The sequence below is a fragment of the Anguilla anguilla genome, chromosome 6 (genome assembly GCF_013347855.1).
Source record: "Anguilla anguilla isolate fAngAng1 chromosome 6, fAngAng1.pri, whole genome shotgun sequence".
NCBI lineage: Eukaryota > Metazoa > Chordata > Actinopteri > Anguilliformes > Anguillidae > Anguilla > Anguilla anguilla.
Genome location: NC_049206.1, coordinates 23,807,965 through 24,096,322, shown reverse-complemented (window position 1 = coordinate 24,096,322; position 288,358 = coordinate 23,807,965). Strand labels below are relative to the sequence as shown.

The window sequence follows — 288,358 nt, the reverse complement described above, 5'->3', positions numbered from 1 at the left end:
GACAGGATTACAGGGGCCTGCCCTCGCCGAATGGACAACCTTTCCACCACTGGTGTCTAGGGAGCCAGGACAGGGAATGCTGTTCTCTCGCCTGTTACATCCAGACACGGGATGTCAAGAACACGCACTCATGCCCATACGTACACGGACAGACATGTACACAAGCATGCGTAAACAAAGTTAAACAGTGCACCGACACACACATACACACACACCATGAAAACTTGTGCACACACAAACACACACACATTGCATAAGCTTTGCAGGGCTATGCAGATCTACGCATATACGGAATGCCACCTTTGTACCGTTTGTTTGATCGGGCTGAGTTCTGCTTCAGTACCGTCGATTAAAGGTCCGAGTCTGGCAGGTTTATCTGACTGATATCTGATATCTTCTCACAGTGCCGACAGTCGGCTGTTCTCTCGCATGTTACATCCACGTATGGGATGTCATGAACACACATTCGCACCCATAAGCACAAGCACATACATATATAAGGCCCACACACAGACATATTTACACACACAAACACACGCACACACACAGCTTTGAAGGGCTCAGTTCCACACATATACGGAATTCCATGTTTACACTGTTTGTTTGATCGGACTGAGTTCTGCTTCAGTTAGTCCTTTAAAGGTCCCAGTCAGGCGGTTTTATCCCGACCGGTGTTGATATCTTCCCACAGTGCCGATAAGCATGGCCAGGGCTTTGGTCTCCCCAAGCGTAAGCCTCAATTACTCTTCGGGACATGGAGATCCTATCGCAAAGCGAGGTCTTGCTTCACTGTGCACTATAGCAAGATGCAAATTCCCCACATACCTGCTACCGCCTCGAGCATGGGAACGCGAGTCTATTGAACCAGTGCACTCTCTAACTCCACGTGCCAGGGGAAGTCAACCTGAATATTGCAGGCTCTGAGTGATGGATCTTCACTCAGCATTACAGTTCCTTAATTGCCCGAGGAATCTTTTAAGAACACCCAAGGCTGGTGTCTGAAAAATGATCAGTGCTTGTCGTTCCAGTTATAATTGAACACGCATATCTTGCGGGAACTGTCTAATGGGAGGTTTTCTGTTTTAAAAAACCTTTAATAATTTCAATGTGAACCTCAGGGAAAGTGATTTGAGATATCCCTGGGCATATCATGGTCCTACAGTTAATAGCAGTTAAATACCCTTGCCTTACTTATTTTGTTAGGTTGCTATATCTGTTGCTATCTGTTGTTTATTGCACTGGATTTTGCCAGGATTTTGTCAACACTTGTCCTTAACTTTGCATTACAAATAATGGACATTTTAAATCATTTGAAACATTTGGTCTCCCAACTGCCAGGGATGTGCTTCACTAATAAATAAATTGTGAGTTGCTTCCTCTGATGTGTTTCTTCTTCAACAAATAAGGTGGGGTATCCGATTCAAGCTAAATTCAAACAAATGCAAGCCCCGTACAATGAAATGGCTGGCTGGAACTATCAGATTGCAGGACTACAGCCTCACAAACTGTAACTGCCCTTTCCAGATGCTCTAGAGATAAGTGCATCTAGGCTCAAGGCTACATCACTGGTAAATGATTGCACTGCTACCAGAACGTGCTCTGGATTTATTGAACTCTGATTGGCTCCTCAGCAGTGGCTGTATACTTGCCTTTTCGTGTCTACTTGTTTTCACAGTTTAGCCCTGCTGAGAAAACCTCATTAGCATCCAGCCAGCACACACAATTCACCCGCATGGCTACAGCGAAGGTCAGTGTTTTTCTTTGTGTCAGGACCTAATGAGTCTGACTCTGAAATTGACTGCCTACATAGGTTAGTCCCAGGGGCAGAGAGAGAGAGAGAGAAAGAGAAATTGTGGAATAGCGTGCAGAATAAAGTGGAATCCGTGCAAAAGGGCCAAAATATTCCATCCACTGAACCAGTGGACTGGGCGTTCACTTGGTCCACATTGCTGGAGAGTGGATTGTCCAGAAGGTTCTTTGGTCGGTGGTACTGTTGGCAAGTAGGAGAACTGAAAATCAGTGTGTTAATTCTGCATGACCTTGATGATAATATAAGGAAAATTTCCATACTACCAAGTCTTTAGAACCTCTGTTAGTACTGTGACTGCAGATTCCAGTTTTCATATGGTAAGAAGTTTTGCGGACGTGATAGGTGAAAATGAGAGAAGTGAGGATAATAAGATGATGCCTACTCTCAAAAGTATTTTTATAGCTTCTACATTTTCCTGGATACAATCAAGGACTGTCCTTGACTTTTACTTCAAAATATGCAATGGTTGTTTTTTTTATTTTTCACAGAAACAAACAAGTCTCAGCAATCACCAATATGAAGTCACTAGACCATGTTTGTGAAATAAATAAATAAATAAATAAATACGCTTGTAAAATCAAGGACAAATGTTGATTGAATCCAAGTCATTGTCCTCTGCAGTATGACAAAATTTTATCTAGATTGTACTAAAATCTGTGCATTTGCATTACTATGTGTTATCTACTGAGCACAATGTGCCATCTACACCATTAGCATAAGCTGAGCTAATTATAAAATTGATGTGGCAAAAATAAGTGGGCAAATGTTTTTTTTTTTTTTTGGCCCACCACCATCCCCCCTCAGCAGAGGATAGCTTTATTTATACAATTATAATGAGCACATGTCGTAGTGATGGAGTAGGAGAATGTTGAAAGAGGGGAAAGTAAGACAGCGATTCTTGGATCTTTTCCGAAGCTGACCATGAAGGCACTCTGCAGCGCTGGTCAGTGAGGTGCTGTTACGGGGTACGGTATCCTTGGCAACAAAGAGTAAGACTCGAGAGCTATAACGCTGTATGTGCGGAGAGACTGAAAAAAGAAATAGTGACAGATCAGAGTGCCTAAAAGAAGGAAGGAGAAGTCCGAGACGTCGGGAGCGATTAGCGGGCTCGCGCCCCAGGCTCCGCGCGTGGAGACGGCGTCGGGCAAACGACGGCGAGCCATTTCGGCACGAGGGACGGTGTTAACCAGGCACCTTCTAAGAGCGGGAGCCAGTCGGGCTAGCCGGAGCAGCACACCATGCAGGGAGACAGGTGTTTGGCTGCGTGCGCCAGCTGAAAAGAAGGCGACGACGCGGGTGTGGGTGGCGGACGTGGATAATATACATATTTCAAATACTATACCTCTTTAGATGCAGGTACATTTTGAATGACACACACTGCTAACTGAAACAATAATTTGGTATACGAATTCCATTCTGAATAGTGGTGAAAATGTATTTAATTGAATTGTCATTATTTATCCCAGGTCTGCTGGGTGGAAGATGGGGAGTTTAGAGGAAGAGGTAGACTAGTCAAAGGTAATAGGAGAGAAACTGGACTGGTACAGACAGTGATGGGGTTCACACAATATCTGTGTACATAGAGTTCAAATTGCATAAATACATACAAATACACATCTCTTGCCACAGCACAGCACAAACGAACAGAGACGGTCTCTGCCTGCTCCCTGCACTGCCAGGGGTTTTCAAGTGTGGGAATCTGAGAATGATATCACCTTCAAGGCTCTGAATCTAGCTCTGTTCTCTGGGTACAGCGACTCGCACAGCGATGCCTGACCACCCAGGAGAAGAAATGTTTCTGATGTTTGCTTGTGAGACCTCCCAGCTCCTCCTCTTCCCCTACTTTCAGATTGCTTTCTGTTCAAAGCCGAATAACCTTCGAAGTACCGTGGCGCCTGCGAGGACCTGTCAAGTGCAGGTCAAGATTGCCAAAGTTGTGAAACAAAGTTTATCGCTGAATTACGAGAAATGCCATTTGATCCGGGGATGAAGCGGTTCATTTAACATAGCCGATGTGTACATCACTCTTTATGTTTACAGATAAACCTGGTATCCAATTTTATTCAGGAGCCACACAGTGCACATGTGCGAACTACCATCGTTTCACCCTACAGCGGATAGCTGGTCTTACCAGCGGGGAAACAAAGTCTGAGATTGGCTCTTATTTATGTAGCATCTCTTGTATGAAATATTGACACAATGCACGTATGATATCACGTAAAAATCCATTTCTTATTTTACGGCTTGTGCACACATGCTACATCCTTCTATCTTTTTTCATTTTCTTCATATAAACGAGCAATAAATCATATCACTGATCATCATCTGCAAATCAGGAGACCAGCTGCATTTTGAATGTAAAATAAGAGAAAAACACTGGGATTACTCCTTTTATGATTCATACTGCTGTAACCCATGGTTTTGGAGAGTTTTCAGTTTATCTGATTATGACACAGAATTGCAAAACCCGTGTGAGTTAAAAAAAAAATTTTTTTATGATAGCTCTGGAGAGGTTGATCAATTTCAGGGCTGAGGAGCAGGCCAGCCACCCACACCATGTCTGAGAGATAAAGAGGGAAAAGGATCCTGGCATAGAGAATGCAAGGAGAAAGGAGGAGACACACTACTAAGAACCTGTATATCCTCACGTAACCCTACCTTTACCACTGTCTCCTGTTTTACTTTCTACAGACATTATCTATTTTGTTATTTTGTAAACATCTGTTTCAGATTATGAAGATGTTTTGCAGAATTTGCTACACGCAAACAAAACATAAATTTAAAAAAGGAACCTTTATTCAATGTAGTGAGAGCCACTCTAAAAATGGCTCTTACTGTAAATTCAGGAAAATACCGGTACTTCTGCGATAAACTTCTTACCGGTAATTCAGAAAAAACATAACTCAGGGGAATAGATTCTGAAATGCACTGCAAATTTCAGAATCTATTATGATATTTCTAATTAAGATTTAGCCTTCGTCCAATCCATAATATAATGCATACAAAATAACTGTGACTTAGAAGGTTGAGACTTATTGCCCTTGCTTCAGCAAAATGTACTACGGTCTTGTAAAATGTTGCCATATGTTTTCAGTCTCTAGTCTTTCCTTCAAAAAGTAGATAGGTATCAAATGAAGAGAAACTAGTTGCCAATACAGGAAAAAATGTAATTTTGCCAGACTTATCCTTTGACCCTTTCATGCATGGTGTCCACTGCAGTAGACAGGGCTTTCAAAGTCTATTTCTATCAATTCAAAAACATTTCAATGCCCAAACTGCCTGATGGCAGATTCCTTGGACCTTTGTGTACATTTTTATATGCTCCGTATTGTTGCATTTGATGATTGGCTTTTCTAGTTATGATACATTGATGGTCAAAATGGTGGGTGAAGGTGGAAACTCTTCAGAGTACCTCAGTATAACTGTGAAAACCTTCTATTCCTAGAGAACAGAGCATATTAAGAATATATTCTTGTTACGTAAGATTAAAGGAGCATTCTAATTCATATTTTAAACAAAAAAATACTTTAGTTCTTATACTGTGTATGAAAAACTTTCTGTCCCCTCTTGTAGACAGAGAGTTGTAATCTGCATGTCTACATATTTTCATGGAGCCAACAATCCAACACCCTTTCACATATCCTTATAAATAAAAAAGGATGTGAAAAATAATTGCTCTGTTTTTGGAATCATTCATGCATGAAAGGTTTAAGGAAGGAAATTCAGATTCTGGGAATTAATTGACATCATCATTGTCATCTGATGGGCCTTACTTCATCATCTAAAGCCATATATTTACATCTTCATTGGGTACATATTAGGGGTATGCTACAAAGTCACTCTATCTCTCTATCTGTTTCTGTTCAACCACCAAAATGATCTGTGTATCTGTGGTCAGATAGAATCCAGAAGTGGGCATGGCCTAAATTGGAGATGACAGGAAAATACAGACAAATAGATTTTTTTAAGGTCAGGCTATTGCAATCACTTGTCTGTCTGCCTGTCTGTCCATAACAACCGTAGCTCTCCTGCGCCCTGCTAGAAAGGTATGTTGGGTAATGATGTTCCTGTGCCTCTCAGGATTACAGATTGGCATAGCTACACTAAAAAATGTCAGTACAAGATGTTAGCTCTGAGAGACAGCTCACCACATCTAGGTTGACAGACCAGTCACACTGGGTTTGTGTAATGTTAGTCTGAACCATTAGTTGGCTACAGCTGGCAAGCAGGGTTCTTGCTGGTTCTAGCTAATGTGATCTATCCAATAGGTAACATTATCTTACCTAGCTTAGCTTACCTGGCAAGCACAAAATCCAGGTAAATTGTTATTTTTAATTTAGACCCACCTGTTCATCAGAAAGAAAGCAAACTTAGCATTGGTCTTGAACTCCACCTGATCCTAAAGCTCTTGTCACCTTCTGAATTTTGCTCTGGTGTTTATTTTAGTTTTAGAGCGAGCTCTGTCAATTTTTTTCTTCATTTTGCCATTTAATACTGCCAGTGATGCAGGAGCAGTTTATTTGTCGGCCATTGGTGAAACTTTTTATTTTTCAACGCATCCAGCTATGTGTACTGTTACAGTATGTGAACGTGCAAGGTCAATCTCATTGTTGACTGGTTCATGATGAGAACTAGCCGATCTCTTGGTTTGCCTTGTAAACCACTTCATTGTCTTGAAAACAAGAACTCAGGTTGAATCCCTTGTTTTAGAATGCAGAATTTGAGGGTTCTGTATAAACACAGGGGAGGAGGTACAGTGGTGCAGTGGCTAGCACTGTCACCTCACAGAAACACCTCTCTGTATGAAGTTTGCAGCTCTCCATGTGTCCATGTGGGTTTCCTCCCACAGTCCAAAGACATGCAGGTTAGGCTAACTGTAAACCCTAAATTGCCCAGTGGTGTGAATGGTGTGCGTGCCCAGCAAATGGATTGGGGACCTATCCAGGATATATTCCTGCCTCTCTTCCAGTGCATGCTGGGATATTATCCAGACCGCCCACCCATGATCCATGAATTAGTGGGTTAGATCATAGACAGATGGATGGAACACACAGGGCTCGAAATTAACTTTTTTACTTGGTAGCACTGGTGCTCCCAACTTCAAAAAATTAGGAGCATCCACCAAAATGTGAGGACCACCAACAATATATGCAATATATTTTTTTATTGATAAAATGACAATGACAATATAACAGTACGGTTTACAAGTAACAGTTAAACTGTCACGCTTAAAATGTGTCGACTCCGTTGCAAACGCACTGTTACCTGCGATCTCCGTCCCACAGGCTTTACAGTATAAAGGGGGAATTGCGTGTTATGCATTCAAACGACAAAGCGCTTCTCGTCACATTAATACCACTAATTAAATCAACCTCCAGTAAACTGCCTCGGAAAAATTAGCTGTTTCAATCAGGTCGCTACACGAAACACTACGTTAACGGTTCCAAAAAAAATGCCGTAATCGTTCGCTTCAACTTTTCAGCTATCGATATCGCTAATAAATTGATCATAAACTTATGTCTTCAGGTAACATTAGAGTTTACTAACTAGTGAATGTACAGAGAAAGGGACGTCCGACTGGAAAAAGAAAAAAAAAAAAGGTTGCACCAGAACAATTATTTGCACTCGCACAAATGCTCCCAATTATATTTCAAGGTTGTGCAGATTAAATTTCGGGAGCATATGCGACCAAAATGGTCGCAATTTTGAGCCCTGACACAGTGTGTGATGTTGAATTTCCCATGATGACCCCTAATTCAGCATGACCGTTCACCGATATCTTTCTAAAAAGTTATCTACTGCAACTTCAAGGAATTCTACTTTTTAATAGACATCATACATATGGTGCATTACAGTAGCATTCGCCTGACTACAATGTGTAACCACATGATCTCTTTCCTGAAGATCACAGGGATACCAGAGTATATGTTGCTTCATTCTTTTTTATGTAATCAAGTTAAACAAAATGAATTAACTCTATTTTTAACTAGGTTATGAGGATGGTAGAAAGTTGTCTAAAAGTAGCAACAATCAATTTTCCCACAGTTGATACCTTGCTGTGCAACGGACAAAACTGAACTGAACAAGCCTACTTGAAAAAAGTTGTGACTAATGACTCACAGGCAATTGTTTGAAGAAAACTTGTATACATTGGTAATGTCTTATTACAGTTTTCCATATCAGTAACGTCAGCAAAGTAGATTGAATTGCATATGCCCTTGACTAGTCTGGGTGAGTGTTTTGGATTGAATCCCAGCCAAGGTCTTGGATTCCGTCAAGATGTGGCCTTAACTTACAAAAGAAAGGGTTATTTTTTCAGCAGTGAGTTCACTAATCACCAAGATTAACTCACTAAACTGGGTTTGTGAAAGAAATAAACAAACACTTGCTTTCATTTGTAAGTCAAAATTAACAAATGTTAGACTGTTTCAGTTGAGACTTTACTTTTAAAACATATGGATCACCACATGCCCTTTCGTTTTCTCCCTGATTGTAAAATACTTTCTTTAATCTGGAAAAGCAATCGGCCAAGACAAAGCAGAGCAGCATCAAGAGTACCCCAAGCTTTCCGAACGGCGCCAACGTAAATAAAAAGTTGGCATTTTAATGCCGCTCGGGTAATGTGTTTGATGGTGCAATGATTTCCCAGTGACAATAGCGCAACTCATTTGTGTACTTTATTGGTCAAGGAGAGAGCTTAATTCTCAGGGGAGAGGGGAAGCCAGGTCTTGATGAATCATGTGCTAGAAACCGTGAAACGTCCTTAACCCTCTTCACTCCCAAGAAAAGCATTTCCGAATCACGTAACAACAAATTTATGCACTGCCAACCTGCAACCAGTAAAGTTCACGCTTCTAATCAACGGCTAATGTTGGTAAAAGAACAGACTGGTTAAACATGTTGAACTGAACATTCATATAAAGATAAATCCACGCAGGACAGGTGAACTGGAACATGGATGTGTTGTAATTCTCAAACCATGAGAGAAACGACGGTAAAAACTTGTTCCAGGACACAAATTGATCAGGGATTCAGTTGGCATATTTATACTGATTCGAATGTCTCATCTCTGAAGAAAACTAGGAAGTGGAATGCTTTGCACTTAATGTGTATTAATAACTAGAAACTCCAAATTAATTTTAATGAGTATTTGTGAATTAGAGATGTCCTGATATAAGATATAAAAACTTAGCCCATATCATGTAGACTAGTCAGAGGTAATTACAGAATTATTTACCTAAAGAGTTTGGACCTGAAGGTCATGGAACTGAATCTTAGGAGTAGAAATGTTATTACACCTATTGGAGTCCCATAGGTCTTTATCTTACCTCCTATAATAAATACAGAGCTGCGTAAATACACAAAGGATTTAAAATATGAGCACAGCCAGCAAATGTACTATTGCCACAAATTACTTGCACTACCAAAGGGTATTAGTGTAAGTTCAGTAATAATTTAAATAATTTAAACACAGCCCCAAAATGTAAGTTAATGTTTTGCCACCGCTGTTAATAGAGAATCTGGCATATATGAACATTAGTAGCATCAATTTATGTAGGGCACATGATCCAAAATTTCAACTTGTATTACCATCTAAATCCCTGTGGGATAACTGTAGGCATGGAATAGCCTTGCAGTAGCCTATACTGTACAACTGGGGATTGGTTTCAACAGTCTAACTGCATTTGTCTTTAATACTGCAAGTTGCATTTTGGGATATAATGAAACCCCAAAGGCTAGACGCTAAGTGCATTCATGGTCACATCGTGACACTCATAAGTAGCATCCGGGCTAGACATTTTCCAAAAGCTTTCAGAAGTTGTGAGAGTCTTTAAAAATAATTTCAGGCCTGGTCCAAGCAGAAAGTTGCATGGTGCTTCTAAGGAACACAACAGAGGAGTCCTGACTTGACCATAAATCTACAGAACATTCCTGCTGGTTTTCAAAATTTGAAATTGGTACTGTACTTCCAAACTAATTGATTACCAATGCTGGCACACGCAAACCACTGCACTGCACCAACAAAAGCTTTCTACATATTGTGTAGACAGCAAATCAATATTTAGTAGTTCCAACCAAGTCCCAGGATGCAGAAGGATATGTTTTTTTTCCGATGGGCAGGTTTAAACTAAAAGCACCAAAGAATTGATAGATCTGACCAAGGTCTAATTTATTCACAAAGTTTAAAACTTGCGTTTTTATTTCATTTTAGTCCATCTGTTTTAGCATTTCAATATGTAGCTTTTAATTTGACATGTCCATGTCTATGTCTATCCCCCACTGATTACCACTCAACACTATTAAAATATCTGTGGTTTCATGCTCTGAAAGGAGCATGTGATGGTTGTGGGAACACTGCTGTCAGTCATCATCTGGGCTTAATTACTACCAATTGATGTAGATCGCTGGGGAAGGGAAATGTGATAATTGACACACAAGAAGGCTCTATTAGCCTCTTTCTGAGGGATGTCTTAATTGCAGGTGGGAAAACTGCCCTAGATTGTGTGGTGTCCCTAATGATGGCATTATCTATTTAGCATACAGCATAGTGGAAAATCTGGACCTTGGTGTCAACCCCACTGTAAACCTGAATGAGCCATCAGCCAGAAGCAAGGACACATTATGTGGAGCCATGTTTTCATTCTGGTTGATTCTTAGTAATCATTTATGGCATTAATATCTATGGTACAGCATAACATTTGCAAGTGTGTTATTTCTTAGCAAAGTGTCATTCTTTTCAAATATTGTTCTTCTAATGATCAGATTACTGAATTTATTTTCATGATCTTTTGGAGTGCCTGGCAACGACCATGTGCATTCCATAATTGGCTGAACATCATGTAGAAAAAAAAACTATTATAAACTGTTCAAAGGACTCGGTGACCATACAGTAATGCAATCTTTTATATTTACTCATTTATTTTAATACTGCTATATTAAGCTAGATGTAGAAAGGATGTGAATAATCTTTAACTGTGTATTTCCAGCTAACACAGAGAGGAACATAGCATCAGAATTGCTTCACCTTTTTTAATTTTTCATGTGATTCCTGACACTAAAAGAAACTTACGATACGAAGCGGTAGATTCATCAAGGTCTTGTGGGGTCACAGAGCTCTTACCACATGTAGAATTTCAGCACTCAGCAACTAATGTGCCGTAAGCACCTTTTCTGATGTTAAAATGGGTGAAATGCTCCAGCCCTTGTTTTTGCGTATCTTAATGCATATGTCATTCAAGGAGTTCCCAATGTAGGACTGCACAATTTTGGGAGGAAAGAATGTGAAATATGTGTAAGAGGAATTAGATATGATTTATTAATTTGATAACATTATCAGGCTTCACTGATTGCACCATTTATTTAACGGCCTGGAGAAAACAGGTATAAACTGCATTCACACCTACTGACATGTTTGTGTTAGGAAGGGAAAATCTCAGTATCAGCAAAACTAGAAAAAAATGTTCTTCACTCGCATAAGAATTTTTGACATGTCTGGGGAGATAAAACAGTCGAACTTGAAGATGCATCAGAACTGGAAACCGTTCATAATTCTGGCGTGTTTGCAGCTTTGAAAAAGATTTCAAAATGTTCTCATTTTAATTATTTTAATTCATTATTAATTGAAACTTTTGGATTTACACTACAAAAACAACTCTCATTTTGTAGCTATAAACCTTCATTTAAATGAATCAATGATAAAATAAGAACATAAAAATGTGTGAGCGTCAGCTTTCTCAACAAAGATATTCAATTTCAGTGATCATATTCAACAAGCCTTTTTGTGCATCTGAGATACAATTACTTTGGAAGGCTGAATCTCTAGACCTAGATAAGAGCATTTGCCTAGTGCTTGTAAAGTAAAGTAAAGTAATACCTCCAGTTCTTCCGAATCATCTTCAAAGACCTCCAGTTTCTTCACACACTCAAAACACCCCTTGAATATAATACATAGCATTAAATACAAAATGTAGCATTGCAACCATTCAACAAGTTTCGCCGGTGTTGTAAGCGTAAGTAAATATTCCACATGCAGGGTTGTAGTTCTTTGTTACTTAGTGCTATCTTTGGTAAATCTTCCCCTGAGTATCAGCTGGATTCCGAACTCATCGGTGGAAGACGGTGATGGCACATGGGATGATACGTGTAAATTCTGAGTGTGCCTGGGGTTTCACATGCAATGACTGGGCAAACAGAAGTCACACATTTCGAAAGGGTGGAAGAGCCAAAATTGTCACCAGTATTTAATCCCAGTTGTGTCTTCCCCACATCTACAATGTCTCAAGTGTCCAATGTTTTAACTTCTTATAACAAAATTTGATGGTCGCACATTCTGAGTGACTGTTGCAAAACCATAATGATTCCAATTATTTTCATTAGGGATTATCTAATTGAATGTGTTACAAACAGGGGAATGTACAGATACAGAGAGAGAACAAAAAGATAAATAATCATAGCCCTCTCTATCTCTCTCCTGAAGCCCGAAGTCATGTGGGATACAAATTATCTTGTCTTACAAACGAGTTTGGTTTTCCTGTCAGGTCTTGAAGTGTCAGTCAATATTTTTCTCTTCTGTTCTGCTCTGCTTCTCTGTACCATACATTTTGAATCACCTATTGACAAGAGCGGGGTCCTTGTGCTGCAGAACTGTGCTTTATCGAGCCATGAGCACATTGAAGTGAGTGACAATTATATTGGTATAACCTTGAGATTTGAAATGGACATTAATTAATTTTGCTCCAGTTTGGAGTCATTCAAATTGCTGGCACAGGGCTCGACATAGTAATCAGTTTATGCGGCCGTGTATTTACTGCAGGAATGTTAGGCTACATATCTTTCCCAATAACTGAATATCACTGCACCATTTAGGTTATAAACCTCACAACTCAGTGCTGTACATATGCCTATAAGGGACAAGGGAGAGAAGAGTCACATATGTTTAACAACCACTCATGTGCATATTTCCAAGAGACCAGGAAATTATAGTCTTTTAGTAGATGTGAATAAAGGGATACACATTTATGTGAGAAGATTTCTGTTAACGAAATATGTTAATTTGCAGATATTGTATAAAAAGAGATTTGACTGGCTCCTGAATGTTTGTGAAGTCTCTGACATTCACTGTCAGTCTTTACATTATTATGATGCCACACACCTGTGGCAGGTCATCTTCATACAGTTTGTGGGCCATATGCAAGGGGAATTGCTTAGTACAGGCTCTAAGAGAAGAATAGGCAGCTCGCACATTTGTATACATCTCGGCAAATGTAGTTTTCACTACTTGAAAGCTTTGCATTTTTGTGTTAATTTCTGTTCTCCCTTGCTTGATGATAGCCTTTGATATCAAAAGCCTAACCTTGGCAGATATTGGGCAACTTGGACCATTTCGCTCTCTCTGTCATTAAGTAAACCTCAAATCCCCCAGCAGTGCAAAGTATTAATATTTCAGGCCGGGGTGGAATTAATTATGAATGAGAACAAGCTCAGAGACTCTGAGGTTTGTACAAACACTCCAGGTCCCTGTCGACCACGCAGGTCAACTGCTAATGAGACCATGGGTTAACCTGAAACATTCCCCTCAACTCAGCAACAATCAGTGATACAGCTCTTACTGAAATTATACACAGCAGGCACTGTTCTCCATTGGGGACCAGCTGAGGTTAGTTTGTTGCCTGTTCACCTGCTCCTGAAGTTATCCAGACCTTTCACATATGGGGTGATACTGTGAAATAATTATCTGACAATAGAATTCCAGAATTTATTCGTTAGGAATGTTGCTGCTAGATTTTAGAACTGCCACTGCGGGGAACAATATGTCAGAAAAGAGAATAAACACTGTCATCGATCTTCAATGGATCTGTTCTAGTGAGTGCTTTTGTCGCAAACATAAGACCGCTTTGAAGTGAAGTCTTAAGAATACATGCCTCAGACGTCCTTATGAAGTTGCATTACAGCATATATATAGCATTGTAAAAGCTCTCATTACATCTAATATTAGTATCACCAGGAGTAAATTCACAAGCAAGTATTCAGTTGGTATAGTTTGAAGGTAGTGGCCTTTGATGGCCCATAAAACATTATTGGCCAAAGTTTGATAGGTGGGAAATGACAAGTGAAGAAACAGCTTTAAAAAGTGTCCTTATCCAATTATTTTTCTGTTATTATTTTTCACTACTTTTATGTTAAATGAGGTGTGCATTCAAAACTGGGCCACATCAGGTTTAGGGGTTAAATTACTGATTTAAAATCTAAACAATAGCACAGACAAGGAAGAAAAACTTTATGGACTTGAAAAGAGAACAATTCACAGATACAATTCACAGAGTCACAGAAAAAAGCTTGCTGGGTGCAGTTGCCATCCCTACTGTTGTTCTTGTTTTTGATCTTGTTGTGCATCATTAACTTACAATAGCAGCCATTGGTATATGCAATAAACACTTTCAAAGAATAGGAAAACAAGCTAACTTTCCCCATATCAATTCTGCCAGGAAATTGCATTGATATATACACATAGTAAAAGCATTACATTCAGCAGAAGTGGTTCTCTTTCTCTCTGAATCATCCATTTTTTTATGGAGCGTACAATTGAACATCTCTAAATTAACTGTACGAATGTTACAGTGGAGTAAGTTAAGTCCAAATTAATGAAGACATTCTACATGCCCTTCTGAGTCCCAGGGCTTTTGGCTTCCTTTGCAAACACCCTCTTTAATCTTCATGTTTTCTGGCTGAAAATGAACATTCATTAAAATGGAACTATATTTTCTGGTGAGAGAAAATTCCAGAAATAAAAAGGGAGAGAGAATGAGGCAGTATATTAAACCAGCTCAGGAACACTGCCCCCTTGAGAGCTGAATACGTCTTCAAAATGTTATATGTTCAACAAGCGACCAAGTTGGGAGTGTTGCTTTCTAAGATGGCGGCCAGGAGGAGTTTTATGACTGTACCAAAATCAAAATAATTCCATTTAGATGATTGTGATTATTAAACTGCATGCCATGGTAAGCATTAGGGAGGAAAATCAGAATGAATCAGAATCATTGTACATGGGAATCAAGGAGTAACATAAATTCTGTTGAACCGGTTTCTGGACGATGCATGTCTGTCTCATATTTCCTGCTGTGCAGGTGTTGGAATCCTCGCTGAAGAAGGACAGGCATGTAATTAATTTGTGTGCTTTCTGTGCTTACAGAAATCATGGTGTGACTACAGATGATCCCATCATCAATTACCTTCGAAGACTAAGGTGTGCTGCTCAGACTCCTGAGCAGAGTGGTCTCAGAGCTGAATACATGAAAGGAAACAAAGATGCCCATAGCTGTTTTTTTTTTTGTTTTTTTTACAACGCACATTTTTTCAATATATTGCTTTTCTTCGTTAATATATTATAGATTCCAATATATAATATATTGCTCCCTATAGCCCCGATGCATTTTGGCTCTATTATTCTGCCAAAAAAGAAGGAGAAAAAAAACAGATATGTGTGAATCACAGCACGATTCACAGATATGTTCAATGTTAATCTGAAAAAAAATAAAAAGTTACAGAGGGATTGTATTCAAGTATATAAAATGTATAATTAAAGTCATGAAAGTATAAAATAATTTTTATTTCACCTATATCTAACAAATGCACACCATTGGTACAAGCTGTATTTCTTACACACACAATAATATGGACACACACAAACACACACATATTTATCACAATATTATCGGTCACGTAATGTATACTCAGGTTTTTTTTTTTTTCTCAGGTCTCAATTCCACTTCCACTCCCTATTTTCCTACTCTTTTTGTCTCCTTCGCTATCTTCCTTTTTGTATTTATTTCTTATCTTTGCATCCACCAACACTGGGGAATCTTTCAACGCGAGTGGACCATCCCCCATAAAAGATTCAGGCCTTGCATTAAACTGTCTCCTGACATCTGTAACGCCTCAGATAGGAACATGTGGTGCAGAGGGGGAAGTCGGGGGATGCTCCAGTAGCCCTGGGTCAGTGACACAGTCCTGGCGACTCCTAAAATCACATGCCATTATGATGAAGAACAAAAAACAACAAAAAACATTTTGGCTGACAGGAAGCCTTTTTTAAGAGCATTTTTATGATGTTGATGTTAGCAGTCGTGCTGAAGGAAGTGAAGGTGAATGCACCCATCCAGAATAGGGTCCGTTGTTAGTCACTGGAACCACATGACTGAATGCCCCTGTCTGGCATCCATGTTGCATGTTCATTCTTTTAATTGTTAAAATGACACAGGCATGCGCACACACGCATGCACACACATGCGCACACACACACACACACACATGCACATACACACACACACACACAAAATATGTAAACAAGAACACAAATTTAATGTTGGGACCAATTAAATATATTAAAAATAAAATCAAGAAACTTTGTTTCTGGAGAAAAAAAACCTCTTCCTTTTCTTTTGGACGTGTGGCACTGAGACTCTGCATCCACCATTAACGCAGTTTACCTTGCCTAACAGGTGTCTTTACTAGGATTTTTACTTTGAATTATTTACCAGGAGCTTTCACCTTAAAAGGCGTGTGGAAGATCAATTATTGAAAGGGGTTTTACCACACCGTGTTAATTATTTAGTGGCAATTTAGAGCTTGGCAATGGGTTAACAGGTCTTTCACTAGCTGTGAGGTGGTTTGGGACGGGAGCGAGGGAGGGAAGCGGTCTCAGGAATGGGAAGAGGGGGCACGAAGGGGAGATTCCAGGACAGGAAACAGGGAAGGTGCAAGGCCTGGAGGCTCGGATGGCTGGGTGCGAGGGACACTAGGAGCATCATCTGTCATAACACGACCTTCTCGTCTGTCACACCCTGCTAGCGTAGCTGAACTTAATTGGCAGGATTCGTGGAGGTGAAATGTACCCGCCTGTACCCACTGCAGCACATACATGTGTGGATGTGCACCTGAGTGCCTCCGTGTGAGTGTGCATGTGCATGTGCATGTTCGCATGACTGTGCGGGTGATGTAAGAATGATGCATTTGCCAGGCTGTCCCAGCATTGGACTTTACTGCCTGTTTTTCATTATTCACAGAATGCATTTGCTTAGCAGCTATCCAGGGCAACTTAAATGTTACAGGACGTATCATACAGTACGTCATCAAAAGGGAAGCATTTGAGATTACGGCCTTTGCAGAACCGAACCTAAAGTTTTAGACCTAGTAGCTAAACCCATCACTATATGTGAAATGAAAATTTGAAACCTTATTGTCAATCTAGAAGCCATTGCAGTTATGTCAGGCCATATGGCTCTGTTCCAGAAGCCCTCCCACCCATCCACGCAAGCATGCATGGATAAGGCAGGGAGGGCCCCCCCTCCCCCATCCTCCAGAGTGATATGCTGAACAGATCCAGCAGCAGCGAGGACAGTTTTATAAATCCACATAGGAATGGAGCTTGGGTGGAGTAGGGGATTTTAGACTGACTGCGTGCAGCAAGCATGCATGCAAGAGGAAGCAGCCAAATGAGTAAGGAGAGGCCATTTAAATAGACCGCCCTGTTATGTGAATGGACTGTGAGAGTTGAACATCACTACTCAGCCTAGCCATCAGCTGATTTAGCCAGAACCGGGCCTCCCTCCCGTGTCCTCCCTGAACTAACATGATGCTTGGTACATGTTGACTTTAACACTGACCTTTAACAAAGGAGATGCTTGCTGGTAATGTAAGGACAAACTGGGGCTCCCCCTGCAGGTTAACACCATTGTCAGACTGCCAGAGGAAGAGATAAAAAAAGGTTCAGTTTTTGAAAACAAGAAAGTACTAGAGCTTCTCAGATGTTTTTGAAGTTTAGTTGGAGTTCTTCAGATGTTGTAAACAAAACAAAAATTTGCCACACATTTCTTGTTGATGATGCACAAAAAAACTCCAAAACCTGGAACTACAAGAACATAAAAACCTTTCCTTTTCCCAAATATAAACACGGAATTACAGTCAGTGATACGGGATTTTAAACCATCATATTAGTTGTTTAGTAATGAGACACTTACTATGAGTATAGCTTTAAAATAACTTTGAATATGGGTTAAAAACTTAAAATGACCCCAAAAAAGGTCATGAAAGTATTTGCTTCAAGTAATACAGTGCATTCCTCTGTCTGGTGTGATCCAAAAAAAGAAAAAAAAAATTTAAAATCAATAAAGAGGAATGTAGAACAACATGTGGTTTCAAAGTTGGTTTAAAGTTAACACCTTGTCTGACAGAAGAGTCATGAGGTTGGCTGTTTGCTTTGGGACCAGCCTCTTGTCTTTGACAAGCCCACTCGAGGCACTATCAGTCTCTACAAAAAACCCAAAGTGTCAAGCGTCAAAACCCAAGGTCAGCGTAGCCTGGGGCTGCTTATCTTTCTTTCTTTCTTTCTTTCTTTCTTTCTTTTTTTTTTGGTATTGTGATATTTTGGTACTGTACTTTTTGTAAAATAATAAAATGTAGTTTTAAAGTCGGGTCAGTCATACAGCGAGAGGCGGAATTCTCCCGAGTGCACATTTTTCCAGATCGCTAAAAAAGCCTTTGGTCCAGCTGAAGATTGCAAAGTTTTGTGCGGTATACTGCAAAGAGCTCACACAAAATATCCCGGTGCTCCAGTGAAGAGCTTGAATCTCCACTGAATGTTGAATCAAAGTATCTAGTTGAGTTGAGGTGTTCTTTTGTTGGCACTTGCCTAATAAATTGGTGGTTCAAAATTGTGGTTCAAATATATAGAGAACATTTGAAATAGCATTACATTCATCTTGTCAAAAATGGAAAAGATAAAATGAACATGGTCTGTTTCCTTCACAACCTGGGTGTCCTTCTGTCATGTTTCAAGGTCAAGGCCCTCTAAAAAAAAATGTGGCAATCATTAAATTAAGATTGACACTATTTCCATCCTTAACTAATCCAGATTTGCTGAAGGGTAAATTTGTACATTTCTGACTTACAAACAAGAATTCCGACAGTAAATTATGAAAAGAAAACTGCACTCAAAAGCATATTTCTGATTACAGATGATAACGTACCAGTGCTTCACTATAAACAGTGCCTCTTCCAGGGTCCTGAGTGACAATTGCATTTTTCCTCTTTGAAAAATATTTATCTGTGACAAAATCATAATGGCAGCAGTTTTGTGTAATGAACACATTCAAGGGAAATATTTTACGGTCCTGGCCTCGAAACAAAGATCTGGAGTCCAACAGAAACGATCCAGATTCTTCATCTACCAGAGACACATGGCCAGCTTCCGTTCTATCTCGCAAAATCAACAGCTTTTTCACATCTATGAGTCTGTTGTACTCCCTCTCCCCCTCTCTCTCTCACCATATAAATGTTTTGCTTATCTCGGATTCTGGCCCTGTCTCTAGCACTTCAGTGCTCGCTGTGAACACCCTGTGTGAAATGAAAACTGTTGGACTGCCACCGGCACTGAGAACAATAACACTCCCTGCATCACCACGCAGAGCTGGACTGGGATGGTGGAGAAGCTTTTCTGGGGATCCTACTAAAAACAAATACACATGCAGTACATTTTAATATGTATTACCCATTTAATTACACAGAGAAACATTGTATTAGGAATATCTGAGAAAGAACATAAGCCTTACAATTATAGAACACAAGATGTATGAAAATACACAAGAAATTCAGACTTGATCATACTTCAGACTTTCCATGACACAAAAATGGTTTATGAAAGATATTATATATGTTATATGATCATGTCCATGTCAGTCAAGAATGCTTTAATATATGAAATATATAATATATTTTCCAAAATTAAATAGACTTGTTGATAGTCTGTGAACTTTAAACATATTGGTACAGGGATAGCAGAAGAGGAAGATGCCATTTTGTTTACATTCCGTCCATTAAGTCAAACACAAACACGAGTCAAACGCAGCGGCCGCCCTTTCTTCCCAGGGAGAAAGCGAGGCGAGGACGTGACAGGAATTCCGCGGCCTCGGGGAGAAGGGCCAAAGCGGTGATTCGAACCAGCAGGGGAGGCTTCTCCGAATTCCCAGACATGTCTGCTCGTCGCACATGCAAAAGGCGGAAGGACGTCTCGCGCGTCTGATCCCTGGTCGCTCCGTGTTTGCCGTCGGGGCTCTGGCCGCGCTAGCCGGCGGCGGCGGCGGGCTTCCAGCAGGGCGAGGACCAATGAATCTGCCCCCGCCGCGTGGGAAGGGCGACCCCTATAAACTCACAGCTGCTGCGACAGACCGAGGAACACACAGAGCCTCTGAGTGTTTACCAAGGCCTGATATATGTCCACTCCTGCTTTCAGTCTCCTCTCTTAAATTCCATGCGCGGTTACTTCGGGGAGAAGAGAAACAAGCCGGGATGGGGAGGCACTGGCTTGAGAGCCCATTTTTACTATCATTGCCAGAGGCCAGGTGAGGTTTTGTTGTTGTTTATCCAGAAAAAAATAATTCTTCCCGTAAATTATCTTCGGGAGTTCAGCCACCTCCCCATTTATTTCATTTGCACTGGCTAGAAGTGTAAGAAATCCACTCATAATATCCCCTCATATCTTTATAAGGGTTCCTTTTTATTTGAGCATTCATAATTCCTCTTTACAAGTAATTATAGATAATTATGCATGCCCACATATCAACTTGAACCTTAAATGAAGATATATCCACTGCAACCACACACTGAGGAAGCTGAACTAAACCAAAACATGTTGATTATTAATTGTGTTTTAAAATTTACAAAAAATGTTTTTTGAGTGATAGAGATGTAAAATGAGGTTTCTGTCTTAGTCATTATGCCTCCTCCTCATGTCTTTCAATTGCAAGTTCAGGCACAGAGCAGTAGGAAGACAGTTATTTTTGCGTAGGTATTTGGTCATGGTTTGCTGTGGCAAAACAAGATACTACTAATTCAATTTTGGTTCTTTGTGGACTATAGCTCTTAAGTAGCTAAAAAGGGCAAAGCAAGTCATAAAAAGTGGAAAGTTATTGATGGCAACCTGGTCTTATTGATGAAACATTAAAAATGTAAGACATTTCGCATTTGCTTAAGTGTCAAATTTAAATGTTTGAGCCTCTTGTATCCCTGAAGAACCTGATCAGCTTTACTTTGCCATTGCAAGAACACCACTTCTCAAAGGAAAAACAAATGCCTTTATAAAATGGCAGTGTCATGTAATCTGCTGTTCTGCTGAGGTAGCCTACAGCTCTGCTGAGCAAGACAAAATTTGTGAACATGTTTAGCCTGTCAGCATTAGCATTAGCCAAATGGTCCTAACAACCTGTTAAAATTGAGAAATCTCAACTAATATTGGTGTTATTGCTAACAAGCTCTTAACATGTGGCTAAAAATAATTATGGTGGCATCTGAACAAACCCATAAAAATGGTTAATAACCATTTACTGATAAGTAGTTACAGAGTCAGACCTAAATTAACCCTTTATATGTCTATCCAAAAATACTGTTACCCATTTTTAAACAAACTGCATTTTTTTGCAGTAAACCTCATAACACATGCAAGAACATTCGCAGTAGCGAAATTACTGTATAAATGTGATAATGAATGTGGTATGTTGGCACATAGGATCACAAAGACCAAACGTCAAAGTCAAAAAGCCACAGCCAAGTACTTCAGACATGAGATTGCTGTTTTTGGATTGCAGCAGCAACCCCATCCTTGAATAGTGCTTCAGTAAACAAAGCCCTCTACTGCAGAACACTGGAACAAGCTGGGGGACCGTGGTAAAAGAATGAGCTGATGTGTGGAGTGTAGTGAACTAGCCTACATGAGTTCATATGCTTGAATACCTAGCCACAGCTACTGTGACAATTATTACTAAGAAAAAAAAAACAGTCCCCACCATACGTTTCAGGGAATAATTTATTTAGCCACAAGGGCTGTTTCATTAGAGCGATATTAGATTTGGGGTCAAAGGGGACAGCAATAAACTTTCGATTAAATGGAATGCTTTCTCACAGTGGCAGTAACCTGTATGTGTGCGGGCATGATTAGGTATTGGTTTTGTATGAACAATGGTTCTTCTGAAAAATGAAACCCGAGGAAAGTATCTATATCAAGGAAAGATTGCACAACATAAGTACCCATAAAGCAAAAGGACTGTTGATTCTGTGGTGGGAATTGTCCAACTAAGTAATATCTTTCCAATACTTATGACCAGAGAACAAAACATGAACTTAAAGATGCATGATGTTCATGAGAATGTGTTACCATTTTATTAATTTTTAATCCCAGAGAAGTATTAGAAAACGGAGGGCAACAGTGGTATAGCATGAGTGAAGGTCCTTATTGTAAATTCTATCAGTGGATATGGCCCTATTACAGGAGGAAACTCTGACTGAACGCTTCAGACCGAGTTCATCTCGCTTCCCTGTCTTATTTCCTTGCTTGGATGCTAAACCGCTGAGAGTTTCCCTGAATAATTCATAAAGCCGCTTTCTCTTACAGGTTGTACCCTTCCTTATGTGTCAGCTGCCCTTTTCATTCTTTAATCTTTCATTTACAGCACTACATAAATACTTTTTGAAAGAAACCCATTGTTAATTTATGTACAGTAGAGTGGGTGTCCAAAGATTGCTGTTAATTCTCTGTTAGTCAGTGGTCCTTGTTTCTGTCTCCACCCACCCCCCACCCCCCAAAGGCCTAAATACACATTTTCTTCATCCCTCTTTTTCTGTCATTCCATTCCCTCCCTCAAACCCCTCAATTCCTCTCTCTGCAGGTGAATTTAGGCCATGCACTCCCATCTGATTTGTCATGAACCTCACAAAGTTTTTCAAGCCCATCAGATGAAGTGTCCGTGGTGTGGTACTGAACACCACTCTAATGAGCCACTGAACGATCTCTCCATCTTCTGTGTCAAAAAACTCCCATAAAATAGCTGTACGCTGGTGCAAAGCCAGCAGCCTTCAGTGTGCACAAATATTCCTGCAGTAGGTGGACGCACATGGTTGACCCACACCATGGGGGTTTTTCTTCATTATGGTGAGAATTCTTCAGTTATCAACTACAGAGGTCTTCCTTAGCTTACCTGGCCCTTTGCATTTATCGAGCACACCAGTACTTCTTTCTTCTTAATGATGTTCCAAACAGTTGATTTTGGGAAGCCTGAGGTTTGACCTTGGTCTCTGTATTATTATTATTATTATTATTATTATTATTATTTCTCGGCTTCATAATTGCTTACTTTCACAGGCACTTTTACTTTTGCTTTACGTCAGATAATAATGAGACCTGTGTCATCCAAAAAGGTCCACTTTTGACTCATCTATCCATAGAAGATTATCCCAAAAGGTTTGGGGATCATCCAGGTGCATATTTTGAGAGCACTGATATTTCTCTTGTTTAGCAGTGGTTTCTGCCTTGCTACTCTCCCATGCATCCTATTTTTTCCCAGTCTCCTTCTTATTGTGGATTCATGAACACTGACCTTAGCTGAGGCTAGAAAGTCCTACAGTTCTTTGGATGTTCTTTCTGAGATCTTTTGTGAGTTCTTGGATGAGTTGTCGCTCCGCCCTTGGAGAAATTTTAGGGAAGATTTGCCACTGTTCCAAGTGTTCTCCATTTGCAGATAATGGCTCTCACTGTGATTCAGTATAGTCCCTGAGCCTTAGAAATGGTTTTGCAACCCTTTTCAAAGTGATATATGTCAACAACTGTTTTCCTCATCTCTTCTGGACTTTGATGGTGGCATAGTGTGTTTGTTGAGGCTTTGTGGTGACAATTTCAATAGTTCAATTTGTCGTTCAATATGAACAAGGTTTAGATTCAACAGGGCTGGCTGCAATCAAGCCTGGCTGTGTTCAATCAGCAGAATCTAATTATCAATTAAATTTGGTTAACTGGTTGATTGAGTGACTAAGTTAAATAAATGAAATAATAATTTTAAAAATGTGTTTTGCATTTATTCAGTTTCCCTTTGTCTAATATTACATTTTGTCTAAAGATCTGAAACCGTTCAGTGTAATAAATATGCAATAATAGAGGAAATCAGCAAATACTTTTTCATGGCACTGAATATATCTTTAGAACTCCCATAATGCCTTTCTCTCCCTTCTGCCTGAAAAATAGATTTTTGTGTAAATTAGCCCTGTCACACTGTCTAAGAAAAGCTCTCAAACTTACTCAAGCTTTCAGTGACAATTCCTCTCGCAAAGAGATAAACAAAGGTGACAGTTTGGTCAGTCAAGAGGCAGCATTTCAAAACCCCAGCACATACTCTGCAACCTGAACTTTCTGGATGTCACTGAAGATCCTCTGAAAATGAAGAAGATTTGAATCACTTCCTCCACAAAGGCTAAGTGTAGTGTTTTTTTTTTAGCAGCTCCCGCGACACATGAAAATTAAAGCACCACAGAGTGGACTGTGCCGGCCCCTGTAATCACCGGGCCAAAACAATCACCCAGCGTAGAGAGGGGGCAAGTTATCCGAGGGACTCAGAGGTCCGATCCGGTGCTTGATCGCCAAGGGGGAATGAGGAGCTGGCGGTCCAAAAGCGCACACGCAGAGTCATAATTACTGCCAGACGGAGAATCCCCCCACGGTTAACCAAACAGGCACACATCTGTTCGCCGAGAGGCCAGAGGTCACGTGTCCATCAGCCGAAAAATATGTTGGCCGTTGAAATCAATTGCCCTTTTAGCTGCAACCGTTCTAAGTTATGAGGGTTTTACATGGGTTGCCATTGCGGCCAAGCATCCAAAACCGTAAGTCCTCTGTGAGCTACAGTACAACAAGGTGCTTACAGATTAGTGTTCTGCTGAATATCGACAATGTCTATAAATGATTTTGCTTCAGTTTTGAGTGTGAATCTCAGTTTATGTTTTTGTGTCATTCTATGCAGAGTTTATTTGGTTAATTTCCGCAAAGTCTGTAATACTTTCATTATCAAATTGCTGCATGTCAAAAATGTTTTTAGACAAGACATAAACCTAACAATAACCCATCCATTTGCTGCACTCACTGGTGGAATTCTCTCTAACACAAGGTTAAGCCCAAGGCTGAAGCATACATATAAATTATCATAAAAACATTTGGTAGATTTATTAAAAGAAGCAGGTTTATTTAATTTTCCCCCCAAAAAATCCATATAACACTTTTTGCTGAGGCACAAGATCATCAATATTGTTTATCTCCAGCTGTAATGATATTTTTATTTCAGAGGTTCATATAACCTCTGTAATGCTACTCTGTCCCAACTGTACGCATGCTGGTCTCTCTTCAGTCATATGTTCTTACTGCATATGGCCAGGATTCAACACAGTATATATGGATTTTGTTCTCTGATTAGGACGTTTTAGTAAGTGAAGTACTACATTAGATGAAGCATTACAAATTACCTTAAGCTCAGGGAAACAGAAATCCACAAATATGTCATGAATGTCTGGAAAGAATAAGAATTATCCATACATTATCTATACCCGCTTATCCTGGTCAGGGTCACGGGTGGTGCCAAACCCCTTCCCAGCAAGCACCAGGCAAGAGGCAGGAACACTTTCTGGACAAGGTCGCCAATCCAATCGCAGGGCACACTCATACCTATGAGCAATTTAGAGTCTCCAGTTGGCCTACCTGCATGTCTTTGGACTGTGAGAGGAAACCGGAGTAGCCAGAGGAAACCCTGGGAGACCGGGACACCGGGAGAACATACAAACTCCACACAAAAAGGCCCAGGCCGGGATTTGAACCCAGTACCTTCTTGCTGTGAGGCGATCACCGTGTCACCCGAATAAGCATTATGCTAGACCCAATTCATCAGACAAATTTAAAGCTAAAGTAAATAGTAGCGTGTTTGAACCGGGGTTTTGGTATGAGGAATCTGAGCTCTTTTTTAAAAAGTTATTTAAATAACATTAATAATTTAATTTCAGCTGCTGCCAAACTTAACACTGTGTAAGAGATAAAGAATGATAACTCTTAATAAATGACATACCCAAATTTAAGGACAAACTATGATGAAGTGTTGATGTATCAAGTCATTTGCAAACTATCACACAGAAAAGTCAGTCCATTGGGGTCAGCCATTAAGCCCAACCTAGTATCTTGAAGGAGGCCAATGAAGGGTTATTTAAAAAACTATCATCCTAATAGTCAAATAACTCCAAATTTGTTAAGGAGCTATATCTATGTTTAAAAAATAAAATAAAAAACACATGCACTGACATCAGGGATACTATATGTAAGAACATCAGGTAAAACACCCCCCTAAAGAATACTTATTTCAAAAGAACAATGTTTGTTTTTTTCTCCACAATTTTTTAGCCGTCTCTCTGTCCCAGTAAGGCTCACTCTTACGTTTGACATCTACCACAATCCCGGAGGGTGAGCATTAGCACTAGCCTCTTCCTCAAGCAACCTGGCTTGTTGTTACGATAACTAGGCATGTAACACACTTAGAAGAGAGCGCTATTTCGCCTGTTGTGGGTACCACTCACACAGCTACTGCATTGCTCGTAGATGTCACTGGAGAGTGATGGGAGGAAGAAACCAACCCACTGGGGACCTGGCCACATCCCTTGTCACCAACCAACATATGACCCAGCGAGAGTCAAGCCTTCACTTAGCCTACACTGCACTGTTGCAACCCTGGAGTACATATTTATGTTTTTAGTAAAACATTTGTTAATCTGCATTTGTTCAATGTAAAGTTTTATACATTTAAACACTTTCATTTCAGATCATATTTTTATAGAAATTTATATTTAATATTTTAAAATAAATCTTAAAAACAGAATCATTAAAAGAACATTATCCCCTATTTGTGATCATGTGAAGGCTTACACGTACCTTTCAGTTTGTGATGATGGACTGCAAAGAAAAAAAGGGGAAAGTGTTGCCAAATGCCTGGGATTTTGTTCCCCCAAAACATCACTCAAAAGCTTTCATCTTCAATTGACTCCTATACAAAATTCACGATATGTTTCCACCATACCACTTTTTAAAATTCCTCAGTGTAGCATTGACTCCCATACATTTTTACTTTGAAAGCTCCCCCATGGATTTTTGAAATCCCAATACGTTTGGGAGGTTATCTCCTCTTACAGCAGGGCATATCTTATGATTGAAACACAAAGCAGAGGCCCTGCAACTCTGCTCCAAGGGCACCAGCCAATCAACAAGCCTGAGAGGATCAGAGGTCAGAGTCCAGAGGTGAACAGTACTTCCAGATTGCTTTCAAAATCAAAGTCACTTCCCAAGCAGGAAGTAATGGATAGGCAACTGGCTGTACGGGAAGCAAGCAGAGTTAAACTAAAGCTAGTGTTTGACTGACAGTTTAAGATACTTATTACCAATCTCCATGCGCTTCTGTTTTATTCCAATGTCCTAAGTATTAAAAGGTCCTTTAATGTAATATTTTAACAACCCACTAAAAGGGTGTTTTATACCAGATGTAACTTCACAAATAATCTTGTTTGATCCTTGGCTTGGGTGAGAAATTTCCTTAGTTACAATCTACATTGTTTCATTCAATAGAGTAAATACAGTCAAGATCTCCAAAACAAAAAATCTAATAATTTCAAATATTGTTAGATACAGTTGCCTGGCTCACATAAACATTCAGCGGGAGATTTGGATAGCCTAATATAAAAGCCTTTAAGACATATGGTGAAGTAGCGCATAATCAGATTCATAAGGAACATTTGGGCAAGAAAGTTGTCATTCCAATACCACCTTCAGTATCCAAAATCAGTACTGATGAGGGTGGCCCAGAGAAAAATTAAGCACATTCGGAAATATCATGCTTTTATTATGACAGAGCATTCTTTAAAAACAGATGTGTACAGGTTATTCATCAAAAATAAGTTCAGAACCAAGACATCTATATCCATGGATATATAAAAACGTGAAGTTCATGCTCAAGTTCAACAGCAAAGCCCGACCAGGGATGAAAACCTGCAACTTTATTGTGCCACACATTTCCCTAATGCCAAGGAAACCACACTGATATCTATATCTTGAGCATAACCATTGCCCTGCTGTGTTATTCCTAACTAGCTCCGCTGGGATTTGAAAATATTCTGATTTAAGCTTCCCCAGTCCACCCACGTGGGCAGTGACTGACAGTCGACATGTTGTCTGCCGGGGCTGCTCCAGCATGTCAGAACATGTGACAGTGCCCTTCTACCCAGGAGCCTTGACCCTCTCAAACCACTCACTTGTTCCTCTGGGTCAGATACAAACAGGCACCGCATGACACATGGTAGACATTTGAATGCTGCATGTGAACGTTGCTAACAGTCCATCAGTGCGCACAAGCCCAGTATATATATATATATATATATATATCCGTCTGACACACGCTTTCTGACCAATGCATAACGAATGCATTGCTGATGAATAAAAGCCAGCACGAGCCTCGCTCCTCACTGGCTTGTCTGAAAGACGTAGTGCTTCCTATCAAATTAGATGCTTTATGCCCCGCGAGTCAGCAGTAAACACACGGATCACCAGCCTGAAAAATGCAATTCTGCACCACTTCAATTAATCGCTGTTTCTCTCCTCCGCTTCAGCCGAGACACTCTGACCCGGACGAATAAAGTGAGGCGATAAACCATGAAAATAAACTGTCCGGACTTCATTAAGTTCGAAGCCTGAGCCTGCGTGCCTCGCACTCCGCCGGACGGCCCAGCGGGACGGGCAGTTTGCCCGCGGTGGAAATTTGAGCTGCGCGGACCCGATTCACGGAAGTTGCTCTATGCGCAACGCGCAGCATTCGCAGCGCTTTTTTCTGAGTGCAGCGCACTACAGTATCCTTGCGTTTGAAAATCCATTTGAAACTGCATATGTTTTACTCATATAAGAAATAGGTATTAAATAAATAAATAAATAAATATGATTATTATGAATACTAAGACTATTATGAACACCTACAATAACTCCTGGGAGGTATGCTACGAAGGAAGCATAACATAACCCATGGTTTGTTTGCGTTAGCTGGCTTCACAAAACCTGACAACCACAATCCGGCTTAACCGGCGTCACAAAGGTGATTGTAAAGGGTTTGTAAATCAAGCTCTGCATGTGTTCCCATAAAAGTGTCGGTGTCTGCAAAAATAAACCTACAGCATGGACCGTCCTCGAGCAGCGTATTTCTCACCTGAGTAAAAAAGACTGATGTGGATGGATATAATGGGCGGATGCAATCATAGTTTCAAAAAGTAACAGTTGCCGCCAAAAAAACTGCCGCCAACAAAATCGGGGGGCGGGGGGGGGGGGGGGGGGATTGCGAATAGTGTACATTTGTTAACAAATACATCTACCCTCTCACTAAATATCCTACAGTTTATTTCTAAAGTGACAAGTGCTAGACCTCCTAAACCATACAAGATATTTAAAATATTGCCTGAAGCAATCACACCAAATTAAAAAAAAAACTCAAAAATTAAGGAAAGTAGATAGCCTATGGATGCATAGGGTTCAAGAAACTTGCATATGTAGCCTACTCTATTCCCTTTGTTAAGAATCTATATCTTTCATGTAGTGCATCCATGTAGAAAGCCGGCGGATTAATTTGTCTCTAAATAATCTCCGCCCTGTAAAAACACGCCATGCAAGAACGGAGCCGCCTTTTTCCAGGGAGTTGATTGGTCAAAGTACATCGCTTTTTGATAGATGTTCCAATCGGATAGCTCGAACATAATCTGTCCCGGACCAGGTAAGCCGTGCAGCGTAAATTACTATGGCGACATACCCCGGTTTAAAGTTAGCCAGCTGCGTGATACGGAAAACGCAGGGTTAAAGCTTAAGTCCGCTCGCTAAACTTGTAATCTCATTTCGTAGTACACCCCTCCGGTGTGTACTACTGTATGTTTACGTGACGTCTGTTGCGATGCAGCGTTGATAAATGTTATGCTCTTTATGTGCATGAATGCTGCACATGTCTAATGTAAGACAAACAAATGGACTTAAAATGGCTTGATTACTGAAGTTAAATGGGTGAAGGATGCCGCATTATGGCCACATTTCTTCTGGTTTTTTTGTTTTTTTGCTGCAGAAAATGTGTCTGTCAGTTCTAGAGGTGGATGTGGACTGGAAGGGGAAGGCGAAGCAGCTCAGGGCGTAAACCGACCGAAAGACGCCGTCTCTCCCCGGCCCTTTGTCGCTCTCGGTTTTCCGCGCGACCTCAGACGGGCCGCACGGCCGCGCTCACCGCGCGTAGCGGAGCGGCGGCGGCGCTGAACTCCCTCCCAGGCGGAGATAACGGGGCCCTCCAGGGAGGAGCTGAGCCGAGGTCAAACCCCGCAGATACCCCAGTTTCCCCCGTAATCCTGTCCCGTCTTTGAGGAAGAGCACAGTCGCTGGTTAGTCAGCCAGCGGGGCGGTTCGGAGCCCGTGTTTGAATTAGTGCAGTGGTGCATTTGTCCATCTCTCATTTTTATTCCCACGGCGAGCAATCAGTGGCATTTTGTAAATCCTTTTCCCGAATATATTCTTGCTTCTCCAAATTTAGAGTGTCTCTACAGTTCTCTTTCTCGCTCGCTGCAAACCATTTGTGATTCGGGTCTCAGAGAAAATTGCATTTCTGAATTATTTGGAGGTCCCAGCTTGGAAGGCACCTTTTCAGCCGGTTGTTGCAAAAATGCCCTGGAGTTAATCCCTTATTCCAAAGAGATTAATTATTGCAAAGCAAGTATGGAGACAAATCTTGGTATTGCCAGTCACAACTTGGGCCTCCAGCTAATACAAGGCTCATCAACCTACAATTTCAGCTACAAATTTGCTTAAATTTTACAGTCTTACTTTTATTTACTTTTTATTTATGAGATCATGGCTCCTTCACAACCATTTTACATTTATTTATGTCAAGGCCAATGTGTATAGCAATTAGAGAGAATTAAGGTGCAACTTGATGGGTGCATTGGCGATTGACACACCCAGGACATACTGTTGACTAAAAATGACTGCATTACAACAGTGTATCAATTCATCCTGCCATTGCATGCGATGTTAGCGATATCTGACAACAGATGGCAACTACTGACACGTCTGAGAATGTGCACAGGTGATTCGAATCTGTGATAAGGACCCATCTGTTGGGATACGTCCAGTGAGCTTATAACTGGAATGGCATGGCTGGACGGCCTGGATTCTGCGGCCTGGTCCACATTAGGGGTAATGCACAGGTTTAGATGTTATTATGGCTTCTCTCTATGCGCGCAACAGCGAGCCACGGTCGCCTTTCTTCCTCTCTCCGGTTTCCCCGCAAGATTAAGGAGCCGCCATTTCACAGGCGACCCGCTATCTTCAAATCTCGCCCTGTGTCCCACGTTCTCAAACCCCCCCACCACCGCCCCCCCAGCCCTCCACCCCAACCCTATCCCCATGGCCCCGGCCCCCCCTCACCCCTCTATGTCTGGTGACAGCTTTTTCAGCTTTCACCTTAATTTGATTAGAGGAAAGGGATGAAGTTGTTCCTAATTTTTCTGGCCCAGATGGATGTTGTGTTTGGCTGAGACTGCGCTGGACCTGGAGACAGAGTGGTGCTGAGGTACATGGAGAGGGGATCTGCTGGGTAGGCTACCCATAGCAACTTCTCCAGGTTGAATTTCCAAAACATTTTCTTTTCCAAAGCAACAAAAAAAGTGCATTAAAGAAAACATACATTTTAAATTCAGGGATACGTTCCAGACGCACCTGGCTGTCCTTCACATAAAAATTTTCCAAAAGCTATTACAGTGATTAAAAGACATTCTGAATTCCCTTATCTGATTTTGAATCTAAGTTCCAGCGTTTTTTATTTATTTATTTGTTTTATTTTATTTTTTTGGCCAGATTTGACCAGATGCCCCAGTGGTAATGCGCTGTTACAAACAATAAACCAGAACTATTACTGAATGTCACGGAGGTTAGTTTGAGTACTTGGTGTACAATGCCAAAAGTGAAGACGTCATCAGAATCTCAATCCAAAAATCAAGAAAGCACACACAAAGAAATGCATGGTGCCAAGACATGCTAGAAGCATCACTATGCGGTCACAGTGGTCGCATCCTATTAGGTCAGAATGACGTTGAATTTACGCAGATCCAGCGATCCCCATATAATACGGATCAGCTCAATGAGTGGGATGGGCTATCCAGATGATTTTAAGATCAGTGGATGAAGGCAAATGTATCGTAGATCCCACCTGGCAGAACATGACCAGTTATCTTAGCCCCAATCAGCTTTCAGTGTTTCAGCAGCCTGTGCCCTATCCACTTATCAATGTAAATTTCTCTTTTTACCTGCTACTTTATTCATATACAATAGCAAGGGGCTTTACTGGACTCCTACACAATTGGTACAGTCTGGCTACCTAGTCAACCGCCTGAATGATCAGGTTAATAGGTGTGCTGAGTGGGCAAAAATGGCTGGTGCATATCATCCAGGTGGTAAGCTACACACCGGCTAGTGGATTGAGACAGTAAAAATCCCTACATAAATGCAATCTGCTATTATCATATATCACTACTTTTGTGTACTTGACCAGGACATCCTACACAGCTTACATACGCCAAGATATCCACTTTCTTTATTGAAGCCGTTAAAGTAACGAGCACTACAATAGTGAAACACCCAAGATTTAAACCTGTAGCCTGCTGGCTAACCCTAATAAACACCCCGTGCTTTTAGACATGGCTGGGCGTTCCAGACACAATATTCCAGCTCAGTGGAGGATTTCTTTCGGTGGAGGGAGCGTTGGGGTCTGTGTTTTGAATTTCATTACTCATGTTTAAGTGAGACTAGCGTGCCGACGCGGTTGGCGATCTGCCCCAATGGTCAGAGTCCAAAATATGAGTCTGAAACCAATTACCAGTGTCCCAAACAACCGGGCTTTTCAGTCTTTAGGTAGAGGATTGAATAAAGAGGGGGAAAATGGTGCTGCAGGTTGGGCCAAAGGATTACTTTGAGAAGCCTTCTTTTTTTTTCTTGTTGTAGAGCTTTAAAAATTCCTTCTCACATCACGTCACTCAAATAATTAGCACGCGGCCTCATCTAGGTTCACGTACATTTTTTACATATATGAGGGATATATGAACAGAAAAGTCAGGCAATATACCATGTCATGTTGAAAGGGTACATCTGAAGAACCGCACATGGAAGCTAAAGCCTTCTGATTATACAGTCAGCTCTGTTGTCTTCCCACAATACCACTTAACACCCAAGCCTGACTGAACTGTAATTCTAGAGGAGTCTCTTTCTCTTTTAGGGTGTGGTACAGCCATGTTGAATGGTCGCTGTTTGATTTGAATGAGGGAACATGTCCCATTGGGGGCTTATAGACCAAGGTTATCATGAAAACAGAGACAAACATTTGTTGAAAGTAAGTGTTGTTTTGTTATGCATTAATACTGTGGTCTACTTGCTTTATTATGATTATACATGCCTCTTGTGGCTGTATAGTCATTTATTACTCCTATTACCTTTTTGAACTCTATTATACCCACTCATGAATTTATTTTTTAACGGTAATGCTGCAAAAATGACCCAAACTGGTATGGATCTGCCATTTGTCAGGCTAAAAAAAGACTCATTAGACTACACACAATCACCTAGCAGATGTTTTTTACCCAGACTGGCTTACGAAAGTTAGTTAGTGTAGCCTCACGAATACAAAAATGCTATATCACCAAGTAAGCACCACGGAGGCCAATTTGTAATCAATGTGTGAAGTTAGGCAAATAAACCAACAGCTTGTCACTCTTTTCTAGGTCAGTGAAAAGAAGTAATGAGGTAAACATGCACATGAGGTAACCATGGCCAGATATCCATGCTACTGTGGCCATTCCATTCCTGTCATGGTAGGTAAGAGATATGACAGTAAAATGATCACATTACCTTAAAGCAAGGCATCGCTATAAATCAGATATTGCTAGCTTTTTTACATGATTAATAAGCGTGAGAATCCACTGAATATTATCGCTGTGTATCTGTAATTCAGTTTTAGTTGCGTCTTCAGTAGAAATACTCTTTCTTTCAGGTCACTTAAGAGCATTCAAATAATTAATTAAATTGTATACAGGCTTTTGAACTTAAGGAGTCTGCACAGATAAACACATGCGTAGGATGTCAAAACGTTCTCTGGTTGTAAGCCCGGAGTATATAAAGTTAATCCATTCGCATGATTAAATAATCTGAGCGTATGTGCAGATGCTACATGAACCTGTGATTTACCAGAACGAAACACAATGAGAAGATAAAATGTAGACTACAGTAAGCTGTGACTTAACAGCCCGTTGTTCATCTTCATCAAAGCTGAACTGTCAAACAGATTGCTGCTGTTAACCGAGCAAACACGTACACGAGAACAACAATCCGCAGAGCAATTCATTTCTCGCGGACAGCGTTTACTTTTAATATCTTTAATACTCCATTACTCCAGTGGAAAATATCCAGATCTAAAGTTCATCAGGAGGTCATCAGTCACTCAATCAGTAGAGCACCCCTCCTCTCCTTACAGTCAGTCATTCGTTAATACCTCCTCATCCATTTCATGCATACACTTACAGCATTTCCTCAAACCAATGGTACACTGCCATCTAGTGAAGAACTCATGGTACAACAGCTGATGTGGTTATTGAAGTTTTTGGAGTTCTTGTTATAGAAAATGGAAGCTTTTGTTCCAGTATTCTATTGTGCTGCAGACAGTTGTCATTTCAACAACATCTTAGCTTCCCTCTTTGAATTTGGTCCTATTTCCAGTTCTTAGTTTTTTTTCCTCCATGCAAGCTGGCCTTGACTCAATATGTTGCATTAGCATTCATTCACAAATAAAGTGTTCAATAAAGTCTTTGGAAAAACTGTGTTTGTGAGGTAAAAACAAAAATTGCCTATCAGTACCCCCCAACTGAATAATATAAATAATTTATATATTTTAGTTCTACAATAATTAAGTGGCTACCAATCACTTATGTTGCTTATTGGGTTATACCTCCTCTGATGCATATAACTGCAATGCATATAACTGCAAGTTACAGACTAATGTTGATTGAATTCAGCTGTCTGTCTGGACATGGTTGAAACAGACACACCCTCCTTAGTTTTCTCCATTTTCTTGCAGGAAACTGAAGGAAGTTATATTCAGGGACGCCACGGTAAACAATTCTGGTATACTCCGATTTTCCATCCGTAGCTATCTAACAGATGCTTATATCCCCACCCAGTGCAAGATAATGTACTCAGCTGAGAGAGAAGTAACTGATCGAGGCATAAGGCAGTTCCTGTGGGTAGCTGGTCGGAATGGCTCGGAGCCATGCCGGTTCCTCCACCACTCGGCGGGCCGTATCGATCTTCCTGCGAGATGATGGTTGCCAGGTGCCGCGTCCAGCGCGCGGACTAGCGCACGGCCTGACAGAGTCTGAGATGATGGACACTCAGGCACCCGCTGCCTGGCTGTCACGTCACGTCTGGCCGCCTTGTCCTTACCTGGCCGCTGTCGACTTGTCATTCGTCACGTGACCTTGCACTCGCGCATACCCAGGCGGAAAACCAGTCAGGACGCGGGAGACAGGTAATGAATCTGACAGATGCTTTTCATCGTACGAAACATATCATCTGCGGATAAAAAATGGTTATATAGCCAAGAGTCACGGAACAAGAGAAGGCCTGTAATATTCTAAAAAAAAAAATGTCTGTATGGTAGGCTCTGTTGCATATCTGAGGGGTTTGTTTCCTGTCTGAAATATTTATCAAATTGTTGTTAATATAGATATTTTTATGGCTTTTTTAACAAATGAAACTAATGCAAATTCAAACAAATGAAATGACTTTGAGGATGTGTAACAACTAATATAAATGCAAGATAAAGATATTACTTGGACTTCAAAACTCCTAAAGCTGGATATCTCAAAAGTGAACTGAAGCTGTTCTGTGACTGAAGACAGACAGCAATGACTCTAAGCTCTTGTATTGTAAAAGCTATTGAGGGGATTTGCAAAGGCATTATTTCATGCTTTGTACTAATGAGTAATGCTTTATGGCGATAGCAGGAAATCTTCCAATGACAAACACAAAGGGCGAGAGTACTATATCTTCTTGACAATAGTAATTACCAGTCATTAACATTTAGAAGACAACTTGAACCTTGTGGGGAACACAAACATATCTAATTGCAATCCTCCTACCTCCCTGACATTCACTGAAAACATACAGATTAGAAGACCACGAATACTTCCTGATAAAATAAGCTTTTCTATGAATATTTAATGTATTTTCTTGGAGTATTTGTCAAAATTAAAAGCTTAATTTTATTTTGACATGCATTTAAGTCACAAATGAAACTGATTAATAATTAAATTAAAAACACTGGATTTGTAACATTATTTTGAGTTTATTTCAGTAATGTATTTTCTTTGTGATTTAAATGTAACAGTATGGGGGGGGGTTCTTGCAAAATTAATAAAAATAAATAAATAAATGTTACAAAAAGTCAAACTTATTTCATGCCTATTTCTGCAGATGGTCGATCTATGCTATGTTAAAATTGAAAACAAATTTTAGATTCAACCATGAATAGCAATCTGGCCCAAATGGTCTGTTTATCTGCATTTTTATATTTTCTATGTACTGTGAGCTCCATAGTGTTTTTTTTTTTTTGTTGTTGTTGTTGTCCCAAATATTATGTAGCTCATGACATATTTATAGCAGAATGAATCATTGTAATTGAGCCTTGTAATTAAAGTAGTTGATGTTCTAGTTTTACGGAAATGGGGAAAATCATTTTATGTGAGAATTACCATTTGACATGGAAGTTGTGAATAATTTGGACCTTCTCCTGACCTAAAAACATGAAACGTTAAATATGTATTAAAATATCTTGCATTTATTTTATCCAATATGGATGTAAATACCTTCAAAATACAGCTGACAGTCTGCACTTAACTGCATATTAATTGTTTAATTTCAAATCCGATGTGCTGGAGTACAGAGTCAAAACAACAAAAATTGTGTCACTGTCCAAATACCTATGCACTGCATTCTATATTTTTTGTGTGCATATTGTCATTTGAATTATGTTTTTGGGCATATTGTAAATCAATTTGAGATTATTTTTGTTAAATTATAAAATAGCAATCACTAATTGTTAGAAGAATAGACTGTATATTTCACTAAAGTACAAATATTACTTTAACATAAAATTTTATTCTGAATAATTCAGTATATCATATCTTAAAATGTCACATTTTATAACTTTTTTGTCAACAGATACTGCCAAAATACTTTAATATAAATATAAATGCTTTAGAACCTCTGTTAATGTGCATTTACACAAATATAATTGAAAATATTTAATCACTCATAATTCAGGACATATTTTAAAACCTATTTTTAAACCTTCCAGGAAGTTTTTTTAAAGATTGATATTATTATAGAAATTATATTCACCAATGATTGTTAATACACAGAGTAGGAAATGCTTTGGAATAAACTTGTACTGTTTGCTACAGGAGTCTTTTAATCCAGAGAAATAATACTCTTTATTTGAATTAACAATGTACAAATAGGAATGAGTTTATGTTCGGGCTGAAGCTATTAAAATGAAATAATTACATAAATGATAAACTTAACCAGCATAACTGTAACGAGATGGAACTATGTAGTACAGAGTAACTATTCAGCGTTGAATCCACTCTTACAGAGTACTGTACATACAGTATGGTGCCTATTGGACTCGTGTTAGAGTTGAATTAACACTGAATATCATACATTGTAGATGTAATACAAATGTATTTTTATTGTAATGTGCAACTCAAGTCTCATCATGTAAGCAAATTACATGCAAATTGGTTATGCATTCTGACCTTTTATCAAAATGTATTTTTACATTAGTTAGGATTGATAGTTTCACTTCAGGTGTTTAAAAAATCAATGCCACATAAGTGGTAGAAAAACAGTGTCTTCTAACATAACAATGAGCATCCAAAGATAGTTACTAAAGATAATTTATGTATCAGTATTAATTATTTTGCAATATCAAATTTGATATCAACCATATAACCTTGTCAAGAAAATTGTTATGAGAAAGAAAAAGAGACATTATCAGGCTGAAGAGTCATTTTGACACATAAAATATTTGTGTCTGTTCTCAAATCAATACAAATTCAAACATTGTACAAGATTCTGAGAGCTAGAACACTCTTTGACACTATTCCCAGATGAACGAAGATCTGTAATGTTCAGACTGGGTCACACGCCTGCTCCCCTTATATGCAAATCGCTGTACGTTATTGCAAGCAAAGCAAGCGGAACTTGGCACAGACTACAAGCAATTATCCCCGAGAGGCCCGTGCTGATTGGCTCTCCCGTCTCTGAGAGGGGAGCGCTTGCTGCAGTGAGAGTCGGAGTCTAGGTCTGGCCTGTCCTGACATTCTGTATAATGAAGGATGCTTCCTGTTCCATCACAACCAATCACTGCTTTGGCTTCTAATGCAGCCTATCAGCATCACCCTCAAAACACCACTTTCCCCCAGCAGAGAGCAGAGAGGTCGAAAGGACTGTTCCAACTTTATTTGTCCTGACGCTGCTTTCTCTTTGACGGTAAAACACGAGGCTGTTTGTCCTATTTCTTGACAAATTAATGTATTCCTTTTTTAAATGTTCCCATGAACATTAGTTAACTTAACACCAAATACTGTACAGTGAGTGAGCACACATGTTCTTTGAACATTTGGATGTTCAATGGTAAACTGCACTATTCACTTCATGTAGTGCATTTAAACAGGCCCATATCTGGGATACCTAAAGCAAGGATAGGGGGGTCTTCTTTATTTTAGTACATTAATTAGACAGTAGTCAAGTTGGTTTTTGTTTGTTTGCTATCCTACAAAAATAAAATGGTTCCTCAAGGTTTTTTTATTTGACTTGGGGCTTGCACTTTGACTTTGTTCCCAAGATGCAACCAAGTTTTATCAATGTTCGACTGTGATCTCACTATGTGTTGGGGCAAGATGCACATGCGTGCGGTATCAAGCAGGTTCACCATTGTTCATTATTGAATTAATAACAGATAATAGCATGTTTAGATTTTTATTTGTTTGTCACCATCCCCTGACTTGTGAAACTAAAACAAAACATTAATTTTGTTACTTTGGGTGCACTTTGCCTCTTTCCATGGTGATGGAAGACACATTTTACCGATGGGTTACCTTATATTTATACCCCAGTGAAACTGGAAGCCATGGGAGGCAGTGACATGGTTGAGGATAAAGTTCCCTAGGGTTGAGACGAACTAGCTATGTGTTAATGCTGATTCGTTAAAGTGGAATTTTATTTAAAATAACTGTTAGGGCTGTGAATAATTGTAGTTTCTGGAGCATAATTGTTGTTGACAATATAGCACTCTGCTTGTATAAAATTACTAGCCACATTTCTGCAATGATGTTAAGCATTCAATAGTATAGTGTCACAAAATTACGTATATACATGGTGCGTGTAAATATAGCACTGAAATGTATTTGTTTTTATTTCCCGTTACTTTGTCTCAGAATAACGCTCTCATTGCATTGAGTATAATAGTCAATATAATTAAACTGATGGTTTCTGCCATATTGCAGCATATGCTTCCCTTTGCAAACAGAGAAAGTGTAGTGTCTGCCACTCAGATAAAACAATTATTTTGATTGCAGTAAATTTGCATAAGAGAGAATACAAGATATTTCCTTTGGGACCGTTTTTCAAGTTGAGAATTTATGAGGCAGTTTAGTGTAATACATTATTTTAGCATATGAACTGTTTTTTGTTTCCTTATAAAATTACAAACATATTTAAGAGCAAACAGTCTCATTTCTACTGTTTTTGTTTTGCATGTGTATTTATATACAATAAGACTTGTCATTTGGTTTGGTCTTTACCTATAACCATATTGCTACCCTTTTCTCTCGTTATGTAGCCTAATCCCTACTCGTCTACGAATTGTGACAGATTGAGGTCAATGGCGAGAGGCATGGTCGAGGAGAAAGGTAAGAATGCGGGACAAAAACAAGTATAATGGAAAAAGAGTATCATCGATAAGCAACGCTGGGAAAGCGAGCGGGAGTCAGACAAGGGCGTCTGATGTTTGTGTCATTCCCATTATCTGTGCCGTTCTGGGGGGAGCACTCCGGACCGTCGCGTCTGTCCACCCAGTCAGATTTCTTATTTCTTATTTGGAAGTCCACTGCGGTGTCAGAGCGATTGCACTGTTCTTCAGTATCTGTGTGTGTGTGTGTGTGTGTGTGTGTGTGTGTGGGTGTGTGTGTGTGTGTGTGTGTGTGTGTGGGTGTGTGTGGGTGTGGGTGTGGGTGTGTGTGTGTGTGTGTGGGTGTGTGTGTGTGCGTGTGTGTGGGTGAATGTGCGCGCGCATGCAGTTTGCAGAGGATGGAATGTTATCCTCATTTTTTCCCCCTCCGAGAAGGTCAGAAGTTCAGCACAGCAGGGCAGCTGCACCCAGAGCACGCTGTCTTACCCAGGAACACTGTGGCCCTGATTAAAATGTCACATAATTGGATTTAATGAGCGATTAAACAGCGCTACCCTTTCCAATCAAATCAAACTGCTACTGTCCGACACACTTAGCACTGGGTCACTGCTTTGTAGGTTTGTAAGGCTTACACAAGGGGACCTCCCTCAAGCCCTGGCAAAAATATCTCTCTCTCTCTCTCTCTCTCTCTCTCTCTCTCTCTCTCTCTCTCTCTCTCTCTCTCCCTCTCTCTCATTGTCTCTCTTTCTCTCCCTCTCTCTCTGTCTCTCCAGTGTATTGGTCAATATTTTGTTTCATTTATTTAAAGCAACATTCTGTATTCGGCATTTTATCGGGGAATTGATCGCCACAGATACATAAATAACAATACTGTACAGTTAAAATGTCTTTCTGGATTCCATGGTCCATGGATGCTCTTGGCCCTAAACGACTGCATAGTGTTTATGTCAGCAGCCAGCTCTTTATGCTAGTTCCTGTTATGTTACTGTAAAATTTCTTTTTAAAATGAAGGGTCCCAGAAATGCTTACATTTTTGTTTACATTCTTGGACAGATGTGAACTGTGTTTTAACACTGCAGAGTAATTTTGTGTGACAGACCTTGCACTTCCCTTTGTGAAACCTTGCCAGCTTTTTACCTCTCTTTACAATGAAAAAGATTGTATAAACCATATGATCTACATTGTGACTTTTTACAATTATTTTATGGTCCACCACAATCAAAAGAACAATTGACAATTCATGGTTTATAGCTATGCTCCCATCCGATTGCACATCCGACACTGATGAAGTCTGTAGGCAGAAAACGGTTTGTCTGTCTGCTCATATGATCATTAGGTAGTCTGTTTCATCAAAAAAAAAAAAAAAACTGTTACAGAATGCCATGCATTTTTTTCCATGTTAAATGTAGCCCATCCTTCCTGGCCTCTAGTGGTATAGGTGGCCACGCCCACAGAATGTAGATAAAGCAAAGATCCACAATGTATTAAATGATAGACTATAAACACTCTGCCAATTTGAACTCCTGAACTGCCTGCAGCAGACTCGTACTTGGCCACCACCACAGCACTCATTCTTTTGTCAACAGTCAGGGCAATAAATGGCAGTAAAACAAAAGGAGCTCATTACACCATAAACCAGATCATAAAACTTATTTTTTATACTTTCTACCACATGATTTTTATACTTTCAACAATTATGTTGTCTTGCTTATCTTTGCATTAAAAAATCGTATACCCTTTCAGCTTTCAGAACAGCACCCCAGGTCACCAAATAAATCTTACAGAAAAAGTTTTAAATGTCCATATGTAATGTACTTACATTGCATTCACTATATTTGCATCTTTATGGTACGTTCATCCATGTAAATGCCTGTGCTTGGATTCAAGATAAAGCTGTTTGCTAGGCCAGGTGCCATTTTCAGCTCAATTCAACAAATGTCCAAATGAAGATGGTTGGCATGTAGTATCTGACCATCCAATGCTCACACAAGAGTCTTTTGTTTAGTATATCTTTGGTTATCTGAACAGCAATAGGTTTACTATTTAAGTCAATCAAATTATAGGACAAATTAAAGAAGACCATAGCCTTTCAAACGAGGCTCTCACTGGTGTCTAAAGGTCTAGATATTCGCAAGTAACCATACCTGCATACCTGCCTCCCCCTACCTGTGCATAATGTAAATTATGCTGACAAGCAGAGAGTACGCACAGACTGAAGTGAGCTAGTTCTCAAAACAACTTAGTATTGTTTAGTAGTGTCTTGTAAATATACATTTATAATTATTGTGGATCTGAGAAAAACTGTGTGACAGAAGTAATTGAAGAGCTGATCTGAATTAGAGGCTTTATTTAGATTTTGAAAGTGGAGACTCACTAGTAGAGGTTGCTCTAGACAGACAAAATCTTTGGCAAGGTGACTGATGTTAGCAGCAGTAATGCGAGTTCAACCCAAACTATTATTACTAGTTTCCTGTTATAATTCCTGCATACATTTGAATTGATTTCCTCTGATATCTGTTCAAAATATGTCATTTTTAGTGAAGCGAACTTTTGCGGTGTAAATAATGTGCAATCTGGAGAATTTTTTGGACATCTTGGAAAAACCCTAGCATAATTTCACTGCGTCTAGTTAACTGCACAATAACTTGGAAAACATGTTGGGGATGAACCGTACCATAATTTTGCCACTAGCTGACGTAGATTTTGTGAAATAAAGAATAGAGTTGCATTTTTATGTACATTATATGTATACCATGAATTGTACCATATGTATACCATGAATTGAACACCATCTTGTAACCATTCATAATTCCTCACATATTTCTCAAGTTTTGATACACAGTCTTGATGGTACACTTGTGCCCTTCAAATAATGTCATAATACATCTCGCCAATTTTGCCAAAAAAGACACACAATCGACAACAATACATATCCCACTAGAGAACAATGTCATACAGCTGTTCTTTCTTCCTTTTTTCTACCAAATCTGTTCTGCGGGTGAAGAGTTCACTCTTTCCTTTCGCCTCCATTAAAAAATAGCAACACTTTTGTTTCTCTCTTCCTCTCTTTTCTTCCTCTCTTTTCTCCTCTCCCCCCCATTTGCTCCTCCCCTCCCACAGATTTTCCTCGGTTCAGTAGCAGGGCAGTAGGTCGCGCCCGTCCGTTGGGTTTTCACACCGTCGCCGCGCCGCGCGGCGCATCACGCTAATCGGGGCTAACGATCCCCGGGGCTCAGGGGGGCGCGGGTCCCGTGGGCTTAGCGCCACTGGAACAGATGGGGGCAGTAATCCGGTGGCTCTGGGGGCAGGGCAGGGCAGCAAAGAGCACGGGGGCGACGTCTGAGACTCGGGCCTGTGCATTGCCGAGGTCAGACGCGGCATTTCACCCACCGCACGTATTATGCAAAAGCCTGGATTCAAACGGTTTGACTTAAAAAATAAACGCACTTCTTGTTAAAAATGCAATGCTGTCTCGCGCATCATGCTCACTCCTATGGACGGCATATTTAATTCAAAATGTACTTTAGCTTAGTGCAAGTGTAGGAAGGCTCCAGGACTTCGACAATATTTGAGCAATGTACTTCAACCACAACATATGAAATAAAGAAAAAAAGAAAAATATATATTGTAAACATTACAAATGTATATCTGATTCTTTTATCTGAAAATTATATTCATTTCAGGTTTACAGCCGAGAGTAAATAAGCATTTGAGAACTGATTTCTGTAGAAGGGCATTACTGGATTTGCCAAACAAATGCAAAGTTCATAGTTCTTACATTTACTTTGTGAGTTTTTATAAGCCTCATAAAATTTATAAATGGACTTCATTCACATAACTTCACATCTTAAATTATTTTGTTCTTAATAAAATAATTTGTTGCTACAAAAAACTATCATGGGATTCATGAAACATGCGTAGACCATCAAATTTGCGCATATGCCTGGTGTGTTGGATGTGCATGCCTGTTCACGTGGATTTGTATAAGGAAACATCCTAGCAATTCCATAAAAGTCATGCCACTGTTGTGTTGTGTGAAAACATCGGCCATTCAACGTTCTCCGCAAACATTGGTCGGTAAATGTGACCCTCTATGCATGTTGTATGTGATTGTGTCTGTTGTATTGCATTGTATGTTTTGGACCCCCTTGAAAACGAGATGGTTCATCTCAAGGGGCTATCTGTTAATAAACTTTACATATCTGCACTGTATATGTGGGGTGATAATGATGCGCTCTCTCCCCCAGACATAATTATCCAAGTAATCCAAAAACAACAAATATGCCATTGCTAAAAGTTTGGCTGCATGCTTTTGTGGATCATTATATCATCATCATCATCAATCATCATACAGTATATCACTTTTTATCAATAAACGAAATTAATTACATGCAATAAGGTCATTATCTAAGATGACAAGTGCCAAAATAAACTGAATAAAAATAACTGAAATAAAATAAAAACAAGAGTTTTTGAAGAAAACACCAACTAAAATTACTAAACCGGTTCTTAAAACTAAATAAAACTAAATTGAAATTGAATTCTATTTCATCAATCAATCTATTAAAAATTTTGAGGGTATTCAGATTAGTTAATGTAGTTAAAACAAACAGGATTTTTTATATGAATGTACATTAATCTAAATAATTATATTGATAAAGATGTGTTGTTAACATGAGGTCTGTAACTTCTTAAAATTGTTTGTATGAATAATAAAGCATTTTAAATCGAAACATATTCTGCATATGCCTTTACACGTTTCCAAACAAATATACATTTTTATCTTACAAAAGAACAAATTCAGATAAGAAAAAAAAAGATGCATGCCAAAAGTTTGTGGAAACACTCATAAGCGTAGTTAAAAATCAAATCTGATTATATGCTTGTTTCATGAATGAGGCCCATTGTCTGTCCCTATATTAAATGTACCACATTGGGTGCATTACCAGAGCGCATGCTTTCTTTCTATTGTCACAGTTATATTGAGTGGCACCGAAGTACCGGGCTGAAACAGCCAGTGCATCAGATATATGTCCATACTAGCCATAGTATATCACCTCTTAGCAGTGAGACCCATTTCCATGTTGCAGTTATTGTAGTTTACAGCAACTGTAAATCCCCTCTAGTAACACCCCATTATAGCAATCTTAACAGCATGCCCAGCAAAGTCTTTACAGCATGCCCACCAAACCCTCTTTACATAAGGAGACTCTACAGTGAACTATAATCCGATACCCCTTCACAGCAAGACCGCACATAAAAGAGTTCATGTACATCGGGAAGATCTACATTAAACTGAACAGCTAAGCGATCGCGTCTGAATTGCATTAAAATACTGTTAAGAAACTGCACCATAAAGAAGTCGTATAACCAAATGCATTGAAAATATCCGCAGTCTTTCTTGGCGATTACAAGACATGGGGATCATACTTATTTTATTATTATTTTTGGCTCTGTTAACAGATTTGCTAACGTAGCAGTACAGTTGTTTATCAGCTTCCCGTGTTGAACTCAAATTCTGTCCCTGTGTCTTCTCAAATACACATCGCAAGCATTTCCAAAAACTCCTCGCCATCTCCGATCATTTTCTCGACACGGTCAATCAGTGGTCATCCTCGGGATTATGGGGAAGGAGGGGTTCGCTATACATTACACATTTCATCCCGTTCCAAATGCCCCTAAAGAAAGGTTTGAGTTCATCGAAAGGTCACCCCTCCAAAACTAGATCCGGTATTACTCTACCACCCGCCACTGTTTTTTTTTTGTCCAATCGCGGGAGTGGTACAGACGACTTCGACCGCCCGGGGGGATGGGTCAGACACAAATACAGCCCTATCATGCATCCCCTAGACCCCCACCCCCACCCCCCAGCATAGACTAAGTTCATACAGAGGTCACCGAATAACCCTGGTCTTTACGTGTATGACATCACGAACGCGGCATCCGTGAGAATTGCCCGTTTCACCCCTTATCATCTGAAGCTCCTTCCCCAGAGATCAGCTATGGGAATCGGTAGATTAAGAGCGTCCCCTTTCGCTTGATTTCAAGCTCTGCAGCCTTGCCCTGCACTGTTTACTGTTGGAACCCCCCAAAACCTTTCATCAGTACTGAAATACGGCAGTGTAGTATAATGGGTAAGGAACTGGTCTTGTAACCTAAAGGTCACAGGTAGGACACCGCCATTGTACCCTTGAACAAGGTACTTAACCTGCATTTCTTCAGTATATATCCAGCTGTATAAATGAATGCAATGCAAACGCTATGTAAAATGTAAGTGTGTTAGTCGCTCTGGATAGGTGTGTCTGCTAAATTCCTGTAATGTAATGTAATGAAATATTGGGACATCATTTGAACACACTTTTACAAAGTCATACTCATTCATACTTATTAGGTTGTATGACATCATCATTTCACCTTTCTCTCTTCACCTTAGTCTGTGATGTAAGAGTATCATATTAATTTATCTCAACTGCATAAATGTGACCAATAGCTTTAATTAAAGTTTTGATAGTCTTTGCATATCGTTTGATAGTCTTTGAACAATTTCATAGTTCACTGTAAGCAAGTCTGCGCTTTGATCTTTGGTCCATGCATAGTGAAAAGCTGTTTGATTGCATCAGAGTTTGACAGCGTCCTTGAAACATCGAAACTGATTTAGACAGGCCTCTTTTTGATCTACGCCAGTGCTTGCCCTTGGGTTTCCTGGCTGCCTGCACGTCCTCAAAATCACCCTACATCTTCAAAGTTGTTTAATACCACACTGCCAGTACGATTTATTAAAACAATTTCACAATTTGCAACAATTAATTATACCATTTTTTACTTCATTAGAAAAACGCATACATACTGTATGTAAACACTTCACTATAGCCAAAATGTTTATTTGCTTATATGTTATCTATTATATATATATTATCTATCGTAATTGTGATTGGTTGAAAAATAAGAATAGTGTGTTGCTGTTATTTCTACTATTATATTAATATATTGTAAATATCATGTAAATGTATTTTGACTGCCAAACAATTAGTTTGTTGTTCTTTTCTTTTCCATTTGATGAATTAATCAGGAATATTTACATGTATAAATTAAATGTCAATATAAATATTCCTTAGAAATTATTGCTGGTTGTAGGACCACTGTCTTTGACCATATTAGTTGGCCAGCCATTTGAAGCAATCCAGACCACAATTGACTTGCCAAAGGCCTTTTTTATGTGCACTCAGTGCCGTTCGACTTGAAACCCACAGTCGTTTGCTTAATGTCACATGTTACCAATGACAGATCATTGGAAATTTGCCCATCATGATTTAGCTGGCTAACAGTAGCTATGTAAAGATGCTTTGCTTTGCTTGTAGGTGACACTGTAAACTAATCACACTGCCTTTTATACAAAAAGGTCCATTTACAATGTGGACAGTGCAATTTGAGTTAATAATGTAATAATAATTTCTCCTTTGCATCTTATATGTAATCAAAATATCCATATAAATATTAGCAGACTTCATGACCCAGACATATTTTTCCACATAACAGAAACTGTGTTATTATTATTTAAAATGCTGACACTTCACATTAAATATAATGCTAAATATTTTATTTAAATTAGTTAGCAATCAAGTATAAATTTACAAATCAAAATAAATAAATAAATAAATAGTGAGCTCCATAATGTTTTGGGACAAAGCCATATTATCCTTGATTTGGCTCTGTACTACACAATCTGAAGAAAATCACATTTTCAATACACAAAAAATAAATCACACTCATAAGGCCCTGTCCATAAATCAGCAATTAAAATTTACTAAATCTAGACCTGCCATAAAATGTACTGATATAAAAATTAGGCCAAATAACAAGAAACAATATTGTCTATCTTAGCTCACACAAATTAAACAAGTTGTATTCCAAAATAGTGCTACCCAATCTTTCCTAAATTATTTCAAGTAACTTGGCCCTGTGTTTTTTCATCTTATCGTCTGAATAGAATGTGGTCATCCAAAGTCCATGTGTCACATCAAAGTGTCAAAAGGCAACCATTTATAATAGAAATAATCAGCATCTCAGCTATGTTACATCAAAAATGTTTATAAATGACTACACTATATGTAACAATTGTCTGAATCCAGTGTTTTGGGTGTATGAGAAGCACATCATGCATACAATTACTATTATTGTATTCATTTTTATTATTGTTGTTGTTATTATTAGTAGTAGTATTATTGTTATTATTGTTGTTGTTGTTGTTTAGAAAATTGTGCACATAAATAAGATTTTGTATTATTTTACGTTGTAGAATAAATTATACTACTGTACTTATTTGGCTAAACTTTATTTGACCCACAAGCATACAGTACATTAATGGGGCAAATATGTCTGGATAGGTTTATAAGATTCAATATTTATTTAATAGGCCCAGATATTTCTAAGCTTTATCTGTATTCATTTATTTATTCCAGTGTGTAGTGTGAATTATTGTATTTTCTTGATATTAATATCTGTTTGTGAATGTGAATGTTATATGCTGCTAGGAAAATTGACCCTTTGGGATAATTAAGAATTGTATGTATCAGACCTAGGTCAAATACATATTTCAAGTATTTTAATTACTTTTAAATACTTTTTTAATTATTTGAAATACAGCATTTACAAATACTGAGGATTTAAATTACAACATGTATTTGAAAATACATTTAAGGAGTATTTGCATATATTTGCAATTACTTTCAAATATATCTTAAAACATTTAAAATACTACATTTTCAAATACATAGTGTTCGATTTAATGGAATTTAAAATACTTTCACAACATAAGGTCAGTGGTGCAACATGCACAATTGCACCAAACTGTTGAAAAACTTCAAAAGCACAGGATATGCAGGAACCTATCAGCTCTGAAAGTTGAGCATTTTGTCTAATTAGAGGACAGTATTTTGATGAGAATGTATCAAGTGACTGCTGATAGCCCCAGTCCAATCGTACCAATTTCTACTGTCAATTGGTAGTGAATATGCACGGCTGAATTCTATATAATCAGTGCCTAACTTTACAAAATGTAAAAGACGGAACTGGTGTTGAATGCTGTTGACAACAGAAAAAAAGAGGAAATAGAGTAAAAGGCCATTAACCTTAAAAAGATTGCATGGGTAAAAATAAACTGGCAAGTAGCTTATCAAGACGTCTGAGCTTGCCATCCCCCCCATGCAAAGACATGTATGGGCATTTAGGCGAATGTCTATTAGAGGCAGCGCATGGGTTGTTTAAAATATCCAACGAAGACTACCCTTGCCCATAATCCAAATTCAACCCTTAGCCCCTAGTAGTTCCCCTGGAGTGCCCTCAGTATTATAGCTCGCTGACATCGCATCGAGAGCCGCTCACAAAGATTGTACAAAGAACTCTGGAACAGCCCTTTTCACATGAAGCCTACATTGTTGCTGGCTTGGTGATTTCTGCTATCTATCACTGAAAAATTTCTAAATATTTTAAAATTGTATTTGTATTTCTAAAAGTATTTTTAAAAGGCCCTAAATACTATTGGAAAAAATATTTGGTTTCCCAGGACAGTATTTATTTACAGGAATGTATTTTTAAATACTATTTGGGAAAGTATTTGGTTTTCCATTAAAATAATTTAAATAAATCAAATACAAAGTATGTCATGTGTGAATGTATTTGAAAATACATCAAATACTTCAAACATGTATGTATGTATGTTTATGTGTATGTATGTACAGTACCAACATTACATTCAATATAGATTTTAAGTTGCAAATATTTTGTACAAGTTCTTATTTTTGCAAATAAGAACTTGTACATTTTGTAAAATTAACATGACAACCAAGTATAAACATATCACTTTTATCATATCCTTTCCGTTTTCATCAGCTGTTTTAAACATTAATTTAAATGTCTTCTTCCATGAGGCAATTTTTGTTATTTGATGTGACATAAAGTTTGAATCACCAAATTCTCTTCAGATAGTAAGACTGAAAAACACAAGAGCAAAGTGAACATCATTAAAAAGAAAGAGAGCATTGGTGAGCTCAGTAATCGCAAATGGTGTGGTAAGCTGTAGGCGACCAAATAATTCTCACTGTAATGAGGAAAAAACCCCAAACAGCTGTCCGACAGATCAGAAACAGACTTCAGGAGGCAGGTATGGATGTGTCTGTGACTACTGTCCGCGGAAAACTTCACAAACAGAACTACAGAGGCTACACAGCAAGATGCTAACCACTAGTTAGCTGCAAAAACATGACAGCCAGGTGACAGCTTGCTAAGAACTACCTAGAGTTCTAGAAAAAGGTCTTGTGGACAAATGAGACCAAGACTTGCATCATAGTGATGGCAAGAGCAAAGTGTGGAGGCCAAAAGGAACTGCCCAAGATCCAAAGCACCCCCCTATCTATGAAACATGGTGGTGGGGGTGTTATGGTTTGGGCATGTATGGCTGCCACAGGTACTGGCTCACTTGACTTCATTCATGCTGTAATAGAAATGTTGATAGGAGCAGCAGAATTAAATATTAAGTGTACTTATCAGCTCAAGGTCAAACAAATGCCTCAAAACACATTGGATGGAGCTTTATTCTACAGCAAGACAATGATCCCAAACATACTGCTAAAGCTGAAAACTGCAAAATTCCAGACAGGCCAAATCCTTCACACAATCTGAATCCAATTGAACATGCATTTCATATGCGGAAGGGAAAACTTCAGCCCCTGAAACAAGCTGTAGATAACAGCAATACTGGCCTGACAGAGCATCAACAGATACGATGCTCAATGCCTGGTGATGTCTTTGGGCCAGAGACTTCGAGCAGTCATTGCATGCAAAGGATATGCAACAAAGTACTAAACATGACTATTTTCATTTACATTTTCATTTTCATCTCCCAAACATTATGATGCCCTAAAATGGAGGAGGGAATATGTGAAAGTGCTAAATTTCTACATGCACTCAGATTTGTTGAAATGCAGCTCTGTAGCAGTCTGGACTGTGGTTCCTCAGGACCAGGAGTGGAAACCACTGAGGAAGAAGGATTGTGACATGCCTGTGAAATGCTGCCCCCTTGTGCTCAGCAGGTACATATCTAGTTTGCAGATACACTTCCGTTATTCAAAGAGTTCACTCCCATGACTTTTTAAGCACAGCTTTAATGTCACATCCAGTGTCCTACATGTCAGACCTGATTCAAATATTTTAATAGAGGATACACAGAACATTTAAATGCTGAAAAATAAAATAAAATAAAAATAAAAAAACATCTAAAAATATGACAAAACTAGTTCACACACAGTTCATGTTCATTCGCAGGTTAAACCTTGTTTGCGCCATCTGGATTGTTCTGTCACTGTGAATGAATACAGAGGCATTACTTATGCAAACAAATGAAAATTTGGTCCAAAAAATGTTGTTTACAAAGAAATAGTAATGATTTTATTTTCATCAATGCATTCCCCTGATATGAAGTAATTCACCACTTGTAAAGTTTATTTCTACAACACACCATGTGGAGTATAAGGATCATGGAAGCGATGGCATATTTATGTACCATATTTATAAAGATACACCAGTCTGGACAAAATATGTTTGATGGCTTGAAAAAAAAAAACATGTACATGCAGAAATGTTAACATCTCCATACATTTTGATGCTCACTGGTTGACGTTATTCTGAGTGTACTGGAAATAATTTTTTTTTTAAAAGGCTTATCTCTTCAAACTTCCATTTTCACACGGTACAGCCCACATGTCTGGGATTCCTAAACGTTTCAAAAACTTTCACAATGACATCTGGTCATCATTGTGGCTAAATCATTTCCCATATAGTACAGCAGGATATTCCGATTCCATTTCAAAGGAATACTGTATGTGCCAGCATTCTTCAGCCAATTCTTTTTTTCCTGGGGGCCAGATTCTTCTAGAAAATAGAGCACATGAGAAAAATATCCCATGCCCATATATGACATACTCTGCATGAGGAACCAAAGTAGTTATCTTGAAATATTCATAGCTATATACTCACACAGTGCCTGTGTAGGCTCGAACAATTTATGATACAACTGAATAATCAATCATTTCATTTTTTCATTGATCAAATGACCAATAGTACATCTATGAGGGGCCACATAGATATTTCAGCAGATGCTTGAACTCTGTACTGGGCACTGCACCAAAACGAAGGTTCAAATAGTCTTTAGCTTATCTGTCAGAATGACTTCGTGCCCATATACGATGTGCAGGAAATATGAGCTCTAAATTGCTCAGTTGGATAATTAAGGCTTCTCCTACCCAATTAGCACAATCAGAGATTGCAGATCATGGCCCCGTTGCTGCAACTCTCTTTGTGCAAACCCCCTCCAGTGGCCAGTTTGCAGCATTGAAATGCAAAAGCCTCTTATCCCCAGCGTGTGAATTTGGACACAAAGAAGTCCAGATAAAAGGCCAATATCACAAATTATTAAGCCATAGAGACCTTTGCCCCCATTGCCTGGGGAGTTCAAATAAAATTGACCAGGACGCAAAATTGACCAGTGACGAATTACAGGGTTCTAAGTGACATTTTCATTAAAAAAGAGTTATATACAAATAAATGCTGTATTCACCATTCTTCGTATGTGTGTGGTGTTAATAAATGTAAAGTCAAAAATCTGGACGTAATTACAGTTTTTAGAGAGTTCTAAGTGATAAAGCCAATGAGATAACAAAAACTTTAAAGCTCACTATCTCAGAACTGACTGTCTTCATGGCAAATAGACCCCTATAATTCTAAGGTGCTTCTGAGACGTGCACATAGACACTCAAGCTGTTTTTCTCAATGGCATGTTCATCCTGAACCCACACAGTGCTGATGAAACAACTAATCTAATCTACATCAGCCTGATCTGTCATTCTAATTACTTTCAATTTCTGAAACTCAATTACTTTAACTAAATTTGAAAGTGCTCATGTAATGTCAATTGACAGCAGTCACTGCTAGGTTAACTGGTGCGATTCTGTTCACCCGGTGGTGTATCTGAAGAGATCATTTGTGTCCTCTGCTTTAATGAAGAACCACAGGGTTGTGTGTATGCTTTGAGTCAGGGAGACTTAAAAATTATACTGCAGATGTACCCTATAGATGTCATTTTTTTGTATTTATAAAAATTATAATAAGCCTATTTTTGGCTGGACCGCAACAGCGGGGCCAGCCCTTTAGCGCGAATGTCTGCGACTGAGTGAGTGATGAAGTTACACCATTGGTCGGCCAAGTTATGAAGTTACACCATTGGTTGGCCGAGTTATGCAGTTACACCATTGGTCAGCTGGATCACGTGTGTTTAGGTCCAGCCATATACTAGGTTTTGACCTGGTCTTGTTTCAGTAGTACCAAAAGCCTGATACAACACTTTAATTGCAACTTTCTCTTTCACATGTGCAAGACCATTTCTGATTATCAGTCATAAAATTGGTGGAGCAGCAGAACATGGAGACTACCTTTATAATCCAAAGTTCTTAAAGGAAATTCCATAAAGAAAACAATGAACTTTCAAATGTGTGAGATTAACAACCACAAACGATTATGCTTAAAGCAAAGGAGCGCAGCCTATTGGTACTGTAGCAGGGTTAACTGTGTATGTGAGTGTAGTCCTGCCTCTTATTTTAGCCTGTTTTGCATTTTAATGATTCCGTGATCATTGAAGGCTTTTAGTAGTGTTCTTAGCAGTGTAGCTAATGGTTAAAATGCTAATTTATCTCGGCAAATGTGTACATTTTTAGACACTGTTTCATAGGTTCTATGTCACTCTGACACATGATCAATTTTCTTTTTAAGTGCAGGATGTAAATAAATAGACTCATTACCTATCTTGTTAGCAGACCACTAATTATTGAGTTTTAAGAGTAGAGCGCTTAATTTGTGCCCGCTAATTCAAATGCAGTGACTACAGAATCGCCGAGAGGACAATTAGCAGAGTGCATCTTGGGAAACCAGGTAGAGAAAACCATATGGTGCTGTTAGGTATACTGAGGCAGATGAATTTAAATGCAAAGCGTATTACATAAACATATTTTCTGATTAAAGTCCATTTTCCACAGGAAAAAAAACAGGAAACTACTTGCTGTAGTATCTGGTCAGTGGTAATGGCTCTCAGCTAGAAAAAGCCGAGAGGTCAGACAGTACTAAGAACTGTCACGCTGGTGTGTCGCATTGAAATGTGCTTCTTTTTCTACTGTGTCCGCAGTCGTTTAGTCCACCCCCACCCCCTGCTATCAGTCTGAAATCAAAGAGATTGCCAGGGGAACAGGGCAGCAGCTTCACGCTCCTACAGAGAGAGAAATCACATTTTTGTTACGAAGATTGCAGGTTGCTCTCTGAATGGTCTGTATTTGTTTACATGTCATGTCCAGGCAGTTCACAGCAGCACATAAATGTACATTTGTCTGAGAATGTCAGAGAAGAATTGAAGGGTCTGTCATGGGAAAACAGTTGTCAAAGAACCGATTCTGGATTATTATGTTTGGACATGTTTCAGTATTCTACAAAATGTATGCTGGATATGATTCTGTATCCTACCTATATTCAAACCCGGTGCTCAGACCAATTCTAGGGGCCACAACGGGGGCCGCAAATGACACATTCCGGGAAATACATTAAAGTGAATTTGGGTTCAAGGAGAAAAGTAACCCACTCGAGTTATGTGTCATAAATATCCATCCCTTACCTGTAATAGCTCAAATTTCTAGGAGAACTACCTTTCAGCTCTACATACAGTCTTCCAGGCTGTCAGCATGTTGCACGACACAGGGTTCTACTAGGCGATTGTAGGAAAACATCACCATAATCTGAGGGAGAAATGTCGATGTTGTCATTGCGAAGCGAGGAATGAACTCACAGGACTATGAAAATGAATTTATTTGAATATTTTAAAACTTCTCCCATTATGTAGTACATCCTCCATTTAAAAAAATGGACCCACACACACACACACATAAGCACATACACACACAGTGTGTACTCACAGTCAGGAGGAGAAGTAGAGCCAACATAATTGTGAGTACACGCACACGCACACACACAGTGTGTACTCACAGTTAGTAGGACGAGTAGAGCCAGCATCATTCCCAGCATCACATACAGGTGCTCTGTCAGTCCGCCTGCACATAGGGGGCCCAGAATGGTGGCCAGACCCCCTACTGATCTCCTCACACCCTGGCTGAACCCTACATATACACACACACACACACACACACACGCACGCACGCACGCACGCACGCACACACACATACACACACACAGTGTGTACTCACAGTTAGCAGTACGAGGAGAGCCAACATCATTCCCAGCATCACATACAGGTGCTCTGTCAGTCCGCCTGCCCAGAGGGGACCCAGAATGGTGCCCAAACCCCCTACTGACCACCTCACTCCCTGGCTGAACCCTACACACACACACACACACACACACACACATACACAAACACATTCATACACATAAACACACATACATACTGAGTTCCACCGTAAATGTATACCTTTAGCCATGAATCAAACTTGCATGTGAATCAAGACATAGGTGAGAAAGCCCCCCTAGACTGCAACTGTAAATTGGCTGCACACTGTAATATTATCCTCCCACCACAGGGGGCAGTGCTTCTCACCTTGTGTCTTCACTGCAGTCACTTTAGAGAACAGGGACACCTGGGACACAGCAACGAATGGGAGCCCCAGAAGCTGCAGGAACACCCCGATGATGAACTCCGTTAACTGCCATGTGAAACTGCCTAAAAGCGAGAAGATTGGGGCAGTAGGAAAAGGCAGGAAGAGGTAGAGGGAATACTACAGAAAAGACTGTCAAAGGAATATCACTATGATGGAGGCACATTGACTCCATTTCATATTGACCATCCATGCATCCATAGTACTTCTGATGGGTCTGTTCAAATCTGTCCCTCTTTCCCTATCCACGTGGCATAATAAGATAATGGTTGACCTGTTCATGGAAGGTATTCTGACTTGGAGGCTATATGATTGATACTTTAATGCATTTAATTGTATGGGGGCTAAATGCATTTGAGATGTATTCCGACCTGAGTAAAACTCCTGTGTAACTTGTCAAATGGGAAGTGTGTAGTTGCTCACTCTTAATAATACAGTGTTGCTTTGTCTTACAACACATCACTCGACGGCTGACAAATTCTGATGCATGAAAACCATTATGATGCACAACAGCAATAATGCTCCGACATCTTTATACACAAACTACGACCAGATATCTCACAACAAAATCACGAAAACATGTGCAGTAATTATTTTCGATTCTGCTATGATCTTACGTTAAACATACAAGAACACAGTCCATGTATATGCATATTCATAAGTGTATGTTCATACGCACATCGGTCTATGTGGGCAGGTCCCTGGACCAGCAGAACTCACCCCGGGGTTTGGCGAGGAAGATGAGGCACCAGGCACAGGAGACGTTGCAGATGATCAGGCCCACGACCAGGACCACGCGATCCGCCACCTTCTGGCTCAGCCAGCGCACGAAGAAGAAGCCGGCGATCACCTCCACCCCACACAGGAAGTACATCACGCTGTTCTCCAGCTCCCGGAAGTTAAAGTACTTCTGGGTCAGAGGGGTCACCATTGTCTGGGTCACGTACAGAGGGGAAACTGCACTGATTAGTGTGCATATTTGTGGAGTCACTTTTTGTGAATATTTAAAAAAAGGGAAACGCAAACTACTGATTCTCAGATGCTAATTTGCTCTCATCTGAGCTGTGGACATTGACAATGTTATTTATTTTTTATTTAACATTTTTGGGGCAACAGGTCTCTTCAACATTGAGTGTGTCCTGTTATATGCAGTGCTTACCTCTAGTGCAGTCTGATTGAAGAGAGTGATGAACTGGGCTGTGAGCAGAATCACCACCTCCTCCCTCAAGAACTCTAGAGTGAGAGAGAGAGGGAGTGAGGGAGTGAGGGAGTGAGGGAGAGAGGGAGAGAGGGAGGGAGGGAGACAGAGAGAGAGAAAAAAGAGAGAGAGAGACGGAAAGAGAGGGAAAGAGGGAGACAGAGAGAGGAAAGGGAGGTCCTCTTGTGTAAGCCTTACAAGCCTACAAAGCAATCCAATTTAATTTGGTTAGTATTTGTTTATTGCTTATTGTACATTTCTGACACTTTCAGAGACCTCTTTATGTACGTGGAACAGAGGCCCTAGAAGTATATGAGATACACTTACCATTGCGAACACTGAAGTTCTGGAAGGGGTCTGCATCTGTTATGCTGGGAGGTGGAGAACCGTGAGCTGCGTTCCCATTGGGGATGATGAGGGCCTCTAATTGTTCGGGGGTGACGGCACTGTATGTCTCCAGAGGTTCCTCGGGGCCCATCAAGGGCTTATCCTCCTCTACTCCCTCCACCTCCTCCTCCTCCTCCTCTGCCTCCACCTCCTTCTCCTTGTCTTCAGCCTCAGGAGGGAGGTCCCAGTACATGAGTAGCACCACCAGTTGGAGCAGGGCCCACATCATGCACATGAAGAGCTGGGGAAAACAGGCACGGTCAAAAGTACAGCAGCAAGTGAACCGCAGTCTATGTCTAAAGCGTCACGTTTGACACCCAAACACTTAAAAATGTGCTTTGGAAACACCATTTATCTGGGTGTTGCTTTCAAGCATTTACTGTTTTTTACATATCACACATTTCATTTCACATGTTGAATTACAATATGTGCTTTCATTGTTTTAAGATGTGCTCTTCAAGGCTATAAGCTACAGCATAAGCTACACAGAATGAGACAACCCAGTTCATATCATTGTGAGAAAACCTTTTTTTTTTTTTTAAATGAACAATCATTAACTTTTCCTTGATGTAAGAGCAGGACACTGATTAGTCTCACCCCAGGTGAAGTGTATTTGTCCACTAGAAATGGCCCCAGGTGGAAATCACACAGTCTAAGGAAGATGTTGAATGCTGGACCTGTGTGAGAGAGAAGCACAGAGGGACATATAGAGGACAGAACTAAGGAAGGCCAAATATACACTTCACTTACAGTATACTCCAACCCCAACGCCTGACGCTTAAGAAAACTGACCAATCAGGAGTCCGACCTGTCGGCACGCCATAACGGCTGCGAAGACGTTGGCACGGTCTTCTGGGGCCGTGCTCTGGGTGATGAACCCAAAAATAGAGGAGGCGGCTCCTGCCCCAACGCCTAAATTATAAACAGACAACCCAATACTCAGTGAAGTCCGTTCACTGGCATATGGTAGCTGTGCGTTGCACTGTTTAGATATAAATGCTAACAACAACGAATGTGCAGCTTTTATTTAATTAAATTTCACATGTTAGCACAATATGTGTGTTTCACAGTGATGAGGCTGTTTGCAAATAATTTAAACACAAAGCTGCCATTAAAATTGTGAGATGAAAGGGTAAACAAGATAATCTCACCAGCGACCAACCGACTGGACAGCAAAAGCCACTTGGAGTAGCCAATGAAATACATGAAGTTGCCTGGGAAGAAAGAAAGAGACATTGGGATAGGGTGCATTCCCTGTCTTATTAGCCTGAGTATTATCTACCAGTACAGTGAAAGCACTTCAAATGTATTCAGAGGGGAGAAATCAGCAGTCTGTAAAAAAATAATATTTGTACATTCACATTTATGTATAGTTTAGGCCGAATTTATGTGTGTAGTAGTACAGCACAGTGGTTCAAATCTGTCATGACTAGATGGTTTCTCAAATGGGCTATTACTACTGTAGCTTTTGGAAGGATCATTAGCTTCAGCTGCTTCAGCAAATTTTCAGTTTAATATTTTAACCTTTAAACTATTTCATTTGCACTGAATAAGAAAGTGTGTTAAGCAAGTTCATTAACTGTCTGAAAGCAGACGTACCTTACTGGGGAAATTGCTAACAAACACTTTAACAAATGATTAAATACATTATCATGCAAAACACCATTACTTCTCAAGATGAACAGAAGCTGTGTACTGTCATATTTAAACCAGATTGCATTTTGAATAAGATACAAAGGAAAGAAGGATGAAAAGAAAATATCAAACAGTAGGAGATTCTACCCAGCACAGGTGAACATTTCCAGCACTTTCAATTCAACAAAACAGCTATTGTCCATTTGTGTCCAATTATAGCGACTGCAGGTCTCCTGATTCCGCTTACCAACAATCTCAAAGACGTTGGAAAAGAGGACGACGCTCTTCGTGGTGCGCGTCCGGTCGGACCAGTGCCCAAACAGCGGCCCCGAGAGCAGACCGCTTAGGCTGAACGCCGACAAGCCAAGGCCGAGGAAGAACGGCGCTGCATGCAGTACCTGCAGGTATCCCCATATCGTGGGCAAGATCACAGCTGAAGGAGAGAAACAGACACGGTCTTAATACAGGTATGAGGACCACACTATGGTTCATATTATTCAAAAAGCGCATTCAATTTTTACCAGTAAAGTTTTCAAATATCGATTCAACCGAGGTCTGACAAGAATGACTCACTCCTAACCGTCACAAATTGTGAATTCCTGAGATCAAATAAAGCCCGTGCTGGTTAACAAATGAAGCCACAACCGGAAACTCCCTGTTTCACAATATGTATCAATACACTTAATCTTCTGAACCTAGCCTTAGCTGACGTTTTAATCATGCTAACTGAATGTTTTATAAATGATAAAATATTTTCAGTACGGTACTCAGTAACTGAACAAATTAAGTTCAGCAATATATTTGCACAGGGACTACTGTAAAAATCAATCTATTGACTAAATCTGGCACATTTACAATAATGTGCACTAAATAAATCCAATAAATATCAAGGAACATGCATGCTTATCTTATGCATTTTACACATGCATTCTTATGTGGTATAGAAGTCAGTCCGTGACTGGGAAACATCAATTAATGCTGCTAATAGATTCAAATGCATGTCCAGTTACTGCAGGGGCCTCAGCAGGTTTCCCACAATAGAACCATAAACATTACAGTCAGAGGTGCTTTTTCAATCTGGCAGTCTGGCTGAATACATACAGCACAGTATATTGGGTGCTTTGCTTTATTTGCAGAACTCTCAGTAGCTTATTGCTACAGCAGTAAGTGCTGCCATATTTTTTACCAGTATGCCTGGGAGGCCATTTCAAACAGCGAACATCCTAGACAGAAATCCCAACAGGCAGCATCGCTGCAGGAAGCACAATCCCCTGAGCTGGGAGTGTTTGATGAAATGAGCAGACTTCTGTATTGTTTTCAAAATTCGTCTTGGTCTGACCTTTAGGCTGCTCACAGTACTTCTTAAACAGAAACGTCCCTCCAGCTACAACACCGTCAACTGCAAGAGGAGACTAACATACTGTGTAACAACAAAGCTCTTTGTCAAAACGGCCTTTTCTGTGAGAAGCATCACATTTCTGGAATCTGTTTTCCCTTGAAATGAGAAATAGTACAAGCTATCATTTTTCTCAAAGGTAAACTTAACATATGATTCAGTCAGCTCTGCAGCCCTTCAATCTAGAAGACAGATGCTGTGTTTTATCAGTTTTTTTGTTACATTATGAATTTCTGATATGTTGCAGCTACTGGATGTTGGTGCTACATCATTGATTTTCTGTGAAATGTAATTGAATCTATCCCCAACAGCAATATTCTTGTCTGTTGTGTGCTGCTGCTCCTAATGTTGTGCTGCTGTTATATGCAACTTAATTTAAACATTTTTTTTTACCTAATTAAGGACTACAGGTGAAAAGATAGCTAAATCTAGCACTCTTAAACACATCAGCGTGTTTTTTTCATGTGCAATAGCCTTGTAAAATAAACATAATGGAATAAAATAAATCAATTAAATAATATCTTGTTCCAGGTACGTAAGTTTTTTTTAAATTGTTTTCCAGTCGCTGTGTATCACTCAGGTAGTGATACGGTCATCTTGCAGTAGGTCTGATATTATTACCATTATCTGCTCAGTATGCATTACCGACTGGTGCCACTCTGGATCCCATCTGCAGATATATCCCTAAATATTATTGTCAAGAGGAAACTAACTTCAACATCAGGGCTACCCCAGCGATATTTGAACTCTCATAATGTAATCTTGTCAGGGCTGTGCCTCCTCTGTTACCGCCTCCCCATAGTTTTTAGCCTGTATCGCGCCCCTTAGTTGGTCTGCCTGCGTTTCGTGTCTGGTTATTGTTAATTGTTGTGGCAATGGGTTAATTATGTTATCACATTCCACACGCGTCTGCTCGTTGTCTTGTTTCATTCCGCACCCGCCTGCTCGTTGTCTGTGACTGTCTCCAAGTGTGTCCCTGTGTATAAAAGTCTTGCGTCTCTGTTACTCAGTACTGAATCCTACTGTTTCTGTGTCTGCTACCCATGTTTTAGAGTTTCTGGCGTTTTCTGAGTTTTTTGGTGTTCCAAGTTCTATGCGTGCTTCGAGTGTTTTGAGTTCCGTTACGTGTTTTCTGGATTTTGGGTTTTCTTTTGGAATTGCCCCTCGTGGCCTTTTGTCTGTTCTTGGTTTGTGTTAAGTAAAGTCTTTGTTTGAAATATCCTTTTGGCTCCTGTGTTCTTGCTCTGCGCTTGGGTCCTACACAACCAAAACCCTGACAAAGCTACAGTATGTCATTTTTATTTTGTTTTCAGGTTGTAGATCGCTATATCGTGGCAACACTGGAAAGGGTATGTTTTTTTTTTTTTTTTTTTTTTTTCACCTTTAAAGACTCATCTTTGCGGCTAATGAAAAAGAGAAAAGGGGAAGCAATCCTAACCAGCAAATAAAACATTGCCAGATCAACTAAAATGAGAGCGGACGCCGGGAAGAGAAATGTGGACAAACACGCAAGAAGATTTTTATTCACTAAAGTAGCTCATTTAATTCTGCTGAAATTTAAAGTGGTGGTAAGCCCCTAATATTTGGACTCTTGTGCTTTCTGATAATGTGACCATACTGAAACATTAAATTTATCATTTTAATGACTTCCCAGGGCTTAGGAAAGCAACTACCAATGGACCTGGCAGCAGGACAAAGTCAAATAAAAATTATTTCAAACAGGTAGCCTATTTATTGCAATGCTACATTTAAAAATAAAGCTAAATGCAAAAGTATTGGGACAGTAACATAATTTATTTTGGCTCTGAACTCCAGCACAATGTACTTGCAATAAAACGGTGACTGAGGGCTTTAATTTGAATGTATTTATATCAATTTTGCGTGGTGATTGTGGAAATTCCAGCCCTATTTATACATTACCCCAACCCCCCCCCCCCCCCCCCCCCAGCCATCCCATTATCATGGGACATGCCAACAATTACAACCTGGCATTTGAGATTAAGGAGAATTAAACCGGGGATAAAAACAAACAAAAAAATTGTTTCAAATTTGTCACTGAAGCCAATTTGAGGCAGTTTTCGCTTGACTTAATAAAGAGGTAAAAAGAGGAATACAGAATAGAATCAAACTGAATCAACTTCACTGTGTTGTATTGTATGCTCCTCTGCAACTGATACAAATGCCCACTAAAGATCAATCTGCAGCTGGAATGCTTTTACTATAATGTATAATTCCTGAGTGTTAAGCAGACCATATGCCCCATGAACATTATGTGAATGCCAAACAAAAAGAAAGTACATACAGGGAAACCACAAGCTGACTGGCTCTGAACCCAATCACGAATCCACACCATGTGTCCTGGGGTTTGATTCCTGGATACGGCACCCACTGTAATGTGATCCCATCTCAGTCTATAAACCTCTCCACTTCAGCCCTTTCTGAATAAAGTGAACAATACCATCTCCTTAAATGCACCAGTAAATAATTACACTGGTTCATATGATTACAGTAATGTTTAAGCCACAGAGAAGCCATTGCCTTCAGCACACTATTAAGACAAAACAACATTTCTGCTACAAGTGACTGAACTAACACAGATCTTAATTTGACTATGTACTCCACACTTTTAGATCTGTAATCAAACAATTTTATTTTTATATAAGGGTATTCTCATACACTTTGGTTTCAACATTACAGCAATTTTTATATATAGTTCAGGGCACCATAATTTTTGGAACATATTAATGTTTTGTAAATGAAAGTAATCATGTTCAGTACTTTATCACATATCCTTCACATGCAATGACTGCTTGAAGTCTGTCACCCATAGACATCACCAGGTGTTGAGAATTTTCTCTGGTGATGCTCTCCCAGGCCTGTACTTCAGCTGCTTGTTTCAGGGGCTAGTTGCCTTAGGGTTTTCTCTTCCGCAAATTTAATGCATGTTCAATTGAATTCAGATCGAGTGAATGACCGGGCCAGTCAAGAATTTTCCAGTTTTTGGCTTTGAAAAACTCCTTTGTTGCTTTAGCAGTATGTTTGTGATCATTATCTTACAGTAAGAAAACGAAGCACCATCCATTGTTTTCAGAGGCATTTCCTTGAACTTGATTAGATAAGACGCTTCTGTACACACCAGAGTCCATTCTGCTGCTATCAGCAGTTCCATCATTAATGTAGTGATCCAGTGGCCGTTGGAGCCATACATGCCATTGAGGGGCCATGCTTTGGATCTTGGGCAGTCCATTTTGGCCTCAATGCTTTGGTCTGCCCATCACTTTGATGCAAGAGTGCCTTGGTCTCATCTGTCCAAAAAACTATTTTTCCCGTTTGCAGGCTTTTTGAGGTACTCCTTAGCAAACTGTATCCTGACCATCCTATTTTTACAGCTAATTAGGGGTTTGCCTCCTGCAGTGTAGCCTCAGTAGTTCTGTTTGTGAAGTCTTCTGCAGACAGTAGTCACTGACACATACACGCCTACCTCCTGAAGAGTGTTTCTGATCTGTCGGACGGGTGTTTTGGGGTTTTTATTCATTATGGTGAGAATTCTTCGGTCATCAACTGTAGATATCTTACTTTGCCTGCCAGGCCCTTTGCAATTTCTGAGCTCACCAGTGCTCTCTTCCTTATCAATGATGTCCCAAACCGGTGGTTTCAGTAAGCCAAAAGTCTGTCCCATATCTATGACTGTTGTTTCTTATTTCTCAGTCTCATAATGACTTTATTTGGTACAACTCATGTTCACAAATGCCAATAACAAACTCCACAGGTAAACCAAAGGCCTAGAATCAAGGCTAGATACTGAAAGCTCTTGTATACCTGCACAAAGGAAGCAATAATAAAAGTTGAGAATCTACTCTTTAACCACATGTGAATTGTTTGATTGCAAATCTAAAATTGTGAAGTACAAGACAAAGAAAAGGCAAAATAACATTATAAACCTCACTGTATATTGAGACTCCAGCAACAAAGTCCTGACTTGCAAAGACATTATTGGCTCTACAATAGATTGTTAGTGTTAACAGAGGCATTTGTTTAATTATTAGTCCAGTGTTGATTCCTTGAATAAGTGCATATAAGTAGAATCCCATAAAAATGACAGGAGGTACATCTAATTGAAAAATGTACCTGTTGCAATTATTGCTTATTCTAAGCATTTTAACATAAAATAGTTAAGAGGTACTAACATATGAAAAATGTATAGACAGTTTATTTCTTTTAATTTGGCTTCAAAATATAATGTAACAACACTTACTATAGAGATGTTGTTAGCATTTTGAGAAAGACTAAATACAAAGTAGCCTAATTGTATTTCAATGCCATTATGATGAAACATCCAATAACAATGTGGATGGCTGTTTACAGATATTGACTGACCAAAGAAAAAATAAATACAATAAACAGGCATGAAACACATTTGTGAGTCTTGATTAACTATTTTTTTAGAATTGGGGAATTATAGGGGATGGCTCCTGCTTGTTCCAAAAGCATTTATTTAAGCCATTAAAAGACAGTCTCTAATGGAAATAGAACACACTGGAGTGCATTAAAACAAAATATACCATCAAGACCATACATATATAGCATCAAAATATATTGCAACGCTTCATCATAATACAGTCTATTTATTTATTTATAATTATGATTATATGTTTCAAAATATGCTTTTGAAAAAAGACAATACATTGCATTTGCAATACATTGCAATTACTTCAATTTCCATTAGGATTATAAGATCATACAAATTAGAGTGTTCATGACAACTGAGAGGGGAGAGCATGCCTTCAACTCATGTGATACAAGTGGGGAGAGACCAAAAGTGATACAGCACCCTGATGAAAATTCCAGCTAGGATCATTTGGGATTCTAAACAGGTTTAAGATGGTTTGAGATGTGTTTTTGAAACTTTTAGCTGGTCACAGCTGGTCTCTAGCTACAAAACTTGTCAAAGCAGGTTTAGCTGGTGGTCAAACTGGTGGACTAGCTGACTATATAGGCCTACCAGCGAAAATTTTCGAAAACACAGTTTAAATCAGCTTGATTGGTTTTGGCTGGTTTAAAATGGAATTTGCAGCAGGGCAGAAATAAAGTGCAGCTCCCTTTACCGGTCTAATTTTTACAGTCCAGAAACTTGAAATTGGCACTGAAAATACACTCTCACTGGTAAGTGCCCCATTTGATAAAAATACCCATTAATATAATTACTCCTAACAAGTTGTGCTCCGTTCATACTCTGTGACCCTGCTACTCGTAATATATCCTTGTATTTCCACTGCCCATGCAGCTGCCAAGACCTAGTCCAATTCTCATTCAATATTAACACATGCAGTAATACCTTCCACCAGCGCATCCAAATAAGCTTTAGTGCGCTGTTTTCAATCTACAGTATATTATTTCCTATGGTTCCACGTAAACCACATATATTTCATATACATTATAAGAGCAAACAATATCATTACTATAACTAAAAACAGTAAAACAACTATTCAACTAACTAAATTCAACACGTATAGGTCAAAGTGGTTCGCCATTAATCACTTAAGTGATGAAGCTAGATACTGATGCAGATACTGGTGAAATCATTGCCTTAAATTGCGCCACGACGGCGACACGGTAAAGGGAATTAACTCATTTTCTAAACGATACTCACCGTATTCGATGCCACTCAAAAGAAAGATTAGCCCAATAGTGAAAAATGTCAGTTTCTTTTTTCGTCGATAATCCATTTTAAACTAGAGTAAACGCATCCGCAATGAAAGGTAGGCTTACTTCGCTTAAAAATTTATCACAGTCCGAGGACAGTCGGGATCTTACAGCAGGGTTCCTCCCTCTGAAGCCATTTCATTTAATAAATTACAGTGTGCATCCTATTACAGGCTAGCTGCTTCCGTCCCCACTATAGATGCTTCGCAGGCTATACTTTTAATTGACCTGACTACCGGTAGGCCCATGCGTTTTCCAGGGAAAATAAGACATAACCGCAATAATAATAATAATAATAATAATAATAATAACAACAACAACAACAACAACAACAACAACACGTCCAGGTCCTCAGAACAGCTAGTTTGAAAGTAATATTCAGAACAAATCTAATTTTACTATTTCCTAAATGTATTCGTGCAACTTCACTTTATTCAAATGTTTAAGTAGAAGCCATTATTTACTCAGATTTACTCTCATGGTTTTTATTTTATTTTTTAATGTGTGGCTATTCACGGTACATACCTCAGGGAGAGAACGCAGTTGGATAAATGACACCGCTGACAATGATACTGCTTAGACAAGACGGCGTAGAGAAAATTGCTGTCAGAAAATTTCCCCATTGTTTTGAGTAAAGTAGTAAAGCTTATAATAAAAATGAAGGTGGATTCATATTAAATAAGCATATAGTTTTCCTTTGACCTGCTAATAACAATTGTAGTAGTAGTAGTAGTAGTAGTAGTAGTAATAATAATAATAATAATAATAATAATACAATATTAGTTTTAGATGTAAAAATATGTGTTGCATTGTGTCTTACCTAGGCTAAAAAATGTACTGAAGAAATCGTAGGATGTTTCCCACTGTTGGTGTTTAGGCCTAATATTCTCTGCACCTACGTTACAGCATCTGATACAAAGCACACGCTCAGGGCTATCCATAATTCACTATGACTGGAGGTGTTCAGCTTCTGTTTCATTCATTGCTGTGTCCTCAGACCCAGTTTCAGTGCTCGATTACACCCCGTGTGGTCACAATCCTAAGATGACAGCCTCCAACATGGGTGTTCGTTTTAAAGACAGACACAGTATATTTAGAGAAGTCTCAGACATGTCTTTAGGTGAAAAGTACAGGAATTTCCATTAAGTCGATCAGTGTAAAATAAGTGCAGTTATTAGCAATAAGCATTTATCAGATTTTGCCCCCATTTGCACGAATACTTAAACCAAAAAAATGGATTGTAACTTTTTGGTTCTCAAGCAACTCCCCACTGTCCAGACTCATGTTCTTACCATGCCAGTGGGAATTGTGGGCTGGTGTCCTGTAAGCCTATGCAAGGGTCACACAGCTTTCTCTGTCTTATTTCTTGAAGTTTCAGAATGCTTTTAAAAATATGTTTTTCTTAGCTAAAATGGGATTGGGTTACTTGAGACAACCATACTGTACACACTGCCTCCATTAATTAAAAAGTGCATCTTCTGGACAGCTGGAGTCCACTGACTCCCTTTAGTGCACCAATGGCTGAGCTGCACACACCGCTGCATTTAGAAACACAAAATCAACTTCCACTATCGGCTTTGTGCCTTTCTACTAGTAATTTTGGCCTTAAATTCTACTACAGATATATTTAAGTTATTTTGCTTATATATAGCCAGTCCACAATTAGCAGTTCCTTTAGCAACTGTTACTGTTCAGATTCAGCAGGAACAAACCCATTTATGAGAGAACATTAACAGAATACAAAAGTTAACCTGAGGATATGGGAAGAGGATAGGTGAATAGATATTTACCTCACGACCCTGGGATTCATGTCTAACCTCAATTATAGGCAAAATTAATCTTACCAATAAAAATCAATTGACTGTTGACAGTAATGTTTTACTGTATAACAAACTTGCTAGACTGATCGTAATTTTCAAATAACATTCCATGGTTTAGTTCTATGGTGTTCTAAAGATATTATGGAAGCAAATAAAGTGAATATGTATTTGGACTCCAGTAAAATTATAGTAATAAAAACAATATAGCAAAGGCACACAGAATTTGAGAAAATTAACCCCTTCCATCACACTCCACATGGAATACAAAATGTGAACACTAGTGCCAGACAAGAGGTACATACAAAAGGAAAAACATCCCAGTTCAATGCCCCCTAGATAAAATGATTAGCTGTATCAAAGACCTAACGGGTCGAACGCTGTTTGTGGTGTGGATAATAAAATCTTAAAGTGTGCAGAAACACTAGCTTTTGGCCTGTCTCCATCCACTATTTTAAAAGATGCAAACTGAGTGAGAGCACAGAGGAGAGGGGGAGGAAGGAGGGGTGATAGAACCTGACGATTACACGTCATGAGCACATAGGCAGAGCCAGCGAGGGTGAAAACACAAAAGAAAAATATCTTGTCTGTCACTGTTCTGAATACGAACCTATCGTAGATCGAGCTAGCTGTGATAATGTCAGCAGATTACTTTGAATGGTTGTTTACAAAAAAAACCGGAAAAGCTCCTCTGGTAAAATAAACCAAATAGGACTCGAGTGCTTTCCTTATGCAGTTACAGAGTAGATAAATGAATGACCCAACTACTTATAATCTTATAATTTACTCCCCGGTAAAGAACCATGTCAACTAAATTATGACCAATGACCATGAAAACCTTGGCTAGCTGAATGGTTTCACTTTGAATATTCAGCTTCAGAAAAAGTCCTATTCTTAACAATGTTTGGTGGAACGCTGACAGACATTGACAAGTGAAACCCATGCCAGCTCTCTCAGCTGAAATGAGCTGCCACTGAAACTAAAATAGGAAAATACTACTTAGATATTACTAATTAGACATTCGAAAAGACTAACATTACTTTTGGAAATGCTATGTACAATTATAAAAACTAGCCAAGCTACATAAATTTTAACAATGCTAAGATCATTCCCTAGTCTTATCCAGAAAGGGCCTGTGTGGGTGCACACACCTGATTCTACTAATCAAGGTGCTTAGCAACGACTCTAGTGGTTGATTAGTAGAATCAGGTGTGTGCACCAACACTGGTCCTTACTGGATAAGACTGGGGACCCCAGCTCTAAAACATGAAGAGCACAAAAATTAAGAAAGATTAACGGGTTGTTTAAATTCTGGGATTGCAGTTGAGGTTGGGAGTTGGGGGGAAGTTTGAGAACCACTGATCTAGAGAAAAAATACTGTCCAGACTGTCACAACTCCACCACAGGAGGTTTGAAATGTGCAGGGTAATTCAGACTTGTTTGTACCAATCTCTACGTCACAGATGTGGGCTGGGATCCAGGTGAAACTAAACAAAGCTTTTCACCTTTGGGTGGCAGTGCACGGCCATTTTTTTTTGTTGCACAAAATGCAGTGGGACAACTTAATTACATTCTTTCATTTTTTTTACTATAGGACTAATATGATGTATCAAAGGAGAAGGGATACCCAGCTTTGGGACTCAAAAACATGATTTAGTATTTAGTACCCCTTTAACTGTGTGCACAATATTTAAAATGTCAAACTACTGTTCACATTAGAGGAAAATTAGTCACTCATTAAATATAAAAAAGGACATCTTTATTTACATGGTGTGGCACATTAAACAACCCACTGCTCCCCAGCTGAACCTACAGAAAAATTCTTCTGTTTCTTTAATGTCCACTGCAACTGACAAACATTCCACTTGTCATTCCGAAAGCAGGATGTACGGTGTTAAGACACCAAGAATGCGGTCCGTGAAGCATCAGGTAGACTGAAAGGAATAAGCCACCCAGAGGAGAGGGTTCAGAAGGCCAGTTTCTTCATGAGCAGGTAGACACGAGAGTCCACTTCAAACCCGTGCAAGTTGTTGGCATCTCCCTGCAGTCGCATAAGCAATCCCCCATAGGACACATAGGCGGAACTGGAGAAAAGAAAGACTGGTATAAGAAATACAAAGCAGACAGACAACCCTTCTTTGGAAAATCTAAAAACTCCCAAAAAAAAAATTTGGAACAAAAAAAATTGGAAGAGGAAATTCTTGGAGAAGAGAGGAGCTGTCCATTATGAACAATACAGTGTAGTTTTGTTTGCAGCCAACTGGGAAAAAGGACAGTTATCCAAGAAGCCAGCCAGTCTAATGTTTCTACAGTTGTGTCACTGTCATCACTAGTATTATAATGTGATTCTTTTTTGTACTAGTAGTGGAAATATGTTCATTGCATGGAGCCTATATCATGCATATAATGCAGGAGTGTTCCTCAACTCCAGGCCTAATGCACCACGTCGTTTTTGTGGTTTTGCTTCAAATGAGCTGGGAATCGAGCCCTTGGAAATAAAATGTGCACACCCTTTATCCAATGAATTACTTGAATGAGTAACTTTTCTGTAAGTGTAGAAACCCTAAAGAAAACAGCAGACACTGCAGAACTGCAGTACTGTTGTTCGACACCACAGTCCAAAAGTTCTGAAATTAAATAAAATGAACAAAATTAAGATCTGACGAAATGCGACTCGTTTAGAGGGGAACTGCCGTGAATGGGTGTGGAAAGGCTGAAAGACGGGACACTTACAGGCGTGTGGCGGCCTCCGTGGAGGTCTCGTCTCCCTCGATCTTGTACACCTTGCCGTACATCACGTAATCGAACTGGTCCGCTCTGCCGGGAACCCGCGGGAGAGACGTTTCAACAGGCGGCCACTCAAAACACGCAACACGCTGAAATCGCGCACGTTCTCGCGGCTAGGCTAAAAAAAACATCGTACCTCGATGGCCGGTCATCCTGAGGATTGTACTCCCCGTCGTCTGGAGTGCCGTCTTCATATAAGGTGCTCGCTATCACCAGTCTAAACTTGTCTCCTGTACAGCGTGAAGAAAACAGTGAGATGATTTCACTGCAGACCACTGCTAGGGTCACCAGATGGCAACAGTAAATAAATAAACATCACATAATTTTTTAGAAAATAGCCACAATTAGGTCCAACTTTTAACATCAATTTACACCTTTATTACAACTGACCCTAAGGTAAAGAAACTGTTTTGTGATTGTTTTTTAGGAGCTAGACAAGAGGGAATTTTTGCCTGAGTTTAATTTACAGTTTATTGACATCTTTTGTTGTTGTCCTTTGCATTTGCTGCTTTTTACAACCCTATCCTGGGTTGTAATTTGTGCTCTGTAAAAAAAATTAAGACTAACCCTATTTAATCAGGACTTCTGGTCACCCTAACGACTGTGGTTTCATTAATGGACAATGCTGTTTTCCTACCATAGGATGAGACAGGTGAGCCAGTGGATTTATTTACTCCCTTACCGACCTCTCTCCCCCCCTCACCCTCCCCCTCCTTCTCCCTCTTACCCAGGTCCACGGGGTAGATCTGAATGTTCACATCAAGAATGAGGTCCATCTTGAAAGATTCACTCTCACAGTGTAGACGTGACACTATGGCAAAGACAAAAACACCAGAACTCATTGTAATGAAGAGTCACAAACAGAAGTACAAAAATCTAATTGACAATCCAGCCAGATCACCTCTGTCAAACTTCTTCCCATCAGGGTCGATATCTTTCACGTCAAAGATGTCTTCAAACAGGATTCCTGCCATGTCTTCCTGGATTCACTGCCTCACGACTCCACAAGGCTGTGAGATATATGTTGCTCTTCTATCCTCAATTCAGGAGCAAGTACTGTATCCACACAAAACTAGATTCAAGATGTGGTTCACAAAACATGAAACACAGCATTAGCAAAACATAAGAAAATCACATTGTTAACCTACACCAAATCGACAAGAATGTGAAGTTATCGACAACACAGGCACACTAGATTGTGTTTAGTTAAGGTAAAAAGATAGCGAGTGATGCATTTACTATACCACTAAGACAAAAATAGTTAGCCACTTCATTCAGGGCTGAACAGCAAGCTCGCACTGCAGCACTTGCAGTAAAACCTGTACGGTGACGTTACGCATAGCAGTCAAAATAAACTATTAGCTAGCCATCTACCGTTAGCTCTGCAAACATAGTTAGAAAGCTACCTTTCTAGAACTTTATCTTTACACGTTGCTCTTGGCTTCGCTAAAGCTTGTTTGATGTTGTGTCCGTCCAAAAAAGATTCTAGAAAAATCTAAGATCATAATACAACGCCAGCCAGAAGCGTTTCATTCATTCCATCTGCAACGTGCTGAAACTTTTTCAACAACCAACGCCAATATACTTTTACTTCCGGGAGAACAACACAGCACCGGAAACGAATGGCCAGTTTCAGAAAAGCCGATGAGAAAAGCAAAACCACTGTTCCGTGTTCTGGAGGCGGTGAGTGCCTCTAGTGGTGCTGTATCTGTATTACACGCGTATGGGTGTTATAAGGACTTGTGTCCACGGAAAAAAAACAACTGATAAAAACTGAAAATGGTCTCCGATCAAACATGTTGTAATTAGGCATACCCGAATATGCAAAAATCTGTTATATTGACCTACACGTGCCTGCATGAGCAGATTGAACAGAGAAATAAAATTATGAAAAACCTTTTATGCTGCTACAAGGTACAAGTAACACCAGTGACCAAGAGCATAATTTATGGGGGGATAGATGCTTACAACCCCCCTAATAATATAGCATGATAATGAGATTTCATATAATAGAGATGGGAATTGTGTGATGTGAATGGGGTATACCAATTAGTAAGGCTGTGTGTTTGTCAAGGAAGTTGCAGGTTTAATGGATTCTGTAACTTTCCTCAATTTTTGACATTTTGAGTGCTCTCCGTCATTCTTAGACAGTTTTGAATGGTAACGGTCAACTTCATCGTAGCCTATGCTGTTACTACACTTTAACAACATCCTTTTGGCACATGCTGGGAGAAACAAAGTATACAATGTATCCAGATTCTGGAACACGCTGGGATCAGGATTCTCATCCTTGCCAGTTGGTATCAGATGTTTGATGGTCTCTGTCAGCAGCTAAATATAGGGAGACAACGCATTGAGTTGATTTTGGCAGTAGAGCTGGACCAACCATAGTCGCTGTCATGCAGTCACTAGTCACTACCAAAGCCCTATTTTGAGCTAGGAAAAACCCTGGGAACATAGTTAGTTAGACACTTTTTCACACCCTGACACTGAAAAATCAATTCACGGCACGACTTCATTAAATAATGACTTTTTTTCTGGACCTGTAATTTTGCAAAGCAGCACAGTTTAGAAAGATTACATTGGCTCAAATTGCTGCTGCAAGACTTTTGACCAAAACAAGGAATAGAACTGAAATTATGCAGTATTTGCACTTTACACTGTCCGCCCATTTGTTTTATAACTGATTTTAAAAGGTTTTACTTGTTTTTAAAGCCCTAAATGGCTTGGCACAAGCATACATTGCTGATCCTTTTGAAACATATTAGCCCAAATGTGTCCTCAGAACTGCAGGATTTGCTGTATCCCAAAAGTTTACTACAAAAGAGCAGCTGTAGCTTCTTTTTCCTGTTGTGCTCCTAAAGTGTAGAAGACTCAGCCTCTACAGATCAGAGAGGCACCAACAGTAGCTAGTTTTAAAAGTTAATTGAAAACCATTGTATATTTGTTTTTAGTTGATTTGGGCTGCTTGTATTTATCTGTAATTTTGGTTTTACTTGTTTGATCCTACTTTTAAAAACGAATAATAATAATAATAATAATAATTCGAATTATTATTATTATTATTATTATTATTATTATTATTATTATTATTATATTCTTTTATTTTTAGAGAATGTTACCTAATCTGCCTGTTTAATCTGCTTTCATGTTATATATTCATCATCTTCTTATTAATGTTTCTAAACTGTTGAACTATTACCAAAGAGAGGACCAAGGAATAATCTCATTTTATTCCCTAAACAGTAACTGTCAGCTGTTCAGCATCAATCAGATTGTAGATCATGCAATACCACGTAACTAAAATTTGATTCTGTGGAGGGATTATATTGAATTGCTCAGCCATGTTCATCAGTAGTGTTGTTTTTTCCATAAAATATGCATGGCCACTATAAAGGCAACATGCTCTTTTATTATTTGTCTTTCCAAAGAAAGAATTCTAAGCAACGAGAAGTTCATAAATAATGTAGAGGGGTAATTGTGGTTGAAAACCATGTGTGATTAAATGAGTCTTTTCAATGCAATACATATCTCAAAATGTGTTGCCACTGGAACATATGACACCTGAGAGTTGACAGTATATACCCAAAATTTCTGACTACTGGGACACTGACTAGCAATACGGAGACAGGTAGAGCATCCACTTGGACAAAGTATTCTACAGTTTTCTCAGGTACAGTTTCAATTGCTCCAACGAAATGGCTCTTTAAATCGAAGTTATATTTCTAAAATTGTTCTCATTAATATTTTGCTTACTCACATTGCGTATGGAGTAGCATTCAGTTGGAAACGCCTTCCGTCAACAATTTGTGTGCACAGGGAGCTCTGGTAGATCTGGAAACATCCTTTGGGAGATTGTTAACCTCTTTTACCTGTGTCAGTTTCTATAGAAACCCCAGCTTCCCTGCAGCGTCAGTGCTCCGGTGAGACTGGAGGGTGCTCTACAATTACAATTTACAATTTAGACATCTTACATGTGTTTTCGGCTGTAGTGACTCAGAAAAGGCTTACCTTTGAGCCTTCGTAAGCCCGCAGGGTTTCCTGGGTATTTTCCGCTAGCTGTGCATCACCTCACCTCACCTCACCTTCGTGCACTTTAACAAGCAGCTGTGAAAATTCTGAGGAGACAGCGGTTAGCAAGCAGGTCCTGCTTTTTTTTTTTTTTGGCATTGGAAGGGTGGTGGGGGGGGGGGGGTCTAAGTCTCAGGGTAAAGGGGTGCGAGGACAGCCGCTAACCGTCCCTATCAGGCGCAGGGATGCTCCTGAACCCTTCCTCCCGCCGAGGGTCTCACAGCATTCCCGTCCACATCAACCTCCAGAGCGTTCGCCGCCGACCAGACAGGTAAGGGTGGAGCGGGCTTCCCTCTCTCCCCATAACTCCACTCAGTCGCTTATTTTCTTTTTTTGTCTCTTAAACGACCTCTGTAATGGAGGTCCTCCATGGTGTCACATCTGCCCTAACTACATCCCCCATGCACAATGTGAAATTGTACAATAATATGTGGACACGGACCACAATGGAAATACGTCTTTTGACATTTTTATATTTTTACCCTCAGTAATGTGTCTCATCTATGAGTTGATATAGTCATATGATGACATGATATATATATGCAGAATGGTGAAAAGCAATCAAATGAAGTTCTGTATGTGTATATGAAAATAAAAGAGTCATAAATGTGATTGTATTCAATGCCACTGCAACAGGAAAATATTCTACCAGGACATGCACATTGCATCAAAATATACAGACATTTTACAAAAAAGATTTAATGGAGAAAAAAATGGAAATAATACATGCAAAGTCACTTGTCCTGGGAAACCACTTGTGACCATGGCATAATTTTCCTGCGAATTCTACAGCATATGACATCACTCTTCCACAATCAATGCTTAATTGATGGAAGGGATAACTGATGTCCCAAACGTCATTCCAGAATGTTCCATAAATGCTCAGCTGGGTTCATGTCTCATGGCTGAGAATGTTAGTGCCATGCTCCTCCAACCATTGGCAGCTGCACATACTCTGGACTGAGGCATTTTCATTTTTAGAGATATTCCTGTACAGGAAAGAGAGGCTTAAACAACTCAGGAGCAACCACTGACATCATCTGTGACTTCAAGGTTATCATTGTACACAAGCCATGTTAGGAAAATGGGGCCCAAATAATTACATTACCATCAGAACCTCTCACTGCTGGAACAGTGTTGTCTTTTTATTTTTTTGTTTGCTACTTTTACAGCATAGGATGCTTACTATACGCCCTTATTTGCAGAAACTTGCATAGCTTACATTGACATTGATTTATAGAGCTGGCTCTCTACTGAAGAAATTAAGGATAAGTACTTTGCACAAGGGAACATGTACCACACAAGACTCTATTTATTTTTTTTATTTACCAGCACATATTAACGCTGGATAAAATATTTTAAGGCAGTTTAGACGAAGGCCTGGTTAGTTTGATCAATTAATTTAGCTGAATTTAACATTCTTAGCTTTATTCAGAAATGGAGAGAAATTAGTATTAAACCCCTAACCACATGGGGCACTCATATATGGTTTGAGAGCTGGCTGCCTTATAGACTGCACATCTCACAAAGGGAAAATGTTGATTGAATCAATGCCAAAGTGTAGATACTGACATACCCAAGTGCCGTATGGAAGATGAAAAACTAAAACAAGTCCATAGCAAAGGACTACGACAGCAATTAAAACAGAACAAGTAATCAAAAGTGGAAAATACAGGTGAACCAAAATAGGAAAATACAGGTTCAGAAAGCAAAAGACCTGTACCTGGCCCAGTATTTTGTTCCAATCACCTGATTTTGCTAATCAGCATAATCCTTCAGCCAGGAGGTAGAACTACTAACTGAAATCAGCTGGCTGAGTTCATGGGTGGAAAAACATGTGGCAAGACTTTTATTTTCTGACCCCTGGAATTTCCACTTGTGATTAGAACTGGCTGAAATTATTGTTAGGGCTAAGGGAGAGGAGAGAAGAGAAGTAGGTGGCTGTCAGGTCTGCTCTGAAAGATGGTCCAAACTTTCATTGTTCTGTAATTGTAAATTCTGTAAATTCCTGCCACTGCAGGGAACTGAGAAGAGCTGTGACTAAGAAATGAGGAACTGGAGGGTATGAACCACTAACTGACCTGCAGTTTCAGAGCTGAGAGTTGCGGCAGGAGTGCTTGCACAATAGACTAAATAATGGGACATGCCTGCTGGTGTCCCCATAGGTCAAAATGTGTCTAATGTAAACCAAGATTGGTAGCCAGTGAAGGGAGAGATGGAGATGTGAGACATTAAAGTATCAATAAGTTATACAAAGATTGAGGTGTACCATATTAGAAAATAGATAAATCTTTGCATTGGAATATGATGTGCTGTATATGAAGCCTGATGTCCTTTCAGCCTGTCCATATAATTATTCATTTAATAAATTCCCCCCTTTTCAACCTCAGCAGATGTGTGGTCTGTATTCTGCTACAAAAACATGGATGTTGTGCATCTTTTGAGGCAAGCTTCTCCATTTGAAAGAGATCCTGAGAATAGATAAAGCTTTATAAATCTAAATATCAATGATCCCCAAGGTACTCCCATTGAAGTGTTAAGACTCTTCAGGTCACCTGAAAAGAAAAATATGTACAAAATGCAGAAGATCTAGATCCAGAGCAACCACAACATAGGCCTCTATTGCAGAGTGGAGTGCTTCCAACATGCAACCTTAATTCCAAGGTCTACTGGTTCTACCTTATGTCCCCTATCTGGCACACCACACCTCTGCTCTGGTTAGGATGACTATAAACAGGCATGACTCTGAGGATCCATTCTAATGCTGTGTGTGACCCCCAGGCAGAGTTCCACACTCTATATGCAGGAGGTCAGAAGTAAGGGAGAAAGAGGCAAGACCCAGGCTCCCATATCCAGTGTGGGAGAGGAAAGGGCCATCCTACTGGGATTGTCCATGATCGGATTTTCCTTACTCATGTACTTCCTGTTTGGAACCCTGATAGTGAATCCCTGTCTTCGCAGGTGAGACAGGAAGAATCTTAATTTTCTGTGGGATGGAAGTCAAAGAACAAGTGAAATGGCAAAGCAAATATCTAGCACTTAAAACATTTTGTTCTGCCGCACATAATCTTTTTTTAGGTGTTGCCAATGAACAATTGAATTCACTCGTGACCATGGGAAGCTGCAGGGTGGTTAGTTTTTGCTTACATCTAAAAATCAGCACCAAACACCGATGCAAAAAATTAGGTGAGGTCAGTTAGCTGGGTAATCAACTGCTTAGTTGATCAGCCAAGTGCCTAGCAACAACAAAAATCTGCACACCCTTCAGAAAACCACAGCGAATGAGTGACCAACCATGAAAAAAATGCTTTGCCACAAAAGTCAGTTTGCAAACTCTGTTTAATTCTTCTGTTTCCCGGGCACTCATGTATGACATGTACTCTCTTTGTGTATTGGTTCAGCAACTGGACTGAAGAGTCCAACTGCACAGTGATCCAGGCCTCCTTTCCGGATGAGTGGGAAGACGATACAAGAGAGTTCAGGTTCCCCTGTCTGAATGTCACCGTGAACCTCTCCCGCTCGGACCACAAGGCCCAGCTTGTCATGCTATACTACAATGAGGATGCATTGGATCTACCCTCCAAGGTATAGAGAGACTGAGTCTTGAAAGAGGACAAAAAAGCAAACAGGATTGCAGTTAGTTAATATCTGAGCCTTGTTCCAGGTCATGTTATATGCAAGTGTGTAACAATTTTTGCTTAAAATTTAAATGAATGTATATGCAAGTATTAGCACGTAAGTATTGTAAGTATATAATGTGACCGGTACCAAGGCTTAGATTTGGCCTATATTAATTTAGCTTTGCAGCACAGGACCATAGTCTGGAACAGCACTCCTACTCTGAGACACTACATGAATATGGGCTTCATCTAACAGCAGAGATGTTTGCAGTACCTTTATTTGGTTATTTTTGTCACTACAAGTAATGTGTACATGGTTGAACAAAACAAAAATTATAGGTGTACCTCTTGCTTGAAGTCACCCTCCAAATCTGAATCTAGGCCTTAGTGGTACAAAGCCAAAACCTAACTAGCCAGGTACTAGTTACATTATTATTAAAAAATATGAAATAATCCGTATGTATATTGTCACTATCGATTGCTTCTTTTCTTCTTGATCCAGTGTTTTTATAGGCCCAAATACCGGCAAAACATAAGTGACATACAAGAAGAGGCTCAAAGGATTCACAGGCTCTTCCAAATGAGGAGTGAGCCTTTCAGATGTTTTTCCAGCCAGGGTGACAGCCATCTTGGGTACACCAACCCGGGGGATGCCATCCTGACCAAGAAATGTGACAATCAGCAAGTGATGCAATACATGTTCTTTTCCACCCTGATGCTGGCTGGCGGGGTCATGACCATCAGCCTCGTGAGGCTAAACCAGCACCTGTCCCGCATGGTCGCACAGTTCAGTCCGAGGTCAGAGGAGGTGGATTGACCAGCTAAAGGTGGGAAGAGGAACGCGGTCAGGCTAAAGATCAGGGTTGCGCCAAATTACAGTTTAAATTTACATTGACAGAGACAACTGCAATTCAAATGGCAATAATCTTTGAGAATGGAACTGGAATTAAATTGAAACAGGCACACTGAATTGAATTTAATGATGTGTGAATTGGATTTGAATTGACCCAAACACTTTTTTTTTGTTTAAAACTCAGCTTTCTGAGCTCCCAGGCACCCTCTTTGGAACAGTCAGATCAGGTTTCATGCAAATCATTGATGTAAGACTGAATGAAGCTAATTTAAGTGTTTTGCTAATGTCAGTTTTACTCAGGATTTAGTTCAATATTTTTAACTTCTATTTTACAAATACAATATATATTTTCACTCATTAAGGTAATTCTATTATCTTTAACTTACTCACATTCCTCCTACATAGTTTGACCAATTACCACTAATTCTGGCCAGAAGCATGTATGGCCCGGGCTCCTGAGTTTTTTTTTTTCCATTTTGAAGAAATTATCCAACGAAGTTGAAAAAGGTGTGGCCTAAAAGTAATATTGATATAACTCCATGGAAATTAGTTTTATTGTTATCAAACTGAGTATTAATGTTAAGGGCTGTTGGATAAGCATGTGTACAACTGCAGTCCAACCTAAACCCATGGGCGGTGCTACAAATGCCAAAATTGGATGAACAAAATTTCATGCAATTGGTTCCACATGCTGTGGGGCCAAGTATTATTCAAAATATCAAATTTGGTTACAATCACTGCCTGTGGGCATGGCATCCAATCACAAGATTTTACCTTAAAACTCAGCTTGTGATTGGACAATTCATGCGAAACTTGCAGACCGCACCAGACACCCTATCCGTAACATTCATTCCAGGTTTCATGCAAATCCATTGTAATCCAAACCTTTCAGTTCCATATGCTTACTACACCTTTATTTATTAAGTCTGGGATATAGTTTCATTCACTACAATAGTTCTGTTTTCTTTAATTTATTCAAGAACCCCGTTAATTTTCGCTTGTGTCTATTTTATATTGTTATTGACATTGCCTCAAGGTCTGGTCACACTTTGAACAAAATTGATAAATCGATCACAAGAAGACCTTTTAACACAGATCTTCATTTACCATCCAAGAACTATTTTAGTCACAATCACATTTTCATTTGTTTTAAAGCACCCATTGGCTAGATTTGATTTTACACTGTATGAAATTCACATTAAATTCACTCGATCCCAAAAAATATACTTGTGATGCAACCAGCTATATCAACTTGAACTTCAATGATTTATGTTTCAGTCAGGCCAATGATCAATCAACATTTGTCATAACTTGAAATCTTGAAATCTGTTTGTTTTTCTTTCACAAAAGACACAACTGGAATGATCACAAATATTCACTCAAATGGTACTGGCCAAGAAAAAAAAACATTTCACTCACATTTATTTGTAAGTCAAAGTTATGACAAAGTTATGGCCAAATGTTGACTGAATCCAGGCCATTCTATTTATTGTTACTGGCATTTGACTAATTGTGACCAGAACTTTACTTTCATTGCCAGCTCTAAGTGTAAAATTGCCAATACATTATTTTAAGATGGTAGATTTTGTTATATAAAGTATTTGTGAAATACACTTGAGAACATAGGACCTGTCATTTGAAATAAATTTATTTGTACATTTATATAACACTCAAAATATTTGAGAGACTGGGTACAAAGCAATCACCTTATTAAATGATGCAATGACTAACAGACAACAGATAAATGAAAGGCAGTTTGTTATTAGCAGTCAGAATTGAATAAATGTTTACTACAGACTGCAGTCTTAGGCCAAACATCCTTTACAGCTATAGCAGAATGATACAGAATAGGGATTTTGCTATGTGATTTGCATGCAAGAGGGTTTTATTCAACATTTGTTTGTCTCATTATACATATAAGTAATAATGATAAAATTATATTATGTTGAAAATGTACAGAACTTTTTTCAAAGTTAACTGGTCATAATTTTAAAATTCTCATTTAAAGACCATTTCTTAATACAGCCCAAGATGATAGAATATATCATCTGCTTACAGTAGAACCTCAGAGATACGAAACTCAGTTGCAGCTCGACCGGTTAAGCTTACATGGTATGAATCTGAAAGAAGCATACACAATTACGCCTTGCCAAGCTCCATATTATCACTAATACATAAATGCAGGCATTCAACAAAAATGAGCCACACTTTCCATCGATGAAAAAGAAACTAAAAATAACTGCCAGTATTAGACAAAGGGGATGTCTCAGCACTATTGTAAAAGAACAATGTGGAAAACTCATCAAGACTTCATATAAATAAGTTATACAATGTTTGCATAAGAGCCTAAACGAAAGTGGGTCACTAAAACAAAATTGTTCAGAAAGCTGGCAAGAAAAAGAAAGAAAAAAAAAGAGTCAATGTTCTAAAGTGATCCTGATTACTGCTGGTGTGATTAACATGAACTGAAGACTACAGCTAGAAAAAAATAGCCAATTTAAAATAAGGCAACCATAATACAAGTAGAGGACTTTAATAAAAAAAAAAAAATTCAATTGCTTAAAACTGGTATATTTTCATGCCATTTTCAAAGTTATGAAAATTTAAGTTCTAGACAACTTACATTCCCAATACCTTCATATCTCAGAGGTTCTACAGTGTATACCAATTTTTATTTGTTCTCTCAAATTTTTCTCTTAATTAGACATTAAGAGATATAAATGTATTACAAAGTTTGACCTAAGTCCAAAGCAGAATGGGACCAATCTGGGAGAATCCATAACTGCTTTAAGACTTGTTTGACCAAAAGATTTACACATTCACAATCGGTATGAAATTACCTCTGTTAACCAACCTTCACTGTTTCACCACAAACTGACATTATAATTGTCCTCGACATGTACAAAAAGTGGCTTACAATGAAATTCAAGTAAAACCATTGAAACTGAAGTATGAAAGTGTATTTTTACATAAGGCTGCTACAAGCACAACATCTCTTATAATTTTCTTTTTAGTGGAAAAAAAAGATTTTTTTTATTTATTTATTTTTTTTAAACATTTTTTTAAATGGCTCTTATACAGTTTTACATTGACATTTTGAGTGGGCCTTTTCAAAGGGTCCAGCCCAGGACTGTCTGTAACCTGTACAGACACACACACACACGCAGAGGAATAGTTTGTCAATAACAAACAAAACCATGCAATTATTGGCTTCAGAAAAGCAGGTTTAAGGCTACTTACCACTACAAGTATTAAATGTCTGACCCATTTGAGACGGTGGGATAAAATAAATCATGAAAATCTACATGCAGGGAAGTAACTATAGGGTCCTTTAGACAGAAGGCATTTTAAAAGAGAGAAACAGAAAAATACAAAGTGCAAAACCACCTATACACTTTAGTTACAATTGTATAGCTGTTAAATGGTTTACTGCATATAAGAACCACATCTGTATTTAAAAATGTAAAACCTCAAGTATATCAAATGAATGCATAAGAAGTCTGGAATAGCATAGTTACATACTTGTTCCACTCTAGATATTCTACTTAACTACATACTATTGGAAAAAAAATAAAATAAAAATTCACAGTTCCCAAAAAAAAAAAAAAAAAAGTATTTCTCAGGGCCTTCATATTTTCCCACTGCATTTATAATGCAGTTTACTGAAACTGTAATCAGTAGATGTACATTTTGTTTTTCTTTTAAAAGAAAGTGCTTAGGCTTGCACTTTTGAATTGTAGTTCAACATTTTCAACTGTGGGTGGAGTCAGTGGAGGGATTGCTGTCTGACCCTGCCAACAAAAAAAAAAGAAGCACTTGGTTTCAAAGTCAGTGGTAATCACGTTCCTGTCAGCGGTGCCCTTTAATACTTTGCCGGGAGTCGTAGGCGTTGAATGAAAACATGATTGCTTTTCGTATCGAGTTGTCTGATGCAGCCGCTGGATTGCCTAGTCTTGTCCTCGTTTTGAGTCGAAGCGCATCATCCCGCGCAGTCAAATGAACATTACAAAATAAATGGCTATAGCGTAACAGTACAGCATACAATGTAAACCTTGTGTGTCCAAAAAACCTTGAAGATACGTTTGTGCATATCGATGGAAAAAAAGGACTGGATTTTAAAATACTGTAAGTGAATGACTTCATTTGATTCAATTCACTCAGCTGCAGATTTTCAATAGCAACAATTTAATACTGGGCCTCTTCATAATAAAGCCTGTTGTACCTGCAGTAAATGACATACAATAAAGGATTTGCTAGAGAATTAGTTTTTATACTTTGGCTCAGTCAACAAAGCTAAATTCAACATAAAATAAAATAATCACACAATAAGTTTTGCCCAAATGCTATTATTCCACTTAGAGATAACCAGTAGCCTCCTATGTCATTCCAAAAACACTTTTCCCTCTTAGTTAATTATTACACATACAAAAGCTTATAAAGTAACCACATTTTTCATGTTTCAAGATTTTCTAGATGTTGTCCATTCTGCATTTAAGAGGCATGAATATAGGGGTGAACTAACCTATCGAAACAAACATGACGCAAAATAAATATGGCAATACATGTATTACTTCTTAAAGTGCCCATAACATAAATTTCAAACTGTCAGCCACAGCAACTAATGCAAGTATCTTCAATAATACATCTAGACACATTTAAGTTTCAAATATTTGTTTCGACAAGAGGGCCTTTGCAGTATTTATTTTGCTATCCCAGAGCGAAGGTTGACATAATGGTTGAAAAGTGTTGCCTTCGACTCATTGCAGCCTAACTAGCAAAGTTTTGATAATACACCCTTTTAAAATAAATAATAGCTTTTGTTCCACGTATCACGATATGAACTCAAATCAATCCCAAATGGGAATCAGTGGGAGACTTCTTTCTCAAATCAACAATGGACAGGAAAGGTTAATGGGTTACTCGATTACATAGCCAGGATATTCACTAACACCACAGAACATAGCTAATTGCCACTAACACCATTCCTGAAGCCAACACATTATCAAAGTGAAACACACTGAAGACACATACACTTGTGCTAGTGAATGGATCATCCTAGCCGCCTGTTGAGAACTGCATTTCCACTGGCGTTAAAAATGACCTTTTTTTAATCCAACCCGTGAGGTCATAGGTCATTGCTATTATGAAAGGGGAACCCTACCCTGGTACTGGGATCTGTTGGAATTTGTCGTTACTCAGCCCTAAATTGATCGACTAGAGGAAGTTTACACAGCCTACCATAGACTGTGAGAAGGGAAAAGCAAAATACATTTTTTTTCTTTGTTTTGGAAAATTCTGTTCCTTCCCCAGTTTGTTTTCTTCGGGTTTGAATAATGCGAAAGGCTCTAGGAACCCAAGCTGACTGGGAACACTTTACTCCTCAAAGGAGAAAAGTAAATGGCAAATGAATTTAATGCTGCAGACTAGTTTCATTTAATCGGGTAATGTGTGCTGAATCGTTGAATCATTTCTCATGCTGCACTGGTTCTCAGACGAGTCTCATGAATATTACTCTATGAGTAAGACGAGTTGCGTTTCTGAGTCAATTACTGCTTTGTGTCATTTCCTTCTCCGCACTCCAGAGAGTAATTTAGTGTGTTTATTCAGCTGAATGTTAGACGTCTATTCTGGGAGCACCAGGTCCTTGCGGCAAATGGAAAGGAAACTTTGGAGTAATGACGACTCCGCTCAGACTGCCTCTGAACATATGCAGAGACGGAAGGGCAAATTCAATCTAAAATAATGCTTTGCACAGATATTTCAAAAATTAAGTGTCAATTTTCTGCGCTGCCTGCACTACACCCAGTTTGGCAGACGCCAAAACAATATGCACGCCAGACAACCTCATCTAGAAAAATCTTACTCGTCTACAATTTTATATAACCATTGATGGAATCGTCAATGAAGCAACTCAGGTTGAGCACCGTGCTCAAAACTATAATGTGGCAATACCCTGCGAAGGTTTCAAACCAGCAACCGTCTGGATACGAATTCCATTGGCAACATATTTTACGTTGCATTCCTGCCACAGATAAAACGCCCAAAACGGTAATACGAGTTGAAAAAAGGGAAGAATGCTAGAATGAAATGCTAAGATGAGTGTAAAACCGTCAGGCTGAATCTGGGCTTACATAACTTGTGGTCTACGCCTACTGGACATGATTCACAGGGCAGCTTGCCTGTGATGAAGTCAGAACAACGTGAAAGACAGCATGGTGTTCTGCCCACCGACCAAGTTCTCACTCCACGATGACTTGCACTAAACAGAGGACTTATGAGGCAGTATTAGCTGTTTTTGGAACAGGAAGGATAAAAACGTTAAAGACCATTTTTTATAATATAAGCGCCAAACGCAAACCTTTCCATCAACAACTCTGAACGCTTTGGGCCCTTAATGGAACATTTCTGTACACGCACAAATAAAATCCATTCGTGTTAATGACATCGCTCTAAATATTGGCCAATAAAAGCCTGGCATTCTGCGCGGCTCCTATTTGTCAGTTCTCGCCATGTCTGACGTCATCCGACATCTTTCGGTGGCTCCATTACAGCACCAAGGTAGTGCCGGTGTCTGGTTCACAAGAACACGCCTGAAACGACACGCATTCAACGTAGCCAAACTGAACTAAGGGCAGTCCTTCTCTGGGCCTTAATTAGCAATACGGCTCAACAGTATCAAAGTGCTTCTGTGAGCTCATCCATCGTTCCCACTGGTTGCACGCGGTTACTAGAGATACATAAATGGGGGCTAAGGGAAAACAAGTATATTTCATTAACACTGCTGCAGTGGACTGACCAATGAGAGGCCTCAAATACCACGCTAGACTGGGGTAGTCCAATCAAATCCCTACAGGGCTGTTTCAGCCAAAGCCTGAGTGAAAGATTGAAACCTTACAGTTCTTGGCCTTTACATAAAGGTTTGGTAATTTCAGCTAACTCTGAATATATGCTGCCATGTAAGATCCGACAAGCTTCCTTGCGATCCTCTCTTACTCAAGGAGGAACAGTACAACAGGTGCTCCAAATATCGCCTGGGTGTCGCGGATGAGTCTCCCGTCAAAGCGCATGCACAACCCCACAATGAAATAGGAACCCTCGTTCTGCAGGACAAACGACTATAATTCACTGAACTATGTTTACGAGAAACAGATGAACACAACGCCAAAAAACAAAAAAAAAACGCTAAAAACTTTACCCTGTTTTGCTCGGGAGTTTTCTCAATATTCTGTGCATATTTTAAAGGCATAATAGTTAGAGGAAGACGTTTCCACCACCAGAGCTCCCAAAAACAAAAGAGGTATGTTATTTTTATTTTATTTTTATAAAGGCCATCGAGGACAGTAGCTCCCGGTTGCCTCCTACACAGGAGGCGACCACCGGGGGGCGACAGAGGGAAGGAAACCAATCAAACAAAAACCCTTATTGACAAAAACCACAGGTGAACCCAGCAGGATTTGAAGGATGCCGGAGACTGCCGGAGAACTTTCCGGATTCGTCGGACACCGTCGCTACGCGTACCGACCGGGGAGGGGGGGGGGGGGGGGTTATCGTCCCCTGCTGTTCGCGAGGCTCGCGGGGCCCCTCAGTTTAGAGCGTGCTGCCGGATGGTGTGGAAGATCCAGTCCATTTTGGTGGTCCAGCCGCCGTGGTGAGCGTCGTTCATCTGCTTCATGAAGTAGTCCAGGGCCTCCTGCTCCGTTTTGTCCAGCGCCAGGGTTTTACGGATGTAGGCGATGTCGTCGAAGGACTGCAGCTCCGGCATGCCCGAGCCCAGCATCATGGAGAAGAGGTTGATGAAGAGGTTGGCGTGCTGGCGGATGGCTAGGTATGCTTTGTAGCACATCTCCTGGAACCTGGCAGACGGACAAGACACCGTGAGGAACAGTCATACCACTCTACTAGGGAAGGGATGAAAATGGATATAACTAATATATTTAATTAAAAACATTAATGGCTGCTTAATCATCATATACGTTTATATCCCAGTCATTACCGAAATCACCAGCTGTTGCACCGTAGCGTCTATAAAACTGCGTCACCCGCCTATAAAACTGAAGAAGGATAGTAATATCTGGCTACAGACATAAGGGGAGCTCTTCTTACTCACTGAAACTCAGTAAGCACAGCGAAAAAAAGGAAGTTTTCACTGCACCAAGGCAAAAGGCCAGAGGTCAGACATTTGTGCAGCGGAAGATGCCAAAAACAACCGGAACGTTATCTGCACCTTTTTGCTTAAAATAAGCAGTTATTTCTTTTGTTTAATAGCGTGTTTACATTTTTTAAGAATAAGCTGCAGTTATTGTTTTGCTTTCAAAGCAGGCCAAAATGTTCACATTTACTTCAGTAAGCTTGTTTTGTTGAAAAAAAAGTATATATAATTAGGCTATTTCTGAATTCTGTTATTTTGTTAAAACTAGTCACTGGTTTGGTCAAAATGTTAAAATTTTACATAGTGTGATGCCAGGCCTGTACTGTAGCCATCTTAAGCTCTTGCTTGTTTTGGGGGCTGGTCGTCTTAAGTTTTCTCTTGAGCATACAAAATGCATGTTCATTCAGATTCAGATCTGACATGAATGACATGACAAGAATTTTCCAGTTTTTGGCTTTGAAAAACTTCCCTTGCAGCTTTGTTGCCCACATTGAGAATGAAAGCAGGCTTTGTTGGTTTGTTCCAAATGCAATTTTTGCAGATGCTGGCCTTCTACTAATACTAAAAATGCTAACACGGCGAATACAAACACACTGACACACAACATGAGCACGGCATTCGCACACAAGCACACACCAAGCCAGGATCCGGTTCAAAGCCCTGACCCTTGCCTACACTGCTGCCAACAGGACAGCCCCCATCTACTTGCAGGACATGACTCAATTCTATGTGCCTGCTCGACCACTCCGCTCTGCGGCAGCAGGGCGCCTTGTAACCCCTCCCACCCGCCCAAAGGGATCACAGAGCTTCTCCACCCTAGCTCCCCAGCGGTGGAACGAACTCCCCATCCCTCTCCGAACCTCCCCCTCACTATCCATCTTCCGCCGTGGCCTGAAGACTCATCTCTTCAGACTATACCTAGACTAACCACCACCACGCTGTATAATATTTAAAAAAAAAATTTTCCTGTCACTTGTTACATGTTGCCCCATCCCTGCACTTCTTGGTAATTTGTATTTGTCCTAATACTGTAGCTTATTCTTCTGCCTAGTTGGCTTTGCAGATGTTAGGCCAGAATAGTGTTCCTTGTCCTCGGCTAGAAATAGCTGTTCAAAATAAGTATTGCACCTTACTGAACCCGTGTTCAGCAGTTGTCTACGACCATGAAATGCACTTTTTTGTACGTCGCTTTGGATAAAAGCATCTGCCAAATGAATGTAATGTAATGTAAATGTAACCAAGCACAAACCAAGCACACACACACGCGAGCGCACAAGCAGAGCGGACACCTTTCGAATTCTCTCGTCTTGGTGCACTCCTGCGTTCCTTTGCTGATGACGAGCAGGAAGTCCTGCGTCAGGACGAAGGGGACCCGCTCTCGCTTGTAACCAAACTTCTTTTTCTTGTGATCCAGGAAGTGGCCGAAATCTATGTGGAACAGCTTTAAGCGAAAGAGGAAAGTGAGAGCGTCAAAAATGTGTCGAACGCGCGCGGAAAAACCGACCGTAACGGATCGACCGGTCGTCCTACCTGCCCGTCGTCCTTCACCATGATGTTGCTATTGTGCCTGTCCCCGATCCCCAGGATGAAAGTGGCCACGCAGTAGCCGGCACAGGACCGCGTAAACAAATCGATGGCTAGATCGTACCTAAAGAGAAGCATTCAAGGGAATACGCTTTCAAAATAAAACTTCTCAGTTCTTAATACATAGTATTAATACATTAGCTAGAAGCAGGATCAAAATATCGTAACATCTACGCACAAATAATAGTGCTTAAATACATTTATGTAAAATTAGGCCTGAGATATCTAATCTAGAGTAAATTACAGAAGTGAGAGAATAATGATTAAATAATGCAAGTAAATAATGTAAGAAATACATAACTATGCATTTAATGTATGAACAGTGTGTTACGCTAAATTACACCAGATAAAATTGACATGCGTCCGGTGGCTACAAATAATTGCATCGATCAAGCTGTGGTCTCAAACGCGAGGAGGTTGAGTGCCATTCTTTACTCACATCTCTCCCTTGTTCTTGTCTTTGAGCCACTGGTGGAGGGTGTGGCTGTTGAACTGCAGCGCCCCCTTCAGGCCGCCCTTGCACTGGATCTGCATGATCGTGTGGGAGTTCCTCACCACCTCAATGAGCCCCACGCAGTCCCCGATCGAAAGGCACCCGTAGGGCAGCATCCTTTCATAAACGGATAGAGGAGGAAGACACTGGTGACTCCGCGAAGGGAAAAGCGGGGGTCTCAAACTCCAGTGGCAGGGAGCTGCGGTCTTTTACATTGCATTATTAACACGTTTGTCTCTTCACAATGAATATTTATTTTATGGTGGAATTCTAAAAAAAAAAAAAGCCCGTTTCGGGGTTCTGAGGGAAAAACTGGGAATTTATTCCATTGCCGTTTAAAAGTCCATCAAGCAGAACTGGAAAACGCAAGGAAACAGAAGCGGAATAGCTCCTCGTTCCAAATAAAATATATGTGGGGAAATACAGGTCAGCATTTTAAGGGAGATGTATATCCAGCCAACGGAGCCTGACGTGTTGAACGAGTCAGGTTACGAGGGTCCTGGGTGTAAAATTTATCAGGCTGAAGGAACGCTCTACAAAGGGACAGGAAGCAGAATCCCGCGTCGTCCAACCGCCGGGTTTAATCATTAATCTGTAATCTGCGTTTAGCATCGATCGTTACGGGAATAATAAATACCTGAGATCAAGACCCTGGTTCTGCCAGATGTTTTCCATTATCCTAATGATCTGGAGGGTCAGCATGTCTTGCCGTAAATCTGCAAAACAAGCGGGAGGTCTCCAATGCGGCGTCCGAGGCCATCTCGATAACGATCACATTTTCTAAAATACAGCGAAGCTCCGACCAGCTCGGTAACGGTTACATTTTGCGAAGTGTTCTCGAAAAACCAGAGCCACCACAGGGACGTAAGGCCCGGGAACACGGTTGGTGTTATTTTTTTTTGCGAGAGCGAAGCGAACCTCACCGTCTCCGTTCTTGAAGATGATCTCGTTGTTCTGGAAGAGGAGCTCGGACATGATGTCGGGGTTCTCCCAGTTCAGCCACAGCGGCCGTTTGGCCGAGGACATTATCCTGCAGTCCTCGAGTCTTGAGACGTTCAAAAACAGACAGGCGCTTTTCAGTGACGTTAACCGACGGCGATAGTTGGGCTACACACGCGCAACAATTTTTGACAATGCAGATAAAACAGAAACTGAACTTGTGACTTATGGCATCCCATTTTGTCAAAAATTAAACACATAAATATGGCAAAACAAATAACTTTGAATGAATGCAGCAATACATAAGATGAGGACACATTTTGGCTGTGAGACTGAGCTGTGTTTGTGATGAGGGCACAATATGCCTGTAAGACTCAGCTGTGCTGGTTATGAGGACACAGTTTGCCTGTAAGACTCAAATGTGTTGGTTATGGTGATGAGAACAGAGTTTGGCTGTAAGACTCAGCTGTGCTGGATATGGGAACACAGTTTGGCTGTAAGACTCAGCTGTGCTGGTGATGAGGACACAGTTTGGCTATAAGACTCAGCTGTGCTGGTGGAGGTTGAGTTGACACACCTGAGGTTTCCCAGCTGATGTGCAGGGTTGAGCGGGGAGGTGAAGTTCTGAAGGGCGTCCATGTAGTCCGGCCTCCTCATCTGTTCCACCAGAAACTTCATTTGGACCTGGGGTCAAACCCAGAGCCAAAAGAACCAGTGATCAGAGCTAGTCAAGGCTTTTCTAACACAAAGCAGAATGTCAGCTCACAACACTGGTATATTTAAACCCTGTTTCCACAACATTATTTCTGTTGCACTGTAGAGGGTTGAGATCATCCCTATAGTAATAAACTATAAATTATGAAAGTCTTAATTAATCGTGATTTGGTAGTGTCATGTCCTCACATAGCTACCATGTCTATTCAGTTCCTTTTGAAATAAAATGGTGTACAATGTTTGAAAAGTTTTAAAAGCGGGTAAATTACGGTGCATTAATTCTGTGAACCATCTGTATCATCTTTTTCACAGCAAAATGTGCACTATCTAGAGCTGATTTCACAGAACATTTAAGTGTGAGATTGAGGCCTCATGAAACCTTAAATAGGAGCTACCTTGTTGTCACTAATGTAAGCCAATCGCTGTGTTTAGCTGTGGAGAGCCAATTGTTTCGTTTGGTTAAAACACGGTAATTGACAGCTCACTGTAGCTCCACCCACTTTTAGGTTCATGAAGCCTCACTCGCCCATGACTAGTTGTACATAAGCAGGTCCCATCTCGTTACCTTCTGTGTTTCGTCCTTCTTTTCCTGCTTGAGGATGTCTGTGAGGTTGATCAGTTTCTCCATGGCTTCCACCTGCCTGCTCAGGTGCTTCAGGTACATTCCGCAAGCCCGACAGTACGACTCCAGCAGCAGGCCGAATCGCTGGCTCACCGTTTTGTTGTGCATCTCGGACCTGAGGTGTGACACCAGCGGGGGGAAAAGGTTTGAGCGATTCCTGTGCTTTCCGGCTGTTATAAACGCTGATATAGAATGAAGCTGAGCCTTTCTGGGGTTTCTTGATAGTATTTCACTGTTTGATTGAATTAAGGATATTATTTTTTTGTTTCCGATGACAAATGCAGGTATAAGGCATGCTGGGGTTTGTAGTCTAAAGCAAGAGAATACACTTCCAGTAATGCCAAAGCAGCTGTTATAGCAGCATTAGGCCTCCTGAAGCTGTACGATTGTATATTACCTGAGTATTCTTCAAAAAATCATGCTTAATCTTATTTTCAGGAACTATTTCGCTGACACACGCAACACGAAACCACTGCCCCCAAGGAAAGAAGTACCATCATGATATAAAATGGATACTTAAAATTGTGAATAAATACCATTAAATTAATCTGTGTACGTGTACAGCCTCTAGAAACATAACATCACTGTTCAAGCTGCTTATAAGCTTTAGAGTCATTTGAAGTGCATTATCTTGCTTTAGACTACAAACTCCTAAATGCCATTAACCTGCCTCTGTAAAGAACATGCTGTAAATATCTAAAATGTGCTCTCCTTCAACACACACAAAAAACTATCTGAGTCAATTGAAACCATACAGAAAATCTAAAATAATATCAAAGGACCTCAGAAAGTACCCCAGAGGCACTTCACACTTCTATCAAGCTACGCACAAAACAGAATGAAAGCATAAACTAATTTTAGCGACTCTGAACCACTTTTCTGATTTTCAAAAATAAATAAATAAATAAAGTAACAAAAAGCCAGGCTGAGTCACTTGCTAAATTATTCACTCACCAAACATGCAGGTTTGCTCACACAATAATGACTTTTCCAAGAAAACAAAGGCCATTTACACGGTGCTTTCTCTGGTAAAATATCATTCAGCACATACGTGAAAATAGCGAACATTATGAAAAGTAATGAAAAAATTGAAAAAAAGAGACCTTTTCTCTTTTTACAATAATACTGTGGATCAGGTGGAAACTTGGGCTAGGTGGAAGGGCTAACCTTTTGAAGAAAAATCATAACCAGTCATGTGACAAACACCTAAAAGGGTGGTTTTGAAGTGGCCAAAAAAAGGAAATAAACTTACTTCAGATGCCAAAAAAAGAAATGTCCTATTCTCTGGTTAGTCAAAGCCTTCTTCAGCAAGAATCGCACCAGTGGGTTATCGAGGTACTGCTCGTATTTGAGAACCTAACAGGCAGGAAAAACAACAGTTATAGCACAGAAAAAGAGATAATCATAAATTAAAGCCAAGTGTATTGCACTAGAAATCAAACCTTCCCTACCTGGACCAGTTGAATGAGGTACTGGGAGAGCTTGTCGTCCGTCAAATATTTTTCAAGGCACCTGACAGCGAAGTCCCGGATCATGGGATCGGGGAAGTTGCAGTCTAGCAACTCCATGGCTTGTTCTGGCTTTATAGCGGGCCAGTCCTTCAGAAGGCAATACATCTTGAAAGGAGAATACAGCCATTTTTTTATCTACTTTGCAAGAAGATTAACAACTGCATCCCAGTGATTAGAACACAGCAGGGAACAGAAGGAAATGTTGATGCTACAATCAGTAGCCCCCATAACATATCATTTAAAATCCAACAGCAGCTATCCTGTGAGAAATTAAGTACCAGGGAATCATGCTAAGCACTCCAAATAGGCCTTTGAAGGGGCATTTACTAATCTGGTGCTTTTGTACATCCAGATTTCTACTGGCCATCTGGTTCATTAAAACAAATTTAAAAAAACTGAAATTGAATATGTTTAAACGATCACTGATAAACTACTGACCATTTTTAGGGAACAGCCCTGAGTGCTCTCTTACACTAGCATTGGAAGTCAAAGAAGGTTTCTGTAAACAGTAAAGATTTTGAGAGGTATATCCGTGCAGGTAAAATGGGGAGAAATTTCACATCCCGTCTGGGTTCACTACACCATAAAGACTTTTTTCCACAAACCTGGCAAAGATCCGTTATAAATTTTAAGATGACAGGAATACATTTGAGGGATTAAAATGGAAAGATAATATATGAAACGTGACACGGTGATATACGGTGCCAAATGCACTTCTTCAAGAAGTAAGAATGAGCAATATCTACAAATATTCTTTAACATCAAAACTCCTACCTTGCTCCATAATTAAGAGATCTATAAATCATTTAAGAAGAACCAAATTGGCCGCATTACCAAGACAGAAATGGTGCAGTGCACAATTTCTGAAAGATGTACTATTGTTATTGGAAGATACAGATGAAACATTTATTTTAAATGGTAGAAATAATAATAGATCTTTGAAATTTAGGCTACTGAAAGACAAGACGTTCTGTCCTTACTGGATGACATGGTGTGGATGAACAGATAGTCTGTGTTGGAAAAACACTGTCATGTCATGGGTCAAGTAACAGTGCTATGGCGCTCTCTTATTTTAATTTCCCTGCTTGTCTGGCATTGTCAACTCTTACTGTCACTTCAAATATAGCTCCGTGTCTGGAGTACAGTCTAGAGAGGGGTAGGCAAATTTGGTCCTGGAGTGCTGAAGATGCTTTCAAGCTTGACTGGAAAGTTTGATCAATTATTAATAGTGTGTGAGCCTGACTACTTGAATGGTGAAACAAAGCATATCACCTAAGGCGTAAGCTAACATAATTTAATTTTGCAGTTAGGGGCCCAGATGACACCAAACACAGAAACAGCACCGGCATTGCAAGTAAACACAACACTGACATACATAACAGAATGACATCTTCGTGAGAAACAATAACAAGGTATTTAAACAGGGCATTGCCCACACAGATACCTGTGCTACTTCATCTCTGGAGTTCCACTTGACCGCCAGGAGAATCTTAGGCAAAATTTCCGGTATATTTACACAATAATGCCTAGGAGGAAAGACAGGCAATGAAACTGTGTTAATATAAGGTTTTTCCACTGTTATCCTACAAAAAGCTTTCCACACAATATGCTACCAGAACATGCTGTCACAGTTTTTTCAAATAAATTTTTAATCTGTTGCTGAAAGGCTGTGAGCAATTGTAGCTTCCAGGCATGCTCAGCGTTAACTGTTCCTCCTCAAATTTAATGGACCCTTTCATAAATGAAGTTTTATTGCTGCCGTAAAACACAACTGAAGTAATCGCAGTCTTAAAGTCCTTATTCGCTTATATGTTTTCACGAACACGGTATAGGTCTAGCGCGCCCTGTTCGCCAGCGGTTGCTGAGCGCGGTACGCTCTCCGTTGCCGTGGTGTCGGGTACACACGTTGAGAGCGCGTGCTACCTGTGCCGCCACAGGAAGTCCTTCTCCTGCTCAGTCACCTCAGACAGGGGGTCTCGGTTACACACCAGGCGCAGCTGCTCGTTGTCGCTGTCCGTCAGGGGGTTGTCCCGCGCCAGTCTGTTACTCTGCGGGGGAGGGGAGGGGTTGTTAAAAAAAATATATACTCTTGTTCGTTGTGCCAATGCACAGCATGCGTGCGGGCTGGATGAAAAGAGGGGACACAAGAAAACACAGTTCCCAGGACACAACACTCTGCCCACCTCGGCTTGTCATTTTACTAGTCTATAGTCAATCGATCCACAATCAACCAATTTAATGTTATGATCAATCATTTATCTACTGTCCCTGAGAGGGGCAGGTTATTGCCAAGCCCAGTTACAGATCATAATAGGAAAACGATAAAAAAAAAACAGATATAAAGGAGTGCCTAAAACCAACTACATAAAAGCCACAGCATCGCACGCATGCAAATTCTCTCAGGGACTACTAAAAGTGGTGGAAGTCACTTGTTCACATTCGGCGAGTACACAGTATGTTCCTCACTTCAAATTTAGGTGCAGGCATTTTAGCAGGGAAAGGCGAAAACCGTTGCCAGTCACTACGAGAGAATCCTTGTTAACACAAGTAGAGTGCGGCTTTCGGCCTTGCAGGATCCCAGGGCCTGAATTTCATCAGAACAACCCAATTTGCGTACGACATGCGGTATAATCCATGCGCCGCGAGCGGGAACACACTCGCGTCAGACTGAAACACACTTTCACACCTGAGACACACTGAACACTTTAAATGGTAAATGGACTGCATTTATATAGTGCTTTTATCCAAAGCGCTTTACAATTGATGCCTCTCATTCGCCAGAGCAGTTAGGGGTTAGGGGTTAGGTGTCTTGCTCAAGGACACTTCGACATGCCCAGGGCGGGGTTTGAACCGGCAACCCTCCGACTGCCAGACAATCGGTCTTACCTCCTGAGCTATGTCGCCCCTAGTACATAAAGTTCACACGTCGTTTGCTCATCCGTTATACACTGTATATAAATTAAACGTGTTATTATAAAAATATTACATATACTAATAAATATTTGATTACTGAGATTCATTTGTGTAAACTGTTCTGAAAAGGCTCCAGAGTCTCGATTCCCACGATTCATGGCAAAAACTACAAATTCACTCCTGCAGTGAAGCTTGAGCACACACTGTTCCTGGACAACTTTCTAGAACATACTGTGCATGTGGTGATGGCCTGGAGATTCCCAATAAAATGGCCTGGATCTGTGAGGTGTGGCCCAGCCCAGTGAGCAGGGGAATAACGTGGCGTTTGGTGGCGGACGACCTCACGTTCGAGACCGCCAAAACAAACATCGGAGCTTCCTCGTTCCACCGCAGGTGGCTTGACAGAAATTCGTTTGAGCCGCCTTAAAATTTCAATTGGTGTTTCGCCTCCCCATCAAAACCCCCCCCCCCACCCCCAACAGCCCGCCCCCCCCCATGATGACACGCAGCCAGAAATATACCTTGCGTCTAATTTTATCTGTTTATCTATCACGTTCCACTGCAGTCGGTTTGAACATTTGCATCTCAAAGGCTTTAGAGAATTGCGACATGCAAATGGCTCACTCTACCGGCTGTCCTGTCCCAGGAAGACAGATGTTTCTAGAATTCAGGTTCGAATCGAAATTACGCACACACAACCAGAGAAAGCTAAAAAATGCGTACCGACATTCTGACTCACGAAAAAAATACAGAACTAACATCCACCAATAGCATAATCACAATTTCAGCTGTCGGGTGTCTTAACAATCTGAAGCGAAATAAACTGTTAGCAAAACGGAACGGGAATCCTAACGGCAAAGCGACCACGAGTCTCGAAGGCCTCATTAAACTCCTAGCGTGAAGTTCATAAAAACGGTTTGGCAGCAGCGAACATGTACACCGAATGTGTGTCTGGGGACTACAGAGAGAACTAAGTGTGCATCGCGCTGCTCGACAAGGGCCGCTAAGGCCGAGGCCCATTCATCATCTTACCAGGCCAGTGTGGCAGTAATTAAAGCCCAGCTCTCTGGAAATGGTCCAGTTGGCGTGGTCCTCTACTACGGCCATGTCGGGGAACTTCACCGGACTGCTGAAATAATCAAACTCCATCTCCAGGCAGGGCGTTTCCTGGGGGAGGTTAAAGACGATGACGCAAGCTGGAAGCGCCAAATAAACACCGAACAAACGCGAAATCGTTCGTGGCTGGCTGGCTGGGCCTCACCTTGTTGGGATTGGAGCCCGTGACCCCGATGGGGTTGAGGAGGTCTTCCAGGCCGTGCGGCACGGGCCACAGGTTGAGGGCCATCTTCCCCGAGACCAGGGTGTGGGTGTAGTCGAAGAGGTTCACGTTGCCCCATGCCAGCGGACAGTGTTCCTGACGGAAACCACAGGTTTTGTGTTACCGGCAGTGGAGGGTGGGGCTCTCGGAGCATTCAAATGCAATGTGGCGTGTGGCGCAACGGACAGCTGCCCATGCACATGCGCATGCATGCGCTCAGGTTTGCGGTTTGTCTGTGTGTGTGCTTGGGTGTGGATTATAAGTGTAAGAGCCCTGTAGTGACAAAACCCTGGATATGAAATATCCCACACAAACGCACAAACACACACACACCAACAAACAAACACACGCGCACACCCGAACTAACGCACATACACACACACACACACACACCAACAAACACACACGCACCCAAACGCACACGCACCCACACACAAACAAACACACGCACACACCCAAACTAACACACATACACACGCGCACACACACACACACACACACAAACATACACGCACCCGAACGCACACACACACAGACATACACACACACAAACAAACACACACACACTTGCATATTTGTATAATAGTGCCTTTGTACACCAGCGTCTAATATAATTAGACACTGGTAATATTTTGTGGGTTATTTATTTAAAAACTGATACTCAAAAAGAGAAGAACATAAATAAGTAATGAATCATGCTTCATTCACCGGTTCACTCATCCTGTCCCGTCAAGGCTACAGCACAGCTCAGTCACACTGGCTGCTTACACATCCTAACCACAAGCATGTGAGCTTTAGGACATCATTTTAGGCTACAACACAGCGCTTTCCCTGGCACGTTTAGGGACCGTCTCGAAAGGAAAAGACACGGCCCCGGGCGCAAAAAAGACCGTCGCACGGGACGGGACGGAGAGAACATTCACCTCTTTCGCCCCCTTCCGTCCCTTGACGGAGCAGATGGACAGACAGAGTCGGGCCGCCCGCGGGATGTCAGGAATGTACATGTCGTAGTTCAGCCACTCGTTCCACCTGCGACCGGAAAAACCCACAGGGGGAAATCACCATCAACATAGGAAAACCCAAAATCGGCCCATCAGCGCTACCGTGGCGTTTCCGGGCGGGGGGCGGCCCCGATCCGGCGAGTCCGAAGGAGAGGTGGGCGGTTTCCGGTCATGGACGGCCGGCGTCTGTGTGTGTCTGTGTGTGCGCTGACTTTGTTCCAGCTAATGATTCTGGCTCACACACTGATGCTGGCACACTCCTGCACGTACCACTGCAGAGCAACACTTCAACCCGGAGAAAAATGAGCAGTCTGCAGCTGCAGCTCATGACTTCATAAAACCAACGCCTGACCAAACGAACGATGGGCGTGAGGTCCCTAACGGATCGGCCTTCGTTCACCCCGCAGTCTACGGTCCACGTCCCGCTCTGTAATACTTTTTTTTTTTTTTTTTTTTAGCTCTGAGTAATTTTTGCTTTTTTTAACCTTTGTGCGTACTGCAATTGCTTCTCACGAAAGGGGAACGTGGTAATGATGAAACTGCGTGGACAGCAACCACAACTACCACAGAGCAAAGGTCTGAATAACAGTGGCCTGTTCTTTTGTGATGGAAGCAACCATATTCAAATAGAACTGTCATAATAATAATAATAACATTTATTTATTAAAACATTTTTTAAAAACAGCAATATACACACAATTATGACGTTGTAGTATATATTTATATATATATATATATATATATATAAGGAAGATTTCACATTTAATATGTATATTTAATTTCAACAGCTTGTCAGACTATTTCAACTGAAATGACCGTGTGATAGAAAGCAGCATGTGTTTAACACACTGTGAAGTGAGCGGCGTGCGCCGGTACCTTGGATTGGAGCAAGGCACGCGCTGAGTGTTCACGTTATCGCACAGCTGCTCCCCTCCGTGGTATATGCCCGTCCGGACGTAGATCTGGTGGGAGGAAGCGAACGGTCAGGGATGCGGAAGTAAAACTGTCACCGTGACCAGCGCCACAATCTGTGTCACGACACTGAAAACAACCTCTTTCCACAGAAGACAGAAATATGACAACTAGAATTTTCTAAGCATTCACCGTTTATGAATAGTTAGAGACGGTTGCTTTTCTGGAAATCTTAATGAAATATAATTGGTAAATACATTCATTTATAAAAAAAAAGTTATGGATAAAAACACCTGATAAAGTCTAATATATCATATCTGAATACTTAGTTTAAATACTTCTGTCTGTAGACACCAGTAAAATTAATGCAGATAACTGACCGTTGTATGAACAAATTCACCCACAATCAGAACAAAACTCCTATTTGATATGAACGCCAGGCATCTGTAGGGGTGTCACAAAATTTACCCAGCATCTAAAGTCACAGTCACACCACTTACACACACACATAATTGACCCAGGCCTGGAAGTCATATCCCACTGCAGCTTCTGTCATAATTAGAAGGCCAAATACGGTAGGGGGGGGGGGGGGGTTCCGGGTCGGGTACCTTGTCGATGTCCCGAATGTTCACGTTGACGTACGTGGCGCACAGCACCCGGATCCTCAGCGTGCCGTTGATGGTCCACAGCGACTTGGCGGAGGCCTCGCCGTTCATGTAGGGCGTGGCCGTGGAGATGCGGCGGGCGTACGAGGGCATGGTGAAGTTGTCCATGGGCAGCTGGGAGTACAGGCTCTCCTTGGCCATCAGCATGAGGTTGGGCATGCGGCCCAGCATGATGCAGCTCCTGACGTACTGCCGGGGAAAAGGAATGACACGCCGTCAGCGAGGCTCCGCTGCCACCGGCGGCAGCGTGGCGTAATGGGTAAGGAGCTGGCCTGGTAGCCTGAAGGTCGCAGGTTCGATTCCCGGGTAGGACACTGCCGTTGTAGCCTTGAGCAAGGTACTTAACCTGCATTGCTTCAGTATATATCCAGCTGTATAAATGGATGCAATGCTAATGCTATGTAAAAACTTGTGTAAGTCGCTCTGAATAAGTGTCTGCTAAACGCCTGTAATGTAAAGTAACGACCACTGTGCAGCCAGTCAAGCATCATTTATGCTTTGTCGTACGACGCTTTTGACACGTGTTGCTCGACAAAAATGATGTATTATCAACTGAATAGTGTCGCTCGAATGTAAGCAAATGGTCACGGGTTTTGTGTCTCGTTACTATAGAGACATAACCCTCCCCTTAGGCCTTCGTTGAAGTATAAATGCCAAATGTCTGACACCTTCATTTTTGACGAGCGACACTTGTCGAAAGCGTCATGTGACGGAGAACAAATCAGCGTTTAGGCATCCTATAGTCTCAACCTCACACATTCCCACACAGTGTTTCACAGAGCAAAAGAGAAGCAGCGATTTCTAATATTAGCTTCCTTCAACCTCACTGGTTCTACCAAGCTTTAGCCAGCACGATGTACTGTTAATAGACGTCAATAGCTGCCTTGGCTGAACTGCCAATTCCAATTGGAGCCCCACCTACACATAATCATGATTTGTCATAAGTAACAACTGGTTGATTTATAAAGCACTTCCGTTGGACTTATCACTTATCCTGACATTGAAGTGTCAGCCTGGTCAGGTTTTCATACTCAATTCTGGGGACCACTGTGAATGCAAGTGTTCCTTCCCACCACAATTGCAAGCTCTGAATAGTAATGAGCTGTTAATTGTTCGTTAGACACTTAATGCTGGCAGATGAATTATTTACCCTCTAAAGGTCACATCACGTCATAGACACCTACAAATGCCATGAAGAATACTTATTCCATGCTCACATCCCATGTAAACATTTTCTGTATGGTGCTGTATCTAACAATTCGTTTAGAAAAAGGTTCATTTATTCAAGTATAGACTGGTGGGTGAAATCATCAGGGTCCTAACTGTAGAAAGTATGGTCACCTTCTCACTGAAACCAAACTATTGCTGAAAGATCTCAAGGTCAGTGACAAAGCAAATGGCAATGTGCCAACCCTGCACTGTGTTAGAATAAGTTAAAGGGCAAAATTATGTTGAAATCTAAACATAATTTCAACAACTTTAATTGATGGCTGGAACACAAAATGGCTATAACAAAAAAACCAGCATACACAGTGGGTCCCCAGGAATGAGACTGAAAATCTGTCATAAGACTGACAGGTAAGGAAAGTCCTGCAATTGAAGGAAATATATAAATCACAGTCCATTTTTATATAGCTTTAGCCAACTCTGCAGAAAAAAACATTATCAAGCTGTTAGCAAGGTACACCTGTACATCACATTTTTTAAATTGATGTATAGCATTTTGTTTTTTACACAAGCATTGCCACAAGCCACTTAGGAAAAAACAGGCCTCAGCAGCCCATTACAACATTGCTGTTCAAATAGGCTTTTCATTTAATTAAATGGTAAATGGACTGCATTTATATAGCGCTTTTATCCAAAGCGCTTTACAATTGATGCCTCTCATTCACACACGCACTCACACGCCAACGGTGAAAGGCTGCCATGCAAGGTACCAATCAGCTCGTTGGGAGCAATTAGGGGTTAGGTGACTTGCTCAGGGACACTTCCACACACTCAGGGCGGGGGATCGAACCGGCAACCCTCCAACTGCCAGACAACCGCTCTTATCTCCTGAGCTATGTTGCCCCTATCATTACATTATAATTACAACTAAACTGAGGGATTAGACCAAGGCATATAGCAGTACTGACTGCATTTTTTCTGCTTTTAAATACCCTCAGTATTCAAATTCTTTTAGAACACTCGACATCTGAATTGGCTAGGGAAACGCAGCATCGGTGCATCTACTGTATAATTACGGATAGCAGTTGTTCTGAACGGCATTAATGCGGTCAGCAGGATGGCGCGGCAGCTGCGGGGCCTGTGGTTATCCGTTAAGCAGAGTTTGAGGGTTACATTATATTACATCACAGCTATTACTCAACTTACATTACTTTTTACATCGCATTTTACATTGTTTTACATCGCATCCATTTATACAGCAGGATATACAGTATATACTGAAGCAGGTTCAATACCTTGCTCAAGGGTACAACGGCAGTGTCCTACCTGAGAACTGGACCTGCGACCTTTAGGCTACAAGACCAAGTCCCTACACATTGTGCTACATTGCCGCCCCATGGGTGACGCGTATCTGGCGTATAACCCTGGGGGGTTAAGGGATTACCTTGTACTGACTGAGCGGGTACTTCTCCAGGAGGTACTCGTCGCAGCCGCACACCTTGAGGATGTACTTGCCCTGGTACTCCTGCACGCACATCTTCAGCTGCTCCGGCGAGAGCAGCATGCTCCGCGTCTTCTTCCGGATGGCCTCGGCGATCACGTGCTCCGGGACGCAGTCGTGGTTGATCTTCAGGGTGTATTTCTGCTTGTCGTTGTTGGGCGAGACGATGACCCAGATCACCACGATTATCTGACCTGAAAAAACAGCAGGCAGGAGATGTCTGTAAGTCTTCCAGGACTTGCAAGTTATAAGGTGTCCCTACATCTATAAGCTAATAAATAATTTTGGTTAAAAAAAATTATTTTCAGCAAATAGAAAAGTGCAAAACAGAGCAAAGAAAAAAGTTTTAAACTAATCCTCAGCCTGGCATTCCAAAAAAATTATTTTACTGTAATTATTCTGGCAAAGAAATGACAAATAAAAATATAGCTGCAAGCAGCAATGTTGGGGGCCAAGCACTATGGGTGAGTGCAATTCATAGCTTTCTGAGGTTTCTGAAAAAAAGGAAATAAAAGAAGTAGTGCAACATTTGCTTGCACTATAGTTGCCTTCATACCACGGTGGTGTTCTTGGGGTGCACTGCAAGCTGCAATAGGAGAGGGAGACAAGCAAAAAAAGGACCACAATGGAAATAAGCTATTAGCCTTATTGTGTCTATCCTTGATAGTTTTAAAAAAAATAATGTGTATGAGAAGCTTGCTTCAAGTGCATGTTTTTTTCTTTTTTAAAATTACTGAATAAAATCAATCAATCAAAGTGTACAATGTCCAGTCCTTTGTTCCATCCAGCCTGGAATATGTACACATACGATTCTAATAGTTTGAGATCGTTTCCCCATTGTGTGATGCTGCCCATCCTTCCCCTTCCACCTGTCCTGTCATCCGCAAGTGCTCACGTAATGTGGAATGACGATGTGATCGTGATGCTATGAACAATTTATTTATTCAGTAAAGCACTGACACATTTACAATCAGGACTGTAATATGCACCGCTGCCCAACAGTGCTGTCCTGATGGGAGACCTTTTCCTGAAATACTCCCTTGGTGTTTGGCCCCCTAATAAATTAGCTGTTGAGTATAGAGTATCAACGTCCACAAAGTATTGTAATATTTATAACAAATGAATTATATTATGAATGTATAAGGCGCTATGATTACCAAAGTTAGTTAGCGTTTTCTATGGTAGTAAAACTTTTTATTTAGCTTACGCAGAGCCCAAAGATTACAGGACCCTTTTTCACATAATATAATATATTTCACATATATTTAATGTAAGTAACTTCTAAATTTTGAAGAACGGTACCGTTTTAAATCACTACCACTCAAATCAAAGCTCAACACATAAAACGTTCACATTATCACAAATGTCAAAGTATGTTAATGCTTTGCGTGTCAGTGCCGTTGTTCTTTTGCTGATGCAGTACCCAAAGCAGTCCTGCTGAGGCAAAGGGTTTCATTTGCCGGAGCTCCCCTACCTTTGTCCAGTTTGCTGTGGATGTGCTTTGGTAGCTCTGTCGACGACTCCACGTTGGGGGGGTACACGTAGAGCGCCCGGCTGTGGGGCCCGCTGGCGTCTCGGAGGTCCACCGACTCCTTGCAGACGTTGAGAATGTTCCTCCTGAAGTCCTGCACTTCGGGGTCCTTCACCAGGTCGAACTCGCACACGGGCATGCCGATGGCGAAACCTGAAACGGGCCCGCGGGCAGGTGAGAGGCTGAAGTGTTTCCTAGCGCCGTGCACGTACCGATTTAGTGTGGTCAACGGTCAACCCACCCAATCCATCTGAAGAGTTTTTCAGTGAACCTGTCAATTTGGCTTAGATGATAATAATTATAATTTAGTAGGTTGTGCTGCAGTGCCACCAAGAGTGTCGGTTGCATGTGCGTCATGCATAATGCATTTGCAGTCAGACTGGACATTTCTGCCAAATTTTGTGAGTTTTTGAGCATGGGAAAGGAGTGAAGATGCAGCAAAAGAAAAATAATAATAAGAATAATAATCCTAGCAAAACAATAGAGGTCCAACACACCCTTGGTGCTTGGCCCCATAATAATAATAGCTTTCATTCTGAGAAACATCTTGCATAGCTGATGGACAAATAGTACATACTTCTGGCCAAACCACTCTCCTTGGTTTCTACAGTACCCCTCCCCCCCTTCAGCATTGCCAAACACTTTCTGCAGAGAGCTGAGCAGGCAAGGGAAGCTTACCGATTTCTCGGTTGAGAATTTTCTCTTCCCTGTTGCCGACGGGTTCAATGACTTTCAGGAAAGGCTGAAAGAGCCTGAGGTCGCAAAGTCTCCTCGTTTCATCGTAAAACTCCTCCCTTTCCGCCTCCTGCGTAACACTGACAAAAATGTAGGAGGTCTCCTCCTGCAGGAGGTGGTGCAGGGGGTACTTCCGGGCCTCCTTAAAGAGCTCGTGCTTAATGGTGATGAGGGTGGCCTCACGGAGGCACTCCAGGGTCAGGATCATCCCGTTCGGTAGCAGGCAGTCCACCAAAATCCGAGGGGGCATCAAGTGGATGCCCCATAGTTCTCCGGATGACGGTCTCGGGGGCATGGCTCACGCCTTCCCAGAATCCTTTGAGTTCAGCCAAACGGGTTTGTCTCCTGTGGAGGTACAAAAGGAAAATTTCACAAGCTACATTGTGAAGCATTCTGCTTATCGCAATTCCAAGATTCATAACCGAACGGTTATAGTACCTATTGGGGATCTAAATAAACAAACAAACAAACAAACGTAATGTGACAACATTATGATTCACTGAACATGAAGAAAGAAAACAAGGGAAGCAGATCAAGGGACCATTAATAGCATAAGGGGTTCGCTCTGTCTACATTTTCATGTGAATTTACCAGCAGAAGTGGTTTCAAAATCCTTTAAAAATCCACCATTCTCTGCAATCAAAGTGGGCGAAAGACGATAGTTACCAAATGGAGGGAACACACAAAATCATTCACATTCACAGAGAGTGATAAGTAAATAATCTGTGCTCTTGGCTTGCAGTCAATATAAGCCAGACATGCACACATTACCAATAGGATCACACCAGTGATGAGAAAACCAACTGTTGCAGCTACATGTGTCGTAAGGGTCGAGATGACCTCATGCAAGTTACTGTTAACTTGCTGGAAGAAAAGAGCAGTCTATGAGTCACACATCTTGCTGGAAGTAAAGCAGAACCCCCTCCCCACCACAGGAGAAATCCATTTGGGAAACAGAAATTCCTTGGTAGATCACTAACTTCATGCCCCCCCCCCCAAAAAAAAAGCCTCTCTACAAGATCCAGGGAAAGGGGCCAGAGTTTCAAATTATTGTTTGGAGAACAATTTTGATTATTTATTTTCTTGAGAACACTTCATTATTAATAATAATCAATAATGATCTCAAGAGAAGAATGGCTATGGTGTGAACTAAAATTTCCAAATGAACTGCACGGCTTGGTTGACATGGTTAGAAGTTTACTGGGAGGCAGTCCTTGCATGTAATATCGACCATGCCTCCCACTATATTTGGACATTACTGCTAGATGTAGCTGGGCGAAGGATTATACAGGCAGCGGACTCTCTTCTTAGAATGTGCAGTACATGGTATTGTAAATTCAAATCAATTTCGGGGGGGGGGGGGACTCTTAAGCTCTCAAGAACCGTTTTATTCTGGTAAAGTCCACTGGTGATCGCACCAAACTTTACAAGTTATTCACAAGCAACTCTGAGGATGGGTGAATACTTCCCAATTGACAGCAAACACTGAAAAGAGACACATTGAAAAGCCTACATGGTTCTTTTCCACAGCTCAGAGAAACACATGGCAGTGCACCAAGGCAGAGGGTCACACAACCACACAAAGAGGCTGACAGATATAGAAACCAGACTCTGTGTTATGATTCAGCAAAATGCACAGGGACATGACATTGTAAACAAGCACGAAACCGTCCAGAACCACAGCGCAACTGTACTAACTATATAGCTAGGCAGCTATGGCATGTCCTCACCTCTGTAACGTCACTGGTTTTCCTCCGTGTGTCCATGCATTTGTATCGGTGGTTGTAGCTGTGTGTCCTTAGCTCCTACTCATGCGTGCAGGATAGCATCCGTACGTGCGAACTAGCGCGATGCCTTTATCTGTCTGCATCTCCCGAAATCACCACTTTGCACGGCACAACATTTTTAAGCACAGCTTTATCGCCTAACGTTACTTTAGCTAACCCTAACATGTTCGTGTTTCATCTACTCTTACTAAACGAAGCACCACCTGCACACGCATCCTACTAAACGTCCCTCTCAGATCGTCCGTGAGTGAGTGACCACAATTTGCCACGCATAGCCCACAAAATAATAATAATAATAATAATAAAATATTTTTTTCAATTTAATTTACAATGCAGCCAAAACCAGCAAGCAAGGTAAACCGCTCTTTCAGTGAAAGCAGCGATCCGGTGAAACAGCTGTAAACGGGCACACACTCCATTATAATAAACGACTGACCACAAGACAATTTATTATGTGGTAAACATGAGCCTATTTAGTGAGCCACTCTGCAGAGCATATACCTCCACCAACTTCAGCATATAGCATCAAGTCCATCAATACATTTCAATTCTTCTAGCATGTTCTAAGGCCAATCATCAAGCTTCATCTGAATCCTTGTCAGTTCTCAGGTAGATGAAGATACAAAATGACACTCGTATGACCTCTCCACCCGCTAGCAGTAGACGTAAGAGCAAACGACCTTACCTTGGGTCAAGTTAATGGCTGTAGTTTTGGTATGGGTGAAGGAAGAGGCCCCATCTATTTTCAGACATCCAGCATCGTTGCCAAGTCCTCAACAGCATCCTTTAAAGTGCCACTTCCTGTCACAAACACAGGAGTTTTACTGTAAAATGGTGTCTTTTCAAGATGGAATGTGCATCTATTTCCATCTCAGGTCGCTCCTTTCAGTAGTTATCAGGATTTGATCTACCAACTTTTGTGTGCTAGAACCCAGACAATGACAGCTGTGCTGACACACAGGCGAAGCTCGAGTAGGACATCTACACAACAATCAGACAATCTGACAAGGCAATACAATGACAGTGCTCCTAATGCAAAAGCAGACATCCGCACTGATCATTGTCGGTTGCTTTAATGACAAATGTACTTGAAACAGCCCAGATGCGGCTTGACTGCAATCTGTAAACCGTTAATACAAATAAGCATGCAAATTTGAGGTGAACTGTTCTGTTGAACTGTAATGTTTGTACTGCTTGCGCTGTAAGTAGAGTTATTATTAATAGTTACTGAAGCAAATGAGAGAAGTGGTGTTTTAAGGATTTTTTTCAAGCCGTCTAAACCACCTAGAATAGGCCATAGGATAAATTGTCCAACAACAAAGAAATTTGGAAATGGTCCATGCATTTATTAGTGCAATTTGTTTCGAATGATAATGCAATTCAAGTTTTGACTGCTTTCACCTTTATGTGCAACCTTAGACATGCTAAATTAACTACAGTAGAATTCATGCATGCCACTCAGACATGCGCTAACGACGTAATTTTCCATAGAAACTGCCTACCTTCCGGTATTGTGCCGGTTTTGTGTCTTTATAGGACAACTGTCGGTTTATTTATGCTACATCTGCTGACTTTCAACATATATTTATAGATCATTATGCAGTGTAACTGGGCATAATTCCATGAAAACATCTGAAATATGCGCTTATGGTTTATGCGAATATGCTATCTCTTCAGAATGGAATGAATGGGAAATGGTTTGGGATTTGGAAATTATATGCAAATACTCAAATTATGCAATAATCCGTTATGCACAAATGGATTCTACAGTACTAACCTGTTTTTGGCTATCTGTGCAGATTGAACTGAGAAATAGAATTCTGAAAAGCCTTTAATGTTGTTTAAGGTAACAGTAACACCAGTAACAATTCATTGAGTGATTGTATAAAAATAATTTTTATATAGTAAGCTGGCATTTGTGTGGACACATTAAGTTAAATGGTTAATTAATATTGTACTCTAAGTTGCGAACAACAAAAATTAAATGCATTTGAAGACATATTACAATTCCAAACACCACTATTGTTGTAGAATAACCCCCTTCCAAAATGTTAGACACAGGCCTCTACAAACTAGAGAAACGCAGTGACTTTCTGAGCAAACCTGTAGATGTTATACCATCCCCAAAGTGGCAGAAAGAATGATTAGGTTGCATATGGACTTGCAGAGCTTGCAGCATAAATATTTTCAAATATAAATATATATCCTATGTATCTTCAACACAAGGTGGAAGATCAAACAGTACTTCCAAGCCACTAGTTTTATTTCCATGAGCATTAAGACTATCATTATGTAGCAATATGCTACATATGCTAGCAATATTTTATTTTGTATAGTTATTTTAATGACATATGCATGTAGAAATACTCCAGCAATCATTATGGTTGCAGTCTTACAAACACATTATTATGGTCTCTGTCTCAAACCATCCTCAGTCTCAGTCTTGAGTCGTGTGAGGCGGTTTAGACTATTTCATTTTTCCAAAAATAAATCCTATGCAATACATGTGCTTTACATTCAGTGTGGTTATGCTTAATATGCTCTCTGAGTGAATTACAATGTGCCATGCGTTGTTTTCCCAGATGTGGACTGTAAGTCAGTATGGTAGGGAAAAGATGTCATTGCTAAAAGCTGTGCATTCAAAAGAAAGAAAAAAAATACATTGATATAGGCTATAGTATTCCAATCTGTGCCATTGATATTGAGGCACAGCTAGGTGCATCATCTGGTAAAGCAACAAATACACCGATATGCAGTTTATTTTGTTGTATTTCATTCTGTGCATTTTTCATTCTGTGTTATTTCATTCCCTTACATTCTTAATCATAATCACTCAAAGTCAGGTGGCAACAGCCTCGGTCCCATTTCATTCCAAATTCTAAACGATTGCTTATTGATTCGCCACTGCTGTACAATGAAGTGAGCCCCTCTGTGACGTTAAACAAGAGAGAGCCTGTCCTGAGGGCGGGGAGCAATCGAGGGGATAGCTTTCGGGTTTTGAACCGGAACTGCCTCACACTCCTTCATGTCAGCACCTGTCAGCAAGGACTCGCAGAGAAAATAAACTTATGCGCTGCAGTCCGTAAGTACTGGACAGTGACACAATGTTTGTTTTTTTGGCTCTACACTCCAGTACACTGGATTCGAAATGGAACAATCACTATGAGGTTAATGTGCGTACTGTCAGCTTAATTTGAGAGCATTTACATCCATATCAGGTGTAGGAATTACAGCCCTTTCTATACATACTTCCCCCATTTTAGGAGACCAAAAGTAATTGGACAAATGAACATAATTTAGTACTTGATTGCAAATTCTTTGTATTCGATGACTGCCCGAAGGCTGCCACCCACAGACACCACCAGACGCCGGGTATCTTCCCTGGTGATGCTCTGTCAGGCCTGTACTGCAGCCATCTTTAGATCCTGTACAATGCAGGGATTTCTCAATTGGATTCAGTCCAGGACAATGACTTGGCCAGTCAAGAACACTTTAACATTTGGCCCTGAAAAACTCCTTGTCTGCTTTAGCAGTATGTTTGGGTTTACTGTCCTGCTGCAAGGTGAAGTGTAGTATAGTGGGTTTGGAGGCACCTGGCTGGATATGAGCAGATAAGATATTTCTGTACACTTCAGAATTCATCCTGCTGCCGCCAACAGTCACATGATCAACAAAGACAAGCGAGCCAGTTCCAGTGGCAGCCCTACATGCCCAGGCCACAACACTACATACACCATGTTCCACATGCTTTGGATGGTTATAATTCCTACACAGTTCACCTAATATGGATGTAAACACCTTCAAATTGAAGCTGACAGTCTGTGAAAGTGAAACCACTACATGCATGGTTTCACTTCAAATTCAATGTGTGGGAGTACAGAGCCAAAACAACAAATGATGTGTCACTGTCAAATTTCTAACAGGCTGCACTGTACAAGTTACCACACAGACAACTTGATTAGTGTACACTGTACCAATTTCACATCGCTGTCTCTTCATCTGACACTCAAAAGTAATGTATATCTATCAACCCACGTTTTGCCTGTATTATTATTATTATTATTATTATTATTATTATTGTATAGCGCTCTACAGTGCTCCTATTTTAAGTGCATTTGCTCCTAAAAAAATTCAGGTGTGCTAACTACACTTTGGAGCACATCTACTAATTGTGATTCTTCAACTTAAGAGCACATGTGCTCCTTGTTAGTATTCCTGTTATAATTATTATTATAATAATAATAATAATAATAATTATTATTATTATTGTTAATAATAATAATAATTATTATTATTATTATATTAGTAGCAGTATCTTAGAGGAACATGACAGTTTGGCAGCAAAATACAGCCAAGTCCAACCTGATATAGTCAAGTATTTACAACTGATTATTTTATCACATCTGTAACAATAAATCACCTGCTTGCCAGACAGGTTTTTTCCAGATGTAATTCAAAACCTCTCGTTTAAACTCAGATGGTCACATTACAAGAAGAGCCCATAGAATTGATATCATCATCTAAGGATTTAGGATTTTATCTTTATGGATTCCAGTTACATTACTGATATCATATTTATCAAAAAAACTTGAATTGACACTAGTTTTAATTATAGAAATTAGGCTTGTTTTTCTTTTCATGCTAGAATGAAGTTGGCGGATGCAACGTTTCAGCCTTTATTAGAATATGGTGATATGTTGTATTTAAATAGTCAAGCATCACATGTCCATACTCTTGATAATTATACCATGCTACCTTAAGATCTGTCACCAGTTCTGGCTCCCACATTCATCGTTACACTTTATATCAGTTATCAGAATGGCTCTCTGGCAATGAGGCAGCGAATGCATTGGCTGATATTTTTATGTAAGGTTATCATAGGACAAATGCCAACCTACCTCAGTATGTTACCTACTCCACACAATAATGGACATTATCATTTAAAATCACAAAATAGGATTTTATTTAAGGTTCCAAAGACAAAAAAATGTGTTGGGAATTTTTTTTTAAATTATTTTAGTTATGCTGCACCTTTTATATTGAATACGTTGCAAACAGATTTGAAACTTGACTATTTTGTTGATGTTGATCATTTTAAGTCAATGATTTTAGATTTGTTGAATTTTATGTCAGTGTAGTGTGGTAACTTTATGTATGCTTCTGTATTGGTCAGGGCCTGTAAAAGAGGTGTAAAGCTCAATGTAACCTCCCTTGTAAAATAACGTTAAAATAAATAAATGGGTTATGTGTGGGCTGAGGAATGACGCTGTATGATTAGACATCTTATCGACAAAAACATCTAACGAATGTGGCACAAACCCTTTTCGGTTGATGGCTACGCATTAATTGGTGCCGTGAAAAGTTGATAAATGATCACTGGGATTCGACCATGTCGTAAAATGGATTCCATAACTTACTATAACCGAACTACAAGGAATTAACGTTAGCTAGGTGACGCTAGCTCTTCCTACATTCAGTAGGTAGACTAGCTTGTTTAGAGTTAAGCTCCTAAATTCTCCGAACTATATATTATACCATGCTGAAACATACTGTCATAGTCTAAATTAAAGTAAATAATATTTATTTTCACTGCAATATGTGTTTGTCGTAATACAGGACACGTGTGCTATGTTAAAAAAAATAATAATAATAACGTCTCAGGACGAAAGCTAAATTGCCTAACGTACCTAGCTAATGTTAGCTATCTGTGGTTATAACGTTACTATAGCTTAGCTTGCTAGCACATTAAAAAAGAATTTGGTGCGTGGCACCATTTATGAATTTCAACAGGTTTGGAAATTGCCTTAAAGAGTATTTACTTGCGTTATTATATACACATTATCAAGCCATTGTTAATGAGCAATTAGCAAAACACATGTTGATTAGTTGACAATCATGTCTGTGTGTGTGTGTTATCTAGCGCTGGCTAGCTTGGTTAACCAGGGATCTAGCAATAAATTAGATAATAAAATACTCTAGTCAGTACACACATCTAGCTACACAGCTAGAACAACAGAACAGAGACGCGTGGGAAGTCTGCTGTCCGAATGTCTTGTTGCTAACTATACGTTAGCTAGGTAGATATAACTAATAGCTACCTATATGGTAGCAAGTGTTAGTTACAGAATAAGCAGATACCTAGACTAGCCACGTATTCTCAGTTTCGTGTTAAGTGCCCTCGCCACAAGACGTAACATTTAGCGAGATAATGTTTTTTTTAGTACAGACGCCTTGCCGGCTGCTTGCCGCAAGAGTAGATAATGAGCTAGATAGCATTCCTTGATAGTCCCTAGTAGTAGCAATGGTGGTGATGTTTGTTTTCTTTCCTCGAGGAAGCAGCCAATTCGAGTTCAGCAGAATAACGATAGTTTAACATGCTACGTTAAGTAAATAATCAAAATTGTCTTTTCGTTGTTGTCACTAGCTATTTAATGGTCTTCTATGTTGATACGCGTGTGAAGACCGCCCTCCCCGCTGCTATAACGTTACTTACCCTGTCGTCTGTTCCCAGTGGTTGATCCCCACTGTTCCAACTTCCCCGGGCCTTTCCTAACAACTCCAGTCCGAAGCTCAGGCCTACTTCCAGCCTGACAGCCGCAACTTCTCCATAGCAACCGTCGGTCTGTTTCTTGTTTTTCGTGTATGGAAATCAAGGAACATAAAAGACATATATTTTTTCCTTAACCCCCCCTTGGGGGAAAACATTCACGCCCGTCCTTTAGAATAATAGCCGTATTCCATATTTCTTCCAATGTCTGCAGCTAGCAAGCTAGCACACGAGCTTCTAACTCACCGTAAATTAATATTAATATCGCGACAGCGTAGCCGAAGTAAATATTCGCGGGACCTGTCCGGGAGAATTTGTTTTCTCAGCTCCCACCGATAAAGCTCGTTGTCGCGCCGGGTTTTATATGGGTTACGGGTGTCCTAAGAAACTGCTCTAGCTAGCTATATCACTCAACCACCTTATTCGCTTAATACTTCAGTGCTGCAGAGCTTTCAAAGGACTCCCCCAAACAAGAAATGGAGTCAGGTGGGACTGGCAATTATATAAGCCAGCAACTTTGTAAATCCGCGGCTGCTTGGTATATCTGTCTCAAGCCGACTGCTTTACTGTAGCTAGCCGCAGCAGTTGCTAAATTATCTTTTTTTGTGTGTGTGGGTGGTTTTATGGGTGTGCCTGCAGAAAACTGTTTGATTACTTCTCTTAAAGTCAACAGCAAAAAGTTCAAGCAGAGGGGAAAAAAGACTAGCCTATCCTCTGCATGTGTACCGTTTATACATACATACTGGTTTGGTGTATTCTGTGAATAGACACGGGTTTTGAAATTAATTTGTCTATGAAATACATGTGCACAATAAAATGTGATGTCCTGTCTGCATACAGCTGGAAGAAAAAAAATGAATTTGGCTGTATGCTTAAAATGTGTGACAAATGAATCATGGATGACTGATTTGTTTCTTTTCTGTCCTAATGCACATGTATTGTTGTAAATATCATATGGGGCATGCCCTGCCAAGGCGTAACTTGGCTGGATGACATACCTACCATCCCAATTTAACCTATAGAGCATATCTTTATACAGTTTTGTTATGAATATTGTTTGTTGAGCAGTGACCATAGTCACACAGTGATTGCCTAAGACAGACTGGTGGTCATTAGAGAGAACTATGACTATTGTTATTGACATGAATATGTGGTGGATCTGTAGGCAAAACAAAAGAACTAAAATAGAATAGCAAACCAATGGTATTGGGATTTGCAGAAGTTGAATATTGCATGAGAATATGTGAGTAGTGATTTATTTTAACTTTGTGTGATTAATTCAGCATCTACAGCTTTGCACAAGATGGTGATACCAACCACCTATATTCTAAAGTTTAGCATATCATTTATACGTTTCAGGCGCTTTTGGCCAGAATGAATTCACAGACAGCATAGGACAGAAAAATAGCTTGTGTGCATATATTGTGAACACAAGCATCGGTGAGCATTGAAAAAATGTACAGGAAAACTGCTGAAAAAATGCAGCACTGATACCACCTATACCACCCTTTTCCATTCTCATGTCAGGCTCAGCAGGTGTGGACCTGTGTAATACTTGGTCTGGTTAGTACTGACTGGAGACCGGGGAAAACTAAGATGCTACGGAAAAGGTGTTGCTGAGCCACTAGGGGGCGATTTCCCCCACTGTACCAAATAGGAGAAATAACCCAATGCCCCAGTAGAGTGATGGGGGAACTGTGCAATAAAAGATGACATATTATGGATCAGATGTTAAATTAAGGTCCTTACTTACTGTGGTTGTTAAAGCTCAAAATCCTGATAATGTCCTGGTGTACTTGGCCCAGGCTAACAGTTTCTCAGGTGCTAATAAATTAACAGAGCACAAGGGTTAAAGTGCAGGAATAGCAGCCACTGTTTCCAGGTAAAATGTGGGAGGGGTTGTATTTTGCTAAGGCTACACCTTGTGTAACTGCATTACAACAGCAGCACTGTGAAACTTTTGTAACAAAACTATGAATGCAAACTGATTAATTAATTAATTAATTAATTTATTTATTTTAAGTGCAGGGCATGCATAAATAGTATCATTAATTGTATCACTTGGGATCACTGGATCACTTTCCAAAGAGAACAATTGCTCTTGTGAGCTGTAATTCAACAACTTTTTTGTAAAAAAAAAAAAAAAAAAAAACATACAATCCTGGATCATTCTTGTGATCTGATACCAAACTATGATTTCAGGCTTGTGACTTTCCTACATTGTGACATCAAAGGCAGGTAAGAAAGTATTTAAGAACCATAGATTGTTATTTCAGATCCAGAGACATTATAGCATGAGAGCTGCATTAAATTAGGCAAATTCTAAGAAGCACAGAAGACTAGAATTTCCACTGGCTGAATGGATGGCAAAACTAAAATGATTAGACTGGTTAGCCGTCTGTCATTTCTGTACTTTCCTGATAGAAGTTCTAGAGAAATGCTGCTTCTTATGAACAGTAGCCAGTAAGTGTCTCGGTGCCAGTGTCATAATGGTCCAGTGTTATTGTTAGCCTGTTTGTTATGCTTAATAGATCTGGGTTGAGATGGTTGCTTTGTGCTGGTGTTCAGTATTCCAGATATATTTGCTGCTTGTTCAGTTTCCCTGTGTTTGTTTAACATGCATCAACATGTATGTGCACAATGTTATCTGGGACCTTGAGTGGTGGAAGTCCAATTACCTGGTATGAGCACTTATCAGGAAACATGTGTGAGAATCACATTACCTGTCATTGCCAGTTGCTTTGATGTTTTGATGGAGGTGGCGCAGCAGTATGTAGCTGTGGCTCCATGGCTTTTCAAAGCTCGCTCGCTCTCTCTCTCTCTCTCTCTCTCTCTCTCTCTCTCTCGCTTGCTCTCTCTGCCTGCTGCATCGACATTCAAGGCACCGCTGCCATACCATTGCCTCTTCTGAATGAAGTGTGCCAACTGCAAACATCCCAGCCTGTTGCAGCTATACCAGGCCCTCAGAATGCCGATGACTACCCCCCCCCCCCCAAAAAAAAAAATCCCCTGAGAGCCCCCTTCCGTTCTTGGCTGTAGCACAGGCCTAGCACACAAATGCAGGAGCCATACTGAAAGACTGTTCCTTATGCAGTATAAGCTATACTGTATGGGAACAAAATTAACACAATTGAGAGACCGTTTTCAACTGGTGCTATAATTTACATTTAGAATGTACAATTTCATCACTTGACAGATGCTTTTGGCTAGAGCAATCTAAGAAAACACAAAAAGAGCTGGAGAGGGTACAGTCATACACATGCCACCATCAAGTTGCTTGCATCAAAAATGGAGAGGTCTGGTTGGATGGGGTGATTATTGTCTTATGATAGGAAAAGGTAATACTAGTCATAGCTTCATATGTGAGAGTGTGTGATTTGAATTGAATGCAGGCATCCATTGGAAGCCAGTGAAGGATGTACAAAAGTGCTGTAATGTGTGATTCTTGGCAGGTTGAAAACCAGGTGGCAGGCAGCACAATTTGCACCACTTGCAGTGACCTGACAGCACATGCCCATAAGATGACTTAAAACAATGTCTAGTGAAGGACAACACATTTTGTGTCACTTTCAGCACCGTCTGTGTAAACAAGTCTCCCTTTGTAACACAGAAATTGTATATTTGTGACACAAAAGTGTTAACTTTGACACAAAATGTGTTGAAAGTAACACAAAAGTAGTAACATAAAAAGTATGTTGGATACTAACACATCCTTTCTGAGAGAGTAGTCTAGACAAGAGATTACAGGGGCTTGTAAAAGTAACTATACAGCTTCTTATGCAAAGAAGGGGCGTGTTCTCCTGTTGTTGCGTGGGGAGAATATGCAGTAACTGGCGATTGCTGCAATGCGTTCAGAGAAGCTCAGCTGTTCATCTGCGGTCACGCCAAGGTTCCTAGCTGAACAGAGGGAGACACTGCGGAACCATCAACTGAGAATGTAATGGTTGTAGAATGTAATGATTGTGAGGAAACCGGAAAACTGATTAGTAGATATTTAAAGTCTGTTACATACTTTTCCTTCATGCTCATGTGACTTTGCATAGCGGCAAATAGACCAATTTGTCCATACAGGAACCAGCTTGCAAGATTTTAACAGCTAATTCCTTGCAAAAGGAGTGACTTCCTTTGAAACATTTGCCACAAAGCAATGCTGTCTTTGTTAGCAGTGACGTGCCACAAGCATTTCTTTGTTTCGCAAAACCACATTGAAGTAGTATGTTGTGCCTCAGAATGGTTTTTATTTGTGCCACTACCGCACACAATGTATACAGAAGTAGTCTATCGGGCTGATGAAAGGACTAGTGTTTTGATGAAAGAGCTTTGGGCCATTTTGCTATAATACTGTGAGGTTGTGGCAGTAGCACCGTATGCATGACAGGGGCCCTTAAAAAATTGTGCTGTAATTTATGGGCCCCCAAATCTCCTGGGTAGTGGAGTATTACTGGCTCTTCTACTCTTTTTCACACTTCCTTATCCAGGGCAACTTACGTAAGCCTCATTTTGCACTCGATCCATTTATGCAGCTGGATATTTAATTAAACAATGCAGACTAATTACTTTGCTCAAAGGCAAAAGACGTTTTTTTATCATGAGTTTAAACTGCAACTACTGGGTTGCTAGCTTAGTTCTTTAACTATGGTTATTCACTGCTGTCTAAAAATTTATATTATTCTGCTTAGAGCTAATAGAGGTTAAGAAAATATTTTATAAAACATTTTGGTTGTTACAGTTCATGAAATGACAGAAACATTAGCCACAGTGCAAGTGGGAAAGGCCTCATCTATTCAAGTAACATATAACTTTTTAACTAAACCTGGGGGGTCAGGTTTTTACTGCACACATTGTGCATTCAATATCTTAGTCTCTGCTTGGCACAAGAAAATGTGGTTGATCTTTTGCAACGCTTACTAGATTTTCATTCTCTTGTGATTTTCCATTCCATAAGAGCTAAATGAAGAATGCATCTAATCTCATTTCAATAGATGCAGTGCAAAAAGACTTTTGAGCTCATCAAGTGTATGTTTTCTTCTTTTCTTGTTGTTCAACTGTTGTTATGAATGGGTTTGTTTTCTTATCCTGGGGGATACCAGATCAGAGAGGGGGTGTGTGGGGGATGCTGTTTTGATGAAAGGTTGCCATACTTTGCGAAGGTCACATGTCCCGTGCATGCGCCGAAAAAAAGCTGAAGGGCATTTTTTGTCCCTCCACCCCAGTGACAGCAGCAAGTGATTGGTTGCGATTAGGGCTTAGCATCAGTGTGCATTCCCACAGGCCAGTGTCCCCTCCTACACAAACCCTCCATGGGGGACAGACAGACAGATGTACAGCAAAAGCCTTGCGGCATAGTCCATTTTTTTTTTTTTTTTTTTTGTATAGCGCAGAGAACTGTCACAAAGACACTTTTAAGAGTAGAAAGGCAAGGGACAGAGCAAACACTAGGCCTGAACCCCCAAAAAGCAAGTATGCAAGGTCAAAAAAACTCCCAGTGGGGAGAAAACCCTCAAATGGCAGCGAGAAAAAACTCCCCAAAGGGAAGAAATTTTGAAGGTAACCCGGCTGTAGAGGGGTGGCCCATCCTCCACTGGCCAAGCACAGACATTTGCTTTGCAAAGCCGGAGCAATGTGCCACGGACTTGGCGCGTGTAAATCGTCATCGTGCTCCGCTTGAATTTGGCATGACTTCACAGACATCGCACCCTGTTTGGGTGACCCTCCGCCTCCAGGATGCAGGGATTAGCCGTGCCCGCAGAGGCAGCCCATATGGCGGTTGCAAATGTCTTTCGTGCACTGCTGACATGAAACTATCCTTTGATATCAAATTCCTGGAAAAGCATTGAATGTTCTGTCTACAAGTTCAGACATTCTGGATTACTGTCCTATAGCTGGGTGGAAATAGAGGAGACATTGATAACTGACTGCTAATAACTGAGGGGCATCCAAACTATCAACAGCTTAGGAACAGAATTTGCCATTAGCACTGACCGGTCACCTTGTGATCTGTATGGTTATACCAAGAAGTCAAACACATTATCTCTAATTTGGAGCTATGTAGGGGCATACTACTACATCACAGAGTGTACATAGGAACTGGAGAGGGTAGGAGTGGCCAGTCAGTGAAGCCTATGAAGTATCAGGAAACTGCCCCTACTGCGCATGTTCACAACTGTTGAGGGCAAATGAGCTTACTGCCCATTGAATTTGATGTAGAAATCCAAGGTGAAATCGGTCCATTTTTTGTGATCAGAAATGTAATTATGTCCAGCAGTTTCTGAAACAATGGTTGTTTTGGTCCAGAAATCTAGGGAAAATATTTATTAAAATTAGCATATTTTATTACATAATGCATATTTTTCAATGTGCTTTTCACATGAAACACAACGGTCATTATAATTTCAAAATACTATCAGGGAAGTTTTCTTTTGCCTTCAAAAGTTTGATATTCCCCATTCATTTTGATGGGGAGCTAATGTTTTTCCCTCAACAATGAAGACATGCGCAGTAGAAGCTTGCTTCCAGGGCTTCACAGCTTTGGTTGGCTGAGGGTGTTCTTTCCTGTGTAGTTAAATATGCGTGTATATGTACTACATGCTAGCATAGAAAATCATGTCATGCGCATCATCAAGCTTCCTGTTTGACTCGAGGTGGACAAAGGCCTAAACACAAGCGCCACCTCCTGGTAAGCCTGTAACAATGCACTTTCCTGGCTGATATAAAAGTTTCTGACAGCCTAAGAGTTGGACTGCATTTATATAGCGCTTTTATCCAAAGCACTTTACAATTGATGCCTCTCATTCGTTGAACAAATATAAACAAGTCACAACAAGAAAATAAGAACTAAAATGTGATTCTTTCCAGATGTGGTGTGTTTATTGTGTATTTTTAATCACAGCCTTTTAATTATTTCCCAACCAAACCATCATCATTAATTGAAATTAAGAAAAACAAAGAAAAACAATTCTAATAATATTGGGCCTCATTCATAAAATTTTTAATTATTCTTACTTTTGTTCTTAAAAATGTTCCTAACAAATAAAAATATGAGATTCATGACACGTGCAGACCTTTGGTTTTGTGCATATCCCAGGTGTATGAGATGATTAATGCTGGCTGTTTGTAAAGTCATGTCAAATCCTGTTCATGTGATTTCCTTAAGGAAACAGCGATGAACAAATACAGATAAGAAAAAAATGATGAACACGCAGTTAACGATCAAATGTGATTGCACACGTTTCGTGAACGAGGCCCATCGAGAAGACGCCTTGTCAAAAAATATGAGTTGCTCACTGAGAGATACTAATTATATCAGTATTTGATAGCTCTCATTAGATCAAATGATATTTTTCCTAACTACAACTTATGGAAACAGTTGCCTTTTCTGTTTGACTGTCATGTTGTAAATTCTAGACTCTGAGGACTTGCTGGGATTCCAGGAACTTCTGGGAGACAAATTAAAATGTCCGGAGGGACAAGTCATTTGAACAATTTTTACTGTTATGGCACTTCACCAGAATTGTGATCTATACCAACATGATCTTTGAATAGGAGGGCTGCTGTTCTCTCAAATTTTGTTGTTCTCTCAAATTTGTTTCCACCCCTGTGGCCAATCACATTCAGCACTCATTGCCGCAACCTCCGCTATCGATCTGTGGGACACGCGTGATGCTTTCCTCCCAAACATGTGACCTCAGGCGGCTGCTTCGTTTCACATTGTAGTCCACAAGCTGAGCTCGTACAGATGAGAGGCTGAAGAAGACCCTTCACGTGCAGCTTTAGCAAGCAGACATTTATATTTTACAAGAAGTCCATGTATATCACATACATATCAATACATTGCAGTACGTTCCATTTCCGTAAGTGTATTTCAGGGCTGAGCGGCTGTGTTCAACAGCCGCGAATGGCCCTGTTGTCACCACAGTATAGCGCAGGAAAGGAGGGTTGCGATCAGCAGGATCCTCCTCATTGCATACTAGCAGTTTTTTCTCATCGTTCAATTACCTGCAGTCTACCGACACTAGATGCATGCTAACTGTACTCCCTCTGGATGCACTGATGGCAGGGCTCTGCTGGTGGTACGTGGAGTGGAATGAAGAGGCAGCTGGCACAGAGGAGAGCATGTTTGTCTGTGCTCTTTGGGATTGATAAAGGACATTGGTTCAATGCAAGTGGACATTTCACTTCAGGAGGAAAACATTCTAATCGGGGGACGAAAAGTAGTTAATCACAATACTGAAGCTTAAGGTTTTGGCACATGATGAATCAATGCTTAGAACATTAATGTGTGATATCAATAAATTAAATTTTATTTATATAGCGTATTTCACAGCAATTGTCACAATACACTTCACAGACAACCCTGGCCTAAACCCCCACAGGGGTGAGCCTAAAGCAACTGTGGTAAGGAAAAACTCCCTGTGGCAGATGGAAGGAAACCTCGAGGGGGATATAGAAAGCAATCATATCTTGATGATAAACTTTTCTGAAGGGCTGAATGAGGAACTGTGTTGACTGTCATCAATGTTGACATTATCATTGGGGGAAATTGCATCTCATTCTTTGTATAATACATTCATTCTCGTTGCTGCTGCTTGAATCTAATACTGCTATACTGTCATTTTAAATGGCTGTATTTTCACCAAAGCGCATCCTTTGTGGTTTGCTTCTTCGTGGACTGACACTTGAGCCATTTCTGACTGTGTGCTACACATCTGTTTACCATGTAGACAGGAAGTGCTGACCCTTGAGCAGACTGCAGTGGGTAGTACAATGTTACCAGATTGAGTTGGAAGCCATCAGTTATGGGGGATGTTGAGTCTGTGGAGGGAGAAAGGGAAACACATTGCACCGGAAAAGGATGGGGGTCATGAAAATAAGTTAATGTGGATTACTGAGCTTGAATCTTTTCTTTGTGTCTCTTCTAACCACAGCTGCATGACATCACTGTACAATGTCAGTCAGCTTTGGCCAGTCAGCATATAATCATCCATGTTGTTTGTATAGAGAATCAATGACAGGCTGTCAGTTGTTGTCCAAGTAAGTCTTTTCACCTTTCATGTTTAAAGCAATTGGATAAAGGATGAAAGTGGATTGAAAAGCCAAGATAAAATAGAAAATAAAATTTGTTTCAAAAAGTCAAAGATTAGATCAAAGAAATAGTTTTCATTTTGCATTTTCCAAAGCAGCAGTTTTCCCTCCCGCATGAGGTTGGCACCCAAGCCCATATGCTCAGCTGTACAGTGCATTGTAAAAACACTATGACTGGCCAATGCAGCAGAGTGAATGAATTGTGAGGGTCATCTTCATAACAGCCTCTATCTCAGTTATGTAGAAAAAAACAGTCATGTTGATAAGAACAAGAGTGCTTCTAGATTTTACGAAGGGGTATACAAAATGTAGACATGGGTATTTTTCTTACAGAAGAATATGCAATGAAAGTCCCCACTGTGCTTTCTAACAACGTGTCATTTCATTTTCCTGAATGTTCCTTACAGACTGAAATGTTCTCCGGTATAAATTTTATCTGTAAAGACCAGGTCATGACCATGTCAATATGTTTCAAAGTTAATCAATAATGACATTCTAATCATTAAATAAGATTTTTTTTTAAATGAATGATACCTATATTCTGCATTTGTATGCTGTGTATACATAGACTGTTTTAAAGCAAGAGCTGGAATGAGTTTTAGAGTAACTGTTCTCAGTTTCTCAATTGTTTAGGAACCTATTAGGCCTCACCTTTTAATCTAAGTATGTACTGGTCAGTTTAACACACCGAGATGATTACAGATTTTAAACTTACCAGAAGTTCTGAAATGAAAGGTAGGAAGTTATCACATTCAGATATTTGATATTAATTTTGCAAAACATTTTACCCAACTGTGATGCAGGGTTGGGGAGGGCTTCAGTATCACACGGTGAACAGACAGTCAAAAATAAGGGTTGACCTGCTGCTTTTGTTAAGTCCACAAATAAACAACACCAAAAATCAAAATAATGAAAGTCAGCAAGACGCTCTACTGGAGGGACAGACAGGCAAAAAGTCCAGCAGAAAACTAGAAACAGGAACACAGAAAAATCACCAGTCTTTTAACCAGCCAATGTCTAAATCCATCCTCTCAAGGCCAGAAAACCAGGATTTTTTATAAGACCCAATAATTAGGTAACTGGCCACAGTCAGTGAATGCTAATCACGACTGCAGACATGCCTCTGAGTAGGGCTGGTGCTGCCCCCTGGTGGACAGAACCCCAATTCCCTTCCTGGCACCACAACAACATTGAAGTGAAATCATAAAGCAAACTACATATTTACAGGGAGAGCTAAGCCAAATAAAGGACGTGTGTGAACTAGTTCCTTAAAAGTGCAACAATCAGCTACCTAACTATGAATGTAGTGAGCACAAGTAGTTTTCTAGCTAATCAATATAATACCTTAACTCTAACATGCTGGAGTATAGAGCAAAAACAAAAATTGTGTCACTGTCTCAACTATTTTGCATTTAACTGTAAGTGCTAAGAAAATACAGTTTTTAGTATGAGAATTAGTATGAGAATTGTTTCTGAAACCACTATGTGTGCATTTTTGTTTATTTTCTTCTTCTTTTTTCATTTTTTCAATTTTAATTTAGCTTATATTTCTTGTAGGATAATGTGCTGCTTGTAAATGGTTCCTACCTTGCCTTGAAAACAGTTTTTATTTATACGGAGCCCTACAGAGCCCCACTGGGGTCAGCTGAGAAAAAAAAAGAAAAAAAACCCATGTGCAAATCTGTACTCCCGGTTTAGAAATCTGTGCGCGGTTTATAAACCGCGCTCTCAGATTCATAATCCACGCCTTCTATTCTAATTACAAATCCATGCACATGGATTTGTAAAACGTGCCCGCCAATTACAAATCCATGCACACGGATTTGTAAACCGTGCCCGTGAATTACAAATCCATGCGCATGGATTTGTAAACCGTGCCCTCGAAGTACGAATCCGTGCCCACGGATTTGTAAACGGTGCCCTCGGAAATCCGTGGGCACGGATTCGTAATTCGAGCACACAGATTTCTAAAACAAGAGTACAGATTTACACATGGGTCTTTTTTCTCAGCTGACCCCAGGGGGGCTCCACAGAGTCCCAAGTTTATTACTGCACAGTAAATTTCCACATGGGAATAATTTACTTCATTTGTCATATATCCGTGTCATGTCTGGAGTACAAAATATTATCTTATAAATTTGAATTAATTATGCACATCAAGCTGCACTTTGAAAATCTTAACGGCTATCTCTTTTGGAACAGTGGGGCCCAGCAAGCTAACTTAAATGTATGATGTAACATACAACGCAATCTAATTCTGTGGGTCAACCAGGTGAAGATAATGGTCAGTAACAGAGGCACTCTACATGTTTACAAAAATGGCCTTTGTTATCACTCCTGAACAGGAAAAGATATGACAGGAGCCATAATTCCAAAATAGGATGTTATTAGAAAGTTATTAGGAGCGGCGCAGTTGGTAGCACTGTTGCCTCACAGCAAGAAGGTCCTGGATTCAAATCCCAGCCTGGGCCTTTCCTGTGTGGAGTTTGCAGGTTTTCCATATTTTGGCATGGGTTGACATGCAGGTAGGCTGACAGGAGACTCTAAATTGCCCATAGGTATAAGCGTGTGAGTGAATGGCGAGTGAATGGTGTGTGTGCCCTGCAATAGATTGGGGACCTGTCCACGATGTAATCCTGCCTTTCACCCAATGCACACTGGGATAGGCTCCAGCACCAATGAATGAATGACCGGCTTCTTACAATAAATTTATCAAAAGAAACGACAAATATGGCCATTTCTGTCTTTCTTTCCGTTTAAAACCAAAATGTAAGTATTTATTTTGTGTTCACGCGATTTCAGGAAAATTCCTTTATGCTGACTGGCTTTCCTCTCGAAGCTAAAACAGGCAACACGTAGGCAAAACCCAGAGAAGTGTCATTCTTACTCGAAGCAAAACTTCTTCTTCTTCGGTGTTTATTGGCGGTTGGTAAACCAGCTTATAGGTGCATTACTGCCACCAACTAGACTGGAGTGTGGAACAAGAGATTATGCAGAAAAAAAGAGAAAAAAAAACTCTAGATTCTTTTACCTAAATCAGTTTCTTTTAAAAACTTAATAATGTCACAGTATATCTTGCATGCTGTTTTTTTCCCCAAGAGACCTGAAAAGGAAAGGTCATGGTGTTTTGCCTTCCTTTGTGACTGAAAAAGGTGATTTCTCTCTATATTGTATTTTCTACATTTAAGTAGTACATGTTCGACTGTTTCTGGTTGGCTACAGTGTGTGCATTTTCCAGTTGGGTGCTTGCCTATTTTTACATAATATGTGGTTGAGACCTTTATGACCTATTCTCAGACGAGTGGACATTTTCTTCCCTTCTTTTCCAGCCCACCTTCCTCCCATCACCAACGTCTTTGTATATTATGTAGATGTCTTCCAGTTTCATTAATGTCCCAATACTCCTGCCATACTGTTATGAATGTCTTAGTTTCAGCTTTGCTTAATGGAACCTGTAGGTCTACATCCTTAATTCTGAGAGTTTGTTTGGGCAGAATATCCATCTGCTCATTTCCCTCCCTCGAAGCAAAACTTCTAAAGCCGACGTTTTGACACTCATGTCGAAAGGTGGGGGTTCCGGTTTCTTCATGGTTCCGGTGCAGGGATTTTTATGAAACCCCATAGCAACCCTAACACGTTTCGATTTTACTGAAATATCCTTCCGCATAAAAATGTAGTTCACAGGTTTTTATATTGCCAATACTAAAATACTCACAGAGATAAGTCGAGCACCTTTGTTTAACATTATGTAAAGCCTAATCTATTTATTATTAGGCGAGACCTTTTAATCAATGTATCGTTTATTAGTTAGACTGTTTCCACGTGCCGGAAGTGTGAATCCCGGGTTAATAAAAGGATCTGCCGTCCTGCTCAACCTCCTTTTCAGTTGAGCACGGCTGGGTGTATCGGATCATGTCAAGGGACTCTGTGGATTTTGAAAGGTAGTTGCCCATTGAAATAATTTCTAATAACAGTAATCGTTTGAGAATTTAGTATTTTAATTTTCTGTATGGTTTTCTCAACATCAACAAATGTTTGCTAACTGAACGTGAAGGAATTGCTAGTTAACTGGCTGAAGTTATCTATTTTGGACTAGATTATGGTAAATAACCATTTACTTCATCCAGCACATCATGCTTTAAAGCATCCACGTTTTAATTAATTATAACAAGGTTTTCAAGTCCGATTCAATTTCCGACTGTATAATTGCAAGCGTGATAAAAGCCTAAACTATATTTAGCGAGTTAGCCAACCAGTGGCCTACTTTGTAGGATATGCCCTGCGATTTCTCACGTTACACATGGTCTGTCGACCCGGCGTTGGCGGAATATTTGGTTTAGATGTGATCATGGTAACTAGCTAACGTTAGCGGTCTTGCTGTGGGCAATGCTAGCTATGAATACGGGGAAATTAATTATTCCCCATTCATCTAGTAAAAAGGTGAACTAGCTAAACCTGTATCGATAGCTAGTGGCTTTAAACATCGGATATAGGCTAGTAGTAGCAGCAGCCTAACGTTAGAAGCGCAAGTTGCATTTTTATAGGATAACGAAGTTGTCATGAATTGCTACTTATCCAGCTAGTTCAAGTCATAAACCCATGCGATATTGTTTTCTGTCGCTGAATATCTTGACACTGATTAGCTTTGTTCCCTAGCAATGTTAGCTAGCTGTGTAGTAGCCTGTATTGCATGGCGCTAAACCGGTAAAATAACGTATGTCGGTGCGTGCATGTAGGTACACCATCTCGCATCACTCCCAAATTACGCGGTGGTTTTTGAAAGTGCAGTGTGCTTTCAACCTTCATAAAAATGGCACTGCAGCTTTGTGAACGGTTTTCTATCACAGTGGCTGCCCGCCACGTGTTGCACAGAAGTAATGTGTGGCCAAGTTAGTCGAGGTTAATTGGATAATCGTTTGATGTAACATCATTCGCACTAGGTACTTCCAACCTAGTAACTTTGTAAAAACAGACTGGTAACTTTGTAAAAACAGAGTGGATAAGGTGATTTCGTAGCAGCTGGACTGTCCCACCACAAGGTATGCCTGATATGGGCCAGAAATTTTGACTTAGTTGAACTTGTAACCAGTACAGTTTCATGCCACTTGGTTCTTATTGTGGTGATGGTTACTGTGGTTTGACCTTTGGCTGACTAGGCACTGTACAGTGATGTTTGCGTTCAACTAATTTTGTGCTATTGCCAGCTTTAGAGACAGACCATGGAGGCCTGGAGGGAATGGAGCCTGATGGTATTATTGAGGTGTGTGGGTTTTTTTATTTAAAAAAAAAAAAAACTTTTAACCGTAATTTCATATTTTGCATAGTATATCCATGCCGAACAGCCCAATCTCATCTGGATTTTTGTATTCTCTCAGAGCAACTGGAAAGAAATTACCGAAAATTTTGATGACATGAACCTGAAGGAGGCCCTCAAGGGGAATCTGTGCCTGGTTTTGAGAAACCATCGGCAGTTCAGCAAAGGGCAAACCTTCCATGCATCATAGGTATGATTTTTCAATTCAGATCTTTCTAAGGTCTGTTATGAGCTTGTGTTCAGATCTGTTTTGAGTGACATGATGCTTTACCATCTTTCGGGACTGACCTTAACTGGAGATATCTTTTCTAACTGATCACTCAATAGCCTAATTATATTAATGGGACACTGCCGTCCTCTGTGCTTTGCAGTTGCATATACTTTTTTCTCAATGCAAAGTTATTATTCTCTGACGTGAACAAGAGCATTTGCTTTGGGCTTCTGGGGAAACGACTTGCAATTAATGTTGATGTCACTTCTCCTGATTCAAAAGGTCATCCTGGCTCTAGGCGATTACTTGGGTGCCACGCCTGCATTGGAGGCACGGACGTCAGAAACGATATGCGTAAGCTGCCGGGCAAAGCTACCCACATAGTGGTCGGAACCCCAGGGACGAGTGTTCGACATGCTCAACAGAGGAGGTACCTGTGTGAGTATTTGCGAGAGTACGTTCTGCTGCTCAACATCCAAAAAATGGCTTGGTAGTGAGATGATGCTTTACCATCTTTCGGGACTGACCAGTCAATGGAGATGCCTTATTTATCTAACTGATCACTATGGTGAAAGGTGCCCAGGCTGTCTTTTGGGTTATGTAAGTTCTGACTGAAATGCTCCTCTCCACAGCTCCCAGGTTCATCAAGATGTTTGTCTTGGGTGAGGCGGATGACATGTTGAGTCGAGGATTCAAGGACCAAATCTGAGATTTTTCACAAATTACTTTCTAACAAGTGAGTCCCTTTTTAAAGACTTGATTAATAAGAACTGTAGCCAAATTGTCAATCATGGTGATCGTTTTGTGGCTTATATTGTAGTGAATCTTAAATTAAGTGGTGATTGGTTGAGGACATCAAGGTTTCAAATCCATCTTTAAAAAAATCACAAATGCATAAACAAATATTTTGGTGCTTACTAGAGAAATATTTCAACCATGCATGTATAACTGATTCTTCTGTGTTAAAGAACCATGCTAAAATTTCCTAAATCAAGTCGTCTTGGTTTATGAAATAATGCTAGCAAGGTAGTAGGTGGAGGTAGAATATTTAGTACTGCACTGCAAATGAGATTTGGGCGGACCTCTTAATGTCCGGTGTCCTGTGTCTCAAAGTCTAGTGCCACAAATTCATTCTTAGGAGGTCGAAGAAGTGTTCACGTGAAGCCGAGATTATAACCTCCCTTTCGCCTTAGGTGGTGCTCCTCTCTGCTACGATGCCAGCTGACGTGTTGGAAGTGGCCAAAATTTATGCGCCAACCAGTTTGCATCCTTGTTAAAGGAGGAGCTTACTTTGGAAGGTATCAAGAAATTCTACATCAATATGGAGAGGGAGGTGAGCAGTTCAACTGAGCCATGCATTTGCAGTGCCGGCCTGGCATTTGCGTTCGCATACTTTCTTATGGTACGCTTCTGACCTAATTCTGAATTCCTTCTTGCTAAAGCACTCTGCTAAAATTGTGAGATCTAAGCCTTCTTTGGCTTAGTTCTTGTGATAATGAAAGTCAGAGTACACCCAGGAAGGAGAGTAATTGCACAGTATCGGAAATGAGACCCTGGTGGACCTCTTTCTTAATGTCCAGTGTCTTTGGTCTCAAGGTCCTGTGCTACAGCTTAACTGAAATAAAATGGTTATTTCTATGAAGTGTTGCGCTTTTACAAGTTTTTTTTTTTTTTTTTTTTTTTTTTTTTTTTTTAAACAGGAATGGGAGGGGCGAGATGTGATTGAGAGATTAGGTCTGGATCTAGCAGAGTTTTGATCACTACAGACTTGCTGGTGAGTAACATTTGATTTATTTTTGTTTAAGTTATCATTCCTGTGTAGGACATATTGAATTTGAACTTCAGGGGTAATTTTGATATGATCTTGGTGATATGGTCAGGCACACTTTTGAAAGCTTTCACTTGAAGTTGCATTGTAAAGTTGTACTCTGCTTAGGCTTACTTGGTTTAAATCAGGCTGGGGACCTGAAACCAAAATGGCTTTTGTCCTTGCGAAGGTCGTGTTTACCTAGCAGTAAAGCCTTTTGGGAGATAAAAATGTCTGCACTCCACATTGATTTCACAGTTGAAGTTCATTACTTAATTGCAGGCTACATAAACTATCATTTGTCCTGTTGAAAATGCAGTTTTTTTTTTTTTTCTTCCTATGCTTGGAGATTTTTGCTTTTTAAGCTTGTGGAATTGATGTGCAGCAAGTATCTCTGGTCATGAATTATGACCTTCCCACAAATCGGGAAAACTACTTCCACAGATGAGCGATTCTAAACAAACTAACCCAAAGTCGCTTGAGAATTGAATCCCGCATTTGGGATTTTGACATAGTTGTGATTATCGTCTGCCCAACAGAATCGGTCGGAGGTCGTTTGGCAGGAAAGTAGTCGTCATCAACTTCGTCACCGAGAAAGCTAAGAGGATCCTCCAGGATATCGAGACTTTCTACAATACAGCCGTCGAGATGCCAATGAACGTGGCCGACCTGATTTGACCCTTTCGGACAAGATTTCGATTAAATATATTAAATGTGGACAATATTTAAGAACCTCTAAATTGTTTAATTGACTGGTTTCAGAATAAAATTAATGTATGGTTACTTTTTCTTTTCCTGAATGATTCTTTGAATTGTACATTTTCATTTTCCCTTAAAGTACTTGTATCTGGAAGTCTGTACCACTTCCATTCATAAAATTGGGTTACCAATAAAATATCTGTTTAATATTTTTGAGTGCTGAAAGACTGCCTTAACATACCTGTCCTGATTGCCCCATGGGTTTTGGCAAATCTTCAGTTTGGCTATTTTTCCTGCAACATTTGCACCCCCACCTTTTGTTTTCATGGGGGGAATGGTAGTCATGATCTTTAAAACCAATTGGCCATTTGGGCTGACCGTAATGGAGGTGGTCTAGATATTAAGGGCATGGATTGTTCTGCTTTGCATGACTGAACCTAATGATTTTGGCACAAATGTGGCTGTACACCTAGTATCACTGCCTACTGTTTTTGAAGCTGTACTATGACCACACAGTATACTTGTGGTAGCAATAGGTTTAAGTGTCTGTGCATTTTCAGGGTTATAGGAGAATTTGGGTATCACTAGGTGCCTTCACACACCCCACAATGATTTGTAAAGTACAGTACCATGAATTACGCATGCTATTTGATAGCGAGGTGTGCTGGTTTGTTTTCACCGGACCCAAGATACCCAGTGAAGCGAGTTGGCAGTCTAATCGGCAAGTGCCGAGTCATGCAGTCTGTAGCTGTAGGAGTTAATACCAGCGGTGTAAAACGTGAAATAAATGCACTCGGTCCTGCATTGTGCTTTTGAGTTTTCCTTGCATCAACATACTCTGCTTTATCTGTGAAGGCCAACTTGAGCCTGTCTTTGGGCCATTCCTCTGGGTAGTCCAATACAACTGGTTAATTATCAGTGTGGCAGTCGCACACATTGCCAGAAAAAAAATTACCTATGGCCATATGGATTTTATTCTTTCTGGCTATGAGCTCCAGCAGTATTAATAAAACTGTAGTTTGCAATGTTAAGATGTAATGTGGCATGCTGTACCAGGCTTGAGCCAAAGTATTTTTGTCATAACTTGTAAAACTAGGGGCGGGGAATAAAACCCTCATTAGTGTGACTTAAAAGGTGGTACTGTTTCCACCTTTATATACGTGACTGTTAACTGGCCATTAGCCAGTTCTCTGGGCCCAGAGGGAATGTGCAGGTCTCAAGACTACTACAGTAGCAGCACTGCAGCCATGAATGGTTTGTGTGGACAAATGGTGAGGTTGGGAGAGATTTGCTTTTTTTTGGACTGGCACCAAGTGCAGTCAGCAGATTGGGCCTCCATGGAGCAGAAGGACATACCTGTGACTGAGCTTAATCATTTAAACATGATAAATGTCAGTATTCTGTGGCTGCTGAAGTCTTGCTTGTAGAATAACCTGTCTTCGTCACAGCAGAAAGAGTATGGAACTCCCATTTTGTTCCTGTGTACATAGACCCTGTTTACACTCGGTTTTAAAATGTGTCTTGGGCGTTCGGATCACAAGTGGACAGCGCTAAATACAAGTGTAAACGACCACCGAGATGCATTGTGATCTGATCACTCAAACCACTAGCCGAGGTGGTCTGTGACATATCTTTTGTAGTGTAACGCTAATGCGTCCTGATGCGTCTCCGACAAGGACGTAACAGGAAAATACGTCATCAATGCAATTTTCGTCTTGTCCTGCGCTCTTTTGCAAGTGCAAATGACTTTGTCCTGCCAATCTCAACAGTTGGAATAGCCCGTACATGTATATTAGTTCTTGAAACATTTTTGTTCTCTTAGCTAGCCCGTGCGAAACAAATCTGGCGCTTGTCTGGCGACAGACTTTTGACCTTCTAGCGGAAGTGATGTAGACAGTAACGAAATCTGAACACAAGTGGTCAACTGGACACCGTGGAGACACATGACAGACACGGGTGTGAACGGCGATGTGTCTCGGCTGTCCACTTGTGTTCGGATCACCGAAACGCATTTTAAAACCAAGTGCAAACAGGGCCATAGTTGCTCACTGCAAAGATCTGCATTCACTTTGACTCCTAGCCATAAAAAATGGATTGCAGTGTGTGGTGGTCTTGTTCATTAAATATCATTTGGCAATGTTAACTAAAAGGTTGAATCATGGATTTCTCGTAGTCATGGAGCCTCCGTTAAAATAAGGTTAAAAAAACCTGCTGCTGTTGAAGTATTAGTGTTCAAATTTATAGTATCATCAAAACAGCAGCCACTTCTGCACTGTCAGTACACTTGTGAGAAACGTCTGTAAATCAAACATTTCAGAAAAAACAGCTCTTTTTTTCCTCAAGAGAACTGAATGACAAACTCAGTGCTGCGCTAATTTGAGACCAAACTATCCCACCCTGCATGCAGTTATCATTTTGAACATTAGATATGCAAAATAGAAATAAAATACAGTGTGAACAGTTTATCTTCCACTTTGCATTTGCCCCAGTGTTCCCTCTATCATTGCTAAATTAATCTTCCTCTGAAACACTGTGAGCTGTAATATTTGACTGTGCAGGAAAGAGGCCCCTTGTCAACAGACTAGACTGGCTTACATTGGGGTCAGCCTCATAAATGTGGAAAAGTAAGCATATACCAAGTGACTTTGTATTGCTTCTCTATGAAAGTTTCAGTTACATGCAGAGCAGTGGCCTACAAACCAAGGCCCAATATCAAACTCTGGGAATAGGCCCCCAGCTTATGAATAGTGCAATAAGGGAAGTAACAGGGCTATATTTCCACTGCTACTATTTCATTAGGTGACCACCAGTGACAGAGCAGTTACATATCATGGGAACAAGCCGGGTTTACTTTACATAGGCTCTTAACAGTCAACACAATTTAAATCTGACAAATGACTTACTCATAGTTAAAGTACAGTACTATTATAAAACTCATTTGATTGTGCAGTGTGATGTCACACAATTAGAACATTACCACCCCCTAGTAATGTTACTATGACCACTGGTAATATTTTTAGAAATGATACCTAAAAACTACTTGAGATACCCATCGCACGCAAAGTAAAAAATATGAGGCAGTATAAGCATGGATGCCAAAACGAAACCAAGGCACTCTGCGGGTAGAAAAATAGTAAAAAGCCTTTATTAAAGTGGCTACACAATTCAAAATGGTGACCAACGTGTATTGACCAAGAACTGGTCTTCATCAGGGTCAGAGTGCTAATGAGCACACAAAGCATAGCTTACATATATAAATGTGCAAACAAGTGTAATTAGATAATTGGGATGGCAGGAATGCCATTCCAATTATCTAATTATGGTTGGCAGGTATGCCATCTGCCAAATTATGGCTTGGCGGGGCATGCCCCATACCTATTCAGCACCAAGAGTCTGGAGTTTTTTCAGGGTTTCCTACAGAAATAAACACAATGACCACAGATTCCCAGCCCTTAAGAACATTAACTTCTGTACCTACTGACCTCATGTAAACACACAGAATTTCTGCTAAATCTAGGCCTGTCATTCAAAGCACTGATACCAAAATGAGGCCACGTTACAACAAACAATATTGGCCATTTTAGCTCACACAAATTAAACAAGCAGTATTCCAAAGTAATCCTACCCAATGTTTCCTAAATTATTTAATGTAATATGAAATAGGATGGGAAATAAAAATAGAAATTCTGGGGCAATTACGACACAGTCCGGTCCAATTCCACGAAATCCATAGCTCCGGCTTTTAAGTGAAGAATCCACTATCATGTAGCCTACCTAAGGCAGGTGCTCTCCAGTGTAGGCTTTATTCCTTTTGCTCGAGTCAGTCGAAATGATGACAATTAAGCTCAGAGCCGGTATCAAAGAAAGGAAACTACTCGATCATGCGACTACATGTAAAATTATACGCATTTTTTCGTATAAGAGGATTGCCTGAAAACGACAAATATCCTTTCTGGTTGAAAAATGGGTTGAGCTGCTGGGTCACAAGTGTTGCGCTTGTTTTGTGCACACGGGAGCTCCGTCGGTGGTGTGTGGATGCAGCACACCCGCAGTTCAGTCTGTATGTCCCAGCACGAGGTTCAAAAGCTTGGGGACTGTGTCATCACCCACGTTGGTGAGTAGGCTACCCTTACTGCTCGCAGTGTGTGTGTGTATGTAAACGTCAAGGAATAGGCTGCTGTTGCTTTGGGAGGGTAAAAACGGCAGTGCAGCCCCTTCTGTAGCCTACTGTTAGCTTTGTCTGGAGTTTTTCAGTGCAGTAGGTTTCTGCACGTCTTTCCACTCTGACTTGAATGTCAATAGCAATAACAACACGACCTCAGATACGTAGATTATTGACAGGTATTTTTACTGAATAGATGTGTTACGAGTTTATTTTTGGAATTTTGTGAAGATGTGAAGAGCGCAAACGCTTAAAAACGTATAATCCGGTAATTATGTGTAAAGACTGATGATATTGGCCTACTTCTAGTTCTAACTGGAGTTAACCACATTTAAGTAATTATTTAATTTCTGTAATAATGATAGCAAGGATAACCAGACAATTTAAAGCAGCCTACTCTATCTAAAATAATGTCAACACGACGGCTTCATCATGTTAGGAATCCATGCAAAATTATTTGTTTACTTAGTTTAGTTTTAGGTAATCTTGAATCTTGTAGGTTGTGAGTTGCTGTATCATTTAGATAATTTTGTATGCTAAACATAAGCTATACACATGTAGCACTAAGTGCTGCTCAGTAAAAGTAAATCCAGTAGGCATAGCATCAGAAATAATGTATGCCTGTATCCTGTAAAGGAACCTTTATACATAGCAGTGCAAGTTCAAAAATATTTTGTTTGTTTGTGAATATGTATTCTGTGTGTTTATGTATGTTTTTGTTTGTGTATGTACTTAGCATAAACTGCATATCTTTAAATGCGCAAACATTGTATGTTTCATACAAGCAGATAGCTTAAAGCAAGGAACTGAATGTAGTATGGGTAAATCCAAAATGTTCTTTAATCTTGAATTACTGTAAAACATTGGCGTATTGTTAGTCGTCACAGTGAGTTACAGTTAGATGTTGATATTAGATGGAAAAACAAGAACACAACGAACACAGGCATACGGTGTTTCACACAGGCCTTTTCAGGTGAAATGTCTGTTATTTGCATTGCCTCTTTTTGCTTGGTTTTGCCATGCTTCAAACACAGATATTGCTAATGTACACATCATATTGAAAAAATATATGAGAAACCTCAGTTTGTCCTGGTAAAAAGTGTAGCAGATGACACGAAAAGGTGTGTTTGAACTTAACAAGTGTTTCTTATTTTGCTGGTGATTATAGTCAGGGACCGTGGGGTGTCAAACTGAGGTTCAATTTTGCGTGATTGCGTGTTGAATGTCAGGCAGATATTAGCAATGGTGGAAAATGGCACAGTTATTGTAGAAGATCTAGTCTCAGGGATACAACACATATACATGTACACAAAAACCATTTACCACCATATGATTATACGTAGTGTTGTATGGTATCCTTGTAGCCATTTTGTATTTTAGAAATAGTTCATTGGAAATAAAATACATCAAGTTTAGACAGATTAAAATGTAAATAATTGTACCTGTGTGTTCATGATTTATAAATGAAAAGGCCAATTTAATAATTTATTTGACATTTAGTTTCTATGGGACAAAATGTCAGATTACAGATAACGTGGGTGTCAAAGTAAATTTGACGACCCACTGAGTTTATGGATTATATCCTTTGCATACATGTACCATCCAATTTTTAAGCTCTGTCCTATATGGTGGATTTGGAGTGGCTGTAAGGGAAAAGGTGGCTGTGCCAAAACACAATCCAAACCCTGGTGATGTCAGTTGTCCTGGAAATTGGCGGCACAAACTTACCCCCAGCTGCGTTTGTTAGCAACATTAGCTCACTGTGCTGCCTGTGTAACACTGTTTTGCATTCATAGTTAATTGAGAACTTCACATAACTTCACTTGGGCATGGCCGCTCACACTAGCCTGTCGCAGGACCGGTCCTCTTTCTCACATTCCATTCAGCTACTTTGAATTCATTCCTTCTTATTTTTCTCAGTAAGCGGTGGTCTGTGTCATGTGCTACTTTGGCTCAATAAAACCATTCTTTTGAATCTGACCTAGAAACATACCCCAAAGTGTAAATCTGTTTGTGTGTCATAAGTAGTGGTCTGCATTATGTACTATGGGAAATAACACAGAGTAATTTCAAAAATCTTCGCACATGGTATAGTAGAGGCATACTTAATAAGATAGATGTTTAGTGGTGGTATGGCTCTGAAGTAAGTCAGGTGTCTGGCTTGTAACCAGTAAGTTGTAAGGTTGAGTCATGGGTGGGTATTATTGTACTGCTGTTGTAGGCTTGGTGCCCACCTGATTTTTCCCCTTTAAATATCTGAATTATTGAATAATGTGTACAATGTACATAATGTAGGTCACCTTGAACATGGCTATCTAAAGAAATGTATATAATTTAGAACCAACACATTACTGTAGAACCGAAATACTCAGAGTAGAAACTCCACTGCCACCTGGAGATGAAATTCATGACAAACCTGACTCATGGCCTGTTGCACACAACTAGGCTAACTGCAGTTTTAGCTCCTACCATACCTTTAAATTTTTGATCTCCCACCGTACTTCTCAATGTTTCAGCACCCATTAATGACATCTTGCCATCAGAATGCAAGTAATATGCAATGTACAATTTAAGATGATATGCATGGTAATTATTTCATCGCCAGTTGAAACTCAATAGGGCAAAAGAGAAGAGATGTAGGTCAGAATATTTAGGCTACACCTAAACCTCATTCAGAAGTATCCTAACTATGATTTGATCATTGGTAATAATTTTGATTTATTACTTAATGCCTTAGACTACAGTAATTAAAACACAAAATATAATATATAAATACTAAAGCATGTTCATAATTCAGGTATAGCGATCTCAAACTGTCATCATTGTTTAAAATGGTGTGATATGTAGCATCCTGTAAAGCACTGCACCTGTGAATATATACTAAAACAGAGCAAATGTCTTATTTTAATTTCCAGTTATCGTTCAACGCTGTATTTTGTTATGGTAGCTTTAGCGGTATTTAAACACATCAACCTCTAATTGCGCTAAGAGGATTAGCATAGTCAGGCTTCTTAGTAACGTGGAAAACTACGCAGCCTGGCTGGCTTGGTCAGGGATGGTTGCAGACATGGAGCAGACAAAGAATCTCAAACTCAGAGCAGCTGGAAAATATGTTGCTTGTAAGGCTAATCGATGCAGTATGTGGCCTAGTCCTTGAAGGCCTATGGCTGGACTGTACTTTAAGCAGATGTTACGTGAGGCTTGGCTGACTATCAGAAAACATTCACAGTAGCTTTCAGGCACTGTTTTTCCCCCTTTGTTTAAAATCAGACAATTAAGTTTAATTTTACAGTTTTAGAAACTGTTTCATCACCTGTTTGTTTCATTTCTAATGCTGCGGGATGTAGATTCTGGATGGAAATTATGATTCGGTGCAGTAAATTGCAGTAAAAATGGCAAGTTGGTTTCATGTCAAGAACAACTACTTCACAGATATAGATATTCTTAAGCAAGCTATAGACTAATTTTGCAAACAAACTAATCATAATTGCAGTGAACTGTGTTATACATGCTATAGTTAGCATCATAATTCAGCTAACTGAAATAAAAGCTACCTTAATTTTGATCTTAAACATTTTTAAACACTTTTATTTCATATGTATTTTTATCCTGCTGAACTTAAGCACATAAATGTAAGACAATGTAAGGCAGCTGTTTCTTTTTGCATTTTGTTGACAGCTGACAAATATTCTTGAAGAAATCTTAAATCAATCTACATACCCCTCGTATGCAGTATATATTTATTTATTTATTTATTTATTTGAGTTTTAAGCAATTGGGATATTTATCACATGTTGTACAGAGTAATATAATGTAATGCAATATTATCTATTATAATTCTCGTAGTTAGCTGTAATATGATCTGCATATATTTCACATACATTTCAGTGCCAGTGATAAACATATCTTTGCCTCTGTTGTGGAATTATAATTTCAATGTGAAAATGTGTTGTTGCATTTAAAATTTTTTTACCTTTAAAAAAAAGAAAAGAAAAAACATTAAATTTTTTTTTTTTTTTTCCGTCCAATGCATGACGGAGCATATCCAATTCCCACCCAGTTGGAATGGCCAATTGTCTGCTGCTGCTGCCGTGTACATGCACGGGCCCACTGCTGATTCAGGAGAGTGTACACATCCACAGTACTCCTCAGAAACATGTAGAATTTCCAGGTGCTACGTTTCTCATTACAGACTACAGCTAAACTCACACTGAGCAGAGTTGGAGGAAAGCCTATCATATGCAACTTTAACTGCAATCCACGGGCGCCCAATTGACCAGGAGGGGGCACTAGATAGCAGTGCATGCAGAGCCCTTTCGAAATGAACCCTCCAAGTCCCTGGATGACGCAATTGGCTGTTGCTGAGTGCATTGCCCTTTGGAGCTACTGGCCACAGTTGGCTGTCATGTTCGATTCAGTCCGAGGCTCTGAGGTATTGTGTTGTATTTCAGTTAAATCCAACTCAGCTGTTCCTCAGCTGCATTCACCCTGTGTCCTTGCCCCTGGTCCTGAAGCTGATATCCAGTCACTAGATATCTGTATCTGCTAAGGCGCATGCAGTCTTTTGGTAAAGCATTAAGTGTATTTGCTAATTCCTTCAATATTTGCACTACTGCGCTGGGACTTACTCATTATTTCCAAAGGAAAACATTGTGTCTTTCCTGAAGTGCTTTTGGATGTTGGCCAGAGACTATATTTAGGCAGTAGCACAATGGAACAGTAGTTTTTTTCCCCCACCAGAATCCATTGATAAATATTTAAGAAACCGGTGCCTTTGAGGATCTGAATTCAGTCAACCCAGTCTATAGCATACTTTTTACTCTTGCCTTAGAGCCCCAGTCACCACAGGTGTGGGCGTCTTCCAAGAAAAGATGAAAATCCTTACCTTTCTCACAGAAAGAGCCCTAGGTGGGTTCTCACATCCAACCCAGTTCCTGCTGTCCTCAAGTCCATTTGCATGCTCTTCATCTTGGGGGTGCCCAAGAACCTTACAGTATGCAGAGCCTGGCTGGTTATTGCAAGCTAAGGTGTGAGTGGCTGATACTTTTTCATGATTTCCTCACTCTATTGATTTCAGTGTTTAAAAAAGGCTGTTGTGAGAGTGCAAGTAAAAATGAGTGAATGAATGAGTGACTACTTTCACTCATAATTCCTTTAAGCACAAACTGACATCCAGACAGAAGAGGAAAATAGCTGCAAATAACAGTGGCTGTCTGTAACTCAGCTGTCCTGCTTTTAGATGCAGCCATGAGAAGTGTGTCCATGTAGCATGGAGCTATCGCCCTTTGTTCATATGTTCTGAGTAGCCCCATGAGGTACAGACAACCAGAGGGGTCTGCGGGGGCGACATAGCTCATGAGGTAAGAGCGGTTGTCTGGCAGTTGTCTTGCCGGTTCGATCCCCGCCCTGGGTGTGTCAAAGTGTCCCTGAGCAAGACACCGAACCCCTAACTGTGAATGAGAGGCATCAATTGTAAAGCGCTATATAAATGCAGTCCATTTACCATTTGCTTCAAAAGAGAGGCACTGGCGTAGTCATTGCAGCCTTCTTTGTTTCTTTCACCAAGCATTTCACTGAATTACTGCAACAGGAAAACAAATGAAATGTTTTCCTTTTGAATTTTTTGCCTTTCTTTTGCAACCAGTCATGGAATTTAATTAATATCCCAGCATTGCACCTGCAGTGTACCACACTTGTCTGTGCAAGGCCTCATTGAACGTTTAAAACTTTGTGATTCCTTTTCTCCTCATACTCTTCGTTCCTCTCCTTCTTTGCTTCCTGGCCCTTATATGAAGTAGCCTAACCACACACTCAAGTACCTCAGCTACAGAATCAAAAAGAAGAATTAGATAACCCCCTGATAATTTGTAATACTTTTGGGCTGCAAAAAAAATTCTAGGTTATTAATTGCTTTGTATATTTCACAAAATGAATTAATTAATTTTATAAAATAATTTGAGGAGTTAGAGAAACTTGGACCTTAGATGTTAGAAAATCAATGTGTGTGGGGACTATTAACTTTAATTACAGTGATCCAGTGAGCTAAAATGTTGGCAGATTTTAACACCCTATTACATGTATTTTCCATTTTGTTGGAAGCTAGCACATTCTAGTGTTTCATAGTATAAATGTGTAATGGGTTATGTCAGAAAGTAAAGCTTTAGGTTTTAGCTTTCAATGAAGTGAACGTTCAAGCTTGGTTTTCAAAATTCTCCTACAGGGATGGATTGATCCTCAGACTGAAGTCTCTGAACACAATGCATCAAGAAGCTACTGTTGTGTCTCCACTTCCCCTATTACACAATCACAGAGATTGCTAACCAATAGAAGGTCTCCTTTTGTTATTTTAAGCAGACGTCGAGACAATTTATTACTGTCGACCAAAAAAAAGGGTTGGTACCTGCCCTACCCCCCAACTCAATTTAAAGATATTATTACATTTAAAGGCATTTAAACAAAAAATACCAGGAAAATGAATATGTTTACTTAATGGTATTAGTTCAGCCAGCAAGGAAAATTTTAATGAGAGGCACACACATGCAGCCAGAGGAATGCAAAACAAAATCAAGGACAGCCAAACTCACTGCCTACAGTGGTATGCTAATACTGCAACTCGGTTTAATACTAGTTCTCTTTTTTGAGTAAAGCAAAACTATTTTGGGTCTGTGTGGTGGTTGGGGGGTGCAATCTTAGTGTGCTCTTTTGCAATGGTATAGTATGTGACTCGTTCAGTATAGAAGTATAGAACCTTCCCTGCATATGCAAGCCTCATTAGCCAAGCTTAAAACATTCAGGCTGTATCAATTCCCTGAAGCACACTTCACTCAAGTTCTCACACCACCACATGGGATAGTTAAGCCTCATAGTATCACAAAGTGTCTGTGGGTGACATCATTGGCAACATATTTGATGCTGCGTTTTTACGTAGCAGCAGAACAGTATGTTACACCCTTATGTGTCCACCTTAATCACAAGGTTTCATTCCCCATGGTCTACTTCCACTTTATCATGGCTTTTATCAGAGTCCACCACTACCTGGAAGAAGGTCATCTCATGCTGCATTGTGGTTTGTTATTGACTGAGTCATTTCCTACCCTTTCATACTGAAAGTTGAAGTAGCATAACCGAGTGTTCGTTTTTGTTGGCCCTGCAGTCTGGCCACAAGAATGCCATTTCATTTCAGGTCAGTGATTTTATATGTCAAGGCAATTGTATCTACAGGAGCATGCTCATTTATGAAATACATATTTCTTAAAGGATCACTGAGTACTGGCATATATTGCTTGGTATGATTTTTAGTTAAACACAAGACGGGGTTGCTTTTTTAAATCTAAAGTTTAACTGAAAACTCTACGGATAGTGAATTTTTCCCACACACATCCTCTGAAGTTGATGATACAGAAAATTAAGGCACAGAGAATGTACAGCTTCCTTGTCTAATCTACTGTAAAGTTGTTTTTGTTTGCTACTGCTATCACATAATTACATTGTCACAATATTAGAAAAACATGATATCACAGGTCCTTGTTTAAAGGTTAGAAGTTGATACTGGTTTCTTAACACTGGATTTGAGCTGTTGTTTGAAGAGGTCATTGAAACCGAGGACATTCGTCATAGAGCACTTTGAAAGGAATGTTACACCGTAACTAGATAGAGACAGATGGTACTAACAAGAGACTTGCTTCCAGTCTATCATCGTACCGCGTTCAATCTGATAAGTCTGGCATGTACCTATATTTTTATTAAAATGTAAAGATAATGTATTATTTGTAACATTTTTACTTTGCTTTAATAAACATCTCCAAACGAGATGTTTATGTTCCAGCAGCATTGCCAATGGGTCCACCTGACACTTTGTACATTGTTCTGCTGTTAAATGTTTTAGGATATGTTAGCAATCTGACAGAATTATGAGAACACGCATTTTTTGGAACAGAAATATATGTGTGATTTTCAGTAGTCTTTGAGACTTCTTTTTTCATGGAGACTTACTATAAATTAATAGCGCATAGCAATGCATCAAGTACTAGGAACAATGTTAATGTTTATCTCTTGTGAATTCTGATTATCCTGGCCCTTTTGTGATTGTTAAAACAAACGATTCTGGGTGTCTGGATGTCTGAATATTTTTGTTGAACATATCCAAGCAAATTGAGTTTCATGGATTATGCTTTAGTCAAAGCTGGATAAAGCTGACCTGGTATTCAGTGAAAGGGTCACTAGTGTGAAAAGATGCAAATTTGAGTGGGTCAGATTTTCTTTGACATCATATGTAGTTCACTCAATATCCTAAATGTAAACTTTTGTGTGTGTGTGTGTGTGTGTGTGTGTGAGAGAGAGAGAGAGAGAGAGAGAGAGAGAGAGAGAGATTCTGACAGGTCTTTATAGCACAAAAATATGATACAGAAAGCTGTTCTTTCTTTCCTGTATTCATAGTTTTGGTACATTGGAAACTATTACATTCTGAGCTGTTGTTTGATTGGTGTTGGTCATTTGTGAGTATGTAATGTAATATTCCATTGAACACTCCTCAGTCTCAGCTATTACAACACATAACCATGTTTAATTTCAATCTGCCTGAGACATCCTGTTCTAATCATTGCAATAGGCATGTCACGTTCTAGGAATCTCAGTGTGGGCAATTAGGCATGAGATTGAAGTATTACGTTAAATGTTTATGTATCCAGCTCTTGTTAGACTCAACCCTTCAACCTCAGTGTTTGAAGGATAATGACATAATGGCCACTGTGCAGTGTGGCAGTGTTGTGGTGTATACGAATCGAAAAGGATAATATGATTAGCTGAAACGTTGGATCGCATTCTGGCGATAAGAACATATTCACATTGTGGTTCCGTTAACAAGCAAGGTGCTGGCATAGATATCCGGTCTGAAGAACTGTGGTCGTGTGTCTGGAAGCCAAAGGCTTCAAAAGAATGCTGGCTTTGCCCTGGAACACTCGCTGGTAAACAGCCGGCTGTAATCAAACCCACCTGGACGGAGCAGCTGAACAAAAACAGCACAGCTTGAGCAAGCATAGCTTTCCTCACCCTCGGATCCCCCTCCTCTTTCTCTTTTGTCTCTCCCATTCCCTCTGTTTTTGCCCCACGCTCTACTTTAGCACGATATGACACCACCTCTTGTTGCACCCTGTACTTTTCCGGGTGAATTAAGTTGTCGATCCTTGTCATTAGTCTCTGATGCTTTATGGGAACAAAGGGAATTCTTCCCGGCTACCAAAGAATGTGATGTTTAAGATTTCTACTTATCTGCAGACAACTAATTCTGTCTGAGACATCCTGTCATGTTTTCCACATTCTTGCCTTTTCCCTGTGGAGCTCTGGAGAAAACATTGTTGTGGATGAACCAATAAAGTGACCTTATTCACAGAACCTTTGCCAGTAAATAGGCTCATAGGTTTCCAAACTTTAGGCAAGTTTCAAATTAAATGTAAGACACAACTTAGAAATAGATGTGAGAAATGCTGGCTGTAGAAGGACCTCTTTCGTGAAATAATGGAATGTGTTTGTGTCTGTTTTAGGCATTGTGTTTAGATCTGTTAGAGGCATTGCCTCTGTCTGACCTTCCTAGATGGTAGGTCGGTGTAAACCCGTAAAAATTTGGAAGTTGGTCATTCTGAAAACAGCCAGCATGTTGGTTGGCTTGTGTGTGGGGGTTTCTTGCTTTACGGTCTCAAGGGAGAGTGAGCTGGCTTTGTTATTGTTTTAACTGTTGTGATGGCTGTGCAAGCCGTATTTGGTTCCACGTGAAGCTGAAGAATCATTTTTGTGCCGAGGAAACAGCTTATGTATACAAATGTGAAAATAATGACTTCAGACATTATTTAGATAGTAGTATTTAGACAATGGTGAAACATTTTTTTTCTTTCCAGTACAAAAGCACAGGAACAATGTGGAAACATAGGTGTTTAGATTGGCTTGGAATTTTTTCATCATCAAAATCAATAAAATCAAATTGTGAGAGGAAGGTGATTTTGTCCAGTTGCCTTTTCTATTTGTGACAGTTTGTCACTATTTGCACAACCTGATATGTGATGATTCACCGTGCTTCAGGGATGTATCCACGGTAATGGCACAGGTCTCAAGGCAAGATGGACATATCTTAAAATCCTGGGCTAAATGTTGATAAATTGATAAACAAGACTGTCCTAAACCATATGAGCCTTCGTGGTCAAGTATAAAAGTTTGAGGGTGGGGGGGGGGGGGGGGGATTTGTTTTGGAATTAAACAAATTTAGCCAAGAAAAGAGAAATGATTTAGCAATTTTTTAAATCTCATCTTGGCACACTTACTGGAGTGTTAGTCATTCAATGACACAAATTTAATCCCCGTGCTGTAAAACACAATAGATCTGTCAAGTCATCAAATGATCTGGTTATCTAATTGAGCTTGATGAAGTTGTTTTTGCCCCTAAGACAGGAGTAACCACACCAGCAAGCCCAGTTTTACACATGCTGTTTTATGAGCTTTTGAGAGATGGAACAGCTTGCCACAATGCAAACACACACATTATGGGGTGTATCTTACAGAGACCTGGCAAGTAAAATTGGCTCCATATTCTGGTCAATTCTTGTTACTTTGTGCTATTTAATGGTATAATTTCACCGTGGGTGTCGACGTTCTCGAATTTTGGTCTTTAGGCTAACAATTACCTAAAATCAACTAACATTTTTCTCTGGTATTACTGTTTTGTTAATAAATGTAAGACAAGGACGGGGGAAGCTTTTAAAAACAGTGCCTCAGTGGCTGCCTGTGGTGCTTTTGGACGTGCTTTCGGATTGTAAACACCATCATGTTCCCAGGCAGCTGTAGTCAGGGCTAAACACGACTGAGTGAACACATTCGTTGACACAGCTGGGACCAGGCTGTTAACGGAGCAGCTACCCATGCATGCCAGTAGTGTTGTGTCGTTCGCGAACGATTCGTTCAAAAGAACGAATCTTTTGGGTGAACAAAGTGTACTGAATGAACACATTCGTTGACACAGCTGGGACCAGGCTGTTAACGGAGCAGCTACCCATGCATGCCAGTAGTGTTGTGTCGTTCGCGAACGATTCGTTCAAAAGAACGAATCTTTTGGGTGAACGAAGTGTACTGAATCACTTCGTGAAACGATTCGTTCGCGAACGTGAACTGGTAGTTCACTGACTGACTATCGTTCGCAGTTCAGTGATTCGTTCATGAGAAAACGATAGCCTATATCTACTTAGCCAACGTATATCAGCACTTTCTCTTTCAAGCAGCCGTTAGAACAAGTCACGGTAAAGAAATCAGCATCTAGGGCTAAAACAACACATTTTGGGAAATTTAGTAAAATAAAATGGCCATATCAAACACATTCTTTCAAACTAAATTGTTTAGAATCAAATAGGAAACAAAATTTAATTAAAAATATGGAAAGAATGTGCTTGGTTCTTTGGCTATTAAATATTCTGTGGGAAAATGCTCTGTCTATAGCCTACTTTTTAAACTGGAAAACTATATTCAATTAAAATAAAATAATGTGCTAATATATGAACCGCGGTTCGCCTGTTTTCATTTTCGGTAGGCTACTAACCGTCAGCTGTTTTCGGTACGATTTTTCGGTACACTCGAACGCCCCCTCAGCTCCACAAGTGCTGCAACTCCCCCCCCCCCCCCCCCCCCCCCCCCCCCCAGACGCTTTCCCCGGTGCAGCCGCCGCGGTCGCGCTCGTTTCCTCTTGTCTCAGACGGACGCACGGAGTGGTGTGAAGGAGCGTCGGGAGGGGGGACTAATAATGGATTTCCTCCTTCTTACCCTCTGGTCCCTGATTGGCTCATCTGGCGTCTTATGTGCGCTGAGCCTTGAGAAGTTATGCCAGGGAGCAGACGATTGCTGTCGGAGGAGCTCGGAGGCTGGAAAAAGTGAGAAATGGTGCTTTCTGCAGAAGCACTGCTTGTGCCAGGGCTGGCGCGCGTTCGAAAACTCCAGGAGGAGTGAGGAATGGAAATGGTCACAAACGAAAACTCAGATCCTATCGGCTATATCTGGCATTCATACTTCTCATAGGAAAATTACTTTCTTTATGAAAGACCAGTCACTGGTAAGTGCGACTTTTCTTATGTGTGTGTGTTTGTGTGTGTGTGTGTGTGTTTGTTTGTGTCTGTCTGACTGTCTTTCAATGCGTGCGTGCGTGTGTATGTTTACTGGCAAATGCAGCTACGTTTTGACATGTTTAGCAAGAACAGGGGAATGATTTTTTTTATAGAAAGAGAGAAAAAATAACGGCAGTGTGTTGAAGCCCAGTTGCATTTTTATAGCTCAGGTCAGCATGTTCTCTGGACTGATCTGTATGTCTGTTTTCTGTAGTTCTTTAATAAGTAATCTAATACTCTAATACTGACACAGCCTAATATAACCATATTAAACTCATAAAATAGAACACTACAATTCTCATTTTTGTTAGTAACCAGTGACATTCTCTTATAGAAATCTGTTAGGGGGAGGAATTACAGTTGCATCAAGGCACCAATGAACTCATGTTTTTAATGTTCAAGCAAAAGCATCAAAATTAACCATGTGCTTCTCTCTTGTTACGTGTACGTACAGGTAAAAGTTTTCAGTGCTTCTAAAGTGCTTCTATGACTTTTCCTACGCATCTGTAGAGTGGGGATGTAGGCTGTGAGTGCAGTGGTAGGCAATGAGAGGTTTTACCATGGAAATGGAGCAAAGTTTGCCAACATTGTGATCCTGCCACCAAACAAAAACCCTGTTGTTACATATTGCCCTTAAATTCTCATAATCCTCCTTAACATGATATGCTTGTTTAATTCCAGGTCGGTAAACCTGTAAGCCTGTACACCACGGGATCATAAATAGGTCCTGCATGAATCAACGTTATGTCCTTGTGATTAAAAAGCAAATTTACCTCACATCTACACGCTTGCCACAGAATATGGTTATTTGCTCTCACATCATTGATTTTTCCAAGTTAAAACCAATGGAATCTTTGCACAAAAATGGAGAACGCTATGCAAGCATATGTTTGCTCCTAAGATGTAGTCGTATGTGTGTGCTGTATCTACTGATATGTTTCCTGTTAACAGGGCTATTATTCAGATATCACAGAGGAGAGGTATATGGAAGACCTAGTTCAGATGCACTCAGCTCACAGAAGTGAAACACCTGATCTCTTGTTCATAAAATAGAAATAGACCAGTCGGTCACCAAGCATTTTTTTCAGCATTTCTTGGAATTTATTTTGATTTGTATACTTTTATTCAAGTGGGAGCTTGTTAAAGCAGTAAGATGTAGGATCAAACACATGACTAGATTATTTAGGGTTTGCAAGGGCCGGCAGTGTGGAATATTTATAGCCCTGTGCTTGTAACCAGGGGGGCTGCGAGTTCAAATCTCAGGCACTGTGCCGCTGACACTGGTTCTCTGCCGGCACTGCTTCAGTTCTGCTTCAAGCTGTTTAAAAAAGGAATACTTTAAATGGAAAACATGTAAGTCACTGTAAAACTGAAATCTGCATCACAAATGAATTACATGCTCAGTGTAGAATAATGGCAGGGATTTACCAGTTTTATGCTTGAATGAGTTTCTTTATCTGAAGGCCTCCATCTTATCAAAATGAAGTAGAAAATTCTGTTTACATTCCAGTTCTATTCGGGCACTGCACTGTCGGAGCAGCACAGAGGATAGAATAAAGAGCTTACTAAAGAGGCTGTTCTTAGAGGTAAATGGCGCCTTCTGTCTTGTTCGCGAGATTAAAGAGGGGCGTAAGGGTGCATATCGCGTAATGAGCACGAGGTGAGAGACCATCTTTTGAGGTCTGCTGGGAACAAAGCACCCCCTGTGTGTTTGTCTGGTCCTAATGTGTGTAGTCCTCCCGCTCAACTCACCATGTGTTGCAAACATGATGTTTCCTTAAGGCATTTGCAGCTCTGGAATGTACACTTTTGCACGGCACAAAATCACCTCTCGTTCCATTGTTCCATAATGGCTCTCATCTCATCTTTCAGTGGCCCTATGAAAGTCCAGGTGTCAGACAGATTCGCAAATTGATTTCACAGAATTTTTTTACGTGCAGTAAATTAAAGGTACAGGTGCTACTTCTACTAAATGATTGCCCTGTATTGTTATTTTTATGATTATATGAGTATAAGTAGTGGTTTTACTGCTATCATTTTTTTTTTGGGAATATAATTTATGCTTTTTTATTGATTATGATTTTATTTTTCGAATTGTATTGAATTTAGGATTCAGTACAATTCATCAAGTCTTAATGGTTTTTTAAATTTATTTCTGAGGCATCTTTAGCCCCCTAGATTCAAAGAGCATTAGTGCAATGAACTGTTGCAGGGAAACATTCCTTTCTGCGGTGGATATAGGTGGGATATCAGAAATAAATAAATTCCGAATGTTTGCCCCAGTAAAAGTTGACAGGTCCAGACATCTGTGGTTGTTTATGGGAATTGCCGTGGTTCGCGTCTGGCTTTGATGGACGGAACGGGCAGAAAGAAGGGTCTGTAGGCCCCATGTGTTCTCTCCATGTGAGCCTCTGACGCTAAAGCTTTAGCCTTTAAATCTTTCTGTGTGCTGGCCTTTATGTGCCATACTTAGCTTGGTTGTTGTGCGTCTCCTTAATGAAATGTAGCCTGTGTTAATACTCTGCTTTATGCCAAACGTGACAGAGGCGTTTTTGTCCGCCTGGAACTCCTGTACACAGACACAGCTTGATTCGGGGGCAACATAATCCATTACAGCAATGAATAATGGGAAGAATAAAGGGCCCTGGTAGAGCGACCCTTGATTTTAAAGACCGGGCTCCATGAAAGGGGTTTTGTTTGGGCGGCGATTAGCCCAAAATGAAGTCTCGCTGAAAGGCCACAGACTCAACATACTCTCCATTTACTGCTAAAAGCCAGGCTCTGCCAAACTCTTTCTCTCTCTCCTCCTCCCCGGTGACCGGACAACCGCGGCGTCGGGGGGGGCGAGGCCACGGTCGAGCTGTATGGTCGCATGGAAAATGTGTGTCTCATAGCAACCTTCCTCCTCCCCCCATGCCGGGTGTTGGAATTTATGATGGAGCCTGCTTTTCACAGGCATTAGTTCAGTGGACCCTCCTCTGCCCCAGCGCGAGACGCACGGGGGCTTCGACCTGCTGATTTGCTGAGCATCCTTTGACTGACTGGGCCTCGCACTTATGTTTCTCACTCTCTCTTTATTTAGATGAGATAATGCAACAGGAGGTCAGGCCCCTTTTGGCGATCAACATCATCGAGCAGCTCCACCGGCAGTTTGCCCTACTCACTGGTGAGCAGGTCTTTTAAATGATGTCTTCATAGCTTTGTTTTAGTACTGCGCGCTGTATTAACCTGGATTCAATCAACATTTGTCTATAACCTATTGCTCATTATTAAATGCTCCAATGTTTACCTCACAACCACAGTATGGCTAATTTTGGTGATTGCTGAACATGCCACATTAAAAAGAAAGAAAAATACATGCATTTACCTGTAAGGCACATTTTGATGGAATGTAGGCTAATGTGTGATCAAATTTCAATTTAAGTGTAGCTAATAGTTTAATGTGGGTAGTATTCTGATCATTTCTGTTTTTCACCATAAACACCGACTTCCAGAAATTGCGGATAACCTTGCTGAATGAATACTTTAAGAGTATTTTCAAAAAGAGATGTTTAAAATTGTCCTCAAGGAGCCAGACTTTCGACTTAATTATCTGTTCAGTCCTAAAGCACCATGCTCGTCCTTTGCGCTGATTTGCCGATTTAAACAAGCAGCCCTTCTTTCGTTTGTTAAAATTAGACGGCATTAACAGTTGGGCAGTGTCAGACATGAACAAAAAGTATCTGTGAAGGCAGTGTGATAAATGTCACATCTGCCCATTGGTACAATTCAGTGACAGAGCACAGTGTGGTTAGATTGAGATAGACTTCTCAATTTTGACAACTAATTTTCGTAAATATTCTAGTGCCCCCTGATAATTTTTTCCTGTACATTGCAATGGTTTGGTATGCCACATCACAAGTTATTATTCTGTATTTTCTGTACATTCTTCTCTTAACAATGAGCCATATTTCAGTTCCCTTTGTCTGTGCTGTGAGCCCCGTACAGACAGTCTCCTCACCCACGGGGTAAAATTGAAAACTACTATAACATCAAAGAATTTGTTTTAAACAGTCAAATTGTAGATCCCACTTAATTGAATAAAGAGAACCTAATTTGCATAGCAAAATAATGTTTATAATAAAATACAACAGATGTGGATTCAATGGAAGACTAATTAGGAAAGTTTTAATAAGGGTTTGCCCAAACACGAGTATTGTCTTACATTTTCAAGTCTTTTTTGTTGGTATTCACTCAATCTGCCTGGTTCACTGCTTATGACTATGCTGAGGATACAGCTGGATCACTGCTGCTGTAGCTTCCTTTGTCTGACATAAAATGTCTGTCCATGTGGCTGAATGATGTCCTTGATACTGAGGGAACACATGGTTTTGGTCAGTCTTCCAGGACATCTCGCTGGCAAAGATTTGCTGTTTTCAGTTACTTATCAATATCTTGACCTCAGGCTTTTTTACAGTCTTTCATTGCAGTGAGGAGCTGTTTTAAAATGTGATTTCCAGCCTACAAGATGGTCTCTCGTAATGTGAGGTTCATCTTAAGGGGCAAAGCCTGGCTTATTCCTGGGGCTTGGAATCTGTACTGCTCATCAACAGGAAGAGTTGCAGAGATAGAGCTAGAACTACTGAACAGGTTTATTTTCTTGCATTGTTTACTTGCGTGATTTGGTTTTTCAGTTATTGCCTAAACGTCAAACTAATATTAAAATATTGCAAATGCATGTCAAGCTGGGAAGAAACTTTAGTGTGAAAATGTGTCTTTGAATGATGTTAAGTTTAACAGTTTAATGATTGTGGTATTGAGAATCTCATGTGTCATATGTACAGAGAGTCTCTGTGGGTAGTTATGACTGCAGTTATGGGACTACTTTGTATGGGGCTACTGCTGAACAATTAAAAAAAAATTCTGAACAATTACTGTTCGCCGTAAGATGATGGTTTCCATGCTTTTAAACTTAATCTGTGAAGTACGTATCTTACTAGCTTGTATAATGATTATACCTAGCAGTTAAAGTGTGAGTGTTCTTGTATGTTTGTAATAATACTAAATAACTACATTCAAATACTTAGCACTTGCTTTGCACAGTTTTGTTGTAGGAATGATTAACCAGTCACAAAATATCTGTCCATTTGCCTGTCTGCTGCATGTTAGTCCCACTTGTACCCACTTCTGTTTTTAAATTACCATAAGGGCTGAAACAAGAGTGTGGTCAGTTTCCTTATCCTTTAAAATACTTCAGTACTTGTTCATAGCTTATTTGAAAATGGCTTCTCTGAACAAGACTCTATTTAATCTGTACACTAGGGTGGAGGGAGATGCCACTACTTGTATCTGTATCTGTATTTGTTCAACCAAAAAAATCATTAAAAAATAACTGGTAGTGGGCATGGCTATAAGTGTGTGGCTTTGAACCCAAAGCTGTATAAAATGCCCAAAATCCCTACTTTTTACCATTATAATCACTGGCAGTGCTATTGCTGAGATATTAAAGCATTAAAGTCATAGTTTTACAATGACATCTATAATAATGCAGTTGAACAACCGGTAATTTGTTTTTTAAAGCTGTGTTTAATAAACAGTGAACTATATGTTGCATAGCCATAGCAGGCTTTTATAACGCGGAGGTAAACAAAGTCAAGTCAAGTTTCGAACATAGGAAAATGTTTTTATAAATCAACGCATTGTTACTCATCCTTACTCTGAACTGCAGAGTACAAACTACATGAACTCCACCACCACCCCTACCTGAGGGACACTGAAGTCAATTATAAACCTAAAAAAATGTCTCTCTACATGCGTGTGTGTGTCTTATTGAGAAAAGATCCGAAGAATATTGGCACTGACTTTCGTAGCACCACATTGCATATCTGACCTGTTGAATGGGTACCAGCCCAAACGTGACCTCAGGTCTTCTGGTGATAGTCTGCTATGCATTCCATAAGTAAATTACAAAAGAAGCAGAGAAACCTTTTTTATTTCTGTGCTCCCCACACTATGGAATAGCTTACCCAGACAGATCAAAAAGGTGCCAAATGTAGCACTGTTTTCTGAAAACACTTCTTTAGGAAGGCTTTTTATTGACTGTATCTTATTTTAGTTTTTACTTTTACTAGTTGCTTTAATTTGTCTTTTAATATGTGAAATATACTGACTTGTATTTCATAGTGCTTTTATTGCAGTTGTGTTTTATTCTATTTTATTGTTTAATATACCCTGTTTTTTCCCCTATTGTGATGCACTTCTGCCTCTTGTTTTATGAAAGGTGCAATATTATTATTATTATTATTATTATTATTATTGTTGTTTATATCATCATCCCATCTGATCAATCAGTGTAGCTTTCTTCAAATCTGCGCCTTGTTGACTGACATCTATCAGGCCAGTCTACAGAAAACCTTGATGTGTCCCCAAAGAGGCCTTAGTCCCACTGCCCGTGAGTCAGTGACACCAACCTTTTCTGTTGTGTAGGCATTAGCACACGCTGGCTCCCCTGTGTGGCCACAAGACCTATAAACAATGAGTGTAGCTGTCCTCACAGTTTAGGGCTGACAATATGCATGTTTCTGCTGAGACAGTGGCGAACAGGGTGAAAATGACCATTAAGGCAGAGCCAGATGCTGAAGTGGCAAGTCCTGCCGTGTGTTTCTTCCACCTGTGAACTCAGCCAGCTGATTTCGCTAATTAGTTCTACCTCCCTGCTGAAGAGTTGTGCTAATTATCAAATCCAGGTGATTGTAACAAAATACTGGGGTGGATTTTTACTTTCCTGGACCTGGCTTTACCACCACTGGCCTGATGATGCTTTTGTGTTGGTGGGTTATGACTTGATTTTTCCTGGGTCAGGCCAACGAATTGCTCCCCTGTGTTCAGCTGGACTGTCTTGCCAGGGCAGAATTTTCTTTCTGTGGTTCCCCCATATGCTGAGTGACAGTGTACTTGATTTAGTCCACCCGCCAGAATGTTGTTGTATCAGATTGTGTTATTCTCTTTACAAAAGGGCCACATTCCTTCCTTTTGGGTTGTTCTTTGTTCACCTGGCTCAATATTCAACAGCTAGCCAAAATCACATAGTAGGAAAGTTGTGTTATGTTTTGGTGTATATATGAACATGGGAATATATGAATACATTTTGCAGTCATGGTGAACGTGCTCTTGTAAAATGCTAGAGCTAGTTCAGGATGGTGGCAAATTTAGGGATGTCCAGTTCAGTCTTGGCAGGAGGATAAATCACATGGTGAACATGCTGGGGATTTGTTTCATTATCACATCAGCTGCTTTGTTCTCTTTTTTTTACCAGTGTGTTAACACCACAGGCAAATTTTCCTTGTCTGATATACAGTTGAGGCCAAAAGTTTACGTACACCTAGGCTAAAGATATTCAAACTCAGTTTTTCACAACTCTGCACATTTCATGTTACCATACTTTTCTTTTGGCTAGTCAATTAGGGCATCTACTTTGTTCACATCAGAGGTAATTTTAAAACAATACAGTATAAGCTCTGAGTTACAAACATCAGAGATATGGATTGACCGTTCAAATTGAATTCAGTATGAAATCCAAAATTTTAAAACGTTATGTTATACCCAATCAATATCTAGCTTTAATATGTTTCAGTCTGCTATATTAGTTCATGTACATAAAATGTTTCAGTCCACCATTGTATTAAATGATGTAAAAAAAAAATTTCTGGTTATATATTTTTGAAATTAATATGATACGAAGTGAGTGTGCATGTATGATTATTTCTGTCAGTATAACCATGCACCTGTTTTTTGAAATGTCATCCCCATTAAGGCAATTTATGTGGATACACCAACCTGATTTAACCGCCTTTTTGCATTGTCAGCCATTCTCAGCCATAATAAGCTTCAAAGTGCTCAGCCAGCATAGCCTGGAGATACAGTAAGACCAGCAGGAACTGGGTGTCTGTGTGTGTGTGTGTGTGTCAGAGAGGGTGTCCATACCCCTGCCCCCTCCGTCTTTTTCACCAGTTAAAATATGTGGCTTTCCTTTAGTAAGTAGTCTGGGCAACTTCGAAGGAAGTAGTTGGTAACAGTTGGAAGTAGGCATCTGAGTCCTGCGTTTAGGTTTGCTGTTTTACATTTCATCTCTGATTCTTTTGGACTTTTCTGCTGTCTTTTGGTTTTTGCACCTTGGATTACTTTGGGACAAAAGCTGTGGTTTGGTATCTTCTCTTGTTCATTTCTTGTGTGACTGCTGACTGCAATTGTTCTAAGGTTGTTGAACCTCGCCTTTAGATTAGATGTCAGTATTTGTTGTAACTTAGTAAATTTCTTTATTTTCACCTGGTTGAGAGTTGTACATTTTGATAAAGGTTGATCCAAAAAGTTTGCTATGCCTATCAATGAATTTGGCGAATTGATTGCGACTTCATATCTTTGATAATAATTACCAAATTAAATCAAATAAAAATATTTTACATGTTGGGTAAGTGAGATGTTTTAACTGTTGATGCACTTGTGTTCGGGATTCAGAGTGCTGGATGTCAATGAGAGTGTACTTAAAACTGCTGGGTTCGGACAATTTCAGTATACATATTTCAATTAATCCTCACCTTGCTGACAGAATGTTGTATGTTTTAAACTTGTTCAAACATATAGGGTTTGTGCTTAAATCCTGCATGGGTTTTATGTCAAGTCAACTGTACATAAATAAAAGGCCATACCAGTGCTTTACAATACCATTACAAATTGCAGTGACGTTATCTAGCTGTGCATCACCACCTACTGGTTGTGCTGTGGAATTAACAAGGACCAAGCAAACAGAAGCTCAGATATATGTCAGGAACTCCTTCCAGAAATTATCCATAACAGAATTCCTGTTGTAAAATGAATTCTCGCCCATATTCCCAAGAAATAATTTTAATTTTCTAACTGCGTACCATGGACATTTGTCTCTTGTTTCATGTGTTTTGTCCTGGACTGAGGTTATAGTCAACTAGGAACACGTCAACATTTGTCATTGGATTTGATAATGAAAAACGAAGGTTAGTTTTCAGCCTCTGACAAACACAATACAGCGAGTGGGGCAATAACCAAACATTTCTTGTTAAAATGTTTTTCTCAAGAAAGAAGAAGTTAATGGCAGAATTTATTTTGAAGTCAGCGTTCATGGCAAAGGTTGTTTGAAACCAGGCCTTAGTGTTAAAAAACAAGATGGCCCGATTGCTTGTTAAAGATAGAGTGGTGACACAGTTACATTACAATACATTACAGGCATTTAGCAGACGCTCTTATCCAGAGCGACGTACAACAAGTGCATCAGTTCAAAGTGCAGAGGTGCAGAAAAAACACACTAGAGTGAAGTAAAGATCGTAGTGCCAGAAGTGACCACATAGATCAGGACTCCAACCCTGTAGGGTAACCTGTTCAGCAAATAAATAAAACAATCCTGCCAAGTACAAAACTAGCACTACAATCACATTTACCCAATCAGAATCAAACAAAACAATCCTGCCATATACAAAACTAACAATATTGCATTAGCCTAACTAGGTACATTGAGCTAAACTAGAGGCTAGGGAGGGGTGGGGAGAGGTGCAGCCTGAAGAGATAAGTCTTTAGTCTGCACTTGAAGGTAGTCAGATTCTCTGCTGTTCTGACTGCCACGGGAAGGTCATTCCACCAGCGAGGGGCCAGGACAGACAGCAGACGCGAAAGGGAAGTACAGACACGAAGAGGGGGAGGTGCCAAGCGTCCAGAGGTGGCAGAACGGAGAGGTCTGGCTGGTGTGATCAGAAGAAGGAACAACCGTGGTGTGGTTTATTTTCTGTGGTCTTGTAGGAGGAAGAGGAAAAGATGGTGACCCCATAATCACACTCCCAGAGTTCTCTGGCTTTGGTAACATCTCAGAAGAGGATTTCCTCAATGTTATCACGTACCTGACCAGTGTTCCCAGGTAGGGCCCCACTATTTCTTTACTAAGCACACCAAGGCTTATCTCAGCTTAGAAGAAAGATCCAGTTTACCTCAGAATTTCCATGCGTAATGAGTGGTTAAGTTGTGTTTGGCACTGGTGACCGTGCCTAACTCTCTGTCATTCAGCTGATCACAATGACAAAGGGATTTTCACTGTTTGTATATATATATTTCCGATTGTGAATACCTGTCCCTCCAGGTAGACTCTTCCATTTAAACTGTCAAAGGTGTGCTGAGCAACTACCTGAAAAGAGACCACATGGACATTACTTGTAAAAGCTGGCTTCTGCCCAGGAATAACAAGGAACATGGTATATGTGGGCATTATGGTCTGGATTTAAGACTTGAACCTTGTCACTTGGGCACAACAAACAGTTAAAAAATTCAAATAAAATGGTGATGTGTAAATATTTAGGGAAAAAAAGAATTGAAACCAAATGTTGGTATGTCTCATTTTCAGTTCTTCTGTGTTAAAGGGAGAGACATTTGTGTGTGTGCGTGTGTCCGTGTGTACGTGTGTTTGTGTGTGAGAGTCTCTTGTTTTGGCATGAGGGTAACCGCAGCAGCACCATAGAGACACCAACCTGCATTTTTTCATGGCCAGGCAAGCATTTATGGAGGGTCATTTAAGGGCTGGCCTGTGATAGTGTGCCATGCAGTCAGTGTGCTCTTCAGGCTCTTCAGGGAGAAGTTATGTGGCTGAAATCGCTGCTGTGTGCCTAGAGGAGGTGCAAGAGTGTACTTTACCTTTTGAAATTATTTTCTTATATAAATGGTAGTTCATAGCCTTGCAGTGTTAGTAAGAGTGTCTATTATTATTATTATTATTTATATGGGCAGCTAATTATTAGAACAAATGCTGAAAACCATTGTTGATCTCCTTTAAAATGATGGCATACAGGTTTGAACATTGGTTGGGGCGAGGCTGTGAAGTAACTGAGGCAGGATACTCAAACTGAAAAAACATATTTAAATATTTTCATTTGAGTGGTCCTTTAAAAAATTCAGATCTGCGATCACTACTGAATGAACTGAAAAAAGTGTAATGCAATAGAAAAAACATAACTGTACAAAACATCCTATTTAAATGTCATAATTACTATGGCATGAAGTCACTTTCCTGTATGATGTCTAGCCTTACCAGAATTAGCTGCTGATTTTGGTAGCAAGGTGCAAAGTCAATTAAAGGGAAGATAAAAGCGAAGAGTAGAACTGCTTGTACATAACACGCTTGCAGTGTACTGAGAGTACACTCGGTGAATTTCCTTCTCGTGTGCGCCTGTGCCTTATTTGCAGTCAGGAAGCGGCGAGCGTCGGGTTCATTGTAATCATCGACCGCCGCAGGGACAAATGGAGCTCTGTGAAGTCATCTCTGGCCAGAGTCGCGGTACGTGCCTTTAGCGTGCCTAATGCCTGCACATTTGACAGTGTCTCAAATTAAATGCTCCTAAACATGCAATTTACATCAGGGGGAGTAAATATAGGTTTGCATATTGCCTGTTATGGTTAGCATATTAATAGTTAGCGTGCTACCATAGAGCCATATGGTTGACCGAGTGACACCTGTGCTAGCCATGTGGTTTGTTCTAGTTTGACTTCCCCTTGGGGAAACTGGCTTGCATTACTGCTGCCTGGAGTTAATCAGCATCCTGCTTAGCTGTGAGTTCAGTTCTCATGCAGAGTTTGCGTTTTTCGGCCTGCAGGGGGCGTTCCAGGGAAACCTGCTGCAGGTCCTGGTGCTGCGGCCTTCCCGATTCCTCCAGAGGGCTATCGCTGACATCGGCATCCGACTGCACCGGGACGACTTCAAGATGAAGGTATTGTCATTTGGGTAACAAATGAAGCAGTCGATATAAATTCATGTTTTTGTATGTCATATAATAATCGGCATGCATGGGATGGTAGAAATTCCATATTTGTATCCGTATTTGAAAATCAATACATGTTCACCTTTCTTCAGTTTTAAAATCTTGTGCTGATTGTTGAGAGCATCTTGCCTTTCTTGAAATAGGAAGACAGATTTATGATACATTTAATGTAGTAAAGGTCTCAATTCAACATGGCTAAACATACAGTGACAGGAAACCAATATATATTTAATTGGCCAATATAGGGGAAAACTGTCTTGGCTCACTACAAACAGGAACATCAGCTTAACGGGCAAAATGGAAACTGTACTCACGTTTCGCAAGCCTCTCTAATTCATCCTCTCAGTTTGTCTCAGGGGAAATTACGACACCTATACGTGCAGTCCTCGCAGAAAATTTCTCAATCTGCTGTCGTATCGGTTCCCGTTTTTCCTTCTTCCCTCTCTCCCAGGTTGTCATGCTGAACTCACTTTCCGACCTCCACGGATACGTCGATAAGGCCCAGCTAACGCACGACTTCGGCGGAACCTTGGAGTACTGCCACAGCCGGTGGATCAACCATCGAACGGTGAGCTGGGGCAGCGGTTCCCCAACTTTCAAGCTCTTCTGCGGATGACTGGGAATTTTCAGTGAAACCGATTTCTAACAGAAACACAACAATATAGCCGGCCGTTTTTTTTTTCTCTCTGAACATTGATGAAAATGTTGTTGAAAATGAAATATTGTTAATAAAATATTAAGGTCTCTTTCACGGCTGTCAGTAATCTGGAGTAACATTGGTACTGGTATATAAAGAATGAAACAATTAAGGCTACTTTGCTTTCGCTATTAGTTTCATGTGATATGTCCATCTATAAATCATATATTTATATGAATTTGTTTATTTGGGGTCAAATTAGATCCTTCTTCAATTCTGACCCCAATAGGCCCTACCTTCAAAATGTTAAGCTTGGTAAAGTCTTATTTTGTGACGCAAGCTAAATTTTAGTTTTTGGCTTATTTTGTTTTAGGGAACCTGAGTATGCACAAAACAAATAAAATAAATACATTTTAATTCTTTTTTCATTTATTTAATGAAATAAGTTTTCAGACGCCCATATCGCCAGTGTGTGTGTGACGGAGAAATAAGTCACAGTCACAGCCTATTTATGCATTTTGGGAAATTGAGTTTTCGCGCGGTTCTCAGGGAGGAGGATACACAATGATTGTTTAGTTAATTATTATGCTTGTAGCGTTTAGAAACTGTGTTTGCCGGTTTGTACTATTGTTTATTTCCATGTTCTGCATAGGCATGATGAAATGAATGCATTTATCGCCATTATTGCATTAATGGATTGTTTTGGTAATGGTATGGTCTGAGGAGGGGAAGAGCCTATTTAAGCTCCTCAGTCAGTTCACTCGAGTGAGGCTGTGGGTGAAAGAGCACCTAGCTGAGAGCCTAGTACTGAGAAAAGACCACGTAAGGACCAATTGCCTTATGTTTATTGATTTTTGATTTCTTTTGTAAATATTTGGCACTTTATTAGTTTGTACAGCACTATTAATAAATTTCATCTCCTTTCACCCTATTTCTGTTGTTGGTCTCCGGTTTGTTGCTCGGAATCCTCAAAGTGTTTCACGGCACTGTTATGCTGCTTCTGACCTCATATCCTGTTTGGTAGACCTGGTTAGCGTGTGGAAATTATTCTGTTTATAAACTTCCGTCATCTGTCCTACTGATACCTCTGTAGGCCATTGAGAGCTTTGTGGTGACAATGAGGTCTACAGCTCAGATACTGCAAAACTTCACCGCTGATCTAGCCGACATCCAGCTCCCCGATGATGCCCGGCACACCAAGGACCTACTGGCCACCCACACTGAGAAGTACAAAAGGGTGAAGGTGCGTAAAAGACCACGGCCAAATTAAAACGCCATCAGACATTCCCAGCGTAATTGTGGAGCAGTAATCCTGTCCTCTAACAAACATTTCACAATATATTTTCAGTACAGTCTGTTTGAATCCCTTAGCTTTTCCGATTTCACTCAGGGTCTTGTTCCTATTTTTAGCATATTTATTTCAGCAAAACCTCTAACTTCGAAATAGAGATTTCCTTGGTTTTTATTTGAATTTAGATCAGGATCATTGAAGTATTTCCATATTTCTTCAGCTCTAGCCATAGACACCCAAACATGCAAATGAGATGGTAATTAGGACTGAAAAAATATGCCAAGATTTTCACAAGATAAGTGCAAAATTGCCATTGGGATGCTGAGGGCAGAATTGTGAATGTTCTGGGTCTCCAGACCTCCAAAACAAAATAATAATTAAAAATACATTTTTAAGTGTGGAATCCATCCTTTTATTTCCTTTTTCAACTACTGGGTTTGTGAATGACAATGAGAATGTCTGTTTCACCAATATTAATATTAATCCTATCACAACTGACAACTTCAGTGAGCAGTCCAGTCCCGCGATATCGAATGAACCTAAATGAAATAAAACATTGAGATTGCTGACTAAATTTTATATATATATTCATTTAGTTTTTTTTTAAAGGAACCAAAAGGGACACCTCAGCACATTATCGATGGCGGCCAAACAAACAGTCGTCTCCTACGCATTTCTCATTGTTAGGTATATACCTCATACAATGTAAAATGTGGAAATAAAGTCAATGATGATTCAGGTAAAACAAAGATATATAACACTATGTCCAGTCTACATACAAAGTTATTCATACAAACGGCAACCACCACCACTCCTAGCGTATACTGATTTTTGGCTGGACCGCAACAGCGAGGCCAGCCCTACAAACACAAATGTCTGTGACTGAGTGACTAAGTGATGAAGTTACACCATTGGTCGGCTGAGTTACGAAGTTACACCATTGGTTGGCCGGATGAAGTGTGTTAGGTCCAGCCATATACTAGGTTTTAACCTGGTCTTGTTCAATAGGAGATTCTCTTCTACTCACTGACTGGCTATGCAAAAAGTTCTGATGGTGGGCTCTGTTTATATTCCGATTTGAAACACTTACTTTCATTAGTCCAACTTTCCACTGTTTCTTGTATCAGCAATTTCACTCTGCAAATATGGGTAGATCTATCAAGCGGGCATGTTTGTCTAGCAGGCTGATAGTGAAGATCTAGAGGCATCCAAGGGGAGGCTACCACAACTTCTGAGTGAGCGCTACAGAGACGGTTTCTGTACTATAATTAACTGAGCATAGGCTACTGAGGGCTGACTGGCTATAGACATGGTGCAGGGAAGCAATGAACACATTCTTTGATCTTACTGTATCAGTAGACACATTCTATGTTTTTTTTTTTTTGATTCAGGTATAAAGTAATATGTGACTCTGAATATGTTTATATTTATATTTTGTTTTTATTAAACAATAAAGCAGTGAGCCAGATGCGTGATGGTTCAGATGTTATTAGAATTAGCTGCAGATCACAGTCGTTTGCATGACACAAACAGAATACTATGTGAAAGTTCTTTGACGTCCTCCAGTGTTTCATTTCTGTGTATTTGTTGAGGAACTGGACTAAAGAAAATGTTTCCACATCAAATCCTAGGTGTGGGAGTTTGTTTTACCCTTTAGCAAGACATTTTAACAAAACATTTCTTCAGTCAACATAGCTATTGTAGAAATACATAAACTGTAAAAAAGAAAATAATAAAAATCTAGTTTTTTTTTATTTTCCAAAAAGAAAAGATAATAATGCATAATGAAATAATGTAGAAATTTTATAGTGTGTTGCTTGAAATCTGATGTTTGGTTTATATTTTGCCATAGTGATGCTCTGGCTTATTCTCACATATGCACATTTACACATTTATTCTTACAGGATGAACTTAATCTTGCAATGAAACAAGGAACTACTCTCCTTTCCTCTATCAAAGAACCTGCCACCAAAAACACAAGCTGTAAGCTTAATCCTGACGAGGAAGAGAATATAGCCACAGTTGAGAGGTTTGCCACCTATTTTTTTTAACCTATTCTAACACTGTTAATTTTATTGTAGTGTGAGATGTTGATGAGATTATGGTAGCTCCACAGTACAGTGTACAACATGTCACTGTTCTTTCTTGAAAAAAGTCATGCATAATTCTTTGCATCTGATTCAGGTTTCTGGTGCAGTTGGAGGAGACAGGTACCACATTTGAAGAGTTGTGGTTAAAAAACCGCTTGAAACTAGAGCAGTGCCTGCAGCTGATGAACTTTGAGCGAGACTGTAGAGAAGTAAGCTATACTTTCATACAGTATGCAAATGGTGTGTATCCTGACTTGAATGAAACTGAATGAATGAAATTGATACGTTAGATTCCCTGATGATGAAATGTAATCCATAGGTAAAGACTGGAGAAAGATAGCAACATGCCCCTTGGTCTTGAAATAGCTGATTGGTCGCTTTCTCCCGCAGGTGAAAACTTCATTGGACGGTCTAATGAGGGCACAGGCAGCCTTTTTGGACTGTGGCAGCTCTGCCAGTCAAGCTGAGCAGCTGTTACATGAACTGAAGGCCCTTGATGAGAAAGCTCAGGTTAGTTCCATATTACATTAGAATGTATAGAAAACACAACTACATTCTGCCACAAGAGAACTTCCACTGAGATATTATTATTATTATTATTATTATTACAGCACACATGTAAAAATATTGGATATAGGAATAACTAATGATAATCCATATGGTCACTTCATACCCATTCAAATGCTGTTTACATTACATTACATTACATTTATTTGGAAGTTGCATTTATTCAAAGCGAGGTACCGTAAGTGCCTACCGAAGGTCATTGGAACAGCTACAGAACACAGGTCCAGTAAGGTACAATACTCATTTTGTTACAGTTATTCATAGCCATGAACACATTAAGTCAGGCACATCAAGATAATGATACAAGTGCAATTTCAGTGCTGGATGGAGATACAAGTCTAACATGAAAGTGCTACAGGAACAAATTTGGATTCAAGTAATAAATAAATGTAATTGTTTTATTTTTGCTGTTGTGGCTGTGTCACTCCAATTTTTATCCGGGCTGCAAAAATGGTCCGGGTGACGCAATGACATTCTAAAACAGCTGTTATATATATATATATATATATATATATATATATATATATATAGCATTGTGACATAGTTAACGTTTCGTTACAGCGTCCGTTTCTGTTGTGATAAAGATTCCAAGATAACTCTGTTTTTCTCTGGTTTAACAGGTTATTTTCCAGCCTGAAATGCAATCATATTAATAAACGTAATAATAATAAACACCCCGAAGTGAAGCGCAACATTACCTACTGATCATACATACGATCACTGTGAGGTTTCCATAGAGGATTTCAGCTGCATACTCCCGTATTAGCTACTGAAAATACTGCAGAGGTGGCTAGTGCATACTGACGTATGAGTGCTGTGTGCGTTGTGTTGATGGTAGCGTAGCGCTGGCTAGCACTAGAAGCTAGCTAATTGTTAAATAGTCTACTTAGCTACACCACAATATCACTATACCACTATATATAGTGGTGTAGATTTCAGGGGACGCAGTCACCCTCAATATTTAGTCCTCCCCCCAATAAAAACATGAAAGAAGCATTTCCACCATAAATCGATGCAGAAAAGGCACAAATTGGCGCATAAAAACTCAACAGAATGCAGGAAAGTAAGTGTTTGATGGTCAAAATTTCCCCCGGAAGCCCACACCTAGCAACTCCGCTCTGTGTGTGTGTGTGTGGTGGGGGGGGGGGGGGGGGGGTTGTGTGTGGGTCGCTCTTTTTTTAGGTTACAGCAACAGCCCCTAAAATGTCAGTGCACGTCCCTGCCACACAATGTGTTTTAAAGTATCTCTCCCTTGCAGTAAATGAGCTATTAAAAAGCTTTATCATTTGAAATTTATGTATCCTGTTACTTAGCCCACCCAGTGTCCTGTGCCCTCACGTAAAAAGGTTTTGGTAAACAAAATCTCATGTTTTAGCACAGCAGCTAAGATAAAGTTTATTTGTGCTGGTGAGAAAGGTTGCCTTCTGCTTGAATCATACTCATGTCTCAAGTAATAAAATACAACTGGCCCCGGAAACAAACTCAATATTTTATTCCAGTATACAGAGAGCCTCACACTACAATACAGATTCAGATAGTTGTCAGAGGTGACAGTTTCTTCAGCTCTTTTACATCATTTCAGAAGGACCCGATGATTTTGATATGACATTCATTCATTGCCAAAGGAATAATTCTCTGTCCCAGTCTGTGAGGCTTGCCTCTCAAGCGTATGTCAAACTTGACGGGGAGGCAGTCTCCCTGTTGTACCAACCTACTTTTTCACCAGTGTAGACATTTATAAACCTATACATGCTGAGATGGGCAAAATGACATCAAAATATATTTTCATATTAAATACAAAGTACACCAACAGTAAATAGTAAATATATGACAATACTAAATACTAAAACTATCAAAATGAAAGGGAGAACTTCATATACAGTATAAATTACTAAAAAGTATTTGAGATGGGTATCTGAAATACTGCCCAATTCCAATGCGCACAGAGTGCTGCTAATCCCCATCCATTCATCCCTAGCAGCCAGGCTCCTGGCACCAGTTTGACATGTGGAGCGCATTCCACACGAGAACCACACAGCAACAGGGACATGCGCCGCTGCAAACGCCTGCAAATACCTCTCATCTCAGACCCATTCATCACAGAGGAACGCGCAGCGACGCCTGGCACGGAAACAAATTCACACACACACACACACACACACAAACATTCGGCCCTGAGACACAGAGGATCGATGAAATAATCCGTGCTTAAATAAAGAGGGTGAATAGAACTGTTAAAGAACAATGGCTCAAACTGATTTTTCTGAGGAAATTTCACCGTTGAAGTTCAGTTTCGTGGTGATATGCAGTAGTTACGCACCGTGTAACCAATGCAGTGGAAAAAAAGGCATAATAATGAAATATGATGACCAATAAATAAATAAATAAATAAATAAATATCTTCTAATAAACCACGTTTGTAGGTGCAGTTAGTGCGGTGTCTGGATTCAAGTGTTCCTGTTTCACAGTGTTGTGGCATTCGGATATAAACTGTTCATGAATCCGGTGGTACGTGCTCTGATGCAAGGGGACCCCTTGCCAGATGGAAGAAGTGTAAATAGTCCATTGCAAGTGTGAGTGTAGTCATTAATAATTTTACGAGCTTTCCCTGGGCACCGTTTGGGGTAAAGGTCCACAATGGGTGGGAGATCAAGTCCAATGATGGATTTGGCTGTCTGACAGTAATAACGCGCCTTAGTGCTTTCTGGTCCTGGGGCACATGGCTGCCATACCAGGCTGCGCTACAACCTGACAGCGCACTCAATTGTGCATCTGTCGACGTTAGGATCTGGGGGTGGGTGGGTATGCCGAATCTTCTCAACCTTATCCGGAAATACAGACGCTGATGAACTTTCTTGGTAATGCTTTCTTGGTGTTATGGGACCCGGTGATGTGGACACCGAGGAAGCTCTACAGCTGATCTATTGACGGTGATTAGCTAGTGCTCTTATCTCTCGTCTCCTGAAGTCAAACAAAGGACAATAAATGAGTGTTAGCAAGTGAAAGTGGGCTAGCGTCTAAAGGCAGAACTAAGAGAGGCAAAGCGGTTTGAAGGTTGAGTACAGGGTGCTTTCAAATCTTTTGTCTTTCACTATTCTTACTTCTATTTGTGTCCTTTGACTGAACTGACTATGTATAGAATCGATACATAGTGTAATCTACGTCACTGCCTCTTCTCGCTTGCTGCTGTGCCCACATGTAGAAAGTACAGAACGCCGCACTACCAGGGATGTGTTTACACAGTTGGACATCCAAGTTATTCATTGTTAATTCCTGCCATCTACACAAATTTCAGAGCCAAAATGACTCATTTTTTTGTGGTTTGATTCAGAAATCTGATCCCAAAGTGCTGTTTGCAATGAGCATGGAATTTTTTTAGATGATATGAAACCTGGCGGTGACTCAGTGTAGCCTTATTGAATTCAAGCTGTGCGTAAATCTGTAAGTGACAATGGCAGCGATCATGGTTGTTGGAAGAGGAAACGGCAAAAAGCGTTTCCCCATGTAAATCATTCGCACCCGATGACCCTCCGCTCTGTCCGATTGACAGGAAACCTTGGACGCGGCTCACAGGCTGGCTTTGCACGGCGACCAGCTGATCCAGAGCGACCACTACGCCGCCGACCTGATCCGGCCCGCGTGCGCCGAGCTGAGGCGCATCTGCGATGACTTCACCAACGGGGCCAAGCGGAAGCAAGGCCTGCTCAGGAAATCCCTTGAAATCCACAGACGGATAAACGAGGTAAAAAAATGGACCCTGGAGGAAATGCCATTCTCTTTGTCCCTAAAACCTTTCACGAGCTTGAATATAGGCAGGTATTTTTTTTTTCTGGGAGATGAATGACTAACTATCTGAGTCACTACATTACAGTGGTTTTGGTTATATGGAGGTAATGCTAAATGCAAAGGAATGTTGATTTAAGAGGCAAAATGAGAATTTTAAATTGGGGAGAAGAACTTTTTCAGAAAGGACTCTACATTGCTAAAGAATGCATTTGTGTCATGCTCATTTTCAAGACAGAAATGATGACCTTTTACCACAGGGCTGAGGAGATGTTTTAGAACAGCACATGGCTTTGCTAGTTTATACCACTTATTGAAGAGTAATTTACGTTTGGTTTATCTCAAAAAGATTTTCAGATACAACAATGACATTAATGACACTGACAGATTTTATACAGTGTTACAATAATACAATGGTATTATATAATACATTTTTAAGTAGGTGATATTTAAGTTATTGTATTGTGATTGTACCCTTCATTTGGCCCATTCCATACCCAGTACTCTCTGGTGTATCATGATAATGCTCCTCAGCTGTATCTAAATAAACGCCTTAAGCGCATAATCTGGCAGAACAGCACCACTCTTGTCACACTGGCACATGTATTATCTGAGGCTCCTGGTTATTTTGTTCAGGACACCAGTGTTTACCTAGTGCACATTCTCTGGGTCTGGACAACCCCCTTCCTCACTTCCACTGCCAGCTGACTTCCTCCAACTGCCAGTGGAGGAATTATGCAGCACTTCCTCAACTCTGCCCCAGGAACCATTCAATATATCATCAGAAATAGCAAGCTCTTCCCCCTCCTTTGGGCATAGGGTGTGTCCTTAAACCCCAGCTCTAGATTTGTAGATCCTGAAATGTTTGGAGTTGCAGAAGGCATAGGGGAGGCCTCGAAAATGTGTACAGTTGCCCACAGCCTGGAACTTCTGTAAGCAAACACCCGGTCGAACAGAGGAGCCACTATTGCATAGTTATACTGCAGATGCAGCATCTAGGCCACGTGTGGATCATAATGTGTTTAATGTATGATAATGTTTGACTGAATTTTCTGCTCATATAATATTTTTCAGCAGCAGAACTTAAATTATTCAGTCCAACCTGTAGTTGAAATTTAATAGGTAGGGAAAATTACGGTCCACCAAATCCCGTTATAAACACCATTGCTGTCTTTTCCATGCAATACCAGTAACAAATAAGTTGGATTCCTTTTCAACTTCATAATTTTTGTAGCATTTAGAATATAATTTTTAAATAATTCACTAAACATTCTTACAAATGGTTAATATAAGTGTTCATTCTGGGACTAATGACAACAAATGAAGGGACCAAACAACTTTGGAAAACATATTCTTCTGAATAATTATTCTGAAATCGAATTGGTAGACAACTACGATATACTCTGAGAGAGATCTGATATCTTCTTCAGAGATGCCTACATGCAGATATATTCAGTTCTGTCATCTTGTTGCAGAATGTTAGATAGCTTTCAATGATGCCTCACTGCTCTCGAACCGTAAAAGTGGTATACAGTTCAGGCTCTAGGATGGACATTCCCCTTTGGCTCAGTATGAATAAGCTTAGGATATGGACAGTGGGAACCATGACAAAGAGGAGCACTCCTTCCCAGAATTGCTTTAGGGATGAACTTCATTACCAGGTCACAGTATTGGCGAATTGGCATGACCGAGGGAGCCTGAATCCGGGAGATTTTGTTGCAGGTGAACAACTGGTGCGAGTCAGGTGTGTACCTGCTGGCCTCCCAGGCAGTGGACAAGTGCCAGTCACCCGAAGGAGCGGAGACAGCGCTTCAGGACATCAGAAAGTTCCTGATGACCACCAGCGAAGCCCAGCTGAGTGGCCTCAAAGACCTGCGTGACCAGTATGAGGTCATTCTTACTGCAGAAGTCAAGGTAGGTGCTCTCTGCTACTTTCCTGAGAACGGGACAAAATTAATTGAGGGCAATTGTCCCTATTTTAGGTAGCTAAACAGTGACACTAGGACTCTGAAATGCTCTCACAGCACAGAGGAAATGTTAGTAAAGAGTCTCAGACTTGGAATGATGGTCTACGATGCATTTTTCATTTTAACTCATAACTGGTAAGGTCAGGACACACCTAACAGTAGATCACCTTTTTAATTTGGCCCATAATAGATAAGATTTAAGATATGAACAGAAAAAATCTGAACTTATATTCACAATCCTTCTCTGTTACGGATTCTGGATGTGGGCCGTCATCTAAGATCAACTTTTCCTTTTAGCTCGTAATTGATAAGGTTAGGATGTGGATAGAGCAAACCTGATCCTAGATCAGTGCTCTTACTCTTACTGAAATGCTGTATATGGACCTTCATCTAAGATAAATGAGGTTGCAAACAGGGCAAACCTGATCCTGCCTTGGCAATTCTTCTTTGAGGTTGTCTCATCCAGCTTTGGTCTAAGGTTGTATTCTGTCATGACCGCCATCTTCTTGCTTGCTTCTGTGGAACAGATAAGTGTACAGAAGGCCCTTCAGAGGCTTGAGGATGTGCAGGAGATGTTCGAGAAGAGGCAGGCCAGCCTGAGGAGGCTGTCGGCCAAGCAGACCCGGCCTGTGCAGCCTGTTTCGCCCCGCCCCGAATCCTTCCCAAAATGCTCCTTGCCGCAGTCACCTAGGGACACCGGACCCGGTAAGACCACAGACAGGCCTTGAGCAATCAACCACCCTTCTGGTTCTCAAAAGTCACCCCACTTGCGAGAAGCGCTCAACCGCTCTGCTTGCTTGTGGAAACCAGCGTGGTAAACCATGCACTTGCTGAGCAGAAACAGAACCTGGGCTGTTCCCCTTTCAGTGAAATCTGTAAATGTGCAGTACATCTGAGTACTGGCTGTACTGTCTGTCTTTTGAAAAAGATTTAAAATTAGGCATTTAGCAAACTATAACAAACTGCATGGCCATAGGATGATTCCTGTAATGTAAAATAATAGCCATTAGGGGAATACTCTATCTGAGACATATGATCTAGGTGCACTGTAGAAGGAAGCAGTGAACTTATGTGACCTTATTCTTCACAACGGAAAGGGAAGGATATGCAGAGAAAGATGTCTCAGGTGCAGAAAGGCATGAACTTAGTAGTGAAGGGTCTGCTTTGAGTGTTGGAAAGGGGAACTCTGATCAAAAAAATATCAATGGCAGTTGGGGAGACAGGAAAGAAGGAAGCATACATCTGCAGACTGCACTTTCTCTCTCACTGCATTTTTTTTACACTATTTTGTACTGCAATTACTACTCAGTGTTGTTGTTCAATTTTTCATGCAAAGTGATTAGCAATGCAGTTGCAGTGATGGTGTTTCAAATAAAAACAATGTGATAGTTAAAGTTCCGGAATATTTTTGCTGCATTGGCTTGATTTGACTTGTTTGTGTAACAGAATGTTGCAAAAGGTGAAATCACCCCCCAATAACTGTGAAAATTGTCCTGCACCTGAAAGCTGTTGGTTATTGTCCTTAGCAAGTTAGGTGGAGCAAAGCTACCCTTTTTACATTTTAGCCTAAGGGGCTTTAAATGTAGCCAAAGCATGTAGCTTACATGTATCCTGACTAACACCAGACCTGCCAACCTTGGGTACCACAGTAGTCAGTGTAATGCTTAGTTCACAAGCTTTCGCACCACTTCACTTTGCACACGACAGTCTGCAAGAGACACACACACACACACACACACACAAGCCTTTCTTCATAATTCTAGTTTTGACTGTAGAAGTGATCAGGCAAAATTGTATAATTTGACCTGATTCTAAAATATCACTTGCACTGCACTGGGCTATATTATGATATACTTGCAAGTCAAAGGTTTGAGTACATGATTAATATTTCATTATATGATATGTGTGCTTATACAAACTGATGACCATCAGTGGATTGCATTTAATTATTTAATAAAAATGGAAATAATTTATTTTGTATATTGTAACATGTTTTCATTTTAAAGTATTTACATAAACTTATGTTGTAATGTAAAAAAAAAAAAAAACTTATGTTGCGATGTAAAACACTGTCAGTTATGAATAAAACCAAGTTCCTGTGCATGATTTCCATTTTTATTAAATAATTGAATCAGCTTATATAGGCACACATCATATAGGGCTAATGAAAAAAAGTATTCAATTGAAAAATTATCTAGGTATGCCTTTGCAACTAGAGGTTTAGCTAAATTATTACATGAAGCTCCTTGGTGGCTAATGTCAAAATCATAAATGCACAATGTGCAAAATGCATGGTGCGGAAGTTTTGACGGGCGGAGGTACGGCCATTGCCCCTGAGTGTGCGCGATTCAAAGTTAGAACAGGGAGTCTCCGTGGCGTTTGAGTTGCTGCAGCTAAATAATTACATCAGTTATTCACACCGTAGCCGTCTCGTAACGAGGCTAAATCGTATGCGAGCTACTACTACGGCTAACTATATTCACAAATTTATCTTATTAGGATATACGCCTTGAAATGCATCATCACGTAAATTTACCGAACGTGTTTTAACGTTTTATATGTTAACATTACGATCACATTTGTGTGCTTGATTATTACTCTCCCACTTCTCATTTTAACTCAGCAATGCAGCGTTACGCCTCGGTGGATAATAAAGTACCGCTGTGTGTCAGTGCATGTTGAGTGGGTCGGGGAGGGGTTACAGAACCACAAGCACAAGGTCGCATCTGGTCCAATCCGAGGGATGTAGTTTAAATACCAAATAAATGTGCGGTATTGTTTTGTACTGATTGATTGTTTTCCGTAATTAAATTAGAATCATATATATATATATTTTTTTTTTGCATAGTTTTACTTGGCATTTCGTACATGCATATTTTGATCAAGAATTGCGTGGTTGGTACACAAAATGTGTGCAGGTTGACAGGTCTGTAACACTACTGACAGCATTGTCTTAATTGTTCCGCCTTTGACTGTTCTGGCTTGCACGAGGAACTGGCTGAAATCCTCATTTTGTGTGGTACAGTTCTTTCAACTATATTGTAATTCAATGAATGGGCCAAATGTTGATGCTTGAGATCTCTTTTAAAACTGAGATATCATGCGCCCTATACTATTGGGAAGGCATTAAGTCATCTAGTAATATTACACACTGGGTGGCAAAGAACCATATTTGTTTAAGATGGTAGCTTGCAAAACTGAATATCAAAATCTGTCACGCATGTGGTTGCTTGTTTGTCATAATCTGTCATTTTGAGTCATTTGCCACTAATAAATTAAACATAGACTGGTGCGAGGTTGTCTGATGCCACACATTTGTAGAACATGGCAGAGGTACTAAATGCTCTGAATGCGACCAGGCAAATTTAATTCTGCTCTGATACAGAAAAAGGTAAACATTGTGACGTAATTTGGTGCAATGTGGCATTTGTATCTGAACTAGCGTTAGTAGGCTACTTTGGCTGGACTCTGTAGCTTAGTCAGTGAGCGGTGAATATTAAAATCGCTGCCACAGTCCAAGGCCTGTTGTCTAAAACAAATGTCCCAAAGAGTACATTTTTATATATATGCCCTTTTTACCTTTTTTATGTACTGTACACCACAGACAACTTGCTACCATCTTATATACACTAGAGCTTCCGAAAAACATGAGACACAAACTTGATATATTTCTCCTCTCAAAGTGTATTACAAAACAACCACTTAGCTGTCTACAAAAATCACTCGATTAAGCTAATCAATCTTCTCACAGATGTATTACCATTGTAAACCACTCTTTCATACATTCGGCACAAACTTGGAATTGTTTAATGTTAACTAACTCTTATCACTATGTTAATATTTACAAGGTACTGTTTCAGGAAAATAGATGAAGCAGTATGTTTGACGTGAATGCTGTTCAGGTCACGGTACCTTTATCAGCCGGAGAAATTCATGGTTGATTGCTTGCTTAGTGGTCTGAAGCAACAGTGAAACTTGCAGGAGATTTGCATGTTAAATTACCCACATCCCACTGGTTCCGAGAAATGGAGCTGTAAATGTTGTTGTAGAAGGGTAACGGTAAAAACATTTGCTGTCACTTTAAAACAGGAAGATTATTATTGCATATTCAGATTTATATTAGAAATACTGGAGAAACAGTTAATGTTCTGCAATTATTATATCAATATTTTATTGTTCATGTTAAAGAACTATAAGCCAGTGTTTCAGCATTTTTAAAAAATGTAATTAATCAATTACACATGATATTTTGAAGTGCTATGGCCATCTTACTTTTTTATTATCATTAATTATCCTACATTTCACACAGGCTGCCCTCATACCAGGCACCAATCAGAGGTGGAAAATCCATGTTCAGAAAGTAAAAGTCCACCCCAGTATTTTGTTCCAATCTTCTGGATTTGCTAATTAGCACAATTTTCCAGCCAGGAGGCAGAACTAGTTAATGACCTCAGCTGGCTGAGTTCATGGGTGGTACAAAAACATGGCAGGATTTTTTCCTTTCTAACATCTGGATTTTCCAACCTCTGGCCCCAAGAGGGTTGTGTATGGTTTGAGTATATCGCACAGTCTAGTGTTGACCGCTTTAAATCAGTGGTGAATTAATGAGTATATCTTGGACAATGTCAAACAAATGTATGCCTTTAATCAAATCAAATCAAATTTTATTTGTATAGCGTATTTTACAGCAGTTGTCACAATACGCTTTACAGACAACCCTGGCCTAAACCCCCACAGGAGCAAGCCTAAGGCAACAGTGGCAAGGAAAAACTCCCTGTGGCAGATGAGAAGAAACCTTGGAAAGAACCAGGCTCAAGGGGGAAACCCATCCTCCTCTGGTCAGCTCAGGGTGCCGACTGGTGACCAATATGTCAGTCAGTTTTACAAGGTTTATGATGTGGCTCAGATGATGGGTGGAGCCGGGTGGCGGTGATGGGGAACAGCAGGTGGCGACAGATGTGGGCAGGGTGGAGGCAATGACGAAAGAGGGGCTGGACCGCAGAGGTGGGGGAGACCAGACGACTCTCAAAGCACTCTCGAGGGTTGGGGCAAGAGCCCCGCCGGCAGCGTGGGGAAGAGGGTAGAAACGGAAATTAGGGAATTTGCAATATAGCAGACAGTGAGTAAAGTGGCAGTAGTATGTATTGGGGGGACCCCGCCAGGAGTAGTATATGGCTGCATAGCTACTAGGACAGGGATGGAGAGCCCATGCAGTCATGAGGGGTAGAAAAGCATACCCGCCTATCAAGAGCCAGCCCGTGTAAAGTCGGGTCATAGCTGATTGACAAGTGACAGTAAGGAAAGGATTGCCACCTACAAAGCTCTGTGACTACAGGCTTCTCGCACCCTGTCTCCAGACTACAACTGATTATAAGCCTGAGCATAGAGGTGCATTTTTAATCTAGATTTAAATATTGAGACTGAGTCTGACTCCTTTATACATTTTGGAAGCTGGTTCCACAGTAGTGGGGCCCTGTAGGAGAAAGCCCTACCACCTTTTAGGTTTTTGGAAATTCTTGGGACTACCAAGTAGCCTGCGTCTTGGGATCGGAGTGACCTTGTCGGCTTATAAGGTAGGAGCAGGTTAGATATGTACACAGGTGTACGTCCAAAAGTCAGGAGCAAAACCTTGAAATCTATCCTATGCTTAATGGGTAGCCAGTGAAGCGATGCTAGTACTGGTGTAATGTGCTCATACTTCTTAGTTCTGGTCAAGATACGAGCAGCTGCATTCTGCACAAGCTGGAGACTCTTTAACGAGAGTCAGAAAGCAGGGCGCTACAGTAATCTAACCTCGACGTAACAAACGCATGGATCAATTTTTCAGCATCCCAAACTTTACAGATTTATACATTCAGGAATATGTATGAATGAATGTGTGTATATATTTACAAACTCGCTTAACAGGAAATTGATTTAGTTGCATTCTAATGGGAGTCCCGCCCTCCACCAGCTTCCCATTCTTGCTGCAGTTTCAGATTTCAGTCAGATACGGCAGGGCAGGGGCCTCCTTTGAACACGAAAGCACTTATGCTCCGAGAACTGTTCACTTTGCGTGGGGTGAGGTGGGTGGAGTGGTTTAGAAAAACAGTAGAGGAGCCACAAACAATAGATCAGTTTTTTCAAGGCATTGATTTTTTTAAAGGAGATCAGAACAGAAACGGAAACATTGCGATGAGTACGAAGAGGAATTCTGCTGTCTCCCGAGCCAGGTGGACAGTAGAAATGGGCGACAATCTAGTAGAATTATGACAATGGTATGAATGCTTATTTAATGCACACACAACAAGCCCGCGCGTGGCACGGTGATGCAGTGGATAGCACAGTTGCCTGCAAGGTTCTGGGTTTGAATCCCAGCCGGGGCCTTTCTGTGTCCATGAGCAAAGACACACGCGTTAGGCTGATCGGAGAGTCTAAATTGCCCGTAGGTATGATAGCGTGCGTGAATGGTGTGTGTGCCCTGTGATGGATTGACAATCTATCCAGAGTGTATTTCTGCCTCTCACCTAATGCATGCTGGGATAGGCTCCTGACCAGGAATAAACAGGTTAGATAATGGATAACAACAACAAGGATGCAAAGTTTTGTCTGAGTTGTGTTTCTGCAAGCACCCAGGTTCTGGGAGTCTGGACTCTGATTGATTATGAGTGTAAATGTTATGTGTGTGATGCTCCATCTTGGCCAAGTCATCTAGTGTGCGATTTCTGATGACTGAAAGACAAAAGAAATCTGTTAAATCTGTCATGTGTGGGGTCTCCCACGTTTATAATATCGGTTAGGATTTGAAAAGTCCTGTAGTGTGCACCAGACATAATAGGCTAATTCTAAGTAGGCATTAAATAGGTTGATGAATTCCACTTCGGTCTGCTAGAATACTAGTTCAACTGTAAATATCAACCGTTGGCAACAGGCCAGGCACCGCTAAATGATTTGTTCTGAGAGCCGTAATATGATGTACTGTGCTATGCCAGTGCCAGCTGCTGCACATTGTGTCCCAGTCACTTGTACTGATTTGATTAGCATGATGGGAAACCGTGCACTGTCTCATTTTGATATGTTTAACATTCATGCTGTAAAAAACTAATTTGAAATGTTTTTCTTGGGCTAACAAGCACATAGGTTGACAATGCATCTTTGTGAGCTATAGGGCTAGAGTTCAAGAATGCAACACTTCTTCCTCTCAAGTTCCAGGCTAGGCTTTTTCAAATTTCCGCAGACGTTTAATATTTCAGAAGCTATGTAAAAGCCAACTGTCTTTTGGCAGTATAAACTACCTCTTCGAATACAGTCTACCCGACATTTGAAAAAAATAAAATCCTGACACTTGGGTCAGCATTGGAGTAAGGATGTGTTGTACATCGCTCTGGATAAGAGCGTCTGCCAAATGCCTGTAATGTAATGTAATGTAAACCAACTGTTATCTGAGCCATCTGAACAGGAAAGATTTTTAAACAAACAAGCAATGTGGGGGCCATTATTGTGCATTTTCCAAACGGTGACAGAATAAAAAAAAAATAAAAGAATCTCCCCATCCAAATCCATGTTCGTTCCTATATCCCGCTCTGTTACAGCGCCGAACCGCAGAGGTTCAGAGAACTTGAGCACTCCAAAACAGCCTGCTGACAGTGATCTGCTGAAAAAGAAAAGCTCACGCAAGACAAGAGGCAGCATTAAGGTACAGTCCAATCTCTCACCAGCTTCATAAAACTGTGTTCAGAAATGTGGCTACAAGTGTGAAACAAACACCCAGGCAGACACACACACACACACACATGCACATCAGACCTGAATCAAATACAGGCACTCCTGTGGATACCTGGGAAATTTCTTGAAAACATTTGACCATTTTTTTTACATTCAATAAGAATTTTATAAAACTATGTTTCAAATTGTCCAGAACCTGCAAATATTTTTAATGCAGAAATTCTGTCAAAATGTTTTTACATGATGGTGACTCTAGTGTGGGTTATTTTCATTTGTTGGCATGTAAATAAAAAACTGGCTAAAGTATTGTTTTAAAACTCTACTTCTGCCCATCCCTAGTATAAATCAGAGATATGGGAGCTGAAATGTGTAAAAGTAATCTTTCAATAAAACCTGGGCTACAGATAGACATTTAGCTAATTAGTTAGCTTGCTAGGTACACTGCTAGCCTCTTTCTATCTCTACAAAAAGTCTTGCTAAATGGCTATATGTCTTTTCATATTCCACAGAGGAGACCGCGTTGCCACATTCTCTCACCCCATTCTGAATACACTTCAATTCTGCACCCAAGCATATTTGTCAGTCTCCTTGCAAAAATATTAAACTGCTTAGAAAATTTAGCTAATTGCTCATTGCTTTACGGGGTAGAGGTTGGGGAAAGGGGGAACTAGCGCGGGCACACTGGGCCTACTGGACCGAGTTTTCTGTCTGCTCATGCGCAAAGCTGGCAAGTGAGCAACAACGCAGCGAAACTGGAGTGAGAGAATAGAGAAGGGCTCCATCCTTTTGAAGCCCGGCTCCGCGCTCTAGTCAAATTACGTCTCCTACACTCTGCTCATGCGCTCTGACTTCCTTTGTTGAATTTGACACTTCTGTGCTTGTGACATGTACCGTGACACTGAAGGGTGAATAGCCTGCTCCGTCATTGTTGCGGGCCCTGGTTTCCCGTTCCAGATGGCGAATTGAATGTTGTTGTTTCATTGAAAACTGCGACATCCGGTGTAATTCTGCTGTCATGAGCCACCTTACGAAGCGCACCAGCCTGTGAGAAAGGACTTCTCCGTTCCATCCCTTTTTATCTCTCAGATCAGTGTGTGCTGCTGGTTGCACGAGTCTCACCACAACGGAGTCTGGTATGATTTGGAGATAATTAACCAATGGGGTTCCCCTTGGCCTAGTCCTCCATCCCTCTAATCACAAAGCCGAACGATCAGATTCTTTTGTTCAAATTTAACTTCCCTTTAATGGTAATTTTCTAATCACCATTGGATCCATATTGTCTCTTTGAGACAGTATTTTAAAATGCTGTTTAGGTTTATGTGCTTAAGTCCAGTCAAACTCAGCTTGGGAAAGGGTTGTTTTTCAAAATGGATTGGTTTTGTTTCTCACCATAAACAATTAGTCATTTCAATTAGATTTTATTTGCAATGTAAGGCAAATGAGAAATAATTTTCATTTGTAGTGACTTTGATTATGCTTTTTGGCCATAAATAAGGATGCGACTTGGATATGGTGTGGATGATTGAGAAAGACGTCAATGTACCAGAACTGCACCTACCTGTATAGCAGCTATGATGTGGTAGTGTTCTTTGGATCAGACATGATCAGGTGTTTGAAAAAAACAAAACAAAACAAAAAAAAAACCCCAGCTACACCCTGATGATTAACTGGAAAAGGGATGTGGTGTTCTGAATTTAAATGCCGGTATCAAAAATATTATTGTATTCTTCTCTGGTATGTTCTATATATGTAGCATTGTATGAGGTAATAGATATGCAGCCTTCTTACCTGGACAGTACGTGGTAATGGCCACTACAATTTTTGCTCATGACTTTCCAATGTTTGAATTGAATTTGTAGGGAAATCCCTAATTCATCTTTAGCTGTCAGTGGGGCAGATGTTAGCTGCTGAACCAAATTCAGCAATAAAAAAAAAAGCTAGCTTGTTTTCGCAAAACTTATGAAGCTAGCTAGCAAACCAACTTATTGAACGTATTGTAAGAGGTTACAATCAATCAAAATGAATCTGCATAAATATCTTATACAAAAACATGGAGATTTTAAGTTTACACCTCTCACTGTGATCACACTGATCTTGAACCACCAATATAAGCATGAAAGGACCTTTAAAATGAAAGAAGGACGATCATGTGTTTGCTTGTATGGTTTCACACATTATTTCTTTCAGCTAAGAAAGGCCACTGTACCGATTGGCCCGCTTAACATTCATTGCTGTTCATTTGCCAAACCTTAGATTGAAGTTATGCTTGAAGCCAGCCAAGGAGGATCGAATCATGCACTGCTGACCAATGAGACGGAGGAAAGCCTGTTGAATAGACGGAGGTAAGGGTTCCATCAACGTACACTGCATATATACGCAATTGCATGAAATGAATGCATTTGCTTATGGGTTAAGAGACACAGACCATATAAATCTAAATGAATCCGTTATTATTCATTTTATATATACATTCCTCTCTTCTCTTTATCAAGCATACTAGCCTCCATGTGTTTTCCAAGCACAAAAGGCCAAGTTGTCATACTTGCAAAGCGTATATTATACACATATAAGAGACTGTGTTTTTAAGACTAACTGTTTGCGTGTGTCACTGTCGACCCATTCAAACGTGTACAGGAAGTCAGTGCCAGTTAGTTGTGAGCTAGGGTGCTATTTTTTGTTATGTGTGGTCACCCACACTGGTTTCAGAAGTATTGTTGTAAGTATGAAATGCACACACATGTACAGGCACGCTCACATACACTTACCTGTAGATGTGCAGATTATTTACTTATTGCACATCTGTGATATTCGATATGTGTGATGTTAAGAATGTCTATGGTAACGAAAAAAAGATTGGTAACCATTATACCTGAAGATGTTGTTTGACTGTTAATCAAGCAAATTAGACTTTATTGAGCAAATCTTTGATGGGAAAAGGAATAATTTAAGAAAACATCTAATTAAGTAGTAATGACTTAATTAGGAAAATCTTAAAATGCAATGTACGAATGTTACTTATTTCAGTGTGTTTGGATGCGTACACGTGTGCGGGCGTGTGGGCGTACATGTGTGAAAATATAAGGAAAGTACTGGGTAGAAAATAAAAGTGATTAAAGCAACAATAAAGTTGGCACACAAGTTGCAGTACCATTCTTTAAGCTTGAATGATAAAGCAAATATTTCTGTCAGTGACATTTCTGTCAGCAAAACATCTAAATCTCTATATAAAAATAAAAAGAATATTCAGGAATTAAAAAAAGCTTCCCCCCCCCATTTACGACCACAATGATATGGTTTAAATTGGGTTTTGAGCACACTTTATTGGTTGCTGGGTTATAACAGGACAGAAAGCTGGATGAGGACTTTCAATATGTGTAAAAAAAAATAAAATAAAAATGAGTGGACATTGAAGGAATTTCCCTGATGAATACAATATACAAATTGGATATGCAAAGAACAGGACAGTTGTTGAACTTGGTAAAATACTTCTATTTCATGTAAGCTAACTTTTCCATGCAGTATTATGGCTCCACGTGACTCAATATATCAAGTAAAATGTGATAAGCACACTGTATGTGCCATCGCTATTGTCCATTATATGCATTCACATAGAAAGACCTTATCATTGTGAACAACTGTATTGTAAACCCAATATCTCTTTTTCATAAGTCTCCATAAACAGCAATTGACATTTTTTTTTTTTTACTATGACTAATGATTATTGAGTGTTACCGTAAAAGACAAAAAGCAGATTCTTTTCCGTATGCAAGTTTAATGGCTATTTATACATTCAAAAACGATGCGTGTTTCCCAGCTACAAAAGTGTGAATTTAAACCACTTCCTGTGTTGCTGCTGTGACATCTGCAGCACTGCTGTGGGACACTGCTGCTTTTTAGACCCTCAGAATGATAGGAGGTCCAGAAACGTTAAGCTTAAGTGTATGGGTGTGGATTTGCTTACAGAGCTGAAAGCGGGGTGTTTTTTGGGCAGTGTCTGCTTTGTTCACCACACTACTTTGTCCTTGGTGTAAACTTCAGGAATGCACAACAGCAGAGAGCAAAGCAATGGAACCGCTCTTTCAATAAGTTTAATTGAATTGGTTGGTACACGAAAAAAAAAAATGTTGAGAACCTTTACATCCTTCATTATGACTTTAAACAGAGACTAGAGCTCATGTGAAACTCCGAAACTGTGTGGGACATTACTCCTCTCTCTTTGGGAAGCCAAAGAATACAACAGACAGTACTTGAGTAACTTTCCCTGCTTGAGATAGAGATCATCAGGAGGTAAACATATGTTGCATATATGTTGGTGGGGGCACCCCAAGAACTTGGTATGTGCTGAAGTCACACAGCTTGCTATAAAAATGCAGACTTGCATGGGTAAGTGTCAACATAGGAGGGCTTGCAGAGGAGTGCCACTCTGACCGCTGTGCAATAAAGCCGTCCGAGGAGTCCGCCAGAAATCTTTTGTACTTCGAGGCTGGTGGCCACCTTCCAGAGGTCGTGTATGTCGTTCACGTGTCCGTGGGAGGTGATCATCTTGCCGTAGATGCATGGGTGATACGGGGCTTTTCCCTCTCCCGAGAAGAAAACGTGTTCTTGAGGGGACACCCCCATCGCGCTGGCGCAGATGCCCATGAAGACGTCGTCGATGTAGAACGTGGAGTTGAACGTCAGAGAGACCTGGTAGATTTTGGAGGCCACGTCCCCCGAGATCACGTACCCGGCCCCAGCCGTGTAGTCCGGGTAAGAGGACCACCGGTACATATCGTAGGGGACGTAATACTTGCTGGCTTTGTGACGGATGGGAGGGGCGCCTCTGTGCACGCGGCCGACCCAGAAGTCCCGCACGCCCCTCCGGTCCATCTCCCTGAGGTACCTGACCAGGTTGGGCATGTGGACGAAGACGTCGTCGTCGGCCGACATGAAGAAGCGGGCGTGGCCGCAGTAGGCGTGGGCCCAGCGGAACTGCAGGAGCAGCTTGACGGTCAGGTTGTGGAACGTGTCGGCAAAGTCCTGCTGGACCAGGTCTTGGTACCTACGGTCCTCTTCGAGGAGGGCCTGCTGGGTGCTCTCCCTCTGCTGGGGGTCCTGGTGAATGCCCAGGGCAAACACCACCCTCACGTTGGCACCGAGCTCCTGCCGGATGTAAGTCTCATTCCCCCAGGTGGAGCGGATGGACCGCCGCCTCTCCACATTCTCGGGCGATGTCTTCACGAACAGCAGCAGGAGCACGTCCCTCCCGGTGCACTTGTGCTTGTGGTTGATCAAGTAGTCGTAGCTGCTGAGGCTGTCGGCATCCTGTCGGCTGACGGTGAAGCTCTTGTTGAGGAAGTCATAGCTGTTGACCATATAGCGGTACGAATAGGACTTTGCGTGGCTCACAACGTGTTTGTCCAGCTGTTCCCAGCACACCATCACCACAGACAGGATGAAGATGGTCATCGCTAGCTGTACGCATTGACACTTTCTGATCCTTCTGAAATTTATAAACATCCTGCAGTCTTCCAACCTTCGCTGTCAGGTCCAATTGGAAGTGCTTGACGGGGCACCTGTGTTGTACTTGGAATTATTCAAATGGCACGCTGATCTGAGTTCCATTTTATCGATCCCGTAGGAGGCAGGGGGCATGGGTTCCTTAGTGAAATGTGCCCAGATTCATTTTGTCTGTCTTAGAGCAGTCAGTGGACTGTTTGGTAATTCTGGAGACGACTGAGGCGGGTCCTGCTGCACTCACATTTGCCGAAAGATTGGTGAGGTCATTTTGCAATTCCAAACAGTCCTTATCTCTGTGAAGAAGATGAGAATATATTTGCTTAAGTCACAGGATATTCAGCTCACCAAATACAGAACAGTAGTGATGGTAAGAGTATAGTTTTTACTTTTTCTCTTATAGGGATATATAACAAAATAATCTTACACTGAGAAAACATTTCCTACGATATTTCTTTTTAAGACGTACTGCTTCAAAAATTCAAACTGCCTTAACAGGATGCATGCATTTTTTTAACAGCACTTTAATAAGTGCAGTTTCTGTAGTTCTGTAGTCATGACAACTTTGATGACACTACAGCACACTGTAACACCTCCAGTTTGAACTCTCACCTACATAGTGTATGACATTAGCTGGAAACAAAGTGCCAGAGCTAAACAGTTTATAGATTTTTTTTTTAATTACCCAAAGAATTAAAAAAACTAAAAAATAAATAAACAAGCACATTTTTTTCCATTCTTGATAAAGTTTCTATCAGGTAATTAGATTGCCCTCATGTCCTTGTTGTATGAGAAATTACAATTATGCCTTGTATCTAATTTTATTATTTAAGATATTTACCAAAAAAATCACTCCTGTGATCTGTCATCCTTTCCAGAGGTGTCATTGTGCAATTGCAGTTAGCTACATATAGCAAATAAAATCCAGACACTCCACTCTGTTGGAATAATACGCATACAGTATCGTGTGTATTAGTGGGGAGCCAACAACACTTTTTGGCACCACAAATTGATATGATAGCAGTCAGTAACCCCCCCCCCTCCCCCCCACTTCCCCCCGAACGATAAAAAACCCAAATTTACGTGCTTCACATGGGTAAGTAATTAGTAGTTCAAGCCCGCGACTAGGTTGCATTTCTGACTCGTATGAACTTCTGACGTACGATTGCTTTTTTTAGGAGGAGGATGGCGTAACTGACACATGCTTTTGTGTCACGTTAAACAGGAAGCTTTTTTTGAGGTGGGGAATGGGCTGCTTGGAAATCTCTTGACTGCGAAACTGGACGTTGTCACGTCTCTGTCAGTGAATACAAAAGCCAACACAGCAGACGCGTCGCGCGCGGACGCGATAATGGAGGGTTTAGGTCGCGGGGGCCCGACCAAATCGCTGAGAGCTGCACGACAAAACAATGCCATTACTACAGCAAGTTTGCACTTGGTAACGCCAACAATGAGGCACCGGCGTGTACAGCTCCAATAGCCCCAGTGTCAATACCGGGGGGGATCATTGGCCCCGGTGACCCACAGTCAGTGAGTGAAAAGCTTTAAAACATCATTAGTCTGCCGCAACTAATGGGGGTCACCCACCGTCCACTGAAGTGGTCGCCTGTTTACACCAGTGTTGTAGCAGCATGTATAACCCATGACAATCTCTCAACTTGTTTTTTTTTTATTGTGCACGTCTGTATCTGTATTCATCTGTTATTCGCCGTCTGATAATTGCTTTCGGCTGGTATCACTATGACTCCATCGTGATTCATTAATGTTGGCTGAGTTGGGGATATTTAGATGGAGTGGTTTGTTTTGGATAGCATATCTGGCTTGTGGTTAAGTACTGTAACGCTAGCATTTCATAGCTATGCTATTGTGAAGCAAATATTTTCCACAGAGAGGAAGAAATTCCACAGTATACAAAAAAGGATTATTGTATAAAAAAGAAATCCTAGATTAAGGAAGTTTCTCTGCACTTATTATGCCAAAGTCACAGATAAGTTAAAAACAAGAACATTTTTTGAGTGAGTCTTGTCATTGACTTCATTTAATATTTTTGAAGTACTTTTGTTACTCAGTTTTAATTATACTAAGTCTGAAATATATTCAAAAGTATGTCAAGTAAGCTATTGAACTGCTTTTCATATGTTTTTCCCTAGCTGAATCCTTTATAAAAATCTTTACGTTCTGCAGTTCTTTAAATAAAAGATAATTTAAAAAAAGTTTTTCTTATTAAGTATTAAATGATTTATCATCTATTGCACTAATGAACAAAATTAAAAAATACTAATCCATACAGAGTTGTCTAACATATCAATATTTAAATAGGTTCATATGTAGCTCCCTGAACATATACCCAAATGTTCAAAATAGCATTAAGTCCACACCCAAGAATCACAAATCTCTGTATCATTAAGGACTAATGAGAATGTGCCAAAATGGCCCTTCTTCGGTATTTCAACCATACTGTAAACTGGAAGTTCATGTTTTTCATGACTTTTTCAATAGAACATTTTATAATAGGTAATATTTTAGACTCTAATGATCTAAGGTATTCCATTTCTGTTAGTCATTGTGCTTCCACAAAGGTTGGGCTCCATTAAAGGGAGTTGCCTCCCCCGACGGTCCCCCTCCCCACCCTCGTGCTCACATCGTGTAGTTAACTGGCTTCTGGCCATGGGCTTACTGCAAAACCGGCACAAACTTCAGACTCCTAGCATTAATGCAGAACCGCTCATCCCTGTTGTCCCTTTATTTTTCCAGCCCCTTCTAAAGTCAGCCTATGAAAGGGAACAGCTCTGCGCGCTCCTCTTACAAAAATCTTACACTATAAATAGAAGTCTGTTCAGGAAAAGCACTTACCAGAGCATGAAAGTTTGTGGGAATGGGGGAGGGGAGTCCGGAGCTGGCTTTCTGGAGGTGTTGGAGTTCCAGCAGACAGCAGAGAAGTCGCTTGGATGTTTTTTTTTTTTCTTTTTTTTTTTTTTTTTGTCCTACGGTGAGAGCGAGGTGGTCGCGACAGAGGCGAGCGCAGCAGGGCGGCCCCTCCCTGAGCCGAGCATAACGTTTTGTGAACCGTTGCCCGGGCTGCTCTTTATGTGGGAGTGGAGGAGGAGGAAACGCGCTCAAAGGGGAAGCTCTGCCCTCTCGATTTCACCTCAAGCACTAAACTACTGCATTTCTTTGTCGGTTTGAATGGTAATTCAGCTCCAAAGTCAAAGTTAAATTCAGCTCCAAAAGAATTGTGCCATTTTCTAGATTTTATTTTACTAATTTGATTTTGCGTCATTACTGCCTGATGCAGGGACTAGACTGCATGCATGAGACTCCCTACTGTCTCTCAGGCTTAGAAAAAGCTTTTCCCCTCGCAAATTTCCTGTAAAAATTATAGTCACATGGAGTTAAATCAGTTTTGCCTATTTTTAAATAGTTGAGAATAAGATTATATGATTCATAAAAACCATATATTTATGAACTGTGGATTCATTGTTATATGTTCACTGGATGTTTTCATATTTGCAGTACTGTTATTCCACATACTTCGTATTTCTGGAATAAATAAAAAAACCCTATTTTCCCAAAGGTTTTCACCATTTTTTAATGTTTAATATGGAATTCTGTATAATATGCACTGTGATATACCCAAATTGTACAACCAGGTTTTTTCTTTTAAGAAAACTGTTCCTGTTTTTTCCACGTGCTGATTGAACAAAGAAATAGGAGAATACATCAAATGGCACTCAACTGCGTGATAGTATCGACAGCACATCAATTGAGGCTGCAGTTCAGACCAATAATCCTTTTAGAAGAATCAGTAGAGGCAGGAAAAGGTAGCTCAGTTAGAGAGAGTCCCTCTACATTCCAAGCAATTGTTGATTCTCTTGACAATTTTCTGTTCCATAATTATGGTATTCTTCAGCATCAAATGTTTTAGTAACATTAGTAATACACTAAAAAAGGAAATCAATCTCTATGCTACTAGCTGGCTGATTTTGGTATACATTTCCAGTTCACTGTAATATTACCTGACAATTACTACTTTACCAGCTAGTTTAATATTTCAACTGTAACCTGCTCAACCCATTTGATTATGTGTTGCAATTGATCCCTTACTACATTTCTGTTGCATGCATTCTACCTCTGCTTTACAATGGGCTCTATAGCCGGGTTCCTCCCGAGATTTCTTCTTGTTTTTTCTTTTTGAGTGTGTTTGCTCCCACTGGCGAGTTTTTAATTAATTAATTTTTACCTCGCTTGCATTTTGGGAGTTCAGGCCTGGATTTTTCCCAGTTTTCCTTCTGTTGCTCTGTATAGCCTCTTTGTGGCAAATCTCTGTAAAAGGCGCTATACAAATAAAATGTATTTTATTTGAATTCAGCTATACTCAGATTATGCCTTTGTCTTCCCAGGCACATCCTGAAGGAGATGATTGAAACAGAGAGATTGTACGTGGAGGAGCTTCAAAGTATCATTGAGGTGTGTTTGTTGTTCTGATTTGCTGTCCTGTGACTAAGATACATGGTTTGTCATTGACAAGCCAGGTGCCATGGAGACAAATCGAACACAACAAAACAGACATAACTACACAAAGAAAGCCGCAACCTTTTGTTCTAATTAGAAGCTCAAGATTCTACACATACAGTTTGTAGTATTATTTATTCATGCAGAATGCAAATAAACTCATTATAAACATTGGCCAGTGCCCCCCACTATCTGATAGGACCCTTTCAGAAATGATACATCAAATGTGATATCATTTACAATCTTAAAACCATTCATCTTTGTGTTGTGTTCAGCTCATGAACATTATCTATTACACCATTATCCTTTGTTCTCATTGCTGGTGACCTTTTGCCCTGTGACTCCCATGTTGTAGGGATATGCTGCTAAACTGGAGAACACAGAGTTATCTCACCTAGTTCCAGTAGCATTGGAGGACAAAAAGGAAGTGCTTTTTGGAAACCTCTCTGAAATCTATGAATTTCACAACAGGTAAGAATTTCCCTTGTGTGTATGTACGCACGTACAGTACAGGTGCTTACATAAATGCTTGCGCACATCTTGGCTTTTTTTTTTTTTTTTCACACATTTTTACCATTTGAATGAAGGCCATACTCTTCAGAAAACAAATACCATCGCTCTCACTCAGGAGCACCAAACAGGTTTCAAGCTTTATTGCTCAGACCAGACTCTGATTTTTTTTTCTTTCCAAATTTTTGTTTTTGTAATAAAACTGATATTATACACAAGAATTAAACAGACCCGAGGGAATTTCAACTGATAATTCAAATAGAAAGGGATTACAGGGTAAATAAGCAACCAGTAGAATCCAAAATGCATCAGGCTGTGTCTGTCTAGCTAAACATCTCCCACCATGTCTGCTAGACACAAAATGTACCTTGTATTATTGAAATAATAGTTATACACATCATATAAAAATATAAGAGCATTTATGGGAGTGAAGTTTCTGTATTTTCTGGCTAATTATAGCTAGCAGTAAGCATATATGATCGTGTTAATATGCTTTAATATTAGTATAAATATCAGAGTTCAGTGTGACTGTACAGACCTCAAAGTGTAATGATGTTTCCTTGATATATACAATGTGTATTTCACAATGTATTTCACATGTTCTTTTCATGCTGTCTTTTCAATATTGCACTGCTTGTGAAAAAATATTTTTAGCATATGTTTAATATTGTTAGCATGAACAAAATTAAACCACTGAATAAGTTATTTTTGAATTATGAAGTTTTATGATCCAAAGTTCAACGTTGGTGTGGACATGGATAAAAAATATTTATTTATTTATTTTTTTAAATTATGTAATTTTTATATATCGTAGACTTATTCAGAGACATAAGTCTATGAGCAACTGTGTGGTCCAGGATATAAACAGAACACTTTTAAAAATCTATTTGAATACACATACTAGAAAGTAGCTATTTTTTATATTTCAAATTTAATTTGAAATATAAAAATTTAAATTTAACTTTTTTTTTCAAATAATGCTTACTTTGTATGGTTCATTTAAAATACTTATACATATGTTTATGCTTAATTTGTATTGTATTGTGCATTTTCAATGTGCAACTTCTACTCACAAATATTTCATTATTAATGTTGGCCCTACCGCTGTGGGTGGAAATATGGTATTTATCAGATCTTGCTGTAGTTAGCCCAACGAGGATTGACAAGAATGTCGTGTTTTTTCCCCCGCTTTCTTTTACCTGTTGTTTTCTTCAAGCTAATATTCAGTAAATGTATAATTACGTTTCTCCAGCACGAAGACCAAAGAGGCGCTGAATGGAAATGGGTCGCTTTTAAAAAGGGGACGGAAGTGGTTTTGTGTAAGTAGGTTAATGTCTTCTCAACCTCGTGCTTCCCAAGAAGACCCACCGGGCTTCTCAAGAACTTCAGCCTTCAAGAGCCCTGACACTCAGACGACATATCTGTCAAGTTCCCATTCATCTACGTCTGAAAAGCAGCCCAACTGCACACAACGTGCCTAGAAAACCCTTCGCATCGCGCTTCAGAATCCCGACAGCTCGAAGGCACGCGCTGCACCAGGAATGGCGCGCGAGTGACAATGGTCTCCCGTGTGGATGTCATTTTGATGTGGGCAAAGATGAGCCTCAAGTCGAGCTTTTCGTGATTAAAGGCGCTGAGGAGAGCGCTATGACTTGAAACGGGCCCAAAAAATTCAGCCCAACCCTACATGAGCGGGCATTCTTTTCAGCCGAAGAGTTGCAGCATTTTGAAAGCCTGACCAGTTTGAATCTGACTTTAGTAAGTATGTCAGTACAGTAGACACACCCTGGTTTGAGGTATCATCGGTGCTCTGTTTGAAAAAGATGCGATTGATGTCTTGGTCAGATCAGTGGATGGTGCACAGCGGGAGGCTTGTGCAGTCTAAAGTTTGAACATGTTTTTATGGCTACCTTACTTAAGTAGGCTATCACAGTATTAGTTTTTTTATGAACCCTGTGATACATTTTTCAGCTGAATTACAAACCATGTAAAAGTTTGTCCAGACCTCTGAATTTCCTTTCAAGGGCTACTGCTTCACTTCGACCTCCCCTCACAATAACATTTAGTCTTGCCAGCTCTGAGGCATCCATTCTCTCGCTTGCAAAGCTTAGCTTGGACTAGCTTGCCAAGAGCTGCCGTCCAGCTTGTGTCATGCTTTGTGCTCAGAATTTAAAGGGCCAGCCACAAAGGTCCTGACATGAACGGAGCTCGATATAAAACAACAGATTTAAGACCCAAAGCGACCCTTGGGCTCTGGTTGGGTTTTAACAAGGTCGGATGGAATTGACAAGCTCTAGAGTGCACCCTCTTGACGAGGGGGGTTATTACACCTCAGCGACTGGCTGGATTTAAAAAGGGACTACCCATCATTTGGCAATGTTTGCCGGAGCATAGTGTCATGGTCAAATTATGGAAGGGGTGACATGTCAATGTTGTGTAATTTTACGTATTGATACAAATAATTAGCAAAAATGCATCACGTTTCAGGATTAAGATGCTGTCCCTGAAATAATACAAGTCTGTTGGTTTACATTAGTAGCACGTTGCAGTGGTGCAATCTGGAAGCAGTATTTTAAAATACTGAAAACCACAGTCTTGCTGACTTCCTGTTCACTCACAAACTGTCAGTTTTTACATGAAAATGTACTGGGATATGAATTTAAGACTTTTTTTTTTCCCCCCGGAAAGAGATATGGCCAGAACCTACCCCCAGAAAACAAAGGTCGAAGGTCACTGATCACTTGCAGGGTTTCCACCAGAAAAGTTGTTAGGCGCGGTGGCAAGTAGCTTTTGACGGGGGCCGGCGGCCAAGTGCCTTTTTTGACAGGGGCCCGGCGCAGGCCAGCGACAGACTGATGGCAGCATTAAGGTAGGGCCCTACAGTTTCTGTGATAACAGAATCACGGACGGATTCGCGGAATTGAGAATTTAAAAAAGCTATAACACAGATTCCATAGGGCCCTACATTAAGTCAGTGCTAAAAGCTGACTGGAGATTTGAAAATATGACTACGTAATGTGAATGTTGTTATAAATAAGTCATTTATTCAACACACGTTTAAAAAAATCAACAACTATTTACAGCATAGCGGAGTCTTACAAAGAATCTGACAACAATGTACAGTCTTGGAATGCTGTGTTTTCAACAACAACAAAAGAAATTAAATTAAATTAAAATAAAATAAATTATATCAAAGTTTTTGCACTCTACAAAAAACTTGAAAAAGTCCTGATTAGCTACTGATTCTTACAACAAGCTTTGGAATGCTGGGCACATTTAAATAGGGATGGGAATCGAGAACCGGTTCCAGGTTGTCCTATTCATTGGAATCGTATGCCTCCGAGCTCCGATGTTTTTATGACAGCTGTGCATTGCAAAACAATGATATAACGCCTTCGGGGAGGCACGCACGCAAGCAGCCTCTCTCAGGTGTTTGTTTTGGACTGCAGCTGTCACAACAAATTTGATCCGGGCAGCCAGCCTTGATACATTCTGTTGCGATAAAGATTCTAAGACAACTCAGCAATTTCTCTGGATTAACGGGTTATTTTCTAGCCTGAAATGCGATCGTATTACTAACTGGCTACACATGTCATGTAATGTGCAAGTAGTTGGCTATCTACCTGGATATGAAGTAAATGTTTTTACCAATAAATAATAATAAATGCGATTTTATCCATGGAAATAGCTATACAAAAAGGCAAAATAAATGTTGTGGTTGCGATTGCCGTCGTAGATGTCAGAAGGAAATGTCACTGACAAAAAAAAGTTTGCTCTCTTTGCAGTGGTTTGGGCTGGAAACGAGCTGTAAGAGCGGGATATGCACAACACTGCTTACTGATTGGCTACTGAATCTTACAACAATGTACAGCCTTGGAATGCTGGGCACATTTCAATAACAACAAAATATCTATGTATCTGTGTTACTGACTGTTTGGCCAGCTAGCTAAGTTGACCACGTTGTCGTGCACATCAATGTCATCAAGCTAACTTTATTAACAAACAAGTGAAGTTGTTATTTCGATGGGGATTAATAAGTCATGTAATATTACATGTATCATGTAATGTTAATGTCATGTATCGAACGTTACATTCATGCTATTAGTTTAACGTTACTGCTTAAGTTAATATAAAAAGAATGTACTTACCAACGAGATGAAGTGATAACGCAGTTTGTAACGAGGTTAGTTAGCCTACTAAATAAGATATGGTGGCTTGCTAGGTAACGTTAACTTGTGATAGTTGGAAGCGTCACGTGTTGAACGTCACTCAATGAGGGTAAAGAACACTGATCTCAGACCTGCTGTTTTCCTATAGTGCATTCACGTTTTAACCAACAGATGTCGCTGGGGAGCTTTCCAACCGAGCCGCCCCACTGTAACTGTAGTTTAAAAAACATATTAAAAATACATTTTTAAAAAATTTCCCCTATGCTTAGGGGTCAACTTGCAATACACTGGCGGAAATCGTGACTTGGATGGAAACATTGCATCTGCAAACTGGCAGAGAAGGGGGGGGGGGGGGGTTCATCTGGGGGTCAGGGGGCGGAATGAGAATGCCGACCGGAAGCATCAATCACTTTGACAGGAACCAAGTCATACTATCTCATCTCTCCTAACTGCCCTACCAATGGAAGCTGAGCTCTCTTTAGCAAAAGGGATTATCCCTGTCTCTCACCACATGCTGCTATTAGTATGCTTCCACCTCAGCTTCAGTTTTCCTAAGGACATTCCCATATCTTGGCAGAGAACCGGCATTGTTAACATCTCTATAAGCTGGCTTCCTATTTCCTTGTTTTTATTTTGATCAGCTCTTTTTCCTGCAGCAAGTCCTGGGATACTTGATCCAGAACAATAAAACTGATGTCTCCTTTCCGTCTTCCCCTTTTCTATTTCCTGTTTTAATTTACAGGACATTTCTGAAAGAGCTTGAAGACTGCAATGAAAATCCAGAATCAGTTGGGACATGTTTTTTGAAAAGAGTAAGTGAAATCACGGTGGTTTCACAATGCAGACTGTAACAATAACTGTGTTTGTAAATGACAAAGGGGTGGACAAACTTTGGTCTGGTTTGTTTCAGAAAGAAGACTTGAAGATTTATGAGAAGTACTGTCAAAACAAACCTCGTTCTGAAGCTCTTTGGAGGCAATATGGCGACAGTACATTCTTCCAGGTGACTCCTCTTCTGCCGTTAAGACACCAATGATGGTTCTGTGTCAGTTCTGTGCCAGTGCAGGAAAAGCATTTGGTCAGAATTAAAAAGTATTCAGTGCAAGTACAAATAATCTGCATCATAAGGGCCATTTACCTGATGTGTGCTTGGTAAAAAGAACTAAACACATTCCCTTTGGTTCATTTTCAAATGCAAAATAAAGGTTAATAAAATTAAGCTTCCATAAACTTATATATTGACTTCATGCACAAAAATAATAGCAATATAACCATGTGATAGGTTTTCAGAGAATTGCCCTTTAATTCTCATATTAATAATATCACTTACATTTTTAGTATGTGCAATAATAATAATAGTCAGATTTAATAATGACTTTCAGAGTTCTTTGTTAGTTCATAGAGTGCTGTTAATCACTTCATGCGAGTTAGTTGATGTAATTTCTTTTTATTGAAATTTATAATATACAGTATTTTTTAGACATAGTGCAGGCAGAGAAAATGAGTATTCAGAGCATTAGGACACAAAGGTCCAGATTTATTAAGCCCTTTGCGACCATTTTCAGATGCAGATATGGTGCATTCTGCCCCAGAAACATGCAGCTTATGTATCAAACGGGCGCACGGGGCCAGAAGCGTAGTATGCGTGTGATTTACGTGTCATCACAAGTTGCACTTCTCTACTTAATGCATATGCATTTAAGGGAGGATCGTGTGAATAACAGGGAGGAGGTATAAGTGGCTAATTTTTACTGAATTTACTAAATGATGGAATCTGTGACACCGGCAACTTCTGTGACCAGCACCCAGCCATAGAAATAATTACTCTTCTGGGAGAAATATAAGATGGCTTAGAACCTCCCACATGTTCCCATTATATCCGTAAATAGTCCAGCTCTCGCATCTGGATTAATTCAATCAGCCAACTGGAGCCGCAGTTGGAATATACATATTTTGTTCGGCGTTGTGAAGATACACAGTACAATGTTCAGTGTTAAGTCAGCTCAGAGTGGGCTCGTATAAACTCTGTAAGAGCTGAATTAACACTGGACATTTTACTGTGCATTCAGTGCACTAAACAGGAGTGTGAATAATTGCGTACTTAGCTGTACCCTGACGCGAATGCAGCAACATAGTACCCTCATTAGCCGGTAGTCTGCACTGCAAGTTCTCTGTTCGGCCCTGAGGTTATATTAGGACAAAAGGGGTGTAACATCACCAAAGAGAGAGAAAGACGGGCGCACGGGGCCAGAAGCGTAGTATGCGTGTGATTTACGTGTCATCACAAGTTGCACTTCTCTACTTAATGCATATGCATTTAAGGGAGGATCGTGTGAATAACAGGGAGGAAGTATAAGTGTGGCAAATTTTTTACTGAATTTACTAAATGATGGAATCTGTGACACCGGCAACTTCTGTGACCAGCACCCAGCCATAGAAATAATTACTCTTCTGGGAGAAATATAAGATGGCTTAGAACCTCCCACATGTTCCCATTATATCCGTAAATAGTCCAGCTCTCGCATCTGGATTAATTCAATCAGCCAACTGGAGCCGCAGTTGGAATATACATATTTTGTTCTGCGTTGTGAAGATACACAGTACAATGTTCAGTGTTAAGTCAGCTCAGAGTGGACTCGTATAAACTCTGTAAGAGCTGAATTAACACTGGACATTTTACTGTGCATTCAGTGCACTAAACAGGAGTGTGAATAATTGCGTACTTAGCTGTACCCTGACGCGAATGCAGCAACATAGTACCCTCATTAGCCGGTAGTCTGCACTGCAAGTTCTCTGTTCGGCCCTGAGGTTATATTAGGACAAAAGGGGTGTAACATCACCAAAGAGAGAGAAAGATGGGCGCACGGGGCCAGAAGCGTAGTATGCGTGTGATTTACGTGTCATCACAAGTTGCACTTCTCTACTTAATGCATATGCATTTAAGGGAGGATCGTGTGAATAACAGGGAGGAAGTATAAGTGTGGCAAATTTTTTACTGAATTTACTAAATGATGGAATCTGTGACACCGGCAACTTCTGTGACCAGCACCCAGCCATAGAAATAATTACTCTTCTGGGAGAAATATAAGATGGCTTAGAACCTCCCACATGTTCCCATTATATCCGTAAATAGTCCAGCTCTCGCATCTGGATTAATTCAATCAGCCAACTGGAGCCGCAGTTGGAATATACATATTTTGTTCGGCGTTGTGAAGATACACAGTACAATGTTCAGTGTTAAGTCAGCTCAGAGTGGGCTCGTATAAACTCTGTAAGAGCTGAATTAACACTGGACATTTTACTGTGCATTCAGTGCACTAAACAGGAGTGTGAATAATTGCGTACTTAGCTGTACCCTGACGCGAATGCAGCAACATAGTACCCTCATTAGCCGGTAGTCTGCACTGCAAGTTCTCTGTTCGGCCCTGAGGTTATATTAGGACAAAAGGGGTGTAACATCACCAAAGAGAGAGAAAAAGGGAATCTCTCACAACATTACAGAATGTCAGGTGATGTCATATTTAAGTCTTATTTCTCCCATGCCATGGAATGTTGAAAATTTGCACTAGATTAGGTCAATGTGTCCCAGCCTGGAAGAAGTATTTTTAGCATGAAAGCTTTACGGTGGAGAGGTTTCTTGTGTTCAGTTTTTTTTTTTTTTTTCATCTATGGACATGCAGTGCTGGTGAGTGTCGATATTAATGGATGTTTTTGTTGCCATAGGAATGCCAAAAAAATCTGGACCACAAGCTCTCCCTGGATGCGTACTTACTGAAGCCTGTGCAAAGAATCACCAAGTACCAGCTGATGTTGAGGGCAAGTTGACAAGTGAAAGATGTCTAAAGGTTTTTCAGTCTGACGTTATTATATAAGCTAGTATGCTTGCTTTATAAGGACATTAAACTATGAATGTGTCAAACATTTATATATGTAAGGACTTTTATAAGGGCTATGGAGTTGGCTTGGGTGCTTGTGTCCAATACTAAACAGTTTCTTAGCTTAGTCTCTGACTTCACTTTTGAGTTGAATCCCAAAGCCAGCTGGCCTCATCAACAATTGAAGCATCAATTGGATATTAATAGGATGGTTCCAAATTACCTAAAAGGATCACGGAGTTTCCTACAGAATTCTTTTTAGTCAATGGTGGTGGCTTGGTTGTGTATTATTATACACAAAACTGTATTATGATTGGTGAAGGATTAGCCTTCACTGTAGAGACAGGATGTGTGTGTGTGTGTGTGGGGCAGGGTTGTGCAGGTATACGTGTGGTTTTTCCCCAGATTTTAATTTAATTTACAAGTCCTCTTAATAAACCTTTTCACCATTTTCATAAACTGACAGTTTGATTAATCTGGCAGATAACTGCACTTGTTGTACGTCGCTCTGGATAAGAGTGTCTGCTAAATGCCTGTAATGTAATGTAAAGAAATGTTTAGAACATCCATTTAAAAATGTTAGGTAACTGTGCCGCGCAATATTATATTTACACCTATAAAATACAATAGGTGTACAATGTACAATACATTACTATTATACCTGCATTGGGCTACATAGTTAGTATACATGTGTACTGACCATTCCTGTACACTATACCACTATTATTATTATATCTGCACAGCACTATCATACCTGAACAGTGAATTACCATTACACTTCAACTGAACTAAATAAAAGTATTTTTTATTATACATGTACGGTGCTACAGTACCATTTACCTGTAGAATAAATGAATATACCCCCAACTGCACTACAAAAGAATCAAAATTAATTAAAAGTTGCTGGTGAATACTTACAAATACAGAATGGGACTGAACGTAGTGGTGGTTCATTTATTTAAGACAGTAACCATGATGTTATTTCATCCACTTCCACCAAGTCATAGGAGAGAATTTGGTTCGCTTGGCAGCTGGTTTGTCTTTATTACGCTTAGAATTGTCACAAAAGTTCTCTGTTACCATGGTAATTGTTGCCTGTTTAGTAAACAGCCAGTTTGTAATTCTGAGTCATCCTGAATGTTTCATCAGTGTTTAGTCGATGGAGACTATTTTTAAAGCCTTATTTATGTATATGATTTAGGTCCAGAAGACCTTGAATAATAATATGGAGAATCAGATAGAGAAGTAAAGATTGGAAAGACATTAGTTTCCACGTTTGTCAAATATACAGTATGTTACATTTTGTTGATTTAGGAGACATTCTTATCCAGAACAACTTACAATGTTAGCGAACATAAATGCTTCCGCTTGAAATCTGTGAGCAAAATTCCCAGAGTAGCCAGTGTATGAAACATCATTGACATGCTAAATGTGAGTTAACTTATTCCAGCATAGAACCAAATACAAATATAAAAGTACAAAATCTAACACTAATAATAATAATAATAATAATAATAATAATAATAATAATAGCACTGCCGTCTCACAGCAAAAAAAGGTCCTGGGTTCGAATCCAGCCTGGGCCTTTCTGTGTGGAGGTTGCATGTTCTCCCTGTGTCTGCATGGGTCTCCCTGCATCATGCTAACTAGCTGGTTAAAACTTGATCTCTCGCAACCTTGTGATGTCGCAACCTATGACGTTATAGTAGTGGTTTTATTGATTTTTCCTATATGACAATGACATGAAAATGCAAGAATAACCTTTGCCATTCTTATTTAGAGATTTTAAAGTGGACAGGTTGCTAGCATCAGTAAATTAACTGAATAGAAAGGAATGTTAAAAATGTCAGCTTCTAAACTGACAGGGTAACAGTCCGTTTGGTATATTGAGCATGCAGAATATTTGCCTGTGTTAGTCTACAATAATTTTTTTTGTCAGCCTATTATAAATATACTATGATTTTCAGTAATTCCATGCAAAGTAAGAAGTGTAATTTTGTCCATTTTTGTGGTTGTAATGTTGTTCTTAGGTATTGTGTCAGCCACTTCTTCACTAACTTAAAATGGGCTGTGTGGAAATTATTTCCATTGCACTTAGTAAAAAACAATCAATGCCCTTTTGTGGCAATTATGCCAGGAATGCATTATTATTTCCACTGTCAAATTAGGACTGTAGGCTTTGGGAAAAAAACAGCTGAGAAGTGAAGTCAGTGATGTCATATGCATGCCTATTGACTCTCTTGAATAAACTGGATAGTGATGTCATCCCTCATCATCTTTGACAAGACCTCAATGATCTCCTATGTGTCAGGGGGTAGGAGGAGACTTGAGTTGAGAAAGCAGACTGTGGCTTGACGTCTGCCCAGATGACAACCAATAACATTTGCATGCAGGAAATGACATTCGCATTTTTGTTTACCTAGAAAGATGTGCACATCCAGTTAAGATTTCTTTGCTGTAAGGTTACATTTGTCAGTTTTTGCATTTTGTTTTTTTCCAGCTAGAGTTATATAGATATAACAGTTAAAGGAGTTATATAGATATAACAGTTAAAGGCAAGTTTCAACCTGGGAGTCAAACCTGAAACCTTTGGGAAAGTTCAGGTTCGTAATCCATAATTTCCAGGTAGCTGTTCAATATTATAGCTTTGACTGTTATTCCCTCAATTGCCCACCAGGAGATGCTCAAGTGCAGTGAGAGCGCAGATGGCGCGGTGGAGCTGAAGGATGCCCTGGCAACAGTTCTGGACATCATAAAGTCAGTCAATGATTCTATGCATCAGATTGCCATCACAGGGTTTGAGGTGGGTGCTGTTCGTAGAATTTTTGCCTGTAACCTGCGGTAACCATAAAACGAATTGGCGTTGCAGGCTTGGTCACAAGTTTAATTAATCAATATGGCACTCATGGTCATGCTGTATCCTGGATACAGTCAGTTAGATACAGTTAGACACAGCGAGAAACGAAGTGCCAGGCAACCCTGTAGCCACGACTGTATTCACAATAAAACACGCCCTGGAGTGCCATATTGCTTTCACAGAATGGTAACAACCTATAGCAACAAGAAATTGATCACACAACGTTATTTAATTTGTAATATTATTTGTTAGTAGTGGCTTGTGCGCGGAGTGATACTGCTTACAAACAGTCTATTTGATTAACTGTTACTGGATTTACAATCACTGTGGAACGCAGTCTCAGCCCATTTTGTAATAGCTAAATCAAATAACTTCAAATCTGTCTTATAACACTAAATTTGCCAGATGCTCTTATCCAGAGTAACCTGCACTTTTTATTGCTTTTTTGTGCTATTCAAAAAAATACTGCTAATTTCTAGAGTAATAATAACAGAGTTAATGCTAGAATGTTCTAGTTAAGAAAGTTGCTCAACAGCAGCATCCTAGCTGGGAATGAAACCCACTACCTTTATTACAGGTCTCCTAACCATTTTCCTGTTTTTCATTTTGCTACACTGCCACCCTGTAGTATGTGTCTGTTACTGTTACTCCTGCTGAACTACTTGTCATGATGTCTGAGGTCTCCCTCAAGACGGAAGGTCAAGTCAACTTTTGTAGCCTTAGGATTTGGCCAGTCCAAATGTAGAATTTTTGAGATTTCAAGCAAGCCCGTTCGACTGTGGTGTTTAAACTACATTTGTACTGGGTTAGAGTAATCTTTCCAAATAAACATTTGGTTATCATTTTGTGTTTCATTAACATCACCTCTATAGACCAGTATGCTTAATTCTTATTTTCATTAGCGAGTTTTAATAGTTTGCTTTCATTTTTTTTGTATTGGTTTAGAGATTTTTTTAAAATGAAAAACAAACATATTGTCTTTATGGTCGTTTGGTGGCAGGTGGGCAGAAATTGCAGTTATGCTTAAGAGCATTACCAATGTTAGGTGAATTGCTTTGAAAATTAATCTGATACTGATTACAAATTGCATGCCTAAAATTGTCACTTGCAATCTTATACTCATTCCAAATGACATGACTGAGTGTGTAATTAGCAACGTAATCTGGTGGATTACTTTCAGATTACCTTCAAATCCATTTGCCGATTGTATGTTAGAATTAATTCAGAAACATCTAAGTTTGTATGTTTCTGACAAGACTCCTTTTTTTCTGAAGGTGTAGCTACAATACCTACACTTGCATCCTGCTCATCCTCCTGTGCAGGTGTACACGAATGAGTGTGTTTGTGTGTGGTCGCATGTGTGTGGTGTTAGTGGGTGCACATATGGTGTGCTTGTGTGGACTTGCGCATGTGCATATGTGGTGTGTGTACACTGTACATTAAAGTATTCCAAAATGTAATCATGTAATCTTTTATAAAGTAACTATATTATTAAAAACTGATACGTATTTTACAAAGTGTCCTGGTTTGATTATGGTGACTTCATTCTTGTAATCTGAATACATAATCCAGATTATAATTAATCTAGCTACCCAAAACTGACCATGACACGTTAATGAAATGAATTGTATGTGTATAGAAGCTCTTTGCAGACACGGTTGCGTGTCTCTCTCCTCAGGGCAACTTGAGTGACCTCGGCAGGCTCCTGATGCAGGGTTCCTTCAGCGTGTGGACCGACCGCAAGAAGGGCCACAGCAAGGTGAAGGACCTGGCCCGCTTCAAGCCCATGCAGAGGCACCTCTTCCTCTACAGCAAGCTGCTCCTCTTCTGCAAGCGGCGGGAGGAACCGGCCGACGGGCGGGAGAAGTCTCCCTCGTACAGCTTCAAGCACTCACTGAAGGCAGGTCCCCCCGACCCCAGCACCCGGCCCTCAGAACGGCAAGGCCACGCCCCCGGACCCCCCCCCCCCCCCCCAAAAAAAAACTCTAATCCCCGTGTCTCAACCCCCTGGTCCGAACACCGCGCACCACGGCCCGAACCCCGCCGCAAACTCATCGTTGAGGGGGATTTTCGTGGGGAATGCGCTGCGTCAGATGGCGGTGACCTCCCGTGAGCATGAATCAGAAATGCCAACATTGCGTCCCTTCCTCCCTGTACCGCGTCCACTAGGTTTGCACTTGTGGTCCTTTTAAGCGTCTCCCGTGCTTTGTTTTTTCCAGATGAGTGCGGTCGGGATCACAGAAAACGTGAAGGGGGACGCAAAAAAATTTGAAGTGTGGTACAATGGAAGAGAGGAAGTCTACATTATTCAGGTACAACGGCTCGCTTCTTACTGAGCAGTTGCATGTTCGGAAAAAAAGGATTGTTATTTGGTGAAGTGCTGCTTGCAGTTCTTTGGTGCGCTCACCCATAAGTCACTGACTACTTCCCACACTGTAGGCTGCAGAGTACCACAGGGGAGTTGGTACAGATTGGAAGAGAGGCATCTCTTTCACTGATGACAACTGTGAGCAACTAGTCGTTAGAAACTGATTTCTAGGTTCCAAGGCAGGCACTTACAATACCTTAGCCTCACTCTGGCCTATTTGAGGCTAAGGTTCTTCAATTAATTTAGTTGGAAAACTTCCAGTAGCGCAATGACTATCCTACACACTACTTTTGTGCATGTGCATATGTGTAGTATGTGCTTTTTGAGAGGCATCAATTGTAAAGCGCTTTGGATAAAAGCGCTATATAAATGCAGTCCATTTACCATTTTTCAGTTTAGCACAGTATTACTGTTAAAAGTGCGGTGTTCCTCAATGTCAGATTGTTTGGCAGCACTTCCTATATGTGGGCACTAGGTGGCAGCACGTGCCCAGGAGAGGGAAGCTTGGCTGAAATTAAGTCTGGCCACACACTGTCACTGTGGTGTAGTGTGAACTCCTAAAGCAGTACTATCCTACGTATACCCACTCTGTGTTCTGCATTTCATTCCAAAAACATACATCCAGCTAAGGATCTGTATTACAATCTCGCTTAAATATCAGAAACAATCGAAATAAATGCTGTCATTTGAGAGTCATTTGTTGGCTTTATGTGCAATTAAAATGATATCCATACCAATGTAGCCTCTAATTGTTACCAGAAACTTGCTACTAAGCTGATGTGGCTATGCAGGCATACTATTGGCCACCCCAGCTTCATTCTGGAGACATTGTGCACCTTGTTTAATAGGTCAAATGCTTCTCTCAGAAAATAAGGCCCATTTTAAGAAGGGTCTGAGGTGGATATATTTTCTCGGTATGAATGTTCAGTGTCCAGAAGTCCATCTGGCAGGTCCTTCAAGGTTTTATTTCTGTTATTTATTTAATGGTATTCAGTATCTTTTTTTATTCAAGTATGTGTTTACCTACAGACAAAAAACACGTCAAAGTCCAAATTGGTGAATCAATTATCTCTAGTGACTTGATATAATTGATTCACCAATTTTGTCTTTGACATGTTTCGTGTCTGTACATCAAGTCTCATGGGTTACTCATAGGGTTGGGCATGTGACATGCCCATTATCAAATGATGTCAATTTGAAGTAAATTAGCTTCTTCTAATCACCTATCCACATGACTGGTGCTAGGAAACAGCAGTGCAGGAGAAACAACTGTGTCCCTCCCCCCCCTGTTCCCAGGCACCCTCCATGGAGGTGAAGAACATGTGGGTGACGGAGATCCGGAAAGTTCTGACAGGACAGCTGGAGGCCTGCAGAGGTATGAGGGCGACTGTTTTTGTACGTTCGCTCGTTGCTGTTTCACACAGCCATTTTTGGCCTAACTTCGGCAGGTTGGGCGCTAGGTGTGGGTGACAACAGTTCTTCTTGTTCTTCGTCAGTCGCGCGAACAGTTGCTTTTAATTTTATCATCACCGTTAAAATGCCATTTGAAACTCTGTTAAGGGGCAGAAAATGGTCTTTGTTAGTCAGATAATTCCTTTTCTTAGAGGCAATCTTAACCCGAAAGATTACATTTTATGCTTTTTCCATCATTTCACATTCTGTACACAGAAAATAAAATGACTAGACACAATCTTGAGGCAGCCTAGATCTTGTTCCGTAAATTAAGATGGAATATTATTTGGAAAATTACAATTTTTTTTTACAACCCTTCGTGCCCTCAACTGGCAGCTCAATCGAGCAATTGAGTTTCTTTTCATATCAATTTATGGAGCAATTACAAGTACAAATCCAACAAACAATTTGAACAAATTAACAAAGAAGAAATTTATATGCACAAATAAACTATATTTGGATGTGAAAAGAAGCTCAACCGCTTGTTTGATCCTCCTACTTAAAAGGTCAGTTATACAACAGTATTTGTTTTACATACTGTATTGCCAACTGTTTATAATGACAAGAGTGTTAAGTAATAGCTTCTTACTGGAACAGTGTTGAATGCCCATCTTTTACTTTGGGAGTTTACACTTTATGGTTATAAATGTCTAAAGATATGCTGTGCTTGCAGTGAGTAATTCACTCATACCACTGTGCTCGCAGTTCATCACCAGTTTCGCAGGTCTGGTCCTTGACTAAATTCAATTTTGAATGGAGATTCTCCATGCAAAACTCAGTTTAGTCCAGGACTAATCTTAATATGTATTGGTGAAACTGGCCCTAGATCTCCTTAACAAAATGACCTGTACAGGGTGGGGATGCAGTAGATTCTTAATAGTACAGTATGCCAGAGGGTGATAAATTGTCTTTCTGCAATCAGTGTAGTATAGGAATTTCTCTTTCCACAATCCATGTGGTTCAGGAATGCGCTTTTCCAATTTATAATTTTGTATAAATCTGGACTGTGGAATCAAGGTTAATCCAGTGGTGTGTGTGTGCGCTGCCAGATGCCTTTGTTCATATAAAAGCAACAATGTAGGCCAGATTAACACACCTGTGGGCACCTAGGTGGTGAAGCTGTAAGGCCCCACCCTCCTCTCTCTCTCTCTCTCTCTCTCACTATTTCTCCCTTTCTCTCACATTTACCACGAACATTTCAACCGAACATACACACACACACACACACACACACACACGCATACGCACATGCACACAAAAGGATTCGGCTAAGTACAGTTATATATTGTATACAGTATATCCCAGATTAGATTCTTGTCAATACCTAATGAAAAAAAAATAATACTGTCCATGTTGCAGTCTATTTGAAATCACTTTTGGCACTTTTCTTACATAGCTGGCTCCGGTATTACAGGACTTAAAAAAAAAATCTGCGACAGCCTAGCTATTCTGCTGCATGGAATGCGAGCTGCCTGCTAGCGTCAGTGCGTCACTTTGTTCGTTTGAAGGATGTGCAGACTGCCTGGCCCTATTCCCCATTAGGTTTTTATTTTTCCTTGCGCATGCACGGGCCTTTTGGCATGGACGCACACTCAAGTCCCCCCGATTGTAGATCCGGGCGAGGCAATAGTCCACTATCACTGGCGCTACATGTCCAATCTCGGCCTCCGACATGTTCCGAGGGGTCTAAAAACGCGGCCTTTCATTCAAACCACGATTCCCTGGCTTGTGACGCAATTTTGATGACGCACCCTTAGCGTCTACGTAGGGATAATTTAAGCCACATTATGCCAGTAATTGTTATTATGTGCAAATCGTGGGGGTTCGAGCCCCTGCCTGTACGGGGGACTCGCATACGGCTTGAGAGTCGGCCGGCTGCTCCTACTGGCTGCTCCACAGTGTCAATAACTTAACTGCTGCAGCTGAGGTGAAACTGGCTATATTTTCATTGGAATCTATAGAATTTAATCAGGGAACGTAGAAATGACTTAGGAGGCCGTTTGTACACATGAAAAGAACAGATCAACTCTAATGGTCCTGTCTATTGCCCGTGCAGTACCATCAGAATATTCTCAGCTTCACTTGTATTTTAGATGGCATGTACCTGCATAAAACAAGAAAAACATGAATCTACTTTTAAATGGACATCTTAACAAAATGCCACGGTTAATTGCTAGCGCTTTAAATTACAGGAAAGTGCCGGAATCTTCCCCTTTGGATTGTCAGTGTCTGAGCGTTCGCCAATGATTCTCAGAGCGTGAGAACCGTCGGCGAGCGAGCCTTTAGTTGGCGGGAGCAGCGTGACGGCAGAAATTGGGAGCGGCAACAAAGGGCGGCGGTACGCCGCGGCTCGATGGTTTCGATCCGCTCTCAGGGAGCGTGCTCAGGCCCCGCTCCGCTCCGCTCCGCTCCTCGCGTCTGCTCCGACGACGCGGGGAACGGCTCCGAACGTGCGCCCGCCGCGACCGCCGACCGCCTGACCCGGGCGCCGCTTCTGCGGACGGGAGCCCCGCTGCCGCTGGGCCGAACAAGCGATTACCTCACTCAGCGTAGATCCAGCATCGGCTGATATCGAGGAAGCCCGAGTTAATGCCTCTCTAGACTCGTTTGATAGGCCATGAGCGCCGAGAGCCGTAGCCTGATTGGCTGATAGCGAGCCACAGATCCCTCCTGCTTATTTATGAATTAATTTTCGATTGCTAGCCTATCATGCGAGCCTCCCGTGGTGGGGGGATGAGGGCCTCGGTGATACAATCACATCATGAGTTTGATAAATCACCTCGCAAGTGTGTTCAGACAAAGCAGAGGCAAGCTTTCCCTCTTTGTCACAGCGCACATTAATTTGCAATCATTTCCAAGCCTCTGAAGCAAAGAGGAACACAAAAACAAAAACACAGGAAGAATTTGGTGGTCAAATGAGAGGCTTGTACTCTTTTTTTTCGGCTTCCTGTGACATCGGTGACCAGCAGTGTGTTTATCCAGAGACGTCCTCTGTTCCAGTAACATCGTTCTGTATTCTTTTTCTGTATTCTTTTCACAGAGGCAAGACAGCTGCACCAAAGAATCGGTGACAGTGTTTACCACACTTCTGTCGATACGTCCAATGCAAAGTAAGAGAAATCTTGAGTCGCAGAGAAATCTTGAATTGTCATTATGCAGTGTGCAGCTGGTAGTAAATGGCATTGTTGGAGGAAAATGGATGGGATAAGAGTGCACACTTTTTCTATATTTTGTTGTAATTCATACAGTAAATATATGTGGTTTCAATGTGTGTGGCTATTAGCACACTTCAGTAACTGAGGATTGTGCATTTTTTACTTTTACTGTACCGCTTTCATAAAGCCTTTGGCTGTAAAAAAAAACAAAACAAAAAAAAAAAAAAAACTACTTTCACTTCCCAACCAAGAGGTAATTTGATTGGACGGGCTGGCTTTTCCATGTGATGTTCATGCGCAGTGTGCATGTTTGTCAGAAACGTGGGAAGAGCGTCCCTAAAGCAGGCGGACTCGCCCAATTCCAAGGCGGGAACCAGAAGGGGGAGCCCCAGCCTGGCCCGGAATCAGAGGACAGGTGAGCCCCAAAAAAAACACCACGTGACCACATTACAGCAGACCCGCTTCTCGTAATCCGCTCATGTGTACCACTTCAGATACCACAAAAAAAAAAAAAAAAGCCGCCAACTTGCAGACTGGCACAGGTACACGGTGCGGAAAATCTACCGGCAGCCATTTTGAGTAAATGCTCAGGTTAGGTTTTAGTTTGGACGACCGCGCTAGCATGCGAGTGCTCGCCTCAGATGGTCGTCGGCTTCGGCTCGGAGCGCCTCGGCGGGCGCTGCGGAGACGGAGGTAACAGGTACGATTTCGCACCTTCACACCTCATGGGCACAGCAAGCTTTTAGCCTTCGCGTCTGCTACAAACCTGCTGGGGAGAGTGTTTTGCGGAGCGGGGCCCTTTGGCTTTCAGCGAGAGCGACACCTTGGACCCACTGGAGAAAAGAGGACTTTGGCAGTCTCTAATGCTTAGTTAGATGACCCAAACTGACAAAAGTGATTTCACGTATAGGCGTATGGGGATGTTTGAGGACACAAAAACGTCCACAAGACAAAAAAAGAAATAAAAGAAGTATTAAAAATTTTGAAAGGGTGGCCGAGGCAGGTAGAATTGCCTGCGCAGAGCAGAAAATATAACGCAGTTTCAATAAATGAGTGAGAAAACAGTGGTGTAGTGTGAAAGTGAAAATGTTTTGCTTTTCTGAACGATTTCACATAGATTGTGTATCGTTTCCAAACCAGACAGCTCAGTATGGGAGACTCCCTGAACTTCCCCCAGAATTGGGCTGTCTGATTATTATTGAGGCCCAGAGATAAAGGTGTAAATAGAACCTCTTTTTTAAGACGAGAGTCAATCTTTTAGTTAATTGAGGAAGTCACAATTTCAGTTACCTATTGGATTCCCACTTGCTGTTATCTCGTAAACTACACAAGATGACAGCACAGTGTTTATGTTCATTGACACTTATCACATCACATTATCAGACCAGTGTAGTGTGTCACACAATGAGTCAGAAAATTGAAATGTCCATCAACAACACGTACAATTGTGTTGCTATGAGGAGGTGTGAAATGTTGATTTTAAATTAGCGACCTGCTCTGTATAGTACAATAATATTGTAAGGTGACGAAAATAAATCAAGCTGCTTGCTTGTGACGCACAAATAAAAACAGAGACAGCTGCGAATGTCACTCATTTGAGCCTCTGATGTGTCCATTCTATTCTTACCACTAGCCAGTGCGGACACATGAGTGTGTTTGACACAAATGAATGTTCTGAAGAAAGACAGGACAATTGCTGCCTATGTTTGAGGGCTAGTAATAGGCCAGGTAACACTGGGCACGGGAAATGTTTAGACGTAAATTTAGAAGACCCGAGAAGTGACACAGCCTTATGAAAGTACGGATTATGATACGTGATATACGAGACGTGTGTGACAGTTGACAGCAAGGAAATTCCTAAAATATTTCAGAATAAATTTAAGATCCAAGAGAGCACTGCCCTCACTTGAAAGTTAACATATTGAAGAGTTATTCAAGCATTAGCAATTTTAGCCAGCTTTCTAGATTTGTATCTAATAACATCTCTACTCTTTAATCAGGGTCTTATTCATACCAGAAAGGGTGACTGGGAATCACATTGTCAGAGGTAGATGAAAAGGTCCATCTTCAGTGTAAATCATCTACACATCATAGTTGTGGAATTCAGTCCAGAGAAAAAATTGCTCACTGTGCATAGCTGATAGTACATGCTGATCTTTGTGAATGTTTTTGACAAAGATCTGGAACATAAAGGCATAACCGACAGGAATAACCTGTAAGTAAGGGAGAAAGTCGAGTTGTGTAGTTAAATGTAATCCTTGTCAGTTGGTTCAATGTCTCTTTTTTATGGATTGACTTTCAAGTGTGGAAACATGCCCATAAAGAATATACACTTCAACTTAATTTGGAACCAAATTTGTAGTTGCTTTTGGCCTTCTGTGTTAAGCTGCGAAATACTTGTGAGCTGCATCCTAGAGTTAATCCGAAGATATCTGAGCATTTACCTTAATGTGTGATTTATAATTTTTGACATTCAGATTGACAGTCCTCACCAACCCTGGAGTTGAATCAAGTGGGAGGTTTTCTGCATCCCGTCTTCTTTAGTCAAAAATCCTGACACCCTGCAGAATGTGTGAGCTGCCTGCCTGAGCCGTTTCTTTTTCACTTGATCGGGGCTGTAATATTCTGAGGGCTTTTCTGTTACTTTGTTGAATCTTTGAATACATTGATGGTTTATTTCTCTGTTTGATCTGTGGACCCGCTATACCAGTGCTTGATGTGCGGACGTCAGCTGCTCGAGTTTATTGTATGTTTTGTGAATCCTGCAATCTGGGCTCATGGATCTTGTCATGTTGCATAGAGAGAGATATTTTTTCTGAACCGTTAATGTCTTCCAGCAATGTCCTCAGCTCCCTCCATGCGCCAATGCCGGGTGTAATGTCCATCACCATCTCCACAAACCACAAATAAAACCTGGTGCATTTCAAATGTAGACTCCCAGATTCTACCCCTGGTTTTGTATAGCACAGGAGGCTGTCTTATCAGTAGAAAACAACCTTGCCTTGCAAAAGCATCTCTCAGACGTTTTGTGTACCCCGTTTATCCTGTTTGGACAATTACGTTTTTAAATCATGTCGTTTGGAGATCCAAAATATGAATATTTACACTGACCAACCCGTCTGTTAAATCTTATTTAAAGTCACGCTGGCTTTCCCTCTTCTGTGCCCCCCTTTTATGCTTTTTGACAGCTGCTTCGCCCCGGGCGGCATCTGTCTCAAGCTATCATTTCTCTGTGTTACGCTGTCCTCAAGTGCCGGTCTGTTGTGATCCTGTGGTCTAATGATCAGTTCTGCAAGATGTGAAAGATAAATGAATCTGTCGGTAAGCAATGTAGCAGTAGGATATTGTTTTACTTTGTCATCTGTATTGACATTGCTTGCGCATCGCATTACCCTCAATACTTATCCATAACAGTATCATTTCATTGTTTTGCATTGATGTACGCCTCGTAATTAGCCCCAGCTGTGTAATTAATCATGTTTCTGTCGTGACTGCCCAATGATTTGCTGCATTCGGTCTGCAGAAATTCATGGAGGGAGATAACTGCTAAAATTCAAGCCAATAGATGACATGGAGAAACTAGGTTTTTTTTTTTTTTTTTTTTTTGTCAGTTGAACCCCTGAGCCTGTGCTTTTTTTTATTGTTGGTTTGAAACTATGTGCACACCTTGATCACGTCTAATGTCAGTTATATACATTAAACATTACATTTTAATCTGATTTTGAGACATATTTATTGCTACTGCGGGATATTTTACATTACATCTACCAATAGTCCTTACACATTTTTCAGTTAGGATATACCTGTTTATATATCCATATAGCATATAGATTTATGACCTAATAGTACAGGACATTGGCCCCTCATTTTTTTTTTTTTTTGGTCGATTGAAGCTGACGCTGTTTTAAATGTTCCTCAGCGTTTAAAACCTTCCACTTTGTCCATCGAGGCCGACTCGGAAACAGAGAGCTTGCAATTCTCTGGAAACATGTTATTGAATGAAGTGGATGGGAGACACCAGCAGTGGTTTTCGGCTGAAATCAGCCAAGTGCGAAATTTGGTGAGATGTCCGCTTAGCCAGCCAGCGGGAGGCTCGGAGAGGTCAGAGAGTCCGGAAATGCCGATGCGGCAGAAAGAGTGTTCTCTGTAAAGGAAACCTGTCTCTTTTCAGCACAGTATTCCTGCTCTATATTGGACCCTGTGGCTTATTTTCATCTGCTTTAGATGTTAATTACAGTATCCACACAAATAGCTAAAGTAAATTTGGGCTTACTGTTTAGTGTTTTGTTGCCACATGGGAACTGAAAGGAATTATTTGTGGGTTTTTGAGGGCTTCTCGTAGTCTGAAGAGCAAATATTTTAGTTTATTTAATACAGCTTAGCTAACATCTTGTGAGTACATGTGACATATTCCTGGAAGACTCTTCTTGTAAACTGTGTACATGGGGGGTGTGGTCCCTGAAGCATTCTGTGACTGTTCCTTTATCAAGAGTGGCCTATGAAATGCATTATGATTGACTGATGAAAGATACGTACTGTATGTGCCATGTTCTGAACTACACACAGAGCATGCTCAGATGGAGAGGAAATCTGTGGAATTGCACCTTATTACAGCAGGAGTATATCAAACATATTGTGTTAAATATTGGTATATATATTAAAGAATCTCTGTTTTTGTGCTCTAGAACAGGGCAGCCCTATCCTGTTCCTGAAGATCTACCATCCTGTTAGTTTTCAATCCAACCCAACAAAGCACACCTCATTCAACGGCTAAAGTGATCTCACTGAGATGCTAATTAGTAGAATCAGGCGTGCCAAATTAGGGTTGAAATGAAAACTTACGGGACGGTAGACCTCCATGAGCAAGGTTGGGGAGCCTTGCCCTCGAGAAGCATTCTATCCTTCTTCAGCTTCAGAAATAGAATGAGGAATGAGGGGTAGTGAGGAAAACTGAAGCTAAGTCACCTTGGGGAAAAGGCTGAGCGTGTTAACAAGGCAGCACATTGTTCGATATTATCAGTCCTTGACCGTGAGCATTGGGTACAGACCGGCTTATTCACCTTGTTACAGCCACCCTTGTCTGAAAAAAAAACAATTTCATGGCTTTATGTATTTTTCCTTTCATATGTTTTGCGAAGTAAATTCGGGTGAAGTTTCTTTCTCAAGGGACTGCAACAGTACTCAGCCAGGGAATAAAACGCGTAACCTTGCGGTATGAGGCCAGGCCCCTTAACCATCTCATTGGAACTAATAATGGGATGCTAATGTGTTGTTAGTTCCAGTAATGACAATACAAATCCATTAGGCAGCGCAGTCGACCCTCAGTTCAGGTTCAGACTAAGGGCTAAGCAGCTCTTTGAAAAACAGGAGCACATTCAGCACTGATAAACTTTCTAAATGTGGTGGCCATTAAAGGCCTGTAATGTAACTGCTTTTAATTTTTGTCTGCATCAGAGCCTGAATATCTCAATATACACAGTCTGGAAATGTTCAAGAAAATTAACACTGAAGTCGAATGCTCGCTCCTGGACTAGATGAACGTTGCACCATAATACTGGACAGTAATTATCTTGCCAACAAAGAGCGCTTTTTATCCAGCAGCAACAAGATAAATAGAGTGCATTTCATCAGTCAGACATTCAAAAGTTATTAGGGAGTAAATGAAATGCATTTCAACAAAAAAAAAAAAAAAAAGCTGTTCTTTGCTTCTAGTTGTTGCCAATTTTTTTTTTTTTTTGGGTCAGCTTTACCAGTTGAATGTGCAGGAATCACAATAGATATGTGTGTTTAATAAATAAAACGCCCTAATGTTGCTTTAGTTTTCTTGCAGTAATTGATGATTCAATATAGGCTAGCTCTTTGTATTATTATTATGGAAGATTCTTGCAAATGGACACAGTGGTCTATAATTATTTCTCTAGTGGTGTAACCTCAGTCTGAGAACTTTACCTGTCGATATGGTGCTTTCTCATTAGTGTATCCCCTATTGATTTTTCATCCTTGGCAGTGGGCCAGGCTGTGTTGCAAATGCCTGCCATTTCTCTTTATCTAATCCACATTCCCTCTCTTTCTTCCTCTGTCAGCATTAAAAATGTGTTTGTCTAAAAAATCACAAATTATTCTGTTCTGCTGGAATGTTCTGTTTAAAAAAAGCATGCATTGGGGCTGCTGGGTGCCTCATCCTGTTAAGACTCATCCTGTTCTGGTGCATGGGTGGGTCCCGCAGTCAGGGCTTGAATCCTGAGTGTGGCCGGTAGCCCTGCAGGAGGGTAGTGTAGCGGTAGCATTCTCCATAGTTTGGGAGAATCCAGTTGACTGGGGATCCATGTCTCAACAATCTCTAGCGATTCCCGGCAATCGGGCAGCCCCAATCTACTTTTTAAAGCTGTGGACAAATAGCTTTCCTCATGCTCATGTTTGTGTGAGCTCATAGCACGCGGTCTGCCATGTGAAAAGAAGCAGCTGGTGAAAGAAGTGCTTCGGAACAGATCGCATGCTTGTCTATCCTCTCCCACATCGGCTGCTCAGATTGCAACGTGAGCATGGCTTTGCGTGATCGAGCGTTCAAATTGGGGAGTAAATGGACGGTGTGTGAAAAATATACTTGCACCTACAGTATGTCTATAGCTCTGCCTGTCTCTTCCCTTCTATCTGAGCGATTGTGCTGCTTTGTGAAAAAATACGTTTTTTTTATTATTTGCAACTTTTTGGAATTTATTTGAGGTGCCCTTACTTGCTCATGCTGGATTCCATCTGTCTGGAGATCTTCTGGAGTATGCTGCATATTTTTATTCTTATGTCAAACCCTCCTTTAGTTTATAAACATATACAACTGATGTGCAGATACCTATGTTTAAAGTGTATGCTCCATACTATGTTAATTTCTGCATTACATATCCTTGCGTTTGACTGGTGACTGGTTGTGAGTTTTTGATAGGTTGGTCCAGCAAGTTGCCCTGCCTATCAAAACATTTGATAATTTAATTGATGATTGATATACAGTATTTGATATTAACAAATAAAATAAAATAAATATAATGCACTCTACACACTTTTGAATTAATGTTCTTCCTAGAGTTCTCCCTTAACCTCAGTGATACCACTGCCTCCCTGGTAGATTGCATAACCTTGTCCTCAGATAAATATGGAGTGAGAGATGCCCTAGGACTGAATCCAATACACTGAAAAATTGGAAGGGGGCTGTCTCTACAAAAATTTTAGCTCTCTGCTCAATCATTCACACTTCAACCTCTCACAGTCTGGTTTGATCTTGACTAAGTAGTATCTTGACATGTCCTTGAGGAATCTTTCGCTAAGCCATGCAGACTTCAAGACATCGTATTCTCAGGAATCTCAATCAGACAATCCAGATTATGCTATGAACCATTATTTCAAACCTCATTGCTACTTTGTCACGAAAGACTAGTCACGAAACAAACAGCATCTAATACGACTTTGCATCACTCTCCATTAGTCCACAACTTTCACATTCTTTTCTGGAAACTTCCCCTTCTCTGTCCTCAATGGTCTAAAAAGGGTATATGTATCTGTATGCAATATAATCTTCCGGGCACTTTATTTTTTTTTATGTATTTATGCCTAGGCACTGCAATGCATTCCCTGGCAAATGGGGTTCCCTAGCAAACCCATCTACCGTTGCATCTGATGCATAAAGTAATGTCCAAGGTCCCAACAGAACCGTTCTGCCTCTAGCATTTATGTCTGTTGTGGTCTACCATTAAAAAATTGGGGACAGTCTCAGTTTGGCAAATGACTTACAGATAGATGTTGAAGGATTTGTTGAGAAAGGGGCGTGGGACACAACTTGCCTATCCTCAAAAAACCCCAATCATCAGATGATAAATTGGAAGTTTACTCCCAGGGTATACTTGACCCCATTGAACTGTTTTCATATGGGCTTAAGACACTCTCCAGTTTTGTCAGGGGGCAATGGGCACAATCGTGCATGTCTTCTCGAACTGCCCAGGTGTTTCAAGTTTTTGGGCACAGTTTCCGCTATCTTCGGTTATACAGAAATATATTCCATGCACATTCATTGTTTCTATTAAATTCTATTAACTTTCTGCTCACTCAACATGTCTCTCTGGAGTAAACGATTACTTCTTTACTTCTGCATTGGAATTTACTGCCGCAAAATCGATGGACTCATTTAGATATCATTGCTATGGAAATATCAACAGCCCATATTCAATCAGTCGAAAGTCAGTGCGATTGAAGCCTGGAGGGCTATAAAAAAAACCCTAGTTTTTAAGTAAAATCCCTGATACAACCAGCCAGGCCATCTTCACTTCTTTTATAAAAAGAAAAATAGTTATTTATTTGTTTATTTATTTATTTACACTTTGCTGTCACCATCACGGGTGGGGCTGAGACTGGATCGGTCGGTGGGTGGGTGGGGGGTAAGGGTTATTTGTTTTTTTTTTTTTAATGTCCTGAATTCTGTTTATATATATCCTGTATTCTTTTGGCCACCATGTATTTCCATTTACCTGAAAAAAACTATTATTTAAAAAAAAATCAAATTTACATGTTTTATAAGTGAGGCGTTTTGACTGCTGATGCACTTCTGTTCGTTATTCAGAGTGCTGAACATTAAACGTGGGTGTTAGGTGGTAAAACTGGATTCAGAAATTGCCTTATTTTAAACAAATTCTCACTTCGCCATCAATGCAGTTTGATGGAAAGCATTAATCAATATTCCATATCATGTTTGATTATCAGTGAGATTCCAGTTAACATAAGTAATTGTGTTATATCTGCAGTTCATGAATAGAAATTTGTATGCACCCGAAAAGATACATTGTATATTTTAAGCCACTTTATTCTCCTCCATCAGGAGTAGATGTACTGAATACAGTGTGGAATAGCGAGAGACAGAGATGTCCTTTCCGTTGATTTAAAATGTTCAATGTGAAGGTTCAGCTACAGTGTGTCACGGCCTTCTTCACAATCGGCAACGTTAGAAAAGAGAGAAGCAGCCTTTGATCTAGAGTGATAGTGCTCACGGGCATGGTTGTAATGATATTGGTTTTATTTAACTTGTTATTTATTTATTTATTTATGACTTTCTAAGCCCCTCACATAAAATTGGAGCGTCAGGATTCAGTTTGACATTGACTGTATTGTCTTGAATGAGGACATACAGACTTCAGACCTAACACATGCATGAAATACTGCAGAGGACATAGGGAAGAACAGATGTATACGGGGTGCACCGGAAATTGCACAGGGTTTTTGTACTGGCAGCTTTAATATGGCCATTGATTTATTTGATGACACAAGGTACAAAGCTTCTAGCGATATTAGCTTAGTTTACAGTGGGTTTGTCGGTAATTTGTCCATATATGAAATATCGCCCACTCACTGTAGTTTCATACAGGGAAATATCAGGAGGGGTTGTGATATTGTTTTTCCGTTTGTACTCTTCTCCTCAGGGTGGGGCCGTAGTCCTAGTAACGCAGATGACTCGGTCCCCGTTCCGTCAAGCGCGGATGAGCTCTCCAACTCCTCCGACGCCGAAGAGGAGATGAGCAACAAAAGCGTAAGTTCAGCCCAATGGACCCGTAGAAAATTTCACCAAGATGGCTGTCAGTTTCCTGTCATTGATGACGCCAGGTCCACGCTGACCAACAGTTTGAATCCTGCAGGGCAAGCCAAGGGCAGCATTGCTCATAATAAAGACAACAGCAGTAAGAATGATGGATAGCAATTACATAAAAGGGAGCATTTTACAGTTAAGGGAGAAAGTCGCCTCAGTCACCACCAGTACTACACACCCAGCTGGGAGATGCAGGCCATTTTGCCATTTTGTGCCCGAATGCTCACCGCACATTGGCCTCCCCACGGTTCACCCGACTGGACCTCATTTAATATTTGGCTCGCCTTGAAATTCACCACCGCCTGCTTTCTCCTTCTTCTCTCACTGCCGCCAGGAGGACCATGGTCGGTTTGTGGTTCAGCTGAAGCACAAGATGAAAGCACCACAGGATCTTCCTCTGGAGCCGGGGGAATTAGTGGAGTTCCTGGGGGAGGCGGAGAACGGGCAGTGGTGAGTAGCAAAGTCCCCGCCCTGTCATGCTCTGGCCTGTCACCACCTTGCTCCTATCTCTGAACTATGAATGTAGTCAGCTCTTACATTTTCGTTGCCTAGACACGAGAAGAAACAAAATTTAAAAAGTGACGTGCTTCAATATGCTGTTGTTGGATTTAATTGATGCTATAGAAACACATAGCCTGCTGGAGTCAGATGATGTCACCAGCAGGAAAAGATGATTATTCAGCTGTTGTACTGTATGTCTCCTGGTTTACGTGGCATTCACCCCATTTTGTAAATTTTAAGTTGTTGCTTATGTTTATTGTGGTAGTAATTTGTACCAAATATAGAAAAATGAACTTTCTTAAGCATAAATAGATTTTAGAAAATAATAATTATGTCATACTCAGCAAGTCCTGTCTTTCAATTTGCTGCAAACATAGAAAATAATAAGCCCTTGTTTAAAATTTGCAACAGAATCACAGAGTGTGCTTGGCACACTACCCATATTTTTGACGTACTCTTTATTTAAATTGAAGTATTTGATGACAGCGAGACTAGGATGTATTTTGCCCTTGATTCAGTCAATATTTGTCCTTAACTTTGAGTTACAATTGAATGTAAATCAGCATTTTTTCCTTCACAAACACAGTTTGGCGAGTTCAGCAATTTTCCAAACTGATTGTGCCGACAAAAAGTGTAACGCTTACAATTACTTGTAAGTCACTTGTAAGTTAAAGATAAATGTTGATTGAACACAGGCCTTAGAGAATATTGCGATTACAGAAATACCTCTTTCTGAATTATCATGAATACAAATGACATGATTTTTCTAATCTCATAAAATATAAATGATTAAATACGCAAAGATATTTTACCTATGTTTTTTCTTTTAGTGCATTTTGCTATAAATTTATTTATTTCATTTATCACAAGCATGCGTGGCCTTCAGTAACCACTGTGAAAACCTGAGTAAGAGAAAATGATTTGTACCTGTTCATATCTCATAATTTCATTCAGAATTAATTTCTCTAACCCTTTTTCATTTGCATCCCTGCGGTAAGCACCAAACAAAGATATTACACTTTTTTCTCATCTCTCAATTTATAATAATGCAGCCATGTAGGTTTTGCTCTTTAAAGAAATGAATAATTTAGTCTGAATGCTCTATGTACAGAATGAGCACAGCTCCAGGGACTGTAGTGAAATACGTTATCTCTTTTATATTTTCCTTTTATGTTCTCACATTTAAATGCCATGATATATATATTCTGCACATGCCACTATTCCAAAAATGTCAGCCATTTGTCTTGCCAACAGGGGCTCAAACCTACTGTTAAATTCTCGTTATTTCCCAACTGCTCACTGTCTACTTGCAGGTACTGCAGTCGTCTTCACCTGCATTACCACCCCACTATACTCTGAAAATATGGGATGTTTCAATAATGTTTTTCACAACACAGGGGGCATTTATTAATACAAAAAGAGGACAGTGCACTTGTTAAGCTTGATTTTGATGTTTGCATTAACCTAGCTTGCAATGAGTTGAATATCCTTGAAGCCACACCTCCTAGCACCGTCCCATTGGCAGTATGGCACACTAAAATATTGGGAGTTCAAAAGCATCCTCTCGCATGCATCCAGATGTAGTGCAAAGCAACAGACAAGCACCATGCCAAAGAATAGGCCTGCTTCCAAAACACCTGGAAGATGGCGTAGGAGGCAGTAACAGAAAAAAAAATCTTTACTTTCCCTCTCTTTGGATATAACATCAACATGGCATCAGAAAAAAACCTATGGAAGATTTTTTTTATTGATTTTATAGGTTTGGGAGAGGATACAGACGTTCTCTGCACAATTGCCCCACAAAATGGTTTTTATCCACTGGTATAACATTCCTGAATACCTTTGCTCTCTGATTATTGGATTTTGTTAGAGGAAAAAAATGCATTGCTCAGTAATCTAATCCAGCCTCACTTGTCAGGTTCATAACCTTATGGTACTATTATCAGGTTGACGTGAAATAAATTTGCTTCATATCCAGGGATATGCTTTGCCAATAAACCAATAGTCAGTTACTACCAACAAATTATAATTTTATGTAGGTAGGGATCCAGTTGGAGGTGGGGATTCAAGCGAACTCAACCATTGGCTCATACATTTGGTTAAAACCCACTAGAACCAATCACAAAGCAGTTTCACAAAATGTAACTTCCCCTTGAGATAAATCTAGAAATACAGTGCCTGATGTCAGGACTAACACTTGTCCAGTCCAACCCCAGGTTATTATGAGCTTGAACACAAAGGTGGCTCTTCAGTGAACTGATACTTCTTTGAATTGAATTGAAAACCTCTTTTTTCATGTTGTAGGCTTGTCCAGAATGTAGCTACTCAGAGGAAAGGTCTGGTTCCAACCAGCATCCTGCTATCTGCTGAAGGAGAGTCTATTTACAGTAACACTGGTACTGTCTTCAGGCTAATCTAGCATGGAGCGTACTGTAGGCGGCTGTTTTGAGACTGACGATGTGCAAACCAATCCTCTGGCTGTGACATCAACAAGCAGAGCATGGCCTTTGCCACGTTGTATTGCTTACCACTGAAATACCCAGGTTGCAGTCACTTTCATTTGTTTTAGCAGCTTGGAGTAGTGCCTTGTTTGTAACTGTTTCTACACCGCAGCTCTCATGGCACGTTTTGTATTTTGTGTTGGTTTTCTGCAATTGCACCGACAAAATTATGCTGAAAGGCAGAAGTCGCTTGATTCCAAAAGGTTTTGGCAAACTGCAGCTTCTGCTTTCTTATTCATGGTTTCTTTCCTTTGGAACTTACTGCACCATCTTCTGAATGTTACATTTTTTGCTTAAAGTCTGAATTTTGTTGTTTAGGGGGAGATTCGTTATAGGTTGTTCATTGCTGCTCTGGCTGAAAACTCTGCCCCCCCAACCCCCCCCACTACTGGCTGCACGTGCCTGCTGCATATTGTACTGTGCACACAAAAAGAAGCACCCCTTTCTGAATGACAGCTTTTATACTACTGTTCCATCTGTTGTGTTCCAGATATCTTCAGCAACGTATGCACCGCCGCATTAATGGACATGGAGGATGCGGAGAACAACATTTTGGGGAGGACAAGCTGACCTTCTGAACCCAACATATTCCCCTGTCCTCCATTTGGCTTTGTTTCCTCTGACAAGGAGTTGGAGAGATTCACGCTCCAATTTCAATTTTTCTTTTCACCAATGGGTGAACTACAAGTTCCTGCCACGAATATGTGGCACTGCTGTACCTACCATACTGTGCTTACTAAGCCTGAATAACTACTGAAGTCTCAACCACATATGTGGGAACTCATTTAATCTTTCTCGACAACACTTAGGAACTACAAGTCCCAGTGACATGAGTTAATTACTTATGACAGTACCCAAAAAAACAATGATTGACTGTGGATTTTTAAACTGGATTTATGTTTCATTAGCAATGTTGGTCATGCTTTGAGATACAGAGCCTTTGCTGCCGCTGGGGTGAGTTCATTGTGAAATGGAATAATTGTGGAATACAGGTGGCAATGTGGATTGTTCCCATGACATTGATGAAACTTGAGCACAGCCTACAAGTAAAGCAGCTTGGACCAGAAGCAGTGGTCAATCTGCAGACAGACCTGCATGTTTGTGTCTTCTTAAATTGTTTTAATAGCTGATCAGCAATCTGCCTGAGTGGTATGGGTCTAATGAATGAATGGTTTCTTTTTATTCAATCTTCAGTTTCTGTTTGTTCAGTTTAATTTTTATTTTATTTATTTTATTTTTTTTGGACCAATAGTGATATGAAACAAAACCAACAGCATTAAGCAATTGTGACCCTTTGAAAACAAACGTTATCTTCTGAATTAAAAAGACATTATGGCCCACACAGTCTTGGCCCAAGCTCATAATTATGTTGGCTGTTATTCCTAAGGGTAATGTCTAAGTGGCCTTGGTCTCGAACAACAATGATTTGGATTACCTGCAACCAAGAAGAAAGCTGTCAGCATAGCTGGTTTTTATATTATTTTTTAATACAATGAAATGAAGGTGATTCGTATCATTTACCACAATGTAATACAAAGCACTGAACAAATTTAAGATAAATTGAAATGACTTTTCCCTCCAAGACTGTAAAATTGTAAAAAAATAAATAAATAAAAAAAAAAAAAAAAATCAGGGCTTATAAATGAGACATGTTGTGCTCCTGGGACTTATTAAAAGTGTTTCTCCCCAAAAGAAGTATGACATATTTCTATTTTTTTCTTTCCTCTATGCTGTGTATGTATTTAAAATGCATAATCAATACTGTCATTTAGAAAGACTTCAAATTGCCTTTCTGCAGTTTGTTCATGTGAGGATAATGTCATTGAAGAACATTTTGTATATGTTTTTTTTTTTCTGTATATTTTTAAATATATTGAGAAATGCCCTCTATAATAAAATGCTGTATTTGTGTTTATTTTGTTTGTGATCAGTCCTCTCTTGGTGTGGTAATAAGCAGAAAAATTAATTGGTTATAGAAACACTGTGGATCAGAAGAAAAGAAAGATCAGTGTCGATAGTCCTTTCTGACATTCTTGAGTTACCTGACAGCAACTCTCACTCTCACTCTCTCTCTCTCTCTCTCACACACACACACACACACACACACACACAGAGAGACACACGCACGCACTCTGCAAGATACATTTAGGAGTAGGGCAGGGTTTAAAATTCCAGCATAATTTGGATTTATAGTTTTGCCTGGTGAAATAAAGTTACAACTCTATTTCGTCACAGGTTTTTAATGTTTTACGAAACATTTTTGAATTAAACAAATAGTGCCAAATAATGTAATGCAATCAATTTCTAGTCATGTTGCACTTTCAAAAGAGGCAACAAGAAAGCAATGCATTCCTTTGCATAAAAACAGCCCTCTGAGCTCTGTTTTCAACGTCCAACCAATGACTACGGTGATCACGCTACTTCCGCCTTGCGTTCCATTCTTCCGCCAATCAACTCGCGCTGCTTGAGTTTGCTTTGATTTTGAATTCAGGAAACTTGCTAACTACTTGTCTACTTGCACGATGAGAAACGTTAAATTAAGACAACATTGCAGTAGTAGTATTCTTATTTAGATCTTCGGTGTGGATTTTAGTCTCAACATCAGTTGTTTAGTTCATGTTAATTTGTGCGTCTATGTTAAATATTTATACAACTGGATAAGCTGCATAAACTTGCTTGCTACTTTGTATCACGCTTCTAGCGAGCTGGCTACCTGACGGACGGACGATTCGTACTCGGTCCTGCAGGTGCAGTTGCATTGGTGAGTTGTTACGTTTTATTCTGACGTTTGTTAATTAATACTTGTTTCCTCAAAACTGTGATATAGCTGTTATCTCTAAGGTTATGTCCCATTTAACACTGCTACGTTTTGACAGTGACGTATGGATCTTATTTTCCTGGATATTTATTTTATTGTATTATATCACATGTCAGCCTTCCCATATGTACAGTAACGTTATCGTTATCCTATTGTATCTGGCTAGATAACAGCTGTTATTTGGCTAAATTAGCTGTTTGGCGTTTTATAAAGTCTAATTTAGTTTGCTAATTACGTCATGCAGCAGTGGAGGATTCGTTTTTCCTGACAAGTGCTTACCTCACTGTAGGCTACAACTCGAGTTTAGCCAGCTAGAAAGAATGTTATAGCCTTCAAAAAAGCTGTATCAACTGTATGTATTTCGTGAAACGGCAGGAGAGCTCACGAGCTAGTCGCGCATGTCAGGCTCAATATTTGATTAACTTTCAGAGATCGAGCGTCTGGAAATCGAGTTATGTGTAACGATTGACTTTTAAATGCAAACCTTACTTTAACTAGTTTTTTATTTATTACTTTCTAATTAAAGTAATTTAAATAACTAAAACAATGATAAATCCAACTCAAAATGGGATCTCATCATAACATTATTTTCCTAATCGGCATTCCAAAAGATATAGCATGAGATAGAATAATAAGATGATAACCAGCCTTCCAATTGCTAGCAAAAAATAGTAGGCCACTTATATCTTACTAGATTACAGAGAAACCAAAAGCTATTGGAAAAAAAGTACTTGAAGGATACACATGGATGTTACATGGAGCACACTATTAGTTCAAAGCAGGATGGTTCTCCCTGTGTCATAAGAGAATATTGAAAGGAACAGTTGAATCAATGGAATGCTTGGTCCCCATAACCAAGGTGATATCTTGTATCTTTAGGCTATTCTCACGCACAACTCTACTTCTGTGCTGGCTTAGCAGAACGAAATCAACATTTTAACAAACAAAAATCATGAATTATCCCTGAATTAATCGGGCAAGTGGTCTAGCAGTTTACTTGTCCGACAACTGTTTGAACGTTTTTTTTTCTTCTTCTTCGCAGTGTCTTTGTAAGGACTGGATGCCCTCACTGCCGTCTTGCTGTCATGGCTGGCTGCAGTACTATGAGTCTGGGGATGGCTCATAATTCTCTGCTCGATTCTTCAGTCTTTGACTCCAGAATGGCCGACACATCTCTGGAGCATTCCTATCTGAGTATAACACCAGGGGACATAGGCCTAGATGGTAGCTACCTCATTCTTCGTTGAGAATTAAAATCATCTTTATTCTAACTAATATTATTTCACTTTAAACCTTCACAGAAAGTGCATGTTCAAATTACTTGGTCTACATATGTTCTGTATGCATACATGTAGTTAAATATAGTTACTCATCCAATTTTGCCTATTAACCACTTTACAGGTGATCTACCACAGGTCGAGACCCAAGTTGTGCTTGTTGGAGATGCTGGAAAAAATGAAGAGCTTGTGGAAGCATTGCAGGTAAAAGCTGTGGGCAAGGAAAAGGATAAAGTTCACAATGGCTACATTTACACCACAGGTCTCAATGCCTAGTTCTGATTTATTTATTTATTTATTTATTTATTTGTTGCCTATATCCAATTTTTTTGACTGCATCTTTACATCAACTTTTAAAAGTGACCCACATCTCATACCTTTTTAATACAGTTTACACTTGAAACAACCTGTATGCGTACACAAGGGTTTGGTTACCAATACGAATGTAAAGAACCACGCTGGCACATTGCCACTGCTCCTGCCTGACATTGAGACAGACAGATGAAATGTAAAAGTAGACCATTTGGGGTTAGGGGGAGGACAATTCTAATTTCTCCTTTTTTATAAAAAAAAATGTAATAAAAAGTATCTTAATTTCAGCAGTGAAATTAATTCACACAACCACTAGATTTCCCTAGTCTAAAGAACTGTAAAAATGGGTCGTTTGGGGGACGTGACCAAACGGGAGGTCCGGATGTTGGCCAGGCTTGGGTGGAACTTTCATCCTTTCAAGGTTGGCCATTTAATAATGACCCACAGGTGCAAGCATATCGGCATCTGCAACAGACGCAAACCAGACAGAAATAATAATTCACGCTATTGCCTTCTGAAGCATTTTTCAAGGTCTGCCACAATCATATCCTGTATTTTGGCCTGTGCCAACTCTTCGCCCCCCAGATTTAAAAGGCACGTAACCTTGGTATTTATCCACTGGTGTGAGCCTTTGTCCCCCATTTCACTTCTTTTAACTAAAGCCGCGTTTCCACCGCAGGAACTATACCCCGGAACTAGGAACCTTTTGAGGAACTCAGTGCGTTTCCACCGCAGGAACTAGGGTCTAAATTTAGTTCTGGGGGCTTTGTTTTACCCCCCAAAACGTTCCTGCTCGGGGGGTAGTACTTTCCGAAAGTACAGGAACCTTTTGGGTGGAGCTTGCAGCGCTGAACATTTCTGATTGGTCGAGTACTCGTAGCATTTGTGTTGTATTTATTTTTCGCCATTACCCGCCATGTTTGAAAATATGCAGCGGCAAACCAATTTATTTTCATAATAACTTCAAATCAAACTTGTATGTTATGCGGCGCAGTAGCCTACTTTTGGTTATAGCCTGTCAACGTCTTGGAATTATAACGTGTGCTCTTCTGTTCTTTTCTTGCTTTAGTATTCGTTTTATAAAATGCTACGCATTCGTGCTGGGACAGCATATTACGTAGGCTACCAAAACATTCAAACGGATTCATTCGGTTGCTGAATATTTTCTTCCGGATTTTCTTTGTTAGCCCGTTGTAATTGACTCAAAACGTTTGATACAGTTATGTGAGGTATGCGGTAGTTCTGCATAATGAACATTGGTGATACAGTACAAGCAAACTGGAAATCACCTTCCGCACTTTTTATCCGGGTAAAATAACAGGTTAATTCTAGTAATCTTCCCTTTAGCTTTTTCAGACTGCCGTAATTTTACTCAATTTTACTGCCATTTTTCAATTCCACGTAAATACCAGGAAGACTATGGACTCATTTATGGTGCATGGTTCGCATCTGGAGGGCACACTTCGCTGCTCGGCTAGCAGTAACTTCGAAGGAAAGCAAACGGTGGCTGTACCACTACTAATTTACAATTTCACGCAAGTCCGAGTTTTCGTTCTATTCTTGTCATTTTGCGATTAGCCTATATGGAATTGACGACGAGAAAGTAATAAAACAGCAAATTGTTTACAACGTGTGCATGTTTTCTGCTGTTAATGAATGTGTTTGAGAGGATATATGAAAATAAATAAATACAAAAGTAACCATATATAGTCATTGTTGGTAACCCGTTGTATATAAGTGGAATAAACCCCTCCGGGCTGTCCCGGTTATTAAAAAATAATGTAGGCTACTTCGGTGGTAGTATGGGGTTACAGAAGAAATCATATGACAGATGGACCGACGACAACGTCAGTGGGCTAATTTGCCTAATCTTCGCGGTACTCTAGACCCCGGTGGAAACGCAGACAACCATTGGCTGAAGGAACCTTTTAGTTCCTGGTAAAGTAGTTCCTGGGACTGAAAGTTCCGGGTAATTTTGGTGGAAACGCGGCTTAAGAGTGAACATTACCAACTGAGAGTGATTGTGCATGTTTTGGGTTACATGTCATTCAAGTGCGAAAAAGTGTAAGAATATCACATCTTGAATGGCGTGCAAATCACAATAACCGGTTTAGATGAGAATTGGCAGATATCACATTCCTATCAGATTTATTTCCACATGTGAATGTGGCCTGGATCTGAAAATATCCAATTTCATGTTTTTTTTTTTCCCTGCCCCCCTCCCCCCTCCTGTTTACATGTTCCTAGTGCATATCTGATCTGTGCCCAGTGAGCAAATCATGTCACTTTCCAATGTTTATTTATTTATTTATTTATTTATTTATTTATTTTTATAGTATTTAGCTCAGAGACATTGGGGAAACATTGCTGCTGTGATTTCTCTAATGTCTCGGCAATTGGTTTCCTTACAAGTCAATCAAGTAGTAGGACAATTTAGACAGGACTCTTAAGCTTTCTAACGAGCCCCTCATTGGTGGGGGATGGTCCGCTTTAATGGCCTAACAGTTCCACTGCGCAGAATGTCCACTGCCTGGCACCGGCGTTACATCAGGTTGTTCATTTGAAAGATTTGTGAACTGTCCATCACTGTTCTCCCTTCCATTTTGTACTTCTCCTTGCACATGCATGAGCATGCTAGGCCTCAGGGTGCCCGGGCCAAGTCACCCTGATGGTGGATCCGGGCTCAAGGAAAGGAAAGTGACAGCCTGTGAGATTGATTCCCTGCAATCCGATTGATTCTACCAGGTTTCGGTCAAATTATGTTATAGGTCCCCGCTGAACTTTGAGCCCCACGTACGCAAGATTTGTCAGAAGTAATGACTGGCAATTCCTTTATAGGAAAAGCACTTTCGTGGACTTATCTCATTATCCGAGCATCTGTCAGATCAGGCTCGTGTTACCGTAAGGTTTTGAGCTTACGAGTGAGGCCGGGTCATCAGTTATGTAGGTCTAGTGCGAGAGAATACCGGTGTTAATTTAACCAGGCCATTTGTACAGCTTTTGGTACGTCTGTGCCCAGAGTGAACAAGTGCGTTCGCATGAGTGGGCTTTCACGTCCACGCTCTCGGACACGTTTATGTGGAGTTTAGCAGTTTAGCAGAGGCGTGCCGTGAGTCGGATGGCATTTAAAAGATGGGGGTTGGAAGGTTAATTCTTTTAGCGTATGGTATAGCTTAGGGTCTGCGGTTCGCTGCTTGATTTATTGCTCTCCTTTGGGTGGATGAGTAATTTTATTACGTATTATTTGCTTTTGTTTTTGCCGTCAGAAAGGAAAAATGTTAAACTTGAGCTTTTTTTCTACATCTAAATTGTATGACGGGGCTTGCCTGAGAGAAACCGCGAATGTGAGGGTTAGACGAGAATCAATCAAAATCTGGGTCCAGCCAATGGGCTTTACGTAATTAGTTTTGTTCTATTCACAAATTTGTTTCATATTGAGAGGTTATCTCTGGCTCTATCACATCTCTGGCTGTGGAGAGCCACAGGGCCTTCTGTTTTCATTTTCACTTTCAAATAAATGGCCAGTTTAGGCCGAGGAGAACAAGGTGAGGTGAGTTAAAGGGATAGTTCAAGTTTATTTATTTAGCACATTTCATACACAGGGAAATCCAATGTGCTTTATACAAAAATGCACACTTGGATATGTACAGAGGTGGGTAACCCGGCTTCAAAGAGTAAAAAGACTGACCATGTATGTAATGTGTGTATGTAATGTTGCTCTACAAACTGCTTTGGAGTTGCTGGAAGCGTATTTCTTTTTAGACCATGAACTTCCAAATGCGCCTATACCAGCCATAAAGCCTTATAACTTCAGAAAAGATACTGTCTCTTTAACCGTGTGATCAGCTGATTCACTTTTTATCAATTCAGTAACAATGAGAACCAACACACCCTGTGGCCCTCTGGGAACAGGGATGGGGGGCCCTAGATTTAGTGCGTGCCTTAGTTCAGGGTAAATTCCATAAAGAAATTAGGGTTAATCTGCCTGATGATACAATTGCGGCGCTTTATCTGGGAATCAAACCTGCAACCTCTGAGCTAGAGGTTCAATTCCCTAAGCGTCAAGCCTCGCTGGAATACCGGCTAAGCCTCGGAGTGAGGCGGCTTTGAAAGCTGGAATGCAGGGAGGTTTTAATGAGGAACGCAAAGGAAGGAGGGTATGACGCAAACATTGAACTCACTGGTGAAACCCTCTTGTGCTCGAGCGGTGCAACTTGTCACTTGGGAAGGCTTTAAAATGATCCATCTGTGCGGCAGATTATGAAATTAAGCGGAGGGAGACGTCTGCACGCTGACTCACCCCGACGCCTTCTGCGGCACTAAAGTTTTTATTAGCTTCTTCGACGGTCCGCCGTCACGTTTCTGCAACGCTGTGTGAATCCCGTGCTGCACGTGCCGCAATGTTTAGACCGGGGCCCGCCAAGTAATTGTTTGGAACATTTTAAGCCTTTAGATGTCAGTAAAAACCCTGCAGATTATTGGCAATGCTATAAGAAGCATTTATTTTTCACCAATATCTGGAACTAAATTCTTTTAAAATGGTCGTCTGTTTTGGCTCTCATGCCTTTGCAGGGTCAATTTCTCTCTATTTTTATTTATTTATTTTTTAAATTTGTTGGGTTTTTTTTATTTATTTTTTAAACCTGCACTTTGGAATATTAAAGTTTTTCAAATATGTATTTGACCCAGATTTGGCAGGACTGGAGTGTTTCTGTTCAGTGGCTTTTTTCTTTGTTCAATCAATCAATCAATCAATCAATCAATCAATCAATCAATCATTCATTCATTCCTTCCTTGCAGGCCATCAAAGTAATGGAGGTCCCAGGGATGATCGAAGGAAGAGCTTCAGGCATCATGTCCAATCAAAAGTTGATCGAATCGATAGTTAACATGGTAGGCCTCCGTCTCTGGGTGTGAGAGTGATCAAGGAATGTTCTATAGAATCTGCATGCGCAACCCAGAAGTATATAGGGTGAAATACGTCTGTGGTTCTTCAATTTTGCTCGCATGGTGTAAAATGTCAAATGCATGGTGGTCATGTCCACATCTATGAGAAACTAACCAGTTATTCCACTTACAGTACAGTATGCACTTTGGTAACCTTTGGCCTCTTAGGTGTTATTATTGAAAAGTATTGTGTGGGCTATTCATGTATGCATTCACACAGTGGCTTTTCAGTGGTTAAGTGCTCGTTTTTTTTTAAAGTATTGCGCTGACCTCACCTTTTTTCACTCTGGGGAAAAAAAAAAAAAGCATGAGTAATTTGGCCCAGTTGCATTTTCCAAGTTATTGTTGGGCCGTTGGGGGAGAAAGACAGGCTTGCCCGCATTCTTCACATAAGCACATTGGGGACCCTCAACGTCTTGCATACTGATAAGTTGGCGCTAGTACAGACAGCCTTTCTCTGGGAAAATTGACTCATTTTGTTGATCTTGTTGTGCTTTACTTTTATATATTAATTAAGCATTAATACAAATTTGGAAATGAACACAATGGTAGTATCGTTCATATGCAAAATCTATCTGTGGGCCCATATTTGTATCTAGCCACTTTTTCCTTGGTTTTGTTCTCTAATGGAACAATCCAGATGCTTGAGTACCAGTGAAGCTTACTTTTACAATTCTCTGTGTGTCATATGTATGCCATGTCATCTGATTGATCTTTGGCTTGTATTCAACCAACTTGCTGAATTGCTAGTATCAGATTCTATTCTTCACGACCATCGTTTAGGAAAACTGACTGAACAGTTTGTAAACAAAAAAGATAAAGTCTGTAATTGCAGGTCGTAGCATTGGACGAACGTTAATTGAATATGTTTAAAATTTAAATTTGACAATGGTTTTGCTTATTTTGCAAGGTTGTAATTGGCTTTTACTCCACCGCCCTGTTCTCTTGTCCTTGCGCAGGACGTCAGTGTGCCCTGCATGAAAACGGAAAAGGCGAGGGAGGTCGGGACGGTCTTCGTGCTGACGGACTTCGGGTCCCCCGAGTACGGCTACCTGTACGAGAAGGACAGCCGGATCGTGGGCCCTCCGGTCGTCCTGCACTGCGCCAGGACGGAGGAGGTAGAGTCCTAACGGAAGATCGCTCTTCAGACGCGGCCGCGGCTCAGCCGAGAACCTCCAATCCTCTCGCGCGAAGACCGAACGTGCCGCGGAGCGTAATTCGGGCGTAGCGAGGCTGGAGTAACGTGGCTTTAAGCCTGTCGCCGTAGCTGAAATGTCACCGAAAGATCTCGCCCGTGTGTAATGCTCGGGGCCGGCTGCTCAGTCCCACAGCCCTTTTTTTTATCGCTTGTCTTTTGCTGCAGCCTCTTCCCTTCTCCTGGAGACCCCTGTACTCCAACACCATGCGGGACCTCAAGCTGTGCTTCACCGGATTCCGCAGGAAAGAGGAAGTCGTGAGTCCGTGCTGGCCACTTGCCACGTCAGCTTGTTTAACCGCAGCGGTGCACTTATACATATATGCAGTGTCCTCTGAAATTACTCACACCGTGATAAAATTGAGCAAAGAAGGCTTTATAAAATGAGCAATATAAGTAATGAGTTATGTTCCTTGCTCAAAAATGGGAAACTTCTATACAAATACAGTTGCTCAGAGCAATATGTTTTCTTGAGTTTTATTTTTCTACGTGTCACAATTATTCTCACACCTGTTTTCAGTACTTTGTGCACCTTTAATGTATATAATTTAACGCATTCCCTTTGCAAAGACTAGTGAGTCATCTTCTGTTTTTACTTTGTTTTTGTTTTTTAAATTAGTGAACATATTGGTATCTTTTATCATTTTCTATTACATATTTTTTCAAGATCCATCTGCTTTGTGGAATGCACTTTTCAATTCGAATCACACATTTTCTATTTTACAGTTCAGGTATGGAGACCGAGATGGCCCTTGCAGTAATTTTTGGCCAGTTAACATTTGTTGGCTGATTTAGCGGCTTGTGTTTAAGCTTCCTGGTGCGATATAAGGCTTTTAGCCAAAAATTTAGCCATGTTTCCATTGGCCTTAACAGGACCAGCAGATGCTAAACAATCCCATAACATCAAGATCCTCCATATTTCACCGTGGGTATGATGTCGTTTTCAACATAAACATCCTTCTCCTGACACCAAATTCACTGCCGATGGCCCTGCCCGTGCACAATTTTGGTCTCATCTGACCATTACAGCCAGTTCCAAAGTTCCAGTGCTGATTAGCAGACTCCAGATGGTTTTGTTGTTTGTCCTCAATTGAGGCTGTTTTCTGGCAACCTTTCCAACATGGCTTTTGGCATACTGGGTGTGTCTGATTGTTCCATCTTTGGGACACAAAGTCTCCGAATCTGTCAGGTTTTGTAGATCTCAAAGCGTGGCTCTTGATTTTTTCTTTTCCTTTGCCACCCAAAACCTCACTGTGCACGAGGGGCAGGGACCTATTTGATGCTTTACCCGGCAGGTTGACCTGCCCCGGTGGTTTAAATTTTTTAAACTTTTGATTTAATTGTGGAAATTGTGGCGCTTATTTGTATTTTTGTAACCACCTCCTGAAAAGCGCTGGTTATAAAAACAATTGTCATGTTTCTTCTGAGAGTTATTTGCCTTTCTTTGTGTTACAGCTAGCCTTGACCAGCCACAATACAATAATTATTCTGAACTGAAAAATCTAGCATATTAATGCAGATTTAGGTTTTGTTGAAATTAAGTTAAGAATTATTAAGTGATAATTGTTAGGTAGCATCGTTTTCCCTAAGAAATGATGTTGGTACAAAAGAATGTACTTTCCCTTTTTTGAGCATATACTGTTCAATACCTGTATTTATTTTATCCAGCCTTCTTTGTTCATCTCTATCAGGAGTGTGCTTAATTTAGCTGGACACTAGGGATGGGGGGAGTGGGGGCGGCAATCAATTCAGTTGCATATACAGTATCACAATTTAATTAATTTATTTTTTGCTGGAAATTTCTATATCATTACACTGACTCCAGAATCAGTATTTAGTCTGACTTTTATGCCACAAACAAATAGGTGACAAAACTCACTAGAAGACAACAAGACCTTCAGAATCATTAAGTAGTGATTTTCATTGACCTTGATACCTATGTTGATTAATGCATCCAAACAATGGCGGGAAAATGCACTCAACACTTACGTGTGAAGCACCTTGCATTGCGCTTTATGCACCAAAGGTGCTATAGAAATAAATGTTGTTATTATTATTATTATTTCGGAGCTGCTAGAACCCTTGACTGTTGGAATCGAGCACTTCTATTTATGTGTGTGCCACATGTACACTCGCCTATTTGTCAAGAACGTGTTGAAGGATTATTCATATCTCTGACCATATCACGTCTCTCCACAGCTTGTTAATACATTGCCTTTGTTTACTGTGCTCACAAATCTGCATTGCCAGGTGTAATGAGTATTTTGTGCACTTCAGACCGACTGCTTTAAGACCTTATAAATCTGTCTACGTGTCCCTCAGGGCTTGGTCCCTGGTCCTCTCCTCTCAGGAGGAGTGTGTTAGGGATGTTAAGAACACACATTTCTGACCATCAACTAGTTGCTGTCTGTAAAGGGAATTTACTGACTTATAAATTTTGTGTGTGTGTCTGTGTGTGATTGTGTGTGTGTGTGTGTCCATGTGTATATATGTGTGTTTGCGTGCGTGTGTGTGTCTGTGTGTGCGTGTATGTATGGTCTTCCACTAACTTCCATGTCTACAGGTACATTTGGTCAGTCTGGTCCACCATATGGGGGGAATCATCCGGAAGGACTTCAGCTCCAAAGTCACCCACGTCGTAGCGCGTTCCACCCACAGCGAGAAGTACAGGGTGAGCGTGTGCCGTTCGTCATTTTAGCAAGGGTTTGCACGCAACTTATTTACTTTCATTCAAACGATAAAATATTCATGTTTCTTTTGTGCAGCGGCAGTATCAGCATTCTGGATGTGTTTTACCAGAACTTCCCGGGTTAGTTTGGAAGGCAGGAGACGGGCTGATCAAATAGCTTCAGTCAGGATGTTTTGCTCGGCGTGTGAACACTGTGGAGAGCGTGCTCCGGGGCCGATTCAGTCTCCTGTTGGGTTTCCTCCTCCGAGAGATTCGCTAGATGAAGACTCCTTCATTTCCATTCTCCTTTTAGCTGCTGTCAGCTTCAGTTAGGCTATATTTTTCTCTGCTCTACAGAAAGACAGTCTTGTTTTTTGAAAGAGAATTGATAAAAAGCACGGGAGAGGGGGGGCCGGTTTATCTCCGGTGAAGATGAGTTTTTTTTTTTTCTCACAGAAGGCTGTTCCTCGCCTGAAATCGGAGGTTAACTACCTTTGCGTTTTTGATGGAAAAATCCCCCGACACTTCTGCCCATCAGATTGTGAATCGCCACTGAGTTTCCAAGGAAACTGGAAAATTCTGTTGCCTGCTTCGTTGATTTTGCGACGGATAGCTGCTGGTTTTTGTGTGGCGGATAAACGTAGAACACAGCTCTTTTTTTTATCGCCAGCATTGGAGCTTGAGCATGCAGTTAGCTGAACGAAGTTTGTTTGGTCGGCCGTATCTTTTAAGAGGCGGGGTTGTGGACGTTCCCCTCTACTCTTCAAAGCGACCAAAAAGGAAGCCTCTACAAACTGCGAAAACACGAACGCGCCGCTATCTGTATTTCTCGTACGACAACTTTTCGGGCCCAGCAGTTGCGGAAGATTGACGCTCTTTTCTCCGCACAGAATTTTGCTGTCAAATATCAGAAGCGAGGTAGTAAATGCCCCCTCTCTTTTTCTTTGACAGCTGGCGGTATGCATGGGCACTCCGATCCTCACCCCGGACTGGATCTATAAAGCCTGGGGCCGGAGAGACGATGTGTAAGTGCGCCAGCAGGGATCGTTCCGCCGCCCCGTTTTGGCGCGTCGATGCTTCTCGGTCGACCCTGCGTGCGCCGCTGATCGAAGCTGCACCTCCGTCTTGTCGGTCAAATCTCAGTCATCTGTCAACAAACCTCAACTGAAAAAAACTGTTTCTCAGATTTCACGGTGTCAGGAATGCCTTTTTCATGCATTTTGAGTTCATAAACACTCGGGCGGAAAAGAGTACAGCATGATTCCTTCCCTTAATATTTAGGCAATGGGCTCTTTTAGAACGTTCAATATGTCCTTCACCTCAGACCGCATTTAGCCAGCAAGCTCATTTTACAGCCTGCAATTTGACATGCAGCTGGGTTACTGGGCTAATCTTTATTTATTACAAATTATATGCAATTATATATAGCAGTTATGATGATAATCGTGGTTTGGCCATTATGTGGACAAATCATTGGAATAGTACACTCTGGTTTTGTCAATGAATCAAAAATTATTTTAGGATTAATTTTGTAGGGCATCATTGAAGTGAATCATTTTCAGATGGGGCACTGTATAGTGTTCTGTGAGGGCTTTCCTTAATGTTTTCCCTAATGTTAATTTAGCTTGAATAGACTCATTGGTTCTACGTGCTTTGCTTTACATGGGTGCATTACTGCCCCCTAATGGACTGCATTACTGCCACCCAGGGGACTATGCATGTCCTGCAGCCTTGGACTGAGACGTTGTCCTGAAATGTACTGTATCAGAATCCGTTTTGGACTGAGTTGACGCTCTATCATTGGACACCTTTTAACTTAGAAATAAGATCCTTTTGCATGTGAACTTGACTAATGCTTTTCCTCTCAGGAAATTAGCCAGTTAACAAAAGTGGTCTTATATCCATAGGTATGAAAGGTACAAGCTCAAGGGCGTAAGCAAAGAGCAAGTTTTAATTTTAAGCTCAGTGGTCCTCAGCCCGATTCTACAGAGCCTCTGGTGTCTGCCATTTTCATTTATTTAAGTGGTTACCTCTTTTTTTTTTTTTTCTTCAGTCTGAATTGTCTGCTGATTTTAAGGTGTGAACAAAAGCCCCCGTGGCTCTCCAGGACCGGGGTCGAAGATGAGCTCATAAAACGCGACACCAAACCGAAGACCTGTCGAACCCACTCGCTTGGCTGTTTGTGTTTTTGGTCTGTGTTTCAGCGAGTTTGAGTTTTCCGTCGTGCGACCGTTAATCTCCGCAATCGCCAAACTCGTAACGCCGGGCGGATAATGGGGGGGGGGGGGGAGCGGCAAACGCTTCATTTGGTTTGTTGGAGTTGAGGACAAATTAAACTGCGGCAGAACAAAATGGCACTCTTAGCGACGGCAGTAAAGCTTCAGCTGCTGTTATTATTTCCATTTCGCCTTCTTTTAATGCGCACTATGCTATGGCGTACCGATGACGGCTCTTCCTCCCTTTAAACAGCGGTTTCGGTGCCGGGGATGAGGAGTTCCGCAGTGAATTCAAAATCCCTCCTTTCCAAGACTGCACGCTCTGTTTCCTGGGCTTCCCTGAGGAAGAGAAGAGGAACATGGAGGAGAGGACTCTAATGCATGGTACCATAGGTTTTTTTTTTTTTGTTGCCATTTTATTTTGTTTTAAATTTCTAGTTTTATGCCTGTTGATGAACTGAGAACTCCGTTCTTAATTACCGTGTGACTAGGGAGATCACACTGGCTTGGGAAAGGAAGGAATTGTGTAGCCAACAGCTCTGTTCTATTTCAATTCAGCTCAGGAAATGAATAGGAAAAAATGTTTTTCATGTTATTCTATGTTTGAGGATGTTTGATTGAAATAGTGAAACTCCGGTGACCAATCAGATTTGGGGGGGATAATGACGTAGCCAATGTGGAAATTTGAACTGGACTTCAGGGTTGGCACCCCTGCGCTTTGGAAGTGTACCATGGGATCTTAAATGGCCAAATGGTCTCTGTGGTCCTGACTGACTGCACTGTTGAAGGACAAGCAGCACCTCTGCAGGGTATTGGATTTTTGAATCTGGACCAGAGGGAAGAGTGTCCCCTGTTGGCAAACTGACAGCACTTGCAGCAACAATAATCTATTCCCACTAGCTTTCCGATCCAAGTACTGACCTAGCCCGAACCCAAAGCCCAATTTCCCTGTCTGTGCAACCTTGGGAGAATGCATCATGAAAAAATTAAAGGCATACTATGCAGCATTTTTTTTTAGTCTTGCTGTGGTCTTGTGTTTACAATCAAATAAGTCTTCTCATCCATCTTCAACTCCACCCACTCACCACGGTGTCAAGGATGCCAATACAAGTTGATAAATAAAAAGCTGATATTTCAGTCATGAGATTATCTGCAGTGATTTAACAGATAATTTGCCAATTACAAATATTTTGAAGAAGAGGGTTTCATTTTTTTTATTATCACCTTGTATGTACTAATGCAAACTTGCATGTTCAGCCTCACAAATCGTGCCGTGATGTCGTTACACCAGCAGATGTCAATGTTGAACTGAAGGTTCAAGCGACTCGCAACACTGAATCCATTTAGAATCAGCTGGTCGAGTCGTTCCAGGCCGGTTTGTGTTCCTAACGAAGGCAGTGCGCAAAGCGTCAGGTGACTGCTGATCAGCCTCAGGTGTGCATGCCTGTGTGCGTGGTCTCTGTTGCCCAAGGTCCTGTAGACCTCCCCGGCTGCGGGAGGGAACTGGAACAGAGTAGGAGCACCCCGCTCAGCTCCTCTTAATACTTCCCCCAGCATCAGAGAATCCTTGAAGAAGGCACTTGACATGAATCTCTTCAATAATATATCTGGCTCTACACTAGGATTGTATGTAGAAACTAAGCTAAGCCGTTCTGGCTGTGGCTGACTGCCTTGAGAAAGTATAATGTAGTGTATGATGCTGCATAGCCAAGGTTAGCCAGAATTGTTTTTTCTTTTTGTCTTTTCTGGGGTGGGGATGCTGCATTACAATACAACCATTTCTTCTTGTGTTTCCTCTCGTTTTTTGACAAGGTGGCCATTTTATGGAAGTCGGGGAGGAAAAATGTACTCATCTGGTTGTGGAGGAGAACTCTGTGACAGAACTTCCTTCTTTGGCATCAAAGAGAGTGTACATTGTAAAGCAGGAGGTAACGTCAGTTTCTTTCTCACTGCAGATGCCATATGGTCTCTTAACTTAACTGAGGATTACCCTGACTGACGTGCGGCTTTAAAGTGTACAGCAACACTGGATATTGGCCTGTCTCTTCTCCCACTTCACTATTTAAAAAATATGCAAATTGGGGTTGAGAGTGAGAGCACAAGGGGTGGGGGGGGAGGGCGGGGGGGGGGCAGTACAAACAGTCGGTAATGAGGGTGCGGGGAAGACAATCCCGCACCTGTCAAAAAATGTAAAAAAAAGAAAAGAAAACAAGAAAGGGGGAAAAATCCTGTGTCTGTTACTGTTCTGAATGGGGACCCACCGTAGATCAAGCTAGACCTAACTGCTATTTATTACAATGTCAGCAAATTAATTTGAAATTTAATTTGAAAGACCAGCCAAGGGTTTTTTGGCAAGAGAAACCAAATGGGACTCGAGTGCTGTCCTTACGCGACTGCAGAGTGGACAAATGATCCGACTGTATCATTCCCTGACATCATCTTATCTTATTTACTTCCCCGGTAAAGAACCGTGTCAGTGATCCACGACCATGAAAAATAGACAAACATTAGCTAGCTGACCATTATCAAACGGTTCTGCTGCAAAGATTCAACTACAGAAGCAGTCTTAACATCATTTTGTGAGTGACTTGTTGGTGTTCATACAGCCACAGATGCAAAAAAGTGAAACCCATGCTAGCCATGCTAGCTAAAATGAAAAAACAGCCAGACTTGGCCAACTAGCCTGCTAGGAAAGACAAATAGACTCAAATAGAGACAGGATACTCTGGTTTAGAAATATAATTTAGTGTTTATTACCCCTTTAAGACAATGTCATTTTCATCTGCTTGTGTCCTCCCCTGTATCTTACTGCATCTATAGCTATTTACTGAACTGGATTCACATTTCCGACAAATGCATACATTAGTAATAATGCATACATCATTGCAAGGTTTGATTTAGTTTTCTAAACGTCTGTTCCATTTGTCTTCAGAATGGCAAATCATCCATAAAGAAGTATTTTGATGTGAAAATCCTCCGGCTTATAATATGTGTTTTTTTTCTTGTCACAGTGGTTCTGGGGCTGTATACAGATGGATGCCAGAGCAGAGGAATCGATGTATCTGTACGAAAAGGTAAAACAGCCTTTTGTGCATCAAGTTTGAAAATGTATCATTTGACATTGAATACATGAACCATTTAGTAGAACTTGATCACCTTGGGATTTGAATGTTCAGTGAAAATCTGTAGCATGTCTATTCACAGTACATCATGCCTTACATTTTTAAATGGCCTGCCTAGCCTGTAAAAGGAATATTGTGAAGTATACAAAAAATAGCTTTTCTCTTTTTTGACTGATTCTTGCTGTTTGCCTCAGTCAACAAACAACATTATTATATTTTAGAATTTAATGTAATGGCTACCCCGTATGATCGTGGCTGGCTGGTATACACACAATGACACATGCATATATTTCAGTGTAATATTTCAGTTACACAGCGTACTCTATCTTTGTGTCATTTTTCTGAAAATATTGCATACCAGAAAGAATTTGTATGTACACACACACACATGCATGGACACACACGCACACACACACACACACACACACACACACACACACTGCATTTATAGGTACCGAACTAAACAGATTCGAATGTTCAATAAGCCGTTCAATAGAAGTCACAGGCGATGTCCCCCCCCCCCCCCCCCCCCCCCCCCCGCCTGTCTGTCTCAGCCGGGCAGCCCCATCATGCAGAAGTGCGCGTCCCTGCTGTCGCTCGACACGCCGCGCGGTCATCACAAGAAGCGCCGCCTCCGCGACGCCTTGGCCCAGCTGACCAGGGAGACCGAGGCGTCCGCCTTCCCGCCCTGCAAGAGGCTCTCCTTGGAGCGCCCGGCGTCCGCTGGCTCCCTGCTGGACGTCTCCAACACCCCGGAGTCCGGCGGCGCCCCTAGAGGTCAGGCACGGCTCTACACACTGCGCTGTGCTCCCTTTACACCGCGCCTCATAACTTCACTATATTTCAGCCTGACAAAGTTCACACTCCAGGGTAGATCCACTTAACATCCAGGCATGTGCTTTGCTAATTAACTAATAGTCAGTCGTTTATTTCATTATCCAAATGGGGATATCACTTAGGTGCTGCTCTGATTGGAGGCAGTTGGGCAAGCAGAATCTGTTCATGGTTTTGGTTTTGGCACTTTGGTTACAACCCAGTCTACTGATAAGTGTCCCCCTTTAACAGATAGCTCAAGCAAAACAAGCAACAAACTAGTAAATGCCATACATGTCTTAAAGTATTGGACTTTTTAAATGATTAATTATTATTTAAATGATAATAATATTAATTTAAATCTTTTCAAGGCAAGTCAAACTCAATCTTATATTTGGCCTATTAGAGACCAGTGACCCAAACCTAGAGAATACCCGTCCAACTTCAGTGTCCAACAGGAACAAAAGAAAATGAGGTAGAGGGAAATATTAGAACAGACACACAACCAAGGAACTATCACAAAACAAAAGAAGAGAAGTTTCCTCCGCTCTAAAACAACTCAAAAAATGAAACCTCTGAGTTGAAGCACTGAAGGGGTGGGCGTGGGTCAGGTCCATTTATGAAATGACTATTCGTAAAAAAATGTAACCTTAAGATGCTGAAAGCAGAACTAAACTCAATAATATTATCAAAAGACTTTTATTCCTCAGTCTGTGTTTAAAGAGACCCATTGAATTAGGTGGCGATTAGCTTAGCTATTGAATTCCTCTAACCGAAATGGCAGATTTCCTCTTGCTTTTGACGGCGAAGGTGACATTTGGAAATAATAATAAAAGAAAAGTCTAGCCAGTACTGAAATCTTCATTCTCATGCAAATAATGTTGTATGACTCTGCCTCAAGGCTAGTCATACAACATAGATCTTTGCTCTTTTCTCTGGTAGCACCCTCAAAAATATCAATACCAAACTGGCTGGCCTTGCCGACCATTACCTACGTGGATGAAAAAATGAATTTCTTCGACACAATGACAGAGATTGGGCATTCAAACCCATGAGGCGATTATAGCCCAGTGCTATGGGGTGCTGGGCCCTGACACTGAGCAGATTTGTGTTCTGGTGTTTCCTACAGAGGGGTAATAAAACCTTCCAGGAGCAGAGACACCCCGACACCCTAGATTTGTGTGCATAGATAAGAGCCTCTGAGTGTCTTTTAATTGCCAGAGGAGTGGATGATTGGAGAGGGGAGAGAGAAAGCACGTATCGGCTGTCTAATAAGAACAACAGAGCAGCCCAGCATTGTAACAATGTAACACTGTATAGATCATGTGACACTGTATAGATCATGAGAAAATTGCCTGTATCAAAACACACTGTTCCTCTCTGTTGCATGTCACATTGTGAAGATTAGGCATTTGAAATGATGGCAGTTCAGACTGGATAGTTCACTTATGGTATGGTATGTCAACAACTCTCTTCACGACCAACTAGAGGCTGGCCAAAATGTCTTCAAACCTTCCATGATTGCAGGATTGACTGTCCCGAAGCTCAAAAGAGAGCATCCCGGCAGTCAAGGCTACCATTTAAAGAATTAGTAGCCATTATTGGAATTATTATAATTTTTTTGGAATACGTTTTTATCCGAATATTCAAAATTATTTTCCCGCTATTGAGAAGTTGCATTGGTGCTCCTTGGTCAGCTGAGCTGAGGGGAATGCAGACGAGTGTCCGTGTCCTCTGAAGTGCAAGCAGGCCGGGCGGTGTTTCCTTTTTCACTCCGGAGGAGTCACTCATGCTCAGTGTGCTGGAATTGCTCACTGCCCCGTGGGCCCGCGGGCCCTGCCAGCCTCTGTCAACACCACGACGCTCCCCATTTCCATTTGGAAACCGCAGGCCTTCGCCGTGGCGACGAAATGGGCAACCAGCGGCGAAGGGCTTTTGCGGCCGTATTGAAGTGTAAGGGGAGTAGAAATGCGGTAAAAAATGAATTTTATTTCCCCCCCCCCCGTTATATTTTCGCGAGACCTATGATTGTTCCCTGCTGGTCGCATAGCGGCCTAGGTGTTCCAACGACTATGATATCCGTTCTGAAAGATTCTGCGGTTTAACGGTCTCGCGATGCACTGCCGTGAACGAATAGAATGAAGCAAGACGGTGCGTATGCACGCTCAACTTTGCCAACACGTGACCCAGTGTTTCCTGATTATCAGGAAACGTGGTGCTTGACTGATGTCACATTTGACAGTTGTTGAATCAAAAAACTTTTGTTTGTTTAACAATGTCATCACAATTAATTTATTACTACAAAATAGCATGATATGTGTAGGGGACCACCCAAACATCAGAAAAAAACAATTTATTTATTTTTGCCCATATCCTCATAGGACAAAATGGAAATTGGTATATATCTGCTATACCAAGGTTAATGCCCCTCATAGAACAAAATAAAGAGGTCTTTTTCCCCAATGCAGAGAGCTGCAGCCTAGCTAATGGATGTAGCATTGTTTGCATGCAGGCCTATTTGTAGAGGAAGAGGAGGAGGAAGAACAGGGAACGGAAACGTTGGTGAGAGAAGGAGAGGATGGTTGCTAGTGAGTACCCCAGCTCAGTTGATTTCCCTCCCATAATGCTTTTCTTCATTGGCCTAGCAATGCTCAGAGCAGCTGGGTCCTACAAATGTTGGGAAAGTTGTCTTAGACAATGAGGAATACATTCATATGTAACTAACAAACAACATCATGTATTGTTGCATATATGGCCAATATTTCCCTTCAGAAAAACTGAATTGGACCAAATTGCTCTCATCGGCGAGATGCAGTCTACCCCTAAACATGCAGGCCTACAGGAGCTGGGAGCCCTTCTCCAGGGCAAGGCTGTTGTTGGAGAGCCCTGGGTTTGGCTTCCTTTTAATACAGCGTCTTTGTTTTAGTGCCACTGATCCTCGATGAGTTCCCAGAGAATTTTTGGAACAGAATGAAAGGCAGATGTTTATAAGCCATCACCGTTCCTGCGGAGCTTTGAAGAATTGGACTCCAGCTGTCCAGAGCAAGTCGAAACGTTCATTCATTGTGAGCGGCAGTCTGAATGAGAAGTCCCACGTCGCAGTCAGAGGGAGCGGTAGCTAGCCTGCTAAGAACTACATATGGAAATGAGCCGTTCACCTATACCTCTAATGTAGGCTCAGTCACCGTCACCTAAGTTACAAATGAATAACAAGACCAGGTCAAAACCTAGTATATGGCTGGACCTAACACACGTGATCTGGCCGACCAATGGTGTAACTTCATTACTCACTCAGTCACTCACTCACTCAGTCAGTCACAGACATTCACGTTTGTAGGGCTGGCCCCGCTGTTGCGGTCCAGCCAAAAATGAACTAGTGAACTAGTAGATTGTTGTAATTAAAGAGGAAGTTGAGCCGCAATAAGGAAGTAATTAGATCTATAATTAGTTTATTGTATGTCTGAGTTGTTAGCTCTGACTGATAAGGTCGCTTTTAAAATCACATTTAGCCTAGAGCCTAACAGAAACAGCCTGGAGCTGCCCTAGTTCCTTTTAAGTCATCAGCAGTCGGGAACTGGGGGGGGCTTAGCTTGGAAGCATTGCCCTCACACATCTCTGTTATGCTTTATACAGTGCTGTGTATTATGTCGCATATCAAATGATGTATTTTGACTTGAGTGTTCCACTGAGCCTTGAGCAGTGCAATGCTAATACAACAGAGCAAAACGCTGAAACAAAATGGAGGGGTAATATAGCGGTTAGAGCACCAAATGCTTTAGAAACAAAAAGCGAAACGTATCGGTAAGTATCTGGGTGTATAAATCAATACTTATGTAAAATGGATCTTTGAGTGTTTTCCTGTAGAAGGACATCTGATAAAGGAATAATGCAATAAAATGTACCGCAACAAGGCCCTCACACTGTTCGGTAGTGTTTGCCATTTATTTTCCAGACAAAACATTTTCCGGGAAAATGCTCTCATGGGCATAACTGTTATGAGGGCTCGACAAAGATGAATAGGGGGGAAGTGCTTGGCTGTTTTTTATTTATCATTAACCAGTGCACTTTCTCAAGCCCGGCCTGACGGTATTTCTTCTCAAAAGCGCTAACTAGTTTCTCCGGTGCCGCTTGGGGCCCCTGCAGAACATTCCAGGCCTTCGAAAAACGGCGGCGCCCCCGCGAAAACGTCGGCGAGGTGGCAGGTCTCCAAGGAGCTGTACCAGACGGAGAGGAACTACGTGGACATCCTCACCTCCATCCTACAGGTGCGCAGCTTGGACACAGGCTACAGTAGCGTATAATATAACGACTTCCCAGAAGTGCACGTTTGTATTTGTCTCCAACTCACACGGTTAATGGACAGAATGGTGAACAATTCATGCATGCCACACATGAAGTGATGCTAACCAGCTATTGCGAATTGTCCACTGTGTGCTCCCAGCAGTCAGATGCAGTTTCCGTTCGTACACGCGCCCATTTGCATATTGACTGGCCTAAAAGAGCAGTTTCACTACCTGCTTCTAGCAGACTTGACTAACTGTTGCGGTCGTTGCTCCCATTCTTGCGTGTGAACTTGAACATGTTGTATGAAGCTCTAAAAAGAGGACTTGCAACCGTATTTTGGTTACTGTGAACGTACCCTTGATCGGAGTTTCTCAACCCGGGTCTTGGGGGGACCCACTGTGGTTTTTGTTTCAACCGTTGTAACAAGCTCTGTATTGTAATGAGCTGCTAACTGTTCGTAATTGGGTGCAAACTGTTCCTAATCAGAGTTTTTACTATTCTATTGAAGTACGATTTAGCCTCTTGAAGCCACATTATTTTTTAGGGCATAGCTATTTCCATCATATATATCCCATATTCACATCCTGGGAATTTAAATCAGTTAGACCAGTTCATGCTTTCATTTACTGTGCTGTGTGTACTATATGGCAAATGATTCTAACTGAAAGAGGTTCTGTTTTTATTTGATTCAGGTGGAAAGTGACAGGTGAAATCGGTTGTCCAATTTGCTGAGTGTGCAAACCTGAAACTGTCTTTGTAAAAGGAATGGAGTTTACTGACAACAAATGCCAGCAAGCCAAACCTGCATTGTGTAAAAATAAATGTAACCACACAGTTATGGTTGAATTTTTTTCACTCGTTCTCAACAAACTTAATTGATCAATGGATTGGCTTTGATGAAAACCAGCGTACACAGTGGTTCTCCAGGACCACGGTTGAGAAACACTGCCCTGAACTGTGGCTGAGACGAAGGCCTGAGAGATTTGACCAGCAATGGGAGCGACTGGGCCTGTCGCTCGTCCGTCTCGCGTACTCAATCGACTCGAGCCCCCCCGCAATCCCCCTGATCAGTGAATCGCCATTACCTGGCTCGCCTGCTGAGTCTCCAACCAAAAGTGATACTGCGGCAACAACTCAAGAGCTTGTAATTGCACTGTTTTATGTGCTAAGAATACAGTTATGAGATATCGAGCAGTATAATTTCCAAGCCGGGTACAATTAGCATTGTTTTATACCACCTCTTTGTTAGTATTAAAGGTTTAAATGCTCGTATGGCAAAGAGACACAACAAAGTGCATTCAGTAACTTATTTTTGGCAGTGACAGAATCCCATAATTCTAAGCTCTCGCTAAAGAGACCGAAACTTTCAAAGGCCATCGCTATAGCTCGAACTCACACAATTACAGGCACTTCATTACTGCTAATTGCAACAGCCTTATAAAAAGGGAGCATTAGCGGTAAAAGTACGAAACATAAAAAGGCTTTTAAAAATACAGTCTGTGTAATTGTCTGAAATGCACCTTATCTTTAGCTGTTTAAGCTTCCGCTGGAGAAAGAAGGACAAGTCGGAGGCCCAATTCTGGCCCAGGAAGAAATCAAGACCATTTTTGGTAGTATCCCTGATATATATGACGTGCATACAAGGATAAAGGTAATTAAAAAAAAAAAATCTATATTAAATGTTCTTGATCATTTTCAAATTCATTAAATAAGTCAATTAAATGCAGTCATATCAATGTGTATAGTGGTTGTTTGTGTAATAATGAATTGATGTGTTTGCTAGGCAGATCTGGAGAATCTGCTCATTGACTGGTCTGAAGAGAAAAGTGTTGGGGATATCATTCTGAAATATGTAAGTATAATGATGTATTGCTCTAAAGTATTTATCTCGTATCTCTGCTTTTGTTATATATATATATATTTTTTTTTGTTGAAGAAACTGATTAAGCTTGCCAATTCTAATGTGTACTTTCGCTTACTATACTATATATACACCACTGAGCTTTATTAACCCCTTTGCACAGATGGTAAATCTGGCCAATCCTCAACTATTTATGTAGTGTTCTATTTAAAGCTTTATAACTGCAGATGTGAGTATCACAGAGACTTGGAAAATGGTTTTAATAAATCAAGACAACATGTGGTATTTTACAATAATATTGTGTGAAGAGGTGAAGGATTAAGTGTAATGAAAAAATAAACTTTATAATCACAAACTAGCCATATTTAATGAATCCTTCAGTAAGATTTCGTGTCAAATTTTTTAAATCGGTTCTCTCTGCTGTTCTCTGTCCTGTTCATTTCACAGTCCAAGGACTTGGCAAAGGCTTACCCACAGTTTATCAACTTCTTCGAGATGAGCAAAGAGACCATTGTGAGATGCGAGCGGTTGAAACCAAGGTTCCACGCTTTCCTGAAGGTGCCACTTCTCGCATCCATCACTCAACACATCAATTCCAATTAGCCCCTGCGCATCAAGCGGTAGACCTCCACACATTTTAACTGCCCTCCTGAACCTCAACACTTTGTCCCGGCGCCGTTAGTCTTTCTCTCGTTCGCTTCTCGTTTTTCGCTTCCTTAAATTGCTTTGGCGGGCGAGTTCCTCCGGCCTTGTAAAAAAAGAAAATTAAAACCCACAGCGAAAGTTGCTTCTCGGCGGAGGGAGCGCGCTGCGGTCCAGCCGAACGGAAGCGAGAGCGCGTGTCGGGTAGGCGGGGGGTTTTTTTTTCTTCTTTTCCCCCGCTCAGTCGCTGCGGCTGCGGTGGTGGTGGTGGAGGAGGAGGAGGAGGAGGAGGAGGAGGTGGGGCCGGGCCGGCGGCGGGTGCGAATGAGTCACGGCGGGCTTGTTTTTTTTATATCTCCAGATCAACCAGGCGAAGCCGGAGTGTGGGCGACAGACGCTGGCGGAGCTGCTGATTCGCCCGGTGCAGCGCTTGCCTAGCGTCGTGCTCCTGCTCAACGGTGAGCCCCCCCCTCCCCTCCCCCCCCCCCCCCCTTCGGGAACGCAGCGGAGCTCAAGGACTCCGCGCGCGCGAGTGGAGCGGGCCTCACGCCCCCCCCCTCCCCCCCGCCCGGCGTACCTTCGCCTCGTCGGCGCCTCTAATAACTCCTGATCGATGTCACTTCCTGTTGCGCCCGGGACGCCGGTGATGCCTTCCCCTTGATCCCCGAGCGCAAAGGAATAAACTTTATGTTCCTCGCCGTCCAATATTGCAGCGCAGTTCCCGCTGCTACATTCCAAAAGATGTGCTGCCTGCTATCTACGGAACGGTATACGAGTTTTAGACTGAAGCAGAGGTCATAAGTAAATGTCAGTTTAATTAACTGCATCTGGTGTACACCCACAGATGAGCCGCTTAAAAAGATTTTAGAAAATAAGTCCAAGTTCAGGGTTTTGGCGTGTGTATACTGTGCTTGTTATTTAGAATGTGTGCGCGTGTGGGGGCGTGTGTGTGTGAGAAAGTGATTGTGTTGTGCGTTGTTATATATTGTACGTTTGTGTGCGCATGCATGTTCACACGCTTGTTTCTCCTCCTCTGCCAGACATAAAGAAGCACACTCCGGAGGACAACCCTGACAAGGTCACCTTGGAAAAAGCCGTCGAATCGCTCAAGGAGGTCATGACGTAAGAGGACACCGGCTCGGGAAATTTAGAAATCGGGCTGGAATCTTTTTTTATTTATTTTATTATTTATTTTTTGCCTCGTGCAGAGAGAGGAAGCCTGTGTGTTTGCGTTTTCCAGTTGCTGTCAGCATCGGCAAATTCGAGCGGTTTACGTAACGTAAACTAATTACGCTTGACATTGGCTCGTCTTTCAGACACATAAACGAGGACAAGAGGAAGACCGAAGGACAGAAGCAAATCTTCGACGTGGTTTACGAAGTGGACGGCTGCCCGGTAAGCTAAGCGCGCAGGCGGGCGTGTGAATATATTATACATGCGTGTGTGTGTGTGTGTGTTTTTTAATACCCCGGTCTAACGCGTATGCCTTTCAGCAGATGAAGCGCGTCGTGCGCGTTTGCTCGCTGCCGGGAGCCGCCGTTTGGCCGCCCGCGTGCGCGTTCGCGCCGACAAACCCGGTTCGCTCGGGGGGTCGAGGTTAATTCCGTTGTCGGCTCGTTCGCCGGGCGAATTGAAATTCGGTTCGCGGGCTGAGAAATTGTTCCGCGAGAACTTTCCGGTTAATTGAATTCCCTTCTTGAATTTGTCCAGTCGGAGTGGAAATTAACCCCGCTGCACTGAGGCTCGGCCGAGCGCTCGGCCTTTTAGGTCGTTCGCCATTTCCTGAACGTACAACCTTTTGCATATTCGTTTCGCCTTCTCACTCCGGCCCAAGGCGGGCATCGTGTAGCTTTTTAAAAAAATATTTTTTTTTTGAGACTGAGATATCGGCGTTCTCTCCGGAGCGGGGTTTCGAAGCGACGAAAGAGGGAGGAGGGGGAGAAGGGTGTGCTCTTCCAAAGTCCAAAGCTCTCGTGTCGTTCCACGAAACTCGGGTGCTCCGGCGCGCGCGGGGAGGGGGGGGGGGGGGTGTTCCTCTGAGCGAACCCGGGGGCTTTCGGGGCGACGGGCACGGACTCTGGAGAAAGGGCGGCAAATGAAAGGCCCACCTCCCTCGTGCGTGGTGCTGCTGCTGGTAGCCTGAAACTGCCTTTGAGTAATGTGGGGGGGGGGGGGGGGGGGGCGGGTTGTTCATAAACTGTCTTGCCGTACGAGCGCTGAACTAAGATCAGGTTCCCTCTATGTTTGTATCCTAGCCTCATACATTATGACCTGAAAGGTGAACTGATCCTAGATCAGTGACCTTGCTCTAGGATCTAGCTTCATTAATACGGGCTAACGTTTCCCTTGTCCATATCTTAACCTCATCTGTTACGGCCTAAAAGTCAAACTGATCCTAGATCAGCACCCGTATTAATGAACTGTCTCGGCTTGGGGGCCCTGATCTGGGCTCCGACTCGCCCTGGGCATATTCCTATCTTATCCATTATGAGCTGAAAGACAAAACTGATCCCAGGCCAGCTCTGTTTCTTTCTAAAGGCAGGATCGGGGGCCGATAATCTCTCTCCGCGTCTCTCCCCCGCAGGCCAACCTCCTGTCCTCGCACCGCAGCCTGGTCGGCAGAGTGGACACGGTGGCCCTGGGGGACCGGCCCTGCGACCGAGGCGACCACGTGACCCTGTTCCTCTTCAGCGACTGCCTGGAGGTGCGGCGCTCAGCGGCCGCGCGGCCAACCGCTCCGACCGGGGCGGGCCTCCCGGAAGCCTTTCCGCCGTGGCGCGGCGGCATTGCTTCAGCGGCACTGCTTCGCTGATCTGTCTTGTCGGGGGGGTATCAGTGGCTCACCCTTTCTCTGAACTCATCGTTTTTACCTCTTGTCCCTTTCCCCACACACCCCACACCCCACCCCCAACCCCACATGTGAAAGTGCACAGTGTTCATCTGGTTGCAAAGCCCGCTCAATGCAGGAAATCCAATGGCCAAAGTGCAGCACTTTTCCGGGACAATTAATTATTTATGAGCGCGCGGCGAATTGCTTGTGCAGCTATTGTGAGGCGGCTAATTAGCCGCGTGGCATTATGCGGGAGCCGAGCGGGGCTGCCGGCGAAATGTCACCCCGAATCGGCAGCGTCGGGCCCCACCAGGTAATGAGCGGAGGCGGGGGGGGGGGGGAGAAATCGAAGTGTCCCCCCCCCGCCTGCCCGCCCGCCTCCCCCCTGCCCCACGCGAGCTTCTTAATCGTTCGCTCGCGGCCACCCCCGTACCCTGGGGTGGGGTGGAGGGGGGGGGGAGGAGAGCCTCTCCTTTTATATTCCGCGGTGTTCCAGAATCCGGGTCAGCACCGGACCCGCTAATGAATGAGACTGTTTACCTTATTGATCATCACGCCTTCGCTCCAGTCCCCTGACGCACCCCCCACCCCCACAGCCCCTACAGCCCCCCTCCCCCTCACCTCGCCCACACTCTTAACGGGGGGAAGGCTTGTGAGGGATGTAGGAGGACTTTTATTTTTTTTTTATTTTTTATTTTTTCCTCTCTCTCCTGGAATCTAAAGACTGTATTTCAAATAGATATTTGACCCAAGTTTAATGTATATACAGACTGTATATATTGCACGATGTTTTCATACGTAAGCTGTTACTTGTTGCAAAGAGTCATTTATTTGGTTGAATGTTAAACTGTTAAACTGTTTTGTTAAACTAGTACAGTTCGACTGACCCCAGTCGTGGTGTCAAACGAGTATGCTCAGTGGCGTGGGCGGGAGGGCCGTTACCATGACGCTCTCCTGGCCACCCCCCCCCCAGATCGCCAGGAAGAGGCACAGGGGGATCGGAACATTCCGGGGCCCGTCGAGCCAGACGCACGCCCCCGCCCCGCTGAAACACGTGGCCCTCATGCCCCTGTCCCAGATTAGGAGGGTCCTGGACCTGCGGGAGACGGAAGGTGGGTTTTGGGGGAGCGCTTCCGGGTTCCCGTTGCCCGAGGGGCAGGGTCCCCTTAGAGCACGGCTGTCAGACTCGGCGCGTGTTCGCCGCCGTCTCTGTCGGCCGACGGCCTTAGTTGGCCTCGTGTGTTTGTGCAGACTAATTTCCCAAGATACACTTCAGCCAAATATTCAAGAGAGGCTGGCTGCAGTGCCACTTGAGGTGCGTGGGGGCGTGGGGCGGGGGATAGGGGGTGGGGTTTGCGGGTTGGGGGGGGGCTCGACTCAACAACTCAAGTACCGGGAATTACGCTTTTTTCTCTTCTTCTGCGTGGCTCGCGATGGTTGCCGTGGCGAGGATCGCATAAATTCCGGATGAACGCAGTCGCCGTATATATGAGATTAAAAGAATTCTTCTCGGAGGCCTAACAGTCAACAAATAGCAGCGGGGGCGATCCGTCTCCTAATCTCTCGCCTCCATTATCTTTCCCCCTCGGAAGCTAATTAGCATCCCAACCGCGCCGCGGCTGTAAACGAATGGCCGTTTTTAACCGATTCGGCGGCCATCAATTCAGACTCTTTATGTCCCGGCGGCGTTGGCCGATGTTTCATTAGCCCGCCGCTCCCTTAATCTTTCGGGGGAAATCCTTATCCGGCGGCGTTAGCGAGCGCGCCGAGATCGCGCTAAAACGTAGCCAAAGCCATGATGCGACCGTCACGTCGGCTAGGCGATTAGCGTGGCAGTTCCGTCTAATTCATTACAGGCGCTGCTTTCGCGTCATGCGGTGTTTGAAGGTAGAGACTCGCATGGCCCATTTCCGGTACGTTTCAATACCAAGTGGATTGGCCGACGTTTCGAGTATTACTGCTGATACTCGTCCTATCCTGTTAACGTACGTTCAGCAGCCTTGCTTCACACGGCCCTGTTCTGTACCCGCACTGCTGTGTCTGTAGCTGGAGATGCAAGGCCGACACCTCTGGAGAATGGCCCTGTTTTTTTTTTCTTTTTTTTTCCTCTTTCTCCATTGAAACCGGGGGAGTCGGCTTTATTTTTTGTTTGCTTTCCATGGTCGCCTAAATGAAAGGCAGCCTCGGGGGGGTGGGGGGGTGGGGTCAGGGGTCAACCCCGTATTAACTGACTTTGCCTGACCTGAATTCTATTGCGGAGTGAGGAGCTGAGCCTTACACAAAGTCTTCTGTATGAACACGGCGAGGGCGGCTGCACATTCTGAACGAAAAGAATCAGAGGCGTTCATTAACTGGACCGTGTGTCGCGAGAGGATTTGAACTTGCTTTATGACCGCTGAATGAGTCATTTTAAGTTCAGGGTGAGAGCCCATGAGTAAATGCCTAACAGACTTGTTAAACGACCAGAAATGCTCAGTATTTTTGTACTGCACTGAGAAAATGCAGAGATCTTTGGGGGAGCACCTACAGAAAGTATGGAATATCAACAAAACAAAACAAAACAAATTAACAAGATGGGCTTTTGTCCTTAAATGAATGCATTGACTTTTTACTGCTGTAACTGCAATGATCTAAAATTCGCAACGTTGGGTAGATTGATCTAGTTCAGTGGCTTCCAAACAGGGAGTCATACTGTAACGTTTTCCAAAAAATGTTCACACCAGTATAATTAACCAGCACACTAATCACCTGCTGTGCATCTGTTGGTGTGTGTGCAGTTGTTTGCATTTTACAGGGGTGGGTCACAGTAAAGTTATTAGTTTATTAAGTGGACTGTGGTGGTTTGGGGACCACCGTTAACTTAGTTGGTGTAAGAGGCTGGTTTGTCTTTGGGGTGACTCTCTCTCTCTCTCTCTCTCTCTCTCTCTCTGTGTCTGGGGTACAGAGTGTCAGAACGCCTTCGCCCTGCTGGTCCACCTGCCCACGGAGCAGGACCACCAGCTCTTCAGCTTCCAGCTGGCGGCCGCGGACGCCGCGAAGGCCCCCTGGCTGCGGACGCTGTGCCGGCAGGTGGCCAACACCATCTGCAGGGCCGACGCGGTGAGAGGACCCCCACGGCCGTCGAGCGACCGCGGGGATGGGACGGGGTGGAACGGGGCGTAGCGGAACGGGGTGTAGCTACGGTCACACACCCGCACTCTAGCACGTTCACTCTGATGCTTGCGCACACATACTCGCGCACGTACTATCACGAAAACTCGCGTGTGTGTACCAATTCGCCCACACTCGCTTGCACTCGTGCATGGGCTGGGCGATATGCCGCAAAGATACGTTACACAGCCAAGTGTTTGCGGACACTCGACATCCAGAAACTCATTCAAAATGACAGCCACTAATATGGAGTTGGTTTTCGCAGCTATAACAACCTCCACTCTTTTGGGAAGGCTTTATACTAGATGTTGGAGCATGGCTGCAGGGGTTTGCTTCCTTTCAGCCAGAAAAGCATTAATGAGGGTGGGCACTGATTGGGCTATTAGGCCTTCACTGGTTCTACGGGGCCTAGCCCGAGCCATAAAAAGCAGCCCAAGACCAAGGGGTGTCCTCATACTTTTGGTATAATTATGAAATGCAATAACGATCATCGCCACCGTGTGGCGTATTGCCTCTTTTTCGTCTTTTTTTCCCTTTATTTATACCTGACGCGGTAGTAAAAATCCAAACTTCAGAGGATGTGTGAAATGCTTCCAGAGGAAAGAAAAGGTCACCGCTGTTATCTATGGGGGTGTTGATAAGACGGCCAATCAACAGCAAGGTCGTACAGCTATGTGATCCTGTGAAGCGTTTTTTTTTTTTTTTTTTTTTTTTTTCCCCGTCATACGGAAGCTGAAAGGTCTTACTGCTGATTGGCTGTCTTATCAGCACCCAATAGATAATACTGGTGATGTGCTTTTTTCTCCCCAGCCTCTGTTTGAATGTTTACTACCACATCGGTTATAATTAAAAAGAAAAAGACAAAAAGGAAAGGCAATGTTGCTGTTTGATCCTTATTGCATGAGTTAATTATCAAGGCGATGATTGTTATTGTGTTTGATGATTATCGTTGCAGTATATTGCCCAGCCCTAACTCGCACATGCACGCAAGCGACGAGAAACATGTGCACACACACACACACACACACACACACACACACACACTGTACACTGCGGAGTGCGTGTGGAACTGGAATCTTAAACGTTTCAGAGATTAACGCGCGCCTCTGCTCTCCTCAGCAGGCACGGTCTGCCTTTATTGCGCTTAAGTCTCGGAAGAATTGTAATAAAAACGTCAAGGTAGCGTCTACAAATAACAGCTGGCGTTAGTCGTCTGTGGAGTTTTACTCCGTTTTCCGTCGTCGCGGTTACCCTCCGGGCGATGGTTGCGTCCCACCCCGCTCCCAGTCCTTATTACTTCAGCGACTCCCGCTGCGTTTCGAAACGGCAGGCAGTCCCCGGCCGCTCCCGACGGCAGTTACGTCTAGAGTTACGTCTTAACTTTTCGTTGTGGGGGAAAAACCAAAAAACGAAGCCCCCCCCCCCCCCCCCTCCGTATATTCACCCTCCTCCCTCGGCGCAGGACGTGCTGATTCGCTGCGCCGACCCCGACTCCCTCCAGGTGAGCACCAAGGACATGGACAGCACGCTGAGCCGGGCGTCCCGGGCCATCAAGAAGACGTCCAAGAAGGTGAGCGCCGCTTTGAGAGGGGAAAAAAATAAATAAAAAAACACGACCGAGGCGGGGACCCTCCGCGTCGATCGGAACTCTGAGGCTTGCGCAAACGATAATGGGCGAAGCGGATAACTAAATAGCGAGAGAAATCGTTGACGGCCCCATTAGCGGAGCTAATCTCCTCCGCGCGGACGTTTATTGACCGCGCTTCCCGCGCGTCGGAGAGACGCCGCCCCGGTTTGATTTTCATTAAAGCGGGCGGCGTGGAGCGCTCAGATGTGTGTGTGCGTGGTCATTTCAGGTCACCAAAGCGCTCTCCTTGAACAAAATGCCCAAACGGGAGCTCCAGAGGGCCCTCACGGCCAGCGGATGTGCGGGCGGCCACGAGAGGAGGAACGAGATTTCTGTAAGTGCTTGTGCGTGCGTGCGTGCGTGCGTGTGCGTGCGTGTGCATGCGTGCGTGTGTGTGTTTGTTTGCCTAACTGTACGTGCAGATTTTCCGCCAGCGTGTGTATTTGTATGAGTGAAAGCAGGTGCGTTTCAGTTCGCACTCCTGTGTGAGCCACGTGGCTGCTGCCCATAATGAGATGTGGATGTGGATGTGGAGTGATTGGGGGAAGACCGTTACGGATGACCGAATCCGCTGAATTCATTCGTGGCCTCGCTTGTCAGGCTCGTCCTATGAGCGCGGCCCGGGTGACCTCGCGGACCGTGTGACTGGCCGAAAAAGCAGAGCTCGGCCATAAGCCTGCCTGTATTGCAGGGAGGAACGCTGTCGATTTATTTAACCGTAATACCATGCAGATTACAGAAATAAAGTTATGTGGCCGGTATGTGAAAATGCCTCCCAATGGCTTTAAATGGACAGGAACCGAGCCACACGATGTGTATTAAATGTAGGTACTTTGCGCAAGGAAAGAACTGGAATGTTAACTAAAGGCAGTGTATCAGAGGCTTTATTAGCGAATGTATTTTAGTGAAATATAACCTAGTCTGCTTGAACTTTTATCGCAAAAAGGAAGAGGTGGTTCCAGAAAACTGCTACTGTGTGGACTTCTGCAGCCATTGCTAAAAAAAGGCTAGCGAGCGTGAATGCTCCATTACTAAATGGCCACGAAGGTTCTCTGGTAAACCAAAAACACTTTGCCCACTGCAATTTGCTTGTCAGAATCTTTGGGCTGACTAGTGTATCATTTTCCATTAAAATACATCATTTGATATTCTATGATTGATAATAAAGTGAAAAATCACCAAAAGTTGCATTTCCAGGTCAATTACATTGGCCATTTTTTTTGTTTGCAAATTCCACACTGTATGGGCCATGCTTGCAGTACTAAGCCATAGTTTGATTGGTATTTTTGTGTATACATTTACCATTTAAGAATGAAAACACTTTGTGTTCAGTTTTCTCATTTTAGATGTTTGTAAGTATTAGGGGGATAAATTAATTTGCGGTCATTCATACCCTAATCTATCAAGTGCATTTGGCCTTTTTTTAAGTGCATTTTATGGGCATATGCAATAAAATGAAACTAGACTGAGGGTGTTTCATATTCAATCCAAGAAACATTAAAACTCTTTTAAAAAATCCAGGAAACAGAAAAAAGGTGTGATCTAAAAATCATTGTTATGTAATAATGACGAGGAGGGACACAAACACTGCTACTCTAAGTCAAAATAAGTGAAAGCTATTTCAGCTGATAATAGTATAATCACCATTACAATATTATTTGAAATGGAGTTGCCTTCACTTGAAAATACAAAGATTTCCATGTGCGTAGGTATGCAAACTACTGGCTCATTTAGAGTTTTCATCTGTGCTTCCCCATGTTGAACGGTTACAATAAAACAAAACCGCTTTCTTATTTGCTTGAGCGAAGCCATTGTTGCGATGACTACTGTAATTTGAAGGTTAAGTTGATTCTGTCAGCTACTTTTCTGTCTCTTCTCTTTGTAGGACCTCCATTCTCCATCAATGGTGGACCTTCCTTCAGTGTTTGAGAGGAAATACTTAAGTTACAGTCGCTCTACGAGTCACCTTTTATGATACTATGTGAAACATGGAAATTTAAATAGGTTTTATATGTTTACGGTATATTATGCAATTTAATAATCAACTGTGGTACAGAAGATAGCGTCTTGTAGGTGTCGGAAGTTGTTGGCCGGCAAGCCAACACCATTCCTTAACGTGAAACACAGTCCTGTGTTTTGAAGTCTTGTGTTCAGTGTTCCACTGTTGCTTTCCACATGAATTTTGTGTTCATCACAATCAACTGACTGCTTTAGTCTTTGAATTGTTTTGTCTTTTGATAGCTGTAGCATATTATATTTTCCTCAAGCTAACCCTTTTAACAATAATATTGAATATTGAACTTTATTGGGAATAAGCCTGCTAGTATCAATGTCTTTGTTCTTTTATTGCCAAAAGGTGAGGTAAGCAGTATTTATTTAAAAATATATCTTTTAATATATTAATTTCTCTTTTATACGTTATCATTTTTAACCAATGTGCAATACCTGTTACTGTCTTAGGGAGATTGTCAGTCCAATGTGATGCCCCACATCTGTGTACACAAGGAAACGCCTTGCTTTGCATGTTACATGAAACTCTACTACTGTCAGGAGTTAAAAAAATAAGCTCCAAAATGTCATTTAAAATGAATCCTTTTTTTTTTCTGTTGTGGAAATTTAATTACAGCTGAAACATATTTTACTCTTTTTGAATAAAAGAATTAGTGGTTTGTCTTTTCATGGGCTGTCAAAATGAATGCTATTTTGTTCTTTGGCATTAAGTATTATAAGTAGAGTCATTTGAGGGGGTAATTTGCGCATTACTTCACAACTGAAGTGACAAGACCAATATAGAGATGTCCTCATCTTATAGCTGTTTAAATTGGTTTCACACTATGTTTGTGTTCTTGTTTTTGTAATTATTATTGAGCCACAAACTGACGGTACTTCTTAATGCAGTTATCCGGACTCTGTGGCACGGCACCAGTTGCAAAAAAAAAAAAAAAAAAAACAATTATAAAAAAATGTATTGAATACATTTGCACACTTATATACCTTGTTGTAGTATATATCTTGTATATCTTATATACCAGTCCGAAACCTGAAGGAACCGGGCTGAGTTAGTAATGTAATACCTCTGACAGTGATTTGGATTTCCTGCTGGACACTATCCACCATTTGCAAAAAGAATTTCCCCCACTTTTGTTGATGACAAGTTGAATGCTTACTGTGAATTCCTGTCCTTTCTAATCTGAACTGTGCATGTACTGTACATTGAGTGACATTTGGAGAAAGTGGCTTATGTTGATTTTGCAAAGCTGTCAAGTTTTACTTGGTTTTCTACTCTTTTTACACCACCGCCAAAGACCCCAGATTATTTCAGTCATGGAGACAGGTTTGCACAGTCGACTTGCCGCAAATGACCACAAGTTCCTCCGGATTTTGTTGTTTACATTTAGGTTGCTTCCACCTATATCTCACACCCAACAATACCTACACCTGGACTGCTAGTGCAAAGATGAAGTTACATCAGTCATTGGACAGGCACTCTTATCCAGGAGTAATTTTCAGAAGTGGAGAAAATCAGTCTTAGTCTTCAGTATCACCAAGAAGGGTGCCACAGTGGTGCAGTGAGTAGTGCTGTTGCCTCACAGCAAGAAGGTAACTGGGTTTGATTCCTTTCTCCGTGGAGTTTGCCAGTTCTCCCTGTGTCTACGTGAGTTTCCTCCTGGTACTCAGGTTTCTTCCCACAGTCCAAATACATGCAGGTTAGGCTAATTGGAGTGTCTAAATTCCCCTCCGGGGAAAATGAGTGAGTCAATGGTGTGGGGGCCCTGTGATGGATTGGTGGCTTGTCCAGGGTGTATTCCTGCCTTACACCCAGAGTATGCTGGGATAGGCGCCAGCCCCCCCCCCCCCCCCCAACCCTGACTAAAAGTAAGCAGTTTAGAAAATGGATGGATGGATAGAAGGCCTATTTATAATCAATGTGTGCTGTTAACTAAACTATTATTAATGTAATCAAAGGTGTAATCCGTCAAATACTGCCATGCACATAATCGGATAAACATTACACAGCTTTACTTCATCACAATCCCTTATCATATCATATCCTTTATCATATCATATCCCAAAAGGAAATTCAAAAAGAATGTGCATGGAGGATAGAAGAGAACATGGGCTGGGTTTCTGCTGTCCTGACAAGAGGGGGAAGCTCATTCCACCAGAATAGACACGTGTAACTTGTCTTGTATGATCCTTCAGCTAGCACCAAAGTTTTGAATGTGATGCAAGCTAATATCGGCAGCGAGAGATGAGAATGGGAGTTGCATTGCTCTGCCTAGGGAAGCTGCAGATCAGGCGAGCAGCAGCTTCCTGTATACACTGCCAGGTTCTGATGGTGTAGACCTGGAGTTCCAATGGTCCAGATGGGAAATGACCAGAACCTGGGGCTGGGTTAGGTTTTTAATGGGCAGGCTAGGTCTCAGCCTCAACAGGTTAAGACACTGATGTTAAGCCACCTTTGGAGAAGTGCTTTTTCTATAAATCAATAGTCCATTGCTTCATTGCAACTGAAGAGATCTTTTTTTTAATCAAATTGGGGAAATGAATTTGGTTATTTGTTATATATACATATGTGCATGTATACATACTCATGCACACACACACAAATATTCATTTTGCAGGTCTCACAATTTGGTGTAGCTTATATTACAGGTAGAGGTAAAATGCCATAAATTCTACAAATGTATTTGAATTGCATGACCTCTGTGGATTCTATTCTCCATTCAAGTACACAGTCAATGTGCACCTCTGCATGGCAGGTCGATTCTTTATTGTGAAGAGAAAGTATGATGTTTCAGTGTCCTTGAAGACAACCAAAAGCAATAGATGCCTGCAATTAAATATTGATTTGCCTGAGATTCGGTTTTGTTACCCAGGGCCTCTCATGGTTGCCCTTTACAGTCCTGACTGGAGCTGGAGTTAACCCCTAGAGTAGCACCCTGGTTTTTTAACACAAGCCTGAAAATGATGTACCCAAAATAAAATGGTTGTTATTCTTGAACTCTTTTGACTACAGGCATAATCCTGGTCTCTTCTGAAAGGTAGCCCTTGGGAGAATACAAAACTTTCTGGCTGTGCCTGGTGGGCTTAAAAACATAATGCAGCCACAGCCACAAAAATGAGCATTCTGCATGGTTTTATTTTGAGCTATGTCTTGGCAGGATTCCAAAAAGGCCATTAGGAGACTCTTAAAGGACACTTGTTATTATGGGTATTTAGAGGTGTAAAATTCTATATATTGTATACTATAAGCTATATGTAGAAGTATGCTTTAATGTAGGTGGCTTTCCCACTGTCTGTCACCCCCCTCCCCATCTCCTTCTCCCTGCCCCCCTCTCCTTACAACTTCTGGCAGCAGCAGGTCTACAATATTGTAGAAAATAAATCCATTAGCTATCTACATTTACATTACAGGCATTTAGCAGACGCTCTTATCCAGAGCGACTTACACAACTTTTTACATAGCACTTTACATTGTATCCATTTATACAGCTGGATATATACTGAAGCAATGCAGGTTAAGTACCTTGCTCAAGGGTACAACGGCAGTGTCCTTACCCGGGAATCGAACCTGCGACCTTTCGGTTACAAGCGCAGTTCCTTACCCACTGTGCCAACTCCGTCCGACTATCTATAAAATGAGATCGAGTACTTCATTGAACATGCCCTCCAATGTGGATTCAAAGCTGTTTTCACTGTCCTATTCAGAAATATTTACACAGACAACTGATTTCTTCCAAGGCTATATATATTGAGGGACTGCTTGGCCAGTACTGGTCAGAGAAGCTTGTAGTTGGACTCATTTTTTTCCAGAGAATCTATATGAACCGGAGTTAACAATTTTTTGTACACAATACCTTTGTGTATGCAACAGCTATAAATCCTTTGGAGAATTGTTTAAGTAAGCACTGGAGGTTCTATCGAGGTTTCCCCAAGTTAGTACATTTTTGAGACTAAAAAGAACTATGGATTTTGTTCACTGGATTCTTGCCATGGGAAGCATATCGACTTTTTTGTAGTTCTTGTCTGTGGAGTTCCAAAATGCTAAAAAGGTGAGGCCCTCCCAATCTTGTTCTGCCTCCTCACATATTACAAAATAAGGAACCGTTATTGCTAAAACATTGGCATGGTAAAATTGTTTAGAGAGGTAGAACTGTGAGTTTTCACACTTTCACATAGTGTGTCGTGTACCTAGACTGATTTCACTGTTAAAAGAAATGGAATGAATGTAAATAAACCCACTCATGCAACGTTATTCTTTAAAATGGGGTTGAAGTACGATGGGTTGAAAGTCTGTCATTTTTCCTCAATGCCCTCTGCCTACCATGAGAGGAACTGGTACATATCTAGAAGAAGCAAACCATTAAAGACCTAGCATGTAAGCATCTATACTAGGGGCCATCAGCCGTGGTCCAGGAGAGTCACAGGGTCAGCAGATTTTCTTTGCTGTTCAGCATTAAAATGTGCAAACTGCTTTAATTTGTCAATAAAATTCTCAGTAGCAAGGTAAACTGGAATGCTGTGTTGTTTCCAGAACAAAGAATGACCACTGGTCAAAATGAAGGCCATTACAATGAAGCATTTTGTAGATACTACCCCAATTTAAGATACTTTTTTTCATTAAATGTCTTAAAGTTGCTTTTTTTAAAAGTACCAGGCTGTATTTCTGTTCACCCACTCCTGTTTGGGCATGGTTTTTACCTCCTCTTTTCCTCAGAGCTAAACCACAGTGCTGTCTCCTGAATGCTGCGTTCATTGGAACAGCCATCCGCGAGGGAAGAACCGTCCGGGGAATACAACAAAAAATCACAAGCACTTATTTTCTTTTCGAATTAACTCCTCCCCCCCTCCCCTTCAAAACAAATCAATGGAACCCATTAGAGGAGGGCCCAGGGTGGTTTGGCTTGATAGTCTGGACAATGGGGGGGCCTGGTGTTTGGGAAGCCTTCGTTCCTCCTCCTCTAACAGGCTTTAGCAGGCCTCCGGTGCAGACCCGCGGTGGGGTCGTCAGACCCCAGTGTGGAACAGTCAGTTCCAGCACCGTCTGCATCCCCCAGCTGCCCCTCACGCTGTCACAGCGCTCCCCTCTACTGACATGGCTCGCGATATTAAAATATAGTGCTGTGTCCCTCTCCTTGGCCATTATCGGCACTCTGGCTTGTTTACCAGTGAGACACCTGAGGCTTGCCAGGTTTGGCTTTTTTTCCCCCTTGCCATACTGATTGAATTCCTTAGTACCAAAAAATTGAGATTTGTGACCATTGCTTACATCAGGGTCACCATTTGGGGGGAGGCAACTAGGTATGTTGTCCCAAGCCCTGGAGGTGGTGACGGGGCGAGGGGATCTGTAAACTATTAAATATTATTGGTACATATTATTGTCCCAAGCTCAGGAATAATATAATTTTGTCCTGGGCCTGGGAATTTCAGTACTTACAGCACAGGAAAGCCAGATTGTGTTTTAGAATATTATTTGTATAATGACTCAAATCCTATGCGTATTCCATATAGATATTTAATGTCTAGCACCCTGTGCGTTGAATACAAGTGCTGTTTAAAGAGCAAATAGTTGAGGCATAAGAGTTGTTTCGTATTTCCCCATGATTTTCAAATAGCCTGCTAACTAAGAAGAGAGGCAAGGCTAGAAGAGAAAGTCAGAAACTGCCATTTTAAGGTGTCTTGTGCACTCTGACATTAGTTTAACCTAAACATGCTTAAATTCTTCATATGGTTAAAAGGTAATGTGCCAATTATGTCAGTTACTAGGCGTACTTTAACACTGTGTGTTCACCACAAATATTACAAAACAATTGCTTTAGTTCTAGTTTCCCGATATCAACACTAGTTTAAAAACTTGACAAATGACAATCACAAAGGTAATTGTTTTACTTATTATTAAACACATCCATCAAATTCCATGACAGTCCACTTTTTCTGTAAATTATTTTATTCCATGGTATTCTGCTAAGGCAGTGGTAACCAACCTTGTTCCTGGAGAGCTACCATCCTGTAGGTTTTCATTTCAACCCTAATCTGGCACACCTGACTGTACGAATTAGCAGTTAAACAAATATATCTAGCAGTTGAACTGAGGTGTGCTTTGTTGGGGCTTTGTTCCAACAGGATTGTAGATCTCAAGGAATATGGTTGGTTACCACTGTGCTAAGGTCTACGGTGAAGTCATACTATAGGTTTTATTTCTAACAAACGTAGGCAACATATTGGCTGTACTGAATGAAGTGAATGATTTGAATGAATCAAAAGCCAAAAGAAGGACGTACTAATGTTTTCTGCCAATATAAGCTTGGTGAAGTGCCTCCAATTACTAAGGGCAATAATATAATGACTGGGGAATAACAGTAGCACTACTGTTACTCATCAATTTATATCATCAGCTGGACTGCACATGTTCCCACAGAGTTTTTTTCATGGCTACTTAAAGACAGACAATGTTGTGTTTGTAATTGTATGAACATGCGGTTTGTCTCACTTGATTTAATCAGTTTCTTCAGCCGGCCAATCAATCTTCAGGCCATTTTTGAAGCAGCTGTATTTTGTGGTATGAAGTGCTCAGGTGTGATAAGCTGTGATGATTTTTTCCAAAGGAAACCAACCGTAAGCAATAGATGGCAGTCTCCTGTGCCCTCCCGCGCTAACAGGATTACGAAACGCGAGGCCATTCCTAACATTACCGTCAATTTATTTTTAGCCTGCGAAGAACTGCCATTTGCATTTCTTCCCCCCTTTTTGCCCTAAAATCTAATGACAGAATTTGTAAATCTTCTGTAGTGCTTGAGCAAGTCTGTGTGTGCGGGCATTAAAAAACATGGTAATCGGAGAGGAATCTACTACCACCACGACCCTCCCCACAAACTGCCCTGCGTCCCTCTTTAGTATTACGTTGGGACTGCAGGGGACATTTTACCCCCGAGCTGAAAGCATTTAATCGTATTCATGAAAGCCTGTTCGCTGCACTTCACATTGCTTGTGCATAATGCAGAACTAACCTACCAGCCTGCATTCATGCCATCGCTACATTACGTGAAACCTGCAAGTGAGCGCACCTCAGTTTTGATGGAAGGCGTCTGGTGCTAACGTGGAGCTGTGGCAGGCTTCTCGGAGAGAAAACAGGTTCCCACCTGGATCACGCATCACCGTAAGACTGAAGACTCATCTCTTCAGGCTGCACCTCTCCCCACCCCTCCCTAGCCTATAGTTCAGCTCACTGTACCTAGCTAGGATAATTTGATTATGTTAGTGTATCTGGCAGGATTGTTTTTGTCTGATTAGGTGTGATTAGATGTGATTCCAGTGCTAGTTTGTACTTGGTAGGATTCTTGCTTGCTGAACAAGCTTACTCTACAGGGTTGGAGTCCTGATCGATGTGGTCACTTCTGGCACTACGATCCTTACTTCACTCTAGTGTTTCTTTTGCACCTCTACATCATGAACCTATGCACTTGTTGTACGTCGCTCTGGATAAGAGCGTCTGCTAAATGCCTATAATGTAATGTAATGTAAGAAAGACAGACCGCCACCTCTCTATTACAGGAGCAGCTATTGTTGAGCGGAGTACGCCAGGTTAGAAACAGCGACCTGGCGCTCTCTGACCCGCTCGCACGCAGTTTGAATGTCGGTTCACGAGGGCATTTTTGGACAGCTGGCAACAATGCATATGCAATTCTGTGTGCTGTTTACATGAACCTGGGTGGCTTTTTGAATGTGTTGCAAACCGTGAAAAGGCTGCTGTGCTTTTTCGAGAGCATCAGGAAAATCGGACAGGCTTAGCTGTAGGCTAAAGGTCTTCCGTAGCTTCATCATATTCCAAGCAAAATCTTTTTTTCCACTCAGAACATTTTCTTTTTTTTTCTTTTTTTTTTACCACATAAACTGCTTTCTATAAAAGAATCCCTTCATTTGTTGTAAAAAAAAAACAGTGTTCTTTCTGTATGTTGTCATGGTTACGTACAGAAATAAATCTATGTTTGGAATGGTGTTAATAAGATGCATGTCAGGAAAAAGAAATGTAGGCGATCTATATGTTAAGAGAAATAACATTTTGTCATAGTGTCATTACGGTCATGCTGTTAATCATCCCTGAAAACCTTTCAGTTGGACGAAGGAATTTAAATGGCAGAACCAGGCCACTTGTGCTACTTGTGCTGTGCTGGCCGAATTGCCAAGTTTGGTGGCCCCGGGCCATCGGGCCATGCTTCTTGCCAAACCCTACCATAAGCGTGTGAAAGATCCAAAGGATCGTGTTAATCCGAGTGCTACACAAAGAGAATTGGCTGCTGCAGTGTGGACCCATGTGTTTTGCTGGTACCCATACTGTGCTAGTCGCTGTGAACTTTATCTTGCGATGCCTGACTAATTCACATTCCTTTCCAGCCCCCCCCCGCCCCCCCACCCCCCAGCTTTTTATCTGGGGATGGCTGGCTTTCATCCTTGAGCCCGTCGAGAGCTTCAACATAATAATCGCAAAAATGCTAAACTAGAAGAGAATTCCTTAAAATTGAAGGATTGCACCACGCATGCAGCAGGCTACCACATGCAAATTATTACAAGGCTTCTAACAGAAAATTCCAAGGTAATTTGTTTGCATGTAGGTCACTAGTTGCTTGGCTAACAGGGCAACGAACCCTATAGCCCTGGACAAAATGTAAGTAGGATTTGGATTTTAAATAGGGTTTCAAAACTTCGCCCCACAGGCTGCATCGGAAGCGTGCTAGAGCTGATGTGTGAGGAGTTCCGCAGGGCTACGCACAACTGGCCGTAGCAATACCCCGGTGACTCGTCCGGTCGATTGGACACCTGCGATCTTATTGAGCGTTTGAGCTGTCCTCCTGCGCCGTATCTGTGCAGCTCAGCTGATGGACAGACAGAGCAAAAACACGGACTCCCTTTTGCGCCCCTTCAGAATTGATTGCTTTATGTGACTGCACAATAGAGATGGGCAAAATGATATCATTTCTCACTGTACCTCCAGTAAATACACTGTAGGTATTTTGCTTGTTTACTGACTAGCCCCCCTGAATAACTCAAATGCTATTTATATTCATTATTACTTCCAAGCCGGTATATATCTGTCGTGTGTGCAAAAGTAAACTTGCCCAGAAGCAAGTTGCATTTTATCAAACATCCAACATAAATGCGGAGGGATATGTTCTTTCGTTTTATTTTGTCTGCTGTCCCTACAACAAATCAGATTCCGGCCTCACAACGTCTCACTGCATGCATTCAAACAATGAATCTTATCCAAAGCTTTTATGTCAAAGCTTTTTTTTTTTCATATTGATGCACTCCGCTTGTTAAATCAAATATTTGCTTGTGGCTGGAAGCTGAGGAGCTTGACATTAAGGCTTTTGCGATACAACAGCAGTAAAGCACTTTTCACCAAGTAGCTATGAATCTTTCATCAAATGTATTTCCCCTTGTAACGGTGAAATTACTGGTTTGACAGCGCCGCTGCTAGCGTCAGCTCTGCCCGTGGAGAGACAATAACTCTGAGAAACCTCTGTCCACACGTGGGGCCGAGTCTGAGGGAGACTGAACTCGTGTTAATTAAGCATTCCCATTATGATTTCCCGGTGATTTCCCAGTACTCCGCATCCAAGAGACAGCGTCTTGGCAGTGGAACAGAGAGTAATGTCACTGCCTCGGTGAAACGGTTTCATTCTGGAAGTCAGACTGTCTGTGTGTGCATTCATGTGTGAAGCGCTGCATGTCAAGTACCCTAGAAAAGGAAGGCGCACACAGAAAGGCTTCTGGCATACATTGGATCCTTACATATGCATACTTGTGTATAAGTCATGTTTTTTTTTTTACTTATTCATAATTATGGCGCTTGATGTATTTATGATGCAACGCATTCAGCGCTGTGCGATTCTCAAATGCATTGTATCTCTTGTGAGAACCAACATGCAGTGCTTGCTTACTTGTCTATTATATTTGTTACATGTCAAGAAAGGGTGCTAAGAAAAGCCTGGGAAGTCTTGCTTTATACGGTGCTTTATGTATGTTGCCCATGTGCACACACTTTCATGTTACTATTCCTTCAAGAAGAAAGTCCTCTGTCAAAGTGCCAGCAGCACTGATGTATCTCAATAACCGTTTCTCTCTCAGGTCACAAGGTAACTGTGCTGCCATATTTTCTGGTATATAGTGGATTTGCCATAGCATATATCAAAAAATTTAATTAAATAACTAAATGTACATAAAAATGTACATAAAAAACATAAATGTATATTTTATGTATATATGTTTATATAATTATATGTATATTTGCTAGAAACCATATCAAATGCATTAAATTCCAGTCTTGAGGTTGGGCACTGCCTGAAAGAATTACTTCTCTTTTACTCTGGTAAAATGAAAATTGACACATCCTCAGTTTTTTTTCTCTCAGGTTCACAGAAAAACAGCATAACAATGTAGATTGGCAGCATCATCAAAAACTGTATAAAGTCTAGTAATGTAGGGAAACTGATTTGCGCTTGGCTATGTTAGCATCCAGTAGTGTACTCTGAAATCTTAATATTTCTAGGTCCATCATTTTTCTGTTCCCAAGTAACAACCAAAACACCTGCACAATATCCTGTGTATCCAAGTTTCTTCATCTCTGACCCCCACCCTTCCTAGAGTTACCAATCAATGTACAATACAGCCGCAAACTCCCCTGAGAACTTCATCTGTCACTATCCCATATACAGTAGTCACTCACCAGCTGCATATATGACAGTTGTGAATTTGTGGCCTGGATTCAGTTCACATTTTTATTTAATTTTGACGAATGTCAAATATGGTAACTCGTGCACACTGCTTCCAATCCTCACCAAATTTGCTACACAAGTGCAGTACTTGATTTTGGCACCTCTCTGCCAATAGGTGGCACTATAAGAAGTATATACATTTAAATGCCTATAACTTAAACCGTTTGACCTACCAGTTTGAAATTTTGTATCCTACATCTGTGTGAAAAATCCCAGCAGGGCTTCCAATGACCAAATGATATCTTTAAAAAAAATGGCCACCATCAGCCAATCAGATATCAGCAGCCATTTGATAGGCTTAGCAATGCCAATCATCATGAAACTTGGTGAGTGTATTGATCTCTTGACTTGGTACTGCCATCTAAAATTTTGGATCCCCCAGCCATTAGTGGGTATAATAGCAAATATGTAGGTTTGCAAAGAGTGTACCTTTGGCTGTGGTTTGCCAACCTGGCACTGTTAGCAAATAAATAAAATTCCTTTATCTCAATTGCTTGACCAAAAAAACTGAAATTTTGCATACTGTCTTCGTGTCAGTCTCCCATTGGAGGTATAATGATAAAGTCATATCTGAAAAATAGCAATGGGCTATCATCATGACACTTGTATGTTGACCACTAGGCTAGGGAATACCTTATCAAATTTTGGGGCAGAGATGGTAAATGGTAAAAACATAAATAAAATGTTTCTACCGTTCATCCAATGTGTCCTTACAGCTTAAAAATTCATAATTGTCACATATTGGTTGGACCCCGTTAATTACCGCTTGCAGTTATATTTGAGGAATTATGTTTGTTTCAAGCATCTTTTCAAGTTTATTTCGAGTAAATAATATGGTGTCTTTCACAGAGCGTGTCAGTTGAGAATTAATCACACCCTTGTGATATGATAATGCGCACATTCATTGATTTGTTTCATGTACATTCTCTGTGTTTTAAAAACTTCATTTTCATCTGTCAAGTCTCGTCAGCTTAATTTTCCCTAGAAGTACATAAGCCTGGGAAATGGGTAGACTGAACACACTCAGAAATCGCTTTGAATAAAATCAGTGATGAAAACCAGAAATGTTTAAAGAGGTCTTCAAGTACATTTAGGGTTTAATTTATTCATGTAGTGGTGTTCGCTGTTAAACATGATCCTGACCTTCTGGATTATTTATCTAGGAGGTGGGAACAAGGGGTTTTCCCTGTCACAGAATATCAGTTAACATTAAAAATGAGTAAGAATTAAGGAAGAGATCACAAACTTGAGATTTATCAGTAGAGCCCGGTCACATCATGGACTTCACACACAACTATTTTAAGAGAATGACTAATTCATCATTAAACTTAATAGTTATTTTGAAAGCTTTTTATTATAATACATTTTTTGGGCTTAGTGTAAGTATTTAAGTTATTGTGCTGCAACAGCCACTTCAAGCACTCAAGTCTTGCGTAATAGTGTGTTGTAATAGCGTGTCTGTCTGTGAAAATGTTGGAGCACTAAGCCTCCAGCTGTTGATTCCCAGCTATGGCTGTACCCATTGCTCAGTGCCGAACCACTTGTTCAAATGTTTGGATGCTGAGGAACAGGAACATCCTGTCTGCCTTGTAGAAGAGAGAAAATAAATATGTAAAAAGATGTAATTCAACAATGCTGCAACTAACACACGGTACACTCCAGTGATCATTCTTCAGATAAGTAAAATTATTGAATTTATTTTCCTTCCAATCATCGACTCCATTGACTATTTTATACTTTGTTGCTTAGGGCCATGTTACCCAAAAAGCATTTGTGAACATGCTGCTCAGATAATTGGATCTCTCCAGACCTTTTCGGCTCAGTGGAGGTTTTTTACTGTTTGCTTTCTTGTCTATTTCACCCCCTGTCTGATAAAATAGATTATTATGCTAATTAAATTGAATTAGTTTATCAGTTGTCATGACCTAATTTTATTCCAGCGTCCAGCTTTCTTAGCAAGATTTCCTATGTAAGCTGAACAAAACTGCTGGATGGCTCATTCAGTTAAGGCACCATACTGGGGTAAATGGATGGGCCCCGCAGTCTTGGATCAAATCCAGGCCGTGCCAGTGCCGACTGTGCCCAGTAGATCCGTAGAGTGACGCGCAATTGCCAATTGCCCAGGGTATGGGAGGGTTCAGTCAGTTAGGGGGTCCACATTTTTTCACTCTTTGGTGACCCCTGCTGGTCGATCTGGTCCCTGTGGACTTAATTGCATGCCAAAACTGCATATGCAATACCTTCCTCTGACTCAGCTCTGTGAAAGCTTGGCTGTAGGCTGGCATGTGAAAGAAGCAAATAGGTTTTTTTTTTTTACTATGATCAAAATTTGGTTTTCTCATCCATCTTTTTGTCGTTTTCAAGATGGGATCTGCATCTTCCTACCTTGCATAAAATTGCATTGAAATGATTGATTTAATGTTCTTTAATTTTCACTTTAAAGCATTTTCCTTAAGAGGAATTATGTTTGATCTTATGTTTGATTTTTATAGAAAAAGATTTGAATTTATTCACAATGTAGCTAGAAAGGTATGGTTTGGGATTTTATAAAAAAGAAGAAACAGTTTTAAAAAACACGGCTATGATGTTATTATTCACCACAACCCTACATAACCAAACTTCAGCACTGAAAAAAAGATCAAATAACACTTTGTGCTTGCTCAGTTTTTGTCTTCTCTGTAAGATATTTCAGCTGAAATTGGAAATCCCCGCAGATTACAAATACCTTGAAAACCACACACACACACACATACGCAAAGAATGTTTTTCTCCAGATTTATGCTTTTTTTCTGCCTGCCTCGATTGCACCGGCTTCGCCTCGCACAACATGGCCGCGCGTTTGTCACTTTTGATCACGGAAGCTCCTCTGACTTGGAAAATGTGGCGTGCGAGATGTTAACCACCCTGCTCTCTGGTGTGCCGTGCACAGGCAGTCCCTCTGGCTTTCGCGAGGACCTCGCGCCCCTCCCGAGCCTGTCATCCGAGCCCGCTGTGTCGCTACGTCTCTGACAGCTATGTATTTCTTAGTCAAACTGATTGGGGCTGCTGCGGTCTTAAGTACCATTACATTTTTTATTTTATTTATTTATTTGTTGCAAGATCTCCTTGCTTTGTTCACTCTCCTGTTCCCCAGAAATTCTGGACGTGTCAAACCAAAAGCATCAACACCACCCCTCCCCACCCCCCCCACCCCAGAATGTAATGACAGATTAAACAAAGCTCTAGCTTCTATTGTCTCAATGGGTGCCACTGCTTTGTTCTCAGGGTTGTCTCTGGCTCCTCCCCCCATGGGGGGCATACAGGCAGTCATAACATTTATTTAGCCCTTCCTGTTTTGCTTTCACTTAGATGGGTAATGATAAGGAAGACAGTTTGTCAACGCAAATCTTATCCCCACAATACCTAGTTTCAATCTAAAATGGCACCATGCTTTCACCTTACTTTGTTATTTATCTTTTCGTAACATGCTCCGATCAAAAGAAATATTAAATATTAACACAGTATGATACAGTTTATATATATATATATATATATATATATATGGCAGAAAGAACAAGAACAATTACATAATTGTGCTCAATATTCCTAGTCATCAAGTTGAAAAACCATGGTAAAATAAAAAGAATAGCAAGTAAAATAACAATGTGCTAAAAGAAAATAGTGCCGTAATATAGCACCCAGCAATTATCATTAAAAGCAACTGCTCACAACTACAAAAGGGAGTGCAGAGCCTAATAATGATCTATTCAAATAAGCCTTTTTTTGGAGTTTATTACCATTGCCCTTAATGTTTCCTCGTGAAATCGCCGAGTCATGAAATCAAGTTTGTTCTACACAGCGACGGCCTTTGGAGAATATACAGTGTCTCACGTACTGTCAAACTCCTTTGTTACCACTAAGTGGAAGATGTGTGGCATTAGCTTGTGGGACTTGTGAGTAATGAGTTTGACTCACAAATACCTTCACTGCTCCTATTTTCACGGCAGAACACAGATTTATTTAATTTGTATGCTGCTTTTTGCGGATATTTATGAGGACACTGCTTTTGTTACATTCATGCAAAGGAAATGTGTTACAAGGGCATCTGCTCAACCATAATGAACAACAACATAAATTCATATAGACAAGCAGGCAAAAACCACTTTGGGCAAAATGCATTGCTGTTTACTATCGTCAGCGATGCAAGTGTCTAACCATTGATTGTTAACCATCCACCTTTTTCGAGCACTACCTGCATGTTCATGATTAGCATCATTCAATAAGAAACAGATGATAATTCTTTGTTTCCATTAAGTCCCCGCAGTCACAATTGTGAGTGCCAATGAGCTAATCACTTTTCATTTCCCTCCACAGTCAACTCAACTTCAAATGTGCAAAGGTCAGTATTCAAACGGCAAAAAAACAATTCTTCAATGCAAATAATATGTTAAACCACACATGTATGTTCACTGCTGGTATACTGTACCTGTCTCTACTTATAGTGTACTTACAGCAGTATAACGGCTCAGAAATGGAATGGCCCTGTGTCTGTTTATAAGGTGGGATTTTTGTTCCGGAACCTTCCCTGGCGGCATGGCGCTTGTGCTGCACAGCGGGCGGAGCGGCTCGAGGGAGGTGCTGTTTTTCGCCGGCCCGCAGGAGGGCCGGCCGGCCGTAAATCCGCTCGTTCTGCTGAGCTCACACTGGGATATTCCCAGAGGGACTCCAAAAGGCGTGTCGGACAATCAATTGCACACGCGCCGGAGTGAAGTGTGTCACAATTTATGCTCGCTTCCACTGCGCTCAAGGCTGCGCTAATGCTACTATTATTTATTTTTTCCTCCCATTGCATTGCATTGAAGACCCATCCGGAAACATATTAGTGTGTAGTCACATTCAGTGAACGTGTAGTTTCAGTTTACTGTTTATCATTTGTAATTATATCACTGTATATTACATTGTTTTATATTACTGTTTAATTATTATTATTATTATTATTATTATTATTATTATTATTATTATTATTATTACTATTGATAGTGCTTTTCACTTAATTTTTAAGTTTCCTGGATAGTTAACATGATCATATGCATTTGTATTTTGTGTCATTCAGTTGTTTTTTTATTTCTTTGAGGGTGGATATAAAAATGCATAACAGTATGGACTATGTTTATGAACTGCCGATTGAATAAATTTCAAAGTACCATAAAATATGATTCTTAAACAGTTCTTAGGAAAAATTATTTCCTTTGTGTTTAACTCATCTAAACGGACATACATTAGTAAGTCTAAACAAATAAACATCATTACATACGCATAAGTCCTAACTGGTGTGGCGGGCAGTGTAGTGAGGCTGCTAAAATATGACTCTGCTGCTCTGATTCATCTACCTCAGGGATTGCTCCAATAATCAGACACCAGTTAATTAACTGTCATTAAAATGAATAATAATTCAAACTACTAAGGCTACCAAGGAGGAAGCTAATACTTTTAAGTGGAGCCTGTTTTAATCAATGGAGCCTGTTTATTAGAACAAACAGACACCCAAACACCACAATTTGTAGCACAATACATTTATTCAAAATAGTTCACATAGATTAAAAGATTATAAAGAAATATATGTGATATACGCTCTCTCTCTCTCTCACTCTCTCTCTCTCTCTCTTTATATATATATATATACACACACATATAATATACACTCAAAAGCAGTGACTACTGTATCTTAAGCCCTCAGGTCTTTGATTATCTGAAGTTGTTTTTCTCTGTCTGGTTGGTTTCGGATGACTGGGTTCGGGGTCCAGCTGGATTGGGGTCCTTTGTCTGGCGTGAGGCAGCAGGCCGCATGGCTGGATGATGTCCTTCAGCTGCACACTGACCCTGAAAGAACTCCCAGGTTGGTCCTTTTTATCCAGGGCTTCTCTCCAGCAATGGCCGGTTGGTTTGGTTTTCTCCCCAGAATCAATATACTGACCCCAGGCTTATTTGGGAGGCTTATTATTTCATGGCAATGGAGTGAAGAGAGTTTTTGAAAAGGCAAAGTCTCGTGTGACACACAGTTCATCGCAAAGGTGAGGCCTGGTTTTTTCCAAAACCTAGTATGCTCTTGTTAGTAACAAAGGAAGGGCTGCGGAGCTCAAATCTAAACTAGTGCACTCATGCACTACACTCCAACCCAGATCTTTCTGTTTTAGTGTGCCGTATCAATTTTTTATGATTGGTTCAGTGTTAATAGGAAGTCCATCCCAACTTCAAAGTTGTGGACCAACTCCAGGGCATGTCCTCCATGTGCTGCTGGTACGGCCTCTGGCTGTATGACAGCAATGAATGGACTGGTGTCCCAAATGCATTAATCATCTACTGGTAGTGTGATCATCTTCTAACCATACAAAGAGAAAGTTTCAGATATGCTTTTTATGGGTTATTTGTACAGAAAATCATGGAAATGGTAGCTTCCTAAAATAAATAGATCCACAGAGATCTAACTATTATTTTGAAATAGATCTGGTTGATGGAAAGTTGTTTGGCAGAACCTGAAGCGCAAACATATCAGGAAAGATTGACATTGAACCAAAACTGTGCCCTTCAATTGAAGCGACTAAGTTAGTTTGTTTATTCATTAAGGTATGTAATGACTTTTCCATGCACCGTGTTTGTGTGTCTGTTTGCTACTCTAATGTTACATAAATTTGCAGAGTAGCTCTATTGTAAGGGTACTAAATGGTCTGGTGCTCATAAGTGTTTAAGTACTTAGCACTCAGTAAAATACAGATATATCACTCAATCCTAAAGCCCAAGACAATGAAAAAGCCAAGCTTAAGACAATGGCTAGAATGGGTTGGTATGTGGGAGGTAATTAATTGCAATGTTGTGAATACAAATTCAACCTAGAATTGATTAAGCCATAAAACACAACAAGAGGCTAGCACATAAATTCACTATTATAGTGTAGCAGGAAAAGAAAATGTACTGTAGCTGGTCTCTCCCTACCACAGAAGCTCAGGCTAAAGGAACCTCAAAGGGCATGCTCATATTGGGGGCAGTGGGTCCCAAACCCAGGTCTCCCGTGTATTAACCCTGCATTCAAACCGTTAATAGGCCAAAAGGTCCAAGCCAATTATCAGGGTTGCAGTTGCCTGCGATAGCTATGATTGCAACACTACTTCTTTCCCCAAGGCGGCGCCCTCATGCATTTTAGGGCACACCTTCTGTTCCCCAACGGTCCAGGCAACATGCCACTTCAGATGCTAATGTCAGAAATTTGGTAGCACCAGGAATCACATCACAGTCTTCTACATACTAACCCAGCAATCAAACTGTTATGCAAGCTATGAAACTGTTATGTCTGGAATCATTAATGCAATGGTATATTGGCTGGGTTTATATGTACAAAGCCTGGATTTAAGACTTCTTGGCACTGAATTTGTTACACTGGTGTAAGACAAGGGTGTCAAATCTTATCCGAAAAGGGCCAGTGTGGGTGCAAGTTTTTATTTTAGTCCAGCACTACAAAACCTAATCTAAGTATTTAACTAATCATGGCCTTCAATCAAGACCTTTATGTGTAGAATCAGGTGTCTTAGTGCTGGGCTAAAACTAAATCCTGTACCTACACCAGCCCTTTTCGGGTAAGACTGAACACCCCTGGCATAGGAAGGGAGGGTAGTGGCTGTCATTCAGCTACCAGAATTGTACCTTTGAACGTGTAAGGGATATTTAAGGCAAGAAGCACTTTTCAGAGGAAGGGGGTAGTGTACTACACATAGCTATGGAGCAATCTACAATCTGAACAATCCTAGACTCTTCAGCATAACAGTATTATTACTGGATTAGCATAATAGAAGAACTGGGTTATTATCCTGCAGTCCACTGAACTTGCTACATACTGTAATGCTTGCAAACTACAACTGAAATCCTCCACCACCAAAAAAAACAAAAAAAAAAGAAAAGAAATTGCAGCCATGCTCAAGCAGATGAAATCGAATCTACACATTAATTTCTTGCATGCATATTTGGGAAATTGCTAATGTGCATTTCCAACTCTGATACATACGCGTTTTCTCTCAAGGTTGTGCTTGAGAACCAGATGTATAGAGGACAAATAATCCTAACTCGCAACTGAGACACGGTGAACAAATGCATATTCATGCGAGGGTGAAAATGCAGGTGTTACACTTCAGTAATGGGAAAAGAATGTCTATTTCTGTTCTTCTACACGTAGGACATTAATCTTAAGATTTATCCATAGCTTCCATCTTTCAGCTACATGCAGCGCTCATTCTTTGCTCCCGTACAAGTGCAGTCTCTGTTATTGTACACAAATCCCTCATGGACCATTCTCTTGTGGTTTACTACTTTCACAGGTACATTGTCTGATGAAAGGAAGGCATCTTGCTCCTTCTCTGTAAGTTTATGTACAATACCATTATCCAGCGTCGTGCAATGGCGAGCTACTGTCCTCTGCACTTTTGTGTACTCACATACTCAAGACTTCCTCGGCCTATACTGTACGTTTGAGAAAAGTGTAGAATTGAATTGTAAACAGATGTTTACAATTTGTAGGGGTCAACATAGCTCAGGAGGTAAGAGCGGTTGTCTGGCAATCGGAGGGTTGCCGGTTCGATCCCCCGCCCTGGGTGTGTCACTACAGCAAGACACCTGACCCCTAATTGCTCCCAATGAGCTGATTGGTGCCTTGCATGGCAGCCTTTCACCGTTAGTGTGTGAGTGTGTGTATGAATGGGTGAATGAGAGGCATCAATTGTAAAGCGCTTTGGATAAAAGCGCTATATAAATGCAGTCCATTTACCATTTGTTGTGGTATACCTTTGGTTTCTTGAACCAATTTAAAGAGGTTCCTCTTTGTGCTTTGGGGTCCACTGTGTGCCTCATGATACCATATCTGGAATCTACATATGAACTCCATCAGTCTCTACTTTGACATCCTGCGAAATAAGAAAGACTGCTGAAATAATAAGACCAAGGTGCTTCATGTTCTTTTCACGCAAAAGCCCCTGAAGACAACAGAAGCTGTCAAATACATACCAAGATCTCCACTCAGTGGATTCCCAGTGCCTCCTGTCTGATACTCCCAGTTCCTTTCCAGTAATAATGGAATGGCTTTGAGGCTTTCTTCCTCTGTTCTAGTAGTCTGAACATTCTTGGGCTTCTTATATTTGTGTAGTTGCATGCATGAGGAGTCCCGTGAGCGGAGTGGTTACTCCCAGCAGAACCGCATGCGTATAATCAAGCGCCATCCCCCGAGCAACATGAAAATGTGGTGAATTGATGAGAACAGACAGACCTTTCACACCCCTCGTGCTCTCATTTTGTTGTCTTGGACCACAAACTGGTCTGTTCTGTCTGGATGATCAGATGCTCCGACAGTGTATTTCAAAATTTTCCCCCACAAGCGTACCGAGATGAAAATCCCTCAGAGAAAATATCACATTGTGTGGAGTTCTGTATTTGAGGTCTTTTGAGCTTTCGAGTCAACAGCACAGCACAGTACTGCACAGCACAGCACAACTCTTCGCTGTTAAGTGTGACTGCATGCGTCATCCAGAAAACTCCAGTGTGCACCGAATTTGTTTAAAAGGCTTCAAAATCTCTGGATATGTTGCACCAAATCAGAGCCCAATGAGAATGACAAGCTTGAACCCTGACTTTGGTGGACGTTTTGGTGATACAAAATTAAAGGGAAATTTAATTGATGTGAAAACTAGGCATGATTCAGATCATCAAAAGATAATTTTCCAAAATACTAATTGATTATGATTATCATGAGGGTGCATCAGCCCTTGCATTTCAAGTTTCTTTTAACTTCACACCTGTGTCTTGATATAAGTTTCTCTTACCTCTTGACACTTGCTCCCACTTCCTGTCTCACACCCTGTGTCACTTCCTGCCTCAATCTGTCTGTCTGTTTTCTCCTGACTGTCTAGGTTGCTCCCTGCTTCACTGTCACTGCCTTTTTCACAGTCTGATTCACTGCCAGTGTAGTTCCTCTTCTGGTACAGCTAGTGGAATAACAGCAGAGAGATTCAGTGCACAACATTAGGGAAAATCTCTTAAAACTAAAACTTAATATGACAGTAGCACTACAATATCTCTGCTATCTCCTAACTCAAGGCAAACTATGCCGCTTGTATCACTCTTCCCATCTGATTAATATCTCCTGTTTTTTTTCTTCTCTCTGTTTCACTGCCAGAGTGGTTCCTCCCCTGGTATACGAAGAGGTACAACAGCAAAGATTAAAAATGCTCTGATCATCTGATATCTAAATATAATTTGTGCTCATAAAACCTGGACTTTGAATACATGCCAAGCTATGCACAAACATAGAAGGTGTTGCCAATATGGCAGCACAGGAAAATAAATGAATACCTGAAAAAATGACAGATGAAAGAAAGTGACCACCTTCCATGGGAAAAAACAGGAAAACTTAATTGCATTTGTTGTAGGCTGTAGCGGTGTGCAGTGAGGGAAAAACTATCTGTATCTACTGAGGAAATAAAATGATCTGTATATACGGCATGTATCCAGATAGGAAAAAAAATAATAATAAAAAACTGTGGCCATGGCTTAAACAGAAGTTGTGTAAACAAAAGAAGCCTAGGTACATTGGCATTGCAATCATTGTGGTTTTGAAGTACAATGTGATTTAACACTGACATGACATTTTTCATGAGGTATGATAACAGTTCATTTCATTTCAGGTGCATTTCAACATTACTCACCACATCTGTTTCATCTTGAGTTCATTGCTAATAGACAGAAGAAGAAAAAAACAAACAATATTGGGCTTTTGCTAGCTAGCTACCAGATAGCAAACAGGCAAGGAAGCTAGCTACTACTAATAGTCTTACTCTTGTGTTTTTCTTCCCACAAATTATGTTTGTGTTGGATGTGTATGGTTCCAAAGACCTTTTTATCTGATTGTGCTCATATTTAGATTGTTCCTACTCTTGAAAGGCTTTTGAAAGGCTATTTGTGATGTAGTGTTATCTCTAGCACAATGGGTGTTGACAGCTTGTTTTTGTGGGATGTGGATTGGTCGTTTGTCACTCTGAAATGTGAAAAAATGAAATGATTTGCCACAATCATTAATAAACTAATATAATATTAACTTTCATTACTGACAAAGCCCAGAGATTACCTGCTGTGCTACATGCAGCACTGTTTATATCAACATGCTCTATAATGTTCTATATAGTGAAATAGTTAGCTAGCTAGCTGTGCTAATTAGCAATGATGTACACAAGATCATGAAGTCTATCATGAAGCAATCAAATGTGTGCAAACACTCAAATAACAAGAGGTTATGAATTTAATTATTGTGGGTGACCTGCAATTGAATCTAGAATATTTGTTTTTTTAAATGTGCATAATAAAAAATGTGAAAGGTTCAACACACACACACACACACACACACACACACACGCGCGCACACACATTTGGCACACATTTACACACAGTGGACTTCTTGCCATGCCTCAGGCTTTGGGCATCAATGTAAGACAGAAATGGTGGGTCTGAGTCATGTGGAAGGCTCAACAATACATATTGGAAGAAGCACCTCTTTTTTGGGGGGGGGGTGGGGGGTGGAGGAGGGGGATCTAAACTTGATAAACCACCTGCTTATTTCCAAAGGTCAATCAATACAGTATAAAAAATATTGCTGACAAACTTCCAGTCACCTATTAACTATTTGACTACAGTTTAATACAGTAAATGGGGGAAAACCGCATCTGAATCATGAATTTTAGATCCAGACGTTACCAATGAATGAATAAGCTGCAAAGCATTGGGCTCACACCTACTAATTGCCTTATTTATTCCAACCAGGTTCACACTGGATCTGTATTGCTCACAGAACAGTATTAGAGCAGGAGATGTTAACTGTAGGTGGTAAAAAAGATTGAGAAGCAGCCGGTGATGTGCAAAGCCTGTGCAACGTTGTATAAATGAAATAACTTGCAAACTGGGTGCCGTAAAGAAAGGCTTGCTTTAGCTCTCTGGGCGCTTCACTTTGCAGATTCAATATAAAATTACAGACTTGTCTCACATTTCCACACTAATAATAACAATATGAATATAGCAGTACTTCCTTTCATTTGTTGTGGATTTTTTCCCCTTGTCTGTGTAGCTGTACTTAATTGGTCTATCTGTGAGTTGGTGTTATCTGTCCTTCTTGGCAAATAGAACAGTTAAGAGCATCGTTAAGAGAACGCCTGAATGGGAGAGGAGGGGGAAAACAGGAAACTCAAATCAAGATCAACAATTCAGATGAGGATGGACCTTAAAGGAATATTTATGAAACCAGACTTAACGAGTTGAAATATTTTGTCATTTTGCAGCACATTTTAAGTTCAGCTTGCATAATTTAACCCTTGTGTTGTCATCAAATTATGTATGCACCATGTGCCCACAGGGTCAAAAGGGACCCACTCTCATTGGACCCCCTATGATAGCCTCTTCATTGAAATCAAATTAATATTGTAGAAATAACCTGTCACTGATCTATAAATCTGTGAATAACTGTTTTTCCTACTTCACAGAGCCTGTATTTCTTCAGCGGACACCACTCGTTTTGACTACAAAACCAAGATCATACTGTAATAGATTTTTTCCTGTGCTGTAATAGATGTATGGTGCCTAACATTGATTATCACTTTCTGATTTTATAACTGCAAGGTTAAAAAACACAGAGAAGGCAATCTTTATACCCTAATGGTGTAGTGCTTCTATAATAATTTATAAAAATTGGCAATGTTTAACTTTTTCTAATGGTAGGGTAACTCTGGGAAATGTCATCAAATTTCATGCCAAAAAGACTACATTTAGGGGGTTTTCACTGATCTTAAACTCAGAAAAGGGTCATTTCTGAGGACAAAAGGAGGGTTTAAAAGATTAGATTAGATTCAATCAAACACTATAGACACTACCATAAAAATTGTGAAATTTAGCCCTTCATTAGTCAATCAACTTGTAGCTGTATGTATTCCACCAAACAGCATTATTAAAGAATGCATTTTACCCATCAGTGACTACATTTGTTATCATTCTCATTCACTGTGGCAGTATCAGTGACTAGTTTTGGTGAAACAGTCTGCAGACATTGCATGGGTCTGTAGCCCTGGGGTATGAATCTGAGGCAGAACAAGTGCCGGCACTCCAGCTTCCGCTCCTGACCATGGGGATTGCCGCTGGCTAGCACGAGACGGTCCCAAGAAGGACCGTTTGGACGGCCCACCTGCCGGCGGCTGGGGCGGTCACGGTTGTGGTTTCGCGGATTCTCCTTTCAAAATTTCCCATGAAAATGTCCGCAGTCGGGAGCAAAAGCAGCCGTGCATGGACGTATACTGTCTGAACAAGGCCTAAAATGAATTCCATTGAGGTCCCCGGTGTTCACATGTATTTTTTCCACACCGTACTTTGCATCAGCTGATTTCACTAATTAGTTCCCCGGTTTCGTGGAAGAGGTTAGCAAATTAGTGAAATCAGCTGGTGTGCTGCATGCTTGGAACAACTACCTGCCAACACCATAGCCCTCGAAGGCCAAAATTGGCCTCCACTGCTGCATCAGTTTTCACACTCCAAGGCAGAGCACGGCTTGTCTTGCTTTAGTTATAATTGGCACAGGTTCACACTAGGGGTCTGGTTTGTCTTGGAACAGGAACTCTGGCTGTGGGTGAAATTACCTAGCATTTACAAATGGGGTTGGGTCCAAAATGACAAGGAGTACTGAACTGCGGTAACGCTCCACTTTAACATCATACAGGCGGCTTTTAAACCACAGTCCAATAGCAGTCAACAGGGGACTAGTCTAACGAGTTTATTGGCGCACTGCAATCAGGACTAAAGCAATTTAGTCATAATCTTATCCTACCTCTGGGAAGTACAGAAAGTCTTGTGTTAAACCCCCGCTAGTTTCCAACACATAGCACACTGCAGTTGACCCAGAATGTTTGAAGTTAATAACATGATTGCGGGGAAAGGGGAGAGTGAATTACATTTCCAGCACTTACCATTCTGAAACTGACAGCTTCATTCTGTGAGTACAGAAGAAAACGTGAAATATGTACATGTACAAAGTATTTAATATGTGACTACTGTTGTAGTTAGTGTATATGGAATAGCTTGCCAGGTCATGTCATAGGGACAGAAACTCTGGGGATTATCAAGGCCAGGCTCGATATGGTGTCAGATACTAGGTACACTCTAGTGGTAGGGAAATGGTGAGCATTGTTGGGCTGAATGGCCTGTTCTTGCCATTATGTTATGTTATGCTATGTTAAATAGAAATACACAGGTATAGGTCCACTTAATGTTATGTGACCAGGCAATGTTATAGCTGCTTTCATTTGTTCAAATGGGGTCTGGTGGTTTTATAATAATGTGGGGCATGATTTCAGTACACATACCTTTACTAGGCAAAGTCGAAGTAAATTGTCATTCAATTGTGTATGATGTTAAAGCACTTGTTGCCTGCAAAGAGAGATGTCTTTCAAGATGATAATATCCCCATTCACAGAGTGCAAGTAGTTGCCCTGTGGTTTGTGGAGTATGACACTAACATATCCATGGCCTTCTCAGTCACTAGATCTGAACACGATAGGACATTTTATATGCTGGAATCATGTCTGAGATGGGATTTCCACATCTACCCGCCAAGAATCATGTTATTGACCTTTTCATGTAAAAGTCGTGTCATATACCTCGGCTGTCACTTGGAATGAAACGTTTAAATTTGAAATATGTATTCTAGATGGTCATTTGACTTACTTGGGATCCAAGCCATGTTTCAATTCCCTCGACCTCAACTTAGTATTCTGAGCTGACCAAATGTGTATCGTAAAACTTTACTGGCCAACAGGAGTATCTATAGAGGTTGCATGCAAAACACTGTAATGGGTCACAGCAGACTGAAGAAATTATATGTTTTTTAAACTTCCCTGTTCAAAACAGTGTGCGTATTTGAATACTGAAACCCAGATATCAAAGTGGTGTCACTTCAGAATCCAAGACTATGGTAGACTCTATGCCATGGGGCATATATAGGACATGCACCCTATCTTGAGGCTTCACACTGGTGTTTTCACTTTATTTTGTTCGGTATGAAAATTCTCAGAGCTCTGAGCTTCTACAATCAACTTTTCCATTAGTGTGCACACCATCTCTGTACTCCTTTATGAGAACCAAAGGGTGACTTTAGAGGCAGCCAAAGTGTGTTGCCATACATAATTCCTGAGCAGGGTTACACTGGGGAGAAATAATATGATTTAGGACCTGTCAAAGCTTCCATTGCTCATGTCAGAGCACCCCCAAATGAAATCAGTTAGATTTCCTCCACACATTGTTACTTTTTAAATAGATTTTTCCTGTCTAATGAGAAATGGTTTGTCTTTGGAGTGGTGTTGTGTTTGTTTGTGTGTGTGTGTGTGTGTGTGTGTGTGTCTGTGCGAGTGTGTTGTGAATGATTACAAAGAATTCTTTTGAATGCAACTCAATGACAGATGCTTTCGCAGATAAAAGTCAAAGGACAAAGGTTCCCAGCGTGCATATTTGTTCAATGTCATGGACATCCTTTCAATGGTATTTATAAGTCACAATGAACATTGCAAAAATGGTCTTGGTCTTTTTCTCATTCTGTTACTCAAATTGCCAATTTACATTCATTTAAATCAGGAATGTTAATCAAATTTGCCATTATATTACTTTAATGTGGACCATTCTTTAAATGGATTTGACATAAATCCTCTAGAATGTTTTTTTCAGGAATAAATGATAAACATTAAGGAGTGTTGCAGAAAGTTTGTAAGCTGGAATGTCACAATAAAAAATTTGGGGAAAACTATGTTTTGGGAATGTTCTCACTATAACAATGCCTTTGAACCAAATATGAATCTATCAAAAATCTCCCCCATTGTTCTGAACATATTTTCTATTGGGTTTAGTAATAAAATAATTGGTTTTCATGTAAGGTTTATTGGGGACTTATAAAAACTATAAAAAACTTATAAAAGAGGCATGCACACATCCAAAATTTAGTGCAGGTGCCTGGTAAAAAAAGAAGAATAATGCAAAATAAGAAAATAATACCAGCACACTGCTATTATGCCCCCAAGTGATTTATTCAACTAAAATCCGTGAGCAGTGACAACGTTTCGACCGTTTTGGTCTTCGTCAGGTAAAGGTGGTCACGCGAGTACACCTGCGTAAGTAGACAATACTGACACGTCAGCACCGCCTTCTTAATGAATTCAAGATTACGTAACGATACACGTCGGTCACCGGACTTACCAAATAACAGAACTCCCGTTCAGTCTCTTTACTCATAAATAACACCAGATGTAAAAACAAGGGATGAAAACGCTTGTCTTCGAGTATGAAACATGCATCAGTTGATTTATGTGCAGCATTTATTGAAAAGGAAATGAGCTTTGCCTTTAGCCTTGTCAACATAGTCAAACCGCACACAGAACTATATAACAGGCAATGGAAATTGTTAGTGTCCAATGTGAGTATATATATGATGTAATCTACGGCCATTGAAAAGAGATTTTATGGCTTTGGGAGAATATTGCTCTATTTATTTGGTCTCTGTCTGAAGGCCAAGAAAAAATGACTTTACATAGAATCATGAAATACAGCATAGCATCGCATTACACTTTTTCATTGCATCTGGCTACTTTTCCCATTTTATATGCTGGAGGGACTGTATCGTATGACTACCAAAAATTGAAGATCATAAAACACCGGATCGTTGGCATCAAAGAAAAAAAGTAGGGTGCGTGGACATACAAAATAATTACATGTGCTGGGCAGAGCAAATGGTAAGATAGGGGTAGGCAACTGCATGCCTGGAGGGTGCGTGTTGTCGTGGTATTGGCTATTTCTTATTGCTCTGCCTTTCTGAGTTATCTACCTGTGAGGTGGACCAAGGTTTTCCTCCGGTAACAGGGCACCAGCTAACGACTTAGCTAACATTAATAATTTATGTAATTTTGGAGGACACTACCAATACCTTCAATTAGAGCCCAGTTATTAGAATAAAGAGTTGTTTTTGTAACAAGTCATTTTGTAACACAAATTACACACAATTTACTAAAGACACTAGTGTCATGATCTCAGGATTACTCTGAATATTACAGCATGAGTAAAGCAGACAATAGAGGCTCACCATGTGGCAAAGGTAAGCCCCAGTCTACTGAGCAAAGTCTCTTATGATGTACAGTTCCTCATAAAGACAAAGCCGGGTTTGTTCCGGGGCCTGGAGTTGCAGAGCACGAAACTAACCAACACAACCAAATCACCGACTCTCCATTCCATAAGCAGAGCTGTTGGTCAGATCTGCTGTCACACGTGGTAGTCTGTGCTACTTAGGTGGGGGCTGGTTCCCTTTCCTTCATACCTTTGGAGGGGAAGGGGTTGCACTCCAAAGGGGAATTAAAAGCAACTCTCTCTCCATTTGCTGATGACAGAGACAGTTTCCCCTTGTTAAAGTGGAAGAGGTGAGAATAGGACTGTTCGACAAAGAATGCGACTGATGTATGTAAATATGGTTTGCAAGTTCGCTATGCAAATTTTGGGTGCAACCACTTACCCTGGTTCACAAGCACACCACAACAGAACTTTTCATAAGAGGACACAAGTACAATCTGTACCTGCCATTCAAAATCCTTTTAAGAAATTATTTCAGCTTATAAATAAATAAAAAATCCATCATCAAAATCAGTGTATATTGGCAAAATCAAATATTGGCACATAAGCTAAATTAATTTGTTACTTAAATAACTAAGAGCAGAAATTGAAATACACGAAACACAAACATGGGCCTCCTTGCCCATTGCTGTGAAATACAGGCATATACAGTGTGAGGTTCTATCTCTCCTTATAATTCAACATCACTCCATAAAATGTATGACTGCAGTACTGGCTGTTTTTTTTCCCTTTAGATTGTGCTGCAACATAATTTTTGACCAATTTACCAAGGGTACTATTTTCTCAAGCAAACACAATGCAGATATGAGAACCTGTACAAAAGTACACCTCATGTTTATAATAGTACTGTATGTGTGCATACATGGCTGTTCTGCGGAGCTGGAGCATAACTGAGAAAGAGAGGTGGCTGTGAGCTCCAAAAAACTGGGTTTGTTGTAAACATTTTCCGGGAATGAGATTGAATCTTCCCAAACACAATTTTGGCTGAGACGTGGCCTAGATTTTGAAATAAAAATACACCTTTTACTGAAGCCTGGTGTGAATACAAGTGACTGTAAAGTGTCTGGGGGGGTCTGTACGGCAGGATGATATGATTAATGCTGACCATCACTGACCCTTAGTGTCATGGTTCCGCACGCTCACTTTGACCGACCCCACCATGCGTGGCTTTCTGTCAGTCAGTGTCCATCCGCTGCCCCCTTCACATTCATCATCGTCTGTGTCGCTGACATTATAGGGCTAACGCTATCCTGGCTGTTCCCCGCCATACAGCCATAAGGACTAACCTCTCCAAGGTAGAGTGTTCTGTATGTTTGCAACCAGGACATTGTTATTATGCATGCCTTGCAGTGAACATCTCCATTGGATAGAAAGTCAATATAAATGTAATTAGGACTCTTTTATTAATATGGGATGAAAACTAGATTGAACATCCACCATGAATTTTATCTGCAATTAGGGTTAAGAATCCTTCAGGACTGTTTCAATCAGCTGTGAAATAAATACCTGCTTGTTCAAAGCTTCTAAGGATTACTTGTTTAATTTGGGTCATACTTTTCACGATAAGAGTAAATTGCTTGGTGGAAGGTAATGTCCAAGCCATGCTAAATAACAGGAGAGAAAAATCATTTGGACCAAGCCGTTTAACAAAACAAATTTGAATTCTGTATTTTCAACTTTTAAAGTAAAGGTAATCGCTGATCTCTCTTTCGACCTAATTTACAATATCAATGGTTAACACTTTACCTTGTGATAGGCTTGTATCTGCATTTATGCAGTATGAAATTCTGCCAGTATACTTACACAATAAACACATACTGTAATAAGACATATGTAACTGAAATGTTGTGTAAAATATAACCCTCTTCTATATTTAATGTGATACCTTGATTGTGAAAAGTATGTTTGCTTGGCAGAAACGCTTATCCTGGCTGTCTGACATGGCATATATTTTATGAGTAATTCATGAGGAAACCCCTGCTTAAAGAAAAATTTTAAAGGCTATTATTACTATCTTATATGATATAACGCCCTAATGCACTGCTCTACTTGATGAGAGCACTTCAAAGATTTTGACAAATGACACCTGGTAATGAAGCCATGAAGAACCTTGCTCATTTCACAATACTAAAAGTACATGTGCATTAGTATTCACAGTCTCTGGTGCTTGTCATTGTCTTTACGATTTCAAATCAATCATGTGCACATGTGCAGGTGCTTGTCCAGTGTCAACTGAGGAAAATACATTTCCCCAGCCATTGAAGAGTTGTAGTTTTCCATCTGACTTAAAGATGTTTATTACGGCATTACATAAACCCAGAACCATACAGCAGGGCTATTAAAGAGAACGAGGCTTAGCTCTTTGAATAACAAGGTTAGATTTTCTCTCTTTTTTTTCGCTGCCTGTCATGAATATTCTAGAAAAGGCCTTGCTTATTGGTGTGTGTTAAAGCAGTGCACTTGAATTGGACTACTTCACTGCCTGATAATTCTACTTAACACAAGGTTATGTTATGTTCAAAGAGTCCTCAATATCAGAAAATAGCAGTCATTAGAACAAGGACGCAAGCAATCAGTGCAAAACCGGGCGAGCTGGTATGTGGTTCACGGCACATGCGCGTTAGTTTAGCTAAGGCGTCATTGATTGCTGATGGCTCTGCATTAGCAATGCGGTCACAAACCCCCAGATTCTTTCAGTTCACAGCTTCATAGCTTAATGGATGGGAAGTGTTTATAATCCCGTCTCGAAAAACACTCTTGCATATCTGTTTCTTATATTAATTTAGACAATGATCTTTGTGTTTGAGTGGGCCAGCAACAAAGCAATAAGATGTCCGCTAAAATAATAAATGACAACCCTTGTATTTTTTTATAATACCTATTTATTAATTACAGATGAATGATGGATAATGACTTCATGATAAACACACACACACACACATGTTAAAGCACAGGGGGTGAGCACAGCAGGTCCATTCATCCATACATGCACATTTTTTGTTATCTTTGGCAGGATGCAACGACCAAAGATCCTTTTACAGAGCTACCTCGTTCACTTGAGTATACTATCAATTGCTGCTTTTGAAAATCCCTCTTGAATTCACCATTGTTCTGCACGCTCCGTTATTTTTTTGTATTAACCTAAAAGTATTATTTAATGGAAAGGGCCTGGCCTTTTTATTCCCGGTAACAAGGAAAGAGACCATGGCTTTCTGATATTTTGCCCTCTTTTCCTTTGTTGAGCCCCCCCAAGGTCAGACCCCTGAGGCAGCCTACTCCCAGTAGGGTTGCATCCCAAAGGATCCTTCACAGTTCCCTCTTTTGTGTAGCATTGGGGCTGACCTGCTATCACCATTCCTGCCTGTTCGGCTCTTTGTGCCTGTTTTTATTAAAGCTACACGTTATATATCCTGAAGCGTGCGTGACTGTTCACTGAGCCTGTCTATGTTTTTGGCTGGGGCTGCTGCTATTACCCCCACCACACTGCAATACCACTGTTTACTCTCAATACCCAAGGAGATGTATATATATTGATACTTGCTGCTAATGCAAGCTTGAGGGAAAGTTGGTTAGTTCAGATTAGTTCATATATATATATATATATATATATATATATATATATCCCTACCTGACGATTGATGTTGTTTTCCTCCTAATGAATATTTCATAGGGTCCCTGGCCATTTTTAAGATTGATTTTATCCTGCCTACATATCCATATTCCACATTCTGGCTTCTCTCCTCTGAAAACAGCTGTTTTTGCTGAGGCACACTGCTTATAGTGTCCAAACAGAACTGTTTACAGCTGTGCATTATGTATGTTATCTGAAAAGCGCCTCCACAGATTTTTATAAGTTCTACACAATTACACAAGAGGCTGAGTAACACAATGAACCCAGCAGCCTTGACGACAGGTGTGAAGCACTTGGGCGAACCTGATGGCTGGTAAATCAATAAAATATTAATTAATTTTTTAATCACAGGTAAATTCAAATCTTTATCACACTTTTAGAATATTGTTTCCCCAGCGTTGAAGAAAATTGCTTTCTGATTGCCTCTCTTAAAAACCCAGCACACATCTCGCTATTGGTTTATGTATTGAAACTAGTTGAGAGTAAGTAGTTGAGACTTCCAGCTGGTCAGTGGTATCTTGTGGTTACTTTGTAGCAGTACTAGAAGTGAAAGAAAATTAGTGTTGCCTCAAATTCCCCTACACCAAAATCTAAAATGTATCCACAGCTTCAGGACAGTATGATTTGCAGGGCTATATTCTCAATTGCTTATGGTGAGCCTAGATTAGCATCAGGCTAGATTGTTATCAGGACCTTGTTGGGGCTGTACCATAGCAGGTCAGTCAGCTAACTAGCTAATCAATTAAAGCTACCTACTGTCAATAACTAGAGCAGTTTCTAGAATTGTATTTTGTCATTTGATATTGTGGTTGCAGGAGGCTTAAATAAGTTAACACCTGAATTAACTGCTCTCCCTCAAGCTTGTATTAGCAGCAAATATTAGCAGTATAAATAGCATTGACAGATTCATTTGAATAATTGCAAAATAATAAAATAAAATTCGGGTAATTTTCTTCACATGTACACCACCATACTTAAATCAATAAATGACAAACTAAAGAGCTGTTCCATCCCTACTGTCCCCACTGCTGCAATAATATGCATCAGCAATATTTTGCCCATCACAAATATATGGTCACAATATTAGCACAAGCTTGTCTGATCCTTTCAGTTCCTTTTCAGGTTTTTTTTTTCTGGGCCCCGTCAGCACCTTTTCTTCTGAAAGCATCTGGTGACAAATTTACCACTTTGGCTCAGAACCTGGGAATTTTGCAAAGTGAATTAATTAAAATGACAGAGCTAATTCTCCCACACTGCATCTGTGCCAGTGTTGCCAGAGACCTATAATTTTTATGCCCCAAAACTTAACTCAGAATCTTCCATTTGCTTCCATACATTTTTAAGATTTTCCTCTGATACCTCCATTTAAATCCCATTGACTCCAATACATTTGCACTGCTATTTACCCATCAGTTTTTAATGGACACCAACATTTAGGGGAACACTTTCAGCCTGGCAACCCCGATCAGTGTAATTCATTGTCTAAGCTATGTTTCAGGTTTGTGTTGCATGTAAATCTCATCACATGCTTTGTGCAGCTCTGCTCAGCCGTAGCTGGGCCCTGCCCCCACTCTAGCTACAGTAGACAACTGATAGGGATCACAACAGTATCAGCTGTAAAAATAATCACCTTACAATGTGGCATACCATTAATGGTGCAATGTATGCTCCTATCAAGGGAAATGTACAGGAACTGTTGTATACTGCTGTAAACAAAAATAAGCATGTACTCTTCAAACCATACCATATACCTACTTAAAATAGCTAAAGCCCATCACTTTGAAACACAAATTCATGAAAACCACCTAAATTCCAGTACACACAAAGTACACACAGTACATGCACAGCCACTTCCGTATGCTGCATTTTCTGCTGAAAGTCTAATGGATACTATCCACTTAATGTCTCTCCCTTAGATTTTGGAATTTTATACACTTGCATTTGAATCAGTGCTTTAATAACATCATTGCAGTATGCCTAAAAGCAAAAAGAAAAAAAAAGGAATCATATTCTTTTATTGTAACGCCGCTATTGATATGTACTCCCCCATCATGTAATAGTCCATATCAGTGTCTTAATTCAAGTGTTTCTAAGTGTCCAAGCTTTCCCCTGATCTTTATGCTTGTTTTCTATGCATGCTCAGTCACAGTGGAAAAAGCATGTAACTCAAGATCAGCTCAGTAATTAACATTGCTGGTGTTATTTTGGGTGGCCATAGCCTATTAGGATGAGTTTATGCAACCCACATCAATCCCCCTGTTTCCCAGCTGAATATTGCAGTTACGTGCAGGTTTTACATATCAATAGACAACTCTCAATTCAAAAACTGAACTGAATGTCACAATAAATGCACCTGCTTTTTCAGAATGCAGCAAACATTTTTAACCATTTTTATCCTTGCATTTACTGGTCAAAAATGCACAATAGTATAATTTTGAAAATGTTTTTTTTACTCTGAAATAACTACTGTTTAATTAAATATGATTTTCACCAATAGCACAGTCCACCATTATAGATGACATCATATTGCCATATATTTTTTTCAGGTTGCACTGAAATCATGGCACTGCAGTGTAGGTGACAAACCTGCCAGATTCTGGTTGTAGTAAGGTCATGACCTTAGTCACAGTGACATCATTTCCAGTTCGAGGTGGCAGGACAAAATTGGCTCCCTCTCTTCCAGGTGTAAAGTGGGCTTTAGCCGACCCAAGTTCCTTGGATTACCGCTGCGACACTTCTGAGTGAAGTGCCTGGTGCTTGCAGAATACCGCTGAAATAAACCTCTACTCCTTTCTGGTGCGCTGTGTGACTGTAGCACACACAATACCTTCTCTGTCATGAGCAGGTCCATTAATGTCCACCCACTCTACAAACTTGCTCCACAAAGTGCTCCATATAAGGGTATGAGTAGTACAAGCAGCGAAAAAAAAAGGAAAAAATTTCTAGAAGTATGTTGCTTTAAACTGTACCCTCCCCATGTGTCATGTCACAGAGGTTGAGTTACAGCAGGCCGACAGTTTGACGCGATAATCAAAGTGAGGAGTTTGGCAAAGAGCAGCAGCGTCTTACGCGACTGTCACCCACCGCCACCCCGCCCCACCCCCTGCCCAGTTGACATCCTGCACGTACTATAACACAATGAGAATGTCAAGCGCATTGTGCCCGTATCCTGTTGTAGTCAGGTTCCCAGTTCTTAGCAGACTTCAAATGTTTCGTATATATGTAGTGGTGCACTGCTGGGGTTGTCCACTGTATCACGTGGTGAACAGACAGAATCAACACAAGAGGTAATTGGCTTATTGACTTTTAAACCCAGAACCAAAACTAACCAGAAAATACTTCTTGAAATAATAAATGAGAAGACAAGAACCAAAAACGTCCCCCAAAACAGCACCACCCCACAGCAGTCATCAAGAAAAAGGTTCCCCTATAGGCCTGGGATTTAGACCTTTCATAAGCCTGATGATTAGCTACTGAGCAGGAGCCATGGTAGTTATGATTGGCCACAGCTGCTGTTCTACCTGTGAGTAGGAGCCGCCCCACACACTCAGCGGCCATTTTATTCAGCATACCTGACGTTAATGCAAATCGACTGTTTCTGCAAACAGTGAATAGTGTGGCTGAAACTCAATGTGTAAAGTAGGTAGACATGCTGAAAAAGTTTAGTTTGTTGCTCAACCTAACATTAGAATGTACAAGATGCGTGATCTAAGTGGCTTTGACCAT

At 40.8% G+C, this 288,358-nt stretch overlaps 7 protein-coding genes, 1 long non-coding RNA gene and 4 other non-coding genes across 24 annotated transcripts; 8 read left to right on the top strand and 4 right to left on the bottom strand.

Annotated features, from left to right (window-relative positions):
- Nucleotides 1–53,025: 53,025 nt before the first annotated feature.
- Nucleotides 53,026–66,708, bottom strand: LOC118230476 (major facilitator superfamily domain-containing protein 8-like). Of its 7 annotated transcripts, none has more exons than XM_035423537.1 (12): nucleotides 66,576–66,708; nucleotides 58,904–59,089; nucleotides 58,173–58,235; nucleotides 57,814–57,933; nucleotides 57,619–57,698; nucleotides 56,962–57,262; nucleotides 56,596–56,669; nucleotides 56,157–56,370; nucleotides 55,379–55,501; nucleotides 55,029–55,159; nucleotides 54,443–54,563; nucleotides 53,026–54,043 (listed from the first exon to the last, which is right to left on the bottom strand). In XM_035423537.1, the coding sequence occupies exons 1-11, from the start codon at nucleotides 66,694–66,696 to the stop codon at nucleotides 54,483–54,485; spliced, it is 1,494 nt and encodes a 497-aa protein (XP_035279428.1). In that variant the 5' UTR covers nucleotides 66,697–66,708; the 3' UTR covers nucleotides 53,026–54,043; nucleotides 54,443–54,482. The 7 variants fall into 7 exon arrangements, with proteins under 7 accessions (XP_035279428.1, XP_035279429.1, XP_035279426.1 ...); XM_035423538.1 differs by having other exon boundaries at nucleotides 54,474–54,563; XM_035423535.1 differs by having other exon boundaries at nucleotides 53,026–54,563.
- A 2,601-nt stretch (nucleotides 66,709–69,309) lies between these two features.
- Nucleotides 69,310–71,962, bottom strand: polr2h (RNA polymerase II, I and III subunit H). Of its 2 annotated transcripts, none has more exons than XM_035421153.1 (6): nucleotides 71,766–71,962; nucleotides 71,261–71,431; nucleotides 71,087–71,170; nucleotides 70,496–70,589; nucleotides 70,306–70,389; nucleotides 69,310–69,656 (listed from the first exon to the last, which is right to left on the bottom strand). In XM_035421153.1, exons 2-6 carry the CDS (start codon nucleotides 71,331–71,333, stop codon nucleotides 69,539–69,541), a joined length of 453 nt encoding a protein of 150 aa, XP_035277044.1. In that variant the 5' UTR covers nucleotides 71,334–71,431; nucleotides 71,766–71,962; the 3' UTR covers nucleotides 69,310–69,538. The 2 variants fall into 2 exon arrangements, with proteins under 2 accessions (XP_035277044.1, XP_035277045.1); XM_035421154.1 differs by having other exon boundaries at nucleotides 71,261–71,415.
- Nucleotides 71,963–74,270: 2,308 nt separating this feature from the next.
- LOC118229818 (calcium-activated potassium channel subunit beta-3) lies at nucleotides 74,271–80,008 on the top strand. Its single transcript, XM_035422233.1, has 4 exons — nucleotides 74,271–74,701; nucleotides 77,212–77,391; nucleotides 77,832–78,015; nucleotides 78,553–80,008. The coding sequence occupies exons 1-4, from the start codon at nucleotides 74,616–74,618 to the stop codon at nucleotides 78,865–78,867; spliced, it is 765 nt and encodes a 254-aa protein (XP_035278124.1). The 5' UTR covers nucleotides 74,271–74,615; the 3' UTR covers nucleotides 78,868–80,008.
- A 527-nt stretch (nucleotides 80,009–80,535) lies between these two features.
- Nucleotides 80,536–113,588, bottom strand: LOC118229817 (phosphatidylinositol 4,5-bisphosphate 3-kinase catalytic subunit alpha isoform). Of its 2 annotated transcripts, XM_035422230.1 has the most exons (23): nucleotides 112,939–113,588; nucleotides 107,131–107,246; nucleotides 104,602–105,003; nucleotides 103,867–104,076; nucleotides 102,949–102,978; nucleotides 102,336–102,586; nucleotides 99,668–99,913; nucleotides 99,024–99,109; nucleotides 98,070–98,175; nucleotides 97,090–97,242; nucleotides 96,861–96,995; nucleotides 94,839–94,963; nucleotides 94,360–94,441; nucleotides 92,856–93,020; nucleotides 92,657–92,760; nucleotides 91,348–91,519; nucleotides 90,646–90,752; nucleotides 90,053–90,174; nucleotides 89,767–89,845; nucleotides 89,076–89,246; nucleotides 88,583–88,700; nucleotides 88,342–88,493; nucleotides 80,536–86,756 (listed from the first exon to the last, which is right to left on the bottom strand). In XM_035422230.1, the coding sequence occupies exons 3-23, from the start codon at nucleotides 104,951–104,953 to the stop codon at nucleotides 86,486–86,488; spliced, it is 3,237 nt and encodes a 1,078-aa protein (XP_035278121.1). In that variant the 5' UTR covers nucleotides 104,954–105,003; nucleotides 107,131–107,246; nucleotides 112,939–113,588; the 3' UTR covers nucleotides 80,536–86,485. The 2 variants fall into 2 exon arrangements, with proteins under 2 accessions (XP_035278121.1, XP_035278122.1); XM_035422231.1 differs by lacking the exon at nucleotides 102,949–102,978 and having other exon boundaries at nucleotides 86,486–86,756.
- A 12,325-nt stretch (nucleotides 113,589–125,913) lies between these two features.
- Nucleotides 125,914–130,906, top strand: LOC118229118. The gene is made up of 7 exons (XR_004765611.1): nucleotides 125,914–126,014; nucleotides 127,278–127,333; nucleotides 127,449–127,577; nucleotides 127,881–128,036; nucleotides 128,231–128,931; nucleotides 129,299–129,372; nucleotides 129,945–130,906. It is a non-coding gene; the product is annotated as an uncharacterized LOC118229118 (long non-coding RNA).
- On the top strand, nucleotides 127,640–127,709 carry LOC118230926. Its single transcript, XR_004765971.1, has one exon. It is a non-coding gene; the product is annotated as a small nucleolar RNA SNORD2 (small nucleolar RNA).
- Nucleotides 128,090–128,164, top strand: LOC118230927. The gene has a single exon (XR_004765972.1). It is a non-coding gene; the product is annotated as a small nucleolar RNA SNORD2 (small nucleolar RNA).
- On the top strand, nucleotides 128,551–128,726 carry LOC118230925. Its single transcript, XR_004765970.1, has one exon. It is a non-coding gene; the product is annotated as a small nucleolar RNA SNORA81 (small nucleolar RNA).
- On the top strand, nucleotides 129,026–129,210 carry LOC118230921. Its single transcript, XR_004765967.1, has one exon. It is a non-coding gene; the product is annotated as a small nucleolar RNA SNORA81 (small nucleolar RNA).
- Nucleotides 130,907–134,151: 3,245 nt separating the features above from the next.
- On the top strand, nucleotides 134,152–219,168 carry LOC118229675 (guanine nucleotide exchange factor DBS-like). 4 transcript variants are annotated; one of them, XM_035421872.1, is made up of 29 exons: nucleotides 134,152–134,218; nucleotides 149,483–149,566; nucleotides 156,202–156,316; nucleotides 157,633–157,723; nucleotides 158,040–158,153; nucleotides 158,656–158,772; nucleotides 159,935–160,084; nucleotides 162,037–162,161; nucleotides 162,317–162,431; nucleotides 162,613–162,732; nucleotides 166,340–166,531; nucleotides 168,295–168,486; nucleotides 169,067–169,244; nucleotides 176,111–176,214; nucleotides 178,497–178,585; nucleotides 186,140–186,206; nucleotides 186,607–186,722; nucleotides 191,673–191,742; nucleotides 191,841–191,933; nucleotides 194,654–194,746; nucleotides 197,483–197,608; nucleotides 199,341–199,562; nucleotides 199,882–199,974; nucleotides 201,327–201,405; nucleotides 204,523–204,592; nucleotides 204,955–205,052; nucleotides 214,093–214,199; nucleotides 214,591–214,706; nucleotides 217,749–219,168. In XM_035421872.1, coding segments are annotated over exons 1-29 (3,189 nt in total). In that variant the 5' UTR covers nucleotides 134,152–134,166; the 3' UTR covers nucleotides 217,750–219,168. The 4 variants fall into 4 exon arrangements, with proteins under 4 accessions (XP_035277763.1, XP_035277766.1, XP_035277765.1 ...); XM_035421875.1 differs by lacking the exon at nucleotides 134,152–134,218 and adding an exon at nucleotides 141,380–141,449; XM_035421874.1 differs by lacking the exon at nucleotides 134,152–134,218 and adding an exon at nucleotides 141,698–141,980.
- LOC118229676 (lactosylceramide 1,3-N-acetyl-beta-D-glucosaminyltransferase A-like) lies at nucleotides 179,535–184,844 on the bottom strand. The gene is made up of 2 exons (XM_035421876.1): nucleotides 184,593–184,844; nucleotides 179,535–182,035 (listed from the first exon to the last, which is right to left on the bottom strand). Exon 2 carries the CDS (start codon nucleotides 181,740–181,742, stop codon nucleotides 180,603–180,605), a length of 1,140 nt encoding a protein of 379 aa, XP_035277767.1. The 5' UTR covers nucleotides 181,743–182,035; nucleotides 184,593–184,844; the 3' UTR covers nucleotides 179,535–180,602.
- A 546-nt stretch (nucleotides 219,169–219,714) lies between the features above and the next one.
- On the top strand, nucleotides 219,715–253,699 carry LOC118229082 (protein ECT2-like). Of its 2 annotated transcripts, none has more exons than XM_035420767.1 (25): nucleotides 219,715–220,019; nucleotides 221,119–221,300; nucleotides 221,478–221,557; nucleotides 226,466–226,558; nucleotides 227,572–227,730; nucleotides 227,976–228,065; nucleotides 230,371–230,478; nucleotides 231,427–231,500; nucleotides 232,945–233,075; nucleotides 234,504–234,619; nucleotides 235,703–235,765; nucleotides 236,368–236,590; nucleotides 240,770–240,891; nucleotides 242,442–242,561; nucleotides 242,694–242,762; nucleotides 243,219–243,329; nucleotides 243,775–243,871; nucleotides 244,454–244,535; nucleotides 244,730–244,808; nucleotides 245,998–246,117; nucleotides 247,217–247,355; nucleotides 249,188–249,342; nucleotides 250,856–250,963; nucleotides 251,250–251,354; nucleotides 252,906–253,699. In XM_035420767.1, the coding sequence occupies exons 2-25, from the start codon at nucleotides 221,162–221,164 to the stop codon at nucleotides 252,993–252,995; spliced, it is 2,673 nt and encodes an 890-aa protein (XP_035276658.1). In that variant the 5' UTR covers nucleotides 219,715–220,019; nucleotides 221,119–221,161; the 3' UTR covers nucleotides 252,996–253,699. The 2 variants fall into 2 exon arrangements, with proteins under 2 accessions (XP_035276658.1, XP_035276657.1); XM_035420766.1 differs by having other exon boundaries at nucleotides 240,740–240,891.
- Nucleotides 253,700–288,358: the final 34,659 nt, after the last annotated feature.

What these genes read in the sequence shown, in the direction of transcription:
- LOC118230476 (XM_035423533.1), bottom strand. Translation starts at nt 66,696, where the DNA reads ATGGATAGCCCTGAGCGTGTGCTTTGTATCAGATGCTGTAACGTAGGT. An exon ending in ACAGGTCGGACTCCTGATTG is followed by an intron (nt 57,699 to 57,813) that starts GTCAGTTTTCTT and finishes TCTCTCACACAG; the next exon opens with GTCCAGCATTCAACATCTTC. An exon ending in ACAAATACACTTCACCTGGG is followed by an intron (nt 57,263 to 57,618) that starts GTGAGACTAATC and finishes TGTTTTCCCCAG; the next exon opens with CTCTTCATGTGCATGATGTG.
- LOC118229675 (XM_035421872.1), top strand. Translation starts at nt 134,167, where the DNA reads ATGTCCCAGCACGAGGTTCAAAAGCTTGGGGACTGTGTCATCACCCAC. An exon ending in TTGAGCGAGACTGTAGAGAA is followed by an intron (nt 162,432 to 162,612) that starts GTAAGCTATACT and finishes TTTCTCCCGCAG; the next exon opens with GTGAAAACTTCATTGGACGG. An exon ending in AGACAAGAGGCAGCATTAAG is followed by an intron (nt 176,215 to 178,496) that starts GTACAGTCCAAT and finishes GCCAAACCTTAG; the next exon opens with ATTGAAGTTATGCTTGAAGC.
- LOC118229676 (XM_035421876.1), bottom strand. Translation starts at nt 181,742, where the DNA reads ATGTTTATAAATTTCAGAAGGATCAGAAAGTGTCAATGCGTACAGCTA.
- LOC118229818 (XM_035422233.1), top strand. Translation starts at nt 74,616, where the DNA reads ATGCTCCTGAACCCTTCCTCCCGCCGAGGGTCTCACAGCATTCCCGTC. An exon ending in GTTCGCCGCCGACCAGACAG is followed by an intron (nt 74,702 to 77,211) that starts GTAAGGGTGGAG and finishes TGTGACCCCCAG; the next exon opens with GCAGAGTTCCACACTCTATA. An exon ending in CATTGGATCTACCCTCCAAG is followed by an intron (nt 78,016 to 78,552) that starts GTATAGAGAGAC and finishes TTCTTGATCCAG; the next exon opens with TGTTTTTATAGGCCCAAATA.
- LOC118229817 (XM_035422230.1), bottom strand. Translation starts at nt 104,953, where the DNA reads ATGCCCCCGAGACCGTCATCCGGAGAACTATGGGGCATCCACTTGATG. An exon ending in ACATTCGGGACATCGACAAG is followed by an intron (nt 99,110 to 99,667) that starts GTACCCGACCCG and finishes TCCTCCCACCAG; the next exon opens with ATCTACGTCCGGACGGGCAT. An exon ending in AGAAGGACGAAACACAGAAG is followed by an intron (nt 90,753 to 91,347) that starts GTAACGAGATGG and finishes GTTTGACCCCAG; the next exon opens with GTCCAAATGAAGTTTCTGGT.
- LOC118229082 (XM_035420766.1), top strand. Translation starts at nt 221,162, where the DNA reads ATGGCTGGCTGCAGTACTATGAGTCTGGGGATGGCTCATAATTCTCTG. An exon ending in TCCGCAGGAAAGAGGAAGTC is followed by an intron (nt 228,066 to 230,370) that starts GTGAGTCCGTGC and finishes CCATGTCTACAG; the next exon opens with GTACATTTGGTCAGTCTGGT. An exon ending in ACGTGCATACAAGGATAAAG is followed by an intron (nt 242,562 to 242,693) that starts GTAATTAAAAAA and finishes TGTGTTTGCTAG; the next exon opens with GCAGATCTGGAGAATCTGCT.
- polr2h (XM_035421153.1), bottom strand. Translation starts at nt 71,333, where the DNA reads ATGGCAGGAATCCTGTTTGAAGACATCTTTGACGTGAAAGATATCGAC. An exon ending in CAGGATGACCGGCCATCGAG is followed by an intron (nt 70,390 to 70,495) that starts GTACGATGTTTT and finishes GGTTCCCGGCAG; the next exon opens with AGCGGACCAGTTCGATTACG. An exon ending in ACGGAGGCCGCCACACGCCT is followed by an intron (nt 69,657 to 70,305) that starts GTAAGTGTCCCG and finishes TCTTTTCTCCAG; the next exon opens with TTCCGCCTATGTGTCCTATG.